The sequence below is a fragment of the Elephas maximus genome, chromosome 22 (assembly GCF_024166365.1).
Source record: "Elephas maximus indicus isolate mEleMax1 chromosome 22, mEleMax1 primary haplotype, whole genome shotgun sequence".
Lineage (NCBI taxonomy): Eukaryota > Metazoa > Chordata > Mammalia > Proboscidea > Elephantidae > Elephas > Elephas maximus.
In genome coordinates this window covers 19,831,863-20,076,781 of record NC_064840.1, presented here as the reverse complement: position 1 = coordinate 20,076,781, position 244,919 = coordinate 19,831,863, and the positions used below count along the sequence as shown (strand labels likewise).

General features: G+C 44.1%; 3 protein-coding genes across 9 annotated transcripts; 1 reads left to right on the top strand and 2 right to left on the bottom strand.

Annotated features, from left to right (window-relative positions):
- Nucleotides 1-6,188: 6,188 nt before the first annotated feature.
- UBE3B (ubiquitin protein ligase E3B) lies at nucleotides 6,189-65,160 on the bottom strand. 6 transcript variants are annotated; one of them, XR_007514839.1, is made up of 28 exons: nucleotides 64,744-65,160; nucleotides 57,104-59,385; nucleotides 56,831-56,951; nucleotides 54,149-54,208; nucleotides 53,489-53,593; nucleotides 49,469-49,565; nucleotides 48,115-48,200; nucleotides 46,903-46,985; nucleotides 45,126-45,231; nucleotides 44,694-44,814; nucleotides 43,517-43,694; nucleotides 41,518-41,681; nucleotides 39,682-39,849; nucleotides 34,920-35,091; nucleotides 33,243-33,361; nucleotides 32,497-32,611; nucleotides 31,614-31,713; nucleotides 28,978-29,097; nucleotides 23,971-24,147; nucleotides 23,729-23,839; nucleotides 20,688-20,825; nucleotides 20,304-20,369; nucleotides 18,272-18,330; nucleotides 14,385-14,567; nucleotides 13,831-13,942; nucleotides 10,016-10,108; nucleotides 8,409-9,060; nucleotides 6,189-6,905 (listed from the first exon to the last, which is right to left on the bottom strand). XR_007514839.1 is itself a non-coding variant. In XM_049865214.1 (28 exons), the coding sequence occupies exons 3-28, from the start codon at nucleotides 57,262-57,264 to the stop codon at nucleotides 8,869-8,871; spliced, it is 3,207 nt and encodes a 1,068-aa protein (XP_049721171.1). In that variant the 5' UTR covers nucleotides 57,265-57,274; nucleotides 57,866-59,385; nucleotides 64,744-65,160; the 3' UTR covers nucleotides 6,913-8,868. The 6 variants fall into 6 exon arrangements, 5 of the variants coding, with proteins under 5 accessions (XP_049721171.1, XP_049721170.1, XP_049721173.1 ...); XM_049865214.1 differs by lacking the exon at nucleotides 6,189-6,905 and having other exon boundaries at nucleotides 6,913-9,060; nucleotides 57,104-57,274; nucleotides 57,866-59,385; XM_049865213.1 differs by lacking the exon at nucleotides 6,189-6,905 and having other exon boundaries at nucleotides 6,913-9,060; nucleotides 57,104-57,971; nucleotides 58,501-59,385.
- Nucleotides 65,150-110,562, top strand: KCTD10 (potassium channel tetramerization domain containing 10). 2 transcript variants are annotated; one of them, XM_049865221.1, is made up of 7 exons: nucleotides 65,150-65,314; nucleotides 77,490-77,703; nucleotides 96,042-96,211; nucleotides 99,068-99,157; nucleotides 99,483-99,535; nucleotides 100,814-101,009; nucleotides 107,228-110,562. In XM_049865221.1, the coding sequence occupies exons 1-7, from the start codon at nucleotides 65,312-65,314 to the stop codon at nucleotides 107,450-107,452; spliced, it is 951 nt and encodes a 316-aa protein (XP_049721178.1). In that variant the 5' UTR covers nucleotides 65,150-65,311; the 3' UTR covers nucleotides 107,453-110,562. The 2 variants fall into 2 exon arrangements, with proteins under 2 accessions (XP_049721178.1, XP_049721177.1); XM_049865220.1 differs by having other exon boundaries at nucleotides 65,208-65,314; nucleotides 99,071-99,157.
- Nucleotides 110,563-110,753: 191 nt separating this feature from the next.
- On the bottom strand, nucleotides 110,754-161,142 carry MYO1H (myosin IH). Its single transcript, XM_049865219.1, has 31 exons — nucleotides 160,987-161,142; nucleotides 157,456-157,571; nucleotides 154,769-154,967; nucleotides 153,676-153,756; nucleotides 150,077-150,256; nucleotides 146,830-146,928; nucleotides 144,922-145,035; nucleotides 144,543-144,614; nucleotides 143,531-143,650; nucleotides 141,158-141,225; nucleotides 140,709-140,814; nucleotides 140,336-140,416; nucleotides 134,472-134,563; nucleotides 131,290-131,384; nucleotides 130,916-130,962; nucleotides 128,953-129,033; nucleotides 127,988-128,093; nucleotides 126,694-126,811; nucleotides 122,994-123,107; nucleotides 121,672-121,748; nucleotides 119,921-119,989; nucleotides 118,507-118,591; nucleotides 117,638-117,797; nucleotides 116,428-116,511; nucleotides 115,019-115,112; nucleotides 114,764-114,819; nucleotides 113,812-113,947; nucleotides 113,350-113,420; nucleotides 113,102-113,199; nucleotides 111,422-111,521; nucleotides 110,754-110,840 (listed from the first exon to the last, which is right to left on the bottom strand). Exons 1-31 carry the CDS (start codon nucleotides 161,110-161,112, stop codon nucleotides 110,817-110,819), a joined length of 3,069 nt encoding a protein of 1,022 aa, XP_049721176.1. The 5' UTR covers nucleotides 161,113-161,142; the 3' UTR covers nucleotides 110,754-110,816.
- Between the last annotated feature and the right edge of the window lie 83,777 nt (nucleotides 161,143-244,919).

Genomic DNA, 244,919 nt, shown 5'->3' with positions numbered 1-244,919 from the left:
CAGCCGAGCTGATTCCGACTCATGGTGACTCCATGTGTGCAGAGTAGAGCTGCTCCATAGGGTTTTCAAGGCTGGAAGCTTTCAGAAGCAGATTGCCAGGCCTGTCTTCTGAGGCACCTCTGGGTGGGTTTGAACTACCAACCTTTAGATTAGATTAGTAGTTGAGTGCAAACCGTTTGCACCACCCAGGGACCTGTGTGTACCTTATGACCCAGCAATTCCATGTCTCAGAATTTCTCTGAAGAAGATAGATACATAGATGAAGCTATAGGATTTTTTGTATTTTTTTTCAGTCCTGTGTTGCTCATTACAGTGAAAAACCGGAAACAAATGTTCAACAATAGGAAGCTAGATAATTAAATATTTAACATAAACCCAGAACTCCAAACTCATTGCTGTTGAGTCGATTCCAACTCATAGCGACCCTATAAAGAAAGGGACTGTAAAAAATGTCATGGAGCCACTGACTACAATGTTGTCTAAATATTTATTCTGAAGGAAAATTGTTCACAACGTATTATTAAGTGGGGGGGGGGGAAGGTAAAGAATTGTATGTATAGAATGATCCAAACTCTATGAAAGAAATATATGTGTGTGTATACATATATATTAATCCCTGGGTGATTTAAATGGTTAACGCACTCTGCTGCTAACTGAAAGGTTGGAGGTTCAAGTCCACCCAGAGACACCTTGTAAGAAAGGCTTGCCGAATCTACTTCTGAAAAAATCTGCCATTGGAAACTCTATGGAGCACAGTTCTACTCCGAAATACATAGGGTCACCATGAGTCTGAATACACATCATAGAAGAAATGCAAAGATCCATTCCATATGTTAGTAATCCTTGTATCTCCAAGTGGCAAGAATATGGGTGGTTTTAACTTTCATTTTTGTTTATCTGTATTTTCTACAATAAATTTGTCTGGGTCCCGCACAGTCTTATTTGTATAATAAAAAGAAAAAAAAAAAAAAACTGTTGCCCTCAAGTCAATTCTGACTCATAGTTACCCCGTGTGTTACAAGGTAGAACTGCTCCATAGGGTTTTCTTGGCTGTAATCTTTACGGAAGCAGATCTCCAGGATTTTTATCTGCACAGCAGCCAACCTTTAGGTTAGTAATCAAGAATAAACCATTTCTGCCACCCAGGGGTCTACTTGTGTGATTAAGTATTAATGAAAAAGAGAGAAGAAACTGACAATGGGTTGCCCTGCCTGTACTAAATCCTCTACCTCCCTTGGGATGGTTGGAGCCGAGAGAAGCCCCTTGGAGGATGACATCCCTTATGTCGCCTCCAGCCAGTGGGGAGGGTGCTGTCCCCTAGCCAAAGCTTCAGGGCCCCTATAAGTCTAGAAGCCTGGAGAATGTGCACTGTGTTCCTTCTGCCAGCGACAGCTGGCTGTCTGAAGTCCAGCCCCTGTGCATCCTGAATGGAGACACTTGGCCTCCACTCTAGGGCAACAGAAAATAATAATAATGATCACGGCCCCAGTGAGGTGCCCCTATTGAGGATGTTGGCATCGTTCCTTCTCTGTTGGTGGCTGTATCTTTACCCAGTACAGGGTTTGAGGGTAGACAGAGCTTTCATATTTATGATCTTCTATGGATTGTCACCCTGGATTATCCCTCTAACTTTACCTGGACAAACTGATGCCCCAAAGGATAGAGTGATGAGCTTCAATGTCACAGTCAGCTAGTGGCAAAGCCCACACTCAACTTAGGCCTTCTGTGTCCTAATCCAGCCTCCTTTCTCCTCTGTTCTGCTAAGAGGAGAGGAGAAAGGGTTTATCCCAGGGACAGGAAAGAGATACTAATCCCAGGTAATTGGCAGTGGTTGCCGTGAGGGCTGTGTTGAGAAGGAGTCTGAGGCTCGGTTCAGATCCAGCAGGAAGGAGTTTCATAACCCATTAGTAATGTCTGCCATGGTCCCAAAGGGAAGCAGTAGAACAAGTGCTGTGTATTTGATATTTCTGGATTCCTAAGGCAAAGCCCCCACAGATTCCAAAGGGGTGGGGACTTCAGAGGTGGCGATGACCTCCAGGCTGCCTGAGAGTGGTCAGACTGTCCCTCTGAGGCTGCCCTAAAGACAGCTCTTCCAGCCCTGCAGCTCTCCAAGAGAACAAACAGGAGGAGGACTTCTCGGTAGCTTCGAGGTGACATATCAGGGTCATAGATCTCTGAGAACCAAATATAAGTCTGACTAATTAATTAGTACTGACGAGCTTGCCACCGTAATTATGAATCTGTAATTACATTCTACATTAAAGCATGCAGAGTTAAGATTAAAGCCACTGGGAAATGTTGTGACTCCTCCCACCCCCACTCTACCTCCAACCTTGGCCCTTTCGCCTGCCAGCAGGGACATCTCCTAGGGCTGTAGTTCCAGAAACCAACTCCTTTGGATTACTTTTTTCTTTCAATTCTCTGTGATGCTGTTCCCTGCTAGGAACCAGTTCCAGGCTCCCCTCCGTTGAGGCGGCTGCATTTAGTTGAGCAAACACTTGTCGCCAGCCTCACAGCTAGTGAGTGGCAGAACTGGGACTTGAACCCAGTTCCAGAGTTCTGAAGTCCTTGCCTTCTCTAGCACCCTCAGTAAGATCCCTAAGTATGCAGCTTGAGCTCTGAAGTCAGAGTCAATTTTTGGGCATATGTTCTCAACATCGTGATGAATGGTAAAAATGTTGAAGTTGACAAGGATTTCATTTTACTTGGATCAACAATCAACATCCATGGAAGCAGTAGTCAAGAAATCAAATGATGTATTGCATTGGGCAAATCTGCTGTAGAAGACCCCTTTTAAGCATTAAAAAGCAAAGATGTCACTTTGAGGACTAAGGTGCCCCAGACCCAAGCCATGGTTTCTTCAATTGCCTCATATGCACGTGAAGGCTGGACAATGAACAAGGAAGACTGAAGAACTGATGCCTCGGAATTATGATGTTGGCGAAGAATATTGAATATTCTATGGACTGCCTGAAGAATGAACAAATCTATCTTGGAAGAAATACAACCAGAATGCTTCTTAGAAGTGAGAATGGCGAGACTTTGTCTCACGTACTTTGGACATATTATTAGGAGGGACTAGTCCCTGGAGAAGGACGTCATGCTTGGCAAAGGAGAGGGTCAGTGAAAAAGAGGAAGACCCTCAACAAGATGGATTGACACAGTGGCTGCAACAACGGGCTCAAACATAGCAACAATTGTGAGGATGGCACAGGACTGGGCAACATTTTGTTCTGTTATACATAACGTTGCTACGAGTTGGAACTGACTTGATGGCACCTAACAACAACATGCTCTGAACAAGTGTTAGCTAGTATGATGATAATGAGCAAGCTGTTTCATTCTGATCCCACGCTCCAAAGGCTAGACAATGAGTTGCAGATCCAGTCTGGGCTGTCACGTAGCCTCCTCTACATCCCAGCCTAACCCTGGGAGTGTGCATATTGGGGGGAAGGCAGAGAAGTGCCCCTAGGGCCTTACAAGCCTAGAAATGCCTCAGCCTGACTCCTTCTTGCTGAAGAACCCTTTTTTTGATTGTGGTAAATAGTGTTATGGATTGAATCGCATCCCCCCAAGATGTGTCAACTTGGCTAGGCCATGATTCCCAGCATTGTGTGGCTGTCCTCCATTTTGTGATCTGATGTAATTATCCTATGTGTAAATCCTAACCTCTATGATGTTAATGGCGTCCTGGTCACACAGTGGTTAAGAACTCAGCTGCTAACTAAAAGGTTGGCAGTTCTATGGAACAGTTCTATTCTGTCCTATAGGGTCGCTGTCAGAATCGACACCATGGCAATGGGTTTAATGGGTTATGATGTTAATGAGGCAGGATTAGAGGCAGTTATGTTATCTTGAGTCAATCTCTTTTGAGATAGAAAAGCGAGAACTGAGCAGAGAGGAAAGGGACCTATCACCAAGAAAGAAGAGCCAGGCATGCAGCATGTCCTTTGGACCCAGGATCCCTGTGCTGGGAACCTCCGAGACCCAGGGGAAGACTGATGCCAAGACATATGCAGATCTCCAATTAACGCCGGGCCTACAGATGTTCAAAGGAGGCAAGGACCTTCCCTTAGAGCTGGCGCTCTGAATTCAGACTTCTAGCCTCCTAAACTGAGCAAATAAGTGTCTGTTTGTTAAAGGCACCCACTCGTGGTGTTTCTGTTATAGCAGCACTAGCTAACTCATACACATAGGTAACAAAACATTTGTCCCCTCAACAGTCATCACATGTACAGTGACATTAAATACGTTCATCATGTGCTGACAACTCTTTGCTTGTGTACTTTTTCCACTCAAATGCTTCCCCATACCCATTAAAACCAGACTCCTTGCCATCGAGTCGATTCCAACTCATAGCGACCCTACAGGACAGAGCAGAACTGCCCCACAGGGTTTCCAAGGAGTGGCTAGTAGATTTGAACTGCCGACTTTTTGGTTAGCAGCCGTAGCTCTTGCCCTCTGTGCCACCAGTTGCGGTTGCGTTGACTGACTCCCGCTGGCCCTGTGTGTGCCTCCGTAGAACTGTGTTCCACGGGGTTTTCAATGGCTGAAGCTTTGGTAGTATGTCACCAGACCTTTCTTCTGAGGCACCTCTGGGTAGACTTGAACCTCCAAACTTTTGGTTAGCAGTCAAGTGGCTTAGCTGTTTGTACCACTCAGGGTTTCAGTAGGCGGTATAGAGAAGGGAATGTGCTCCCCCCCCATATACATTATACAAAGATCATAGGTAATTTTCCTCTATATAATCTTTCATTTCCCTGCTGTGATTACTGGTAGTGAGAGAAGCTCCCCTGGCGGCTTGGTCAGAGCCCAGACAGCTGTTTTCTTAAAATGAAAGGTGAGGACATGTAGCAAAAGGACTAATGTCTGGGTGCTTATTTGGTGCCAGGACTACCAAGCTGGGTGCATTTAATACATGGCTTCATTTAATTCTTAGCAGGCTCTGAAGTAGACATCACGGGTCCCATCTTACAGACAGGAAACGAATGCAGAGGTGGCCTCAGTGTGACTTAATGCCAGTCCGTGCTGGGACTGGGGTTTACACATGACTCCGTGGCTCCAGAGCCCATGTTCTGCTTCTTGGGAAAGTACACTGAACCACTATTCACAGGTTCTCAGCTGCTCTTACCAACTTAGGACGTTTCCAGAAAATAAACCTGAGGCCTAAGGGAGTCCTGGGTTTTACCATTTGATGGCGTTTAGAGATAAGCCATTTGCCTACACCCAATGGCACACTTTTAGCAGCGTGGTATCTACTGAATTATGTATATAAACAGGACATAGTTAGGCCAGTGGCTTTGGTGCTGTCACTAACAGTGGAGACCAGTTTCTCACAATAAGCATTCTCAGGCATTTGCAGGTTGTCAGTGTTTTCATTCTCATATACGGTCACCATGAGTCGCAATCGACTCGATGGCAGTGGGTTTGTTTTTGGTCAGCATTTTACTATTGCTCTCATTTTAATAATTGAAAAAAAAAAAAAAAAGGAAAAAGCCTCACTTATTTTTCTTGGTTATAAATACAAACCTTCTCTCTGCAGTGATAACTGACCATTAAAAGCCGAAATTTCATGGCATAAGGTTTTTGTTTCTTAGGTGTCTCTCACACTGGAGGATACCGATGGACTTTGGGGGAGGTTGCAATATCTTCTTCCTTCACGGTATAAATGCTGCATGTGAGACACCCTGCTACACAATCCCCCTTTGGTGCCAGAGTGTTCCAGCTGTTGGGAAAAGGCTGCTCAGGCTCTCAGACTTCCTTTCCACTTTGATTGCAGCAGGTCAAGGGTCACAATGAGATCCTTGGTGCTCCCAGCCCCCAGGGGCTGCAAGAACTCACTGGGGGGCTCGAGCTGTGGTGGCGGAGGGGCAGAGCCCACCAAAGATGGAGTCAGAAAAACTGGCAGGTGTGAGACTTGCTTCATGCCACGTGTGGAGAAAGGGACAGAGCTGTGTGTCGTGCCGGGGGAGGATGGCAAGACTACTCCTCAGCCAGTGAGAAAAGCCCAATATACTCAGATGTAGCCATCCAGGTTTACTTCATCCTTTTCTCAGTTATCGGGATTTTTTTTCAATAAACATCTATCACTTTTGTAAATTAACTTGTAAGACATGGACTGCAAAGATACAGTAAAACCTGAGGAAGTCGGAACCTGTGTAAGGCGGAAACCTTTCAGAGAAGAAAAACTCAAATATTTTTTTCCACTAAGAGAGGGTGATAGAAAAGTGGTAAAACTGCCCCCTGCTGAAGGCGGAAAACGTGTGAGACCCAGAAAAACGAGGCGGTCTCCTGGAGTCCCGGGTGTCCCAGGTTTCACTGCGCACATCAAGTACAGGACGCTGCTGCCCCTGGGACCCAGGTGAGGGATTGGGACCAGGGTGGTGCTTTAAGTCGACTTTAGCTTTATCAGAAATGCGTAATTTCTTAAAACAACACTGGAAGCAAATACGACAAATTGTCAATGGATATAAACTCAGGAAGACTATGTTTATTGTTGTCTTGTGATCTCAAGTCGATTCTGACTCATGGCGACCTCACGTGTTACAGGATAGAACTGCACAGAGTTTTCTTAGCTGTAATCTTTATGAAGCAGATCGCCAGGCCTTTTCTTCCATGGTGCCACTGGGTGAGTTGGAACTGCCAACCTTTTGGTTACCAGCCGAGCACAAACTGCACCATCCAGGGACCTCTTAGGGAGGCTACAGTGTCTGTTAGTCTCCTTTGTAGCTGTTTTTCACTGTGCGGGGCCTATGTGCTCTTTAATCCCCAGGGGCCCAGTCTTGAGCCAGCCAGGCAAGTGGCCAAAAAACGCTCCTTCTTGGCATAAAAAGCCGAACACAGCCATCATGTGCTGAAGTACAAATTTAATAAAGCCTTTAGTCCTGTCTTAATCCATAAGTTATCTATGAAAAACAAAAAAAAAGCACAACTTTTTAGAGTCAAGAAGGTGTCAAATACATAATAATCACCATGTGAACATCAGCTATAGAAAGAAGTACAGATCAGTGTTTTTAGATAGTGCAGTATTTCCAAATGATGAAGAATTCAAATGAAATGACAAACTATCCCTCCTCACACACAAAAAAGCTGACATTGGTGCTTATAAACCACTCTCTCCCCAGTCCCCCACTGGCTCCGGTGCTCAGGTAATAAAATCCAGACGGGATCAGCTGATCTTCTGCAGGCTGACAATTACTTAGGCCCCAGCACATATGTACAAACCTGTTAGTACACACACACTTTCAGGAGACATCTTCAAAGGAATTTAGTTCTTAAAGAAAAGTGGCGAGTCCACAGAATCAGGGGTTACGAACACATCTTAAATACTAATAATAAGAAGGTGCCGTCTTTAAATTTCTTGCTATCTTTCCTTCAAAGTAAAACGCATACTCTGTTTCCCCGAGTCCAGGAGCTCTAGCACCCAGGCTTGGGCCCGGAAGGACACTAGGATCCAGCCGATACTGTCTGAAGAAGGCCATGGAGACAGTTCTTGCCTGCTTTGGTGCCAAGATGACGGTTCTCGCTGGAAGGTGTTTTGCTGCTTTGAAGAAAGCTGCAAGTCTAAGTCGGCTTCACCAAGCAACTGAGGGGGAGACCACTGGGCCAGGTACTCCTGGCTTCTAATCTGGCTTCAGTTTTGGTGGAGGGGACACAGGAGGTGCAAAATGAACATGATGAGGTGGGAGAGTAGGTGGCTGTCAACACAGATCACTGAACAGGGCCTTTTACCTCAATTCCCTGCAAGTAGGATAAAGTTCTGGTGATAAAGAGGAGGAATGAGGACAGAGGAACAACGGGTTGGGAGAGAAAACAAAGTGAAAAAAGAAAACCAACCCAGAGGGTGTGTGTTTCCTTGGCCTCACGGGCCTACATCAGTGCAAAGGACTCTGGGTTTCCCTGTGCTGAGGAACAGATGGGGCAGCAGACCCAAGTCTCCCGGGATTGTACAATCTAGGGGGTAAAGCCATGGCCAATGGGCTATAGTACCTCAGGTTAGTATTTGTTTCCTCATTAGCTAACAAGTGAGGCAACTCTGGTTCCCCTTGGGAGCCAGCAGATTTTGGGTGACAGAGTGTTCTGGAAATGGGAGCTGCTCCTACGAGACAATGGTTTTTTTCCTCCCAAACCCAGTGAACGTTTAAGAAGGGGAACAAAGCCGGTGGAGACGCCTGGCCAGCAGCTCAGCCTGCTGAGCATCTGAGGCAGAGTGGGGAAGGACTGCACCACATGGAGCTGTGGTGTCGAGGGGAAGCAGTGCCCTGAACTTCCTGGGCTCTGGTGGCCTCGCCAGCAGGCCCTTTTGGCTCCGTTGGAGCAGGTGGGCCTGGCTATCTGGACAGAGGCTGCTGTGGACGGGATAGAGGCAGAGACTTTGTCGGGTGCATAGAGGCTTGGCAAGGCCTTACCTGAGTAAAGAGTTATCAGAAATGGAAGGAGCATCTTCCGTGTAGCAGGCTTTGTGTGCTCAGGCCCAAGTCTCGGAAACTGCTCTGGACCCTCGGGGGTCCTGCGACTTGTTTGTGCACAGCTCACTCACCAAGGTAAGGAAAGAAAAACGCTCCCCCAGAGGCCAAACTATCAAAAAGAGAAGCCCCTCTACATCACGAGTCCTGGGCTCCAGGACCCTGGCAAGTCGGGAAAAAGGGCCAATGTGGGCGGAATCTGGAGGTTTATTTCCAACACTCCCTTCCCATTAGTATTGCCTGGAGAGTGCTATGTTGAGCCATCATGCTGCCTAAAGTTCTTGGGGCCACAGGGGAGTCTCATGGCTATAGAGAGGGCCAGGGGGCCCATGTCGCCTGGCAGGTCCGTGTGCTCCAGTGAGCCTGGGAGTCTGTGAGGGCAGCAGGTGGGGCCCGGTGTGAGCTAGGAGAGCTCGAACCCGGTGTTCATGCTGATGGCGTAGCGCAGCTTCTCCCGAAGGACGCTTTTCTTGCTGTAGTTGGGCAGCTTGAGCAGGTTGAAGCAGGTAGAGGAGGTGGGCAAGCGGCCGCCTGGCTCCCGCTTTCGGATGGTGAAGAAGCCTCGCAGGACACTGCCCAGGGTGTCCCCAGTGTCCTGAAAGCACACAGCACATCTGGGGTTGGGGCCTGGGAGGCGGCTTGGCCAGACCTTGGCTGAGGCCTGGAGTGCATGCATTGCATGGGGCCCAAGGTCAACCCCCAACCTGATGAGAACGGGCCTTAAAGGGCACATGCAGAGACGCACCCTGATCTCTCCCTGCTGGGCCCTCCTGGGCCCTTCTGTCTTCAGGTCCCCACATGGGAATTCTGTATTAAGTAAACTCTCAAAAGTGGGGTCTTCTGCTAAACCTAAATAGCTAATTACTCTTTAATAGCCAGAATACTATACTATAAAATATGTTACAAACTCAAACAGTTTTGAGGGCAGCCAACACTTCCCTCCTGGCAGACTGCTCCTTTGGGCCAACTATCCCCTCAGTGCGGAAGCCGAGGACCGTCTCATGTCCCAGGAGGGAAGGACCAGGAGCTCAGACAGTGACATCATGAGAGCAGTTGACCCAGAAGGCACTGTGTTTTCTTGCTGGGACAGGACATATAATAACAATGGCTACCACTTATTGAGACCCACTATGGGTCAGGCTTGCACAGAGAGTACGATAGGCCCTAAGCAGTCCACTCCCCATTTACAGATGAGGACTTGGACTTTCCCAGGGTGCTGCACTTGCCCAGGTACACACACACCAGTGGGCGGAGGAGGTGGCATGCACACCTGCGTCTGTCCCACCTCTAAGCCCATGTTCTTTCCCTCTCAGGTCTGGAGCCCTGTCCCCCAGGGGCTCTTCCCTGAGGAGGTAAAGAAAAAGGGCACTCCAACAGAGCACTGACACCCCTGGGTAGCCTGAATCTGTGGGACTCTGTGCCAGGTGGCCTGCTCTCCTGCCCTTCCCTGCTGCGATGCAGACTGGGCGAACACCTGACAAGGCAGGTACCACAGACAACAACTAGGAGAATGCTGCCTGCGAGGCCGGCTCTTTCCCAAGTAGTGGTACCTGGTCATCCGACACTTCAACACAGCGGATGGAGAAAGGAGGCTTGAGGTAGGCGAATCCCAGCAGTGGGGGCCTGGAGCAGCTGGTCACAAACTGCAACACAAGGCAGGGTCAACAGGGACAGAGCGGGCTCTCGCTCCTTCTGGAACAGGCACGACGGCTCTGCCGTGCTCTGTGGCTCTCTTACCCATTCACCACCAAGTGACAGAGAGATGTATCCAACCCTTTAACTGGGATAGATTCCCCATCTTTCTTCAGGGTGCTGCTCTTGGGACTAAGACACATGAAATCCTCACCAACAGACATGACTAACCAGACACAGTGTCAATAAACTCCCAACCAGGGACAGTGTGAAGTCCCCAGGAGGCAGGTCTCATGGGATTGCAGTCTCATCTCAGTGGGACTGGGTCTCAAATATAGTCAATGGCATAGGATCTGTTGACTGACACCCTCTGTTACGGAGAGACTGCAACGAGAGCAGAGGCGGGGAAAAGCAGGTGATGCCCACTTCAGTGGGCCTGGGATGGAGGGCCGGGCCTCTGAGCTGAGCACCCTGAGCTAGGCACAAGGAGTCCTGGTGTGGCTCACACCTCACCATGACTGTTTGCACTGCAGACAGTGACAAACCAGGACCTGGTATCCCATTAGCCACACAGGGCAGAACACGGTGTGCTCACCTGAGCACCGAGCCTGCTGGTTTACACAGAAACCTGTGTGAGCTCAGCTCCTGGGGCCACTTCCTGACACACTGACCTGCTCTCGGCGCACTGCCAAAAATCAGGCCTGAGAGCTGGTGAGGCTGCAGGGCAGACCGAGGTACTGGGCACCCCGCATGGGGCCTGTGGCAGCCGGCCACACCTGCCTGCTCCCCCTGGAGTGCCTGGCTTTCTCCAGATGGCAGCACCCGTGATGTCTCCCTGAAGGCGCTAGCTCCTGCCTGGTCAGATGCATCTGACCCATCTGAAACACAGACGGTTACCTGCACAGGAAGTGCTAAGAGACCATTTGCTTTCTTCAACGTGACAGTCACTGCAAGCGCTCTCCTCTAAGGGACAAAGAGGCCTGCTACTTGTAACACAAAGCTGTGTTCCAAAGCTCAGTGGCCAATTGAGTGTCTGGTCTTACACTAAGTATCACCATTTAAACCATGTTAGAAACGGCTGCGAGATTCCTAAGACCATCCAGTTTATGTGTTTTATATACCAGGAAAGGTTTTTAAGAAGGAATTGACAAGATAGATTACTATTCTTTTTTTTTTTTTTAATTGTACTTAAAAGTGAAAGGTTACAATTCAAATCAGTTTCTCATACAAAAACATATACGCAAATTGTTATGTGACTCTAGTTGCTCTCCCTACAAGGTGACAGCACACTCCTTCTCTCCACCCTGTATTCCCGTGTCCATTCAACCCACTCCTGTCCCCCTCTGCCTTCTCATCTCGCCTCCAGACAGGAGCTGCCCACACAGTCGCATGTGTCTACTTGAGCTAAGAAGCTCACTCCTCACCTAGATTACTATTCTAAGGCAAGTTTTATTTTCCACAGTAACAGCCGTAGCAACAGTAGCTGATATTTAGAAAGCTTTGCTGCGTCTGTGCTGGGCCCAGGGCTTATTACATATAATCTCCCCCCATCGCTCTAAGGCTGAGCTGCGATCACGCTTAGTGCTGTTTCAAGGATGAGGTGACAGACACGAGGCGTGACTTGGCGGAAGTTACAGAGCTAGTAGGTGATGGCACCAGAACTGGAAACCAGGCCCCTGATCTGACCATTACTCTACACTGCCCCTCCTGGTGACTAAACAAAGAAGAAAAAAAAAAAGACTAAGACCCAGGAATACTTGGTACCTTTAGAAAGTTCTCTTTTTAAGATTTTTTCTTAAAAAGACAAAAGTAAACAGTTTTTTTTTTTTTTTTTTTTTGGCAGGGGATCAAACATAAATTGGGGACTTTTTAAAAAATGAGGGGAATGTTTGGGGATGGGGAAGAGGAAAGTATAAAGAAAGCAAGAGAAAGGGGAGAAGGTAGGTAGCCAGCCTTTGCCTGGGTGCAGGCGGTCTGGCACTTGTGCTAATTGAACAGGTGCTGCGGAAGGGTGAGGTGTGGGATCTGGCCGACCCTCACCAGCAATGGGGAGTCCCACCTTCCCGTGGGGCCTGATGGACTCCCACCCCCAGAGCAGAGAGCAGAGCTGCTGTGGGTGTGCATCTGAGAGGGAGACGGTGTGCATACAGCCTTTTGGAACGTATGGGGCTGCATCAGTGGGACGGGCAGCCCATGGGAGCGCCTGTGCACACCTGAATGCAAGCCACTCAGACCTGCTGCCCTGGTACAGTGGGAGAGGGGAGGGGAGATTTCAACCCAGGACAGGAGGAAGAACGGAGGGCGTGGGAAGCCCCCTGACGCTCTGCCATCAGCACATTTGAAAAAGCACAGCCACATGCACCCCTGCAGGACAGTTCAATTTCTTCCACCCACTCTGGATCCTGTTTGCAGCCACAGAAAGGAGCAGGCATAGGACAAGGGCTGCAGGCTTGGTTAGACACAAACGCCTGCTCTCTAAAGACACAGATGCCCGCTGTGTTGGTGATGAGTGCATGGTTAGGAGACACTGGCTTCTGTCTTTCTAGGCGAGGCGGGAGTGCACGTATTCATGGGTTGGCAGAGACTGCTTTGCCTATGAGAGGTAATGCTGGCAAAACCGAAGTGATTCTCCTGAGAATCGACTTCTGGAATCCTGTCTGCCTGCCCACCCAGACTCTCTTGAGAACTGTGGAGAGTGTGAGTGCGTTTCCGTATTTGAGGGACTGAACTGAGGGCCTCTCAATGGGAATGAACTGGCCTCAGGATGACAAAGACAACAGAAAACCAGCTGCCATTTCAATCGGCGGTGATATTGAATATGTTGCCTCGACAACTGTGGTCACAGGAACCCAGGTTCAAGAAACCCGGATGTCCAGAGGGAAGTATTTCAAGGCATTTGTATTTGCCCCAGAATATGGTAAGATGTTCACAATACACTGTTCGACAAAAAAGCAGGTGGCAAAATGATGATTCCATTTTTAGAAAAACATACACTTACACAACACATACGCAGACGGTGTCTCTATAAACATAACACTTGGCTGCTGTCAGCACCAAAAAACAATGTGGTGGTGGTAATGGTGGGACACCTTGAAGGCTGACAACAGAACAGGGGAAGTGGTTAATGTCAGCCACTCAACTTGCAAAAATATACACTGATATCAGACTAATTAACTGTGTGTGTTTTATTGGGACACTGTATCTGTGTGTGTGTGTTGTAAATATATGTTTCTCCACTTATGAAAAAATACAGAAGGGTACACAGAGGTGGAACCCTGGTTAAGAAGAACGTAGATGGTTTAAGATTCTTCACAGTAGGATTATAGTTGTTTAAACTTTTGCTTGTCTGTAAGGCAGTAAACATCGTTTACTTCTATAAGAAAAGGAAAGAAAGAAAAGAGACACTAGCAAGGCCAGCCCTGTGAGGAGGAAGGAGATAGTGCTGAGCTCCCCCTACCTGCCCGCCAGCCTGCCTGCGCAGGGGCCCTGTCTCCGTGAGCAGGTGAGCAGGCTGGTGGGCTTACCTGACTCAGCCTCGCCTCTCCAGCTCCTCTCTGGTTACTACCTGCCTGAACTCACGGCCTGTCTATGGGGAGAGGATATGCTGATGATATTGGAGGTCCTCCTGATGAGTTTACTTCTTTCTAGTGAAAGTTATTACCTCACCCGGCCTCCAGGTTTATGAGAATACCTATGTAGGCATGAACACAGGCACAAGTAATGAATAAAATACCTTCAGAAACATGGCTCTCTCGTCGGGTGTGAAATCGGAGGCCAGAATATCCCACAGCCAGATAATGACCCTGTGACTTCCATGGAAACCACCGTAGTACACTGTGTGCTTCCTGCAAACAATCAGGACAACAGGCACTTACCAACAGATATGGGTCGGCGCTGTGTTTAGACAAGCAGGCACAGTGAACTCTTGCAGGCCTGGAACTCTATTACCTTCTCTTTAAAGCCACAAGCCCATGCTTTAGCAACCCATCTCTCTGGAAGCCAAACGGCTGGAGAGGTCATGAGCTGGCCCTGCCGGTTTGGAGCAGAAGCCAGCCACACATTTCCTAGAGCTTCAAGAGCCCAGCAGTCCTCAGGACCTGCTTCCACTTACCAGTCAAGCAGCTGAACTTTTTTTCCCAAAGTGATTCAACTGGGGAGCAGGGAGGAAGAGTACATTGGGAGATGGGTTCTGAAAAACACTGTCCCAAAGGCAGCAAGGGGAGCAGCTTGCTTTCTGGAAGGCCTATGAACCTCCCCCTCTCCCTCCCCCTCCCATCTGCCCCTTACTTTAAATCTTCCAGGTCAATCTCGGCATTGTCACCGGAGATGAGGCGCTGCAGTTCTGGGGTTGAGAACATTCGGATCCACTCGGGTTTGATAATGGAACGGAAGCCACTAATGAGGGCAGCCGTCTGGTTTTTGATTTGAGTGTGCATTCGAAAATGCGCCATCAGGTGGACGTAGCTGATTCTGTTGCCAACGAGGCAGAGAAAACGATGGAAATGAACAGAACAAGCTGTTACCAGTGAGTTGAAAGATAACCCTTACAAAAAAACACACACAGCAGTCCCAGAGTACTTCACTGAAACAATGACGATGACAACAATGCCAGTGCCCCAGAACAGCACACCGTATGCTGGTCCTAAGCTATGCATGCAAGGGCATTCCCTCAGCCACTGCCCCCCAAACCCTTTGAGTCAGACATCACAGTAACTCCCACTGCACCCAGAATCAAAGTGGGACATTGTCCAGGTAAGAGGGTGCAAAGAGTACTTTTACATTTACTTAAACTTATTCCTATGGACATAAACCAATTCCAATATAGTTCAGTCCATGATTGGAATCAGCTTTCAAGCAGAGACAAATCGTTTCATGTTGAAACTTCAATCAAAACCTTGCTAGTCTTACATTAACAGTCTAGAGCCATGGAAAGGCAGACCTGCAGAATGTTGTGAACAAACACAGTTGGGTCACGTTCAAGTTCAACTGGGAAGTCAGAGCAACTGACAATGGTCCCAGGCAGAGGGTCTTCAGGGTCTGCTTTTATGAACAGAATAACGTCATCTATAATTGTACGATTCTTTTCAACAGTTAAATCCATTCCAAAAGTTTTGCCAGCATTGCTGATTTCTTAGCAAATCATTTATTCAGAGACTGAAGAACTTGAGTGCAGCCAGGGTACAACTCTCACAGATTCTAAATTAATAGAGCCCAAGTAAAGATGCTTTCTCTTACAAGGTCAAAGTTACTGACCTTGAAAGTATCCCCCCTTTTTTTAGTATCCTGCAGTGAATTTGTAGCATATACATATGAATATTTCTATCATTGCTATTCTTTTCATGCACTCTTTGAAGCAGGTTACTAATACTGTTTCTATTTTACCAAAAGAACGAGTGAGCTTGAGAAACATTTCCCTTCGACACCCAGGAAGTACAAGACCAGATATCACCCCAAAAGAGAGGAACTGGTGTCGCCAAGCCTGTTAAGTTACTTGTTGGCAGAACTGAATACCCTCGCCATCATACTGAGGGTTTAGGCTAAGAGTAATACAAGCCTTTGTTAAACGAGTTTCCCCGTAGGAGGTTTCACGGCAGAACTGGAATCGCACTCCGTGAACACAGCCTGCACCGGCCCACCTCCTCTGGCTGTTATACATGAAGCTCCTGCCATCACCTCCAGCCTGGAACGTGGCCTTGCTCTGGGTGGCAGGCTCCATGACACGTCACAGGTCTGGTGATGGTGACAATCCTGCTCCCACTGACATCATGGATGGTGGTCTATGTGCACTATCTCACAGGGAGCCCTCTGAAGGAGACAGGGCAAGCCCCATGTCAGAGACTGGGGAACAGCCTCAGAGTGGCTGCAGGTTGCATGGCGGGTAGGACCAGGATTCACCCCTGCTCCAACTCTTGTGCCTAGGCCCTCTCTCCCTCCCAACATGAGTTTCCACATAGGTGGTTTCCCAGCCTGAGCTCATTGCCCTTTCTAGGCTTTCCACACTAATGCCCCATGGCCAAGGGACAAAGTCTGTGTATTTTAACCATGATGAGAAGAGAGTCTGTCCTCCTGACTACTCTGACAATCTAAAATCTAAAACTCCCTATGAATGCAGACTGACCGGGCCACCAGGCCTGAGAGGACCATGATGCTCGGGAACAGTGGTCTGTGATGGGTGGCTGACCCAAACAGCTCCCCAGGTGGGACTGAGCTCTCACTTACCATTAAAGAGTGATGCTCAGATTAATAGTTCAAATGCTCTGCTGAGCCGGGTGGCAGCAGGACTGATGGAATGATAAAAGGGCCAATATCTACTCCTCGTGCTGGGTTCTGCTGTTTTAATTTGGTAAGAAGAGGGTAGGGTGGATAGTACATTGAAGGGTTTTGATTCTGGAGACCAATTAGGGTGATGTTTATGATAGGTTCCTAAAAGCCCGTTCTCTATCACGACAGCTGCCAGGCCTCAGTCTCCTTGATTCCCTGTGTCTAAGTCGGACGCATCTGAATTCTCCACTGTTTTCCCAAGAACAGCATTTCATACAATGGCCACATGCTACCATCCCACCATGATCTGCCCCTCCAAGATGTCTTTCTGCCTGCATGCCCTCTGCATGGAGGATAGTGTGCCTGACCAGCTCCAGCTCCATCTGTCTGCATTTAGTTGTTGTTAGGCGCCGTCGAGTCAATTCTGACTCATAGCGACCCTACGCACAACAGAACGGAACACTGCCTGGTCCTGCACCATCCTTACAATCATTGTTCTGCTTGAGCTCATTGTTGCAGCCACTGTGTCAGTCCACCTTGTCGAGGGTCTTCCTCTTTTCCACTGACCCTGTACTTTGCCAAACATGATGTCCTCCAGGGACTGATCACTCCTGACAACATGTCCAAAGTACGTAAGACGGAGTCTTGCCATCCTTGCTTCTAAGGAGCATTCTGGTTGTACTTTCGTTCTTTTGGCAGTCCATGGTATATTCAATATTCTTCGCCAACGCCACAATTCAAAGGCAGCAATTCTTCTTTGGTCTCCCTTATTCATTGTCCAGCTTTCACATGCATGTGATGCAATTGAAAATACCATGGCTTGGGTCAGGCGCACCTTAGTCTTCAGGGTGACATCTTTGCTCTTCAACACTTTGAAGAGGTCCTTTGCAGCAGATCTTCCCAATGCAATGCATCTTTTGATTTCTTGACTGCTGCTTCCATGGATGTTGATTGTGGATCCAAGAAAAATGAAATCCTTGACAACTTTAGTCTTTTCTCCGTTTATCATGATGTCTGGTTATCATTGCCCAGTTGTAAGGGTTTTTGTTTTCTTCATGTTGAGGTGCAGTCCATACTGAAGGCTGTGGTCTTCATTAGTAAGTGCTTCAGGTCCTCTTCACTTTCAGCAAGCAAGGTGGTGTCATCTGCATAACGCAGGTTGTTAATAAGTCTTCCTCCAATCCTGATGCCCCATTCTTCTTCATATACTCCAGCTTCTCGGGTTATTTGCTCAGCATACAGACTGAATAGGTATGGTGAAAGAATACAACCCTGACACACACCTTTCCTGACTTTAAACCAATCAGTATCCCCTTGTTCTGTCTGAACAACTGCCTTTTGATCTATGTAAAGGTTCCTCATGAGCACAATTAAGTGTTCTGGAATTCCCATTGTCCGCAATGTTATCCATAACTTGTTATGATCCACACAGTCAAATGCCTTTGCATAGTCAATAAAACACAGGTAAACATCCTTCTGGTATTCGCTGCTTTCAGCCCAGATCCATCTGACAAAAGCAATGATATCCCTGGTTCCAAGTCCTCTTCTGAAACTGGCCTGAATTTCTGGCAGTTGCCTGTCGATATATTGCTGCAGCCGTTTTTGAGTGATCTTCAGCAAAACTTTGCTTGCGTGTGATATATTCTGTGTCTACAGCCATCATGAAATGCTTCAGAACACAGTGGCCTGGGTGCCTCTGACCTTAGAAGTACCACCACCAAAACAAATTGTCAATTCTTATTTCACAAATCAAATTTAATGCAGTTTCTGCCTATGAGCTGTAACCAGGAAATCCCATTCCGTTATTTATGGCCTCTTTCTACTTTATCTTAATAAATTCTCAACGTAAACCCCAAGAGCCAGAATGAAGTCTTCTCAAGTGGTGACCTTAAAAATCTAATTGCTGTACTCACTTATTTTCATTTGTAACAGGAATGGTCTTCCCTCCAGGAATCAGTTCATGGCAAACGAGCTGGGGGAGAAGACGGACAGTAATTACTAGAGGGAATCCTAATGGGGAAACAAAGCTTCCCAAAGGTGAAAGAGCCTGACACAAATGTCCACAATAATGACAGAATTCAGACGGTACGTTTGGGACAATCCTTTTTCACAAAAAGCCAGGCTTAAGTATCGACAAGCAGACCTCGGGGGATCGACAGTAAAGGTTTCTCCTCACATGATCCTTGTTCAGACATTCGTCTTAAGGCTCCAAGGTATCATGAAGGAGAACGTGGTAACGTTTATTAGCGCACGTTAGGATGAGTAAAGGAATTCTGGTACATCCATACACTGGAATACCGTTCAGCTTTTACTAACAAAGATGATGGGAAAGGTATAAAAAGCAGACTACATTATAGTATGCATTGTGTGGTACCATTTCTTAGGGAAAAAAAAATTAGAGACATGTCCAGAGGAAAAACCTAGAAGGACATTGATGATAAGTTAACAGCGGTGCCATCTAGGCACTGGCATTACAGTGGTTTTCATTTTCCTCTTTATGCTCTTATGGCTGAATTTTCTGTTTGGAGTTTGCATTATCGCAATAATCGGGGAAAAAAAAATTCCTTTTTAAAAAGCATGTTTGGAAAAAAGCTCAAAATCTGATGGAAGATTTATCTGAACACTCCATAAAATCAACTGCTTCTCTCAACTTCACGAACACTTCTGTGGGCAAACGGGATGTGGGAAGGTTTGACCTAAAAATCAAAGGATGTGTTGAAATGGCAATTGTTTTGTTATATATATTTTTACCACAAAAAAGACAAAAGAGACAGACTGTGTGTGCAAAGCCCTCAGCACAGCAGCACCTGGCACTGAAGTGCTCAACGGCCATTAGCTACAACCAAATAAAAAATAAATAAAAGGATGCATAATGTTTAAGCTAATTTCAACAGGAGTTCTATTAATATACTATAACTCTGTAAAGACACAGAAAGGAAAAACAACTCATCGTCCCACGGCTGTCACATCTTGGGGCAACCAGAGGATTTTGCAGCTGGAAGGGTCCTTAGGACGCACTCAGCCCAGTGTTTCCCAAAAAGGGTTCCAGGGAACACCTTGTGGTGCGTTATTATTCGGAGAATGACCTTGTGAGATAGCCTGCTTTCTTTCTTTGAAAGAAGACTTCTGTGGTCAAAGGAGCTGGGGAGCCTTGAGGTGAAATACAACTAAACCAGGGTTTCTCTCATGGGTTCTCAGAGCCCCAATATCCCTGCTGCTCTGTGGCCCCTCAGGAGGAGGACAAGGCACATGGGCTTCCCAGCTGCAGAGTGTTCAGTCACACTGGCCCCATCGAGGACCCAGGTCTGACAAGCAACACAAAAGTGCTGAGATGAGGGCAATGTGGCTCAGGGAGCCCAAGTGGCCTCCCTGAGGTGACACAGATACAATCCAAAAAGCTGGCTCTGCACTACTAAGCTCGTGGTGCAGTTCCCTCAGAGCACACACATGCACACACAGACGTTCCCTCTTCCACTGGACGAGGCTGAAGGAGTGAGGATGCTTTAGAGAACGGCCAAGAGGAGCACTCTGGGAAGAAACCTTTCCGGTGGCCACATTTCCAAAGGTCTCTTCTTCCTGCTCTGTTCTGAACGACAAGCAGGGACAAGGGCAGGATTCTGGGAGAGGCACTTCTCAGGTGGCTTCTTTCCCCTTGTTAAGTCATAATCCTCCGTTTGTAACCTAATCCCCACCAACGTAACGTGAAGCAATGTTACAAATGGGGAATTAGGGCTTCCATCAGGGATTACCTTAAGATGCGATAGAGGCAAAGCAGGGTCTTTGTAGGGAGCTCTCTGAGGGGTGAGCAGGCAAAGGTGAAGGAAAGGGGGACAGGGCGGGGGTGGGGGATGGGTGAGATTTCCTGGGGAAAGCACCACGCCTGGGGAGGTCTCAAGAAGCCAATGGAGGGAAGGGAAAGGACGCCTCAGCCAAAGGCTGACCTACCTGACCCATCACGTCTTCATCGTAAGAGAGTGTCAGACCCAGGTCAGAGATGTCCCCGTCGTAGCGCTAATCCAACAGAGAAAGGGAAAGGATCGAGGCTGAGGAACGCTATATCCTGGAAGAACTTTAATTCTTCCCCTTCCACGAGGCGCTCTTTGGTGGTGTTAACAGCTTGAAGCAAAGGCAAAGGCCACTCACTCCCCTGAGGAAGGAGGCTGAGTCTGCAGACCTGAGAGGGAACGTAGTGGTGGACAGGGCCTGCGGTGGCTACAGAGAGGGCCCCCTCACCACAGCAAGACAGCAGAGTGTGGGAAGGCTCAGGCCACGGCACGCACACAGGGCAAAGCTACACCTGGCAGGTGGGAGTTCCCCTTCCACACTGACCTTAATGGAAGTGAGGTTTTTGTAGAACTCTGAGTCCAGAGAAGGCAGCTCGTCCACAGAGCTGTAGAAGATGCTGTGGTGGTGCCCAAGCAGCTGGCTCAGGAAGAAGGAGGCGAAGGGCACGTCCACCACGATTCCCTGTGGGGAAGAGACAACCGCTCGCAATTCTACCATCCAGGCTGACACTTCCGTGACCCAACTAGGGGTGTCTCAGGTTGCAGAGGTGGCCCAAGGGCAGCTCCAGGCCCTGCCTATGTTTTCAATCCCTCTCCATCATTGAACAAACACAACTGAGTACTTCCTGGGGACACGAGAGCAGAGTGGGTAAGAGCGCAGGTTTTGGAGCTCAGGGACTAGACCCAGCCCTGCTACTGCTGGGCTAGGTGACCCTGTGGCACCCTGACTAAACACCTGCTTTCTCACCTGGAAACGGGGACCAGCCCCAGCTTCTCGGTTAGAACATTCAATGAAGCCATGAAAGCAAAGCCTGAACACAGCACCTGACCCTGCCAGGCTCTCAGTGTAATGGTGCCTGGTGGGTGGTGGGTGCTGGCCACAGGCATGTGCAGGGTGCTGGGGGAGCAGAGGAGGCCTCTCACCTGATGCAGGCAGGGAAAACTTCCAGGAGGAAGAGATACCTAAGCTAGACCTATAGGAGCAGGACACGTCAAGGCCACAGGCAGGCTGCAGTGACAGACTGCAGGTCTGTCTGGCCACAGTGCAGTCTGAGGGTGGGAGGGCCAACCATGAGGCCAGGGAGGCAGGAGGGCCAGGTCAGGTGGGGCCTCGGAAACCTCCCCGGAGTGTGGGTTCTACCCTGATGGCTCCAAGCAGGGAAGTGGCAGATTTGTACTTCAGGTGGGGAGTGGGGTGGAAGGAGGAAGTCAGGAGGCTTGGGATGCAGCCAGGAGGTCAGTGCCTAAAGCAGGCAGAGCTGCCCACGGCCTGCACTAGGGCAGTGCCGTGGGGTAGAAAGGAATGCAGAGACTGGAGAGATTTCGGAGGCAGAGTCAACCACACTCAGTCACCTGCTAGAGGGACCCAACCCCAAAAAAACCCAGTTGCTGTTGAGTGGATTCTGACTCATGGTGACCTCATGTGTGCAGAGTAAAACTGTGCTCCACAGGATTTTCAAGGCTGTGACTTTTTGGAAGATCACCAGGCCTTTCTTCTGAGGTGTCTCTGGGTAGGTTCAAATCGACAGCCTTCTCGCTAGTAGTCAAGTGCTTAATCGTTTGTGCCACCCAAAGGCTCTGTGCACAGGACCCAGTAGGTGCTAATTCCTCTCATCACAACTGTTACTGTTGTGGGGCAGGGGGAAGAGACGAAGACATTCTCAAAAGACAGGAAGCCAGGCCTTCCAGTGAGCCTAGACTCTTCTGGGTCTCAGCACAGCTATACATTTAAAGGAAAAGCATGGCCTATGAAATTTTTTTTTTTAAATGACGGTTGTGGAGGGAAGGAGTTCCTGGGCAGTACAAACAGTTAAAGTACCCGGCTGTCAACCAAAAGGTTGGAGGTTTGAGTCCAACCACAGGTACCACAGAGGAAAGGCCTGGCAATCTACTTCTAAAAACTCAGCCACTGAAAACCCTATGGAGTGCAGTTCTACTCTGACACCCATGGGGTCTCCAAGAGTCGGAGCCCACTCAGCGGCAACTGGTAGTGGAGGGAAAAGAACTGCCATTCATTGAGTATCTGAAAGGTGCTCCTTTGCAGAGGGTACTCAGTTCATTTCCTATGAAATAGGAACTGTCTCCATTTTGCAGATGTGGAAGCAGAGAGGTGAGCCTGGGCCACCCAACTGGTGTAGGGCGGGAGGCAGCCTGGAGGGTGTCTGGGCAGGGACTCGGATGGCATCTGTTCTCATCATGGCCAGGACTAGAGACCCCGCAGGGCGGACTGCTGACGAGCTCCTGCTGCAGCTTCACTTTCTGCCTGGGGGCAGGACTCTAAGAGCAGGGTGTCAGGTTGTCACCCGGGGGTCGTTCTACCTCAGGCAGTGTGGCTCAATGGAGGGGGAACAGGAGCTATGCGGGCCTCACCTGCAAAAGTCTGCACCGCCTGACCCTATGAGACCGAGGAGTAGAGCTCAGAACACCCTTCCTCTTAATCACAATGGTGAGAATGGCAGCTCTGATTTAATGAGGCCGACTGGGTGCCAGGACAGTGGGAGGTGTTTTACACGTACTACCTCACTTACCACCTACGATAACCCAGTAAGGTGGCTTTTATTAGCCCCACTTTACTGATGGAGCCCTGGTGGTACAGTGGTTAAAGTGCTCAGCTGCTAAGTGAAAGGTCAGCAGTTCGAATCCACCAGGCACTCAGCTGGAGAATGATGTGACAGTCTGTTTACGTAAAGATTACAGCCTTGGAAACCCTATGGGGTCACTATGAGTCAGAATTGACTTGACGGCAGTGGGTTTGGTTTTGGTTTACTGATGACAGAAAGCGACTTGCACACAGACACACAGCCAGCTAGTCTTGGCCAGCTGAAGTGAGGTACGTGCTCCATCTTGTTCTAGTCTGCAGGCCAACTCACAGGCACCTCTGGTTTCTTGTGAAGCATGCAAATGAAAACAGATTTAAAAACAATCACACCAACTACAAAAAACTCGACAGAACGTTGCCCTCCTACAACCAGGACCAAGCTTTGACTTGGAAGTACACCTGGCTCTGGCCCACCGGTCCCCACACTTCAGAGCAAGAGAGGACAGATTCAGAACTCGCCTGGCCGAGGTGTGAACGCGGCTCTCCCGTTTAACTAGCTATCACACTTGGGGCCATGACTTCTCTAAGCCTCAATTTCCTTGTCCTTAAAACACAAGAACGGCAGCCAAGTCACAGGACTGTTGAAAAGATCAAACAAGATGACGTGTGTAAAGCACCTCAGGTTTGTGTCCCACCAATCTTGGTTCCTGGCACTCTCTCCCCTACTGTACCCTAGTAATGAGGTGTTTTACATGGCTGGGCCATCACATAAATGATACTTCCAAGACTTTACCGTATTTTAGCTCACTGCTCCTTAGTGTGCCTACCTCATACACAGCTTTCCCCAGCATCTTCCCCACAAACTCAAAAAGCTGCAGGTAATTCTCATGGATGTAGGAGGTGGGCGAAGGATACAGTCTCTCGTCCCCACTGGTTGTCTGCAAGGCAAAAGGGTGCGGAGAGGCAGAGAGGTTAACTGCCTAGTAACGAGCACGCCCAGCCCCTTCCCTTCTCATCTGTCACCTCAAATTTGGCTGCTGTCCACCCCGCTCTCCCGCCCCTTAAGTACCTTGAAGAGATTGAGTGCTGGGTCGAACACCCTCTTGATGATCTCTTCCAGGAACTCCTTGAAAACGCCATCCTGGTCGATCCCTGCCTCATCCACCCCGAGGTCGTTGACAAACTTCACGCGGATCACGCCCTTCATGGCATGCTGGGAGAGCTGCCGAAGCTGCTCGTAGCCGTCCTGCCCAGAGCAGAGTTGCAGCGCATTAGGATCCCAAGGTCTTCCGCATCATACAAGACGCCCTCCCCCAGGCTCCTGGGGCCCCGGGCAGAGCTTCCCCTGTGTGATTACTAAAGCGTGAGCCGGGACACAAGGTGCGGGAGGGAGAGCAGTGCTCACCCGCTTTCCGACGGGAGCCTGTCACAAGGAAAGGCGAGTTTTGGAAGTATGACTTTACAGTTCTTTGGCCAGGGGAGGCTGCCCTCCAGAACAGGCAAAGCAGAGAGATAGGAAATTAGACGAGATGAGTGATGACAAGCTCTCCGCCATCAGACAAATGCTGGAAGAAATAAGGGTAAGATTTCTCTCTCTCTTTTGATGCTAAGAGTATCTTTCTTTCATGGTAAAAAACAAACAAAAAACAAAAATCCAACTTAAAGAATGCTATAAAATGAAAAATAAAACTAACCTCCACCTCTGGTGCTTTTCCCAGATCATGAAGAGCCTTGTGAGTCATGCTGAGGAACTAAGATTTTATCCTGAGGGCAATGGGGAGCCATAGAAGGTCTAAGGAGGGGAGTGATATAGTTGGCTTTCTGTCAAAAAAAGGCCTACTGGTGGCAGGGCAGATGGAAGGCAGGGGTGGGACAGGAAGCAGGGAGACTGGGGTGCAGGAGTGATGGGGGCCTGAGGTGGGCACGGCAGTGGGGAAGGGAAGCCCCAGCATACCTCTGGCTCGTAATCAGCTGTCTCCACACACCTAGCCTTTCAGCTCATCTTTCCTATCCAGAACGCAACACACCTGATCCCTGGGACAGACCTTTATGGTCCTATTAGGTCATCTTGTTTCGTGTGTCTCTGGATTCTAATCTGTCAAGGTCTTCCTGGCTCCTGCATCTGTCGTCTAATGTATTTCTGGCGTCTGGGACTGATCAGCAAGCTGTGTATGTTTTCATTCCAGAGGAGCGATTATAAAAAGCAGTGCTGAACAGGACAGGGTCTAGGGAGCAGTCCTTCGGCCAACAAGAGAGACCCAACACCAGGCAAAATCGAGGTCTTCAGATGCTGTCATCTAGCCACTTACAGACCACCCCCGATATCCTATTGCCACCCTCACTCTCTGTCTCAGTTACAACCGCAGCCCTGTCAGGTGTTTTCCTGACATTAGACAGACTAACTCCATAGCACCTAGTCATCTGCCAGGCTGGTCACCTTGTCACAAGCAAATGAGGTCAGCCTGGGAGCCCTGGCGTGAGGGGCCCTGGTATGCGGAGCCCTGGTAGCCTTCCTGCTGATCACATGTCCCCCACGCTCACCTAGTGATGTGAAGGCCTATCCTATGGTGAGTCAGAAGTGTATACAGGGGCTGGGCTCTTGAATTGGAGAGCAAGGTAAAAATGCCCGTGAAATCCCCTACGTCATCTGTATGAACAGGAACATGCTTTTGTGTGCACACACCTGCAAGCACTTTTTATGCCCGTGCAGTTTGATATGTGAAGTAAGATGAAAAGGAAGGCAAAAAGGGAAGCCCCCTGCAGCTGTCGCAATACTTAAAGCATTCTGCCTAAATTTAAGGCATTTATCTCAGCACTGGGTTGGGGACAGGTGGAAAATTCTAATATGTTACAGGGCTTACTCTGTTCTGCTTTAGAATTGTATCTCCCTAACAGGGTTGCTACAAGTCTGTGCTGACTTGATGGCACACAACAACCTTAACACAAGTCCCTGGGTCGCACAAATGGTTGAGTGCTCAACTATTAGCGGAAAGGTTGGTGGTTCGAACCCACCCGGAAGTGCCCTGGAAGACAGGCTTAGTGATCTGTCTTGATCACAGCCTTGAAAACCCTATGGAGCAGTTCTACTCTGCACACACGGAGTTGCCATCAGTTGGAATCGACTCGACTGCAACCAACAACAGCCACCACTTTACAACATGTTAGTAGACATGTTTGTGGTTATGCGGATTAAATAAAACGGTATAGGTAAAAGCACTTAGTATGTGGCCTGCAGATGGCAAGTGTTTAAGGGATGTTTGTTGGATTTGAATCTCAGTCTTGATGAGCCCCACATCGCCTTCTTCTATGAATGCTGTAGGGGGGAATCAGGGCCACCTGCTTGTCTGACATATTTCCTGTTGCACCCTACTGCTTTTCAGAAACGGGTCCTGTTATGTGGGATCATGTGCCCTTGGGAAGGTAAGCGTGAGTCTGGCATTCCTCCTCCACAACACTTTTCATAGTGCAGATGCAGAGAACACTGGCCCAGGGCTGGGAGACCTGGCTCCAGGCCCGGCTCTGTCGCTGACACCCAACTGACCATGACTGAGAATCGAACCTTTCTGGTCTCAGTTCTGCCTTGGAGAGGGAGAGAGGACAGAGTTGGCCTAGAGCATCTCCAAGGTCCTTCTGGTTCTAAAATGCAGAGTTCCAGTCAAATTCACCTGTACCTGTGAGGAGGTGACTTCCTGCAGGAATTTAGACTAACACCTGAAAGCCAAACCCAAAGCATGGTCTTCAATACAAAACGTGAAATAGGAAACACAGAATAAACAGCCAGGAGAGCAAAGTGAGCTAACAGCAATCTTTTGATGCCTCCTTAAAATCCACTGGGCTCTAACGTTCTTATAACCCAACCACCAGATCGAGAACAACTGGGGTAACTGTAAGTGACCTTCTCCCCTTCCTAATTCAGTATGACCACCAGTGGTCAAATTCATGACAGGCATGCTCCCGGAAACCAGAGAAGAGGATGGACTTGGCCTGAAATTTCTCACACTCCTCTTTGGACGTTCCTGAGGGCCCAGTGTGACAGGGATGTCTGCATTTCCCAGAGGCAGTGCCACTGAGGAGGGAGTCAGGGGATTGTGCCAAATCTCAGGAGTTACCACAGTCTATGCCACCCCAGCTTCTTCCAGCAGATGCTGGCCAAATCTGAGTGGGTGGCGGGGTGGGGAAGAGGTGGGGGATAGGGCAGTGGGGACTTTCAAAGACAGGGGAGGTGCGTTCAGGTCCGAAGAGGAAAGTTCTGGAGGACGGAGATTATATAACACAACTGGGCTTTCCCTTCGAGTTGAAGCAGAGGTTGCAAACCGGTAGCCCACAGGTAGAATTCAGTGGGAGGACAGGTGTTATCTGACTTGCAGGTAGTTTACAAACTTTAATTAGCTCACAATGAAAAAGACCCAGGGATTTCACACAAAACCTTGAATTTCCACTTTTTCTTAAAAAAATAAGAGCATTTTGCAGCCTAAATTCCCACCCAGCCACAATCAGATGGAGCTAAGAGAAGGCCAGAGTGCTCCAGGCTGCCTGCTCCCCAACACTGAGGTGGGGTGTCCAGTATCATTTATCAGCTCACTCGTGGGGTTACTTTTCTTAAACAGAGTGTCCTAGAACAAGAGGGCTACGTGTTAAGAAAGAGGAGAGAGCAATGGAAGTGAAGATGATTTCTATTCGTTTAACATGCAAACAAAGTACTCTGGCATTGAGACACACTCCATCCACCAGCTTTACTTATCTCATGACCTGCGGGGCCCCTGTGGACACTTTAAGGCCTGACTTTTAAGAATGCCAAAACGTCGACTGCTTAGCCATGCTGCCTTTCTCCAGCAGGTTTGGGTGCCAATCACGTGATCAGGGAAACAAAAACAAGCTATCTGGGAAGATTCATCACACACATGGTGCAAAAGCACTGTGGGAGGAAACGAACACTGTGTGGGGAGGAAGGGATGCTGCCTGCTGCTGTGAGCTGGTGGCTGGCTATGTGGCCATGTGCTGTCATGGAATCCCATGACTGTCCTATGCTGTAGAACATGCTAAAAAAGAGCTGTGGCTGGAGGGTGGTAAAAGGCCTAGGGAACAAATACCGGTGAGTGAATGAGGCCAAGCCTCTCCTGGGGATGGGGACTTGGGCTCAGTCACCAATTGTGCAGCTGGCAGGACCAGCGCATACGTGCAGGCTGTGTACTATACAACCCTGAGGGCAGATGTGGCACACACACTGTAGACTTCATAGGCTTGTACATTTGACAACGTTCCAGCAGATTGTAGTCAGTATCTTGTTCCAGCAAAACTAACGTATTAGGACAATTTTCTGACACTTGGAGGTGAAGTGGAACCTTGGTGGCATAGCAGTTAAGAGCTCTGCTGCTGAACAAAAAGGGTGGCAGTTCAAATCCACCCGCTGCTCCTTTGGAAACCCTATGGAGCAGTTCTACTCTGTCCTATAGGGTTGCTTTGAGTCGGAAGCGACTTGACAGCCATGGATTTGTTTCTTTTGGGTGGAGATAAAATGTGCTGAGGACAGGGCACCGAATTCTAGTTTACATGAAGTCACCATACACTGGCCATCGGATTTGGCCACTTGACTTATATATCTTGTTAAGTTTAGGTCTATAAGGAACTTTTAGCTCTGCACACAATATGTCCTGTGACAAATGTGTTTCTCTGTATGGCTCAGTAAACTTCACACCTACACTCCAGTCCATGGGTTCACAGTGGGAGGCCGGGAAAAATGCCTGCAGTGACAATTGGCATTTGCACAGACATGAGAACGTCAGCGCACCTGCTGTACTCAGTACTTTCTGTCCTCGTTTCAGGGAGGCACGGAGAGTTTGATGCTCTAGAAAAGGGACCCTCATGGGGTGAAGGAAGAGAAATACTACACCGTGGGTCTCTAGCACTGAGGTCAGCTTTAATCAAGCAGCTATTTGGAGCACTCAATAGGACAGATGGCCCCTTTCCTGCTCCCGGAGCCTTGATTTCAGTGTCATTAGATAGAGGAGTAACAACAAGAGTTCAGAGACAGTAAATCATATTTCTGTAGTCAGCTTCCGTTGGCCTCACCACTTACCTCCAACATCCGGGACCGTCGGATCGTAATGTGGGTGACGTGAGGGGAGGCGGAGCTGGTCTCCACAAGCCCCAGCTTCTCCTTCTCCTTGGTAACCATGTTTCGGAACAGGAGAACTCTCTGAAACGAGCAAAGGTGGGATCAGAAACCAGGTCAACAACCGATGCTTCCCTGCCAAACACTTCACAGAATTACCGAAATGAAAGTCATGTGAGAGGTAACCAGAAGGGGCACTTTGACATGAGCTCCTGGTTACAAGTGTCTTGGAAGAACAGTGACCATTCCCAGAAACACTTTTGGGAATTAGAAATACTGCCGAATCCGGGCCAAGGAAGAAATGCTCTAGAAAGGGTGCCTGGCTAGAACAATCCAGGAGCAAACCATCTTCCTCTTTCAGGCAATAGCCCACCGTGGAATCCTGGCAGCAGGACACGTTACAGAGGTTGCTTTATATACGCAGACCTGCCTGCTCGACAGGAAATCCATATTGGGAATGCAAAAAACAGAAACATTTCCAAGAGCATTCTTTTCACTGTCAGAAATTTAAAAAACAATCCTACAGTATAAAGGTTCTTAACCTTTTATTCACCTCCCCTGGGCCCTCAAGCACACCATAGTCTCTCCCATAATATTTCTCGAGCGTACATTGAAAAGAGTCCTCTCTCTCCGTTCTCAAGATTCGGATAAGCCAAAGGAAATACCTAAGAGTTTTGTTCATTAAGTAGTTAAGTCTTAACAACTTAATGAATATCAATGTCTTATGAACTTAGTAGCTAAATGAAAAAAAAAAAAAAATATGTAAACTCAAATAAACAATTATATTTTTATTTCATTCTTAAACAACTACAAGCGTGTGCTAATGGGATAAGTGTACCTGTTGGGCACTGAACAGCTTCTGAAACCCTGGAATCAGACTGCATGCCACTACCTTCAATTCCTGTTCTGCACTGATTTTCACGCAGTAACTGATTTTTATCACAGCAACCCTGCAAACCCGGCTTTGCAAATATAAACCGTCATCAAAAAGACTGTACATACTGCAATCTAATGATGAGACTGAAGTACCTTGAGCTGGTAGTTCTCATGGTGTGCAAGAGATTTCACTGTGTTCCCCCTGCAGGTCTGAAATACCCTGAGGCACCCCAGGGCACCACACTGTTGTTGGTGAATGGCAGATACAAAGAGCAGATATTCTAAACTATATGTTATGGGAATGCTGTGGTCATGATACCTAATGAGGCTGAACCCACAGATAAAGAGTTACAGGTTGAGATGCTATGTTTTAAATCAGACAGCACCAAGCTGGAATGAGCCCAGGAGATGAAGGGCTGGAAACTACTTCCAACAAGGAATACTTGGAGAAGCCAAGGATGCTGCACTTGGAAAACAGAAGACTCAGAGGGCAAACAAGCATTGTCTGCAAATCTCAGAAGGTTTACTCCATAGATTAGAGATTTCATTTGTGGGCGTTGTCCAAGGACCAACGCATAGAAGTTACAGAGAAGCAGACCATTTTAATATGAGGAAAAACGTTCCATCACTTGGAAGAGTAAAGAAACAGTATGGCCTGCTTTGCAAAGCTGCGAGGTTCCTATCAGAGGGGAGTTTGGGGATACAGTAAGTAGAAGGGATCCCCTCAATGAGGGCCCATTTGACTAGGTAATCTCCATCCGGTCCCTTCAATTCTGAGTCTCTGCTATCAAGAGCACTAAGAATTTGAAATGCCACATTCGTTTGCACATCACTGCTTGATGGTAAAGAATAGCAACCATAGTTATCAGAGTCAAGGTCAAAACGATATCAGAGAGCAGTGAGGATTAATAGTTAAACACTGTCCACTTTTGCCTGTGGAGCCTTTTCCCGACCCCTCCTCTCATTCCCAGCTGGGCTAGGGCCCTGCCTGTGCTCCTATGACATCTGCCCCCTCCCTGAACTGCCAGCTCACACTGTCTTCTCCATCTCTGAGACCCAGCATAGAGCAAGATCCAATCACTGCTGGCAGAACGAATGATCTCATTTATTCATTTCCGACTGCTATAACAAAGATTGTATCCATGGGCGATGCAAACAGTTTGCACTCAACTACTAACCTAAAGGTTAGTGATTTGAACCCACCCAGCAGTGCCAGAGAAGAAAGGCCTGGCGATCTGCTTCCATAAAGATTACAGCCAAGAAAACCCTAATGCAGCACAGTTCTACTCTGTCACACACGGTGTCACCATGAGTTAGAACCGAATCAATGCAACTCAACGGCAATGGGTTTGGTTTTTTTTTTTTTATAATAAAGATAGAAAGTCAAGAACATTGTAGTAGGACAGAAGGAAACAAAAATAAGCTCCACTCTATATTTTTCTCATTCATAAGGATCAGACAGTGATACTTTCTTAATTCAGGCCTAAATTCGTGCCTTATTCATCGTTTGTGCCTGAGCATCAAGGAATCTTGGGTAACTCTTGACTGGGAGTCTGTGCTTACTGAGGAAAGAAAGGTGTGGAGTCTTATTCCACATCTAGGACAGACAGTACGGACACTTAGCAGGTACTTGATGAGTATATGTGAGTGAATGAACAAATGCTTGACTGAATGTATGGATCAATAAACAAACCACTGAAGACACTGCTCTACCCGCAACTCACGTTTTTGTGAGGAATGACGTGAGGGATGTACTGCAGGACCAGCTGTGCCCGCTTTCTGTCCTTGTCCAGTTCTTGGAACAGCACACTGGGTTTGAGGTCCCTTACAAAGAAAGACACGGGTTTGAGATGATTAAAGCAAGAAAACCACTCTCTAGCGCAGCGCTGGCGAACCAGTCTGTGGGCCAAATCTAGCCCGTTCCCTGTTTTTGTACATCGAGTTTTATTGGAGCGCAGCCACACTCATTCGTACTTGTATCATCTCTGGCTGCTTTCGCACCACAGCAGCAGGGCTGACTAGCTGCAACAAAGGCTATATGACCTACAAAGCCTAAAACACTTATTATCTGGTCCTTTACAGAAAATGTTTGCTGGTCCCTGCTCTAGTGCCACAGCTTCAAGAGTTACGGAAGAGCCGACATATCACTGATACAAATTCTTTTTGCAGGAGGACAGCATTTGTTGCAGAAAGGGTCCCCAACCCCCACCCCTGCCTCCAAACACCTCGCTACAGTTTTTACTCTGGCAATTCTGCTGATCAGCTGACATTTAGCTATCATAGCCTGCTGCTCAGCACAGCTGAAAGAACTTTCCATCCCAGTTTGGACAAGAACCATTTGGTAAATGTGATCTGGCTTTGTTACCATTCATTAACCCTCGTCATATTCAGCATTAAGCATCTTCTAACAGAAGTGGCTGCTAAGGGATCCGTGCTGACAGTGCTTCATACAAACAGTGGCTCTGGTAAAAGGACAGGATGAAGGAGGGAAAAATCCTCCCTGCCCTAGAACATGAGTGCTGAGCCCTCGGCTGCTTGCGGCTGGCGGTGTGACAGCAGCGTGCACACTGCTTCCCACCATGCCCCTTCCCCAGCCTTGGCACTCACTTTCGCAGCCAGTGGTCCTCGGGGGCAAAGCGCCGCCGGCAGTCCCGCTCGTAAAGCACCATCAGCCACCCGTGGACAGACTGGAACAGCTCTAAGGTCTCGCCCTTGGCGTTTTCTGTAGGACACACAAATGGGCAAGTCATGCTCAGGGAAGAGGCGATCAGAATGAAAGAGGAGGTGAGGACAGCCTCATGACTCCTCTAGTCATCTCTGAGTCCTTCATCTCCTCCCCTCTGGATTTTATGAAACCCAAGGAATTAAAAGACACTCTGAGAATGTTCTAAGCATCTGCCTGACTTGAATATCATTTAGATAAAATTATTCATCCTGCCTCCCACCAGTATGTCATCCAAAGGACCTTTTCAATTGAAGGAACTTATTACTGAACAACTGGAAACATACTTCTTATTTGAAGTGTGAACCAGCATACATTTGGTTAACATGGAAATCAACTCAAAGGATCAAAAGGAAAGAGACACAGGGCAAAACTAATCATTATTGATAACCCTTGACCCACACATGCAAATCCCGAAGCACACCGGGGAGAGTGAGCCTTCTATAAACCACACTACTATCTGGTGATGTCATGGAATGGGAAGAGAGAAAATTTCCAATTATGTGACTAAGAATATGTTTTCAATTAACCTTGACAGACAATAAAGTTAAGAATCAGTTGATGTCCTAAGCTCTTTACAGTTTCCGTGAGTGTGTCACCCACCGAACGACGGCTAACTCTTTGACCTTACCTACGATTCCATCCCAGACCATCTTAAACACAAAGGAATTCAGAAAAGAGGAGATGGTGACCAGTTCTTCGAGTTTGAATGAAATCTGTTCTTCATAAACTTCAATGTCATCAAGAATCCTAAATCAGACAGAAGATTATTTAGAATTTTCCACTGAGAAGGAAAAAAAAAAAAAAACTGTACTATTTACGAGACAAAATAAACAAGGTTAAGAAATAAGCTCTTTCTTATTATCTTTCAGAGCTATCGACGTATGATTTATAGAGAAAATGATATGTTTAGGATCTGCTTCAAAACAACAACCCGGGAGAGGGGAGTGGGCAGGGGTACAGATGAAACACAATTGGTCATGAGCTGATAACTGCTGAAGCTCGGTGATGGGTACAGGAGGGTTCGTAACTATTCTCTCTACTTTTATCTGAGATTTTCCAGAGTGAGAAGTTAAAAAACGTAATTAAGAAAAAAATAAGCTCTACTCTCTCTCACTTATAAGGATGTGACTGTGACACACGCCTCATTCATGCCTGATCATCACGGAATCCTGGGTAACTCTCGACTGGGAGTGGCTTATTGAGGAAACCTGTGGCCGCTTATTCTGCATCTAGGACCGACACCACTGAGACTCAGGAGGTACTTGATGGGTATTTACGAGTGAGTGAATAAACGTTTGAACGCGTGTATGAATCAATGAACTGTTTTAGACACAGCTCCATCTGAAAACGTCACAGAGCTGCTCCACCCATTTTAGAACAGGACTCACTCTCTAGATACCCTTTCACCAGCAGTGGAGGCCTCTCTTCCCTCTCCAACTGCCCACTCAGCCCCTTCTTATCCAATCTGCCACCTACAGGCCCCTCATCCCCTCCTGCCAATGTCTTCTAGCCTGAACGTAGCTTGTGAGGTCCATTCTACCTTAGAATTCTTCACCAACCTTTTGGGAAAGAGTGGAATTAAAAGAATACCAAAAAGACAAGCAAACATGTAACATCTGTTAGTTTCCTGCTCTGTGCCAGGCACTGTAGTAAGTACTTGACATTCCTCCTCTCATTTCTTCCTTATCAGTAAGATCTCCCTTCTACTAATGAGGAAACTGAGGCTCAGAGAGGTTAAGGAGCTTGCCCAAGGTCAGCTTAATGATAATGCTAACAGTGATAACCAATACCTAATAAGTTCTTCAATATTTCAGGCACTGCCTAAGCACTTTGCACGCAGTATCTCTTTTAATCTTTACCACATCCCTGAGAGGTAGGTGCTACTGTTATTTCTACCTACAGATGAGTAAACTGTGGCTCAGAGAGGTTGAGCACCTGCCCCCTTGCCCAGGGTGTTACAATTAGTAAGTTGCTGAGCCAGCTGACTCCAGGACTTTCCCGTAAACAGCTGAGCACTGTGAGTAACTGGCTGAGCCATGATTTGAACCCAGCCCCAGCAAACTCTACAGCCTACACTCAGTGGTACTGACCCAGTTCCCAGGAAGTACAGGAACTAACAAGTGCAGAACACCCACTACATGCCACCCCCTTGGTAAATACTTTCTCATCTAATTCCTAAAATGATCCCACCACACAGGTCCAAATGTACACAGCAATCATGTCGGCGATTACGTCCTTACTGACACTATACTTCAGCCTCTCTGAACCCTAGGGGAGGAATCCAGCCTCACAGCAGTGAACCTACGTGATGAGGTGCCGGGAACAGTCACAGAACAGCATCAGCATGGCCAAGAGCTGCTTGGGTTCCTCCGTGTCATTGTTCAGGCATTCCAGGAAGAGCTTTAACCCTCCGTGGGGCCCCAGCTCACAGATAAATGCCCACAGTTTGGGCAGCAGGTCGTCAAGGTAAGTGAGACCTGGAAAAGGATAGAGAAACCCAAGCTTCAGGTGGGACTCCATCTGGTCTGATATTTCTCCCATCCATTGGGGAGGCAAATCGCTTAAACCTATCAGTGAAAGTTTAACGTGTGCGAAGGAAAGAAGGTGCAATCATTAAGAACATCGTTACCACCACAAGAATAACAATGATAGTAATAAACCCACTGCCGTCGGTCATCAAATAGGTACTTATGTGCCAGATAACACCCTGAAGAAGATCTGAAGTCCTTACTGATGAAGATCAAAGACGACAGCCTTCAGTGTGGATTACACCTCAACAAAGAACAAAAATCCTCACAAGTGGACCAACAAGCAACATCATCATAAACAGACAAAAGATTGACGTTGTCAACGATTTCATTTTACTTCGATCCACAATCAACACCCGTGGAAGCAGCAGTCAAGAAATCAAAAGATGCATTGCACTGGGCAAATCTGCTGCAAAAGACCTCTTTAAGGTGTTGAAAACCCAAGATGTCACCTTGAGGACTAAGGTGCGCCTGACCCAACCCATGGTGTTTTCAATTACCTCATATGCATGCGAAAGTTGGACAATGAATAAGGAAGACTGAAGAACTGATACCTTTGAATTGTGGTGTTGGCGAAGAATATTGAATATACCATGGGCTTCCAGAAAAACGAACAAGTCTGTCTTGGAAGAAATACAGCCAGAATGCTCCTTAGAAGCAAGGATGGCAAGACTTCATCTCACATACCTTGGACATGTTATCAGGAAGGAGTAGTCCCCGGAGAAGGACATCATGCTTGGTAAAGTACAGGGTCAGCAAAAAAGAGGAAGACCCTCAATGAGATGGACTGACATAGTGGCTACAACAATTGGCTCAAGTGTAATAATCATTGTGAGGATGGTGCAGGACCAGGCAGTGTTTCGTTCTCTTGTACATAGGGTCGCTATGAGTCGGAACCAACTTGATGGCACCTTATAACAACAGTAACAACCACTCTAAGTACTTTGCATGTATTTTCTCATTACATTTTGTAAAGCCCAGTGTTATCTCCATTTCATAAGTGAGGAAACGGAAGCACAGATAGGATAGGTAACTAGCCTAAAATCACACAGCTGATAACTGTCATAGCCAGAAATAGAGGCCAAGGCTGTCTGACCTAACATTTACACTTAAATCATGGCTCAGAAAATTTTTCTGGAAAGGGCCAGAGAATAAATATTTTTAGATTTTGTGGGCCAGACCGTCTTTGTCACAACTACTCATTGCTACCGTTGTGGCACAAAGGCAGCCATAAGTAATATGTAAATGAATGGATATGGCTATAGTCCAATAAAACTTTATTTACAATAATTAAGTGGTGGGCTGGGTTAGGCCTGAGGGCCACAGTTTGCTGACTACCTGTGCAAGCTCACCTACATTGAGCAAAGCACTTTCCTTGCATCTACTTCTATTATTCTACCCATGTCAAAAATGGGAAAGCAATGAATGACCACAGCAGAGGTACTCTGAAGAGTTACACAAAAATTTAACCCTGTGGAAGCAAAAGGTGAAGGAGAGGATGTTATCAGTCTGCTTCCTGATGGCTACAAAGCCTCCAACACACAGGCCACGATCACTGCTTTACAATGAGGTGTCTGCCACAAAGCACTCCTCAGAAAAGGGGGAGTTGCCTTGTATTTGAGTCTTTATAACACCTCTCATTTTGTAGGGCATTCTCTGAATTACTGCACTATTAACAAAAAACTGTGTATTACTGCACCATTAACAAAGAACTGGGGGAGAAAATCTCAGTCTATGCTACTTATGGATATGTACAGGGCAAATTGAAGGAGCTGTTAAGAGGGCAAAGAGATGTAACACCAATTTAATCACCTTTATTATCCCTAAAGGTTGAGCCTCACATTTTCAAGGTTATGAGCCTGTGGTTATAAAGAGCCTTTAAAAAGCCAAGAGTTTCTTGGCCTGGTGAGTAGTTATTCAGGTACTCAGCTCATAACTAACCTTTAACTAGTTATGTTATCTATACTCCACGTTATATCATATAATATACACAGGAACCCTGGTGGTGCAGTGTATAAGAGCTCGGCTGCTAATTGGAAGGCCGGCGGTTTGAACTCATCAGCTGTCCCTTGGGAGAAAGATGTGGCCGTTTGCTTCCGTAAATATTCACAGCCTTGGAAACCCTACGGGGCAGTTCTACCGTGTCCTATAAAGTCTCCGTAAGTTAGAATCGAGTCGATGGTAACGGGGATATCACACACTTCAAAGGGTGCAGAAACTTCACAATTTAAAAACAGGTTACGAAAGAAACAGAGTAGACAGTTACACTGTGGAGATCATAAATAAACTCCTACAGGACAAAACAAACTGTCCTCAACTTATTGTGAGTGGGTGCCCAAGGCGTGAACTAAAATATTCACTTGGAGCGTCACACATCAATTCACAAAGGGCTGCGCCATTAGCAATGCAGATAGAAAAGAAGGTGCTGGCTCCGGAGAGCTGTGTGAGAGGACCAGCAGGCGGCTGCAGCGTCCAACGCACGTGAGGAGCATAACAAAGATGCATCTTAAACCGTGAGAGGAGAAAAACAGCAGTACTTTTCAAACAAATGTGTTTTTCTCTATAATTTAGTTTGTGTATAACTAAACTAGTACGTTGAATATCACACATACATTTTAGACTAGTTTATCTTCATCTTTAAAAGCATATATTCCAAGGCAGCCAAAAACCTTTCTGGATTCTTTCATTGGGAATGTGGGGGATGCTTAAGTTTGCAACCGTCTTAAGTTGGCCACAGGCTGTAGCTACCTCAAAGCCATCACACTCAACATGCTCCCCTAATGCTCACGGGCTAGGGTAACCCAGGGTTGGCCTGGCCCCCTCTCTTCTCCCTCTGCACTCTCTTGGGAGAACCTGCCCTAGGCCCATGCTTTAAATACGACCCCTCTGCTGATGTCCTCAGATTTACACGTCAGCCATACCTGGTCTCTGAGCTCCAAGAGTAGGCAACCAAATGGCTGCCTGACATCTCTGCCTGCGTGTCCAACAGACACCTTCAGCTCTCTCCATCCCCACAGCCTCCACCCAGCTCAGCTCAGCAACTGGCACCACTATCCACACAGCTGCTCAGGCCGAAGCCCACACCATCTTTGAAACCTTCAGTCCTCAGTCCCCTAACCCTACCCCGCCAGGCAGACCTACAGACCCAACCTCTAAAACACGCCACACATCCTCCTGCTTCCATCTCCATCACCACTGCGCTAGCCCAAGGATGTGTAACCGGAACGGTCTGGCCCCCCAGGACACATTGGCCAATGTCTGGAGACATTTTGGGTTGTCACAACTGGGTTGGAGGGTGCTACCGCCATCAAGTGTGTGGAGGCCAGGGATGCCGCGAAACATCCTACAATGCACAGAACAGCCCCCCATCAACAAAGAAGTATCCAACCCAAAACTTCAAAAGCGCTGAGGGTGAGAAACCCTGATATAGTCCAAGCCAATGTCATCTCTCTCCAGGGCTCCCCCGTTTGATTTTCATCACGCCCATCATATGTTACATATATTTTTTACTTGCTTATCATTATCTCCCCACTTCTAGAATATATATCTCCTTAGAACACGGACCTGGGCTGTCTTGTTCATCTGCATATATCCTCAGTGCACGGCACATATAGGTCATCTATAAATATTCGAGGAGTCCTTGGGTGGCTACTAATCAAAAGGTTGACGGTCTGAATCCACCCAGAGGTGTCAGGAAACAAAGCCCTGGTGATCTGCTTCTGAAAGCCACAGCCACTGAAAGCCCTATGGGGCCGTTCTACTCTGAATCACGTGGGGCTGGAACTGACTGGACAACGGGTTTGGTGTTTTTTGTTTATAAATGCTTGAAGAATGAATAAACACACGTGAAAGTGGGAAGAAGCAACTTATGATTTAAAAATGTGAAATGCAGCAGAGAAGTCCCTAATCACGTAGTAAAGAGCTTTTAGCGCTTATAAGGGGCTTCTGTACTCATTGATTCATGTTAACAAGCTCTGTGCTGTGCTCACGGCAGGGGGCTTTCCTCCTTGCTCACCACGGAAAACGGACAATGGCGGGCATTTCCACGTGATGACATATTATGCAGCCAATAAAAATAAAGTTTCTGAAGGATTTTCGACACGGTAAGATGCTTATAAAACGACAGTACTGGAAAGGAAGGATTTTATCTACCCAGTACACGCAAACACAGATAGTTAACTCTGGTTTGTGGGAAGAGTAGTGTAACTTTTCTTCTTTCTGCTTCTCTGTCTCTTCTAGTTGGACCATGAACACACACACACACACTCTTTATATTCGGGAAAAATACAGAAGTTTTACAAGGAATTTGTACTTCGCAATGAAAAGAGTTAGGTAAAAGGGACACAATGGAAGTGGTGTGGTTAAGGCTTGAACAATTTAACTGTGGTGAGCTCATCTCTAAAAGGAATAGCTCAAAAGTACCGCCTCCCTCAAAACCTATTTTCTGAGTCAAGGAAGCTAGAAGAAAATCTACTTCTTCTAAGAAAAACCTGTTTGTGCCATTTGAGAGATGGAAGAAGATGCCATGGGCCTGCAAACCTGTGAGTATCTGTAGCCGGATCTGGGTCAGAGTTGTTAACGAGGTCTGGTAGAGGACACAGATGCTGCAAACCTTCTGTACTTCTGCAGAGTCAACACGTTTACCCCCGACGGGCCTGAGAATATTCCGGACTGATGCCGACTTCTGAAATGCACGCTTTAGGAGATCTGGATGGAGAGGAGAACCGTGTGAGCAGGGGCGCTTCAACATCTGCCAAACCCCACCCTGTGACAGGAAGAGCCCTTCCATGAGGCTCCTCATTTACAGCCAGAGCCAGGCAGTGGAGTGGCTGCTTTCAAGCTGTCTCTTTGAAATACATTAGAAAAACATTTACAGCTTTTTAAATGAAACTCAAAGACCCCTTCGGAATCATGGAAAATTTCTCAGGACGCGCCAGGCATATTCAATTCCTACATGGGATTTTTTGCTGTATCACTTAACTTCAGAACTTGCAGTGGTAAAAATTCGGAACTCTAATAAGGGAAAGGAGTCCCTGGTGGGCACGAATGGCTAAGTGCTGGACTACCAACCCAAAGGTAGTAGTTCAAACCCACTCAGAGGTGCCTCAGAAGGCCTGGCGATCAGATGAGTCAGAATCGACTTGATGGCAACATGCTAAGGGAAGAGAAGCAAAGCTAGCGGAACCTGGTTGATTCTCAATTTTCTGTGCTTTTAGAGGGAAGTAGGGTTATATGCCTTCAGATGCTAATAAACTTAACTAACGGAAACCCTGGTAGCATAGTAGTTAAGACCTATGGCTGCGAACCAAAAGCTTTGTAGTTCGAATCCACCACGTGCTCCTTGGAAACCGTACGGGGCAGTTCTACTCTGTCCTATAGGATCGCTATGAATTGGAATCGACTCGACAGCAACGGTTTGGTTTTTGGTTGGTTTTGGTCTTAAACCTTCCCATTCATATCCTGCTGAGGCTACATTCACAGAACCCACCCACACTGACGGCTACAAGACAAAGCTTTCCAAACACCAAGGGGCAAAATAAAAGTCACCCTGAAACACGAGCATGTAATTCTACTGCATTACATGTTTCTGGCGTTTCCTTGGCTTTCATTAAATGGACGACAAGAAACCGTTCCTCAGAACCCATCACTGATCCGGCAGCAGCGGTGCTGCTGAGGTGGCGGTTTGTTCTGTGACTCAGTGTCCCCTTTACAAGGAGCCTGCCCTACGTGTGAGCTTCATGATTAAGAATGCAGAAAGCTCTACTTCCACGGAGAAACTGGTCTTTCTTTTTCCTGTTCGTGAGAAGAAAGGGTCTATAAGTCCCTTTTATTTTGGCTACCGAAAAGTTCAGAGCCAAACATGAAGTTCAGAGATAGCCACAGTGGCCCTCACAGAACACAGATCTGTGGATGTTCTTCTATATACGATCCTGTTTTCATTCATCTACTTACATTTTCCTGGCCCTTCTTTAAGGTCCCTGGGTGGCACAAGTGGTTTGTGATTGGCCACTGACCTAAAGGTTGGTGGTCCAAACCCACCCAGTGGCTCTGCAGAAGAAAGGCCTGGAGAACCGCTTCCATAAAGATTACAGCCAAGAAAATCCTATGGAGCAGTTTTACTCTGTAACACATGGGTCACTGTGAGTCAGAAACGACTCGATGGCAACAGGTTTGGTTTTTTTTTGGTTGGCCCTTGTTCTCCATTCCTACTGATTTTCTATCATTGTTTTGCTAAATGTAAACTTGACTTAAGCAGTCTCAAAATGTTTGTGGGAGAAGTCGCAGTTCCACACAAAGTGGAGCACGCTCACGGGGACAGCCAGGGGCTGCATCTAGCCACGCGGGTCCCAAGGCCCTGCCTCCTCCAGCACTCACTCTTCACTGGAAGCACGTTCTGTGGGGATGCAGGCTGCACGTGGGCCATCTCCTGGTTCTCCAGCAGCTTCTTGCTCAGGATGTCACTGAAGAAGATGCGGATGAGGGGCACCCCCCACAGGAACTGCAGCTGTTTGGTGATCAAGGGCATTGACTCGTTAAGGCTAGGAGAGAGCGGGAAGAGGTGAGGTGTGTCAATTCCACCAGAGGGATGGCCAGAGAAGGCCCACCCCACTCCCTAGAGGGCCTTCCATGCGGAGGTCCAGCTAGGTCCTGGCACTTGACAAGGCAAATGAAAAAAAAAAATAACGAATACAGTGTCCTGCAAGGCTGGTATGTGTAAGCATTGACCTCTTGATTTTCTCTGCTGCTCCACCCAAACTTCCTGTGCTGCTAACAGCATTACTGCTGCCCCTAGGCCCCAGAGCCCACGGAACACAGTCATCTCTGAGACAGCCTCGGTATCAGCTCTTCATCCTCCTTATCACTCCATCGACAAAAGCTAGCTCATGCTGTTGCTTGGTGTTCCTCCTCACAGACAGCCTTCAGCTCTGGCTCACAAATCTAGACAACTTGACAGCCTCCTAAGTGTTTCCTTGCCTTCGGGTTTGCCTCTCTCCGCTCCACTCTGTACCCTTGGCGTCAGGCTTCCCTTCCTGAAATTCTGCGTTCAGCACCTCCCTGCTCAAGCTCCTGTGATGCCTCCCGTTTTACCAAATTTTGCAGGTCTTCCAGCATCACTCATCATAGTGTAACAGCCACCTCCTGCTGAGTGTGGGCAAGGCCTGGCAGTAAGCCCCTTGCATGCATTCTCTCATGGGGTCCTTCCAAGCGGCCCTGTGAAAATCATCTCCGCATTTCAGATGAGGAAACCAAAGGTTAGCAGGGGTGAAGCGACTTGTCCAAGGTTCCTCAGAAGTGGCAGTGGTGCTGGGAGCCGTGCTCTTCGCTGTTGTGCTATTCTCCCCACCCTGCCTCCCAGAATGCCTCTTCTGACTCCCTACCCATGTGCTCCCCTCTCTTCAGGCTGGAACAGTGAGTCTTTTAAAGTGGAGACCCAAGGATGTCCACTCAGGTAGAAGGAAAAGGAGCAAATTCAAGGATTTCATTCCCTTGCCCTCAGAGCACCTGGCAGGGACCTCATGCCTCAGGCAGAAATCTGAGCAGAAAACAGCTGGGCATGTGTAGCTGCCTTATCTCAAGACACCTCTATGTCATCTTAGCCCAGGGTACATTTTCAGATTCATGAGGCTGCCTAACTTAATCTCTCTTCTTTCATCCTAGTATTTTAAATGTTTATTTCTTAATTAAAATTAATTCAAAAAGATCTGGGGTGACATCTATTTCCTTTGAATCCCTTTGTCTTGTTTTAGTTATATCCAAAACACGGCAGTCTAACCAATTGGTCAACAATTACTTTAAAACAAAGATGAGAACGTAAGGGGGCAGGGAAACTAGATTAATGGAAATGGAACAACCAGAATGGAAATAGTGATAATGCTCACACATTGTGAAGAATGTAACTGATGTCACTGATCAGCTTGTGTAGAAATTGTTGAACGGGAACCTAAAGTGCTGTGTGAACCTTTACTGAAAACACAATAAAATACTACAAAAAAAAAAAAAAAAATCTAGGCAATCAATAAAGGTTATGTTGAAGAAGAAAAGATAGTTAAGATAAAACTAATAATTTATTAAATGAAAAGAACAAATTACAAAATAGTGTGATCTCATTTTGGTAAAAAAAGATTTATCGGCATTTATAGATAGCAAAAAGACTGAAAGGATGTCCACATGGGATACCTCTGGGTAGCAGGGTTATGGAATGGATTTTATTCTCTTTTGGTCCCATTTATATTTTATCCAGTGAATATGTATTACTTTTATAACAAGAAACAAAACACTAGCAGCTGGAAGGATGGAAGGAAGGATGAAAGAAAGAAAGGGGAGGCAGTGGGGAGAGAGGCAGGAGAGACACTGATCGGCCTCCAGGACTCACCCATAGTCCACAGACTGGGAGAACCAACCCAGGACAGGGTGCCAGTGGGTCAGGTTGGATTTCTTCTGTGACACGTACTTCTGACAGTAGCAGAGCATCTGGGTGAGCAAACTCACAAACCCATCCGTCTCCTCCTCTAACACTTTGGGGCTGAGGGAGCCCAAGTGGAGGAGGTTGCCTACAAAGAAAAGAAGGCTTGTGTGATGGGCCCGCCCCACCAGCCAGCTGTGCCTTGGCACCTCCTAGCCTTGCTCTCTGACTCTGGCTCAGGCAGCTGTATTTATGTGCAAGAAGAAATTCCACATGGATAGGTACCTGGGGGCTGTGCTGTGGGCTGCAGTGTGGTGCAGGGGTAAGAGTGTGGGCTTCAGAAACAGGCTGACCTGGGTTCAAACCCTGGCTCTGCCACAGGTGAGTTGTGTGACTCACACCTCACCTCTCAAATCTGTTTCTTCATCTGTAAGACTGGAACAATGACCCCACCTTCAGTGAGGATTAGACAAAGAAACACACGCAAAATGCCAGGCACACTGAGGTGTGGGATACATTTAGCTATTATTATATTTTAACATTATGCTACCATTTTAAAATCAGGAGTCAACATAAGAAATGACCTTTTAAAGAGTATTTGGATGTCCTGGGAAGTCACCATTATTCAGTGTCCCCCAAAGTTATTTAAAATCCCTCATGTGAGGAGTCTCACAATAAACTCCCCTTAAAATTTAGCCCAAAGAAATTTTTTATGTACAAAATAAATTTCGTTTTGTCAGGCAGTGAGAATTATGTACCTCTGTTGTTTTTAAACACTTTTATTCACAAACCTTTTCTTCATACAAAAGCCTATTTGTAAAACAGGAGATACAAGTGCTCTACTCTGATCTAAGCTCCTCCTAACTGCCCTCATCACATTTTCATTTTTTCCTTGGCTGCCAGGAAGCTGAGACATGAAATTTAATGTTCATTTCCAGTCACTCAACTAGTCTGCCAGGTCGGCATATTTCCCATATTTTAGCTTTACATACTTATTTCCACTGTCTAATTAAATACATGTCTTTTATCGTGAGCACTTCCAACTGTTACCAAAACCAACTCATGACCACTACAAGGGTGAAAAGCAAAACATGCAGGCCTTTTCTGAATCCTAGAACACAATCGAATTCCAGTCATAGAAACTTACCCATTAGGCAAAGTGTATGGCAGCCTTCTAAACTTTCACATACGTCACGGCATCGATCTTCGTCTCTTAAAAATATGATGAATTTACGAAGCATGTCATGAGATTCTAAAACAGTGAGACGCTGCGAACAATTGCAGATAGTTACGGCAGAAGCTGGGTGTGAAGAGTTTCCCACTAATGCATGAATTTAATCACCTCAGATCACCCGCTAGGTTGTCTAACAGGCTACTCATTGTCAAGAAGAGAAGGGACAAAGATGAGAACCTGCTTCTTTGGGTTACGAACACAAGTATGTCCATGGTGGCTATTGGTTTGCAAGTAAAACTGGGTAAAGGGTGGGAATCAGCAGAGAAAACATTTTACTTTCTAACTTCGAGGAAGAAAAGCCAAAGGAGCTGATCTTGGGGGTGGGAACTCACAGAGCCCTCTTACCTCGGGGGTCAGAGTGCTGAGATGAGTCACAAGAGCAGGCACGGACATGATGTGGATGAGGAACGGCCGAAGCAGATTGTCTGAAAACTGTGCAGCAATCACAGGGCTAGACAGACAGATCGCCTCATTCAGACAGGTCTGTGTGTGCACCCGAGCAAGAGAGCAACCCCACTGATGCTACCCAGGCCCCCTGAAATTATACCTCATGGGACTTCTAGGAAAAGTAAAGGCTGAAAATAGGGACATACAATAGGAAACAGTTAAGTCAGTGATGTTAGAGTCATCTGATGTAATACCATGTAATGCCATATAGTCTCGTGGAACATCTTGGTCAACTGGCGTAATACAGATCATAAAATTATGTTCTGTATCCTGGTTTGCTGAATAGTGTCCGGGGTCTTAAAAACTTGCGAGCAGCCATCTAAGATACAACTATTGGTCTCTACTTAAATAAAGCAAAAGACAAAGAAGGAAACCGAAGGCTCAAAGAAGAAACTAGTCTACAGGACAAACTGTCTACACGAAGCACAGTCTCATCTAGCCTGAGATCAAAAGAAGTAGATGGTGCCCAGCTACCAACACTGACCATTCTAATCAAGGCCACAACCGATGGACCCTGATAAAATAGGAGAAATAATGTGGAACAGAAAATCAAATTCCTAAAAACCAAAAAACTAGACCTACTAGATTGGTTGATACTGGAGGACTCCCCAAAGTTATTGCCCTGAGATACTCTTGAAACCTTGAATCAAAAACTAACCACTGAGGTCACCTTGTAGCAACAGATTGGCTAACAAAATAATGAATATCACCTGTCAGTACTATGCTCCTTTAAAAAATCACCTATGAGACCAGACGGTCAACAATTACACGTACCCGATTTACAACATATTTCAGTTATGACAAACTGCACTTACAACCGTTTTTTTTTTTTGTTGTTGTTCATCTTATTGCTAGTAACGTGTACTACATACAATGTTGTAGCGTGTAATTTGCAGATGTTGTCATTCTCAAATGTTCACTCACAGACGTTCCAAGATAGGATTTATAAAGATACTGATAATAGAAAGCAATAATAAAGAAAACTAAAAAAAGAAAAAGGTATTTGACTTATGTCAGAACCGACTTCCCACAGAGTCCCTTGGACTGGAACCCTGTTTCAAGTCAGGGACTGCTTGTATTGGCTTAAACGAAATACGTTATTAAAATGACTTTCTCCCTGTTTTTAACGAGCACAGCTTTTTACATTTGGCAGTTCTCGGAACTGCAGGTGTCATTTCTTAAGGGAGTATCTGGCTTCTTATATGCTTTACATCTCCAAACTGACTAAGTGGTGGCAAACATCATATCCACTCTGGCCCTCTGAATCTTAACATTTTAAATCTGTGTTCACAAAACTATCCCCTTCGTTCTTATACCCTGCCTCTTGCTGGGCCTCCTCCGGCTCTCTGGTCTCTCTTTATTTTGTCAATTAAAAACTTAAAAGATAAAAAAATAATAATAATAATGGCATCTTGGCCAATGGCAGAGGGAAACGCATTCATTTTGAATAGCTTTCTTCAGATGGCACTATGAAACTACTCAGGGGTAGAGACAGTGAGGAAAAAGGGCAGTCACAGATACATCGCTTTGACCAAGAGTAACCCTTCCTATAAACTGAGTGAGCTCTGACAATGTGGGCAAGCCCACACCTAACACAAGTAAGAAGAGAAAAGAAAACCAAGAGGGGCAAGCATTCAGAAACATGGTGACACCTGAGCTATGGTTTCCTACTTACCGCAATGCCAGAGAAAAGGCTGCAGTTAAAGTGCCTTTGGACAGCGAAGGCCGGGGTCTCGCTAGGCCACGTGTTAACAGTATCTGAAAAGAACATTTTAACTGATCAGGGGACGATACGAACTTTCTATTCATTTGCATGTAAAAAGGAAGCATGAAGAAAAAAACATATATATAAAACATGAAAAAAACAAAGAAAGCATAAAAGCGAAATGAATGCTTCATGTTAAAAAACAACTGCATTGGAATGTTTTTAAAAAAGATGGGGGAAGTAATGGGTATGGAGGTTCAGGAGTCCTGGTGGTGCAGTGGTTAAGAGCTTGGCTGGTAACCAAAACGCCGCCAGCTCAAATCTACCAGCCACTCCTTGGAAACCCTCTGGGGCAGTTCTACTCTGCCCTACAGGATCTTTATGAGGCAGAATCAACTTGATGGCAACAGGGTTTAATGGGTTATGGAGGTTCATGATATCACTTTCAACTTTAAATACGTTGAAAAATTTTTTTTATAATAAACTATTTAAAAATTAATGGCTGATAAGAGAAATACCAAACTTGAAATGTTAAGACACCATATTATTTTAAAAGCAGTTCAGGGTTACAGTGTCCATGGTACACTTCCTCTAAGGACATAACCTGTTGATAATACCACCTTTTGCCACCACACCACCTCACAGGTTGTTGTGAGGATAAAATGAAGCCAAATAAGGAGACAGGCCATCACGGTGCCACTGGTAGAAAAGGGCTCCATCAATGTTAGTTCTCAAACTCAGGAATTCCAAAGTACTTTTAAACAGCTATTAGGCTTCTATCAATTCCCTGGAGGTAGACTGGCACAATAAGGTGCAGAGTGGAGAAAGGCTGCTCAAGGACATGCAGACAGAAATATAAACCCAGATGTTAACCAGGAAGGAAGCTGAGGGAATTAGCCCTGGGGCCTCTTTCCTGCGCTTAAATTTCAAGCGAGTGGACTCCCCTCAGTATTCGAAAATGGAAAGCATTAAAGGGGTCTCAGGCCCGCTGTCCTCCCCTTACGGGAACCATAAGTGACCCAAGGCACAGGGTGGGAGGAGAGGATGCTGGGCTTTAAACTCTCCCTACAAAAAGTGCTTCTGTGAGAAGGCACCAGATATACTGGGACCAAATCCAAAAATGCAAGTTCAGGAGGAACTGGAGAATGTGGAGGTCACATAATAGGGTATGGGGTCACAGACCTGCAGCACTGAATAAAATCCACGTTGGTTCAGATGTCCCATTATGTTTGCACAAATGTGGTTCATGGCTGGTCGGAGACTCTCACCTAACAAACGGAAAAGTCTGAGAAAAGTCTCTGGCCATAAGGTGAGCTGTTTATAAATCCAAAACCAAACCCACTGCCATCGAGTCCATTCTGACTCACAGCGACCCTATGGGGCAGAGTAGAACTGCTCCATAGAGTTTCCAAGGAGCGCCTGGTGGCTTTGAACTGTTGACTTTTTGGTTAGCAGCCAAGCTCTCAACCACTGTGCCACCAGACAGAAAATAATGCCCTGGGCCCAAAATGTAAGGAAATAAGATAGTCTCTAGCTTGTCTTCCTATACCCCTTAGGTCTGGTACCAGACTTCAGGAGCTCCCACACATCCAGAATTCTCTTTCTTTTGGAAGGCCTGCCTCGGCTGTCACCTTTTAAGTGGCAGGTCCTCTCATGCTCCTCCAGCCCCTCCTCTGTTTCCGTCTTAGGGACTGGCACTTTCTACTCTCTGTGGCTTCTTCCTCTCCATAATGGGATACAAACTCTCTGGCAGGGCCTGGAACTTAGCAAGTTCTAAATCCCTCCCCACCGAGCAGGATAATGCCTAAAATAAACTCTCCTTCCTGGCTTAGGGTCTCTGCACAGGCAGTTCCCACTGCTTTCCAAGTCCCATTCCTCCCCTTCACTCTGAGAACATCAACACTCTCATCACATATGTGAGTGATTTCTGTTTAATATGTCATCCACCAGGCTCTGAGCTCTGTGAGGAAGGGCAAGGTACACAGCGGTACTGAGGTACCTAAAGCCCCACGAGGACAGTGGGCTTGTCTGTGTTGCTCGTCACTGTGTCCCCAACGCATACACAGTACCTGGCACATAGCAAGCTATTTGTTGAACGGATGAACGAAATGAGTATATGATACACGTACGGCTAAGGACAACTTTCAAGGAAGGAGGCCACTCTGTAATGCAAATTTTATGGGCAAAATAGAACTATGTGCTGCCTAACGATTTCTCAAAGGCAATGACAAGGCTTAGGTGAGTATTATCACTTGGAGGCTGAGGTGTGTGCGAGTTATGAAAAATGAGATCAGAGGACTCATGCCTTTAAACATAAATTCAAAGAAGGGAGAGACCACAGGACACAACAGTGAACAAATTCCGGCCACTTCAATGCAAACTGATGGGTCTTCCTAAGGGCGCCTTCATTTGTATGATCCCAGGGCCTCCTGTGAGGCTTGTGGCAATGACAGTGCTTTGTAAACAGGAGAAAAGGTTCCCCAAACGCTCTACAGCAATGCCAGTTAGGGAAGATTTTGAAGCCTGTCCCACAGACCTTTTCCCCGGAGAATTTTCCATGTTGAGGTGTCTGTGAAGGTGACAAGCATGGTGAGGTACAGTGTGATGAGTTTGGAGTCTTGTAGGATCTCAGGCTGGAAATGATAAGAGAAAGTAAGATCAGAACACAAATCCTCCCATCCAGGCAGTGGAGCGGTTGTGTGACATGACCGAGTGCACACAGACTCCAAGAAACAAGTCAGGATGGCAAGTTGATCTTCCTTCTTTCCTCTTGGAGAATGATCACTTCAGGAGTTAAATGATGGGGATTTTGGCACACTAGTGCCTGCCTGTGGAATTCAAAACAGTCCTGGGGATGGAGAACAGAGAATTCTCATAACAAGATGACCGTGGCTACTTTGCTTTACTTACTTCCATATAAACATTAGTGCCACATTAAAAAAACAAAAACCCATTGTCAGTCAGTCAATTTCGACTCACAGTGACCCCATACGACGGAGAACTGCTGCAAATGGTTTCCAGGGCTGGAATCTTTCTCCTGCCGAGTAACTGGTGGGTTTGAACAGCCAACATTTCAGCTAGCAGCCGGGCACTTCACCACTGCGCCACCAGGGCTCCTTGGTATACTACGGATTGCTTTATTATGCATAAATACTAGCACAACGAAGCTGCAATGTGATAGCACACAACAGAGACTCTGGGCTCAGACTTCTGGCTTCACTACTTACTAGCTGTGTGATTTTTAGGCAAGTTTCTTAATCTCTCCGTGCCTCCATTTCCTCCTCTGGCAGCTGGGGATAGTAATAGTGCTTTCCTCACAGGGTTGTGGCGAGAAGTAAGTGGGCTCTTGTACATATAGCACTAAGAACAGTGCTTGGCACATAAAAGACTGCAAATACGATTATTGTCATCATGATGCTGGTTCCCTGTTTCTCAATAGCAGCTCAGGCAAAAGTCCTGACCCCTTTCTAGGCTAAGACCCTGTAGTGCGTACATCTGGAAGGGGCCACGGAGACCATCTAGTTCAGCCCCTAAGCTCACAAAGAATAAGGGCAGGGAAGTGACTTGCTTAAGGCCACCTGGGACTCAGCAGTACAATCCGGACTAAACTTAGATCATCCTGGCTCCAGAGTGAGTGTCTTCATATCAACTTTCTTTTTCTGTATTTTATTTGTCGTTGTTGTTGTTGAGAATATACGCAGCAGAACACACACCCATTCAGCAGACTCTACATGTGTAATTCAATGTCACCCATCACATTCTTTGAGTTGTCCCACCACGCTCCCCCTCCTTTGCTGAGTTGTTCCTCCCCCCATTAACATAAACTCACTGCCCGCTAAGGTTCCTACCTATCCTTACGAGTTGCTCTTGTCAATGTGATCCCATACAGACAGTTCTTAAAAGAGCATAAGACTCAAGGCAGACCTTCTTTACCAGTTAAGTTAAACTATTGCTCAGTTTTAAGATGACTTCGGGGGTAACTTTTTCCCCCCTAAACTAGGAATGCCTCTTCTTGAAGAAAAATGTGTCGTGGAATGCAGATACAGAAAGCAGACAAAAAGAGGATCGGCCTGGCTCAAGTGAAGGTAGGGGAAGAACCCACCAGCTCGCACAGAGGTGTTTCGTTTCGGTGGAACTCCAGCGCACCAAGGAACAGGGTGTGAAGACTACTGCTCTGTGCCAGAAGGCCTCACCTGACAAGCTGGGAGTGGCTGCCTGCTGGCTTAGGGCTTTGCTGTGTTGTGGCCAAGATCTATTCAAGAGCACCCTGAAAAAGATATGGCTGGGAACAGACTGCTGGGACCCTGGAGACATCTGCTGTATCCCTTGGCACTACCTGGGTCCTTGCCAAGCCTCTGCCCCTGAAACTTCTCCCTCCCTAGGGGCAAAGTAGAAGTGGATGTGGCGTCTGCTCACTTCCCTGCCCACCTCTGGTAACATGGGTAGGAGGGGACAGGCTAGACCAGTCCTAGCGCCACACTTGCCCTGTGACCAGTTCAGAGTTAAGCCCAAGATCCTACCAGGCTGTTAAGAGTCCCCTGGATTTCCATCTGGCTCTGGTAGGGGAGGCTCCTTTTTCTCTTTGGGCAAGACAGAGGAATGATATGAAGCCAGAAGTACTGCTGCCATGATGACGGCAGAGGGTGAAGGGGACCCCAAAAGGGGGCAGAGACGGGAGAAAAGAGGAAGAATCTCAGCAGCCCTTGGGACTAGGCACCCCCAGCTGCCATGTCACAGAACGAGGGTATTCTCTTTCTTGCTTAGCATGATTGTATTACTAGCTCTGTTCATGTTGGGTCCCTGTACTTGTGACAAGAGGTCTCAGTAGTATAAAAATACAGATAAAAGATGTAAAGATGCTTTACATCAAAATAACAAGAAGGAAAACAACAGATCTCCCTGGGGTCATAAGTGTGGCAAATGCAGGTTGTTGTTGTTATTTGGTGCCATCAAGTTGACTCTGACTCATAGAGACCCCATGTGACAGAGAAGAACTGCCCCACAGGGTTTATTTATTTTTTGGCGGAAGTATTTTGGGTCGAATCGTGTCTCCAAAAAAGATGCATTGTAAATTCTAGCTTTAGGACCTCTATGAGTCAGATGGTAAGGGTTAACAGGTATGCCTGTGGTTATAATGTCATTTGGGAATAGACTGTTACATTAACGAGACAGGATTAGTATAGGTCTTGTCTTGAGTCAATCTGTTTTGAGATATAAAAGTGGTTAAGCAAGCCAGCAAGTGAGCAGAGGTGGGTAAGACAGAAGCCAAGACACATGGAGCCAGGAAGCAGAAGCTGAAGAGATAAGGACCTTCCTCTGAGCCGACACAGAGAGAAAGCTTTTCCCTGGAGCCGGTGCCCTGAATTCGAACTTCTAGCATCCTAAACCGTGAGAGAATAAATTTGTTTGCTACAGCTACCCACTCGTGGCATTTCTGTTAGAGCAGCACTAGATGACTAAGATGGGGGAAGGGGAAGATGGATTTTTTATTAAATGGTGTTATGGTCTTGTAACTCCTGTCATAGCAGAATAAACTGCCATCAATTAAAGGTATAAATGCCCAGAAGTAAGGCCATAATAATACTAAAATGTAAGAAAATAATTATATAACTTGGCACAAAAAAATGTCTTTCTGGGCTTGATATTGAAGGTAAAAACCAAACAAGAAAATATTTGGTTACATAAAAATTAAAATATTCTTTCCTTTTTCTTTATTAGCATTTTAAATTATGAAATACACATTCACTATAAAAACATCAAGTAATACAGTTGGGTAAAGTAAGTAATTAGTGCCTCTGCTTTCTTCAATCCCTCATGCCATAGGTAACTACTTTTAATATCTTGTGTTATATATTTTCCAGACCTTTCTCAGTATGTAAAGTATGTACTGAAATATATAATCTTTTAAAAACAAGCATCATATTCTAAGTGATTTTTTGCACCCAGACTTTCTCCCTCAACATTATCACAGATGTCTTTCCCTGTCAGCACACAGAGATCTGTTTCTACTGGTAGGGGAGGTCTGCTCTCTTTTTAAGAGAGTACCAAATAACTCCCCGCTGATTTGGAGCTTGCTGGCCATATAAGGATGCATCTCTGTGACTATCATTTTTTACTCTGCCAAGTGGAAAGAGAACAAAGCAGTTAGAAGAAACTGACAAGGACCTTTAGCTGATCTCAGGGGGTGGAGGGGGGAACTGAAGATGACTCTTTTATTTAGTATGCTATCCCTTAAGGTTTTCTAGGCTGTAGTCTTTAGTCTTTATGGAAGGAGATCACCAGGTCTTCCTCCTTTCAGTTAGCAGTTAGGTGCTTAGCCCTCCTGCCACCAAGTCTCGTTAAGCTCAGGTTAATGTTCAGTATGTTGTACACCAAAGTAGGGCTCATAGTGATGAATTATCAAGCTCACTCTCTCCCAGAACAGGCACTCAATTAATCATTCTTTACTAGCCCCCGACTGACAGATCTCCAAAGGTATAACCTGTGAGGGCATCACGGAAACTCTGAAAACAAATATGGAAGCCCCCAGATGGCAACGAGAGAATTACATTTTTACCTTGAGTTGCTGAAGAAACTCACAGCAATACCACAGAATGGCCTTGATCTGTTTAATCCACAGGAGCGTGAGATCCTTGGAAAGAGCCAGGGACACGTACCACACCTATAAGCAGGAAAAAGAAATATCATGGGCAATCACAGGGAAGATACTATTTTAGTTAGGTCCAGTGCCAGATAAGGCAGTAGGGAGGAATAAGCAGCAAACAGGGCTTATTTTAACACTAACTCAAAGATAAAACAGCCCAGTAAAGGAGGTTTCCACGGTGAGAAAGTGTGAGACGCAGAACATAGCTTCCGGGACAGTGAAGAGTATTTTAACACTAACTCAAAGATAAAACAGCCCAGTAAAGGAGGAAAGTGTGAGACGCAGAACATAGCTTCCGGGACAGTGAAGAGTATTTTAACACTAACTCAAAGATAAAACAGCCCAGTAAAGGAGGTTTCCATGGTGAGAAAGTGTGAGACGCAGAACATAGCTTCCGGGACAGTGAATAGTTTAAGGAATTGTTCGTACTTTGTGTTAACGTTTTCGTCCATCACTTATTTGCACATGTATATGAATTAACGAAGATGTAAACATTCAGCAGGGACTTTCTCAGCTGAATGGGCTGGCTCTTGAGTGCTCGTGGGGGATTCTCCGGCTGCCAAGCCCACTTACCTTGGGTTCATTCTCTGCATCCATGCTGCTCAGGATGCAGCGACACAGCTTCTCCAATCTCTGCAAGGAAGCAGGAGGGGAGGGAGGTCAAAGTTCCACAACTAACCAGGAAAAGTGGGAGAGGGAAGCGGGCAGACGCTTGGTGGGCGCCTGGCCTGCGCCAGGTGACTCACACACAATTCTTCATACAGACGTGGAAGCCGAGCATCAGAAAAGCTGAAGTAGCCTATCAAACTGGTGGTCCACAGGCTGGATGAGCCCTACTGATGTGCTCAGCTTGACTGGCACTGTGTTTTAGAAATTTCTATATTTCACCTGAAAATCTAGATTGGGACTTCTTTTGAGAAACAAAGAGAGTCTGGGCATGTATTCCAGTTGTCTCTTAAATGGGTTTATGCTCTCCTGTTTGCCATTTTGCGAGCACAATGGGGTGCCGCAAATGGTTTGTACTCTGCTGCTAACCCAAAGGTTGGCGGTTCGAAACCACCCAGTAGCACCACTGAAGAAAGGCCTATTGATCTGCGTCTGGTAAGATTATAGCCAAGAAAACCCTATGGAGCAGTTCTACTCTGTAACTCATGGGGTCAGTATGAGTTAGAATCGACTCAATGGCAACTAACGACAACAAGCACCGTGGATACTAACTTTTGCCTTAGACCTCAGCTAAAGGCTGTTATATTGTCACTTTCATCCTGAAATGCCAAAGGAAGACAAGTGGAAATTAGGAAAGGAGTTACCCTTTGGCTGTATCAATCCTGGACCCACCATAACAAGTGGTGTGCCCCAGGGCAGCCTCTCTTCCCACGCTGAACTGCAGTTTCCTCTTCAGTAAAATGGGGGTCACCCCACTGAGTCTGCCTGTGATGGTGTGTTCACTGCCTGTATGCCTGTATACTCCTCCTTCTCCTGCCAGGCTATGACCTCCATGGGGGGAGAGACCTTGCCTGTCTTGTTTCCTTTGGGGCCTGGCACACAGCAGGTGCCAATAAATAGCTTCTGTGTAAATAAATGTGAGGATTAGCAAGGAGTGTCTAACATCTGGTAACGGAGCCCTGGTGACACAGTGGTTAAGCACACGCCTGTTAACCCAAAGGTCGGCGATTCGAACCCACCAGCCAGTCTGTGGGAAAAAGATGCAGCAGTCTGTTTCCATAAAGATTCCAGCCTTGGAAACCCTATGGGGCAGTTCTACTCTGTCCTATAGGGTTGCTATGAGTCAGAATTCCACTTGATGGCAATGGATTTGGGTTTTTTTTTTTTTTAAATACCTCATAACCTGTGTGACACATAACAGGGAATCCTCAGTGGTACCTAATCTTATTATTATCATCATTACTATTACAGACAACTAGTTGCTTTCCTGGAACTGTATTTTCCGAGCTGGTGATTCAAACTACAAAGGTATAAACCGGCATGTTTTGTTTGGTTTGCAAGATTTTAAAGAAATTTCAAATTAGCTGCCAATTTTTACAAATTATGACACTGAGCATAAAGATGTGGATTCCCACTTTTGATTTACAATAGATGTTAGTGAGTTACCAAGTGTCTGTACCTACGGAATGACCATCCTTTATTTCAGTTCAAAACTCTATCACGCCCAGGTTCCACTGATCTCTCCTAATTTGTTAAATATTTGTTTATTTTACAAGTTCCAGAATACAAATGCTCTCTTTATATTTCCCCCTGGAAAATGAAAATACGTCATTTATAAACCCCAGCTTAGAAGAAACAGCTATGCAAAGGCCGCCTATCACTGGTTTCCATCCTTCCCTTCACAAATTTTACTGAGAATCTACTTCTAAGTGCTGGAGAAGGCCACTGCAAGTGAGACGGAAGTTACACTCCAGCTGCTGAATGGCCCTATCTGGGTCCTTTGGGTGGGGACGCTAATCCAAGTACGGACTCTCAGCTTCCCAACCACCTTTAGGCTTTGGAATGTTCAGTGAGCTGACAGTGAAGCCAACTGCTCTGCCTCTGGAATTAACACAGCCAAAGCTCCAACCTGAATTTTAAAATGAATAAGTAAAGTCCAACATCATTTTTCAGTCCTTGAAAATTGCCTCCCTCTCACTGCTTTTCTCTTTGAAACATACTCGGCTATGTCATCTTATAACTTGCTTCTGTAAATTGTGACATTTTAAAAGCACTGCTTAAAGAAGTGAAATATCATTATTCAACATCAAATATTCAAATACATTTGGTCACCAAAAAAAAAAAAGCGGATTCCTAGCCCCTCTCTAAAACAGCAGTGTCAGTCCACCATGGGCTGAGCTGGTAGCCACTGCCCCTTTGGATGGCATGCCACAGAGCCATCATTCCCTCTGATGTCCTTAATGTCGCAGTCCATTAGTTACCATTGATTACCAGGCTCATATCGTGCGTTTTCTCGTAAATGGCTTCGTTAGCTCATTTACATAGCCTGCTGACTCCCGCAGGCATTTGAGTTTCCAACTCCTTCTCGGAATGGTCAAGGTGAAAAGAATCTTGACAACTCCCAGAAGCTCTGGGCATAATCCCTCCAAAATAGCTCCCGGGAAAACAAAAGGGAAAGGATGTGGGGTTAACGATAGTTCCTACTGCACAGAGTTGGTATAAGGCCTGAGTGAGTCAGTACTTATGGAATACTTACAGAAAGGCCTGGCATACGGTAAGCGCTATGTGCGTTTGCCATTAACATCTTACCTCATTATCCTCTTTAATTCTGAATAAGAACAACAGCTTCCGGGCAATCTTAAAAATACAAAGTGCGCTTCTTTTACTGGACCCAGAGTCATCTGCATTAAAAAACTCATCAATCTCTCTCCTATGGAGGGAAAAGCACAAAAAAAAAAAGCCACTTTTAATTAGGAGCTCATAGCAGCTGGAAGGCTTTTTAAGAATTCTAAGAGAACACTCATATATCTTCTATTAACTGGGAGCAAGAGAAAAATGCGCCGAGGAGTTCCGGGAACCCACCTGATTTCTCTCTGCAGGCGACTCCGACAGAGAAAACTCCGGACGTGGGCCTGAATCTCAACAGCTGCCCGCTCCCGCTCCTTTTGAACCAATCTTTCTTCTCGGGCCTGGCGGGCTTTATCGATGAACCATGCCCTCGAGGTCTGAGACACGGTAAACATATTTGCAAACCTTGCAAGGAAGATAGGAAGTTGCCATCGTAGATATTTATATGAAAAACACTTACAAAAAGGGGCTCAAGAACAAAGGGTGGGCAGGGACCGAGCAGCAGCAGAGAGAGACTTAGAACCCTCTAGCATCTTCCAAGGTGTTAATAGCTCCCCCAGCACAAGTCCTGACTTCCTATCTGCTCCTTTCACATAACTCACCATGATCAGGGATGTTTTATCCCATTTTAAGTCGTTACATTTTCTTAAGAGAGAAAGAGGCCATCAGACCAGCTACATCAGAGCAACGACTATGTGTGACTCACTGCCTTGACTGTATGCCCAGCACAGCATCTGGCATAAGGTACCTGCTCTGTAAAGGTTTGATAAATGAACACACAGTGAATTAATTCTGTCCGTAAAGCTCGGATGCAAACCATCCTAGAGGACTTAGAAGTCGAAGGTTCCCAGATACGTGAATTTCCTGGAGCAGTCAGCAGTATTTGGGAAGCCAACATCTGGCTTTACCTTGGTGAAGTGGACAGTCAGTGAGAATGAGAGAAACCCTCCGTGAGACAGACCGACACAACAGCCACAACAGTGGGCCCGAACATACCAAGGATCACGAAGACCGTGCGGAGCTGGGCAACGATCCGTGAGGCCGCCATGAGCTGGAGCTGACTCGATGGCAACTCACAACAACGATAGCACACGGCAGTCAACTTTTGTTTTGCCAAGTAAATATTTGGGGAAAAAAATCAAATACGATTATTTACTATAATTCACTCAAGAAATATTCACTGGTGTCTACTTTGTCCACAATACAGAAAAGTCTTCCATTTTTTAAAAGGGGCCGTTTTAACACTAAAAAAGCAAAAGGGATATGATCTCAGAATATGAGACAGTCCATTAAATTGAATAAGCTTGGTTTTATGTACAATGTATTTTGCTGTCCTTATTTTTCCCATCCTGCCAAGTACTGACGAAGACTCGAGAACAGAACTGCTCCCGCCCTCTGACAGGCACTTCTTTGAACAGAGGCTCTATGTTATACATTGTATTTTTATCATCAGTCACTGTCTTTTCCCAAAGGGGAAAAGCCGCCTAGAGAAGCCGGCACTGGTCCATGGAACCATGATTTCTTCAGATGCTTGGTAACTTTGTCATTCTACCCAAAGTACTCAGCAGCGCAGGTCACAAAGACACTAAAATGAATTATTCAAAAACCCAAACTTAGAACAATCTCTTTACCAGGTTATTTCACTCAAGGCAGCACCCACGTGAAAACATCGTCAAGAATAAAGTTTGTCAGGGCCACAACAGATGGATCCTGGTAGAATGGGAAAAAAATGTGGGATGGAATCTCAAATTCCTAAAAAATAAGGAAACAAAAAAAAAAAAAAAAAAAAAATTTTTTTTTTTTTTTTTACTGGACCAGTTGAGACTGGAGGACTCCCCGGGACTACTACCCTGAGATACTCTTTAAACCCTGAACTTAAACTAGCCCCAGAGGTTATCTTTTATCTAAGTAACAGATTGGCTCACAAAATAAAGAGTATCACCCATGAGTACTGTGTTCCTTTAAAAAACCATCTATATGAGACCAAACGGTCAACAACTACTTTAAAACAAAGATGAGAAGGAAACAGGGCAAGGAAACTAGTTTAATGGAAATGGAAATATTGAGAATGTCACTGAACAACTTGAGGAGAAAGTACTGAATGGGAACCTAAACTGCTGTATAAACCTTTACTGAAAACACAGTAAAATATTATTAAAGAAGGAAGTGTGTACTCAGCTAGTCCATATGAACATGTCGAGGGAGCCCTGGGCGCCTTCCCAACACTGATCCACGTCTGTCCAACAACAACAGGGCTTTTCCAAGATATGGGTCTCTCATCAGTAATTCTCAAAACAAATGAACAGAGCCCGCCTGGCCATAGGAGGAAGGATAAGAGAACTGGAGAAGAAAAGGTGGTGGTCTTCTGAATTAGTCCCTCGTTCCACCCCAGCAATGGAAGCCCAGGCAGCTTACCTCAGGATTTACCTGTGATGCAGAAATGCCAGGTAATCATTAGCAATCTTGCACAGGACTCGGCTGAAGGCAGCTTTTCACTTCCAAGACGCTTGTCTTCTCTGGCAGAAGCAGAAGTAAGAATTGAGATTCAGGGCTAAGTTTTACAGCTGGGCATCATAGATTTTCCTTATGAGTACAAGTAATAAGCACAGTGTCTCTGGCTTTAAAAACCAACCCTACTCTAGGTGAAGGGAAGGACAACACTCAATACAGGGGAGGTCAGCACAACTGGACTGGACCAAAAGCAAAGAAGTTTCCTGAATAAACTGAATGCTTCAAAGGTCAGCGGAGCAGGAGCGGGGGTTTGGGGACTATGGCTTCAGGGAACATCGAAGTCAATTGGTAAAATAAATTCTACTAAGAAAACATTCTGCATCCCACTTTGAAGTGTGGCATCTGGGGTCTTAAACGCTAGCAAGCAGCCATCTAAGATGCATCAATGAGTCTCAACCCACCTGGATCAAAGGAGAATGAAGAACACCAAGGTCACAAGGTAATTATGGGCCCAAGAGACAGAAAGGGCTACACGAACTAGAGACTACATCATTCCTGAGACCAGAAGAACTAGATGGTGCCCGGCCACAACCGATGACTGCCCTGACAAGGAGCACAGCAGAGAACTCCTGAGGGAGCAGGAGAACAGTGAGATGCAGACCCCAAATTCTCATAAAAAGACCAGACTTAATGGTCTGACTAAAGCTAGAAGAATCTTGGTGGTTATGGTCCCCAAACCTTCTGTTGGCCCAGGACAGGAACCATTCCCGAAGCCAACTCTTCAGACATGGAATGGACTGGACAATGGGTTGGAGAGAGATGCTGATGAGGAGTGAGCTACTTGTATCAGGTGGACACTTGAGACTATGTTGGTACCTCCTGTCTGGAGGGGAAATGCGAGGGTAGAAAGGGTTAGAAACTGACAAAATGGTCATAAGAGACTGGAAGGAGGGAGTGGGCTGGCTCATTAGGGGGAGAGTAAGTGGGAGTATGTAGTAAGGTGTATATAAGTTTGTATGAGACAGACTGACTTGATTTGTAAGCTTTCACTTAAAGCACAATAAAAATTATTAACAAAAAAAACCTCAACCCTTCTGTCCTTTGCAATTAATGTCTCCTCTGAATGTCAGCACTGTATCTCCAGTCCTTAATGGGTAGAGGTCAAAAACAATTCTCAAGACATTGTCTTCCTTTACAAAATCAGGATTAAAGCTTTACAGATTGTGTGATGGTAAGCAAGAATAACACTTAGGAGCAAAAGAATGTTAAAAAGCCATTACAAATAATGTTTGATAAGTTTTGACAACATGGGATAATGTTTATACCCTAAAAGTTTAAAAAAAAAAAAAAAGAGGGGGGCTAGCCATGAACCTATGATTCCAGTTACATAAGGAAAAACAAAAATGTATGTGCATACACAGCTGTAAGACATGCATACATAGCTAAAAGGCTGGGAAGCAATCTATCAACACGTGAAGAGCAGTTACGTTGGGGTAGAAGAATTATGGGAGATTTTATCTCCTTCTTTAACTGGTCTCTAGTCTCCAAATTTCCCACTCAAAGCAGCATCCACATGAAAACATCATCAAAAAAGAAAGCGAGGCACACAGCTCTGGAGGCCCACAGAGCTGGAGCTGGTCCCCGGCTCTGCCACATACTGTGTGGAGATGTCTCAGAGCCTTCCTGTCTTCATCTGTAAACAACAGATAATAAAACTTGGCTCAGAGGCCAATCACAAGGACTAAAGGAGATGATGTACATCAAGTACCTCTCCAGGTGGCTGTCAGAGTGAAGACAATAAATCTAATGGATGTTATTTTTATGTCGTTAAGAGCCATTGAGTGGGTTCCGACTCACGGCAACCCTAAGTACAACAGAATGAAACGCTGCCTGGTCCTGTGCCATCCGCATAATCCTTGTTATGCTTGAGCCCATTGTTGCAGCCACTATATCAATCCATCTCATTGAGTGTCTTCCTCTTTTTTGATGACCCTCTACTTTACCAAGCATGATGTCTTTCTCCAGGGACTGACTCCTCCTGATAACATGTCCAAAGTATGTGAGATGAAGTCTTGCCATCCTTGCTTCGAAGGAGCATTCTGGTTGTACTTCTTCCAAGACAGATTTGTTTGTTATTTTTATAGATGTGAATTTTTTTTTTTTAAACCCTTCACAATGGCTCCCATCTGCACAGATGCTAAGGGTCTTTGGGAAGGAAATAATTCTGCAACATTTACCATTCTTCACTCATTAAGTTTTTCCTGTCCCTGGGTACACTGGAAGTCATCAGTGTTGCTACCTGCCCTGATGTTTAGACCAGGCAAAAGCCCCAAGCCATGAGCACAATGGCATGCTCTTTCCTTACCATACAGGCAGTCCCTCAAGGGGAGGAGAGAGAGGGAAAGATAAGGAGTAGAAGGGGAAGAGGGAGTCTCTTCCTAGTGGAAAAAAAGAAGGCTGTATGAAACTGCACCGAAGTACCTTTAAGACTATTTCAAAACTTTCACTTCTTCCAGGGGGCCTCCCAAGATCCTTTCCTTAAGATAATTATTCCCTTGGCAATGCTGTTTGTTTCTGTTCACATCGTTTGATAGTCTATACTTTGACATTTTTCTAATTCTTTTTTATCCACCTCCTCTAGCTGCATAGTGTCTACTACAGCTCAGCAATCAAACAAAATACACGATCAAGCACTTCCTCTGTTAACTGCCCTGAGGAAGGAAAGAAAAGGGTGAATGTATCAGGAAAATCCCTGGATCCAAGAAAGTAGCCTTGATTCTTTTCAGTTCTGATTCTTTCTCATTTTGCCAAGCTACTTATCCTCTTTAGGCCTCAGTGTCCGTATATTTAAATTGAAGATGATAATATCTACCTTCTTTGTTGTTGTGAGATGTCATTGAGTTGCTTCTGACTCGTAGTGGCCCTATGCACAACAGAATGAAACACTGCCTGGTCCTTCACCATCCTCACAATTGTTTCTATGCTTGAGCTCATTGTTGCAACCACTGTGTCAATCCATCTGGTTGAGGGTCCTCCTCTTTTTCTCTGACTCTCTACTTTGCCAAGCATGATGTCCATCTCCAGGGACTGATTCCTCCTGATAACCTACCTCCTAGGGTTGCTAAAAGAGCCCTGGTGGAGCAGCAAATGGTTAAGCACTTGGCGGCTAGCCAAAATGTTGGTGGTTGGAACCTATCCAGTGGCTCCATGGTGAAAGACTTGGCAATCTGCTTCCATAAAGATTAGAGTCAAGAAAATTCTATGGGGCAGTTCCACTCTGTCACATAGGGTCACTATGAGTTGGAATCAACTTGATGGCACACAACAACAGGGTTACTAAAAAAATTCAATATTTACCTTCTTATACCTGAATTTAGTCACCACAGCACTGTGATTATGATTAAAAGTGCAATATTAATTAGGGGAATCTGAAAGCATATAGCATGCAAGTGACCTTTACTGCACTGTCCTTTAGATAAAGTTAGAAAAACAAGAATTATATAGGTGGAATGATTACAAAGTAAGAGGTTGGTGGTAACCAAGATCATTTGGAAAGCAAGGGGAAACTAGGTTGACTGAGCACCCCCTATGTGTCAAGTGATCTCATCTAATAAGAACAGCAGCCCTGAGAGAAGATCACTTATTATCTTTCATAGTCCAGGTTAGACCATCAGTAAGTGACAGAGCCACAGTCTAGCTAGTTGGGTGCTATTATCAACACCACCTTCACAGGCAGAGAGGGGACATGATCTGCCTAAGGTTGCTAAGGTCTTGAATTTGGACCCACTCCGTATAGGGTCGCTATGAGTCAGAGTTGACTGGACGGCAACATGTTTGGGTTATTTTTGGTTTTCTGACTTCAAAAGCATTTACTTATCTAACATCTATCACTCAGACTTCTCTCTACTTCTACATTCCCATGAGACTTTCCTCAAATTAGTCTTTTCTGGGACCAAATCATTGTGGACAGACAGAAAAGAAGCCAACTTGAAAGAGCATGACAGTCCAGAGAGAATTGTCCAAAGATGAAGTACCATAAATACTAACTGCTGACTCAGCCCAAGAAGAGCCTCCCTGCATGCGGGAACAGCTGAGCAGCCAGGTTTAATGATCACCAACATTTATTAACGGCTGGCCATGTATCAGACACAACAAATGTTTAACCAACCCTGTCTTTTCCATAGCTCTATCAGGTCTCAGAAGCCCCAGTGGCGCAGCGGTCAAAGCACTTGGCTGCTAACTGAAAGGTCGGCAGTTGGAGCCCACCAGCTGTTCTGCAGGAAAAAGATGTGGCAGTTTGCATCCGTAAAAGATTACAGCCTTGGGAACTCTATGGGGCAGTTCTACTCTGCCCTAGAGGCTCATTATGAGTCAGAATCGATTTCACGGCAATGGATCTGGGTTGGTCTGGTTATCAGGTCTCAATTAGCTCTTAATAGCTCTCATTTTTTAAAGGCTACAGTCTATCTACCCAAAAACCCAAACCTGTTGCCACTGAGTCCATTCCGACTCATAGCGACCCTACAGGACAGAGAACTGCTCCATAGGGTTTCCAAAGCTGTAATCTTTTACGGAAGCAGATCACACCCCATAGCAACCCTATGCACATCAGAAGGAAACACTGCCCAGTCCTGTGCCATCCTCACAATCGTTCTTATGCTTGAGTCCTTTGTTGCAGCCACTGTCAATCCATCTCGTTGAGGGTCTTCCTCTTTTCTATTGACCCTCTACCAAGCATGACGTCCTCCTCTAGGGACTGATCTATCTAGGTGGGTGCTATTATCAACACCACCTTCATATGCACACAGGGGACATGACTTGCCTGAGGTCGCTAAACTCTTGAATCTGGACCAACCCTGACTCAAAAGCATTTATCTGTAAGTGAAACAGACGAGACCCTGAGGCTCCGTGACTCACAAAACGGCAAAGCAAAGAGAAGTTAAGAATATGAGACTACCTGAGGGGTCAAACCAGTCAAATTACGACCAAGTCCAAGATTTCCTTTCTGGTACCATTAACATCAGCTGTCTTTATTGAGCGCTACGTACTGGGCACCGGTGCTAAGGAGTATTACACTGCAACCCTCTGAAACGGGCCATTACCCCATCTTACAGAGGCGGAAACTGAGATTCAGAGAAGCAAGGGAACTCTGTCTGCCCAGGTCACACAGCAAGTGAACAGAACTCGAACTTTTGTTTGGGTGACTCGAGGCCCGGCGTCTTTTCTGGACATCAACAACCACAATAACAAACGCTTCTTACCCGGCATTAGTCCTTTTATAAAGAACTATCGCAACGGAGATGAAAAGAGGTAGAAAGGGCGGCGGAGCGACCCTCCTGGAACGCGAAAGCCACCCCCAACCCCTGCTCCTCCGGCCTGGGGACCCGGACCCGAGACCACCACATCAAGGCTCCCGGCCTCACCTCCTAGAGTGCTTGCAACCCTGATCCCACTCGCTACCCGTCGGTCGAAGATTTTACCCACTCGGGGCCCCCGCAATCGGGGTAGGGGCCGCCAATGCAGCCGCCTCAGCCCGACTGCCCCAAGCTCTGCCAGACCCGGGGCAGCAGCCGAAGCCCGACCGCCATCTTGCCCCGGGGTGTGCGCGCTCAGCTTTCCGCCAGGAAGCAAGTATCCACTTCCGGGAGACTAGCGTTCCGCATAGCCTCTGCACCCGGGAATGATAACCTCGCCGCACCTCAGCCTCATCTCTTGCAGCTGAAGAAATGGAGTATTCCGAGCTGGACCAATGCCTGACCCAGCTGAGAGGCGGAATTCATTCCGGCGGAGGAAGTGAGAAGAAAAGCGGCCTCTGTCCCGGGGCATAACGGATACTTTAGGAAGGTGCCCTCAGAGGGGCGGAAGTGGTTTGCGGGCAGCGGAAGGGCCCGCCCCGGCCGCGGCCCCGCCTCCGCCCCCGGCTCGCGCGAGCTGGGTGTTTTCTGCCTCCCTCAGTCCGGGCTTGGAGACTCCGGCGTCCTTCGACTTTTCATGGTGAGAAGGGCGGCGCCCACCGACGGGGGGCTCTGGGCGGCCAAGGGAGCCAGGCGGCGGCAAAGTAGAGGGAGAAGGGACCTGGGGGAGCACGACGAGGGGCGGTCGCGGTAGGGGAGAGGTTGTTGGGGGACTGGGCGGGGGGCAAGGTTGGAGGTGGGGGAAGGGCTGTGCGTGGAGAATTGGCGGGGCGGGGGGGGGTTGTTGCCTGTTGGGGATTCGGGAATGGACGTTTGGGTTTGGAGAGTTAGATAATGTGTGTGGGTGAGGGGGGTCTCAGTCCTGAGTGCTCGTTGGAGGTGAGAATTGGTGGTTGTGAGAACAAAGAGATGTCACTTTAGAGAGATCTCTGGGGGTGGAAAATGTGGATTTGGGGGTTGGGGTGGAGAATGGTCAGGTTATGAAAGGGTGAAGTGGAATTCCTTGGGACGGAGAGTTTGGGCTTTCAGGATGTTGTGGCTGGCTGGAGTCGTTGGGTTTCGGGAAGCGGGGATGAGGGTCCCAGGTGAGATTGAATATACTGGCGGGTGGAGTCGAGGGAAGAACTAAGAGTGGGCAAGGGGATGTGCGTTCAGTGTTTGGAATCCCAGGGAGGGATGCCAGGAGCCTGAAGTCAGGGCTCCTTTGCCACGGAGTCCAACCCCTCAGTTGGCACGTTGGTATCTAGTCACTTCTGTTGAGACCCAAGGTGACCGCACCGGGAGATGTCTTATGTGCTGTCTCTCAACTGTATGAAGGTTTCTGTTTGCTTGGGATTCTTAAAGGGTATGTTCTTTGAATAGCTATTTGTCCCTGGGTGGGAATGACTAGAGATGAGCCCAGATCTTCTTATTTGTTTTCTCCATGTCTCTACTCTGGGAAAGTGCAGTCTTTAGGGAAAATCTGATCCAAGAACACTGCTGAAGAAAAATGAGTCAATCCGTATCAGACTTTGGTGTGCTCCATTATTTGCAAATAAGCACCTCCCCCCCCTTGTAATCCTTTAAGCCCTTGACTACTAATCTAAAGGTTGTGAGTTCAAACCCACCCTGTAGGCTCATTGAAAGAAAAGTCATGAAAACCATATGGAGTGTAGTTCTACTCTGCACACGTGGGGTAGCCATGAGTCGGAATCAGCTTTTTTGTTGTTTGTTTTTTAAGAAGGAGGAGGCCTAAACTAGTGGTTCTCGAAGTATGGTCTCCAGGCCAGCAGCATCAGCATCCTCTGGGGACTTGTTAGAGATGCCTGTATCAGGCTCTCTGGGGGTGGGGCCAGTGATCTGTTTTAGCAAGTCCTCCACGGCATTAAGAGTAGTGATTTCTTGATTTGGGCTGTATAATGAAAGGGGTATGAGAATTGGAGTCCGAGGGTCCTTAGGATTCTGATTCTTGGTTTCTCACCTGAAGGGTAGGATTGATAAGGTCTTCCTCCCTAGACTCTTGTGAAAAAACAGTCCGACAGTTTGTGTGCCGCACACAAAAAGAGAGTGTCATTTGGCAGAACGCTTGGAAAGAGCAGTAGCCGTCTCATAAGCAAGTTTCGAATGCAAAATAATGGTGCAGTTATGTAGCTGGCTCCATTACTAGTTTGGGCGAAATGGAACAGCAGCCTTTCGAACTTGTGGAAATGTCCTCCGTTTGGGGAAGTTTTAAAATTACATCAGGGCAGTGTTTCTTAAACTTTCCTGCTGTAAAAATCAGCTAAGCTGATGTTTTTACCATGCATCCCCAGTGATTATCAAAGTAAGCTAGTTAAAGAAATACCTTCTTAGCTCGGTGGTGCTGAGCCCTGGCGCCACACTAGAATTACCGGAATAGCTTTTTAAATGCTAGTTACTGGGCTTTTTCCCACCCCCATTTTGATTCAGTTGGTCTGGGGTGAAGCCCAGACATCAGTATTTTTTTTTTCCTAATTAAAAAAATTTTTTTATCATGCTTTAAGTGAAAGTTTACAAATCAAGTCAGTCTCTGACAAAAAAACTTATATACACCTTGCTACATACTCCCAGTTGCTCTCCCCCTAATGAGACAGCCTGCTCGCTCCCCCCACTCTCTCTTTTCATGTCTGTTTCACCAGCTTCTAAACCCCTCTACCCTCTCATCTCCCCGCCAGATAGGAGATGCCAACATAGTCTCAAGTGTCCACCTGATCCAAGAAGCTCACTCCTCACCAGTATCCCTCTCCAATCCATTGTCTAGTCCAATCCCTGTCTGAAGAGTTGGCTTCGGGAATCGTTCCTCTTCTGGGCCAACAGAAGGTCTGGGGGCCATGATCACCGGGGTCCTTCTAGCCAGACATCAGTATTTTTAAAGTGCCCAGGTGATACTAATGTACCGCCAGGGCTGAGAACCACTAATCTTCAGGAAAGTTTGAGGAACAGAAATGAAACTGCTGTAAGACCTGGGTGTCAAGTATTTTACCATTCATTCCCTTAGGGTAGTTAGGAAGATTCTGGCTCTAAAACTCCCATTTTACAAGTCAAGGAAACTGAGACTCGGGCTAAGTCATTTGTCCGAACACCACACAGGAAGTGGTGGAACTGGACTTGGAGTCCAGTTTGCCAGACTGTGGATCTAGTTTTCCTTCCACACACAACTCTCCCTGCCCAAGGAGACAGCTCTACAGTGAGTTGTGTAGAAAACATCTAAGAGTCAGGGATTTGAAGCCTTTTGTTTCCTATTGTAGCTTTCAGTCCACCATTTTCACCCTTCAGCTGGCCTTTATTATTTTTTTTAATAATTTCAATTGTGCCCTAAGTGAAAAGTCCACCAATCAAGTCAGTCTCCCACACAAAAACCCACGCACACCTTGCTACACACTCCCAATCACTCTCCCCCCAACGAGACAGCCCGCTCTCTCCCTCCACCCTCTCTTCCCATGTCCGCTCCACCAGCCTTTAACCCCCTCCACCCCCTCATCTCCCCTCCAGGCAGGAGATGCCAACACAGTCTCAAGTGTCTACCTGATCCAAGAAGCCCACCCCCCACCAGCATTCCTCTCTAACCCATTGTCCAGTCCAATCCATGTCTGAAGAGTTGGCTTCAGGAATGGCCCCTGTCCTGGGCCTACAGAAAGTCTGGGGGCCATGACCACTGGGGTCCCTCCAGTCTCAGACCATCAAGTCTGCTCTCATGAGAATTTGGGGTCTGCATCCCACTGCTCTCCTGCTCCCTCAGGGGTTTTCTGTTGTATTCCCTGTCAGGGCAGTCATTGGTTGTAGCTGGGCACCATCTAGTTCTTCTGGTTTCAGGATGATGTAGTCACTGGTTCATGTTGCCCTTTCTGTCTCTTGGGCTCGCGATCACCTTGCATCCTTGGTGTTTTTCATTCTCCTTTGATCCAGGTGGGTTGAGACCAATTGATGCATCTCAGACAGCCGCTTGCTAGCATTTAAGACCCCAGATGCCACTCTTCAAAGTGGGATGCAGAATGTTTTCTTAATAGATTTATTATGAGCTGGCCTTTATTTTTTAAGCATGCATGTAGTTGCTTCCTGCCTGTGGCTCTGAAGCGGTGAAGTGGGGGCTTGCCTTTGTTGTAATAGTTTGGTTTGTTTTTATGTGTGGTTCAGGAATTCACTGGGCTGATAGAGCAAGAGGTTGGGGAGCTCTTCCAAGACCATGGAATTAATTACAGCCTAATTGAGGGGTCCAGAACCTTTTAGAACCCAACCCAACCAAACCTGTTGCTGTCAAGTCGATTCTGACTCATAGCCACCCTGTAGGACAGAGTAGAACTGCCCCATTGGGTTTCCAAGGAGCACCTAGTGAATTCGAACTGCTGACCTTTTGGTTGGCAGCCAATCTCTTAACCACTGCACCACCAGGGCTCCCCCTTTTAGAACCAAACCAAAAACCAAACCCAGTGCTGTTGAGTCAGTACTGATTCAGAGTGAACCTATAGGACAGAGCAGAACTGCCCCATAGAGTTTCCAAGGAGCGCCTGGCAGATTTGAACTGCCGACCCCTTGGTTAGCAGCCATAGCATTTAACCACAGCGCCACCAGGGTTTCCACTTTTAGAACAGTGGATCGAAATCTTGGCTGCACATAAGAATCACCTGGCAAGTGAGTGAAAAATTCCATTGTCTGGGCCACACCCCCTGACCAGTTACCTCAGAATGTTCACGTGTGAGACCCAGGCATCAGTATTTTTTAAGCTTCACAGATGATTCCTATGTGCGGCCAGGTGGAAAGCCACTGTTTTGAATGAGGAACGGTATACTCAGGGAAAATGGGAAAGAAGGAAGGAAGCCTTGCCTCATCCATCTATTGCAGTAAAATTCTCTGATTGAATAGAATCGGTAACTGATAACCTCATATATCAGTTACCTTTCTTTTTCTTGTAACCAGTTCTCTGTCTTGCCGACTATTAGTAATAAAATCAAACCTTTGACAACACTTGAAGAAGCAGGATCCCAGCAGGAATGTCAGAGGCAGTGTTCTGTAGAGAGGTGTGCGGTGACAGGTTTATTGTCTACTGTCTTGTGTCCTTGGTTCAGTGTAACTCTGACTCAGGTGAACACAGCCAGAATCTTTTCCCCAAGGGCTTCCGCTGGTATTGAGGCTGACTGCCCTTTGGAGGGGATGAACTCCAGCAACTTGCAGAGCTTAAGTTGCCTGTTCTGAGCGTCAAGCTAGATCAGGATGATTTCTGCCTTTATCTCTAGGTAATTCAGCCTGATTTCAGTAGGACTGGAAATGGTCTCCGAAGAGGATAAGATAAATTGGAGACTGGAAGCATTCTCAAATAATCATAATGACAGTTCACATTTGAGTGTTTGCTCTGAGCCAGGGGCCGTGCTGAGTGCTTTCTGTGGGATCATTTGATAGACTGAACTTGACTCAGAAAGATGACTCACTGAGGCTCCCACACCTAGTAAGTGGCAGGGTGGGGGCTTAAACTCAAGCCCTTACCCAGACTCGCCCAGAAAGATGACTCACCAAGGCATCCACACCTAGTAGGTGGCAGAAACCAAACCAAACCCACTGCCGTTGAGTCGATTGCCACTCATAGGGACCGTATAGAACAGAGTAGAACTGCCTCATAGGATTTCCAAGGCTGTAAGCTAAATGGACTCGACGACACTGGGTTGGGAAGCTTTATGGAAGGAGACTGCCACATCTTTCCCCCATGGAGCAGCTGGAGGGTTCGAACTGCCAACCTGTTGATTAGCAGCCCAGCACTTAACCACTGCACTACCAGGGCCCTTTCCATAAGTGGCAGGGTGGGAGCTTAAACTCAAGCCCGTAGCCATACCATGCAGTGCATTCCATCTTTTTTCAGAGCTTTTTTGTATTTTTTAAAGAAGCAGTGGTTCTTCCACTCTCAACTTACATTAAGTATACCAAGCGCGAGCGTTGGTAAAATCCTGGGCTCCAGGCCAGCCAGGACTTGCCCGCTTGATTTATCACCGATGCGCTTCGTGACTTTGAGCAAGTGACTGAACCTCTCTGGGCTGTGGTATCCTGATCCACAAAATGGAAATACCAATAGCTGCCTTCCAGCATTGTCTGGATTGAAAAAGACGTATGTTGTGGTAGAAATGAAAACTCTGGGGGTAGGGAGGGGGGTGGGAATTGACAGGAAAAGGGCATGGAGGGACTTTCTGGAGCAATGCAAATGTTCTTTGTCTTGATTGGATGATTGGGGTGAGGACTGCACAGATGCATACATTGACCAAAATGGTATACTTAAAATTTGTGGCATTTTATTGTACTCAAATTAAATCTTCAAAAAGGTATTGGGAAACAAGGGGAAAAAAGTACACAAGGTATGCTTTGTAACTTGTTTCACAGCAGGTACCTTAGAAAATGCTAGACCATTTCTCATAAACAGGCTTATTTCTGTGTAAATTAAATCTGAAAGGAGTGCTAAAAAAAGTTATTTTCATTTCCGTGCATAACAACTGTAAGCTTTTTTTTTTTTTTTTTCCTTCCACGTCTTCAGCTTTTGGGAAACTTTTCCCATAGACAGAGAATTTTTCTAGGGAAAATGGTTGCTGAGAATTTGTTAGCATAGAGTCTCTGGGGGACAGATTTCAAAGGAAAGCTAGAAGGGAGGGGTAGCCACTTCTGGTAGGCCTCTTTTGTGTTTGGCAGCAGGCAACAGAGCCCACAGGTAAGCTAAGCCTGAGCTTTTGAAAACTTAGCCCCTTATGAGGCTTTCATTTGAAGAAGCTGCAACCGTTTCTTTTCTTTTTCTTGTTTGAACACTGTTTATTCACTTTTTTTTAATTGTGGTAAATATATACACACTAAAACATTTGCCGGTACAATTCCACATTTACAGTTCAGTGCCATTGACTACATTTTTCATGTCGTGGCACTATTATCACTATCTTTTTCCAAAATATACCACCACCATTAACATAAACTTAATGCTCCCTCCCTCAAACAGAAACTCCACATCTCCCCCTCCCTCCCATCCCTGGTAATCGTGAATAATCTGTAGTTTCCACGTTGTTGTTAGGTGTCTGCTGAGTTGATTTCTGGCTTGTAGTTACCCCAAATCACATACTACAACTGCCCTGTAAGGTTTTCTTAGCTGTGATCTTTACAGAAGCAGATTGCCAGGTCTTTATCCTTTGGGCTGCCAGGTGGGTTTGAACCACCAAACCTTCAATTAGTAGCCAGGTGCTTAGCTCTTGTGCCACCAGGGTTCCTTTGGTTTGTGTATATTTGCATATTTCATGTAAGTGAGATCGTACAGTGTTTGTTCTTTTGTGACTGACTTATTTCACTCAGCTTAATGTTTTCAAGTTCCATCGATACTATGGCATGTATCAGACCTCCCCCCTTATAAAAAAAAAAAAAATTCCCTTGTGTGTATGCACCACATACTGTTCAGCCATTCACCTGTTGATGGACATTTCAGTTGTTTCTACTTTTTGGTTATTTTGTAAAGTGCTGCAGTGAACGTTGGCGTGAAGATTTCTGTTTGTATTCTAACCTTTACTTCTCTTGGGTATATACCTAGGATTGGATTTGCTGGTTCATATAGTAATTCTGTGTTCAACTTTTTGAGGAATGGCCAGACTCTTTTCCACAGTGCCCACACCAGTTTACATTCCTACCAGCAATAGATGAGGGTTCCAGTTCTCCACAACCTTGCTAACACTTGTTGTTTTCCTTTTTTTTTTTTTTTTTAATCATTGCTATTCTAATAGGGGTAAGGTGCTAATTTCATTATGGTTTTGATTTGCATCTCCCTAAGGGCTAAAACCCTGGCGGCACACTGGTTAAGAGGTTATCTGCTAACCAAAAGATTGGTAGTTTGAATCCACCAGCTGCTCTGTGGAAACCCTATGGGGCAGTTCTTCTCATCCTGTAGGGTCTCTATGAGTTGGAAATGACTCAGAGGCAACAGGTTTGGTCTAATGGCTAAAGATGTTGAGTATCTTTTCATGTGCTTGTTTATCATTTGAATACCCTCTTTGTTGAGCTGTCTTTTCAAGTCCATTGCCCATTTTTTATTGAGTGGTTTGTCTTTTTGTTGTTAAATGGTAGTTTTATATATTTTTTGGTTGTTAGGCCTTTATCTGATACATGGTTCGTGCAGATTTTCTGCCAATCTATAGGTTGTCTTTCCACTTTGTCGATAAAGTCTTTTGTTGTACAACAGTACTTAATTTTCATGAAGTCTCATGTATTTATTTGTCTTCCTTGGTGCTTGTACTTTGGTTGTCATATCTGATAGACCATTGATAAAAACTAGGACCCATAGATAGGCCCCTACATTTTCTTCTAAGAATTTTATGGTTTTAGTTTTCATATTTAGTTCCTTGATCCAGTTTGAATTGGTTTATGTGTATGGTGTGAGGCATGGATCTTGATTCATTTTTCTGCATTTGGAAATCCAGTTTTCCTAGTGCCATTTATTGAAGAGACTTTTCCTTCCCCATTGAATGGACTTGGCACTGTTGTCGAAAATTAGTTGACCATAGATGCATGGATTGATTTCTGGACTATAAATGGTTTATATGTCTGTTGTTATACCAGTACCAGGCTATTTTGATTACCGTAGTTTTGTAGTGTGCCTTGAAATCAGGAAGTGTGACTATTCCTGCTTTATTCTTATTCAAGATTGCTTTAGCTCTTTGGGGTCTCTTACTATTCCATGTAGATTTGAGAATTTGCTTTTCTGTTTCTGCAGTGAAGGCTGTTGGAATTTTGGTGGGGATTACATTGAATCTATAGATGACTTTAGGTAAATTGACATCTTAACTATGTTAAACCTTCCATTTATTTAGGCTTTCTTTGTTTTTTTAGTAATGTTCTATAGTTTTCTGTGTGCAAGTCTTTCACCTTCCTGGTTAAATTTATTCGTAGGTACTTTACTGTTATTAGATGCTTTTGTAAATAGTGATGTTTCTTTAATATTTTGTTCAGCTTGCTCGTTGCTGACGTGTACAGACCTAATTTTTGTGTTGTCCTTGTACTCTGCCATTTTGCTGAATTCATTTATTAGTTCTAATAGCTTTCTTGTAGAATCTTTGGGATTCTGTATATGTGAGATCATGTCATCTGCGAAAGGGATAGTTTTACTTCCCCGTTCCCTATTTGGATGCCTTTTGCTTATTAATTTTTCTAGCCTAATTACTCTAGGTCGGACTTCCAGAATGATGTTGAATAGCAGTAGTGAGAGTGGGCATCCTTGTCTTGCTCCTGATCTTAATGAGAAGGCTCAGTCTTTACTGAGTATAATAGTAAAAAAAAAAAAATAGTAGCTGTGGGTTTTTCATAAATGACCTTTATTATATTGAAGACTTTCCCTTCTACTTGTTTTTGAATGTTTTTATCATGAGAGGGTGTTAAATTCTGCAAAATTCCTTTTCTGCATCGATTGAGATGATGTTGTCTTTATTTTTTGTTATTCTGTTAATGTCACAGTACATTGATTTTCTAATGTTGAACCGCCTTTGCGTTCTTGAAATAAATGTACTTGATCATGGTGTATAATGCTTTTAATATGTTTTCAGATTCAGTTTGCTAGTATTTTAAGTGTTTTTGCATCTACAGTCCTTGAGGATATTGGTCTGTAGTTTTGTTGTGGTATCCTTGTGTGCTTTTGGTGTCCAAAGTAGTGCTCACGTCATAGAATGAATTAGGAAATGTTCCCTCCTCTCTTTTTTGGAAACGTTTAAGAAGGATTGAGGGCACTGTTTCTATAAATGTTTGGTAGCATTCCACTCTGAAGCTGTCTAGTCCAGGACTTTTTTTTGTTGGGAAGTTTTTAACTACTAATTCAATCTTTCATGGGTCTGTTGAGATCCATTATTTTTTTTGAGTCAGTGTTGGAAGTTTTTATGTTTGAAGAAATTTGTCCGTTTCGTCTAAGTTATCTGATTTGTTGGTGTATAGCTGTTCATAATATTCCCTTATAATCCTTTTTATTTCTATAGGGTCAGTTGTAATGTCCCCACTTTCATTTTTGATTTTAGGTATTTGCATCTTCTCTCTCTTTTTCTTTGTCAGTCTATCCAAAGTTTTGTCAATTTTATTGATCTTTTCAAAAAACCAACTTCCGGTTTTGTTGATTCTCTCTATTGGTTTTTTCTATTCTGTATTTCATTTATTTGTGCTCTGATCTTTATTTCTTCTGGTAGCCTTAGGCTTAATTTACTCTTCCTTTTCTAGTTCCTCAAGTTGTAGAGTTAGGTTATTAATTTGGGATCTTTTTTAAATATAGGCATTTATCGCTATAGGGTTGCTGTGAGTCGGAATCGACTGGACAGCAATGGATTTTCAGGTTATTGCTGTAAATTTCGCTCTGAGTACTGCCTTTGATGCATCCAATGAGTTTTGGTATGTTGTGTTTCAACTTTTTAGAATTTGTTGAGACTTCCTTTGTGCCCTAAGATACGGTCTTTTCTGGAGAATGTTCCATGTGCACTGGAGGAGAACGTGTATTGTGCTATTGTTGGATGGAGTGTTCTATGTATGTCTGTTAGGTCTATTTGGTTAAAAGTGTTGTTCAAGTCTTCTATTTCGTTATTGGTCTTCTGTCTAGTTCTATCTCTTATTGAAAGTGGTGTACTGAAGTCTCCAACTGTTATCATAAACCTGTTTATTTCTCACTTCAATTTTATCAGTGTTTCCTTTATAAATTTTAGGGCTCTGGGATTGGAACTGTTTCTTGAGAAAACACTTTCCTTTCCAGGAGGCCCTTTTGTCTGTTTCACTGTGTTGTGTCCTGACACAGGTTCCCCAGCAGGTGATTTCTAGGCCATTCTTTTGTGGGGAGAGTTGTCCAGAAGAGTTGGATAACTTTAAATTGAATGTTGCCAATGACTATCACTAAGTCATTGCCTCTGGTATTACCAGTCAATGGCAGTTTGCTACCTGCTAGTCCTTTGTTCCATTTAAAAAAATGAAATTTGTGTTTTACTGATTATAGATGTAATACGTGTTCATTGTGGAAAACGTAGGTGTAAAGAATTTAAAAACACTGTCCTTTTCTTTTTTGGTATCAGAAAATGATTCAAAAAAGTAGTTTCCTGTGGCCTGTGCTCTGCAACCAAGACCCACCAGGAGCATACCTGTAGTCAAGCAAAGTTGAGTGGGTTGACTTGTTGCATTGAGAGAGAACACATACCATGCGAAACTGTGGGGCATCTTAGAAAGAGGGTGTTGGAAGGATTTGGTATAGGATTTGGGCTTGTGTTGGGTGATTTCGGAGGCCCTGGTGATGCAGTGAAACCCTGGTGGTACGGTGGTTAAGAGCTTGGATGCTAACCAAAAGATTCGCAGTTCGAATCCACCAGCCACTCCTTGGAAATCCTATGGGGCAGTTCTGCTCTGTCCTATAGGGTCACTATGAGTCAGAATTGACTAAATGGCAGCGCCTTTGATTTTGGTTGGGTGTTTTGGGACAGGGTTCAGTGAAGTGGGGCTTTACTCTGTATTGGATACTGTCAGGAAGCAGAGGTAATTCTGTGATTGGTATCTTAATAATTGCTATCTTGAAGGCAGGAAGAATGCTGTTGTTAATTGCGATTGAATCAGTGCTGACTTACGGTGACCCTGTGTGTGCAGAGTAGAACTGCTCTGCAGGGTTTTCAAGCCGTGACCTTTTGGAAGCAAATCACCAGGCCTGTCTTCAGAGGCACCTATGGGTAGGTTCAAACCACTTACCTTTTGAACAGAAGTTGAGTGTTAACTGTTCACACACCTAGAGACTCCTTCAGGAAGACTAGACCAAGGCTAAAGCTGTTATTGATAAAGAAGTAGTAGTCTCTCGTATTAACCAGGATAGGAGAATGTTTGTGTTTTGGCCGGTACTGTATTTTTTTAACTGTGTGCAGACTTGATCAGGACAGGAGCCCTAGTGGCACAGTGGTTAAGTACTCAGCTGCTAACCAAAGGTTGGTACTTCAAACCCACCAGCTGCTCCACAGGGGAAAGATGTGGCAGTCTGCTTCCCCTGTCCTAGGGCCTGCCTAGGTCAGAAACTCCATCCATTTCTTTAGTCTACATGAAAGCTGACAGTGCTGTTGGGGAAACTCATTGGATCTGGTGGCTGTTTTGGACAGTACTAGTACGGGAGGTCTCAAATTTTGCAGTAAGCTGCTTCCAAGAGTTTTTAAGTCTGCTGTTTAGTCCTCACAAACACTTTCTCTCCATAGAATGTGTTAGGCATTGCGGTTGGGATCCCATATGACTTCATAAAGGCTTGCTTCATCTATAATTCAGCTGAGAGGTGATACTTTTAGCTGTGTAGTAGTACATGGTAATCAGAGAACATGGAGAGACCTGGACAGTGCTGCTTTAGGACACAGCCAGGGAGTTCGTATATATCGGTGTTGGGTAGAAAGGAAGTCTTCGTAATGCAAGAGTTAATGGCAAACTCATACCTGTAGGATCGGCAGACAAGGCCGGTGTATGAGGCTATCTAAGGGGGTGGGACAAATTGGGGAACACATACCCCCTCTCCAGGGGGCAGCCAATACCCCGGCTTCCCCACCAGTTGTTGCCCTGCTGGCCCAGTTTGATGTCTGATTTTAAGAAAACCCAGAAATCCAGGTTTTTCTGTGAAATCACCAGAGTTGTCAACTTGGGGAATAAACTTTAAGTTTTAAATGCAGTCTGGATGTGGACCAAGCAAAGCACATCTGTGGGCCAGGTTCAGCCCATGGGTGGAGGGAGAGGGGTGAACCAGGCCTTGTGTCATGATCCTGTCTCTTCTCCATTGGCAGGAAGAGATGTCAGGAGAAAGCGTGGTGAGCTCAGCGGTGCCGGCGGCTGCTACCCGCACCACTTCCTTCAAGGGCACGAGCCCCAGCTCCAAGTACGTGAAGCTGAACGTGGGAGGGGCCCTCTACTACACCACCATGCAGACGCTGACCAAGCAGGACACCATGCTGAAGGCTATGTTTAGCGGACGCATGGAGGTGCTCACCGACAGTGAAGGTAAGCCCACCCTCACCAGGCACCTGCCATCAGTTGTGCATTTGGCACTGAGCCAGGGGCTGGGGACATGATTGTGGTGGAGGACTTATGCCTAGTTCAGATGACAAGGGTCGAGTGAGCAATTATACTCACAGGTGTGGAACTCCAGCTGTGCTCAGTGTACACAGAGCCCTGAGAGTGTGTAACACGTCTAGTCTGGGGGGTGGGCAGTAAGGGGGGACTTCCCTGAGCAAGTGTCAATTTCAGCTGATGTGTGAAGATGAGCAAAAGTCGCTGGACAAGGACTCTTGTAGTCTTGACTTTGTTGATTTGTGGTGTGACTTTGACAAAGTCTCTTCGACATTCCAGGTCTCAGCTTAGTTATCTGTAAGATGAAAGCTGGATTAGTTGACCTAGTTGGTTCCTTTCCACTTCTCTCTGTTAGGATTCTGTGACTTGAGGGTGAAATTCAGGCCTGATAGAGCCTAAGCAATTTCTTTGCACCTTGGTCCTCCTAGGATGGAATCCTGACAAGGACACACAGACTGGACTTGAGCCCCAGCACCCCATTTAGTATCTGCTGATCCTGACCAAGGTGCTTAACCTTTTGATGTCTCAGTTTCCTCATCTGTTAACATGAGGGTAATTTGATACCTGTCTCACAGGGTCGTTGGTGCGTAGGAAGTATTCAGTGCGTGTATATTCAGTGCGTTTTTTTTTTTTGGTGTAAAGGCATATTAAAACCAAACCCAAACCCACTGCCGTTGAGTTGGTTCTGACTCATAGCGATGCTATAGGACAGAGTAGAACTGCCCCATAAGGTTTCCAAGGAGTGGCTGGTGAATTTGAACTGCTAACATTTTGGTTAACAGCCATAGCTCTTAAGCATTGAACCACCACGACTCCAAAGACATGTTAGTGAAAGGCAAATTGTTTGAAGTGGTCTTTCCATAACTACTTCCTACTCACCAGAAACAACCAAAGAACACCTGGCAAAGGGATATGTCCTTAACGTGCCTGGGTTTACAGGGCAGGTCCCATGAAGTTTAAAAATAGCCCATCCTTCAGTCCTTAACTGAAGTTGCTTGAGGCCAGGCCAGTTCACAGCCTGGCTTGACCCTACCGTACCTCTTTCTGAGACTTGGCCTTCTGTGCTGATGCCTCTGCCTTTCTGGGGTTGTTGACAGAATTAGGCAGAATTGGGTGTTCTGGGCCTGGTGTAAGGAGCCCTGGCGGGGGAGTGGTTAAGTGCTTGGCTGCTAACTGAAAGGTCGGTGGTTCGAACTCACTAGCTGCTCCACGGGAGATAGATGGTGGCAGTCTGCTTCCATAAGGATGTACAGCCTTGGAAAGCCTATGGGGCAGTTCTGCCCTGTCCTGTAGGATTACCGTGAGTCAGAATTGACTTCGACGGCTTGGGTTTTTTGGAGCCTGGTGTGGCACAGTTCATTCCCTGATCCTGAAAGAGTTAGAAGTTGGGGCTGCCCTCTAGTTAGGGTGTTTCCCTCTGTGTGTTCCGGGAGAGTGCCAGGCTGCAGGGCTTGAGATCTCAGCTTCCCTGGGCTTCCTGTGAACTCGGGTTTCTGGCCCAGCCACAGTACAGTGAGATTGGTGCCCAGAGCTGTCATCTCCGTCTCACCCAGAACATAGTGAGCTTTTTATGAGTGGTCAGATCTCATTTTCTGTGCCACACCCAGCCTTGCCTGAGAGTCTCTGTGGAAATCAAGACAATAGCACTCCTGCTGCAGAAGGAAACAGGCCTTATCTGAGAACCTGGGATTAGGAAACAGACTTTATCTGAGAACCCAGGATTATTGTGGTTTTTCTTCCACCCTGCCCAGCCTCTAGCTGGGCTCAGGAACAGCAGCTAAGCAGCTTTGAAAGCCAAGTGGAAACCTCTGTTTCTTGAAAGCCCTCACCCTCTCCCTGGTCTAACACAAGAGTCCTCAACACCTCTCCCCTCCCCTCCCTGGTCTAATGCAAAAGAGTCCTCAGCACCCCATTCCCCAGGTATACACTGGGAGAAATGTGCAAATGGTACCATTGGGACTGCTTGCGTGTCCTGAAGCTGGCTAAGGGATGTCCTGGGAAAAGCTCACGTGTCTGGGGAGAGCAGTGCAGTGTTGGCACTCCCAGCCCAGGGTTGTTTTCACAGCCATAGGACAGAACAGCCTCCTTAGTATCGTGATCACTGCTGAAAAGCTCAGAGTGTGGCATCATACAGACGCTACTGAATCCTCGTCATAACCCTTTGAATGCGGCCCTGGTGGCGCAGTGGTTAGGAGCTTGGCTGCGAACTAAAAGGTCAACAGCTCCATGGAAACTCTGTGGGGCAGTTCTCCTCTGTCCTGTAGGGTTGCTATGAGTCAGAATCAACTCGGCAGCATCAGGGTATAACCCTTTGAAGGGTAGGTACTGTTGTTAAATTTGATAAGCAAGAAAAGTGCATCTCAGCGAAATGAAATGCTTTTTTCAAAAGCTAGAGAGCTGGAAAAGGGGAAGCCATTGAACTTGGGTCCCTGCTTTTACTTTCTGCTGTCTGTGGTTTGATGTGCACCCAGCTCCTAGGTCAGATTGCCTGAGGGGGCAGCCTTATGGTTCAGCCACCAGCTCTGTGCTGAAGCCGTTTCAGGGCCGTGTGAAGGCCTGGGCTGTCTTATCAGGGTTTCTTCTAACCAGCCACTCTGCCAGGCAGAGCAACCCTGTTGGCCCTTGTGGGGTATACTGCACAGACTGACCTGTAACCTAGATGTTGCCTCAAGTATACTCTTGGGCCAAAAAATTGGTATGGAGTTTTAGAATCTTACAGCTTCACCCCAGTCCTCAGGGTGGAAGCCTGCCAGCTGCAGTAAAATACGCTACCAATTAATAACCCATTGCCATTGCGTCATTTCCAACTTATGGCAATCATATGTATTACAGAGTGATACTGAGCTCCATAGGGTTTAAAAGGAAAAAAACGCATTGCTGCTGAGTCAGTTCCAACTCACAGCAACCCTATAGGACAGAGAAGAACTACCCCATAAGGTTTCCAAGGAGCAGCTGATGGATTCAAACTGGTTAGCAGTCAAGCTCTTAACCACTGAGCACCAGGGCTTACTTGGCTGCAATTCTTCTGGAAGCACATAACCAAGCCTTTCTTCCGTGGTGCCTCTGGGTGAGTTCAAACTACCAACCTTTCAATTAGTGGTCAAGCTCAAACCATTTGTGCCACCCAGGGACCTCCTTAATTTGGTACCAACAGGCAGAAATGCCAGGTGCCCCCAGCCAGGCAAGTGAGTCCAGCAGAACAGCCTGGTGGGTAAATAGCAGAGACTTTGAAGGTCCAGAACAGTATATGTCCTATTGCTAGAAATCTCTAAAAGGATGCCTGAGAAACTGGCTGCTTCTTGGAAGGGGACCTGGGGTTCAGGGTGGGCAAGAGCCTCTCCCTTAACACAACAGAGAACCCCTGAGGGAGCAGGAGAGCAGCGGGATACAAACCTCAGGTTCTCATAAAGAGACCAGACTTAATGGTCTGACTGAGACTAGAAGGACCCTGGAGGTAATGGTCCCCAGACCTTCTGTTAGCCCAAGACAGGAACCACTCCCAAAGCCAACTTTTCAGACTGGGATTGGACTGGACTGTGGGATAGAAAATGATACCGGGGGAAGAATGAGCCTCTTGGATCAAGTAGACACGTGAGACTATGTTGACATCTCCTGTCTGGAGGGGAATTGAAAGGGCAGAGGGGGTCAGAAGCTGGCTGAACGGACACGAAAAGAGAGAGTGGAGGGAAGGAGCATACTATCTCATTAGAAGGAGAGCTATTAGGAGTATATAGCAAGGTGTTCATAAATTTTTGTATGAGAGTCTGACTTGATGTGTAAACTTTCACTTAAGCACAATAAAAATTAAAAAAAAAAAAAAAAGCCTCTCCCTTTTCACTCCATGCCCTTCTGCCTGTTTGAGGTTTGTACCCTGTTCATGTAGCTCCAAAACAGAGAACATGGGCGTCAGGGTCAGACAGACCTGGGCTTGCATCCTGGCTCTGCCACGTGGTAACAGTCACCACTAACATTTATGGAGGTCTTTCTCTGTGTCAGGCACTGTGCTTCTTTTGGATCATTTGCCATTTACAAGTAGTGTGGCAAGTGACTTTTTCTTTGAGCCTGTTTCCTCAACTTTAAATTGCAAGTGGAAATGCTTTGCAGAGTTATTATCAAGAGTAAATTAGGACATTAGAAATCACTTGATGCAGAGCCTGGTACATTGAGAAAACTCAGTAAATGGTGTAACTATGAATTATTCCTGCCCATCTGCTTGGGGACAGGGTGTGGGGACGGGAGGGAAAAGCGCTGCTGAGGTTCTGTGGAGAAGCAGGTCTTAGCAGTATGTTGGGAGAAGTTACTGGCCTGGGCCCTTCGGGATGAGGGTGCCGCAGTTCCATGTTACCCCGACAGGGGTGGCTTTCTGAGAAGGTGAGGCCACTGGCAGTGAGCAGGCCTCTCTCAGCCTCTTGCACAGCCTCTTCCCCAGAGTCTTAGTTAGCTGGTGCTGCTGTAACGGAAGTACCACAAGTGGTGGCTTTAACAGACAGAAATTAATTTTCTCACATTCAGGAAGCTAGAAGTCCAAATTCAGGGAACCACCTCTAGAGAAGGCTCTCTGTCTGCCCGTCCTGGGGAAAATCCTTGTCTCAGCTTCTCTGGCAGCATTCTGCTCAGCGTTCCTCAGTTCCTTGGGAATCTTCACGTGGCATCTACCTTTCCCCTTTTGTGCTTGCTTGCCTCTGTGGCTAAGCTGCCCTTATAACTCAGAAGAGATTAGGCTTAGGACACACCCTCCACTGATAAGACTTCATTAACATAACAAGGAAAACCATATTCCCAAATGGGATTACATCCATAAACCAAAAAAAAAAAAAAAAACACAAAAAACCAAACCCGCTGCCCTCAAGTTGATTCCGACTCATAGGGACCCTATAGGGCAGAGTAGAACTGCCCCATAGAGTTTCCAAGGAGCTCCTGGTGGATTCGAACTGCTAACCTCTTGGTTAGCAGCCATAGCACTTAACCACTACGCCACCAGAGTTTCCATTATATCTGTAGGTATAAAAAACTCACTGCCATTATCCAGTGGATTCAGACTCTTAGCAACCCTGTAGGACAGAGCAGAACTGCCTCATAGGGTTTCCAAGGCTGTAAATCTTTATGGAAGCTGACTGCCACATCTTTCTCCTGCAGAGCAGCTGGTGGGTTTGAACTGCTGAACTGTTGGTTTGCAGGAGAGTACTTAACCACTGTGCCATCAGGGCTCTTCCACAGGTGTAGGGGTTAGGATTCCATCATATGTGTCGGGGGGACATAATTCAATATGTAACATCCAGAAAGGTTCTTTTCTGACGGTGCTAGAACTGTTTCCGGAGCCCTTGTCCCCATCGCCACATAGCACCTTTCGTAGTCAGAGCTCCGTTTATACTCGCCTGCAGTTGTTTGTTCCATCCCTGTTGCTTGGCACAGTACTTTCCCCCCTTATATGGTTCTGATCTTTTGGGAATGCTGTTGAAGTTAGAGAGTGCATAAACTGTAAAGAACAGAGTCATGAATCTCACTGTCAGTGCACTCTCCCTAGGAAACCAGTAGGGAAGTCAGTTTAATATACGGGAAAACTGCAGTACCTGGGGGCTTCCTTGAGACCCCCGGGCCTTGCCTTAAATTACATTGCACACTTTTAAAATCCTGAAATATCTTGAGAGTTTTTAAATTGTAACTAATATAACAAACTCCTTATGGGCCACCATTCAGCAAAGGAATAGAACGTTACTTGATGGAGCCTTTCTGTTTCCGTCTCTTCCTTCCAGAGTTAACTATTAGGCTAACGTTAGTGTCAGTCAGTGGTTCCCAAGCTTACCTGTGATTTGGGTCACCTGTGAAGCTTAAATACTGATGACCTCGCACCCATAGCAGAAAGTGGGATATAATCGACCAGTGTTCGGCCTGGGCATTAGGATTTTTTTTAATAAAAAATAATTTTTTTTAAATTGTGGTGAAAATATACACAACAAAACATATACCAATTCAACAATTTCTACATGTACAGTTCCGTGAGATTGATTACATTCTTCAAGTTGTACTACCGTTCTTGCTGTTCTTTTCCAGGCTATTCCACCATCGGCCTAAACTCACTGTACCCTAAGCAAAAGCTCCCCCTTGCCCCCTTCTTCTCACCCCTGGTAACCACTATTAATTTTTGGTTTTCGATATGTATTTGCTTGGAAACCCTGGTGGTGTAGTGGTTAAGTGCTACAGCTGCTAACCAAGAGGTCGGCAGTTCAAATCCACCAGGCGCTCCTTGGAAACTCTATGGGGCAGTTCTACTCTGTCCTAGAGGGTCGCTATGAGTCAGAAATCGACTTGACGGCAGTTGGAGTGGGTTGGGTTATGTATTTGCTTATTTCGTACAAGTGAGATCATACAGTATTTGTCCTTATGCTCCTGACTTGTTTTCACTCAGCATAATGTTTTCAAGGTTCATCCATGCTGTGGCATGTATCAGGAGTTGTTTCTCTTTATGGCTGAGTACTGTTCTATCGTATGTGTAAAAATGACGAGGCGACAGACTTCATCTAACTTCAGGAGGAAGGAGGAGAGACGCACCGTCAGCATCAGCCCAAAGCTGATTCCTGTGAGGTGGAGCTCAGACATACCTCTACTCTCCAACCTTTTTACCAATTGTGACACCAGCTGTCCCTCCCACAACATTCTTTACTTCTCTGCTGGGTTCGATAATTCATTGCAGCGGCCACACAGAACTCAAAGGCCATACTCACAATTACGGGGTTTATTAGGGAAGTAATGGTTATAGTTCAGAATCAGGATCAACTTGGAGGTAACAGGAACAACTCAGGATACAGTTCTTTGATCAGGACAGTTTCTGGGCTGCTGCTGCCAGGTCCTTCTCTCCGCCTGGACCCTGCATTCTCAGCCTCTGCCCCCGACTTGGGCCTGGGCTCTGCCCTGCCTCAGGCAAGTGTTACAATGTAAGCTCCACTGATAAGTGCCTGGAGGCACCCTACTCTGCTAGCAAGCCTTCTGTCCAAAGGCGCCCCAGCTCTTTTGCTTTCTGGGTTGGCACGCCCACTATAGCTGCTTTGCTCTGTAGGCCATGGGGCTTCCACTGTGCCATTTCACACCAGTCTCCTGGTCTGCTGCCACTTTGCACTGTCTTGTGCTGTCTCCAGTGTTACAGCTCTCTCTGTCCTGGGTCTGGGAGGTTCTCAGCACAGGGACCCTGAGTCCACAGGATGTGCTCCTTGCTCCTCTTATTGATGGTAGTGAGCTTCCCTGTAGCTGTGGGAGTTGGCTCCCTTCAAGGCTAGTGGGATGGCAAAACTGACCAGTCCCCTACAGGGGTTCCACAAGCACCTTATTTGTATGGTCCCCACCCCCTGCAAAGGCTCCACGTACCTTATATGCATTATTAGCAGGTGTCCAATCATCTTGGTGGGCCACAAGCACCTTATTTGCATAGTCCTCCCAGTCATTTTGTGGGAGTCACAAGACCATGGCTAGAAGGGCCATATTAAAGGAATTTACTGCAGTGCAGTATGTGTATACTACATTTTATTTATCCATTCATCTTTTGATGGACATTTTGGCTTTTTCCACCTTTTGGCTCTTTTGAATAGTGCTTCAGTGAACACTGGTGTACAGGTTTCTGTTTGCATTTCTGCCTTCCCTGCTTCTGGTTATAGACGTAGGGTTGGGATTGCTTGGTCGTATTGTAATCCTATGTTCAATTTTTTGAACTGTTTTTGCAGTGGCTGCACCGTTTTACATTCCCTCCAGCAGTGGTTGAGTGTTCTAGTTTCTGCATGATCTTGATAACACTTGTTCTCTTTTTTTTTTTAATCATTGCCATTCTAATAGGGGTAAGGTGATATATCTCATTGTGGTTTTAATTTGCATGTCTTAAGTACATGGCTGCTAACCAAAGGTCGGCAGCTTGAATCCACCAGCCACGCCTTGGAAGCCCAATGGGGCAGTTCTTCTGTGTCCTGTAGGTTCGCTATGAGTTGGAATTGACTGCACGGCAATGGGGTTGGTTTAGTTTAATGGCCAACAATGACTGAGCATCTTTTCGTGTGCTTGTTGGCCTTCTAAATATCCTCTTTGAACTGTCTGTTGAAGTCCTTTGCCCATTTTGTGATTGGGCTGTGTTTTTGTTGTTACGTGGTAGAGGTTTTATATGTATTTCGGATACCAGGCCCTTGTCTAATACATCGTTTCTGAAAATCTTCTCCCATCTGTAGGTTGTCTTTTTCACTTTGTTGATAAAGTCCTTTGATGTACAACAGTAGTTAATTTTTATGAAGTCTCATCTGTTTTGTCTTGCTTGAGCTTTTGATAACGGATCTGATAATCTGTTGTTGAACACTGCGTCTCACAGCCTCACGCCTACATTTTCTTCCAAGAATTTTATGGTTTTAGTTTTTACGTTTAGGTCCTTGATCCATTTTGAATTGTTTTTTTTGTATATTGTGAGTCATGGATCCTGATACATTCACCCGCATGTGGAAATCCAGTTTTCCCAGCACTGTTTATTGAAGAGACTCTTCCTTTCCCATTGAATGGACCTAGCACCCTGGTCGAAAATTAGTTCACCATAGATGTATGGATTTAGTTCTGGACTCTCAGTTCTATTCCATTGGTCTATGTGTTTGTTATCATACCAGTACCAGGCTGTTTTAATTGCTGTAGCTTTGTAGCATGTTTTGAAATCGGCAAGTGTGATTACTCCTACTTTGTCCTCCTTCAGGATTGCTTTAGCTGGTCAGGGTCCCTTGCCATTCCATATAGATTTGAGAATTGGCTTTTCCATTTATGCGAAGAAGTCTGTTAGAATTTCAATAGATTGCATTTAGTCTATAGATGGCTTTGGGTAGTATGGACATCTTAATTATATTGAGCCTTCCAATCCATGAACATGGAATGTCCTTCCATATGTTTAGGCCTTTGATTTCTTTTAGTAATATTTATAGTTTTCTGCATACAAGGCTTTCACCTTCCCGGTAAAGTTTATCCTTAGGTACTTTATTCTGTTTTTTAGATGCTATTGTAAATGGTAATGCTTCCTTTATATCTTTGTCAGCCTGCCTATTGCTGGTGTATAGAAACTCACCTGATTTTTGTGTGTTGACCTGGTACCCTGCTGTTTTGCTGAATTCAGTTATCAGTTCTGATGGCTTTCTTGTGGAACCTTTGGGGTTTTCTATGTATAGAATCATGTCATCTGCACAAAGAGTTCGTTTTACTTCCTCCTTCCTGATTTGGCTACCTTTTATTTTTTTTCTAGCCTAATTGCTCTGGCTAGGACTTCCAGAATGATGCTGAGTAGCAGTGGGGAGAGAGACCATCCCTGTCTTCTTCCTGATCTTGATGGGAATGAATGATTTTTTTTTTTTTAAGAATATAATTTTTTTTTGTCTTTTTTTAAATTGTGCTTTAAGTGAAAGTTTACAAACCAAGTCAGTCTCTCATACCAAAATTTATGTACACTTTTCTATATGCTCCTAGTTGCTCTCCCTGCAATGAGACAGCACACTCCTCTCCACTCTATTTTTGTGTCCATTTGGCCAGTTTCCCACCCCCTCCACCCTCTCATCTCCCCTCCAGGCAGGAGCTGTCCACATACTCTCATGTGTCTACTTGATCCAAGAAGCCGACTCCTTACCAGAATCATTCTCTGTCCCATATTCCAGTCCAATCCCTGTCCGAAGAGTTGGCTCTGGGAATGGTTCATGTCTTGGGCTAACAGAAGGTCTGGGGACCGTGACCTCCAGGGTCCTTCTAGTCTCAGCCAGACCATTAAGTTTGGTCTTTTTATGAGAATCTGAGGTCTGCATCCTGCTGCTCTCCTGCTCCCTCAGAGGTTCTCTGTTGTGTTCCCTGTCAGGGCAGCCATTGGTTGTAGCCGGGCACCATCTAGTTCTTCTGGTCTCAGGCCGATGTAGTCTCTGGTTTGTTTATGTGGCCCTTTCTGTCTCTTGGGCTCATAATTACCTTGTGTCCTTGGTGTTCTTCATTCTCCTTTGCTCCAGGTGGGTTGAGATGGGAAAGGAATGATTTTTTTTATGTTTATTGGCATTTGGATTTCATCTCTTAGCTGCCTGGCTGTATCTTTTTTACACAATTTCTTTTATTTTTTCTTTATCTTATTGCTTTGTAGAAGTACGTATTCTAAGTCCTGTTTCTTTTTGGTTCTAATGTGAATATCTTCTCCCAGTTTGACTTAGCGTTTTTGAACGTTGTCCTTTGATACCTCCAAATTTTTATATATATTTTTTTACATTTAGGTTTTTAACCTGTTTTGCTTGTGCTCAGCCTCGGACAATTTTTACCCTCCAGGGCACATTTGGCAATGTCTGGGGGCATTTGTGGTTATCACAATTTGGCAGGCGGTGGGGCAGGGAGTGCTAGTGGCATCTCGTGAGTAGAGACCAAGGGGTGCTGCTGAGCATCTTACCATGCACAGGACAGCCCCCCACAACAGAAAACTACCCCATCTAAAGTGTCCGTAGTGCCAAGGTTGAAAAATCCTGATCTGAAGATTCCGGTTCAGGGATGAGGCAGGTTCCTGGAATCTGAATTTATAACAGTATCCCAGGTGATTTTTTTATGATCAGGCAAGTTTGGGAACCACAAAAACACAGAGTGTACCTCCCTTAGGATGGCGAGGAGAGGTCAATGAACCCCCCCCCCCCCCGTCCCGGAGGAGGTGGGGATGGGAAAGGAGAGTAGGGACATCCTTGGGAGAGGAAGCAGGAAGTGGCACAGTGGGGGTGAAGAGATCTGGAAGGAAGTGAAACCAATGCCCTTGACCCCCAGAGGTGCCTCCTCCTGAGGTACCCCGAAAGCCACATAGACTCCCTCCTCAGGGTCAAACGATAATGGTGAGATGCATGAACTGCTCACAGTCAAGACTTTTTGAGTGCTGCTGAGAGGCTGAGCATTGCGCTAAGTGCATTCTGTGCGTTCTCCCAGCTTATCTTTACGCCTGCCCTTGCAGCTCCCATTTTTAAAAGACAAAGGTCAAGTGTAGCATCTGATGTCATCCAGCAAGGAGCAGAGCTGGGTTTCAGACCCATTGCCAGCCGAGCATAGAACTGCATCCTGTTTTTCTTTTTTTAGAACTTTAAAAACACTTTATTGTGGTAAAATATATATAACATAAAATTTGCCGTTTTAACCATTTTTTAGTGTATAATTTGGTGACATTAGTTACCTTCACAGTGCTGCGTGACCATCACCATGCTTTCCTTTGAAAACTTTTTATCACCTCAGATAGGAACAGCTCCACTCTTCACCACCTGCCGCTTCCCTTCAGGAATCCTAGTGCCCAGCTCAGAGCACCCCCAGTCTGTGCCTTGTCTGCTCTGCTGCTCCAGTCTCATGGGCCATCGGATCCCAGACTGCCCAGCTGTTGTTAGGTGCTGTTGAGTTGATTTCTACTCATAGCAACCCCATGTAACAGAGTAGAACTGCCTCCTGGGGGTTTTAGGCTGTAGTCTTTCTGGAAGCAGATCGTTAGGTCTTCCTTCCTCAGAGCTGCCGGGTGGGTTTGAACTGCCAGTCTTTTGGTTAGCGGCTTAGCACTTAACTGTTTGTGCCACCAGGGCTCTTTGGCTGCCCTGTTTAAAAAAACAACAAAACAAAAAAACCCATTGCCATCGAGTTGATTCCGATTCCTAGTGACCCTATAGGACAGAGTAGAACTGCCCTATAAGGTTTCCAAGGAACCAGCTGGTGGATTCAAACTGCCAGTGTTTTGGTTAACCACCAGTCTCTTAAGCACTATGCCACCAGGGCTCCCTGTAGCCCTCCTGAAGAGCCCATGTGTCTCAAGGTAGCAGAAAAGACACTTCCACAACTAAGGAACTGTCTGGCTTCCGTTTGCTTTTCTACCTGGTAGGCATTTGAGCCGACTGTTTCAAAGAGATAGATTCCTGCAACTAAAATATTTTAAAATTAGAATGCTAATTGAAACCTCATGGACAGCACGCCTGGCTCCTTTGCCCTTATTTGTCCAAAGTATGATTCCTTCGCCTCAAGTATTTCCTGATGGCATTCTTGAGCCGGAGCCCAGTGTCACAGTCGTTTATGGAAACTCTGGGCTGTCACTGGGATAATTGGTTTCAGGGGCCCTTGCTTTTCCCGAATGTGGACGTTTTCTTCTCTTAAAGAGTGGGCTCCTGATTTTCTTCTCAATTCTGGTAAAAGGAGTTTTCCCACAAGTTCCTTACTTGTACTTCGTGGTCTAGTCCTGCTCGCCCCACTTCGGGATGTAACAACCTCTGTGAGTCTCTGTTCTCATCTGTGGAAGATAGCAGGGGAATGAGCTCCCCTATAAAAGAATTCTTGGGAAGATAACGTAGTCTGTCAGCTCTTGGGAAGGAAAGAACATGATCCAAGTTAATACAGAGGCCCAGTTCAGCCAGCAAATGTATTGTATTTGTCCTGTGATGGGTTAAAGACAGTTTTTTAGATTAGCTTACCACATAAAAATCTTATTTTGTCAGTTTACCATACAGAAATCTGGATTTCGGGCTTCACTTGACAAATCGGAGACTAAGCAGCGCTGGGCCCACAGTCATGCGTGGCCACCTTGGCTGGGGCTGAGGAGCCTGACGCCTGCAGGGCAGGCACATGCACGCTCTCCATCAGCCGCCCTTCTCAGCCCAGCCCCCTTGCACTCATTTAGGCTGCTCGCCCTCGGCCCCTGCAGGTATCGGAGTTTGCCTGAAAGCAGCCTAATAGATATGGAGATACATCTATTACTTTATACTGTTTATTTTCTTTTTGGTGAAAATATATACACGGCAAAACATACACCCATTCAACAGTTTCTACATGTACAATTCAGTGACATTGGCTACCTTCTTCACATTGTGTCATCATTCTTGCCGTTTCTACCCAGATTATTTCATCACCATCAACTTAGACTCACTGCCCCCTAAACTTCTCATCTATGTTTTAGAGTTACTGTTGTCAATTTGATCTCATATTGAAAATTCTTTAAAGAAGCGTGATGCTCAAGGCAAACATTTTTTGCTAATTGAGCTAAAATGTTGTTTTTTTAAAGATGACTTCTGGGGATAGTTTTGATTCAAGGTTTAAAGATTATCTTGGCAGTAGTTTTGGGTCTCAGTGGGTTCAATAAGTCTGGATTCCATAGGAATTTCAAATTCTGTTCTATATTTTCCCACCTTTTGATCAGGACCCATCTGTTGAGTCCTTGCTCAGTACATTTGGTAATGGTAGCTGGGCTCCAAGCATAAAGGAGAAAGGAATGGGGGAGAAAGAAAATCCAGAAGGTCACTGTCAGAAGTGATACGAGTTACCAAACCTGTGAAGACTTTTCCTTCCTGGAAGCTAGGGTTTGATTCCAGGCTACACATTTGCATTACTTTTGCCCCTGATTGGGGATTTTTCTTCCTGCTATACTCAGGAAACCATAGCAGTAGGGAGGTATAAAGTGGAAGGCTCTGGAGGGATGAGGCCAGACCTCTAACAAAAGGCCCAGGAACCACAGACACAGAAATAGTTTCAGAAGGGGAGTGGGAAATGCCCTTGTTACCAAACTCCTGATGACTGTTGTAAAGAATACTAAGTAGTGCCCCAAATGTATGAGAAGACACTTTGGAGGTGCTGGACTTGAGGAGTGAGGAGTGGGGGAGGTGGTGACTTGTGACTCTGGGAATAAGAGAAAGACTTTTTGCTGCCCTTGGCTTTTGTTGACTCTGCTGCTCTTCCAGGGCCTGGGGGTCTGAGGATGACTCACGGCAAAGCACTTTGGTGTTATGAGTGGAAGTGTGGCTTGGTGACCTGCTTCCCGTAAAGACGACAGCCGAGAAAAAAACCCTAGGGGGCAGTTCTACTCTGTATGTAACATGTGGCGTCCCCATGAGTCAGAATCTGCTTGATGGTAGTGGTTTTTTGTTTTTTTTTTTCCCCTCTCCCAGCTGTGAGCAGAGGGGACTGGGAAGTGGGGGCATAAAATTTCTGGTGCCTGGTTAAACCTCCTAGCACCCTGTACACTGGTATGTTCTCATGGGTAAAATGGGACAGGAGACTCGGTGAAGCCCCTCACCTTGGGTTGCCCAGCTGGTAAAGAAGTCTGGGACTTACCTGTGTGGTTGGCTTCTTTCTAGTCCTTCACATTTTCTATCAAGAGAGTTGGTCTTTGCTCCATTCCTGCCTCCCTTTCTGTGCCCCCTTCTCTTTCAGGCTCCAGTTCTGTTTCCTATCCTCCAAATACCATTCTCAAGGGTGTTCGCATTTCAGTAGAGGAGTTTCAGAACCCACAGGCTAGATCTCTAATGGTGGACTATCAGGCCAGTGACAAACTCAGCGAGGACATTGAGAGGCCGAGAGGGTAGCCTTCCTGGCACCCACCCCTAAGAAGTTTTCACCATGCTAGTCCTGGTCAGCAGTTGTTGCATTTTCACATATCTAATAAAGCAAGTTCCTTCTCCCCATATTAGACTGAACTGCTTGAGGGCAGAGTCCGTCTCATTCACTGTTTTATCCCAGTTGGCATCACTAACCAGTAAGCTTCCTTAGAAATGGCCCCACTGCTTGAGAGTCTGGACAAAGCATTGTGGAAAGAGGGAGTAGATATTTTTACTCCATAAGCCTTTCTGTTATGGTTGGGAGGTAGTCATTTGCACCTGTTTTATCTGGGTGTGGGTGCATTGGGCCCTTCTTGGGATGTTCTTGCCTATGGGATTTTTTTTTTTTAGATAATTTTTATTGTGCTTTAAGTGAAAGTTCACAAATCAAGTCAGTCTCTCACACAAAAACCCACACACACCTTGCTACACGTTCCCAATTACTCTCCCCCTAATGAGACAGCCTGCTCTCTCCCTCCACTCTTATCTTTTCGTGTCCTTTTCGCCAGCTTCTATCCCCCTCCACCCTCTAATCTCCCCTCCAGGCAGGAGATGCCAACATAGTCTCAAGTGTCCACCTGATCCAAGAAGCCCACTCCTCACCAGCATCCCTCTCCAACCCATTGTCCAGTCCAATCCATGTCTAAAGAGTTGACTTCGGGAATGGTTCCTGTCCTGAGGCAACAGACGGTCTGGGGGCCATGACCACTGGGTCCTTCTAGTCTCAGTCAGACCATTAAGTCTGGTCTTACGAGAATTTGGGGTCCGCACCCCACTGCTCTCCCTTTCCCTCAGGGGTTCTCCGTTGTGTTCCCTGTCAGGGCAGTCATCGCTTGTGGCTGGGCACCATCTTGTTCTTCTGGTCTCAGGATGATGTAGTTGCTGGTTCATGTGGCCCTTTCTGTCTCTCTGGCTCGCAGTCACCTTGCATCCTGGGTGTTCTTCATTCTCCTTTGACCGAGGTGGGTTGAGACCAATCGATGCGTCTTAGATGGCTGCTCGCCAGCGTTCAAGACCCAGATGCCACTCTTCAAAGTGGGATGTAGAATGTTTTGTTAATAGATTTTATTATGCCAATTGACTTAGATGTCCCCTGAAACCTTGGTCCCCAGACCCCCTGCCACGCTGGCCTTCGAAGCATTCGGTTTATTCAGGAAACTTCTTTGCTTTTGGTTTAGTCCAATTGTGCTGACCTCCCCTGTATTGTGTGCTGTCTTTCCCTTCACCTAAAGTAGTTCTTATCTACTATCTAATTAGTGAATACCCCTCTCCCACCCACCCACTCTCCCTCCCCCCCTCCCTCCCTCCCCCCTCCCCCCTCCGCCCTCTTGTAACCACAAAAGAATGTTTTCTTCTCAGTTTAAACTGTTTCTCAAGGTCTTATAATAGTGGTCTTATACAATATTTGTCCTCAGCATAATGCCTTCCAGCTTCCTCCATGTCGTGAAATGTTTCACAGATTCTTCACTGTTCTTTATCGATGTGTAGTATTCCACTGTGTGAATATACCATAATTTATTTATCCATTCATCCATTGATGGGCAGCTTGGTTGCATCCATGTTTTTGCTATCGTAAACAGTGCTGCAGTAAACATGGGTGTGCATATATCTGTTCGTGTAAAGGCTCTTATTTCTCTAGGATATATTCCAAGGAGTGGGATTGCTGGATTGTATGGTAGTTCTATTTCTAACTTTTTAAGGAAGCGCCAAATTGATTTCCAAAGTGGTTGTACCATTTGACATTCCCACCACCAGTGTGAAAGTGTTCCAGTCTCTCCACAGCCTCTCCAATATCTATTATTTTGTGTGTTTTGGGTTAATGCCAGCCTTGTTGGAGTGAGGTGAAATCTTATTATAGTTTTGATCTGCATTTCTCTAATGGCTAATATCGTGAACATTTCCTCATATATCTGTTAGCTACCTGAATGTCTTCTTTAGTGAAGTGTCTATTCATATCTTTTGCCCGTTTTTTAATAGGGTTATTTGTCTTTTTGCAGTTGAGTTTTTGCAGTATCATGTAGATTTTAGAGATCAGGCGCTGATCAGAAATGCCATAGCTAAAAACTTTTTCCCAGTCTGTAAGTAGTCTTTTTACTCTTTTGGTGAAGTCTTTGGATGAGCATAGGTGTTTGATTTTTAGGAGCTCCCAGTTACATAGTTTTTCTTTTATGTTCTTTATAATGTTTTCTATACTGTTTATGCCATGTATTAGGGCTCCTAATGTTGTCCCTATTTTTTCTTCCATGATCTTTATCGTTTTAGATTTTATATTTAGGTCTTTGATCCATTTTGAATTAGTTTTTGTGCATGGAGTGAAGTATGGGTCTTGTTTCATTTTTTTGCAGATGGATATCCAGTTATGCCAGCACCACTTGTTAAAAAGGCTGTCTTTTTCCCATTTAACTGTTTTGGGGCCTTTGTCAAGTATCAACTGCTCATATGTGGATTGATTTATGTCTGCATTCTCAATTCCGTTCCATTGGTCCATGTATCTGTTGTTGTACCAGTACCAGTCCGTTTTGACTACTGTGGCGGTATAATAGGTTCTAAAATCAGGTAAAGTAAGGCCTCCCACTTTGTTCTTCTTTTTCAGTAATGCCTTATTTATCCTGCGCCTCTTCCCTTCCATATGAAATTGGTGATTTGTTTCTCCATCTCATTAAAGAATGTCCTTGGGATTTGGATCGAATTGCATTAAATGTATAGATCGCTTTTGGTAGAATAGACATTTTTATAATGTTAAGTCTTCCTATCCATGAGCAAGGTATGTTCTTCCACTTATGTAGGTCTCTTTTGGTTTCTTGCAGAAGTGTACTGTAGTTTTCTTTGTGTAAGTCTTTTACATCTCTGGTAAGATTTATTTCTAAGTATTTTATCTTCCTGGGGCCACTGTAAATGGCATTGATTTGGTGATTTTCTCTTCGATGTTCTTTTTGTTGGTATAGAGGAATCCAACTGGTTTTTGTATGTTTATCTTGTATCCTGCTACAATGATGAACTCTTCTATTAGTTTCAGTAGTTTTCTGGAGGATTCCTTAGGGTTTTCTGTGTATAAGATCATGTCGTCTGCAAATAGAGATACTTTTACTTCTTCCTTACCAATCTGGATGCCCTTTATTTCTTTATCTAGCCTAATTGCTCTGGCTAGGACTTCCAGCACAATGCCTATGGGATTTTTTTTTTTTTAATAATTTTTATTGAGCTTTAAGTGAACGTTTACAAATCAAGTCAATCTGTCACATATAAGCTTATATACATACACTTTACTCCATACTCCCACTTACTCTCCCCCTAATGAGTCAGCCCTTCCAATCTCTCCTTTCATGACAATTTTGCCAGTTTCTAACCCTCTCTACCCTCCTGTCTCCCCTCCAGACAGGAGATGCCAACAGAGTCTCAAGTGTCCACCTGATACAAGTAGCTCACTCTTCATCAGCATTTCTCTCCAACCCGTTGTCCAGTCCCTCTAATAAGGTTTTTTTTTTTTATTAACTTTTATTGAGCTTCAAGTGAACGTTTACAAATCAAGTCAGACTGTCACATATAAGTTTATATACACCTTACTCCGTACTCCCACTTGCTCTCCCCCTAATGAGTCAGCCCTTCCAGTCTCTCCTTTCGCCTATGGGATTTTTGGGGTACTTCAGAAACATGCTTTTAGGTCTCAGAGGCCCTGGTGTCCAGAGAACCTAAGACCAAGGAGTCCAGGGTTGTCATTGTCTCCAGCCAGCAGGCTAGAGGTGTGGCAGTGCTGCCTGGGATAGGACCTAGTCAGCCCTTTGCTGGTGAGTAGGCCACAACTGCCTTTGAGTCTCTGCTCTCACCTGTAGGTGGTGGGACCCAAGAGACACCCACTTCTGCTCAGCGCCTCCCAAGAGAGGAGTGCCCACATGACTCAGCCCCTCCCTCCTCCTCCTTCCATTGCAGGCTGGATCCTCATTGACCGGTGTGGGAAGCACTTTGGTACGATACTCAACTACCTTCGTGACGGGGCAGTCCCCCTGCCTGAAAGCCGCCGGGAGATCGAGGAGCTGCTGGCAGAGGCCAAGTACTACCTGGTCCAGGGCCTGGTGGAAGAGTGCCAGGCAGCCCTACAAGTAGGCATCTCCCTTTCTTTCCACGTGGGGGTGGAGCACCACGCCCACCAGCCTTCCTCATTTTCCCTGTCTGCAAAATGGGAGCAGTTCTTATCTCACTGAGATGTAAGAGTCAATGAGTTAACCCTGGAGCTTCTCCCCTTTGGTCAGAGTTGAACCCTGAGAGGCTTCTCTGCAGTGCTTCAGTCACCTAACCTCTCCCTGACAATTTCAGTCCCTCTGGTGGTGGGTCATCTCCTGGGTACATTGCAACCCTTTAGTAGTCAGCCATGGAGTGTAAAACTTGATCAGTTTTATGGCCTTTTCTTGGGAAAGTTTACATTCTTTCCATGAGTCATTGTTGCGAAAACAGTATAATCTCCAAAGATACCCTTCATACCTCAGCTGGACCTGAGACACTAGTCTGGAGCCTGGGGCAGGACTGTTTGGGTCAAGTCAAGTGATAAATATAGTCCATTTACTTAGGCGAAGTCCCCACATGTCAAAGAATCAGGAGAGTCCCTTAGGGTTGTCATAGGACTCTGATATGTGTGTGTCAGGCTCTTGTTTGTGCCTCCCCTGAGTTACACATCTGTGTCTGGCCTTCTACTGCAGCAGTGCCCACAGTGCCTGGTTCCTCAAGAAACTGTTGTGCCCACACACCGCCTGTACCCCAAGAGCCTGCAGCTCGTAAATCTAACGCAGCAGTGACTTTATCTTCACTTCGTTTTATGTTTATTAAAGTAATGCTTGTACGACATTTAAGAGGTTAAATAATACCGCAGGGTTGATGTCCAAAGTACCACTGTGCCCCTTCTCCCCACCTTCCTGCGGCAACCTCACTTCTCGAGGCAGTTTCTACTGTTAGCGTATTTTTACGTAACTTATTTATGCTGCTATTTACTGACTTTTCAGTTTTTCACCTTTATCTATTAGCATTATTATAGAAAATTAGAATTTTGCTCAGCCACTACCACCACCCCAACCACTGCCAGACTTACATACACGTATTCGCTCTCCCATTCTCCCAGTGTAGTTTCTCATAGTTTGGCAAAATCAGTACTCAGGGTTTGCATTCTGATGTGTAAATAACGTGACATTTGGGCTAGAGTCTACAATGATGATTTTCTTTCTTTTCAGTTTTGCCAGAGCTAATGATTGCTTCATTACTTTGTTTGCTTGGTTTTCTAAGTTGTTGTTAGGTGCCGCCAAGTCAGCTGTGACTCATAGTGACCCCACGTACAACAAAACTACATGCTGCCTGGTCCCACACCATCCTCACAGTTGTTCTTGTGTTTGAGCCCATTGTCGCAGCCACTGTGTCAGTCCATTGCGTTGGGAGTCTTTTTGTTGCTGACCCTCTGCTTTGTCAAGCATTATGTCCTTCTCCAGGGATTGGTTTTCTAAGGACATATCACTAAATCAGCCACACATTCTCCAGTAGAAGGGTAAATCTCCTGCTGGTACGTTCAGACACGTCAGGAATTCTCTGAGTTTCAGCCTCGTCTGGGAGATGTGCTCTCTGGGTTCGCTCGCTGCAGTTTCTGTTAGTCTGGGGTTAAACCTCCAGGCCTGAGAGAATCTAATTTTCTTTCCTCCCAGTTTCTGTCACTTCATCTTTCTGTTCTAACTTTCTCAGAGGCGCTTCTTCGACTGTTCTTTGAATCTTTCATTTCTGCTGTCATATTTCTACCTTCCAGGAGCTTTGGCTTGTTCTCGGAATGCCCTTTCTTACATAGCATGCTGAGCTTGTTTCATAGAACACAGTACCTTCTCTTCTTTGTCTGAAGATGGTGTTTGAAGTTTCCTTCTGCTCCTTTCGTTATCTGAGTCCTTCCCATACATTTTCTGTTTTCGTTTTGATTTTGGCCTCACATTTTAGAGGCTTCCCACGTATATAATCTGATGACCTTTGGCTGTCTGCTGAAATTTAAGAGTAAGGCTCTGAAATGCTTCATGTACACAGGTGGCCCTTGTTGTCCATTGGGCTTCATTGTTGGATGACAAGCCTTACTTTTTCAGTAGGGAACCGCAGATGTCAGACTCTGGGGCTTTTTGGGGGCAACTCAGTTCCCCATAGGAGAATCCTTTGCTTTCTTTGTGGTGGGTTTAAGCCTGGCTGGCTGCATTTTGGGTGTTGTGGTGGGGAGAGGTCTCACCAATTGCTGTATAAACGTTCACTAGATCCCCCTCTTGTCAGAATAGCCACTCGGCTCTGTCCTCTACTGTGCAAACCTTTCCAGGACAGTGTACTTTTCTTCTGCCAGGACAGGGAAGGGGATGGGTCTGAGGGTCTCACTCGGACCATCCTCTGCCCTCACCCCATCCCCACTGGTCCCCGGGGGCGCCCTGTGCCTCCTGTTCCTGAGCTCCTCCAGGGTGCGTTCTCATCTGCCCACTTAGGTTTCAGCTTTCTCCATCTCTGTGGTTCTCTCTCGTCAGCTCTGACCTGTTCTCCAGCCTCGAATTTTTGACCTCTTAATGTCTGCTGACGCTTCTCGTCCCGTTCTTCTATTGCTTATGGGCATATGCCCTTTTTAGTCCTCTGCTGTGGTTGTAGTGGGGTTTTTAGGAGCTTTTGATCAAGTCATCTACCGTGTTTAGGGTTTATTTTTGAGTGGCTTCCTAGGCTGTGGAAAACGTGTCATCGTTGTTATGAGCACTGTAGTACCTCACGGCCCTAGCCGGAGAGCAGACTTAGTGGAAATCTCAACTCCTGGCCTTCCCCATCCTGATTTGTTGGTGGTAAGAACCCTTCTCTCTTCCCAGCCTTGACTGCCCCATCTCCCCACGCCAGCCTTTTCTTTTCCCTGAAGGCCGGCTTAAAAAAGGTGATGCTGGGCAGGCCTCCCAGGCTGAAAGCATGTTTTGTTCCAGCAGAACAAAGACACATACGAGCCTTTCTGCAAAGTTCCTGTCATCACCTCATCCAAGGAGGAACAAAAACTTATCGCAACTTCAAATAAGGTACGTTGGAGGCACCCTCGTGGGATTTCTTTTGCTACCAGAAATGATGGAGATTCTTCTGAATAAGTTTTGAAATAAAAACTTGTGGAGTTGCCTCGGCAAGGCCTGAGAAGGGGGTGAGAACAGGAAGCTGTAGGTAATCTTTGTTCACCCCAGTACTGGGTCATGCAGCCTGTGCTCCAACCATGTAACCAGCCCAACAAGGTGAGCTAGCTCGTCGTCATCTTCTGCCTCATGGCAGGGTCCCAGCCCTACAGGAAGCCAGTGGTTCACTGTGCCTGCATGCCAATTAACCCTCTTCTTCCTGTTTTAAAACAACCCACAGCCCGCCGTGAAGTTGCTGTACAACAGAAGTAACAACAAATACTCGTATACCAGGTAAGGTGCCTGCACTCATTAGCAAACCCCCACCCATGCCAGCCAGGCCCAGCTCTTGCTCCCTTCAGCAAAGGTGTGGCCCCCCTGCACCTCTAGAATGCCTTTATTTATATATATTTATTACAATATATTGATGTATGTATCTTTATTAAGCTCTATTCCACATACCATAAAAATTTACCCTTTTAAAATGCACAGTTCAGTAGTTTTTAAGTATATTCAGAATTGCACAACTATTGCCACTATCTAATTGTAGAACACTTTGGTTACCCCAGAAAGAAGCCCTGTACCCACTGGTAGCCGTTCCCCATTTCTGTAGGCAATCCCCCCCAATCCCTAGGCGACCACGAATATTCTTTCTGTCTCCATATGGGTTTGCTTGCTCTGGACATTTGATATAAATGGAATCAGATGGTATGTGGCCTTTTGTATTAGCATATTTCATTCAGCATAATGTTTTCAGTGTTCATCCGTGTTGTAGCTTCAATTGGTGCTTCATTCCTTTTCCATGGCTGAATAATACTCCGTTGTCTGAATATACCAGTTTCTCTTTATCCCTTATCTAGTCAGTGGACACTGGCGCTGTTTCTGCTGTTTGGCTATTATGAAATGCTGCTTTGAACATGCCTATACAAGCTTCTGTGCAGACAGAAGTTTTCATTTCTCTTGGGTATATACTCAGGAGTGAAATTGCTGTGCCATATGGTAACTCTGTGTTTAATTCTTTGAGGAACTGCCTGACTGTTTCCAAAGTGACTGCACCATTTTTACATTCCCACCAGTAGTCTGTGTGGGTTTCTAGAAGGCCTTTTGGCTCTTGGGAGTATGTGGCTCTGAATTAAGAACTTGTGGGTGGGGAGCTGGATAGGGGGACTTATGAGATTACTCAAGACCCATAAACTGGCTCTGGGATAAAAAGTTTCCCTTGGGCAGTTCTGTTCTGTCTGCTCGTGTGGCTAAGTGGGCCCCTCTGCTCCATGTTCCCCATCTACTGTTCTAGGAAGAGACTCCATGTTATTGGCAGGCACCCTAGTGTGCGGAGTTGGAACATGGGCTTAGGAGCCAGAGTGGTCATTGTTTTGGAGACCCTTCTTTGCCATTTATTAGTTTTTGGCTTCAGGCAATTACTTCACTTCCTGATCCTCACTTGCCTTCTCTGAGCAGTGAGGGCTGCAGTGCCTTTCTCACGGGATTGTTGTGAGTTTGCAGGGGGCCTGCACGTAGAAGCACGTAGTTACTACCAGCATGGTGCTCATCTTATCAAATGCTTTTTTACAGTAATTCTGATGACAATATGTTGAAAAACATCGAACTGTTTGATAAGCTGTCTCTGCGCTTTAACGGGAGGGTCCTATTCATAAAGGATGTGATCGGGGATGAAATCTGCTGCTGGTCCTTTTACGGTCAGGGCCGCAAGATTGCTGAAGTCTGTTGCACCTCCATTGTCTATGCCACTGAGAAGAAACAGACCAAGGTAGGTGCGTTGAAGGACAGTTTTGAATGGCTGTCCTGGAGTATGTACTTGGACAACTTCTCTTTCCACTTCAACAACATAAACTTGTTAGTTGCTGTCGAGTTGGCTGTGACTCATGGCAACCCCACGTACAACAGAACGAAACGTGGTGTTGTCTTCACAATTGTCGGTATGTTTGAGTCCGTCGTTGCGGCCACTGTGTATTTTGAGTGCCTTTTAATCTAGAGGAGCCCTGGTGGCACAGTGGTTAAGAGCTATGGCTGCTAACCAGAAAGGTTGGTAGTTCGAATCTACCAGCCGCTGATTAGAAACCCTGTGGGGCAGTTCTACTCTGTCCTGTAGGGTCACTATGAGTCGGAATCGACTCGACAGCAATGGGTTTGTTTTTTTTTTAATCCAGGGGGCTCATCCTCCAGCACTATATTGGACAGTGTTCTGTTGTGGTCCAGAGGGTTTTCACTGGCTGATTTTTGGAAGTAAATTGCTGGGTCTTTCTTCCTAGTCTGTCTTAGTCTGGACGCTCTGCTGAAACCTGTCCACCATTGGTGACCCTGCTTGTATTTGAAATACTGGTGATGTAGCTTCCAGCATCACAGCAGCATGCAAGCCACCAGGGTATAACAGATGGACGGGCAGTGGAAGATAAACTTGAAGAGGAAAAGCCTTTAAAAATAATTCCCTTGCCTCACAGTTTCCTTGCTTCATTATTAAAATAAATATTATCTTTTGAGCTCTGGAAAGATCCAAATGTAGGTCTTGGAGAAACAAAATGTTTTTTCCCTTCTTATACTGAGCAAGTACAGACAATTAGTATACCTGAGTTCCTTTGCCGTAATATTAATTCAGACGTATCCTTATGCCATGCGTACCATGCTGCCAGCATGTTCTGTGTCCATCACCTGTGATCCTTCCGACACTTCCTGGGCTGTTCCTTGCCTCCTCGACCCAACACTTGTTTCCCACCAGCATTGTCCCATCTGGTGCCCTTCATCAGAGGAATAGTGTTACCTGCAAGATCTTGACCTTGGCTTTCTGTCATGACCTACTTACTTGCCAGCTGTCTCCCGTCTCTTACCCACTGACCTAGCGCTGCCCTCCACCCTCACTAGGCCCTTTTGGCACTCCTTAGCTTGCGATCTTGTTGGCTTCCTTCTGAGCACACTTGACTCCTTCACTGATCTGGACTCTGTGGGTCCATTTTTTTCCCTATCTTCTTGTGAAAACAGTTTGGGAGCAGTGTCTGACCTCCTTCAACCCCACAAGGGGGAAGGAGAACCATGATCAACACTGCAAGGTTGACTCCAGTGAGGCGGAGGCCAAACAAGACTCCTCTCTCCACCGTCTTTACTAATTCTGACACCAACCATCCCTTACACAGCACTCTCTGCTTCTCTGTTGGGCTCAATAACTTATTGCAGTGGCCACATAGAACTCAAAGACCATGCTCATGATTGTGGGGTTTATTGGGGGAAGTAACAGTTACAATTCAGGCCCAGGAACACTCGGGATACGGTTCTTCCATCAGGACAGCCTCTCCCCAGCTGTGCTCACAGGTATGCCTCTTCCTGGCCCTCAGTCTCTGCCTAAGGGCACTCAGCTTTTTCTCTCTGTGGGCCAGGAAGCCCACTGTACCACCTCCTGCTGCCAGGCCTCTTCCTTCCTTGGTGGTCCTCTGTACTCTGGAATTGGCTCTCTTTTAAGGCAAAATTGACCAATGCCCTTAGTGGGTCACAGTTACCCTATCACACAAAATTAACTGCACTGTACCTCTCCAAGCCCAATAGACTTGACCTCTCTCCTGCCATTCTGCAAAGCTAGATCACACCATAGACATCTGCTTTACATCACAAACTGCAGCTAGAGATCTGGGCCTGCTAACTACAGTTTACTTCCTTTAGGTCTTAGCTTGCTTGCCTGCCCTCCTTGGGCTCTGCAAGTAGGCTTTGTTTGTTTGTTTTTATCATACCATACACTCTGTCATTTCCTTCTCAACCTATCTAAGGGAAATCTGATCACCAGGGACATGCAGTAGGTCTGCCACGGGCAAATGTTCATGCATTGACTTGATGGCAGCTAACAACAGGTCACTCTCTACAGTGTGTAGGTGACTGCAGCTCTAGGAGACCCAGTTCTGTGTGACTGTGGAGCCGGCCCCAGCAGCAGAAAGAGAAAATAGCAGACCGCAAAGTAGAAACCAGAGTCTGTCTGTATTTTTTAACTTCTGATTGAAGATGTAAATCACATACAGAAGCAGGGAGGGTAGTACAGTGATCTCCCAGCTTTGGTGGCCTTAGCTTATGCCCACTCCTACTCATCTCTACCTGCCCTCCTGTCCCAAACAGGTACAGGGTGCATTTCATCTGTAAGTATCCAGAACACATCCTAAAAGGTATATGTTGTTTTAAGGTAGCCAAAAGGAGAAAAGCACTGAGGTTAGTTTTTTCTTTCAAAGAGAACAGGGGGACCAGAATCGTTTGCTCCCCTTGCCATGTTAGTTCACGGTAGTGTTCCTGCGATTTTTTTACTTTTTAGGGCTGTAGATTCCTTCCATAACTGGACCCATGTTTTGCCATGGCTTTTTATATACATGGGTTGCCTCTGCCCTCAGATACTAAAAGGATATAATCATCAGATTGACTAAGCTTTAAAATATTAAGACTTATGACTTTTTAAATTATTTTTAATTGTGCTTTAGGTGAAAGTTTACAGAGTAAATTAGATTCCCAATCAGTAGTTTGTATATGAAGTATTTCATGACCTTGGCTTTATTCCCCACAATGTGTCAGCATTCTCCCCATTTCCGCTCTGGGCTCCTCGTTGCCTTCCGTCTCACCTGATTGACTGTTCTAAGGAGCACGTTCTTCTCGGTTTGTTATTGTCTATTTTATGGGCTTGTCTATTCTTTGGCTAGAGGGTGGTCTCCGGGAATGGCTTCCGTTTCAGAAGCGTGTCTTAGAGCCGTAGTCTCGGGGGTTCCTCCAGTTTCAGTCAGAGCAATAAGTCTGGCCTTTTTTGTGGGTTTGATTTTTTTTGCTACGTTTTCCTCCTGCTCTGTCTGGGACCCTCTGTTGTGATCCCAGTCAACAGTCGGTAGTGGTAGCCAGGCACCATCTCGTTCTTCTGGTCTTGGGGTCCGGTAGGCTGTGGTTCATGTGGTCCATTAGTCCTTTGGACTCACTGCTCCTTTGAGTCTTTGCTTTTTTCACTCTCTTTGCTCCAGACTGGAAAAGACCGATAGTTGTATCTTAGATGGCCACTCGCAAGCTTTCAGGACCCCAGACACTACTCACCAAAGCAGGAAGTAGAACGTTGTCTTTATGAACTATGTTGTGCCAACTGATGTAGAACTTCTTATTTTCAGAGCAAAGGGATTTAGGGACCATGTGGTCTGATCCCACCCATTTATAGATGAGTAAAGGGGTTCCAGAAGGAACCTGTACTTGTGTTTGTGCAGCTGGTTTGTGGCAGAGCCAGGGCCTCTCTCCACGTCTCCTGTCGCTCTGCCATCTTGCCCCTAAGGGCTTCTTGCTTTCTCCTGCGGAAGTCTGTGACTTCGGCTTTCTCGAGAGTTGGTGTTGGGAACAGCGGCCTCCTTCCTTCATCTAGCCCAGACCTCTGGGAGCTGTGCTGTGTTGCTGACACGTTTTGCTGTCGGAAGTAACTGCAAATGTTGCGTTTGTTAGTTTTGCATTGTGTCATACCTCCCCTGGCATGGCATTCTAAGTGCTTTGCTAATTCTTTTAAACATCATTTAACTGTCTCTAAATTGGAAAAGGAGTGCCTTGTTAAAATTAAAGTGTAAGCAAGTATTTGATATGCTCATTATCCATTTGGTTCTTAACTCTGGCTCACTAAGGAGGAGGTGGTAATTAAGCACAGAATTCTGCCCTTTATTGGTTTTTTTTCTTCCTCTTACTCAGATCGGATCGTTTCTTTTCCTTTATCTTCAGATTCACAGACTCCTTCCTCTGTTGTTTCCATTCTGTTACCGAGCCTTTCCAGTGGGATGTCCTCCCTGCCCCACCATTTTGATTACTGTATTTTTCAGCTCTAAAATTTTCATTTGGTTCTTTGTATCTTCTCTTCATTGAGGCTTTATCTTTCTGTTGAGTGTTTGTCCTGACTTGTTGGAACATTTTTATAATACCTGCTTTTGGTCTTTGGCAGATCATTCCAGCATTTGTGTCATCTTGACATTGGCATCTGTTGATTGTGTTTTTTTCATGGGAAGTGAGATTTTTGCTGGTTCTTCACATGTGGAGGAATTTTGAATTGTATCCTGGACATTTTGAATATGATAAAGTTTTATTTAAATCCTGTAGAAAACGTTGATGCATTTGTGTTCTAAGCAGGCAGTTGACTCGGGTTCAGGCTGCAAACTCCAGCCAGCTCTCTGTGGGTTATGGATACAGTGACACTTGAGTTTTCATAGCCTTCACATCTGTTCCATGTGGGCGCCGCCCAGTGGCCAGTCTGGATCCTGGGCAGTGGTCTGTCCCATCGTTCAGTTCTTAAAGTCTGTATGGCGCCTAGGGTCAGATCACCCAGCTGCAGGCATACACGTACAACTTTAAGATCTCACTTCCCTGAGCTCATCCTTCTTCACAGGCTCTTTAGTACTTGGAGCTCCTCCGGGGCTCCGCTTTTCAGTTATCTGGTCAGAAAACTGGGGCTTTAGTTACTCTGCTCTGCTACATACTTCCTGCAACTGTGCCTACATCTGGGCCAAGGAGCATAAAGATAGAGGGAAAAAGCAACGGGTTTCCCCCTCCTGTTGAAACAACAGCTCTTCTAGTCAGAAAGGAAGCTTCCCATTAGAGTCGACCCCTGCAGGCTGCTGTTGTCACCACCACTGCTGCTGCCACAGTGTTGCTTGGGGGCTGGGGTGTGAGGAGAGAGAGAAAAGGAAAAACAGGGAATTTCCTCCTCTCAGTGTGTGTGCTAGGAGACTCTGGCTCCTAGAGTTTTCCCTGGAGTCCTCTCTGTCATTTGGGGTTTCAGCAGCATTGAATTCAGGCTGTGGGGTACTGGTGAGGGGAAAATGGTAAACTCTCCACGGTTCAGTATTTCTTCAAATTCTAGTCTTTTTCCTCCAATCCATCTGCCACTGTTATTTTCAGAGTCCCCAGTTGGCAGCTGCGTACACTCTGTCAAGGTTTTGTAGCTTCTGTGGGGAAGACACAGTGGGGTGTGCTCACTCCATTTCTACCAGAACTAAAACCTCAGAATGCTTTCTTGTAAAAGCCAGGTCTCTAGTCTGTGAGTCACGTGTCTGGGACCTACTTGTGGTGCAGCCCTCCTCCTGTTTATGGCACCTTAACCCTGAAGGACAACATGCAAAAACAGCACGGTTGCCAGGCGAGAGGGCTTCTGTCCATGTCATGAGTGTCCCCAGCCGGTCCTTCTTAAACCTGAATGCTCCTTTAAAGACTGCCTGTCTTAACGTGCAGAAGGATTCATATACAAGGCTACAGCTCTTTGTTAGTAGCAAAAAACTGGAAATGACCATCAAAAGGAAGTGGTCGGATGCACTGTCATACTCTGTATAACGGGCAGAGAGGCTGCTGCAGATACGCACTCCCCCTCCCCGATGTGGGATGATCGCCCAGTTAGGGAAAAGAGGGAGGTGCAGAAGAGTGTATGGCTTGCCACCTTTTTTGAGTTTTCTAAAATGTGTGAGTATGTGTGTCTGTGTATATGCACAGAAAGGAGCCCTGGTGGCACAGTGGTTAAGCACTCAGCTGCTAACTGAAAGGTTAGTGGTTTGAACCCACCAGTGGCTCCACGGAAGAAAGACCGGGTGATCTGCTCCCACGAAGATTACAGCCCAGAAAACCCTGTGGGGCAGCTTCGCTCTGTCCCGTAGGTTCGCTGTGAGTCGGGATCGACAGGCACGAGTTGTTACGGGTATGTGCAGGCTCGCGGAGAGGGTGAAGTGATGAGAGAAATTCCCTCCCGGAAGGGAGACGGGGTAGGAGGGAGAGGGAGACCCACTTTCACTAGATGTCTCTGGTCTTTTCTGAATTTAGGGCATGTGTAAGTGTTGTCCGTTCAAAATAATGACAGTCTTAAATGGAACCCCGGGGCTTGGGTTTAGCCTGATTGCCCTGCTTGCAAGTACTGGGGGTGGTGGCGGAAGTGGTGATGCAGTGCCTGTGTGTGTGAGAGAAAGAGTGCGCGCCTGTAACATACCTGCCCTTTGTTTTGTGGGGACACAGGTTGAGTTCCCTGAAGCCCGGATTTATGAGGAGACCCTGAATATTTTGCTGTATGAGGCCCAGGATGGCCGGGGACCTGACAATGCACTCCTGGAGGCCACGGGCGGGGCTGCTGGGCGCTCGAACCATCTGGACGAGGATGAGGAGCGCGAGCGGGAGCGGATTGAGCGCGTACGACGGATCCACATCAAGCGCCCGGACGACCGGGCTCACCTCCACCAGTGAGCAGGCGAGCTGGCCTGAGCCGCCCTCCCTCCACCTCCTCCCTCCTGCCGGCCTGCACCGCGCACGCAGGCTCCCCGGTACCTTCTCCTTCCCTGGAGCCTGGAGCGTCGTTTGTAACAAGTCAGATTATTATTTTGTATTTTTTGACAAGTGAATTGGTTCTGTCTTTCCCCAGGTGAATGTACCCTGTTGTTGACCAAGCTGTGTCTAAGGTCTCTGCTTTTCGTGAGAACCTGAGGGTCCTTGGAGCTAGGATTTCTTGGTTCTTAGAGAAAAAGTATGAACGGGTGTGAAGTGTCTGTGAGAACTTTCGTTTGCAGTATTTATTTTTGTAGGTGTTGACTGCCTATTTAGACTTCCTGGAGGCTCCCTTAGGAGTTGGTCTGTAGTTCCAAGAGGTGTGTCTGCAGTTGGTGGCCACCAGAGGTGTCTGTGTGCTCCCTATTTCATAACTGTCCCATCCCAGCGACCCAGTTTCCATGCACTGTGACCACGCATGCTCTTCACTGCTTTGCTACAAATCCATTCTGCCAGGTGGTTTCGAGACTAGAGCTTGTTGATAAATAGCTGCAGCTGTAGCAGTGGAGATGTGACCAAACAAGTGTGTCTCTAAATTGCTTTCCTTGTGTTAGCTTTGGGTGCATAGCTCTATTGAGGGGCAAGCCTGTCGCTGCCTCAGTTGATTTTTGGTCTAGTGCTTGCTGGGACCCTGTATACCCAGTCGGGGTGCAGCTCAGTTAATGGCTCCTCCCCTGCCTCCTGCCCCTTCTGAGTGTTCTCCTTGTTGACCCACTCCTTCCAGGAAGGGCACCTGACCTAGTAACAGGGGTCACAAGCTGCTGCTCCACAGGGTCCATCTCTCCCTTTTCCACGTCTTTCCCTTCAAGCTGGGCTCACTGCAGCAAGTGGATCTCCTGCCGTTTGCTTAGAAACAACTTGTGGCTCCGACTCTGCCTTCCCAGCCTGCATCCAGGCAGGGACGTCGTTCATCCCAGCCCTGGGGAGCTTGCCTGGCTTGGGCAGCCCCCACTGTCAACTCCATCATCACCAGAGATCACACTTCTCGTCTTCACGTCTTGTTCTGACACGGTATAGAGTGGCCGTCAGTGAACAGGTTGCAAAGGCTGTGCAGATACCTTTGGGTCAGGTTAGTGGCCATGGTTATGTTTAAGGAATGTGAAAAGGCTGTGTGTGTGTATGTGGGGCGCAAGGGGCCCGCGCTGGAGCTGGCTGTCTGCACCATGCCGGTGTCAGACAGGTGCTCTCGGTTACCTACCTCCCTGTCCCCTCTGTGCCTGGGAAGGAACAGAGTGAGCTGTGAGTCGTGGGCGGCTGAAACTAGACTAGGTACAGTAGTTGGGAGGAGATGCGAATGTGTGTAAGGTAGTGGGTGTGTTTTTTCTGCTTATCAAGGAAAACGTTACTGTTGTATACCAAAGGTATTAATAGGGGCAACCTTTGACACCACGCATTTCAGAAAACGAGTTTATATTTTGAAATGGTTTTTACAGCTGAGACTTTGTATGTGCTGCCCTACTCGTGACAGTTCTATGCCTTTATTTTGTATCCAGCAGGAAGCCTGCAACAAAACTTTAAAGCAATCATGACCGAACCTAAAAACCACGTATTGGGTAAATAAATATGCTTTTTAAATTGTGCGGGAAACTTTTATATAAGGCCATTTGGATTTTATTAAAGCGTTAAGGAAAGGGGCTTACAAAATAACATTTCGTAAATATTTTATACTGTTTATTTTATACTGTTTTGTTTTCAACACCAACCCTGCTGTTTGGGTTGAACCATAGGAAGTTAAGGTGAACGTCAGTTCGATGTTTTCTGTAGGAATGGAAAAGCCATCATATAAATTGTTTTTTAAATGTTGGTGTGAAGAGTACGTGTGTGTAACCAATCTGTGTTGGCTTCTGCGCCTTATGACCTAATGCTCCTGGCAGCTGTCTGCACCTCCCTTGCCCTCCAGCTTGGCTCCTGTGGCTTCTGAGTCTTCTGCTTCCCTGGGATATGACAGGCCCCCTAAGTCATTCCACGGCGAGTGAGACTGTTAGCCACACGTAAGCCACGTACTGGCTGGCAGCCTCGGCGGGTCCAAGCAGAGACGCTCTAGAGGGAACTGGTTATTCTTATGGTATCATAAAGGACACAAATCAGTATTGATATCTAAGAATCATCCAAGTTAAAGCATCGCCCTAAGATTTGCTTAAAAAAAGTTTTTTTTTTTACATTGTAATAGCTTACAATTAAAATTGGAACAGTGTTCAAGGTCAGGTAATCAAGTTCTGTTTTCTTGAGTGAGTCACCTGGCCTTGGTGACGGGAGAGTGGCGGGGCAGGAAGCCAGCCCCGTATCTGGTGTGTATGCCTGTACCTGCAGAAGCTGCTCAGGACTGAAGTGTGAGCAATACTCTGCCCTCCTCCAGAGAGTGTGCCAGCCGAGGGCGTCACCAGAAGTTGCTGTAACACAGTCAAGTGTGTCCTTAACTTTCCTGTCTCTTTGCTCTTGAATGCTACAAGTTTTAGAGGTAGTCACTGTCGGCTGTACAATCATTTGTGGAAATATATAAAATAAACATTATATAAATGCTTCTGTTTAAACTTGTCTTCCGCATCTTTTCAGAAATGCCCAGCACAATTCAGCCACTGAAGTGTGCAGTTTACAACACAGAGAGCAAGGTAGAGCGCCTACTGTCTACTTTACCACCTCCAAGTTGCTGAGGGTGGAAAAGAGGAGTCAGTTATCTGTAGTGTTTGAACTTAAACAATGCCTAAAAGGCAGTCATGGAAATGCTGCCCGGCTTGTGAAAGAGCAGACAGACTCAGCTGGTGTCAGGTACCTCTGATTTAATAGGGGGGCTGGGACTCACCGTCTGGGACTAAAGAATCCCTCAGAAACTTAGCTAATGCCTTGACATTTCTAAGCTTCATTTGTGTAAAGCAAAATGTAGTTTGCAGCTTTATGAAATTTCATTTACTTCCTCGCAGGCCATGCGTAATATTTCCTTATGCCTCAGGACAAAGGTAGAGACTCTGTTCCCCACAGTGTAATGACATGTTGAAGTCCCCATTGGGTGTGATTCTCTCGGTGAGGTGTAAAACTCAGGTCGGCTTCCTGGAGGTGGCATTTTAATACAGTGCCACAGGGCAGCAGAGAAGCCAGGGTTAGGCTCGGGCCCATTCCTGGCTGAGAGGTGCAGGATGGCACTGTCTGTTTCTTCAGATGTGATCCTTGTTCTAGAGCTGCTGGAATCTTTCCTTGAAAGTGTGGCTAAATGGATCAAAATCCAGCTTCCTGGATACTTGCCTCCATTGGAGCAAAAATGATGATAGGAGAGGTTAGACACCCTCCTTTATCAGGATTTCATCTGGACCGACACCTGGGGAGAGTCCACAGTTAGGTTCAGGGCTAGTACCTCACTCAGAAGGAAGGAGGCAGTTACTAGTACCCCAACTGTCAGCATTGTCAGGGTGGGTGTGGACAAGCCACGAGAGGCCAACACCAGCACCCATACCATCTCCTGCCCCACCTCCCACAAGATAAGTGAGATTTAAAAATGGGCTCACTGAGGCCTGTTTTTGTCTCAGCCTGAGCCAGTCAGGCAGGAAGACAGGCTCTCTGACTCCAAGGGAGATGTTCAGTTTTAAGACTGCATATGTAAGTTGGAAAATCGCCTGGTATTTTACACTGGTGGGGCTTTGACAGTCAAACTGAGGTGGGTTTAATGTCTGGTTCATTGCCAAATAAGGATGGTAGGTAAAGCTACTTCCCCTTTCGTTCAAAATTTAAATCTCTGGTACCCATTCCTTCCTCTTTTTCAGATGTAGATTCAGGACTAGAGGGAAAAATGAACTAGCTTATGATTCCAGTCAATCTCTAAAACTGAAATTGGTAGAATTTTAATCCATATTCTCACCTCAAACCAATGAATTGCCTCCCTCCCCCAAAATAGTCACTCACCACTATTAACTGTCCGTTTTTATCTTTATAGATTTGTTCTTCTGGTCCAGTGTTGAAAACTATTGTACCTTCTTTTGCAGGACTAATATAAAACTGTAAACTTAAAAAACAAGGTTGCAAATCAGTTACATAATCTGGTTTCTTTCCCTCAGCTTTTGGTCTGCAAAAGAAATTCACTTACAAAGCTTGAGTAGTTTCAAGATCTAATTCCTGTTTCATTGTGGAGTCGTTACTGCATATTTGCCTTGCTTTAGTGCAAGAATGGGGGGGGGCCCTGGTGGCACACTGGTTAAGAGCTCAGCTGCTAACCAAAACGGTTGGCATTTCGAATCCATGAGCCACTCCTTGGAAGCCCTATTGGGCAGTTCTGCTCTATCTTAGAGGGTTGCTAGGAGTTGGAATCAACTCAATGGCAACAGGTTTTAGTGCAAGAAAAGGCTGGAAGCCTTTGCAGTGATTTAAAAGCTGCACCTGCGGCAAGTGAATGTGATCGTGATGGAGGATTTGTCGTGAGTAGGAGCTGGGGTTCGTTCATTTCAAAATGAGGGCGAATTTACCTAACACTAAAGGGCAAATACATTCATAACCCAGGGACTGCCTGTACTCAGCACTCTCCCTATTCCACGTGCAGAGTTGCCCACTACCAGGTTGTAGAACTTGAACCTAATAGGAGCAGCTAAACTCTGAGGAGAAAGAAACTCCGCTCCCTAGAAGCAGCCTGCCATCACAGGAGCTCTGGAGCACAGCGCTGCAGCGGCCGTGCCCGATTCAAGTACCAGAGCCAGGCAGGGGCCTTAGGACCCCAGGCCCTGCCACTGCCTGGCTGTGTGACGTCGGGCACGCGGCTTAACCTCCTTGCACTCCACTTTGCTCACCCATGAGAGCGAGAAGGTGGCACTTCAGAAGTGAGAGAATTACAGTCCTGGTGCTGTAGTGATTAAGCGCGCGGCCGCTAACTGAAAGGTTGACTGTTTGAACCCACCAGCCACTCCATGGGAGAAAGATGTGGCAAAGATTAGTCTTGGAAACCCTATGGGGCATTTCTTCTCTGTCCGGTGGGGTCACTGTGCGTGAGTCAGAGTCGACTCAACAATGGGTTTGGGTTTCGGTTTTTTATGTGCTAGGTATTTTCCTTTCACCCAGCAACAGCTTCCCTTGGGAACACAAGCACCTCCTTTGAAAACTATGGTAAGACTACTGTTTCCTTAGGTCAGTGAGTAATCACCGACATTCTTCATTTCTCTGGTGCCCAAGATCAAAGAGGGTGAGGAAGAAAACAAGCTCTTTACCAGCGAGGGCAAGGGTAGGCTTCTTCCCTACCCTTTGCTGATAGACCTCCAGTTGCCATCAAGTTGATTCCGGCTCATGGTGACCCTATGTGTTTTCAGAGTAGATTTGCACTCCATAGAGTTTTTCAATGGCTGTGACCTTTCGGGAGCAGACTGTGAGGCCTGTCTTCCGAGGTGCCTCTGGGTGGTTTTGAACCACCTGTCTTTTGGTTAGTATCCCAGTGCTTAACCATATGTGCCACTCAGGGACTCCTGCTGCTAGACAGTGCTTGCTTAGTTTGAAGAGGAAAGGAGAAGATGTGGGTAAAAGGATCAACATCTGTACCTTTGTTGATCTGTTAGTCATTTTAACGTTGACTTACATCCTGAGCAAAAAGGTGAAACCGCCTACCTTCCTTGGACAACATTTACAACGTTCTCCCTTTTAACCAACAAGGCAAGTTTAGTAACCACTTCAAATATGTGTTCAGACTGTAAGATGGCATCTCCCTGAAGTGAAGAGGGAAGGACATCGTGGTTTCAGTATTAGCAGTTTAAAAGAAAAATACATTCAGGTATTGGGATTTCATGGTAATCAACACTTGGCTAGAGTAGTGTTTCCCACTTTTAGCAGAGACTGGTGGCAATCAAGTCACTTACCTTTTGCCTGTAGTCCCCTGGTGAAATATGAATGACGAAGATCCCATCACTCAGATTGCTGGTAGAGACACCTTAAGACAGATCCCCAGTTAGGGGCCCAGAACTGGAAGACTTGGCATAAATACAGAAGAAGAAGAGACACACCTAGGGGCTCCCCAACCCCATGCTGTTTTCGTCCTAGCTGGGCCCAGTAGGATGAAGGGCATAGTCCAGAAACCAGGCTGCTATTCTGTTGGAAAGGTCTGTGATTGAACAGGTCATTGCAGAAGGTGACAACCTGGATACTTGAGTGAAGGGAGTGCCATTGATCACATGCTAGTCTAAGAGGCCCGGGAGCCAGAGCATTAGGGCCGCCCTTCAGTTGGGTCTCCGTTTGAGGGTTTTTTCATTACGCTTTCATGACCGGTGTCTAGTAGCTAAGTCAGTTCAGTGAGTTGTCTAAGGCTGCCGCCTACTTCTTACCTTTGAGTGCCGAGTACTCTATTTTCTGCTTGATTTTGGCAAGTTCCACCACGTAAGCTGCTTTCTGAGTAAGAATCAGTTGCCGCTGCCGTGCCTTGAAGCCTTTCCTGTCATATTTAATGACCGGGACACCATACTGCAAGGAGTTCACCGTCACCACAAGGGGAAGGTTACTTCTTAGGGGTAAATACTGAGTTGCTTAATAGTTACTCAGACTCCAGTAAAGTTACTTGAACAATTCAGAAAGGCCCGTTCAGATTCTTCCTGCACCCTGGCTCTCTGTGTGGGAGACTCTGATTCGCAGCTCTGCCTTACAGCACTGCCGTCTAAGAAGTCAGGGCTCAGGGCACCTGCCTCACGGCTCTGCTTCGAGAGGACAAGGGAGATGGAAACACACCTTAGGTGTTAAAACTCTGTAAAGACCACAAGCCCTCACGGCCAGAGGGATCCCAGTCTCCGTCACACAGGGGCACAAAGTAATGGCAAACACACCTCCTGCTACGCGCCAGGCAGCAGTGGCCTCACACCCGTCAACTCACTCATCCTCTCAGTAACCCCATATCCACACTCAACAGGTGAATGGACACACAGAGCTGACAGGATCTGCCAGACCTCACAGCTACCAAGTTAGGGTGGCGGCATCTGCACCCAGGCCGTTGCCATACTGCCTCTCACAAATAAGGGATGTTCAAGTTCACAGCTACGTTCACTTTAGTTTCATAGGAAACCAAACCAGGACAGCTTCTGGAGGACCATCCGAACACCAACAGGCATGTACTAGTTGCTGTTGCCCATAATCTTAATACCCCAGCACCACAGCTGAGAACCCCGGCACACCCAGTCGCAGCTCTGCCTTTGAAATAGTGCTTCCAGACACTATGTAGAAAACAGACCCCGGTTTCAGACTTAACAAGGGGATCTTGTTGAGGGCTGAGGACAGATATTTCCTTACCTGAATTTTCTCATTGCTGATTAGTTGAAGTACTTTGGGATTAATGTCTTCTTCGTCTAAGGCAGGAACCAAAACACAGTGAGTCATCAGTAAATACCTACCCTGTGGTAAAGTCACTCTGGTCTTCTGCTGGTTTTGCTATCTTGCTCTGTGACCAAGATCTCAACTGCCAGGAAATGGTACAGAGCTGAGCGTCTTCCCGTGGCCTCTCTCAGAATAGAGAAAGTGAGCACGCAGACCGGAAAATGGACTTACCTAGCCGGCTGTTGGCAAAGGGTTGATTTAAGCTTTCTGCATAGCCATCTTTCTTTCCCCTGAATATGTCGCTTGTAACCACCTTTTGCTGCATCTGATAATATACAATTGAAAGCACAAAAATGGTAACCGAGGGCTCTTTGGGACAGTGGGCTTTACACACACCATCTCGCTTACTTCCCTGGATAAATCTGTAGGAGCCTTGTTATACTCCTGCGTTGTAGAAGTCAGGACCTATTCCTGACTTAGGCAAAATGCCCTAAAAACTATACTGCTAGGGAACTGGGGTTGGCACTTCTGCTTGTTGCCTTACTTGCATTGGCTTCCTGAAAGTGGGATGTTCAGAACAGGGCTTTGAACCGGTTCAGTCATGGCTGATGAAGCAAAACCGGAAGAGACCCAATTTTTAAAAATTTGAGTGATCCAGAACCATAAGCAGAATGGGAAAAATTATGGGTCAAAGCCCTGGAATGGGAGACTTGGAAGAGGCACAGTGAGCCCTTTCAGAAGCCTAACGCGTGAGATTGGATTTTTGCGAGGACCAAGGAGAACCACACGCTCAAAGCGGTGCGGTCAGCCACCATCTTTGTGCTGGGCACTGCTGTTTCTGACTCTACACACAACCCGACAGGCAAGAGATTTGGCTGCTATGCAACATGTACGCTGCCCTTGTTTTCTAAGAGGGAGATTAAGTTTCCAGCAGGGTTTTGGCCCGTAATTTTTCCTGTTCTGGCTTTGGTTCTGGTTCACCCAAATTTAAAAAATTTGGATTTGTTCCGGTATTGCTTCCTTGGCCACGATTAAACCGGGAAGAACTGGTTTGAAGCCCTGGTTCAGAATTTCAGAGAGGTTTCTTATTTCTAGATCAAAGTTTAGTAAGCTACAGTCCCCGGGCCAAATCCAGCCCACTGCCTGTTTTTGTAAGTAATGTTCTGTTGGAACACAGCTCTGCCCATCCGTTTACATACTGTCTAGGGCTGCTCTCACACCACAAAAGCTGGAGTAGTTGCAACAGACCGTATGGCCCCAAAACCCTAAAATACTTACTCTTTGGCCCTTTACAGAATATGTTCACTGGCCTGCAGCTAATCATAAACAAAAACAGACCTCCAGCAGAGAAGGAGTCTTGCACTACTTAACAGTGCAGGAACCATCTGGAGTGTGTTCGCATGGCAGCTGTAAGAGTGATTTTGGTTATAACAATAGTTGACATATATTGAAGGCTCTGTGCTAAGAAGTCCACATGCATTTAACCCTCAATATGCCTATCAGGTTCAGGTTCAGGACTAGTTTGACCCTCATCTTAAAGGTGACATAGTGGCGAGGACTGCTGATACTTAGAGTCTGGCTGTAGGACTGGCACTTACCCTCTACCATCCTGCTGCCCCGCGGACGCACCAAGCCCCTACCTGGGCTATTCTTTCAGCTGGGAGCCCGCAGCAGTACTTCCGGACCAGGTTCCTTGTGCACATTTTCCTGAGCAGATTCGATGCCTGCATGGAGAAGACACACGTTTTCCACCTGCCTCACTTAACACCGTGTCTCAGGTCATGACCAACCCAAACAGGATTTTAAAGTACAGTGTCAATATTTTATAGTTAAAGGAAGCAAGCAGCTAGCCTTCTCATCTTGCTCTAAGTCTTTGCTGTTACCAGAGCAGTAGTTCACGAGCTTGAATGTGTTTATGAGTCGCCGGGGAAGCTGGCTAAAACTAGTGATTCCTAGAGATTTTGACTTGGTGAGTCTGGAGTGGAGCCCAGGGATCTGCACTGATGGTAGCCCCCACATGTTTCAGACACACAGTCCTCGAACCATCTTTGAGAAACACTGTTCTAGACAACAGTCACTTAGCTCATCTGGAAAGCTATATCAAGGATGTTGTTAGCTGTCATCGAGTCAGACCCCCGACGCATGGTGACGCCATATACAGTGGAACTAAATGCTACCTGGTCCTGCACCATCTCCATGATGGCCTGCAGATCAGACTATTGTGATCCATAAGGTTTTCATTGGCCGACTTTGGAAGTAGCTCACCAGGCCTTTCTTCCTAAGTCTTCGTCTGAAAGGTCTGCTGAAGCCTGTTCAGCATCACGGCAACACACAAGCCTCTGCTGACAGACAGTTGTTGGTTACACACGAGTTGCGTTGGCCAGGAATCAAACCTGGGTCGCCCACACTGAAGGGGAGGATTCTACCACCGAACTACCACTGCCCCCACATTAGGGATAGAAACCATTAAAAAGTTGCTGTGTCTAAACAGGAAGCCCTGGTGGCATAGTGGTTAAGTGCTACAGCTGCTAACCAAAAGGCTGGCAGTTCAAATCCACCAGGCGCTCCTTGGAACCTCTCTGGGGCAGTTCTACTCTGTCCCATAGGGTCACTATGAGTCGGAATCGACTCGATGGCAACGGGCTTTTTAACGAGTGTCTGAACAGACATCCACTGGCTTTATAATTCTAATACAGATAGTACGAATTCTAAGGAGTTAAGTTTCTTGTGCAGCAGAGTGCTTTGCTAAGTCAGCCCTTTCAAGCCAAGGAGGCAGCACAAAGGGATACCAAAGTTAAGCTCCGCCAGTGCCCGCATCACTTGCAACATCAGTCCCAGTGCAGTCCTTACATTTTCCGGGATGCCAGGGGGCCTCAGCCAGCTCTTGTCCAAGACGTTCTTTGGAATATGATACCGAAGATTCAAGATGAAATTCTTCCGCACAAACACTACGAACTCCTCGTTATCAGGAGAGAGGGGTTTGTTGCGATTGATGAATCCCTTAATGAACCTAAACAGGAACGTGTTTTGTTAGCTTTCTGACCCATTTCTTCACCAGGAGTTGTATTCTTTCCCTGTGTGTTTGATTCAGAGGCCAGAATGGTAGAGATCATTGAGATGGCCACAAGCCAGAAGCCAGTACTGTAGCCCACAGGCCAAATCTGCCCCAAAGATATATTTCGCTCTCACCATTAAAAAAAAATAATAATTTCAATTGGTTACAAAAAAAGTAATTGTTAAAAAAAATTGGGAAATATCCTATGAAAGCCAGATTTCCAACTTGCCTTGAGAAAGAAAAAGATCTGGCAATACTGGCCTGGCATTTCTCCATGGCTGCAGTCACTGGAGCAGAGTAGTTACTGCCCCCTAGGAGATGGACTCAGCTTTCCAGTTTGCCACAGTCCCCATCATTCCCTACTGCCTTATCCTCGTTCGTAGGACTCACTTTACCTGCCTGGCATCAGAAGGCATTTGACTTAGTGACTTCTGAGCTAGGCTAAGAGAAACTACAAATGTAAAGAGTTGTGATCACCATCAAATTAGGAATCCCAGAGCAAGGAGACGGAACCGAATTCCTAAGGGTTGATGTTCTAGAGGGAAAATTTCTATTCTGCACAAATTCAAAAAGCACAGAAAGGCTCATCCACGTCCATAACCACCCTTTCTGCAGTGCGCTAACGATTACTGACCATGCCTCCCCGCTGTACCTGTGAACTTACTTTCTTATAATCTGCACGGCCCACTTTCTCCTTTTGGCCTCCTTCCGAGCCAAGGCTCCACGCCAGTGGGCTTGCAGTTTGATGGCTGAAAGAGTGCATTGCTGGCATTAGAAGGTCAGCACAATCATATTTAAATACAGAACGCTTTTTCGGAGTTATTCGTTCACTCAGCAGACATCAGGCTCCCCACCACAGCACTCTGGTAGCCCCAGAGATGGAAAGTCGGCTCAGTGGCATGGGTTCTTACTTGGGGTGCTCACACAGCCGGCTGAGCCGGGAAGACAAGAGGGAGCCCTGAAATTATGCCGGGGGTCAGAGTTTCCCAAGGCATTTTTCAAGGACAGGAATGGCACTCATGATGGCTTAGGGTCTCATCAGCATTTTTTTTTACCTTGATTTAGTCATCTACATTTAAAAATTGGGATACGTAAATGCTTTGGGACACATAAAAGTTAGATTTCTGGCTTATCTTCCAATTTTTAAATGTTGGCACTTACTCAGATCTTTAAAATGCTTTCCTTTTCTTTCTCATAACAGCAGTGTTTGTTGTACAAAAACAAAACCAGGAAACAATGCAGATGTCTATCAACAAGAACTGTGGTATATTCATATAGTGCAGAGATCAGCAAACTACTTACTGCCCAAGGGCCGGCAGCCTGCTTACAGAAATAAAGTTTTATTGGAACACGGCCACGCTCATTCATTTAGTTTTGTCGAAGGCTACTTTCATTCTACAGCGGCTGAGTTGAGTAGTTGCGACAGAGACCATATGACTCACAAGCCTAAAATATTTACTGTCTGGCCTTTGAAGAAAAAAATCTGCTGACCTCTGATGTAGTGGAATACCATACTGTGGAACTATGAAAACGAATAAATTGACACACATCTAGTGGCTGAATTTCAAAAACAATTTAGAGTGCAAAATGTCACCAAAAATGGTCTAACTTTATTTTCATTAAGTTAAAAACCTCCCTAACTGTATACTGTTTAGTGATCCATCCATAGGTGGTAAAATTGTAAAGAAAAGCAAGAGAATGGTTAAGTGCAAAATTCAGGGGAGTGGTTACTTCCAAGAAGTGGGGGACACAGGGGAACATGATTGGGGAAGGACATGGGAGAGCCTTTAAGGGTTCTTGTAGTGTTTGTAAAATTAAAAAAAAAAAAAATTTTTTTTTAAACATGCATACTGTGGATCAAAACATGTCCATGGAACAAATATAATCTCTAGTCAACAAGAGAAATGAGACTGGGCCCCGGAACTGAACCCGGGGCAGCCCCACCCTGAACTGAGCTCGCGTGGACAGGCAGGAGTTGAGAGCGTGCAGAGGAGCAGGGATGCTGGGACCAAGCACGGGAGAGTGGAACTGCTGATTCAGGCCCATTGCAAAAGGGCAGCTTTCCATTTCAGTCTTACCTGCTTGTCTCTTTTTCAGGTATGCTCTTCTTTCCAAGCACCCTTTGTATGTGGCTTGGATTCTCGCAACTTCAAATAAAACAAAAGTGTTGGTGAAATGGCTTTCGTTTAGGCTTCTTTGTAGTGACGCCCAACTCCCCCACCCTCTGTCCTCCCCACCCCTTGCCAGAAGGTGGATGTTGGCTTCAGCAGGACGTGGTGTGAGGGCAGCACAGGAAGGGCTCAGCATGGGAGAGCAGGCAAGTTAAAGCAAGCCTGGCCAGGAAGCTGTCCTGGAACTGCGGAGTTTACTTCCTCCCTTCCTTTCTTATTCCCCCAGGGTAAGGAACAAGCACAGTGGTAAGAGCACCACCCCAGAAGGCAGGTATTACAGGTACCTTTTACAAATGGCCAAGAAACCCTGGTGGCTGCTAACCAAAAAGTCAGCAGTTCGAATCCATCAGGTGCTCCTTAGAAACCCTGTGGGGCAGTTATACTCTGTCCTGTAGGGTTGTTAGGAGTCAGGATGGCAGTGGGTTTCGTTTTTTGGTTTTTGTTAAGAAGTTCAAACAGGGCAAGATACTTCTCAGCTGGAGGCAGCACAGCTACTAAAGGCACCTGAACCCAGGTCTGAGTGACCACAAGACACACTTGCCCCTCAGCATCTCTGTCCACTGTCAACCCCCTCCACATAATGACTGATGTCCTTGGAGGAGCTGGTTAGAAATGCTGGCTGAGGCCCACCCGAGGTGGGCACTCAGAGTCTTTAACCAGACCCCCATGATTGGTGCACTGCTGTAGGAGTCAAACAGTGAGACAGCTGTGCTGCTTACTAGCTGTGTGGCCTTCAGCAAGTTACTGAACATCTCTGTGCCTCAGTTTTCCTGAACTAAAAATGGACATGATAATACCTACTCTGTAGGTCTGGGCTGAGGATAAAGTGAGCTCCTGACTGTAAAGGACTTAGAAAGTGCCTGGTACATAGTTGTTGTTTGCCCTCAAGTCGATTCCATTCCGACTCATAGCAACCCTATAGGACAGAGTGGGACTGCCCCCATAGGGTTTCCTGGGCCATAGTCATTACAGGAGCAAGTGTCCACATCTTTCCTATCGCAGAGCCGCTGATGAGTTCAAATTGCTGACCTTTCAGTTAGCAGCCAAGCACTTAACCATTGCACCACCAGGGCTCCCTGGCACATAATAAATACTCCAATTATCTGAGCACAGTCCATCTTAACAGACGAGTTTAGAAGGCAAACTCCCTGCTTCCCAAGTAGTTTTGATCATGTTTGTATTTTCCTTTCATCTAACTTTTCATTTACCATTCACAACAGACACCCTGGCTGCAGGGGTCAACCAGGATCAGATGCTTAAAAAGTTTTTAAAACTTTTAGGGGGATGGACTCCAGTGGTTTTAGCTCCTCGTGTGGCAAAACAAGGTCTGATCCCAAATAGAACCGAGGTGGTACCACCATGTTTAAGGTTCCGTTCACCTCCATGGCCACCCTCTAAACATGCTAAGACATAGATTCATGTGTATCTTACTGTAATCCCATAACTCGTTCCTGGTTTCCAAAGCAAATGCTTCTCCTAGGTATATACCCAAAAGATTTGAAAGCAGGGACTCAGGCAGATACTTACACACTGGTATTCACTGTGCATTGTAAAACAAATTGCTTCCAACACTGTATCAGACCCCATGTTGAAAACCTATCCCCAAACCAAACATGGTGACTTCACTTTCTATTGAAATCAAGGCAGAAAAATCATACCTAATTGATGTTTGCTAAATTCAAAGGCATCTTCAGTAGCAAACAGAGTCCTGGGGAAACGAATAAATATTTTGGTTCTAGGAGTGGGGGGGAAAAAAAAAAGAATTATCTTAATTATAAGTTAGTTACCATCCTAACCTGAAGTTGCTTCAAGTTTTGCCCCAGGGCTTTAAAAAGTGAAAACAAAACATCTGGGTTTAAAAGAAGATTCCATCAACCAACCAAGATAAACTAAAAGTACTGATCACATGTTGCCTGCCCCACCCACATGCCCTCACCTGTGAGTGAAATTTCCCAGGGCAGCCACTGGGAGGCAGTGGTGTGTCCTGGCACATGACCCTACTTCCCCAGGCCAAGGTTAACAGATGAAGGATGGATACCACCTCTGACCTCAGTGACCTGCCTGCCTCAGGATGTACTGAGCCCGATTCCTGTCGGGGCTTTGGATCAGAAAAGTAACATTATTGGATCAGGCCAAGAACAAGAGCCTAAGGATGGAGAAAAGGCCAGGTGTCCACAGTCGGCTGTGTACAAGCAGAAGTTAGGAGGTAGGTGTAGCCGGCAGGGAAAGATTTGAAGATTTCAATTATTGAGATTTAAAGGCTGATGTCCCTGGAGCTGGGAATCTTGGCAGCCTGGGGATGGATCCTCTTGTTTGGACTGTGTTTCTTGCAACGAAATGAGCCCTGACCAAAATAACTAAAATCATGCTGATTGACCCCACTGAGTTCTGCTACAAAGCTCCCAGTGTGTATGGGTGTTCTTTCTGCTCACAACCACAACTGTATAGTAATAATACCTAGGGTCAGAGAACACCATTCTCTGGGATGCTAAAGATACTTTCATCACCTCCGGGAGTTATGTTGAAAGAATCAAGGCACACAGAACTGAGGTGGTCCAGCAAAGAGGCTCCTCCCAGCTGCCGAGTCAGGCTTAGAACACAGGGCTCTTTTATCACTTCATCTCCCACAGTAAAAACATGACTACCACTGACTGGATTCCAACTCATAGTGACCCTATAGGACAGAGTAGAACTGCCCCGTAGAGTTCCCAAGGAGCGCCTGGTGGATTTGAATTCCCAACCTTTTGATTAGCAGATGTAGCTCTTAACCACTAAACCACCAGGGCTCCCTCTCCCAGGCAGCACTAAAGCCCTTCTAACCATTTATGGCAGCACTTAAATTGAGTAGATAGAAGTATCAGCTTGCAAACTTACAAAAAGCCCTAAAAAACGAGCTCCTTAGGCTCCAAGTGGATATGGATCAATGCATGAAACATTCTGATGGCCAAAGAGACTGTCTGGCGACTTTCTGGCTACTTACTTTCCTAATTTGTACTCTTCGGGTGTGTAGCCAATGTACTTGATCAGCCGTTCTACGCCCTCTGCTGGAGGCCCGTGCCAGTGCGGCCAGGTGTCCGGGCACAGGGACTTGTATCTGGAGGGAGAGGAGAGGGACATGGAAACAGCTGTAGTACCCACCCACCAGACTAGTGTAGCAGTCTCATTGCACGTACTCCTAGACTCCTGGAATTCAACTATATACACGTGGCAAGAAAAGAGGGAAACAGTTTCAATAGAGATTTGGTGTGTCTGCCTAAAATGACCACGTCATCAGATGCTCAACCTAAGAGAGAGCCATCTAGTCCAGCATAGAAAAATGAAAATGTGTGATGCTTTATAGTGATGGGACTTCTCAAGAGTAATTTTGACCCCAACGCGGACTTACGAACCTAGTTTGAGCACTAAATGCTTGCTCCCTTTGAGTATGCACTTGCTATAAAGGTAACTGGAGCCCTAGTGGCACAGTGGTTAAGAGCTCAGCTGCTAACCAAAAGGGCGGCAGTTCAAATCTACCAGCTGCACTTTGGAAATCCTACTAGGGTCACTATGAGTTGGAATCAACTCAAGGCCAACTTTTTTTTTTTTTTTAAGGTAACTGGAGTCTCTGAGTGTGCAACAGTTAAGTGCTTTAGGTGGTCAGTGCAGAGGTGTAGTGAAAGGGGATTAGAGGGGGCATTTTCCCCCAGGCGCAAGTCCAAGGGGGTGCCAGATGAGGACAGCCAGCGAATTAACACCCCTCTCAATGAGGCCAGCCGGTGAATCACTCCCCCAACCCCTGGCCGATGAGGCCGGTGGGGGCGAGGAGGGGCAGGGGGAGGTGCAGGAGAGCGCAAACTTAAGAGACTGCCCCGGGTGCTTGTTACCCTCACTACACCTCTGGGGCAGTGGCTGTTACTTCCTGCCATCTTCACCAGAAGTCGGATTCAGAAAAGTGGACAGGATAAAGGTGAATGAGTGACAGGTAGTTGATAAGTAAAAATGGGGTGCGCAAAAGCAAAGAGCTTCCTGAATAAACTGAATGCTTCGAAGGTCAGCAGAACAAGGGCGGGGGTTTGGGGACTATGGCTTCAGGGGACATCTAAGTCAATTGGCAGAATAAATTATATTAAGAAAACATTCTGCATCCCACTTTGAGGTGTGGCGTCTGGGGTCTTAAATGCTAACAAGAGGACATCTAAGATGCATCAATTGGTCTCAACCCACCTCGATCAAAGGAGAATGAAGAACACCAAGGTCACAAGATAATTACGAGCCCAAGAGACAGAAAGGGCCACATGAACTAGAGACTTACATCATTCTGAGACCAGAAGAACTAGATGGTGCCTGGCCACAACCGATGACTGCCCTGACAGGGAGCACAACAGAGAGCCCCTGAGGGAACAGGAGAATAGTGGGATGCAGACCCCAAATTCTCATAAAAAGACCAGACTTAATGGTCTGAGACTAGAAGAATCCTGGCGGTTATGGTCCCTAAACATTCTGTTGGCCCAGGACAGGAACCATTCCAGAAGACAACTCATCAGACATGGATTGGACTGGACAATGGGTTGGAGAGAGATGCTGATGAGGAGTGAGCTACTTGTATCAGGTGGACACTTGAGACCGTGTTGGCATCTCCTGTCTAGAGGGGAGATGGGAGGGTGGGGGGGTTGGAAACTGGCAAAACGGTCACGAAAGGAGAGACTGGAAGGAGGGTGCGGGCTGACTCATTAGGGGGAGAGTAAATTGGAGTATGTAGTAAGGTGTATATAAGTTTATATGTGAGAGACTGACTTGATTTGTAAACTTTCACTTAAAGCACAATAAAAATTATTTAAAAAAAAATGGTGTGCAAAAGAGGTAGCCCTCCCCTGCAAGAAATAAAAAATAAAAAGTATGGTCCAAAATGGTGACATTTTGTTGACAAAAAGGAATGGAACAAAGAGGGGAGTGGTGTGAAAACCAGCCTCTGACACCCTAGGGCGCCTGAGAGTCCAACATTTCATTCATACCTGCCATCCACCCAGGCCTCCATGGTGATACCTGTGATTGTGTTTCATGGTTCCATGGATATAGGAGTTGGGTATGAAAATGCCTACCCAGATATACCTACAGTGTAGAGCTGAGCAGTACAGGTCCCACGCTGGGGTCCTGGGTCCCCTAGCAGACCTTCAAAGGTAATATTTAGGGTGCTGGTGCTTGTAACTCTTTACTGTTTCTGAAACCCAAAGACAGTGGTACCTTTTCTCAAGATAAGACTACACGGGTCAATAAAATCACAAGTGTGTTTGCCTGAAATGGTATCAACTCAGAAGGTTAATAGTGGTTATGTTAAGCAAAGGTGATTAGTGTCATTAAAATAAAAGTAGGAAAATGGATTATTAGTTAATACACATAAGTAGATACTCATTATCGAGGCTTGAGGCTCATGGGGGAAAAACAAGAAGTGTAATCCTTGGTAGAGAAAAATTTAAGATCACTAAACTTAGGGGCGAAAAATAAGAGTGCAAGAAAATACTGTTTTAGGCAGCAGGGTCCTGCATAAGCTTCAGAATACAAGGAGTTGGACCAAGAAGGTAAGTTCATGTACACGATTTTATAATGTACTCGAAACTAGCCTAGTATTAGGTTGAACAGTATGACATCACTGATATTCAGACATTCTGACCTGCAGAAATGGCAATTTTATTATGCTGATCTTTAGAGTGTGAGAGTGTGTTGCTATTTGGGTAGCACAGATTCACAGGTAGCTCACTGTCAGTGAAGCGCTGGTGGACAAACAGTTTGGGATCTGGTAGAGGTCAGGTTGTACCATGGTGGCTTGCACGTTGCTATGAAGCTGGAAGCTATGCCACCAGTATTACAAATACCAGCAGGGTCCCTCATGGGTGACAGGTTTCAGGGAGCTTCTAGACTAAGACTAGGAAGAAAGACCTGGTGATCTAATTCTGAAAATTAGCCAGTGAAAGTCCTATGGATCACAACAAAACACTGTCCCATATAGTGCTGGAAGATATGTCCCCTAGGTTAGAAGCCACTCAGAATACACAGTGGCCACAACAGTGGGCTCGAGCATACCAGCAATCATGAAAATGGCACAGAACTGGGCAACATTTCATTTTGTTGTACATGGGGTCACCATGAGTCGGAGCTGACAGGTTAGCAACTAACAGCAAGAGGTGATGGTGGGGTACATCAGTAAGTCTTTATAAACTCCCTGGAAGCAGGCAGTTTCATCTCCAATTTACAGGTAATGAAATAGGTCACAGCTCTAAGAGAAAGAATGAGGATTCCAACCAAAGTTTGTTAGGTCCCAAAGTCCTTGCCTCCACCACTACACCTCCTGCTCTTGGCAGCCCATAAGGCGAAGGGGATCACTCCCAAGCCAGCAGCCCCAACACAAATGGAAAGCGTCTTCCCTTAGCTCATTACTGGCCACGGCAGATCACTGCCAATGTCTGCCTTCTGGTGGCAGGTCTGTGCAACTGGTCTTGCACTTTTTGATTACAAGAGGTTTAATGAAATGAAGAAAAGATGGTACACTGAGTTGGGCTTCGTTATTGTTTTCCACTATCACAGCTACAGCAGTTAAGAACTGAACCGAATTCCTTGGGGGATGGTAATTTATGCACCGCCATATCCAAGAGTCTCCCCCATAGTAGGCGTTCAACTCTGTTAATTTCAAAATCAACGTTTGTTACCTTTGCAAGAAACCCTCGTACTGCCGCCGGTAAGCAAAGCCGGCCCGCCTCACCCGCAGGTGCTCCATCAGCCCCAGGTACTTGATCTGATGCCTGATGACGAGGTCATCAAACTTGCCTTGGGAAATACAGAAGGAGAACAACAATAAAGGACCCCGTGGCTCTGTTTCAACCAAGACAGACCAGAGGCTGCAAGCTGACAGTCTAAGAGCTGGGTCTAGCCACAGACGTGCTTTTTTTTTTTTTTTTTTTTTTTAAGGCCCTAATTGTGTTTCTGGAGCCCTGGTAGTGCAGTGGGTAAGCTCTTGGCTGCTAACTGAAAGGCTAGTGGTTTGAACCCACCAGCCACTCTGTGGAAGACAGATGTGGCAGTCTGCTTCCATAAAGATTACAGCCTCAGAAACCCTATAGGGCAGTTAGTTCTACTCTGTCCTGTTGGAGTCCTGGTGGCGTAGTGGTTAAGAACTGGGCTACTAGCGAAAATGTCAGCAGTTCAAATCTACCAGCTTGTCCCTTGGAAACCCTATGGGGCAGTTTTACTCTGTCCTGTAGGGTTGCTATGAGTCGGAACTGACTCAACAGCAAGAAGGTTTTTTTTTTTTTTTTTTAATACTCTGTCTTGTAGGGTCACTAAGAGTCAGAACAACTCAATGGGAACAGATTGGCTGTTTCAAATTTTGATTCTAAAACGGGGGAATTTTACAGGAAAATCTGAATTTCTGGTTTCCCTAAAAAAAAAAAAAAATTACGAAGTCTGGCCACGCTGGACTCACAGTCCCACATGGTAATGACTGGCTGGAAGTGAGTAGTGCTGCTGTCCCTTTAGGCAGAATGTGCCGTCTTCAGTTTGCCCCCGTCCTGTCTACTCTCTATTGCCTTACACCCAGTCGGCTTCACTCATTCGCTCCGCCTGCCTTACCTCTGCAAGCCCATGAACGTGCAACTTGGTTATAGATCATGGCAAGCACTTAGAAAATACCCAAGCCACAGACCATTTGGGAAGCCTGTTGACTGGCTAAAGAGAAGCAACATTTCCCCCGCCTGTGACACCTGCCTGTTCCAGTTGCGTTGCTCCTGAAACTGGCTGATCTCTGAGCAGTGCTCACTCAGGACCACTAAAGGACCCCCACACCCAATCCATTTACCTTATATCATTTAGAAAATGGAAACGATTCATGCACAGAGAACAGTGAGTGAGCCTATGGTGGTTTTTAAGATTCAAGCCCACTGCCACTCGGTGTCTCTCCCAGCCTTATTTCCCTGAGCTCAGGGTTCAGAACAATTCACAACTCACTGGGTTCTTTCCCGTCATTGGGCTTGATGCAGCGGATGTACCAGGGCTCCTTAGAGATGAGGATTTCTAGAAGGCTGCTTAGACTGTTCTTAAACTGAGTCCCCACCTGTGGAGACAGAGAACGAGCTGAGTAGACGTGGCTGCTCGCAGTGCAGGCAGAGGGGACCATGCTTCAGCCCGGTGGACCCAAACTCTCTTCAGATTGCCCTACCTGTTGTTGGTTTGCCCATTAAAGGGCTGCTTTGGGTGTCCTGATCTGAAAAGCTCAAGCTTGGTTTATTCAAGTGGAAGCTGAGCAAGTCTCTGTCCAAGATGCTTTATTCATCCATTCATTCATCCATTCAACGCCACAGCCACTGAGCCCCCGGTCACCCACCACCACATTCCTTGACTCTTTGTCACCATGTTTCCTTTATGATGTTTGCATGCACTATCATAACGTCCTTATTTACATGATGGTGTTTTCCTACACACCCTTCCCACTAGACTGTAAGCCCCATGAGGGCAGGGACTTCTGCTGTCTTGTTATTGCTAAATCCCCTGTACCCAGCACATTGAATAAGTGCTCAATGAACATCTTCAAATAATCAAACAGGTTACTAAACTTGGAAAGGGAGTATCTAGTAGTGGAATCCCTGGGTGGTGGAGTCAGTTAATGCACTCAGCTGCTAACCGAAAGGTTGGAGGTTCAAGTCCACCCAGAGGCACCTCAAGAGAAAAGCCTGGTGATCTACTTCCAAAAAATCAGCCATTGAAAACCCGACAGAGCACAGTTCTACTCTGACACACGTGGAGTCACTGAAAGTCGGACTGGAGTTGATGGCAACTGTTTCTACTGGTTTGGGTAAGAGAGTGATACTTCCAGAAAAGAGGGAGGGCGGCTTAGAAAATGTAGGTAACTGGAGGTGATCACACTGGGTGATTTTTGTTACCTTTTCAGTTTGTATTAGCATTTTCCTGCTTACCGTTGGCGGTCTCCTCCGGTTTTTTAACTCGGCTGCGAGGAAACATTCCCTTAGAATGCTGTTTTTGGACTGACACAGCACCTGTCCATGGAGAGAAATGAGCACCACATCAGCTGCTTCTGAAATCGCAAAGGGGCTATTAGGAAAGCTCGCCGAAGTGTGTGTGAGGCCCCAGAGCCATTTGTTTTCTGAAGACATTCCCAGTGTAAGAATGAGGGAAAACCAACCACACGTGGAAGAAAATGTTCAGATATTACATTCAATGCTCTGTCTACTAGATGAGAGCCTCTGATTATTTTCCCAATAGGATGAAACAAAAATTGTTCCCACTTGAGGGCAGCTGTTAAAGAATGAGCCAGCTCTTTAAGAACGAGCTCTGAGATACTATGTTCAATGAAAACAGCGAGATGGGGAGCCACATGCACGGTGTGCTATGATTGTGCAAAGAGAAAAGTGAAGGGAAGGGGGGAGTACACACATCATTAAGCATTTAATCCTGCCCCCTCCGAAAAAAATATGTGCCTGTAAATATGCCCCTGTTTGGAAATAGGAGCCCTGGTGGTACAGTGGTTAAGTGCTCGGCTGCTAACTGAAAGGTCGGCAATTTGAACCCACCAGCAGCTCTGCAGGAGAAAAGGCCTGGTGATCTGCTCTCATAAACATTACAGCCTAAGAAACCCTATGGGGCAGCCCTACTCTGTCCTGTAGGGTCACTATGAGTTAGAATCCGCTCTATGGCAACAGGTTTGGTTTGAAAATAGGGGTTTTCTTTAGTTATATTAATGAGGTCATACCAGAGTAGGGTGGGTCCTAAACCTAATCACCTCTGAGTTATAAAAAGAGCAGATTAGACACAGACACACACAGGGTAAGGCAGAGAGGCCAGGGAAAGCCAGGCAATGCCAAGGATCGCTGGCGGACACCAGATACTGGGAGGCTCACAGAAGGAATTGACAGGGCTGACACTCTGTTTTGGACTTTTAGCCCCAGAACTGTGAGACAATAAATTTCTGTTCTTTAAAGCCACCTACTTGTAGTATTTTCTGTTATAGTAGCACTATCTAAGCAGCAGTACCTAAGACAAGCAAACTGACAGACAGACAGACACAAACACACACATCTATATAATCACTGGAAGGACACACAATATACTGGTGAAAATGGCTACCTTGGAAAGGAAGCTTGTTGACCTTGGATCACGGGTGGAAAGGAGACTACCTTTTGTACCGTTCGAATTTTTTCTGTGTGTGTGTGCGTACATTTTCAAAACTCATCAATATTACAAAAATTCCTTAGTATTTAAAAAATTTAATTCTACATTTAAAAAGTATTTTATTATTTAACCCATCCTAACTCTAAATTTAATAGTGGTATGAATTAGAAGAGAATAGATAGAGAACGAACAAGAGTAAAAAAAAAAAAAAAAAAAAAACCCATTGCTGCCAAGTCAATTCCAACTCATAGCGACCTTATAGGACAGAGCAGAACCGCCACACAGAATTTCCAGGGAGCACCTGGTGGATTAGAACTGCCAACCTTTTGGTTAGCAGCCATAGCACTTAAACACTATGCCACCAGGGTTTCCAAGAAAGAGTAGAGGACAGAATAAGTTAGAAATGACCCTTCTCAAAGTAAAAGAACACAGGGGGTGCCAGCTCTGTTGGTGACGTTAGGGGTTTGGAGATTTTTCCCGTGGGACGCACAAGGACTCAGTCCTGTTCACAGCTGGAACTCCAGAGCTGGCATGGTGCCTGCACAGAGGAGGCGCAGCTCCCACCCTTGAACAGTCTGTGGAGGGAAGGGCTCTTGCAAGTGATCTGAAAGGTCTTTCTGGCCATGATATACCGGGGTTTCTAATATACTGCACAGAAGAGAAGAATCCAGAAGGCAACGCCTACCCCAAGGTCAGTGTCATGGGTGGTATTCATGACAGAAACCACATACAGTTAGGTTTCTGACTTACTTCCTTCAAGTGCCTATAAAGTAGGTCATTGTTTTTCTCCAAGAATCCTGTAAAACATGAAATAAAAAAATTTTGAACCGATTTTTCCCTAAAAGTGCAAATGTGTTGCAATGGAATGCAATGGGAAACCCTAACAATAATTTCTTAGGATTAGACCAGAGTTTCTCCACCTCGGTACTACTGACTACTGATATCCCAGGCCAGATAATAAATAAAATTTTAAAGTTAGAAAGACTTTCCAAATGACATGCTTGAACTCGAGGCCGTGGAACATTTGAGCCGGACTTGCCGCATTTCCTCAGTAGACTGGCTGCTTTCTTGGGGACGCTAGTCACCTGCATGACACACACACAGGGCACCTGCGTGGCACTCACCCTTGGTGCAGTATGTGACCTCTCCCGCATAGTGGAGGAGGCGGAACTCCATCCAGCCAATCCTCTGGCGGCCCTTTGGACCCGCCAGCTTACGGCTGCAGCAAGACAGAAACAGGCGTGAACCGAACCTTTGTACTTAGCTGCAATGAAATGCACCAACATATAAAGCAAAGAGTAAGAGAGTTGTTGCTCTTAAACACGACAGTCAACTGAAGGCCAGCACTGAAAGCTAACCACCTAGGAAGGCTCCCAGGAAGCCTTTCTACCTATTTCATCTGATTTTAGAACAAAACAAAAAAAACCTTTCCTGTTGAGTTGATTCCAACTCATAGTGACCCTACAGGACAGAGTAGAACTGCCCCATACTGTTCCCAAGGAGCAGCTGGTGGATTTGAACTGCTGACCTTTTGGTTTGGAGCCATAGCTCTTAACCATTGGGCCATGAGGGCTCCAATTATAGAGTAAGGGTCTCCTAAAATTAGAGCCTTTTTCTCATGGCACTGAGGAATGAAAATACACAGCTGACCTCCATCAGATTGAGTCCCGCACAACTAGATGGTGCCTGGCTATCACCACTGACTGCTCTGACAGGGATCACAAGAGAGGGTCCCAGACAGAGCTGGAGAAAAATGTAGAACAAAATTCTAACTCACAAAAAAAGACTAGATTTACTGGCCTGCCAGAGACTGGAGAAACCCCAAGAGTATGGCGCCTGGACAACCTTTTAGCTCAGTAATGAAGTCACTCCTGAGGCTCACCCTTCAGCCAAAGATTAGACAGGGCCATAAAACAAAACCCGAGACTAAAGGGGCACACTGGCCCAGGGGCAAGAACGAGAAGACAGGAGGAGACAGGAAAACTGGTAATAGGGAACCCAAGATAAGGAGAGAGTGTTGACATACTGTGGGGTTGGTAACCAATGTCACAAAACGGTATGTGTATTAATTGTTTAATGAGAAACTAGTTTGTTCTGTAAGCCTTCATCTAAAGTAAAGAAACATAAAATGGGCTATATTAATTTTTTTTGCTCAATGAAAGGTACTATATACAAATTAAAGAAAAAGAAAATACAAAATATATGAACAATTTATGCAGCCTTTTTTTCCTAGATGGCAACTAAGAAATAATTTCACTCTTACACATTTTTAGGATGTTGAGAAACTAAAAGAGTCATTAAATATATTTTTCAGGTTTTGGCGATTTATGATTTTTAAATAACATATAACATTGAAGTGACATATATGTTGACAGAATACATACCCTAAACGTACGGCTCAGTGAATTTTTGCAAACTGAGCACAGCCATGTAACCAGCACCCAGATCAAGAAACAGAGAATTACCAGTCCCTGAGGACACCCCCTGCCCCTGAGCTCTCTTGTCACTACCCTGATTTCTAATAAATAGCATAGGCTAGTTTTGCCTGGTTTTATACTTTCTAGAAGGAGCCCTGGTGGAGCAATGGTTAAAACACTCAGCTGCCAACTGAAAGGTCGCTGGTTCAAACCCACCAGCTGCTCTGTGGGAGAAAAGACCTGGAGATTGGCTCCCATAAAGATTATAGCCTAGGAAACCCCATGGGACAGTTCTACTCTGTCCTATAGGGTCAGTATGAGTCAGAATCGACTCGTTAGCACACAACAACAACACACTTTATAGGGAGTCCCTGGGTAGTGGAAATGGTTAAGTGCTTAACTACTAGCCAAAAGGTGGGTCACCTCCAAAGACAGGCCTAGCAATCTGCTTCCAGAAGGACACAGCCTTAAAACCCTATGAAGCAGTGCTGCTCTGCACACATGGGATTGCCATGGGTTGCAATCAACTCGACAGCAACTTAACCGTAATATACTTAATAGAAATGGAGTCATAAAATATGTAATCTTTTGCGTCTGGCCTTTTTGCTCACATGTTTACGTGATTTACCTACATATTTGTATGTAGGTGGGTGGGTAGGTAGGTAGATAAGGACATCAGTATTCTATAGCAGTTTTGATAATAGCCGCTACCATTTATTGAGTCCTTTTTACCATGGCCAAAAAATATGGTAGGCACTTTTCATAGTCATTTACAATACTTTATGGTAGGTACTGGGGCAGTGGTCATTCAGTGGTAGAATTCTCACCTTCCATGAAGGAGACCTAGGTTCGGTTCCTGGGCAATACACCTCACGTGCAGCCACCACCCATCTGTCACTGGGGGCTTGCGTGCTGCTATGATGCTGAATAAGTTTCAGTGGAGCTTCCAGAATAAGACAGACTAGGAAAAAAGGCCTGGCGATCTACTTCTGAAAATCAGCCAATGAAAACCCAATGGATTAGGCAGCTTTTTGTTTCGTTGTGCATGGGTTGCCATGAGCCAACCCAATGGCAACTAGCAACATGGTAGGTATATTAATATCTGTATCTTGGAAAAGAGGAAACCCAAACGCAGGAGCTTGCCTCCCAAGTTGCTTGCCCAAGATCACATGTCTAGGAAGTGGCTAAGCTGGGATTCGAAACCAGGTCTTTATGACTCCATAGCATACGTTTTCAAAAACTCTCCTACTTGTCTCAAAGACGAAGTGAAATTTCCAGTTGATCTGGGATGCTGTAAATGCTGCGTATCTTGATCTGCATGGTGGTTACTTAAGTTCACACAAATTCAAAAACTCATTGGATCGTACGCTTCAGATCTACACACATCACTGTATATACTTTACACATGAATTTTAAAAAGCGACTCTTTCATGGCATGTAGAAATGTCCAAAAATGTAATAATCATTGAATAAAGCAGGATGTAAACCCTTAAAAAAATTCTAGTTGAAATTCATTTGAGTTTGATTTCTACTGACAAAAGGTATGCATAGATATAAGTTAGTTATCACAGTGATATTTCCATGCATGCGGTGACAGGAGCCCTGATGGTACAGTGGTTAAAGCGCTTGTCTGCTAACCAGAAGGTCAGCGGTTCAAACCTACCAGCTGCTCCACCGGAGAAAGACCTGGCGGTCTGCTTCCCTAAAAATTTATGGCCTTGGGGGCAGTTCTACTCTGTGCTGTATGGTCGCCATGAGTCGGAATTGAATCAACTCGACAGCAGTGGGTTTGGTTTGGTTTCTCTATGCAGTACCCCCAGGCAGCACTGCCTATATACCAAAGAAGATAAATATACAGTGATCACACAACAGTCAAATGAAATACATACGTTTGAAAGTGTGCGTGCTTTCCCACTTTCTCTTCTAATTTCTCCAGGAAACTCAAGTCTGTAGCAGGACCAGGCCGAATACATTCTTCATCCTTCAAAAGAAAGAGGGAAGCCATACCCTGTCCATACTCTATCCATTCCAAGTTTAAATGCTCTTACCAGCTCTGGCAGAATGTAGTGGACTAAAATGCTTGTCACCTCAGACAAGGGCAAGTGAATACTCTGGAAGGGAGCAGATTATCTATCACATGTGCTCAGCTTCTCAGATTTAAAAAAGAAACCACAGAACCAGAGGAACTTCATGAAAAGTCAAGTTTCCCATCCGGCTGACCGTATTTCCTGAGTCTTCCCAAGGACACTCCCCAGCTTCCATGACCAGCTTACCTAAGTGCTCAATCTCATTTTCTCTTAACTAGTCATCACAGCCCCAAAGTGCAACATGTCCAGACTTTATTATTAGGAGCAAAGCCCTCACAGAAAAAAGGCTATAAAACCAGTTGGGTCTCAAGCTGTGTCTTTCTAATTTTGAAGGTGTGTGTTATGGATTGAATGATGTCCCCCAAAAGATAATGTTGACATCCTAACCTCAGTACCTGTGAAGGTGACTTTGTTTGGAAATAGGATCTTTTAGGGTGTTATCAGTTAACATGAGGTCATACTGGAGTAGGGTGGGTCCTAATCCAATCTGAGAGCTGTCCTTTTAAAAAGAGAAGAGACACAGAGACACACCTGAGGAAAGATGACCATGGGAAGATGAATCTACAAGCCAAGGAATGCCAGGAAATGCCCAGGGCTACAAGAAGCAGAGGAGACAAGGGAGGATCTTCCCCCAGGGTGGCAGAGAAAGCGTGGCTCTGCCAATGTCCTGAATTTGGACTCCTAGCCTCCAGGACTGTGAGACAATAAATCTCTATTCTTGAAAGCCACCCACTTTGTGGTATTCTGTTACAACAACACTAGGACACTAATACACTGTGTCTTTCTATTTCCTATTTTTGGTCTTCCTCAGTGATTGTACTGAATTGACCATCTTAAAAATTAAGGATGAATTATCTCTGTAGGTTTATTAAAAACAAGGACAACTATGGTTAAGTGTGGCGAGACAGTTTTTATGAAGCAGCATTTCCATGCTTTCAAATTCCATCTACGGAAAGGCAAATAGCAAGAAGCATTTATTGCTAAAATATTTTAAAACACAAGTCCAGTGAGGTATATGAACGTTGAATGTATATATATGAGCAACAACATCAGTTGTGCTTCCCAAACCCTCCTCCCTGGATGTCCACATCGGTGGGCCTCTCACCTCCTTCAGGTCTTTGCTCAAACGTCACCTTCTCAAATCTTACCTAAAACATCCCCCCCAGCACTCCCCATCTCCTTTTCAGCTATTACCTTCATAGCGTAATCTGTATATTTCACTCATTAACTTGCTTATTATCTGTCTGTCTAGGCTAGCATTTAAAGTTTCTTGAGGGCAAGAATTTTGGTCTGTTTTATTCACGGCTATGTCTCAAAACACAAGGCACAATCCTGGCAAAAAATAAGTGCTCAATAAGTATTTGTTGAAGGAATAAAGAGCCAGAATGTTTACCATGTGCCAGGCATGGTTCTAACTGCCCTTCATGTATGATCTTTTTAATTTGGCCTTATGACAACTCTGAGGTAGGTACTGTTCTCATTATACCATTTTCAAGGTGAGAAAATTGGAGCTCAGAGAGGTTAAGACACTTGCCTAAGGTTACACAGCTAGTAATGGGTGAAGCTGGAATCTGAATCCAGGTGGTTTGGCCTCAGTGCCTGTGCTCCTGATGACTCCAGTCACTGTTATGGATTGAATTGTGTCCCTGCAATATATGTGCTGTAAATCCTAACCTCTATGCCCCGATGCCCAGGGTTATAATCCCATTTGGGAATGAGTTGTCTTGTTACGTTAATGAGACAAGATTAGTGTAGGGTGTGTCTCAAATCAATCTCTTTTGAGATATAAAAGAGATTAAACAAGGAATTGAAAGAAACAGAGATAGGGAAGAGAGATGCCAAACCACATGAAGATCACCTAGGAGCAGAAGCTCAAAGAGACAAAGACCTTCCTCCAGACCTTCCACAGAGAAAGCCTTCCTCTAGAGCCAGGACCCCGAATTTCAATTTTTAGCTTCCTGAACTGTGAGAATATGAATTTGTTTGTTAAAGCCACCCACTTGTGGTATTTCTGTTATAGCAACACTAGATAACTAAGACAGTTACCATCCTGTTATGGATTGAATTGTTGTTGTTAGGGGCCATTGAGTCAGTTCCTATTCACAGTGGCCCTATGTGCAACAGAACAAAACACTGCCCGGTCCTGCACCATCCCCACAATCATTGCTATGTTCGAGCCCCTTTTTTTCCTTAAATCAAACAGTGCACACATTGTTCTATGACATTGGTTAACAACCCCACAGCATGTCAACACTCTCCCTTCTCAATCCTGGGTTCCCTATTACCAGCTTTCTTGTTCCCTCCTGCCTTCCAGTCCCTGCCCCAGGCCTGGTCTTGTTTGGTTCCATGGGCCTGTTCCATCTTTGGCTGAAGGATGAACCTCAGGAGTGACTTCGTTACTGAGCTGAAAGGGTGTCCGGGGGCCATACTCTAGGAGATTCTCCAGTCTCTGTCAGGCCAGCAAGTCTGGTCTTTCTTTTTGAGTTAGAATTTTGTTCTACATTTTTCTCCAGCTCTGTCCAAGACCCTCTCTTGTGATCCCTGTCAGAGCAGTCAGTGGTGGTAGCCGGGCACCATCTAGTTGTGCTGGACTCAGTCTGGTGGAGGCCGTGGTAGATGTGGTCCATTAGTCCTTTAGATTAATCTTTCCCTTGTATCTTTAGTTCTCTTCATTCTTCCTTGCTCCCGAAGGGGTGAGACCAGTGGAGTATCCTAGATGGCCGCTGACAGGCTTTTAAGACCCCAGACTGAGCCCATTTTTGAAGCCATTGTATCAATCCATCTTATTGAAGGTCTTCCTCTTTTTCACTGACCCTCTACTTTACCAAGCATGATGTCCTTTTCTAGGGACTGGTCCCTCCTGATAACATGTCCAAAGAAAGTGAGACAAAGTCTCACCATCCTTACTTCCAAGGAATACTCTGGCTGTATTTCTTCCAAGACAGACTTGTTTGTTCTTCTAGCAGTCCATGGTATGTTCGATATTCTTTGCCAACACCATAATTCAAGGGCATCAATTCTTCTTTGGTCTCTCTTATTCATTGTCCAGCTTTCCCATGCATATGAGGCAATTGAAACTATCGTGGCTTAGGTGAGGTGCACCTTAGTCCTCAAAGTGAAATCTTTGCTTTTTACCACTTTAAAGAGGTCTTTCGCAGCAGATTTGCTCAGTGCAATATGTCATTTGATTTCCTGACTGCTGCTTGGATGGGTGTTGATTGCGGATCCAAGTAAAAATGAAAACCTTGACAATGTCAATCTTTTCTCCATTTATCATGATGTTGCTTACTGGTCCAGTTGTGAGGATTTTTATTTTCTTTATGTTGAGGCGTAATCCATACAGAAGGCTGTAGTCTTTGATCTTCATTGGTAAGTGCTTCAAGTCCTCTTCACTTTCAGCAAGCAAGGCTGTGTCATCAGCATACTGCAGGTTGTTAATGAATCTTCCACCAGTCCTGATACCACATTCTTCTTCATATAGTCTAGCTTCTCGGATTATTTGCTCAGCATACAGATTGAATAGGTATGGTGAAAAGATACAACCCTGATGCACACGTTTTCTGATTTTAAGCCACACAGTATCCCTTTGCTCTGTGTGAAAGACTGCCTCTTGGTTTATGTACAGGTTTTGCGTGAGTACAATTGTTCTGGAATTCCCATTCTTTGAAATATTATCCATAATTTGTTATGATCCACACAGTCAAATGCCTTTGCATAGTCAATAAAACACAGGTAAACATTTTCCTGGTATTCTCTGCTTTCAGTCAGGATCCATCTGACATCAGCAATGATATCCTTGGTTCCTTGTCCTCTCTTGAATCTAGCTTGAATTTCTGACAGTTTCCTGTCAATGTACTGCTGCAACCACTTTTGAATGCTCTTCAGAAAAATTTTTCTTGTGTGTGATATTAATGATATTGTTTGATAATTTCCACATTCTGTTGGATCACCTCTTTGGAGTGGACACAAATGTGGATCTCTTTCAGTTGGTTGGCCAGGTACCTCTCTTCCAAATTTCTTGGTATAGATGAGTGAGCACCTCCAGGGCTTCATCTTTTTGTTGAAACATCTTAAGTGGTATTCTGTCAATTCCTAGAGCCTTGTTTTTCACCAATGCCTTCAGTGCAGCTTGGACTTCTTCAGTACCATCAGTTTTTGTTCATATGCTACCTCCTGAAATGGTTGAACATCGGCCAATTCTTTTTGGTACAGTGACTCTGTGTATTCCTTCCATCTGCTTTTGATGCTTCCTGCGTCATTCAATATTTTGCCCATAGGTTGGAATTTTTTCTTCAGTTCTTTCAGCTTGAGAAATGCTGAGTATGTTCTTCCTTTTTGGTTTTTTAACTCCAGGTCTTTGACTATTTCACAAAGATAGAATTGTGTGCCTCCCAAAATATGTGTTGAAGTTCTAACCCCTGTACCTGCTTGAAGGGGCTTCTCTTTTGTTCTGTTAAAGAGGCCATACCAGTGTAGGGTGGATCCCATGCCTAATTAGTTCTAAGTTATAAAAGGACCAGAACAGACACAGACACACACAGGGGGAAAGAGGAAGACAGACAATACAGACAGATTCACCTACAAGTCCAGGAACACCAAGGACTTCTGGCAGCTACTAGAATCTGAAATAGAAAAAGAAGGACTTCCCTCTAGAGCTGGTGCTCTGAATTCACATTTCTAGCCTCTTGAACTGAGAGAAAATAAAATTCTGTTCTTTAAAGCCAGCCACTTATGGTACTTCTGTTAAGACGGCCATAAGTAACTAAGATACCATCCATTACTGTCCCCACAGTGCTTTAGAATGTTGGGTTTACATGCAGTCTGGGCAAGGGGCATTCCCAGTTATTCTCTTTAAAAGGGAGACAGACAGTGGTGTGGATGATTCCAAATGAAAAGCAAGGCAAAATAATAATAATAATAATAATAATAAACAATTTCTCATGGGCCTGTGAATTTATATTTAAAAAAATGAAGTCTGAATTTGAACAACTGTGGATTTGAGAACACCAATGCTCTCAGAAGCCACAGCAGCTCAAAACAAGGTTGCAAATCACTCAAAGGACCCTCAACTCAGATTCAGTCAATGTTCTTTATAAAGCCTTCCTTTCCACCATCTGGCTCCCTGCTCTGTGCTAAGCAGGAAAACTGCTTCTCTCAGCAACCTAACCCCTCTACCCTGTGGTCCCAGTTCTCTGGCTCATTCTTCCTTGAATGGAAGATATGAGTGCACTCCTTCACATCAAAGGTCTTTCCTTGCCATCTCCTGCTGGGCTCTAATTTAGCCCTGAGAGTCTAAATAAGTAGCAAGTCAAACCAGTTGCTGTTAATTCTAACTCATGGTGACCCCACATGTGGCAGAGTAGAACCGTGCTCCGTAGGGTTTTCAATGGCTAATTTTTCAAATGCAGACTCCCAGGCTTTTCTTCTGAGGCACCTCTGGTTGAACTCAAACCACCCACCTTTCAGTTAACAGCATAACTATTTGTACCACTCAGGGACAGCCAAAAGCTCAGCTTAAAGCTCCAAGCAAGGGTAGAGCAAAAAAGCTCAACTTGTACCCTTGAGTAATCTAGTGGGTTCCACTCTGAACTCTTTAAGCCTGGGAGTTCTTCTGTGTGTTGTGAACACCGCATGGATTAGCTCCAAGTCAACATTCATTTTCTCACCAGAATGGAAATGATGCCTTTGTGTCGTTCTTCTACCAAGTCACAAATGATCTTGTTGTTGAAATATTGAATTGGCTCCCACTAAAATGACAAAGAGGAAAGCATTCTTCGAGAAGTATTTCGATGAGTGTAACATAAACTTGTTTTACATTGATTTACCAAAAATTTCTTTCAGAGTTTCATTTTTATATCCAGCATTTAAAAAAACAATACTTTCTGAATATCAAAATGATTTCCCAGGAAACAAGCAGAGAAGGAGTGAAAAATAATCCTTAGTACTAATCAAGGAAATCACCCCCTGAAATAACACCTCTCACTTAAATGCTTTTGCTAGATTAAGAAATCGAATGAGGGAAAGCATCAAAATGTTTACCTCTATACCTTCCACTTCATATTCTGCCTGTTCCGCCTTTAGGGTCCTCTCTATTAACAGTTGCTGAAGTTTTTCATTGCAGTAATTTATACAGAACTGTTCAAATCTAGAGATGCAGAAGATTTAAATAACTAAAGCTAGGCAAACAGACCCATTTTTTAAAAAAAAAAATTGTATTTACTTATTTTTAAGGAGTCTTTGTAATAAAGAAAAACAAAGTCCTTATTAATCAAATAATTTCCTAAATAGATCATAAGAGTCAAGCTGAGAGACGTTTGCATGTTTTTGGTTATTCCAGTTCTAGAATAGTCTGTGAAATAGGGGATATGCAAATTAGGGAATTTCTGGGGGTGGGAAAATCAGTTCTGATAACATTAGGATGTTATTGACCTCGACTGAAACTCTAAAGAGGGACAAATGAAGAACGGGTAGATAATGACAAAACTCACCCATTCTTATCGAAGACTTCAAATCCATAGATATCCAGCAACCCAATCACTGTTTTTCTGGTGAAATCCTAGTCAAATAACATATACCATAACTCATTAGATCTTTGACATCGTGATGCTCAAAACCCTGTGGCTTTCCTAAATAAGATGAACATAGAATTACCATATGACCCAGGCATCCCAATCCTAGGTATATACCCAAAAGAATTCAAAGGACTTGTACGCCAAAAGATATTTGTGCACCAGTGTTCACTGCAGCACTGTTCACAACAGCCGAAAGGTGGAAACAACCTAAATGTCCATTAACAGGTGAACGGCTAAAGAAAATGTGGCACAGCCATACAACGGAATGCTAACTACTCAGCCATAAAGAGACATGAAGCTCTGACACGTGCTGCAACAGAAGAACCTTGAAAACATGCTGAGTGAAATCAATCACGAAAGAACACAATGTTGTATGATCCACTTACATGAGTATCTAGAATAGGCAAATGTGTAGAGACCAAACCTTACTATCGGTTACCAGGGACAGGAGAGAGGGAGGGAATAAAAGGGGGTCATTGCTTAGGTGGCACTGAGTTTCTGTCAAGAGTGATGGAATAATCTGGAAACCGATAGTGGGGATGGTTGCACATGTTGAATGGAATCAGTCACTGGATTGTCCAAGTTAAAAAATGTTGAATTGGTAAATGTTTTGTTATATTTTCACCACAATCAAACAATTGAAAAAAACAAACTTTGTAGCTACCCCAACAGCTGGGACTTGGCTATAAAGCTCATGCCCTCTCTCTCTCCAACAATGGCTCACAGGAGAACTCCTGAGTGGAAATTATTTTCCTGCCTAACTTCCTGTCTGCAGCCTAGGCCTATATCCCACCCCTGCTTTCACTCTCATCACCTGAATAGCACCACCTTCCTGATTCACTTTCTCTCTTCAACCCTCCTCAGCCTCCCAAGCCCACATTCAGTCCAGGGGTTTCCCACAGCAGGAGGTGTTCCACCAGAAGGAAACCTGAAAAAAACATATCTGTTGCTGTCGAGTCGATTCCAATTCATAGCAGCCCTACAGGACAGAGTAGAATTAGGCCATGAAAAACCTGGGAAGGAGGAGAAGAGAGGGGGCTTAGGTGCCCTCGCCATGTCCTCCTGCAGCAAGGTGGGAGTCTCTGAGAGCTCCAGGGACAAAAGGAGTCCCTGACACAGTGGAACCTGTGAGAGCCGGAACACCATGGGACTAGTTTGTTTTTCTGGGTCTCCCAAGTTTTCTACCTTTGACAGGGTGCATTCTTACGACTCTTCTATCGCTCCTTTAGTGGAAAATATTTGCCTTTTCCTTCTCTGACAGGTTTCCACCTTACACAGGTTCTGGATTTTGTAGGTTTTACTGTGACTACAAGGTTTTCTCTTATTTGTGGCTAGCAGACCTGCAAAAGACCTCTTTAAAGTATTAGAAAGCAAAGGTGTCACGTTGAGGACTAAGGTACGTCTGACCCAAGCCATGGTATTTTCAATTGCCTCATATACATGCGAAAGCTGGACAATGAATAAGGAAGACTGAAGAAGAATTGATGCCTTTGAATCATGGTGTTGGTGAAGAATATTGAACATACCATGGACTGCCAGAAGAATCAACAAGTACGTCTTGGAAGAAGTACAGCCAGAATGCTCCTTGGAAAAGAGGATAGCAAGACTTTATCTCGCTTACTTTGGACATGTTATCAGGAGGGACCAGTCCCTGGAGAAGGACATTATGCTTAGTAAAGTAGAGGGTCAGTGAAAAAGAGGAAGACCCTCAATGAGATGGATTGACACAGCGGCTGCAACAATGGGCTCAAACATAGCAACGATTGTGAGGATGGCACAGGACCAGGCCGTGTTTCGTTCTGTTTTACTTAGGGTCACTATGAGTTGGAACTGACTTGACAGCACCTAACAACAACAACATGCCTAGCAGATACCGGGTACAATTTCACAAGGTATGTAAAGCAGACAGACTCTAAATGGCTAAAATCTGCTTATTTGGTAAAAAAAAAAAAAAAAAAAAAAAGAGAGAGATACAAATTTGAGTTTGGCACCAGGTGGTCTTTTTTTTTTTTTTTGGACTAATGGGCCTTGGCTTGCTATGAAGTCAAAAACATGAGGCCAAGACACAGAGGCCATGTTTGAGTCACTTATATAATAGGGACGCACTGTTGAATCATTCAGCGAGCATTTTTTGTGAGCCTACTGTATGTTGGACACTGGAAATGTAGACATGAAGAGGGACCGTCTCTGCCCGTGAGAAGCTCATAGTGAATTCTCACATATCGCTATGTTCATTATGAAACATTACAGTGTTAGTAAGAGCAAGTCATCCCAAACGTGTTGACTAACCTTGCTAACCAAAGAGGAATTGATCTTGTTGACCAGCCAAGTAAATGTTCGTTCATACACGGCCTTCGCCATGGCATCTCGGGCGTAGACGGAGAGGTCTAGCATCAGTGGGCAGATCACCTGAGAAGAACGACCAGGTGAATCATCACAGACACAAATAAAAAAAGCCCCGCTGAGTTTTCAAACTAGCCTTTAATGATGACTAGCACAGAACATGGAGTCCCTGGGTGGTGTAAACAGTTACCACACTTGGCTGCTAACTGAAAGGTTGATGATTTGAATCCATCCAAAGGCACCGTAGAAGAAAAGTCTGGTGATCTATATCCAAAAAAATCAGCCACTGACAACCCTATGGAGCACAGTTCTACTCTGACACACACGGGGTCGCCATGAGTTGGAATCAACTGGTACTGGCAGCAAAGGATACCTACTATAAAATAGGGAAGATGGCTCTCCTGTCTGTGGTCGTGCACACAGTAGCTATTTCTTGAGTGCCTACTATGTGCCAGGCTCTGTGCTAGGCTGCTGAAACACAGCCGTGATCAAGACAAACAGTCCCTGCCTTCGCGGGCTCACAGTTAAGTGGGTTTGGGCAGATATTTGAAGAACTGCACAAAGAAAACTTTCAAGTTGAGAATGACAAGAGCTTTAAGAGATACATATGGTGCTTGGGGTGGGGGTAGGCAGGGAAGGGTCCTCAAGCAAGTCACACCTGGGAACTGAAGGATGAGGAGGAGTTAGCAGGCCGGAGCATAGGTAGACATGGTCTAGGCAGAGGGACCAGCATGTGAAAAGACCCAGGGCAGGGAAGTCACGGCGAGCATGAGTCAAGGGGAGCTAGTATTGGGCGTGAGGTTGAGACGAGAGACCCTGGCAGAAGCTGGACCAAGCAGGCCTGGTAGGTTTGGTGGGTTCAAGGGTTCAGTATCCCCTAGGCCACCATCCTCCTGCTATCCACGGGAGGCAGCAGTGACAAGGAGGGCAGGCTCGTTTCTACTAGACCCATTCCTACCTCCTCAGTTTTAGCTTCAATCTTTCTGTGGGTGAGAGCATCCAGAAGGACCGACGGGTGGGCCCCCAGGAGCTGAATAGAAGGAAACCACAGTGCAGGTCAGTGACTCAATTTCACTTGCTAACTTACAGTTTATGGGGTTTCCAGGCTCAGGGTTATCATTGTGCTTTAGTACAAAACAGACCACCTTTGATCATTCCACCAACTGCTTTTACCCCCTCCCTCTTCTGCCCCCATGCTCTTTGAACCTCTTATCCAGTATCCACTGAGAGAATATGGTGTTGGCCATTTGGGACATGGGCATCCTGCTATGTCCCACCTCCTCCGCACCTGAGAGGGTCCAGGCCCCCCTCTTTCCTCTTCAAAAGTGGACCATCACCTTTGCAATCCATTTGATCTCATGGGTGTCTGGTATGGTGGCACAGCCTTGGTCATCTTCTTTAAAATGGATATTCCCCAGGTGGAGGACACTGGCAATAATTCCAAAGAGATTCTAGGAATGTAGAAAGCAGTCAGGGGTAGAGGGCCAGGAGGACAGGGAGAGAAGATGGTGGCTGTCTAATTGACGAATGTCTTCAGAGGAGATCCCCAAGGGAAAGCTGCCCCCCTCTCCAGAATTCCAGCCCTGTGAGTGCACAGAGAAACTCTGGTGGCATAGTGGTTAAGAGCTATGGCTGCTAACCAAAAGGTCAGCAGTTCAAATCCACCAGGTGCTCCTTGGAAACCATACGGGGCAGTTCTACTCTGTCCCATAGGGTCACTGTGTGTCGGAATCGACTCGACGGCAATGGGTTTGGGTTTTTTTTGAGTGCACAGAACCCAGTCCTCCTTCTTCCCCAGAAATCAGCCCTCTTGTTCACTTCAAATATTAACTCAAGTGGGAGAAAGATCCTCAGCAAAGGGCATAGGAGATGCTTCGTCAACCTCCAGCATACATCACTTGTATTTTATATCCTCCCTCCCCTTTCACCACCAATAAGCCATTTAATTTTCAAATACCATGGCTGACCCTGCTGGTATGTGAAATACCAGTGGCATAGCAACACGCCAGCCACCACGTACGACAAACTGACAGATGGGTAGGTGAAGCTTTGAGTCAACTCCCTTCCCTTTATTTAAATGACTCCACTTGCAAAGTAGAAAGAAAAATTCTATTCTGGCCCTTGAAAGATTAGTAGTTGAACAATCAAACTGAAAACTATAAGACCAAAAGATACTAAAGATAGAAATGTCACTATTGCTTAAGGGGCTCTGACTTTCTCTTTAGGGTGATGAAAACGGTTGGCAAAGGATGGTGGTACTGGCTGCACAACACGGTGAATGTAATTAACGTCTCTAAATTGTACGCTTAAAAAACATTAAAATGGCAAACTTTGTGTGATATATATATATATAAACATACACACACACACACACACACACACACACACACACACACACACACACATATATATATCCATAAAAGAACCCATTGCCATCGAGTTGATTCTGAAATTAATACTGGGAAATAGTTTGAATCGTTTCCAAAGTAGAACTGCCCCATAGGGTTTCCAAGGAGCACCTGGTGGATTTGAACTGCCAACCTTTTGGTTAGCAGCTGTAGCTCTTAGCCACTATGCCACCAGGGTTTCCATATATGTATATATATATGTACACATGTATATACACACATATATAGTTTTTTTAAAAAATTGTGGTAAAATATATATGTATACAACAGTATTTGCCAGTTCAACAATTTTTCCACATATAGTTCAGTGACATCCTTTTCCATGTTATATATATTTAACTATAATAAAAGAATTTTTTTTGAATGTTTATAAATCCTGTAATTTGTTCCAATTTGTTCCAAAACAGAAACTTGGAGGGACGGGGGGCGGGGGGGAGGTGAAGAAAAAAAAAAAGATAATCCTTTGATTCTCTGGGATCTAAATATTTGAGATTGGACTTAATTGAGGGAAAGAAAAAATGTCATTACGTCATTTCCTGCTTGCTCACAACACTGGGAAAACTTAGGGCTGCCTGATAAAATATAGAACACCCAGTTATGTTTGAATTTGAGATTAACAATGGCTAATTTTTTAGTATGAGTCTGTCCCATCCAATATTTGAGATATACTAGAAATTAGCCATTGATTTGTCTTTGCTTAACTGAAATTCAAATGTAACTTGGTGTTCTGTGTTTTTATTTGCTGAATCTGGCAGCCCTACTATGCAAACACCAGGAAACCATGATTGTTTTCTGAACCCCAGGTTGAACTGGTAGTCCTGCCTGAAGGGCCCATACCTCAAGGTCCTCTTCGGTAAAATCAATGACAGAAAAGGCGTTGGAAACTGTTTTCCAGTCATTCTTGTCATTGATGGACGACTCTTTGACACATTGACCCTGTTGACATAGAACTGGGTCACTTAATGGCATTTTTATAAATGTGTGCACACTTACTCCTCTGTCAAAATGGTTTTGTTTACAAGGATACACTAGCTAGTATTACAATGTTCTGAACTGCAAAGAAAATAGATTTTACTCTGATTGTCTGGCACTTGGTGATTTGCCCATCGCTACTTTTTTCCAAAGTTATTTGGAAATTTGATTTTAAAATCTCTGCTCTGAGAAAGGAGTTCTGGGAGGCACAAACGGTTAAGTGAAAGGTTGGAGTTTTGAACCTGCCTCAAGGTGCCTTGGAAGAAAGGCCTGGTGATCTGCTTTCGGAAGAGCACAGCTGTGAAAACCTAACATACATGGTGTCGCCACGAGTCAGAATTGAATCAACTCAGCGGCAACTGATTTTTTGCTTTGCCCTGGAAACACTTTCAAAGTTATATATTAGTGGTAGATCTTTTGGTGTGTTTCAAAAACAGTTCTTGTCTTGCCATTTTTGCTGAATAAAGCCATTTGTCTCAATCAATATCTGCTGAAACAAGCAGTGAAAATTATAATGTTTAAATTTAGAAAACAATCTTGACTTACTGAGCAACTATCAGCAAAAACTTCACTGAAGAAAAAACAAACAAAAACTTCCCCACAGAACCAGATGGAAGGAGATCTTCACTCAAGGAAATAAAAATTTGGCATTAAAACCAAAACCAAACTCACTGGTGTCGAGTCGATTCCAACTCCTGGGAACCCTATGTGTTATAGAGTAGAACTTCTCCATAGCATTTTATTGGCTGTACTCTTTCCAGAAGCAGATTGCCAGGCATTTCTTCCGTGGTGCCATTGGGTGGGTTTGAACCACCAACCTTTAGCTTAGCAGTTGTTTGCAAACCACTTGCACCACCCAGAAAAACACAGGATATACAGAAGTGATGGTCACCAGTAGGGGTTCCATTAGGCTTTTTCCCACTAATTCTAGAAGTTGGTTTTTAAATAAGTAGCAGACCAACCAATACCACAGTTTAAAGGGAAAACATTCTAATCGAGAATTTTTCATTATTTTTTGCTCTTGTGGTACAGGGTGGTCCCAGTTCCCTGGTTATTTGTACATTTGTTATCTTAAAAGATTTTCTTGTTGGTTTTCTAAGGACTCAGTTTATGTAAGTAAGGAAGATGGGGAGGAAGAGGAGGAAGACTGTTACTTGTCTCTTTAGGTCCTTCGGTGATGACTGATTTTTTTAATGCATGAATATATATTAACTTTATCACTTTTAAAACATTTAAAATAAATTGATAACGATGAAAAAAATAAGATTTCCTCGTTGCACAGGGAAACCAAAGATGTCGTGCCATATAAGTATTTCCTAATAAACCAAACAACCAAACAAATAAAAACCCCAAAGCAGTTGCCATGGAGTTGGTCCTGACTCAGGGCGACCCCGTGTGTGACAGAGTAGGACTGTGCTCCATAGGGTTTTCAGTGTAAAACCACTGAGTTTGCCAGAGTTATGGGAGCTCATGAAATTAATACTGGCAAGTTGTTTGCATCATTTCCAAAGCCACTGAGACAGGAGGATCTGGCTAAAAAATCCACAAAGATGAAAACACCATACATTTCAAAAGAGGATGATTTCTTCTCATCAGAGAGTTAGGAGAAGCCCTTAGAAAATAAATGGTAAACCAAAAACAAAAAAAAACTAGGCTGTAATCTTTACAGAAGCAGATCACGAGGACTTTCTTCCGTGGCACCGCTGTGTTCAAACTGCCAACCTTTAGGTTAGTAGTTGAGTGCAAACCATTTGTGCCAACCATAGAGCTTACAAAATGAGTGATGGACTCAATTATTGTTACAAAATGACCCTCTCTGATCATGCTATGAAAGCCAAACAGGATGCTACCATACAGCTTTGTTGGAAAAAACCAGTCCTCAAAAAAGAAAAAAAATTAATTTTTATTTATTCTTTATTCTAAGAATTGGTACAAAGTTAGTTAAACATAAATTGAGGTTATGAGATTCACGTAACTTCATTAGTTAGCTTCCATTTTCAAGATTAACTTCAACCAACCTTCTATGATGTACTATGAAATCTTGGTCTTTATTTCATGAGATTCACTTTACAAGATCATGTTCTCTCTCTTGAGTAATGTCCCTGCCCGTGCCTGTGCAAACTGATCCCAGTTCAAAGCCAGGTCCCGTGTGAAGAGAAAAAATCCAGAAATCTTGGGGCAAAAAGGTGCTAGTGACACCAAATACTGATAGGTGCTATACAATCAGGCATTCTAGAACCCTAGCACAGACTGAAGGAGCCCTGGTGGTACATTGGCTGAGTGCTCAGCTGCTAACTGAGAGGTTGGTGGTTCGAACCCAGCCAGCAGCTCTGAGGGAGAAAGACCTGGTGATCTGCTTGCGTAAGGACTGCAGCCTAGAAAACACGACGAGGCGCTCCTACTCTGTCATGTGGGGTCACTGTGAGTCAGAATCGACTCAACCGCCCACAACAACAACAGTGCAGACTGTGGGGAAAAAAAAAAAAATTAATACTGTGATGTTAAATCCTGAAAGTCAGTTTCATAACACTAGATCCTGGGATTACTTACAGGAATGGCCTGAATCATTTCTGTAAGACAGTATGCTCATTTTGCAGCTAGCAGTTCTCAGAATGGATGACAGGAAGGTGGAAAAAGTCTTTTCAAAACTAGTTTTGAAAGCAAAATGAAATAGTATACGTTGTGGATACGGATTGGCAAGGAGTTTCCATCACAGCCAGACCTGGAGTTCTCATCCCAACTGAGCATTAAAATCACTAGGGGAGCATTTGAAACAATCCCAATACCAGGTTCCACCTCTAGTATCTGAATCTCTGGCAGGTAGGAACCAAGCATTTGTGTTTTTAAAACACTCTTTAGTTGATTCCAGCTTCTACCAGGGCTGAGAACCACTCGCCTAGACATTGGTTTGTTTACTTTACCAAAATGGTATACCTCCCGAGCATGAAAGGAGAGGGGTTGGCTTGTTTATGAAAAGTGTCAAGACATTAGTAAGTAGGATACCTTCAGAATGGTAGAGAGGAAGTTCTGGAATGTTCTAGAGCAGCCCTCACAAAACCCCCTGATCCCTCCCTCCAAAAGACCCCCAGAGCCAGGTGCTGGTTCTTCCAACCTGTGAGAGGTATTTATACAGCTGGGGTTCCCGCTCAAGTCCCAGGTAAGCGAGGAGCTCCTCTTCACCCCCCTCCAGCAGCTGGTAGAAGATGTGGAAGTTACGCTCGCCCTGGTTTTGATAGACGACTCGAGACTTTTCTATCAAGTAACTGATGATATGCCCACCTACAGGAATGCCCTTCAAAACACAACAAAAATGCAGTCGCAGCAGCAGCAACAATCAAGCCACTCTCTTACTGGTGTCTTTTGATAAAGGGAAGTTCTTAATTTCAATGGTCCAATCTATGAATCTTTTATTATCGGTGCTTTCTGTGTTCTGTTTAAAAAGAATCTTTGCCTACCCCAGGCCAGGAAGTTATTTATTCAGTGTTTTTGTCTAGAAGCATGAATGTTTTACCTTTCACATTTAGGACTATGATCCATTATAAATTAGTTATTGTGTATGGAGTGAAAACCAAAACCAAACCCAGTGCCACTGAGTTGATTCCGACTCATAGCGACTCTATAGGACAGAGCAGAACCGCCCCACAGAGTTTCCAAGGAGCGCCTGGTGGATTCGAACTGCCGACCCTTTGGTTAGCAGCCGTAGCACTTAACCACTATGCCACCAGGGTTTCCGTATGGAGTGGGGTAGGGCTCAAAGGTCTTTTTATCAATATGAATATCCAATCTACCAGCACCACTTATTGGAAAGACAATCGTATCGCTACTGAATGAAAGTGGTGTTCTTGTCATAAATTAGGGGAACGGATTTGTGAGCGGGAAACCCTGGTGGCATAGTGGTTAAGTGCTACGGCTATTAACCAAAGAGTTGGCAGTTCAAATCTGCCAGGCGCTTCTTGGAAACTCTATCGGGCAGTTCTACTCTGTCCTATAGGGTTGCTATGAGTCGGAACCAACTCGATGGCAGTGGGTTTGGTTTTTTGGTTTATATGTGAGGGTCTTTCTGGACTGTGTTCTGGTCCATTGGCCTGTTCATCTATCCTTGTATCAGTTTCACATTGTCTTAATTATTATTTCCAGTAAAGGATTTATATTCTAGAACATATGTAGAATTATACAAGTCAGTAAGAAAAAACCAGACAACACAATTAAAAAGGAACAAGAGACTTGAATATAAAAGGGGATCTTTAACTGGCCAATAAGCAAAATTTCATCAATTATCAGGGAGCTACAAATTTAAATCACAATGAGAAACCACTATACCCTACCAGAATGTCTAAAACTAAAAAGGCTAACAATACCGAATGTTGGCACGGGCATGGAGCAACTGGAACTCTCAATAATTATCATGACGTTGATGGTAAGAACCCAGTAATTCCACTTCCAGGTATATATCCAACATAAATGAGTGCTTACATCTCCTAAAAGGCACCTGCAAGGATGTTCATAACACTATCTGTAATAGCCAAAAATTGGAAACAACCAATGCCCATCAACAGGAGAATGGATAAATTGTGTTGTAGTCATACAGTTAAAAAATGAACAACTGCTACAGGCAACAACATGGATGAATCTTACAGACATACTATTGATTGAAAGAAGCCAGACACAAAAGAATGCATACTGTATAAACTCCATGTATATGAAGCTCAAGAACCAGCAAAACTATTCTGTGGTTATAGAGATCAGATCAGTGGTTCCCTTTGGGAAGGGGGATACCACCAGAGAAGGGCAGGAGAGCTTTCTAGGTTCTAGACTTTTTTATCTCTTGATCTGAGCGGTGGTTACCCAGGTAGATACATATGTAAAAACTCAATGAGCTGTACTTTATGATTTGTGTGCTTTTTAGTATGTGTTGAACTTCTATAAAAAAGTTTTAAAACATGCATACCCAACCATTGCTGTCAGGTAGATTCTGACCCATAGCTATTAAATTTTTTTCAAAGTCCACCAGAGGGACGAGCGCCAGCCTCTGGTTGCTGAAATCAACACCCACCTAGCTGTTGTTCTCTGGTCCATGGTGTCACCGTACGACTTGTATGTTCTTGAGAAATTTGTGTCCCCTTCCCACATGCATCAAGTCCCATCTAAATTCAGTATATGGCACAGCCATACTTATTCATTTACCTGTAGTCTGTGACTGTTTTCACAAAGCAACAGCAAAGCTGAATAGTTGCAAGAGAAACTGTATGGCCCATGATGCCTAAAATATTTACTTGTTGGCCTTTAGACAGAAGAAGTGTGCTGACTTCTGTCACATAAGTATATATGCCTAAATAATATATTGTTAGTTTGCTTGTTTTCAAGCTTTATAAAAAATGGTAACACTGAGGCACAGTACATTCCTAAGGCTAAGAGTCCAAATTCAGGGTGTCAGCCACGTTTTCTCCCAAGGCTCAGGAGAAGATCCTTTTTGTCTCCCCCAGGTTCTGGTACCCTCAACAACCTCTCCCTTCATCATGACATGGCTGTCTTCCCTCTGTGTCTCTTTTCCTCTTTTATAAAGACACCAGTCATATTGGATTAGGACCCACCCTACTGGGTCCTAACAGTGTGACCTCCTGTTAACTGAGAAGATCTTCAAAGAGCTAATTTCCAAACAAAGTCACATTCACAGGTACTAGGGGTTAGGACTCCAACACATCTTTTGGGGGACATAAGTTAGCCCATAACTCCATCCATGTTACGTGTAACTGTAGCTCTTCCACTCTCACTGCTGTATAATACCTCATTGTGTGAACACCACCACGATTAGCCACTATAGGGTCGCTATGAGTCGGAATTGACTCAACGGCAGTGGGTTATCCTGTTGATGGACATTCAGTCCTTTCCATATGTGTTGGTGGTTTACACTCCTTCTACCATCATGAGCAGTGCTGTTGCTCTGTTGTGGGCATGCTTATACATGGTTCTGGTTCATGTCTGTAGAAATCTCCTGGGAGTGGAATGGCCTCACCTTAGATTATATGATTTCAACTGCGTTAGATATTGTTTTCCAAAGGGGTTACACCAAATTCTACCCTGCCAACCATGTGTATGGGTTCCTAGTAATTCACATCTTTGCTGACACCTGGTATTTTCAGGCTTCTTAATTTTTGCCCATCCAGAGGGTGTAAGAGTCATTGGTGGTTCAGTGGTAGAATGCTTGCCTTCCATGCGGGAGACCCAGGTTTGATTCCCAGCTAATACACCTCACGAGGCAGCCACCATCTATCTGTCAGTAACGGCTTGTGTGTTGCCATGATGCTGAACAGGTTTCAGCGGAGCTTCCAGACTAAGACAGACTAGGAAGAAAGGCCTAGCAATCTACTTCTGAAAATAAGTCAATGAAAACTCTATGGATCACAATGGAGCACTGCCCAGTTGATCATGAGGATAGTGTGGGACCAAGTAGCATTTTGTTCCATTGTGCATGCAGTCACCATGAATTGCAGGCCAACCTGAAGGCAGCCAACAACAGGGGGTATAAAAAGGTATCTCATTGTGGTTTTATTTGTATTTCCTAGAGCTAGTACTAACCCTTGATTGTTTAATTGTTTGAGCAAAAAATCCCCCTTTGTCCCTTAGAGTGCCTTGAGTTGGGTGTCCGTCACTGGCGAATTTAGAGGCGAATTTAGAGGTCCCTGTGCACCGGTATTAGGAGCTTCGACATACCTTAAAGTCAAACTGTATGTCCATGTATTTTCCAAATCTGCTGGAGTTGTCATTCCGGAGCGTTTTGGCATTCCCAAATGCCTTGAAATACAAAACCGGGGACAGAGATTGGTTGAACCAAATTGATATTCATTGTCATTTAAACTCACTCTGTCAAATTCCATACCCTAAATAACATGCCTATTATGGGAATGCAGGAAGAAGGGAGAGCAAGGGGTAAAAGCCAGACTGTATTTTCTACAAAGGAAGCTCACTAGTTCACTAAGTACAGAGGATTCGAGGCTAAATACTGGAGTTGGACTAAGGGAAACATCTTGTCTCAAGAACCCAGTCTAGTCATATGTTAGAAATGGCTAAGGAGAGGTACACAGAATCCCAGGGCCTCGCTGTTCCAGAAGGCACAGTGGACAGTCCCATCACCAGACCCTTCCCTACACCAAAGAGGCAAGTTGAGTCTATTTGGAAAAGTCCTTCAACCATAAACATCTTCTCTTACAGAAAGGGCAACAGGAACCACCGCCTTCACTAGCCTGAGACCAGAAGAACTAGATGGTGCCCGGCTACCTACATGACCGCTCTAATCGGCATCACAGTAGAAGGTCCTGGACAGAGTGGGAGAAAAATATAGAACAAAATTCAAATTTATAAAAAAGACCAGACTTACTGGTCTGATAGAGACTGGTGGAACCCCGGAGACTATGGCCCTTAGACACCCTTCAAACCTGGAACCAAACCCACTCCCCAGAGATCGTCTTTCAGCCAAACAATAGACAAGCCTATGAAGTGAAGAATAACACCCATGAAGAATGTGCTGCTCAGAACAATAAACTATACCAGACCAAAAGGGCAGCACTTGCCCAAAAACAAAGTTCAGAAGGCAGGAAGGGGCAGGAAAGATGGGTGAATGGAAACAGGGAACCCAGGGAGGAAGTGGGTAGAGTGGTGTCACATTGAGGAGATTACAACTAGAGTCACGAAACAAAATGTGTATAAATTGTTGAATGGGAAAATAATTTGTAAACTTTCACCCAAACCAAAATAAAATGTTAAATATATATATACATTTTTCTTTTTTTTTTTTTTTAACGCTTACCTCCAGCACTGGGTTGGAGAGCAGCAGTCTGTCGCGGGCTATCTGTAGCGACTCGGTCATTGGGCAGGTCACGGCAAAATACTGGAGAATCTTCTTGGAGGCCTCCGTTTTCCCTGCCCCACTTTCCCCGGAGATGAGGATGAAGTGGTTATTTAGCTCCGAGCACATCACGCGGTAAGCGTTGTCAGCTATGGCATAGCTGGAGAAGGAATGGTGCAGAAACAAGTTGGCCTGAAGGCTACTTCCCTTGGCTCTGACACCCAGCACAGCAGGACAAAGTGCCCTGCTTCCAGGAAGCCACATCCAGACTGTGGTTCAAGGACAGTGAACTCAGACAGGCCTCAATCCTCTCCGTGACCCATTTGCTGTTCATACAAAGTACACTAGATCTCAAAACTTAAAGAATACAGACACAGAAGGACAGATATTATTGTATGATCCCACTTATAGGAAATATCTCGAACAGGAAAAATGCATAAAGATGAAAGTTTATTAGTTGACTTGGGGGAAGGAGGGGAAAACGGGAGAGTTATTGCTTAAGGAGGAGCCCTGGTGGCACAGTGGTTAAGCTCTCGGCTGCTATGTGAAAGGTTGGCAGTTCAAACCCAGCCAGCAGCTTTGTGGGAGAAAGACCTGGCGATCTGCTCTTGTAAAGATTATAGGCTAGAAACTTCTTTGGGGCAGTTCTACTCTGTCACACGGGGTTGCTATGAGTCGAAATTGACTCAGTGGCACCTGACAATATAACAACAACATTGCTGAAGGGGTACTGAGTTTCTGTTTGTGGTGACGTAAAGCTTCTGGCAACGGGATAGTGCTGATGGTTGCACGAGAAGGTGAATGTAACGTAACTAATGTCACTGGGTTGAACACTTGAAAACAGATGGAACATGTGGCAACAGATCTTGGTGATGGTTGCACAACACAATTGATGTCATTGGTGTCACTGAATTGTATATGTGAAAAATGTTGACTTGGCAAATGTTGTGTTATATATATATGTTTACAACAATTAAAAAATGCAAATGTTTGGTTAGATATTTTTTACTACAATAAAAATTAAAAAAAAAATAGAAGTGATCGGGGGAAGAATTTGAGCCATTATGGAAATCTTTTTCAAAATTTGCCATATTTAATTTTTTAAAAATCCATCAACTTTCTTATAAAAATAAGCCAGACACTAGATTACATCCCCAAGACACTCTATTAATTGCAAGTGGAAATGACATCGTGTCTATGTATATTAAATGACTCAGTACTATAAGGTCTCCTTTTCTCTTTCCCTCAAAATCTGGAGTACTTAGAATATAGAGGTAGGAAACCAAAAGGATTAAAAAACTTCTGTGATATCTTCAGGAAAAGAGGTAAAACCATTATAAGGAATTTATCTCTAAGAGAAAAAAAAAAACAAGCATGAAGGCTGTTGAAAAGTATAATTTTAGCATGCGGCAAAGTTTGAAAGCAGGCTATTTTAGAAATCACTGATGCTAACAATATAGAAAGGTTTATAAATGCCTGGGGAAGTGGAATAGCTGAGTCACCAAAGCGAATGTGGAGAGAAAATAAACATGAGCTTGAAGTCAACCAGGGAGTAGAACTGGGAAATTCAGCAAAGCCTGAGCCATGTATAGACTAGGCAGGAAATTACTCATTTTAAGGATCCACACATCCTGGGAAGACAGTTCCCTTCCACCAAGGGACGTTCTCCTTAGCGGCCATGTTACCCAGGCGCCGGTAGATGGCACTATAACACCCCACTTCCCAGAAAAGATAACTCTCTAGCCACAGTCTTAGACCTCTGTGCACTTACACAAAATTCTACCGACCTCTCATCATCATATTTAAGCTGAGGTTTGCCAAAGCTTTCTGCTGCCTTGAAAGACTTATTTTACAAGACTGCAGCAGTTTAAGGGAGGTATAGAACCTAATAGAGATGAAACGATGATTAGGGAGGTAGGGAGGGAGGGAAGGTGGACTGGTAGAAAGGTGGGTGGGTGGGTGGGAGGGAAGTAAGGAGCAAAGAAAACAAAAAGGAAAGAACTAGAAAAACACTCTTATTGATGACCCTCTTAGTCACCTAGTGCTGCTATAACAGAAATACCACGAGTGGATGGCTTTTTTAACAAACAGAAATTTATTTTCTCACAGTCTAGGAGTCTACAAGTCCAAAATCAGGGTGCCAGCTTTAGGGGAAGGCTCTCTTTCTCTCAGCTCTGGAGGAAGGTCCTTGTCTCTTTTGAGCATCTGCTCCTGGGAATTCTTCATATGGCTTGGCACGTGTCTTCCCCCATCTCTGCTTCCTTAATCTGCTCCTTTTATATCTTTTAAGAGATTGACTCAAAACGTGACCTACACTAATCTAATCTCATTAACATAACAAAGACAACTCATTTCCAAATGGGATCATAACGACAGGCATAAAACCGAAAACCAAAACCAAAGTTAAATCAATTCTGACTCATAGCGACCCTATATGACAGAGTAGAACTGCCCCATAGGGTTTCCTAACTAATCTTAAAGGAAGCAAATCACATCTTTCTCATGAGGAACGGCTGATGGGTTCGAACTGCTGACTTTTTGGTTGGCAGCCAAGCGCTTAACCACTGTGCTGCCAGGTTAGGATTTATAGGACATATTTTTGGGGACACAATTCAATCCATAACAATGACCCTGTGGATGCTACTTACATATGTGGTGGGAGTTCAAAGAAGTTCACTCCTTGATAAAGTTCCATCTGGTTCAGAGTGTAGATTCCAAGCTCCTGGTACGGATTCACGGACACAAGGAGAGTCCCAATATATGTCTAGAGGAATGGACCAAAGCACTAGTGAGGAATTCTGCTGGGCAATGGCGCTACAGCAAAAGACCATCACACACGGTGATCCCCACGTGTTATTCGGGGCTGAGATAACATGGTGGGCTGCCTGTTGTCATGGAGGTTACGTGGGGCAAGGGACAGACAAACAACCAAAGGATCAAGATAGTTCCAATTAGCGGTAAGTGTTAAGAAAGATGTAAATGGGGCAATGAGAGAATGAATAGCTAAGGAAGAAGACCACCATGCTAGTAGGCTTAGGGAAGGCTTCTTTAAGAAGGTGCCATCCAAGCTGAGATTTCAAGGCGGAGGAGCCAGTTGTGAATAAAGGTAGGCGGGAAGGGACATTTCAGGCTGAAGGGACGAGTATGGCAGGCTGGTTGCCCTGGCAGCCAGTGTGGCTGCAGCCCAGTGAGGAAGAGGAGGATGGGAAGGGATGATATTGGAGAGGGAGTGGGGTTCAGATCATGCAAGAATACAGATTTTATTCAAAATGAAATGGATGGTGGGGCAGAGATACCCCTACCCCCACTGAAATGAAACAGCTGCCCTCAATGTTTGTATATAAGTGAAATAAACTTCTATGAAAATATAAATTGCAACATATGGTTTTAAGAGAGGAGTAGGCAAAGGGCACTCTGGCCACAGGGTGAAAGCAAGGACAGTATATTTTAGACCAGCCATCTAAATTTGGGCAGATATTCCCACCACTGGCACCTATTTCCCTAGATTTCAATGTTAGATTCCATTAATATTCGGAAGTTGTTCAATTACGCATATTTGTAAAATTAGCCACTAGCGTAAGACTTCTTAGAATGTGCTTATGAATAAATGAAGGTCCAAGCTCTTACATAGAAAACAAATATTTAGGTTTCTTCTGGTCTAAATACATCTGCATTTAGCACCAACTCCTCAGTGGTGCCAACTGTTAAGTGCTCAACTACTAACTAAAAGGTTGGAGGTTCAAACCCACACAGACGCACCTCAGAAGACAGGCCTGGAAATCTGTTTCTGAAGGGTCACAGCCTTGAAAACCCTACAGAGCAGTTCTCCTCTGCACGCATGGGGTGCCCATGAGTCAGAACTGACTTGACAGCAGCCACCAACAACAAATATATCAGGCATTTTCAGTTTCTGCGTTTGTTATTGTTTTTCATCTCACAGTCTCAAACACTGGAGGTACTAAAGCCTACATTCAGATTTGCTAAAAACATTCCAACTGATGTTTCTAATCTACTGTAGAAAGTCAAACAGAGTTCGAAGAGAGCAGTATTTTGACTGAAAGGAGCACTGCTGGTACAATGGTTAAATGCTTGGCTGCTAAGCTAAAGGTTGGTGGTTCGAACCCACCCAGTGGCTCCGTGGAAGAAAGACCGGGAGATCTGCTCCCATAAAGATTTCAGCCTAGGAAACCCTATGGAGTAATTCTACTCTGTTGTACAGGGTTGCTATGAGTTGGAATCGACTCAAGGGCACACAACCACAACAATATTTTGATTAAAATCCTGTATCATTTTCCATCAAGAAAAATCTAATTTTCCAGGGTGGAACACGATTTCTGAAATTTCTCTGTTCAGAACTGAAACACTGAGTTTAAACCCTGATGATCTCATCAGTCTGCTCATAGTGCTCCGCACCATGTTACGTCCCCTTTTGCTTCCACATAAGCTCAGTTTAATCTTTTTCTGTTTCCACAAGGGTGATATTTCTGAAAGTTAGGCGATGTGAGATATACTCTAAGTAACGCTGTCCTTATTTCTTCTAGTAACCTTGGTTTCAACTTAGGGATTAAGCCACGGGCATCAATACAAACAAAATAACTATAAAACATCTTTTTTTTATTAACAAATGCTTCTATTGGTCTAATTTATTCTTAGCAGAAACTAATAAAAATCCCAATAAAATGAAATAATTTCCATAATGCCCCCCCGACTCCACATATACCCATCCTATGGAGTTTACTCTGGAGGACATTACCTGGAAATTGGCCAATCAAATCAGAGTATGGTGATAAACGGAGAAGTGAGAATTTCAGCCTGAGAAGAGTTCTGGTGATGTGGGTGAGTGGGTGGGGGGATGGATGAGAAGTGGAAGCAGATAGTGGTGGACATTTACCTTTTTTTTTTTTTGGCCGTCTGGCATCAGCACTCCCTTCTAACAAATTCCTTTGAGGAACCCTCTTCCCCAGCTTTCAGTCCCTAAGGTCTGGGGGACAGTGACTCCACCCCTCAGCCTTGAGGGGTGGTCTGAGTAACCCAGCCTGGCCAATCAGAATATTGCTCAGAGAGATTCGTGCAGAGACAGGCACATGACCCAAACTGGTTGGCCAGTCAGAGCCAACCAATGTTTGCTCCTATTTACTAGAACTCTTGCTGGAAAGACATGCTATCTTCCCAGTAGCAATACTACCTGTTGCCATTCTGTTGATTCCAACTCATAGTGAACCTATAAGACAGAGTGGAGCTGCCCCATAGCGTTTCCAAGGCTGTAAATCTTTATGGAAGCAGATCACAACATCTTTCTCCCATGGAGTGACTGGTGGGTTAGAACTGCCAACCTTTCAGTTAGCGGCTGAGCATTTAACCACTGCACCACCAGGGGTCCTTGTAGCCACACTAAGCTGATAAAATGACAGCCTGAATCTACTGGCAGCCATCTTGCCACCATGCAGAGAGTCAGCCTGAGAAGGAGTTTGATGCAAAGGAAAGCAGAGCAGAGAGATGGAGAAAGAGTTCTCAAAACATTCAAGACCCTGGATCTATCCTGGATTTTAAAGTCATATAAGTCAATAGGTTCCCCTTTGGGGCTTGTTGTTGTTATTGTGTGCTGGCGAATTGATTCAGACTCATAGCAACCTCACGTGACAGAGCAGAGCTGCCCTGTAGTGTTTTCTTGGCTGTAATCTTTATGGGAGCAGATTGCCCTGTCTTTTCTCCCACAGGGTAGCTGGTGGGCTGTAACTGCTGACCTTTCAGCTAGCAGTCCAGTACTTAACCACTGCACACCAGAGCGCCTTTTTGGGAGCTTAAACCAAAAACCAAACCTGCTGCCGTGGAGTCAATCCCGACTCATAGCAACCCTATAAGACAAAGTAGTACTGCCCCACAGTTTCCAAGGAGTGCCTGGTGGATTCGAACTGCCGACATTTTGGTTAGCAGCCGTAGCACTTAACCACTACACCACCATGGTTTCCTTTGGGGGCTTAGGAGGGTTTAAATTGGGTCTCTGTTCCTGGTAGTGTTAACAACATTAACACAGAGGATCAAAGTGAGTCTGATAGCAATCCCATGACACTGCCCTTTAAAGGCTAACCTAATAGAGCGATACTGTTCAAGAGCAACAGGGCTGTAAAAGTAGAGAGGAAACCACTCCAGAAAGATGGCCGAGAAGCGGGTGACGTTACATATATGAGGTTCTTGCTGAAACGCTTGCGAAGATTGTCCACAAAGGCAGATTCGCTGGTGTAGGCATCCAACAGCACAAAGTCCTGCACCCCGACCTTGTCCCGGGCTGTCAGCGTGCCTTCCATGTGCAGACGAATGTGCTTCCTCCTCACCTCTTCTTTCTAAGGAAACAGAACATTCCTCAGCAGTCAGTTCATTCGAGAAACTCCTATTGCACATTTAATAGGAAATATCAAGGTGCCAGACCATGGGGGTAACCCATCTCATTGCCGTCGAGACTATTCCAACTCCTAGCAACCCTGTAGGATAGAGTAGAATTGCCCCATAGGGTTTCCAAGGCTGTAATCCTTATGGGGTTACAACCAAAAGGGAAGAACACACTCAGCATTTCTTAAGCTAAAAACTGAAGAAAAAACTCAAGCCCTGAGTTGCAACATTAAAGGATTCTATGGGCGAAAAAGATGGCGGACTAGGTGGACGCTACCACGGATCCCTCTTGCAACAAAGACTCGGAAAAAACAAGGGAATTGATCACATACATAACAATCTACGAACTCTGAACAACAAGCACAGACTTAGAGACGGAAAACGAACAAATACGGGCAGACAGCGACCGTTTTCAGAACTAGGAGCCAGCGTACCAGGCAGGTGACCTTTGGAGCCCAATCTGGGGCAGAGCCCAGGGGGGCAGACGGCACAGAAGGGGGGCCCAGCCCTTCCCCCCCAAACCCATCCCAGGAGGAAGTCTAGCTGGTTGGCGCGGGCAGCGTAGCGGCGCAGCCAGAGGGAGAAGCACCCGTGAGGCAGTGACTGATCTGGGAGAGGGGAGAACAGCATCCTAGCCGGGCAGCCGTCCCACCGGGAGTTTGGCGGGAAGCAGGTGGTGCGAGCGGGGGGGGGGGTCAGCTATATTTCCCTAAAGCGACCCTGGGGTGGGGCCCACATGTTCGTGCAGGGGGACGCACACCCAGTCCGCGCGTGTGGCGCGGCGCACCGGAGGGAGAAGTCCCCGGGAGGAAGTGACTGGTCTCGGGAGCGCGGAAAGCAGCGTCCCACCCGGGGTGCCGTCCCGCTGGGATTTGGGCCCGCGCACAGGCGGGGCGTGAGCGCGGGGTCCAATTATATTCACCTGAATAGACCCTGGGGGCGGGCCCACCCGTTCGTGCGGGAAACGCCCACCCAGTTCGCGCGAGCAGTGTCGCGCACCGGAGGGAGAAGTCCCCAGGAGGAAGTGACTGGTCTCAGAGCAGGGAAAGCAGCGTCCCAGCCGGGGACCGTCCCGCCCGGATTTTGGCGGACGGGGGCGGAGCGTGAACGTGGTGTTCGACTCTATATTCTGTGGTGCTACACTCCTAGCTCTCTGAACCCTCCCCCACCCTCCCCAGGCGGCTCCATTAACATCCGAATACCCGGAGCCAGAGGGAGAATTCAGATAGGGATCTGACTGCATTTTTTTTTAGCTGATTACCTGGAAAATCTAGTTTCCCAGTGATGGCTCGGAGACAGCAGTCCATATCAAACCACATAAAGAAACAGACCATGACAGCTTCTACAACCCCCCAAACAAAAGAATCAAAATCTTTCCCAAATGAAGATACAATCCTGGAATTATCAGATACAGAATATAAAAAACTAATTTACAGAATGCTTAAAGATATCACAAATGAAATTAGGATAAATGCAGAAAAAGCCAAGGAACACACTGATAAAACTGTTGAAGAACTCAAAAAGATTATTCAAGAACATAGTGGAAAAATTAATAAGTTGCAAGAATCCATAGAGAGACAGCATGTAGAAATCCAAAAGATTAACAATAAAATTACAGAATTTGACAACGCAATAGAAAGTCAGAGGAGCAGACTCGACCAATTAGAATGTAGACTGGGACTTCTGGAGGACCAGGGAAACAACACCAACATAGCTGAAAAAAAATCAGATAAAAGAATTAAAAAAAATGAAGAAACCCTAAGAATCATGTGGGACTCTATCAAGAAGGATAACTTGCGAGTGATTGCAGTCCCAGAACAGGGAGGGGGGACAGAAAACACAGAGAAAATAGTTGAAGAACTCCTGACACAAAACTTCCCTGACATCATGAAAGACGAAAGGATATCTATCCAAGATGCTCATCGAACCCCATTTAAGATTGATCCAAAAAGAAAAACACCAAGACATATTATCATCAAACTTGCCAAAACCAAAGACAAAGAGAAAATTTTAAAAGCAGCCAGGGAGAAAAGAAAGGTTTCCTTCAAGGGAGAATCAATAAGAATAAGTTCAGACTACTCAGCAGAAACCACGCAGGCAAGAAGGGAATGGGACGACGTATACAGAGCACTGAACGAGAAAAACTGCCAACCAAGGATCATATATCCAGCAAAACTCTCTCTGAAATATAAAGGAGAAATTAAGATATTTACAGATAAACACAAGTTTAGAGAATTTGCAAAAACTAAACTAAGACTGCAAGAAATGCTAAAGGAGATTGTTTGGCCTGATGACCAATAATATCAAGTACCAGCACAATACAAGGTCACAAAACAGAACGTCCTGATATCAACGCAACTCAAATAGGGAAAGCACAAAAACAAATTAAGACTAATTCGAAAAAATAAATAAATAAACGAAATAATACACATAACAGGAAATCATGGAAATCAATAGATAAACGATCACAATAATCAAAAAGAGGGACTAAATATAGGAGGCATTGAACTGCCAGATGGAGAGTGATACAAGGCGATATAGAAGGATACAAGTTAGGTTTTTACTTAGAAAAATAGGGGTAAATAATAAGGTAACCACAAAAAGGAATATCAATTCCATAACTCAAGAAAAAAGCCAAGAAAAACGTAACGACTCAACAAACACAAAGTTAAACGTTATGAAAATGAGGATCTCACAAGCTACTAAGAAAAATGTCTCAGCACAAAAAAGCATGTGGAAAAATGAAATGGCCAACAACACACATGAAAAGGCATCAAAATGACAGCACTAAAAACTTATTTATCTATAATTACGCTGAATGTAAATGGACTAAATGCACCAATAAAGAGACAGAGAGTCGCGAACTGGATAAAGAAACACGATCCATCTATATGCTGCCTACAAGAGACACACCTTAGACTTAGAGACACAAACAAACTAAAACTCAAAGGATGGAAAAAAATATATCAAGCAAACAATAAGCAAAAAAGAAGAGGAGTAGCAATATTAATTTCTGACAAAACAGACTTAAGACTTAAATCCGCCATAAAGGATAAAGAAGGACACTATATAATGATAAAAGGGACAATTGATCAGGAAGACATAACCACATTAAATATTTACGCACCTAATGACGGGGCTGCAAGATACATAAATCAAATTTTAACAGAATTGAAAAGTGAGATAGACACCTCCACATTTATAGTAGGAGACTTCAACACACCACTTTCGGAGAAGGACAGGACATCCAGTAAGAAGCTCAATAGAGACACGGAAGACCTACTTACAACAATCAACCAACTTGACCTCTATTGACTTATACAGAACTCTCCACCCAACTGCTGCAAATTATACTTTTTTTTCTAGTGCACATGGAACATTCTCTAGAATAGACCACATATTAGGTCATAAAACAAATCTTTGCAGAATCCAAAACATCGAAATATTACAAAGCATCTTCTCAGACTACAAGGCAATGAAGCTAGAAATCAATAACAGAAAAACTAGGGAAAAGAAATCAAATACTTGGAAAATGAACAATACCCTCCTGAAAAAAGACTGGGTTATAGAAGACATCAAGGAGGGAATAAGGAAATTCTTAGAAAGCAACGAGAATGAAAATGCTTCCTATCAAAACCTCTGGGACACAGCAAAAGCAGTGCTCAGAGGCCAATTTATATCGATAAATGCACACATACATAAAGAAGAAAGAGCCAAAATCAGAGAACTGTCCCGACAACTTGAACAAATAGAAAGTGAGCAACAAAAGAACCCATCAGGCACCAGAAGAAAACAAATAATAAAAATTAGAGCTGAACTAAATGAATTAGAGAACAGAAAAACAATTGAAAGAATTAACAAAGCCAAAAGCTGGTTTTTTGAAAAAATTAACAAAATTGATAAACCTTTGGCTAGACTGACTAAAGAAAAACAGGAAAGGAAACAAATAACCCGAATAAGAAACGAGAAGGACCACATCACAACAGAACCAAATGAAATTAAAAGAATCATTTCAGATTACTACGTAAAATTGTACTCTAACAAACTTGAAAACCTAGAAGAAATGGATAAATTCTTGGAACAATACTACCTACCTAAACTAACACATTCAGAAGTAGAACAACTAAATAGACCCATAACAAAAAAAGAGATTGAAACGGTAATCAAAAAACTTCCAACAAAAAAAAGTCCTGGCCCAGACGGCTTCACTGCAGAGTTCTACCAAACCTTTAGAGAAGACTTAACACCATTACTATTGAAGGTATTTCAAAGCATAGAAAAAGACGGAATACTACCCAACTCATTCTATGAAGCTACCATCTCCCTGATACCAAAACCAGGTAAAGACATTACAAAAAAAGAAAATTTTAGACCTATATCCCTCATGAACATAGATGCAAAAATCCTCAACAAAATTCTAGCCAATAGAATCCAACAACACATCAAAAAAATAATTCACCCTGATCAAGTGGGATTTATACCAGGTATGCAAGGCTGGTTTAATATCAGAAAAACCATTAATGTAATCCATCACATAAATAAAACAAAAGATAAAAACCACATGATCTTATCAATAGATGCAGAAAAGGCATTTGACAAAGTTCGACACCCATTTATGATAAAAACTCTTACCAAAATAGGAATTGAAGGAAAATTCCTCAACATAATAAAGGGCATCTATGCAAAGCCAACAGCCAATATCACTCTAAATGGAGAGAACCTGAAAGCATTTCCCTTGAGAACGGGAACCAGACAAGGATGCCCTTTATCACCGCTCTTATTCAACATCGTACTTGAAGTCCTAGCCAGGGCAATTAGGCTAGACAAAGAAATAAAGGGTATCCAGATTGGTAAGGAGGAAGTAAAGCTATCACTATTTGCAGATGATGTGATCGTATACATGGAAAACCCTAAGGAATCCTCCAAAAAACTACTGAAACTAATAGAAGAGTTTGGAAGAGTCTCAGGTTATAAAATAAACATACAAAAATCACTTGGATTCCTCTACATCAACAAAAAGAACACCGAAGAGGAAATAACCAAATCAGTACCATTCACAGTAGCCCCCAAGAAGATAAAATAAATCTTAGGAATAAATCTTACCAAGGATGTAAAAGACCTATACAAAGAAAACTATAAAACTCTGCTACAAGAAATTCAAAAGGACATACTTAAGTGGAAAAACATACCCTGCTCATGGATAGGAAGACTTAACATAGTAAAAATGTCTATTCTACCAAAAGCCATTTATACATATAACGCACTTCCAATCCAAATACCAATGTCATACTTTAAGGGGATAGAGAAACAAATCACTAATTTCATATGGAAGGGAAAGAACCCCCGGATAAGCAAAACATTACTGAAAAAGAAGAAGAAAGTGGGAGGCCTCACCCTACCTGATTTCAGAACCTATTATATAGCTACAGTAGTCAAAACAGTCTGGTATTGGTACAACAACAGGCACATAGACCAATGGAACAGAATTGAGAACCCAGATATAAATCCATCCACGTATGAGCAGCTGATATTTGACAAAGGACCAGTGTCAGTCAATTGGGGAAATGATAGTCTTTTTAACAAATGGTGCTGGCATACCTGGATATCCATTTGCAAAAGAATGAAACAGGACCCATACCTCACACCATGCACAAAAACTAACTCCAAGTGGATCAAAGACCTAAACATAAAGACTAAAACGATAAAGATCATGGAAGAAAAAATAGGATCAACCCTAGGAGCCCTAATACAGGGCATAAACAGAATACAAAACATTACCAAAAATGATGAAGAGAAACCAGATAACTGGGAGCTCCTAAAAATCAAACACCTATGTTCATCTCAAGACTTCTCCAAAAGAGTAAAAAGACCACCTACAGACTGGGAAAGAATATTCAGCTATGACATCTCAGACCAGCGCCTGATCTCTAAAATCTACATGATTCTGTCAAAACTCAACCACAAAAAGACAAGCAACCCAATCAAGAAGTGGGCAAAGGATATGAACACACAGTTCACTAAAGAAGATATTCAGGCAGACAACAGATACATGAGAAAATGCTCCCGATCATTAGCCATTAGAGAAATGCAAATTAAAACTACGATGAGATTCCATCTCACACCAACTAGACTGGCATTAATCCAAAAAACACAAAATAATAAATGTTGGAGAGGCTGCGGAGAGATTGGAACTCTCATACACTGCTGGTGGGATTGTAAAATGGTACAACCACTTTGGAAATCCATCTGGCGTTATCTTAAACAGTTAGAAATAGAACTACCATACAACCCAGAAATCCCACTCCTCGGAATATACCCTAGAGATACAAGAGCCTTCACACAAACAGACATATGCACACCCATGTTTATTGCAGCTCTGTTTACAATAGCAAAAAGCTGGAAGCAACCAAGATGTCCGTCAACGGATGAATGGGTAAATAAATTGTGGTATATTCACACAATGGAATACTACGCATCGATAAAGAACAGTGACGAATCTCTGAAACATTTCATAACATGGAGGAATCTGGAAGGCATTATGCTGAGCGAAATGAGTCAGTTGCAAAAGGACAAATATTGTATAAGACCACTATTATAAGATCTTGAGAAATAGAAAAAATGGAGAAGAACACATACTTATGTGGTTACAAAGCGGGGAGGGAGGGAGAGAGGGAGAGGGCTTTTTATTGATCAATCTGTAGATAAGAACTGCTTTGGGAGAAGGGAAAGACAACACTCAATACAAGGAAGGTCAGCCTAATTGGACTGGATTAAAAGCAAAGAGGTTTCTGGGATAAAATGAAAGCTTCAAAGGTCAGCGGAGCAGGGGCTGGGGTCTGGGGAACTTGGTTTGAGGGGACTTCTAAGTCAATGGGCAAAATAATTCTATTATGAAAACATTCTGCATCCCACTTTGAATTGTGGCGCCTGGGGTCCTAAATGCCAACAAGCGGCCATCTAAGAGACATCAATTAGTCTCAACCCACCTGGAGCAAAGGCAAAGGAAGAACACCAAGGTCACACGACAACTAAGAACCCAAGAGACAGAAAGGGCCATATGAACCAGAGACCTACATTATCCTGAGACCAGAAGAACTAGTTGGTGCCCGGCCACAATCGATGTCTCCCCTGTCAGGGAGCACAACAGACAACTCCTGAGGGAACAGGAGACCAATGGGATACAGACCCCAAATTCTCATGAAAAGACCACACCTAATGGTATGATTGCGACTAGAGGAATCCCAGAGACAATGTTCCCCAGAACTTCTGATGGCACAGGACAGGAACCATCCCCGAAGACAAATCATCAGGCATGAAAAGGACTGGTCAGCGGGGGGGAGAGAGATGCTGATGAAGAGTGAGCTAATTAAATCAGGTGGACACTGGAGAGTGTGTTGGCAACTCTTGACTGGAGGGGGGATGGGAAGATAGAGAGAGAGGGAAGATGGCAAAATTGGCATGAAACGAGAGACTGTAAGGGCTGACTCAATAGGGGGAGAGCAAGTGGGAGAAGGGAGTAAGATGTATGTAAACCTACATGTGACAGACTGATTGGAATGGTAAATGTTCACTTGAAGCTTAATAAAAATTAAAAAAAAAAAAAAGGATTTTATGGGCAAAATATTGAATGACGCAGGAAGCATCAAAACAAGATGGAAGGAATACACAGAGCCAGTGTACTAAAAAAAATTTGTTGACATGCAACCATTTCAGGAGGTAGCATATAATCAAGAATCGATGGTATTGAAGGAAGAAGTCCGAGCTGCATTGAAGGCCCTGGTGAAAAACAAGGCTCCAGGAATTGACAGAATACCAATTGAGATGTTTCAACGATTGGATGCAGTGCTGGAGGTGTTGGCCCCTCTATGTGAAGAAATTTAGAAGACAGCTATCTGGCCAACCAATTGGAAGAGATCCATATTTGTGCCCATCCCAAAGAAAAGTGATCCGACAGAATGTGGACATAATCGAACAATATCATTAATATCACATCCAAGTAAAATTTTGCTGAAGATCATTCAAAAGTAGTTGCAGTAGTACATCGACAGGGAACTGCCAGAAGTTCAAGCTGGATTCAGAAGAGGACCTGCTGTTTGCTGTTGTTATTAGGTTCTGTCGAGTCAGTTCCGACCCATAGTGACCTTATGTACAATAGAATGAAACACTGCCCAGTCTTGCGCCATTCTCACAATTGTTGTTATGCTTGAGTCTACTGTTGCAGCCACTGTGTCAATCCATCTCATTGAGGGTCTTCCTCTTTTTGGCTGACCCTCTACTTTACCAAACATGATGTCCTTCTCCAGGGACTGATCCCTCCTGATAACATGTCCAAAGTACATGAAACAAAACCTGGCTATCCTTACTTCAAAGGAGCATTCTGGTTGTACTTCTTCCAAGACAAATTTGCTTATTCTTTTGGCAGTCCATGGTATAATTGATATTCTTCACCAACACCACAATTCAAAAGCATCAATTCTTCTTCAGTCTTCCTTATTCATTGTCCAGTTTCGCATGTACATAAGGTGATTGCAAACATCACGGCTTGGGTCAGGCGCACTTCAGTCTGCAAGGTGACATCTTTGCTTTTCAACACTTTAAAGAGGTTTTTTTTTTTGCAGCACATTTGCCCAATGCAATGCGCCTTTTGGTTTCTTGACTGCTGCTTCCATGGTTGTTGATTGTGATCCAAGTAAAATGAAATACTTGACAACTTCAGTCTTTTCTCCATTTATCATGACGTTGCTTATTGGTCCAGTTGTGAGGATTTTTGTTTTCTTTATATTGAGGTCTAATCCATACAGAAGTCTGTGGTCTTTGGTCTTCACTAGTAAGTGCTTCAATTCCTCTTTACTTTTGGCAAGCAAGGTTGTATCATCTGCATAACACAGGTTGTTAATGAGTCTCCCTCCAATCCTCATACAGTGTTCTTTTTCATATAGTCCAGCTTCTTGGATTTTTTGCTCAGCATACAGATTGAATAGGTACGGTGAAAGGACACAACCCTGACACATACCTTTCCTGACTTTAAACCATGTGGTATCCCCTTGTTCTGTTTGAACGACTGCCTTGATCTATGTACAGGTTCCTCATGAACACAGTTAAGTGTTCTGGAATTTCCATACTTATTCAGTCTGTATGCTAAGCAAATAATCTGAGAAGGTGGAATATATCGAAGAAGAACGCGGCATCAGGATTGGAGGAACACTTGTTAATAACCTGAGATATGCAGATGACACAACCTTGCTTGCAGAAAGTGATGAGGACTTGAAGCACTTACTGATGAAGAGTAAAGATTACAGCTTTCAGTATGGGTTACACCTCAACATGAAGAAAACAAAAATCCTCACAACTGGACGAATAAGCAACATCATGATAAATGGAGAAAAGACTGAAGTTGTCAAGGATTACATCTTACTGGAATCCATAATCAACACCCATGGAAGTAGTAGTCAAGAAATCAAACGATGCATTGCACTGGGCAAATCTGCTGCAGGAGACCTCTTTAAAGTGTTGAAAAGCAAAGATGTCACTCTGAGGACAAAGGTGCGCTTGACTCAAGCCATGGTATTTTCAATCACCTCATATGCATGTGAAAGCTGGACAATGAATAAGGAAGACTGAAGAATTGATGCCTTTGAATTATAGTTTTGGTGAAGAATATTGGCTATACCATGGACTGCCAGAAAAACGAACAACTCTTGGAAGAAGTACAACCGGGATGCTCCTTTGAAGTGAGAATGGCGAGACTTTGTCTCACATACTTTGAACATGTTATCAGGAGGGACTAGTCCTTGGAGAAGGACATTATGCTTGGTAAAGTAGGGGGTCACCGAAAGAGAGGAAGATCCTCAAGGAGATGGATTGACACAGTGGCTGCAGCAACGGGCTCAAGCATAACAATTGTGAGGTTGGCAGAGGGCTGGGCAGTGTTTCATTCTGTTGTACATGGGGTTGCTATGAGTCAGAACTGACTCAACAGCACCTACCAACAACAACAACCTTTACAGAAGCTGTCTGCTACATCTTTCTCCCGTGGAGCGGTTAGTGGGTTTGAACCACTGATGTTTCCGTTAGCAGCTGAGAGCTTAACCATAATGCCACCAGGGTTTCTTCAGCTCTATGAAATAAGTGCTATTATGCTGTATAGTAAGGAATTTGGCCTTGTCTAAAGAGATGTCTGGCCTTTGTGCCTGCTCCTGGGAATGGCCCTTTAAACTTTCAGAATTTCCTGAAGAATGAGGGTATCTTTCATATTCGTGGTGGGTCCACAGACCACATCTGATAGTCTATGATAAAGAGGTGACTCACGGTGGGCCCCTGGGTAGTGTGTCCCAAGGCAACAACTCAGGATGGGGGCTTGCTATGCTGGAAAGACCAATCCCAATCGTGTATTCTACTTGAGGGTTGGGAATTTGAGCCACATGATATAAGCCCAAACTCCAGGGAAGGAAGGGGGACTGGAGATTGAGTTCAACTACATGGTTAATGATTTAATCAATCCCGCCTATATAATGAAACCTCACATATAATATATAAGTTAACTTGAGATGGATCTCAGACCTAAATGTAAGCATAAAATCTATCAAGCTACTTGAAAAAAACAGAGCTGACTATCTTTGTGTCCTGGAGGAAGGCAATGTTTCCTTAGACCAGACACAGAAAAAAAAATAAATAAAATAACCATGGAGGAAAAAAAAAGAAGAGAGAAAGTAAATTTCATCAAATATAAAACTTTTCATCAGACCATACTGTTAAGAAAATAAATAGGCAAGCCACAGTCTGGAAGAAAATATTAGCAAGATATATACCTGACGAAAGATTTGTATTTGGAATTTAAAACTTCTACAGCTCAATAATAAGGAGCCCTGGCGGCACGTCGGTTAAGCACTTGGCTGCTAACTGAAAGGTCGGCAGTTCAAACCAATTAGCTGCTCCATGGGAGAAAAGACTTGGTGATCTGCTCCGGTAAAGATTACAGTCTAGGAAACCCTATGGCACAGTTCTACTCTGTCCTATAGTGTCACTATGAGTTGGAATCGACTTGAGGGCACACAGCAACACCTCAAAAGAAATTGGGCAAAAGACCTGAATGGACACCTCACAAAGGAAGACATACAAATGGTCAATAAACTCACAGAAAAATGTTCAACATTATTAGGCAACAGGGAAATGCAAATTAAAACCACAATGAGATACAGTCATAATAGTTAAACTTAAAAAGACTGACAGCCCTAATATGGGTGAGAATGTGAAGTCATCAGAATGCTCATACATTGCTGGTGGGTACGTGAAGTCAGACAAACACTTTGGGAAAAGATCTAGCAATTTCTTATAAAGTTACCCCATCCTTTGATCCAGCAATTCCACTCCTAAGTATTTACACAAGAGAAATGAAAACATATGACCACAAAAAAGACAGGAACATGAAGGTAAGTTGTTGTTGTTGTCGTTGTCATTAGTTGCCATCGAGTTGATTCCGGCTCCTGGCAACCTTATGTATAACAGAAGAGAAATTTGCCTGGTCCTGTGCCACCTTCAGGATTGTTGTACGATTGAGCTCACTGTTGTGGTTATGTGTCAGTCTATCTTGTACATCAGCTTTATTCATCATGGTAAAAAAAAAAAAAAAAATGGAAACAATCCAAATACCCACCAACTGGAGAATGAAAGAACTGTACATTTGTACAATGGAATGGAAACAACAGTAAAAGAAATAACTGCTGATATACACAAAGACACCGATGACTCATGCAGACATTATGCGGAGTGAAAGAACCCAGAGACAAAAGAGTACGTACTGTATGGTTCTATTTATATGAAATTCTAGGACAGGCAAAACTAATCTGCAGTAAAAATTACAACGGTTGTTGCCTGGTGGAGAAGACTGCATGGCCAGGGACATTTTTAGAGTATGGAAATACTCTATCTTGATAGGGCTGTGAGTTACATGGTTGTATTTATTTGTCAGATTGTGTTAAGATATTGTGTATCCCAATACATATAAATGTTATTAAAATAAAATAAAAAAAGAACTAAAAAATAAACAAGTGGGAAGGGATGGGGGAATGCTAGTGAAGGTATAAATGAAACCAAGATGGCAGAATGTTAATAATTTTTGAAGATGGGTGACAAATATAGGAGGACTTACTATACTGTTCTGTTTCTTGTTGGTGTCTGCTGCTGTCGAGTAAACCGCCGATACATGGCAACCACATGTGTTACAGAGTAGACCTCTCCACAAGGTTTTCTTGGCTGTAATCTTTGTGAAAGCAGATCACCAGGTCTTTCTTCCACGGAGCCACTCGGTGGATTCGAACCACCGACCTTTAGGTTAGCAGCCAATCAAAAACCACTTGCACCACCCAGTTCGTATGTATTTGAAGCTTTCATAATAAAAAGTTTTATAAACCACAATGGCCAGCAGGTGTCACCCTACACTAGCCAAATGGAGTTGGAATGAGTAGACTCACCAGCTCCCTAAAATTAACAATGAATTTCGATCAAACAATATTTTAGTGATTCCACATATTCCCATTTTAAAGTTGTTGTTGTTGTGTTTTAAATAATGAGAGGCAGTATAGCACAGTGATTGAGACCACCGACTTGGCAACATGAGCCCATCCAGGTTAAATCCTATCTCTGCCACTTCCTGGCAGTGCATCCTTGGAAAAGTCTCAGTCTCTTCAAGTCCTGAGTCTCTGTTTCACCTCTGTCAAATGAGGTGAGAATTGTACTGATCTCCGAGGGTTGTTGGTTGAACAGAAAAAGTCACGTAAAGCGCTTGGAACAATGCCAGCCCAATGTAAACTCTGCCATCCTGAGTATTAATAACGCAGTTAGAAACAGGAGCATAATAAGAGAACACCTGCTGCTTAGTGGTCAGTGGGGCCCTATTAAGTTGGGGAACATGCTGTGGTCTGAAATAAAAACTGCAGCTGCACCGACAACTATGACTGCAGTAATGTCGCTGTGGGTGGACAGTGTGAAGAGCAAGGAAGCTTCTTTCTTATAGTCCTAGAGAGAGGAGAAGGTCCCTGGGTGGCACAAATGGTTTGTGCTCAATTACTAGCCTAAAGGTCAGGGGTTTGAATCTACCAGTAGTGCTGTGGAAGAAAGACTTGGCAACCTGCTTCCATAAAGATTGTTGTCATTAGGTGCTGTTAAGTCAATTTCAACTCATAGCAACCCCATGTGACAGAGTAGAGCTGCCCCATAGGATTTTCTAGGCTGTAAATCTTTATTTATTTATTTATTTTAATCTTTATAGGAGCAGATTGCCAGGTCTTTCTCCTACTCAGCCACTGGGTAGGTTTGAACTGCCAACCTTTCAGTTAGCAGCTGAGCGTTTAACGGTTGATCCACCAGGGCTCCTTCCATAAAGGTTATAGCCAAGAAAACCTATGGAGAAGTTCGTCTAGGTAATGCATGGGGTCTCCATGAGTCAGAATTGACTCTTTAGCAACAAGTTTGGTTTTTTTGGCTTAGAGAGATGTCATGGATTGAATTACGTCCCCCCTGAAATGTGTGTAGAAACTTGGTTAGGCCCCGATTCCCAGTACTGTGTGGTTTTCCTCCATTTTGTGATTGTAATTTTATGTCAAAGAAGATTAGGGTGGGATTGTAACACACCAGGTTACATCCCTGATCCAATGTAGAGGGAGCTTTCCTGGGTGTGGCCTGCACCATGTTTTATCTCTCAAAAGATAAAAGGAAAGGGCAGCAAGCAGAGTTGGGGACCTCATGCCACCAAGAAAGCAGTGGGGGGCAGAGTGCATCCTTTGGACCTGAGGTTCCTGCGCTGAGATGCTCCCAGACCAAGGGAAGACTGATGCATCGCAAGGACCTTCCTCCAGAGCCGACAGAGAGGGAAAGCCTTCCCCAAGAGCTGACGCTGTGAATTTGGATTGTAGCCTACTAGACTGTGAGAGAATAAATTTCTCTTTGTTAAAGCCATCCACTTGTGTTATTTCTGTTATAGCAGCACTAGATGACTAAGACAAGAGAGGAGACTGGTGTGTTTATGAGAGTGGGTTGTGCACTCAGTCTCGGGGGTTATGCAACTATCAGCCCAAAGAGATTTGACAAAACCTAGACGAAGGACTGTGACCATGAATTTAACTTGCAAGGGCCAAAATACACTCCACCCATTTAGATTGGGGTTCTGTTTGTCACTATATTTCAGTTCTAATATCTGGATTCTTTTTTTCTACTCCATTCCAAAATCTCTTCAAAAGGATTGTGGAAACTAGAATGTTATAAATGTTAACAAAAATATAACAAACCCAAAGAACTGAAAGCAGGAACACAAACAGAAACCTGTACACGGATGTTGATTGCAGCACTGTTCACAACTGCTAAAGAATGGAAACAAATTAAATGCCCATCAATAGATGAGTGGATGCGTAAAATGTGGTATATAGTACAGCAGGACATTACTAAGCCAGAAAGTGAGATGAAGTCCTCACACATACTATGACACGGATGAACCTTGAAAACATGCTGAACGAAATCGGTCAGACTCAAAAGGACAAATATTGTACGATCGCACTTAGATGCAACAGGAAAACATATAGACACCAAAGCTTATCAGTGGTTACCAGGGGCGGGAGGGAAGGGAAAACGGGGTATCAGTGCTTGGGGGGCACTGAGCTTCTGTTAATGGCAGCGGAATAATCTGGAAAAGGGCAGTGGTGATGGATACACAACACAATGAACACAATCAATGTCACTGAATTATACAGGTAAAAACTGTTGAATTGGCAAATAGTTTGGTTATCTGTATTTTACTATGATAATAAAAAATACCAGAGAGGCAAAATAAATAAAAATAAAAGAGGATGAGTAAACCATCTGGTGGGGAATTTTTACAAAGTGAAATTAAAGAGCATTTAATTAAAAAAAAAAAAAAAGTACAACAAACCCAATGTAGCCATTACCCAGCTTCAACACCTATCAGCTCGGGGCTTGGCTTCTCTTATTCCAGCTATTCTCCTCCCCCAACACTAGATTATTTTGAGGTAAATCACTGTCACAGGTTGAATTGTGTCCCCCCAAAAGTATGTGTCAACTTGGTTAGGCCTGTGATTCTCAGTATTGTGTGGTTATCCTCCATTTTGTGATTTTCCTGTGTGTTATAAATCGTAATCTCTGCATGTGGTTAAAGAGGATTAGGGTAGGATGTAACGCCCCTGCTCAGGTCACATCCCTGATCCAATGTAAAGGGAGTTTCCCTGGGGTGTGGCCTGTACCACCTTTTATAAGCGATTGAAAAAAAAAAAAAAAAGAAAGAAAGCAGAGAGTTGGGGACCTCATACCACCAAGAAAGAAGAACTGGGAGCAGAGCATATCCTTTGGACCCAGGGTTCCTATGTGGAGAAGCTCCTAGTCCAGGAGAAAATGGACAAGAAGGACTTTCCTCCAAAGCTGACAAAGACAGACAGCCTTCCCCTGGAGCTGATGCCCTGAATTTGGACTTCTAGCCTACTAGACTGTGAGAAAATAAATTTCTCTTTATTAAAGCCATCCACTTATGGTATTTCTGTTATAGTAGCACTAGATAACTAAGTCACAAATATCCTATCACTTTATAAATATTTCACAAGGTATCTCTAAAAGATAAGACCTCTTTTTAAAAACAAACATGTATTCATAATACCATTATCATACATAAAGAAATTAACAACCATAGAATTACCATATAACCAAGCAATCCCAATCCTAGGTATATACCCAAAAGAAGGGAAGGCAGGAACACAGACAGAAGCCTGTACACCAATGTTCACTGCAGCATTTTTCATAATAGTCAAAAGATGGAAACACCCTACATGTCAATCAACAGATGAACGGAAAAACAAAATGTAACACATACATGCAATGGAATACTACTCAGAAAAAAAGAGAAATGAAGTCCTGATTCATGCCACAACATGGATGAACTTTGAAAACATGCTGAGCGAAGTAAATCGGTCACAAAAGGACAGATACTGTATGATCTTACTTAGGCGAAATAAGTAAATATATAGAAACCAAAGATTAATGGCTACCAAGGGTGGGGGGGAGGAGGAAAGGGGAGTTTTTGCTTAGGGGCACTACTGGTGGTGGAATGACTTGAAAAAGGACAACAAGAATGGTTACAGAACTTGAAGACTGCAATCGATGTCACAGAATCGTATGTGTAGAAATTGTTGAGATGTTTGTTATGTATATTCTTACCACTAAAAAAGTATGAAATAAATTAACAGTAATTCCTTAATATTAATTATATCCAAGCACTATTCAAATTTCTGTATCTTGCATCACTTTTTTTTTTTTAATTGTTGGTTTGCTCAAATAAGGACCCAAACACAACCGACACATTGCATTTAGCCAAGTCTCTTGGTTTACAGGTTCCCCTCCCTTGAAGAAGCTGGGACATTGAGTCCTGCAGTTTCCCATATTCTGGATTTTGCCGATTGCCTCCTTATGAGGTTATTTCACACGCTCCTCTTTCTCCGGCATTTCACGCAAACTGGTTGTTTCATCTAGAGGCCTGATCAGATACAGGCTTGACCTGTTTTGGCAAAAAGACTTAGTAGGTGGGGTAGTAAGGAGCCCTGGTGGTACAGTGGTTAAGCGCTCAGCTGCAAACTGAAAGTTCAGGGATTCAAACCCACCAGCCACTCTTCTGGAGAAAGATGTGGCAGTCTGCTTCCGTTAAGATGACAGCCTTGGAAAACCTATGGGACAGTTCTACTGCGTTCTGTAGGGTTGCTATGAGTCGGAATCAATCTGATGGCAAACAGGTTTTTTGTTTTCTTTCGTTTTAGGCAGTGTAGTGCCCTTTCAGTAGAAGGCACACCGAGTCTGGCTGCCTTTTCAAAATGTTAGTGGTCTCTGCATGCTGCTGGAACCACATTTTCTTAGGAGCTTGCAAAATGGTGATATTCCAGTTCTGTCACTCCAACAGTATTAGCTGGAATCATTCCATAAAAAGAAACTTTCCTTATCAAGTATTTGGTTACCCTGAGGTACGGTTAAGGTCGTTAGGTGGTGCAAATGGTTTACGCTCGACTAGTAAAGGTTGGTTTGAATCCAACTGGCGGCACCAAGGAAGAAAGGCCTGGCAATCTGCTTCTGTAAAGATTACAGCCAAGAAAACTCTATGGAGCAGTTCTACTCTGTAACATTTGCGGTTGCCATGAGTCAGAACTGACTCGACAGCAATGGGGTAGGGGTAAAGTTTGCAAAGGAAAGACAGGGTAAATACTTGATTCTTTCCCTTTATGACTTTTAGATGAGTTAGTTCCCTAGCACCCTCCAAATTCAACAGTGAGTTTATAATATCAGTATGAGTTCATGAGATCAAAATGTATTTAATGTGTTTTGTCCTATGGCAATTATAATCTTCGTTGATGCTTAAATTATCCCATTTCTGGACAGTGGGAACCTATTAAGTGAGCTTTTGAGTCCTTTTGACATGACTTTAATAGTCTTTGATAGATTCCGTGTTTATCAGCATCCCAAGATGTTTCAGGCTTATCTTGTATATTGTCAACCAGACCCAGAATTGGCCATTTCTCCAATGAGCTCTGGTTCTTGCAATGGGAAGATGGTAGATACCATAATCAGACACCGGAGGTGCTCACCGCTACTGAGTTGGTCACTGTTTCTAGCCCCTTTCAGTAAACAGCTCTAGGAACTCCACCCCCCCGCCCCAAAATGTCATGAGTTTATTTGGATTGGCCAATTCAAATACATAACTAAGGGGTTTCTACTTAACCTCATTTTTTGTATATCTTTTCTCCTTCCTCCCACCCCAAAATTCTAGTTTAATGACAAAATAATTTTTTTACTTGTTTTGACCCACACACAATTGTCTCAAAATAATGCCAATGTGATTACTAAAAACAGTTAAAAATTTTTGAATTATTTATTGTCATGGATTGAATTGTGTCCCCCAAAATATATGTCAACTTAGTTAGGCCATGATTTCTAGTATTGTGTGATTATCCTCCATTTTGTGATCTGATGTAATTATTCTGCATTTTGTGATGTAAATCTTAACCTCAGCTTGTTGTTAATGAGGCAGGATTAGGTTATATTAAAGAAGATTAGGTTATGTTTGTTATGTTAATGAGGCAGGATTAGGGTAGATATATTACCCTTACTTAAGTTACCACCTTACTCAGGTCACAGCCCTGATTCCATGTAAGGAGAGTTTCCTGGGATGTGGCCTGCATCACCTTTTATCTTACAAGCAATAAAAGGAGAGAGAAGTGAGCAGAGAGGAGGGACTTTACTACCATTAAGAAAGAAGAGCCAGGAAGGAAGCGTGTCCTTTGGACCCAGGGCTCCTATGCTGAGAGCTTCCCAGATGTAGGGGAAGACTGATGCCAAGACACATGCAGATCTCCAAGGAACTCTGGGCCCACAGATACTGAAAGGAGACAAGAACCTTCCCTCAGAGCCGACAGAGAGAGAAAGCCTTCCCCTAGAGCTGGCACCCTGAATTCTGACTTCTAGCCTCCTAAACCGTGAAAGAACAAATTTGTTTGTTAAAGCCACCCACTTGTGGCATTTGTTATAGCAGCACTAGGTAACTAAGACATTTATCCTTACAATATACCCCACTGGGGTTGTACAGGCACATTACTATGTTTTTAAGTCCCCTTAAAATAGTTGCTCTCTGTGTGGCTATACTACCAACTTGATATGCATTTAGGTTCATTTCTTGCATTTTACTCTCTTTAGGAATTGACATTTTTTATAATTTATTTTATTTTTTATTGTTGTTGTTGAGCAGGGATTGCTTGTTAAATTTGTTTTGTAATTATAGAAAATATTTACACGGTTCCAAAGGAAAAAAACAAAAAACAAAGCATATGCAAAGAACTGGCTCCTATCCCTGTCCCTCCCAGCTTATTCCCTTTCTCCTCCTGTCAATAACCATGTTTTGAAATGTTAATATTGGTACTTTTTTTTTTTTATATACGCAAATACATATGTAGATGTTTTCCCCTCCTTTCTTAGGCATATGTTTGCAAACTGTACATGCTTTTTTCCACCTTCTTTTTTTCACCAGGAAATCTGTCCTGGAGACACTTCAGAGTTGTTTATAAGACATGTTCCTCATGCCTTTTTAGAGTTACAAACTATTATGTACTGCATTGTAATTATTTCACACAGTCCCATAGTGAGGGATCAATCCATCAGTCGATCTATTTTGTTGTTGTTGAGAATATACACAGCAAAATATACACCAATTCAACCATTTCTACATGTCCAATTCAGTGACTTTGATTACATTCTTCAAGTTCTGCACCCATTCTCACCCTCCTTTTCTGAGGTTCCCCCCATGAACATAAACTCACTGTCCCCTAAGGTTCTTATCTAATCTTTCTAGTCATTGTTGTCAGTTTGATACCATCTAGATAGACCTTAAAAGAGCACAATGCTCAAGGCAGACATACTTTACTAGTTAAGCTAAGCTACTGTTTCTTTTTAAGAAGACGCGAAGGGATATTTTTGGTTTAAGATTTAAAGATTATCTCAGGGCAATAGTTTCAGGGGTTCCTCCAGCCTCCATTGGCCCCAGAAAGTCTGGATTCGTGAGAACCTGAAATTATGTTCCACAGTTTTCCCCTTTTGATCAAGATTCTGCTATAGAATCTTTGATCAAAATGTTCCATAATGGCAGCCGGGCACCATCCAATTCTTCTGGTCTCATGGCAAAGGAGGCAGTTGTTCATGGAAGCAATTAGCCACACATTTCATATCCTCCTCCTATTACTGATAGTGGGGGATCTTAACGAACATCTCTCAGAACCTGAGAGAAAACAATGGCCAAGAAACAGTAAGTACGTAGAAAACCTAAACAACGTGTAGAAAATTGTACCCAACAACTGCAGAGTATATATTTTACTTAAAAACACACATAGATAGAACATTCACAAATTCGATGTTATCCTGGGCCACAGAGCAAATTTCAAAAGATTTATATCATACAAAGGAGTTCCTAGTTGTGCAAATGGTTAACACGCTCAGCTGCTAACTGAAAGAAAGGTTAGAGGCTCAAGTCCACATAGAAGCACCTCGAAAGAAAGGCTTGGCAACCTACTTCTGAAAAATCAACCATTGAAAACCCTACGGAACACAGTTCTACTTTGACACACACGGGTTCACCATGAGTCAGAATCAGTTTGATGGCAACTGGTTTATATCATATGAAGCTGAATCTGATCAAGCTTGTAGGCCAGCAGTGAGCCACAGAACTTTCTGCAGTGATGGAAATCTTCCGTCTGCCCTGTCCAAGATGGTAACCACTAGCCACAAAATGACACATTGCATTGCAAATCTGCTGCAAAGACCTCTTCCAAGTATTAAAAAAACAAAGATGTCACTTTGAGGACTAAGGTGCACCTGACTCATGCCATGATATTTTCAATCACCTCATATGAATACAAAAGCTGGACAATGAATAAAGAAGACCAAAGAAGAATTGATGCCTTTGAATTATGGTGTTGGCAAAGAGTATTGACTATACCACGGACCACCAGAAGAACTAACAAGTCTGTCTTGGAAGAAGTACAGCCAGAGCGCTCCTCGAAAGCAAGGATGGCGAGACTTCATGTCACATACTTTGGACATGGTATCAAGAGGGACAAGTCCCTGGAGAAGGACACCATGTTTGGTAAAGTAGAGGGTCAGCCAAAAAGAGGAAGACCCTCAGTGAGATGGATTGACACAGTGGCTGCAACAGTAGACTCAAGCGTAAGAACAATTGTGAGAATGGCACAAGACTGGGCAGTGTTTCATTCTGTCGTACATAAAGTCTCTATGAGTTGGAACTGACTCGATGGCACCTAACAACAACAAGCCACATGGGGCCACTGAACACTTGAAATATGGCAAGTGAGATAAAAAAAAAAAAAAACCATCGCCATCAAGTAGATTCCAACTGTTAGCGACTGTACAGGACAGAGTAGAACTGCTCCATAGGGTTTCTAAGGCTGTAAATCTTTACGGAAGCAGAATGCCACATCTTTCTCCCACAAACCAGATGGTGTGCTCAACCTGCTGACCTTTCAGTTAGCAGCCGAGAGCTTAACCACTGCACCACCAAGGCTCCTTCTGCAAGGGAGACAGAGGAACCGAATTCTTACATTTTATTTAATTTTAATTAATTTAAATTTAAATAGCCACAGGTGGCTAGTGACTAGTGTTTTAGGCAGCACAGCTCTAGATTTAACTTCTGATTCGAAGGAAAGCAAGGAATTAAAAAAAGAAAACTTTAAACAACACTGAAGTACGTTGTAGTTGTTGTTAGGTGCCATCAAGTCGGTTCCCATTCATAGCGACTCCATGTACAACAGAATCAAATACTGCCCAGTCCTGTGTCATCCTTACAATCGTTGCTATGTTTGAGCCCATTGTTACAGCCACTGTGTCCGTCCATCTCGCTGAGGAACATCCTCTTTTCTGCTGACCCTCTACTTTACCAAGCATGATGTAGTATAAACCAAAAAACCAAACCCAGCGCCATCGAGTCGATTCCGACTCACAGCGACCCTACAGGACAGAGTAGAACTGCCCCATAGAGTTTCCAAGGAGCGCCTGGCGGATTCAAACTGCCGACCTTTTGGTTAGCAGCTGCAGCACTTCACCACTACGCCACCAGGGTTTCAGACTAGAAAGCTCTACAGGACAAACTATCCAGTTTCTTCAACATTTGGTGAAGAAAATTGCAAGGGAATCCATAGGTTAAAAGAGAGGACACAGGAAAATGCAAATCAAAACCAGAATGAGATACAACTTCACACCCACTAGAATGGTACAACCAAAAAATCAGATAATAACAATTGTTGCCGAGGATGGAGAGAAGGCAGAATGCTCATACTTAGCTGATGAAAATATAAAAAGGTACAGCTTCTTTGGAAAAACAGTCTGGCAGTTCCTTAAAGAGTTAAACATAGAGTTTCCATACCAGAAACAAAAGCATATCCATTGCCATTGAGTCGATTCCGACTCACAGCGACCCTATAGCACAGAGCAGAACTGCCCCATAGGGTTTCCAAGGAGGGGCTGGTGGATTTGAACTGCTACCTTTTTGCAGCCGAGCTCTTAATCACTGCACCACCAGGGCTCCACAGAGTTACCATATCACCCAGCAATTCCACTCCTAGGTATATACTCAAGAGAAATGAAAGCATATGCCCACATAAAAACTTATATGCAAATTATTATTTATAATAGCCAAAAGTAGAAACAACCCAAATGCCCCAAACTGATAAATGGATAAACGAAATGTGGAATATACAAACTATGGAATATTATTCAGCTCTAAAGAGGAGTGAAGTACTGATACACACACTACAATGTGGAAGAACCTTGAAAAGATTATGCTAAGTGAAAAGAAGCCAGTCATAGGTGACCACGTATTGTATTATTCCATTTATATAAAATGTCCAGAACAGGTAAATCTATAGAGATGGAAAATAGATTAGTGGTTGCCAGGTGCTAAGGAGGTTGGGAGAAATGGAGGGTGATAATTAAAAGGTATGCGGTTTCTTTTTGAGGTGATAAAAATATTCTAAACTCGATTGTGGAGATGATTGTATAGCTCTGTGACTATACTAAAAACCATGGAGTTATATACTTCAAATGGGTGAATTTTATGGTGTGTAAATTATATCGCAATAAAACCATTATTTAAAAAAAAAACCCTAAATGCCTAAATGTGAAAGGCAGGACTATAAAGCTTTTAGGAGAGAATGTGACAGTATCTCCATGACCTTGGAGTCCCTGGGTGGTGCAAATAGTTAACATGTTTGGTTGCTAACCAACAGTTTGGAGGTTCAAGTCCACCCAGGGGCACCTCAGAAGAAAGGCCTAGTGATCTACTTCTGAAAAAACCAGCCATTGAGAACGCTGTGGAGCAGAGTTCTACTCTGACACCCATGGGGTCACCATAAGTTGGAATTGGCTCGATGGCAAACTGGTCAACTGGTTTATGACTTTGGGGTAGGGAAGAATCTCTTAAATAATTCATAAAAAGGATCAACCATAAAGAGAAGGCTGTACAGTTGTGACTATATTAAAATCAAGAACTTTTGTTTGTCAAAGGATAACAAGAATGAATGGGATCAAATTGCAATAGCAACTGGAAACCTTAGATAGCAACCTTAGGGAGCAGGGAGTTTATTTTAATGGAGGAGGAATAACTCAGAAAAGGAGGGTGAGAGTGGTTGCACAACACAAAGAATGTAATCAATGTCACTGAATTGTACATGTAGAAATGGTTGAATTGGTATATGTTTTGCTGTATATATTCTCAATGACAAAATAAAAAAAAATTCAGAGAATCATATATATATGTATAAAAGATAACATTACTGCCATGAAACAAAAAATCAGAAAATAACAAATGTTGGAGTGGCCGGTGGGTTTGAACCACCAACCTTTCAGCTAGCAGTCAAGCACTTTAACCACTGTACCACCAGGGCTCCAACTGAGGCACAGAGGGGTTAAGTCACTGGCCACATAACCAGTACATGTTGGCCAATATTCCAACCTAGACAGTCTGGTTCTGGAATCCATGCTTTTTTTTTTTCTTTTTAACACACTCCAGAGAGACACACAAAGGAAGATGCCAATAAATGGAAAGGGTACCAAATCTTGGATAAAAGATTCAACGAAGGTGTTTAATTCAACCACTACACCGTGCACAGCTGTGAACGTGAATGAATTACCATTAACATGGTAACTCTCGAAAACTGTTGTTCAAAGAAAGTTACAGAAGCATATATTCAGTTTGATTCTATTTTAATAAAGAACCCAAACAGGCAAAATTACACAATAGATTGCACTCATAGGTGGTAAAACTGCAAAGAAAACCAAGGATGGTGCTTCATATCTCACACTGGGCAAAGGCATATGGGTATATATTTTATTATTCTTTAAGTTATATGTACACATTATATACACTCTTCTCTTGAAGAGACTATTCTGATTTTGTTTGTGGCATTTTTCCTGTGGAGAAATGTCTGATGAGCTGTGCAAAAGTGAATTTTTTCCTTTATGGTGTCAAAGGCTCCAGTACTATTTACCTCTTCTTGAATCTCTTTGAGGTTCTTATGACCCTACAATGAAATAAAGTCTCTTAACCTCACTTATCTGGACATCTGTTCCTTCACTCACAGTGGAATCATAATTATTTCTTTAACATATTTGTTGTAAAGATTTGAGGCAATACAGACAGGCTCTCATACAAAGCTGCCCCTCTCCCAGAAGGGGTAGATAAGCCGATCATGATATTACCATATGACCCAGCGGTTCCACTCCTAGGTGGGTGTCCCAAAGGCTTGAAAGCAGGGATGCAAAAGACACTTGCACACCAGTGTTCACTGCAGCTCTATTCACAACGGCCAAAAGGTAGAAACAACTGAAATGTCCATCGACAGATGGATAAGCAAAAAGTGCTATATACACACAATGGAATATTACTCAGCCATAAAGAGAAATGAAGCTCTTTGATGCATAAGTTGACATGGATGAACCTTGAAAACATGACACTGAGTGAAATAAGTCAGACACAAAAGAACAGATATTGTATAATCCCATTTATAAAATCTCTAGAATAGGCAAATACATAGAAATCAGGAAATAATCTGAGAAGCTGGACTATATGAAGAAGAACGGGGCATCAGGATTGGAGGAAGACTCATTAACAACCTGCGATGTGCAGATGACACAAACTTGCTTGCTGAGAGTGAAGAGGACTTGAAGCACTTACTGATGAAGATCAAAGACCACAGCCTTCAGTATGGATTACATCTGAAAGTGAAGAAAAGGAAAATCCTCGCAACTGGGCCCATGAACAACATCACGATAAATGGCGAAGAACTGCAGATGCCAAAGATTTTCCACCATCAATGTCCACGGAAGCAGCAGTCAAGAAATTTAACAATGTATTTATTGCATTGGGCAAATTTGCTGCAAAAGACCTCTTTAAAGTGTTAAAAAGCAAAAATGTCACTTTGATGACTAAAGTGTGCCTGACCCAGGCCATGGTGTTTTCAGTCATCACATATGCATGCGAAAGCTGGACAATGAAAAAGGAAGACTAAAGAAGAATTGATGCATTGTAATTGTGGTATTGGGTCAGGAAGTGTTTCATTCTGCTGTACACAGGGCCACTATGAATCAAAACCAACTCTATGGTACCTAACAACAAACAGTTGCGGTGTTAGTAAAGAGTGTTGAACATACCACAGACTGCCAGAAGAATGAACAAATTGATTTTGAAGGCAGGGCGACAGAATGCTCCCTAGAAGAGAGGATGGTGAGACTTTGTCTTGCTTTCTTTGGATATGTCATTAGAATTGCTGGAGAAGGACATCATGTTCGGTAAAGTGGAGGCCCAGCAAAAATGAGGGAAACCCTCAATGAGATGGGCTGACACAGTGGCTGCAACAATGGGCTCAAACGCAGCAATGATTGTGAGGACGGCGCGGGACCGGGCAATGTTTTGTTCTGTTGTACATAAGGTCGCTAAGAGTAGGAGCCAACTCAGTGGCACCTAGCAACAACATCAACAGAGACCAGAGGTGGATGGGAGGAGGAAAGGGGGAAGGTATTACTTCAGAGGCACCGAGTTTCTGCTAAAGGTGATGAAACAATTTGGAAATGGATAGTGCTGACGGCTGGACGATATGGTGGATGTGATTAACGTGACTGAATCGTACAAGTAACAAAATGCTGAAATGGCAAAGTTTTTATTGTATATATTCGTATATACACACGTATATACATATATTTGTTATATATATTTAAACCACAATAAAATAAAAAAATTTTAAAGCAAAAAAAGATAAAAAATTTAAAAGCAAAAAAATGATAGTCATAGTAATAATAATACAAATGAGAAGTTTCAAAGCCAGTGAGAGGCAGAGCTGCCGCTCAAAACTCATCCTTCTTTCCCCTACTCAGTTCAGCCTTATGGATCAAATTTTTGTCCACATTGGTTTCACCATCTGTGTTAGTCATCTCATGCTGCTGTAACAGAAATACCACAAGTGGCTGGCTTTAACAAACAGAAGTTTATTCTCTCACAGTCCAGTAAGCTAGAAGTCTGAATTCAGGGTGCAGGCTCCAGCGGAAGGCTTTTTCTCTCTCTGTCAGCTCTGGAGGAGAGTCCTTGTGATGCATCCATCTTGCCTTGGTCTGGGAGCATCTCAGAGCAGGAACCTCAGGGCCAAAGGACGTGTTCTACTCCCGGCACTGTTTTCTTGGTGGTATGAGGTCCCCCTGTCTCTCTGCTCGCTTCTCTCTTTTACATCTCAAAAGAGGTTGGCTTAAGACACTATCTAATCTTGTAGATCTCATCAATATAACTGCCGCTAATCCATCTTATTACATCCGAGTGATCGGATTTACATCATATAGGAAAACCGCATAAAATGGTGGACAATCACACAATACCGAGAATCATGGCCCAGCTAAATTGACAGATGTTTTGGGGGACACACTTCAATCCATGACACCATCCAATATCATACTTCATCCCTTGTAACTACCTTTCAGTTTAGAATTAGGTTTACTTGCACCTGAGCGAGAGGCACAGATTGGTCCTTCGTCTTTAGCAAGGAGATTGTTCTCCTGGAAGTCCAGAAGGAGACACTTGACTAGGTTTACTCGCCATGCTTAGGCTACAAAGTGGAACCCTTGGCCACAATGGTCTCAAAACAGTTCTAGATCTATTTCAAGGATTGCACCGTGGTTAGACTTGAAAGGCATTGAAAGAGAACCCAACTTCTCCAAACATTTTCCCATTTTGCATAAACTATAGCATTTTTTATAGCATTGGCTGAAAATTCATCACTGTGCCCTTTTGCTTTGGGCTAAAGTGTGGTGCTTAGATTAAAGTGGATAGCGCACAGGTTTAGGAGGTTTAGGCAAAAAGACAAGCAGTGAGTTGGAAAGCAAAAGCCTGAGAAGTTCTGGGGAAGGGATGTCTGTGTCAACCTACGGCGTGGTGCAGTGTGGGAGCTCAAGGGAGCACCACCCCTCTCTTGTGGCGGCTGACGCACTCCCAATGCACACCAGGTGCTGGTGGGTTGATTTTCTCATTTAATCCTCACAAAGTGGCTGTTATTATCTCTATTTTTTCAATAGAGGCTGAACTATGCAAAGCCCACAGGTGGGAAGCATATGACCTGTGGGTGGTAAGTGAGCAAGGTAGGATTCAAACAAACAGCTGGATACCAGAGCCTTTGCACCCAACCTCCGAGCTCTACCACCTCACAAGAGACTCTGAGCAGGTGAGCGGAAAAGTATAAAATAGAAGAGAAGGGCTGAGAAGAGAATCTGAAGACCAGTCTTCTCGACAGAAGCTCCATCTACTCCAGTTTTGCCTGAACACCTCCATCTGCCTGGGAAGTCATGGTGATCTCATGTCTTTCAGAGTAGAATGGCTCCATTGGGTTTCCAAGGCTGTGATCTTTCAGAAGCTGGTCATCCGCCCTGTCTTCTGACGTGCCTCTGGGTGAGTTCGAATTGCCAACTTGCAGCGTTTAACTGTTTGCACCACATGCGGGAGGCCTGGGTTCAATTCCTGGCCATGGTACCTCACGTGCAGCCACCACCCATCTTCCAGTGGAGGCTTGCGTGTTGCTATGATGCTGAACAGGTTTCAGTGGAGCTTCCAGACTAAGAGAGGCTAGGAAGAAAGGCCTGGCAATCTACTTCAGAAAATCAGCCAGTGATCATGACGTTTCATTCTGTTATTCATAGGGTCCCCATGAGTCAGGGGCTAACTCAACAGCAGCTAACAGCAAAAATTTGGGGGTAAAAGCTCTCATTTTTGCTGACAGAATGACAGAACCCTTGGTGAATGGGTATTAAACACCATGGGATGTCTGCATTCTCTTTCCAAATATCTACCCAAACCAAAAGACAGTTCTTAATGAATACCATTCAGTTGCAATTTTTGCTTTGTCCAAGTCTCACCTTTCCCATCATGGACTCAACTGGTTTCTTTGCATTGATGCAGGAATACAAAGTGCCTACTTTCATTCTGTTCTAAGTAATAACATCTGAGCAGCAGTGCATTGGGCTTGCTTATTATCTTTCCTGATACATATTAAGAGGTAACTTTTTTTTTTTTATGCCTCAAAAGGAGCCCTAGTGGCACAATGGATAAGAGCTTGGCTACTAACCGAAAGGTCGGCAATTTGAATCCACCAGCTGCTCCTTGGAAAACCTGCTCTGTGCTGTGTGGTCTGTACGAGTCAGAATCAACTCAACGGCAATGGGTTTGGATACCTCAAAAAGGAGCCCTGGTGGCACAGTGCTTAAGCGCTCAGCTGCTAACCAAAATGTTGGCAGTTCTAACCCACTAGCTGCTCCACGGGAGAAAGATGTGGCAGTCTGCTTCTATAAAGATTACAGTTTTGGAAACCCTATAGAGCTGGAATTGACTCGACGGTAATGGTTTCTTTAAATTTAATTTTATTTTTAGTCTGTCCCAAAAAGTGGAACATAGAACTACAATATGACCCAGAAATTCTCCTCTTAGGTATATACCACAGATCTGAAAGCAGCGACGTGAACAGACCCACGTACGCCAATGTTCATTGCAGCACTACTCACAACAGCCAAAAGGGAAACAACCAAAATGTCCTTCAACAAATAGATGAATGGCTAAACAAAGTGTGGTGTATACACACAATGGAATATTACACAGCCACGCAGAGGAATGAAGTCCTGATGCACACCATAACACAGACGACCCTAGAAATATTATGCTGAGCGAGATAAAATCAAAAAACTAAACCCGTTGCTGTTGAGTCGATTCCGACTCGGAGTAGGACTACCCCATGGGGTTTCCAAGGAGTGCCTGGTAGATTCGAACTGCTGACCTTCTGGTTAGCAGCCGTAGCTCTTAATCACTATGCTACCAGGGTTTCCAAGTGAGATAAGCCAGTCACAAAAGGACAAATACTGTATGATCTCATTTATATGAAATACGCAAATACATAGAAACAAAAAAAATTATTAGTGGTTACCAGGAATGGGAAAGAGGGGGGAAGGAGAATTTTTGCTTAGGGTGCACTGAGTTGATGGTAATGGTGGTGGAATAATTTGGAAAAGGATAATGAGAATGGTTGCACTTTGAGGAATGTAATCAAGGTCACCGAATTATACGTGTACACATTGTCGAATTGGTATATGTTTTGTTGTGTATTATTTTCATCACAATTTTTTTTTAAAGGTTAAAAAAAAAAAAGGTCATTATGTTCATCTCTGTCCTGGCTAAAATCATGTAGCTACTTCTACTGTGTTAAAATAATCTGATTTTTTTTTTTAAGCTGTAATTTTGTTTTACAAAAATGCTCAAGAAATGGTTACAAAAACATGACACAAAAATCTACTAGTGATTATACCTTTAACAGGTATGAAGAGGGGTAAATGGGAAGGGGCACCCTTGGGGCTTCTGGGGTGCCGTCACATTTTATGCCTTGACCCAGGTAGTGATTACTGTATTTTACGCATACTACCCCCATGCTGTACTTTTTTTTTGCCAACTGTGCCCTCCCCTACAAGGTATTTTCATAAGTACACTCTTGCTAATTTTCTTTTGCAGCAACATGTAAAAATTAGCATAGCACTTAGAAAATACCTCTCCGGGAGAGTGCGGTGGCAAAAAAAGTATAACGAGTGCATTATTCCCGTAAAAATACGGTCGATGGGTGTGTGCTTCAAAATAATTCATTAAGCTGTGCATTTTATGCGCTGTCCAGTATGTGGGTTATATCGAAAATAAAGTCTTTTTTAAAAAGCCAGAGGCCATGATTCTGCTTCTCCTTCAAGAAAAGAATAGGAGACAGAGGTCCCCATGAGAAACCCCACATTTTTGTTTCCCACTTACTCTTTAGAGATTTGTAGCTTGGGAAGCCAAGTAGCTGAGAAACCTTACTTTCTGTCAAAAATTAGACTCATGGAGCTAGCAGGTAAGTAGCAAAACCAAATGAGAATAACTTAGTAGATGGAGGAGGTCTACATGGGTCAAGGGGAATATAGCAACACTCTCTTGTATTTTCAGATCAGTGTAGGTTTTTTTTTTTTTTTTCTATTTCTTTGATAACACAGAAAGCTATGGCCATTTTGTATCTAAAGCTTCAAAACTGACAAGGATTTCAGCCACAATCTTACAAGCAAGACCTATTTCTGCTGGGATCTCTAATCCATGGGTGAAAAAGGCTTATCTGAGTTTTTCCTAATACAATACTTCATATGATCACGTCCACTGAGAAAATTAGAACTGTCAATACTTTGGTTGCAGTTCACACATTTTCTATGAGGCCCAAAGAGACTTATTCCAGGAAATACACATACCTACCCTCTGCCCCATAAAGACAGGTGACCAAGGAGTTGGAAAATGGTATGTTTCCCGAAAGTCTAGCCTTTGAGCCTCAGCTAAGACAGCTATTCTTGTCTCCAGCTCCTGCAACATAATTAGTGACGTGCCAGAGAGAAAGATCAGGGCTAGACTTCTGCTATGGTGGTTGTCTAATTGGGCAACAAAACAGCATTGACACTCTGAAGCTGACATCTCCACACGGATTCAAGGCACACAGAAACTCCCATTAGTTTTTTCATAAACCGATTAGAGCTGGTACACAAACTCAAGGGTCTTGATACTTAGACGTTGAATGGCCACTTAAATCCCAACAGTCTCCCCCCAGTAAAACCCACTGGGAAATTTTTAATAAGTTCACAGCAAGGTGACATTTGAAATTCCCTGCGGTCTCATATTTATCCAAATACATGCAGGGGGAAAAAAATGAAGTTTAGGCAAGAGAAAGTGCCAACCACCTATTCCTGGGACCTCTTGCTTGTTTCTAAGAAATAGGCTCCAAGAAAGAGCCTTGTAAAGGCTGACCATCGGGCCTTCAGAACAGGACAGAGGTCGAGGTGAGCTGCTTTGCTTTCCCAAATCAAAAGGGAGGAAAGCAAGTGAGAAAATCTCCGGAGTTCAAACATTCCTTTAAAGCCCTGCAACTTTAAATACTAAATGGGTTTCATGGCTGCCATCTTGAAAAACATTCGTTTGCCAAAGGCACCCTTTGATTCCCATTTGGGATGGAGACGCTTGCCGATAATCCATTGAAACAGGTCCAGCACAAAGGCCTTCTTGCCACAATCCCGGTGCTTGTGAAGGACAACATTTTTGTGCGCAAAATAAAACATTTTAATGCGCTACAATCCATTACACGTATACCCCTCCATTTCCTTTCAGTAATTATTCATTAGAAAACATTTAACGTCACTGTGGATTTCACACTGGGCCGTCTGGACACAAAGAACAAGAGATGGCCCATTTAGAAGGGGCTGGGGCCTTCTTTTTTAATCTGAGAAACTCCGAGGAGGTGGGGTCCGCAGGCCACAACAGGCTGCCTAAATTGTGCAGTTAACGGTCAAAGCCCCCCTGCCTACTTTGACACTCATTTAAAGATGGCAGGGAACAATAGAGATTTGTTCTGTGCAAACCTTTCTTGTTACGCGGTCTACATCAGCTCCGCACATGAAGCCGGCCTGAGATTCCTTTCCACCTACCATCGCCCGCCCGCCTTCGTGGACTCTCTCCTCTGCTCCTTCGCCTGTTCCCACTTTAACACAAAGAGACAGGTAAAGAATGTCATGAAAAGGGGCCCATTCAACGTGTCAGCTTTCATAATACAACTGCCCGTCAGGTTCCCTAGGAGCTATGACGGGCTCAAACGTCTGGGTCCAGGCCAGGATTCTGGGCCGCGGTTAGGTTAGCGAGCTCGGCAGCTCCCCAGCCACCTCCCACCCTCCTGTAGTGACAGGCCATCGCCTGGGCACCGACACCAGAAACCATCTTTAATAACAGTAGTTTGAAACATAGCAAGGAACCACATACTGACTCCTGACTGGCTAGATCCATATCGATTCTTTTAATGCTTACATTTTAAAATTTAAAACTCATACTCAGAGACCTAAAACCCTATTTGTAGGAAAGGTTGGGAAATGTTTATCTTATGCCATTAAAAAAAAGCTTTCTTTTGGTTAAAATATATATATATATATATATATATATATATATATATATATATATATATATATATATATATATATATATATATATATATATATAAACCAAACCTGTTGCCATCGAATTGATTTCAACTCATAGACACCCTGGAAGACAGAGTAGAACTGCCCCACAGGGTTTCCAATGCTGTAATCTTTACAGAGGCAGACTGCCACATCTTTCTCCTGTGGCGCCGATGGTGGGTTCGAACCGCCAACTTTTTGGTTAGCAGCTGAGCACTTAACCACTGCACCGCCGGGGCTAACATTTGCCATTTTAACCATTTTTAAGTGTGGAACTCAGTGCTGTTAATCACATTCACCATGTTGTATTACCATCAGCACTATCCATTTCTAAAAGTTTCCCCTCGCCCCAAACAGAAACTCAGAACATCTTAAGCAATAACTCTCCTGTTTCCCCCTCCCCCAGCCCGTAGTAGCCTCTAATCTACTTTTGTGACTGTGAATTTGCCTGTTCTAGGTATTTCACGTAACCCAAGTTATACGATATTTGTCCTTTGGTGTCTCACCTATTTCACTGAGCATAACATTTTCAAGGTTCACCCATGACATAGCATGTATCAGGACTTCTTGTCTCTTTATGGCTAAATAATATTTCACTGTATATAGTCATTTTTGAGAAGGTTCTCAACAGAGTAGTTTACCACCACAAGATCCGTCCCTGAAGTGGCTGCTAACTGAAAGGTTAGAGGTCTGAGCCCACCCAGTGGCTCTGAGGAAGAAAGACCTGGCAATCTGCTCCTGTAAAGATTACAGCCTAGGAAACCCTATGGGGCAGTTCCACTCTGTCACATGGGGTCGCTATGAGTCAGAATCGACTCGATGGCACCTAACAACAACACAGCTGATAGACTTGCAGTGTCGTTTCTAACTCTGCATACTGCAGGGTGCAAACCACCTAGTGATGCTGCCAGAATGTACACCGGAGGACCGAGTAAGCAAAAAGCAAACACTGGCTTTCACAGATTCTCAAAAACAACTCATGTCACTGCGTTGTTATTTTTCTTATGACAGCAATTCTGATGTTTGCACATATACTTGCTTTTTAAAAAATTTTTAATTTTGGTGAAAATATACACAGCAGAACATACACCCATTCATTAATTTCTACATATGCAGCTCAATAACATTGGTTACATTCTTCACATTGTGTCACCATCCTCACCATCTCTACCCATATGGTTTTATTACCATCGACTTACTCTCACTGCCCTCTAAACTTCTCATCTATGCTTTTGAGTTACTGTTGACAATTTCATCTCATCTAGACAATTCTTTAAAAGAGCACAATGCTTGTGATGAACATTCTTTAATAATTTAGCTAATCAGTTGCTTAAAGATGACTTCAGGGAATAATTTCAGTTCATGGTTTGAAGATTTTCTCAGAGCAATAGATTTAGGGGTTCTTCCTGTTTCAATAGATCCAGAAAGTCTGGATTCTGTAAGCATCTGAAATTCTGTTCCATATTTTCCCCCTTTTGATCAGGATTCCTCTATTGATTCTTTGAAATGTTCAGTAACAGTAATTGGGCACCAATGGGAAACCCCCCAAAAAAAAAGAGGTTAAAGTTGCTGATACTACTTAAGTATACCCAAAAACCTCATTGGATTAGTTCTGTTGGTTTGCAGGCTCAAGGTCATGGCTTCATGGGACCATCCATTCAATTAGTCTAAAACTGTTTTTAGAGTTACTGTTTTGCTCCCCAGTTTGGTGAGTAGTGCCTAGGGTCTTAAGAGCTTGCGAGTGGCCATCCAAGATACAACAATTTGTCTCTATTTGCCTTGAGTGGTGAAGAAAAAAACAAGACCCAAGAATCAGAGAAGGAATTTGACTGCAGGCCTAACTGCCTCCGTGAACTACTGCCTCCTTAGTCATGAGACCAGAAGAGCTAGATGGTGCCCAACTATTGTTACATTTGTTTTTCATTATTATCATGATGTGCTAAAGAACAATGGCCCCAATCATAGAGTCCAACAGTAAAGTCATGCTAGATACGATCGGTATGTGCATAAGTAGGAAGCAAAATCCATGACAATTCCAGTTCTAGACACCGAGCCAAAGTGGCCAATGAAATTCTAAAAGCAAAACAGTTCTGAGGCCCTGTGTCAGGGATCACCAAACTATGGCCCTTGGCCTGCTTTTGAATGGCTCACAAGTTGAAAATGGTTTTCGCCTTTTTAAATGGTTTAAAAAAACTCAAGAGAATAATGGTATTTCATGACATGAGAAAATTACATGAAATTCAAATTTCAGTGTCTATAAGAAAGTTGTATTGAAACACAGCCACACTCATAGTTTGCAAATGGTCTATGGCTGCTGTCACATGACTACCGCACTTGAGGAGGTGGACAGAGACGCGTCAACTGCACAGTCAAAAATATTTGCTGTCTGGTCCTTAGCAGAAGAAGTTTGCTGAACCCTGCTATGTCCTATTTAGCACGTACTTCTCTTTCCTTTTTGTTGGCTGGAAACCCTGGAGGCGTAGTGGGTAAGAGCTATGGCTGCTAACCAAAAGGTCAGCAGTTTGAATCCACCAGCTGCTCCTCGGAAACTCTGTGGAACAGTTCTACTCTGTCCTATAGGTTCGCTATGACTCGGAGTCAACTCCACAGCAATGGATTTGGTTTGGTTTGTTGTTAGCTGCCATTAAGCCAGCCCCTGGCTCACGGCAACTTCATGCAGAATGGAACACAACACTGCCCTGTCCTGTGCCATTCGCCATGATCAGTTGCAGATCGGACTGTTGTTTTCGGAAGTAGATTGCCACGCCTTTCTTCTTAGCCTCATAGCAACATGCAAGCCTTCACAGACAGATGAGTGCTGGCTGCGCATGAGAAGCACTGGCTGGGAATCGAACCCAGGTCTCCCACATGGCAGGTGAGAATTCTGCCATTGAATGACCACTGCCCCCTCTCTTTCCTTCAGAAACCAGATTTCTGAATCAGTGGTATTTAAAAGCTGCATCTACCAAGAGAAGCAATGTGGAATTTAAAATCCAACCCTTTCAAATGAATATTTAATAGTCTATGATACATCCCTCAAACTTGAACTAGAGTCTGATACTTCTAAATTAAGGTCTTGATCCTCAGCAGTTCTACTTTCCCAGCATCTAACAATGTTGAAAAATAAGGTCATTTAGAGCTTGAGTTAAGACCATACCTTTTCTGGCCCCTTGTTGCTGCCTGGCCCACCAAACACAAACCAAAGATTAACTTGGCAAACAGCAGGTAGCAGCTTCTCGCTTAGAACTTAACGAATGTTTGCTCAACGAACAGACGGATACATCTAACCCTCAAGGAGGGCCCTCCGAGGGTGCTGTCCTAGATTCTGAAAGATATGGCCCTCTGGCAGCTAAAATTTAAACCAAACATACATCAAAAAGAAAGCAGGGTCCCAAATTTGGATTCAAGAGGTCTTAGCTGGGGGACTGACAAGGACCAAACTTGAGTGATAAAAGAAACACTCTTGCGAGTTTTCATGTGTCTGATTTACTCAGTGCTGACAGCCCAACAGTTGAAATGAAGGATTAGCTTTTCATTTAACGTCAAGAAGACTGCTAGCGTTTTATTATCCAACTGCAACCTCTTAATCACCCCTGAATGAGGATAATTATGAATATTGGCAAACAGAATAATGCTTTTAAATTACTTTGGGGATTAGATGGTCTTCCAGGGAAAATTAGAGCCGTCTGTGGAGTCTTAATTGCCCAGAGGAGTTGCGGGTGGAGAATAAAAATTGCAGCGACATAGCCATATTTTTTCAGCATAACTGTGGTTGTCAGCTGCTGTCGAGTAGGCCCCCGGCTCATGGCAACCCAGTGCACGATAGAGGGAAACATTACTCAGCCCTGAGCCATCCCCACGATTGGTTGTAGATCAGACTCTTGGGATCCATAAGGGTTTTCATTGATTGATTTTTGGAAGTAGACGGCCAGGCCTTTCAGTCTGGAAGTTCTGTTGAAACCTGTTCAGCATCACAGCAAAAGGCAAGCCTCCACAGACAGACAGGTGGTGGCCGTGCGTGAGGTGCACTGACTGGGAACCGAACCCAGGTCTTCTGCATGGAGGACGAGAATCCTGACACTGAACCACCAATGCACTTTCAGCACAACTAAACAAAAAAGCAAGCCTGTTGCCGTCGAGTCGTTTCTGACTCATGGTGACCCCGTGTGTTACAGAGTGGAACTGCCATATAGCATTTTCTCGGCCATAATCTTTATGAAGTAGATTGCCAGGCCTTTCTTCTGCACAGCCCTTGAATGGGTTTAAACCACCAACCTTTCTGTTTAAACCGTTTGTGCCACCCAGGGACCTCATTCATTGCTGTCGAGTCAACTCCAGCTCATAGTGACCCTGCAGGACAGAGTAGAGCTGTCCCATGGGATTTCCAAGGCTGTATGTCTTTTTAAGGAAGCAAACTGCCACATCTTTCTCCCGTGGAGCTTCTGGTGGGTTTGAACTGCTGACCCTTTGGTTAGCAGCTGAGCACAGGCGCTTTAACCACTATGCCACCAGGGCTCCTTCCAGGGACCTTAAAAAACCCCGTGGCTGTCAAGTCAATTCCAACTCATAGCGACCCTATAGCACAGAGTAGAACCACCCCACAGGGTTTCCAAGGTGGATTCAAACTGCCAACCTTTTGGTTAGCAGCCGAGCTCTTAACCACTGCGCCACCAGGGCTTCACTTCAGGGACCTTAGAGGGCTAAAAAATGTTGACTGCAAGTTCTAGGCTTTTCTACTTCCCAACACTAAACGTTCGGGGGAAAAAAAAAAGATCTTTGGGATTTTACAGCAGTCCTAAGTGGAAGATCTCTATTCTAATTAGTCTTAGCTTTCCCTGAAGTCTAGGAAGTCTCCCTGCTTCCCAAACAGAGTACGTGGATGAGCTTGCCTTAAGAGCCCTGGTGGTGCAAAGGTTAAGTGCTCAGCTGCTAACGGAAAGGTTGGTTCTAATCCCCTGAAAGCTCTGTCGGATAAAGACCTGGCGATCTGCTCCAGGAAGGATTAGAGCCTAGAAGACACTACAGGCCAGTTTTACTCCGTCAGACAGTTGTTATGAGTCTACAATTGACTCACTGATACCCAACAACAACAACAAGGGGAAGGACTCCTCCCTCTTTACCTTCCTCTCTTCCTGGCATCCTCCACTATCTTCACTGCAGCAAAAGATAGTTCATGGTCTGGGTGCCTTACAAAAACGTTCAGCAGAAATTGAATATTGACAATGGATTATATTAAAACCTATCTGGACCAACAAATACAAAAGTGTGTCCTGGAATTTTCCTAGGGTGTTTTTTGTTTTTTTTTTTTTTTTGCTTTTTTTTCCCTACCTCAGTCAGCATCCCATTGGGTTGATGAGGAAATTAATAAGACTTCACATGAAAGGCAACTTCCAATGTGGCTTTTTAATGATTTTTCCATCTCCCCTCCAAAAAAACAGCTGCCGCTGAGTTGAATCCGACTCATGGAGATCCCAGGTGTGTCAGAGTAGGACTGCACTCCACAGGGTGCAGTTTTGGCTGATTTTTTGGAAACAGATCGCCAGGCCTTTCTCCCAAGGTGCCTCTGAGTGGGTTTGAACTACTAACCTTTCAGTTAGTAGCCAAACGCTTAATGATTTGCACCCCCCAGGGACTTCTCATCCCCCCCCAAACCAAACCAACCAAACCCATTGCCGTTGAGTCGGTTCCGACTCACAGTGACCCTATAGGTCAGAGTAGAAGTGCCTTATAGGGTTTCCAAGAAGCAGCTGGTGGATTCAAACTGCCGACCTTTTGGTTAGCAGCTGTAGCTCTTAACCACTGCACCACAAAAGAGAGTTTAATTTTCTCCAGTTGACAGTACATAACGTGAAATAGCTTCTTCAACCATCATAGGCTTTTCTACACTGGATGGTGTTTGAGTCAAGCAGAGACAAAATGAACTAATTTTTTGGAATCTGGTAAAACTACTATCGGAAATGTTTACCCTAGAGTGTGTAGCGTCACTTGAAGAAGCAAACGGACAGGTTAGAAATTGAGCGATTCTAATAGATAGCACTCATAGTGACCTTATATGACAGAGAAGAACTGCCCTACAGGGTTTCCTAGACTGTAATCTTTATGGAAGCCAATCACCAGGTATTTCTCCAGCAGAGCTGCTGGGTGGGTTAGAATCACCCACCAACCTTTCAGTTAGCAGCTGAGCGCTTAACCATTGCTGCAAGTCGCTATGAGTCCAAATCGACTCGACGGCACCCCATAACAGTATATAGGACCATGAGTGCAATGACAATCATCTTAGTTATGAGGGCTTCCTTCTTATTTTTCAAGTAAACAATACTTTCTGAGCATCTAATCCATCAAGAGGCAGTCATTCAAACAGAACAAGGAGATACTGCATGGTTTAAAATCAGGAAAAGTGTGTGTCAGGGTTGTATAGTTTCGCCATACTTATGAAATCCTTATGTCGAGCAAATAATCCGAGAAGCTGAACTATATAAAGAAGAACGAGGCATCAGGATTGGAGGAAGACTCATTAACAACTTGCCGTATGCAGATGACACAACCTTACTTGCCAAAAGTAAGATAACTTGAAACACTGCTGAAGGTAAAATGCAGATTGCACCTGAACATGAAGAAAACAAAAATCTTCATGACTGGACCAGTAAACAGCATCAGGATAGATGGCCAAGAAATTGAAGTTGTCAAGGATTTCATTCTACTTGGATTAACAATCAATGCCCATGGAAATAGCAGTCAAGAAATCAAATAACATACTTCATTGGACAATTCTACAAAAGGCTTCTTTAGGGTGTTAAAAAGCAAAGATGTCACTTTAATGCGTAAGGTGCGACTGACCCACGCCATGGTCTTTTCAATCTCCTCATATGCATGGGAAAGCTGGACAATGAAAAAGGGAAACAGAGGGAGAATTGAGGCATTTGAATTGTGGTTTGGCAAGGATTATTGAACATCTCATGAGCTGCCAAGAGAACAAATAAATCTTGGAGGAAGCATAGCCAGAATGCTCCTTACAATCGAGGATGACGAGACTTTGTCTTGCTTACTTTGACATGTCATCAGGAAAAACCAGTCGCTAGAAAAGGCCACCATCACGTTTGGTAAAGCAGAGGTGGCTGCGACAATGGGCTCAAGCACAGCAACGACCGTGAGGATGGCGCAGGACCAGGTAGGGTTTTGTTCCGTTATACATAAAGCACCATGAGTGGGGAGCCTATGTGACAGCAACTAGGAACGGTAACAACAACAACTCTGTGTAAGACATTATGGGAAATAGCTGGTACCCAAGAACCGCAGTCTTCAGAAACAAAACACAATTATGGGAACAGTTAACAAGACAAAAATTCTGGATTCAATGCCCAACCTTGCCAATGGCTCTTAAGCAGGTGCCAGTAATATGGCTAATTAGGAAGTTATTTGGTCCCTGGGTGGTGCAAATGGCTAAGCACTGGACTATTAGTCCGGTTTGAATGCCCCCGGGGTGCCTCGGAAGACAGGCCTGGCAATCTACATCTGAAAGATCACAGCCTTGAAAACCCTGTGGAGCAGTTCTACTCTGCATACTTGAGGCCCCATGAATTGGAATTAACTCAACAGCAATTAACAACAACAACAGGAAGCTACTTAATATATTGTCCTAAGATCCTGGTGTGAAAACGTGTGTGATTTGTTAGTCAAAAGAGAAAGTAAGATAGGAGAAGCTGACTGGAGGAAACGTGTTCGTATTTCTACCCGGGATAAGAGTTTTTGGAGTAGTAATACCAAAGCGCACTGGCCTGGCTTAGATTCAGCTTTGTTTCAAAAAATAAACCCAAACCAAACCTGTTGCCGTGGAGCCGATTCCAACTCATAGCGACCCTATAGGACAGGGTAGAACTGCCCCATAGGGTTTCCAAGGAGTGGCTGGTGGATTCGAACTGCTGAGCTTTTGGTTAGCAGATGAGCTCTTAACCACTGTGCCATCAGGGCACTCCTTTAAAAATAAGCCACACCAAAATCCCACCTCCCGTCTGTCAGTTGTCATACTGCGGTGGCTTGTGTGTCATTATGATGCCAGAAACTGTGCCACTGGTACTTCAAATACCAGTGGGGTCACCCATGCTGGACAGATTTCAGTGGAGCTTCCAGACTCAGACAGACTAGGAAGGAAGGCCTGGAGATCTACTTCCAAAAATGAGTCAATGAAAACCACGTGGATCACAACAAAATATCATCTGAAATAGTGCTGGAAGATGGGCCCCTGGGTTGGAAGGCACCACACAATAGCTGCAACTATAGCTGCTTTACCCCTTTGTAGTCAGACCCACCACCCTCTGTTGAACCCCTGGCAACCACGAATCTGTCTCCATCTCTATATGAGCTATAATTTTGCCATTTCAAGAATGGTATAGAAATAGAGTCATTCAGTATAGAACCATTCGAGGTTGTCCTTTTCCACTCAGCATGTTGTTGTTTTTAGGTGTTGTTGAGTCAACTTCGACTCATAGCGACCACATGTGACAGAGTAGAGCTGTCCTTAAGGTTTTCTTGGCTGTAATCTTTATGGGGGCAGATTGCCAGGCCTTTCTCCCGTGAAGCTGCAGAGTGGGTTCAAACCGCTAACCTTTTGGTTAGCACGTGAGCGCTTAACTGTTGTGCCACCAGGGCTCCTTTCATTCAGCATTAACATCCTGAAATCCACTCAAGTTGCTGGATGTACCAACAGTTTCTTTTAATTACTGAGTAGTATTCCAACCAAATTACCAAGGGAATCTGGAGATTAATTCATAAGCTAAGAAAGGCCAGATTCCTTCTACTTTTTAAAAAATATAACTACCCAAAAAAAAAAAAGTTGTCCTCTAGTCAATTCCGACTCATGGAGACCCTATGCTCCATAAGGTTTTCAAGGCTGTGACCTTTCAGATGCAGGCTGCCAGGGCTTCCCTCCCAGGCACATTTGGGTGGGTTCGAACCACCAACCTTTTGGTTAGCAGCTGCGCGCTGAACCATTTGTTCCACCCAGGGACTCCTAAAAGATATAACTCCATACAGATAAATCTGCGTGCATATTTCCATTGGAATTCTGCATTGCCACAACAATAGAAAGTACCACAAGCCCCTGCAAAAACAGTACTGATTTAAAAAAAAAAAACACACACAGAAAACAACAATGCTGGCAAGGTTGTGGGGAGATAACTGCTGACGGGACTGTAAAATAGTACAACCACTATGGACAACAGTATGACACTTCCTCAGAAGGCTAGAAACAGAAATACTTTATGACTCAGAAATCCCACTAGAAATCTAATAGCAGTGACATGTTCATTGCATCATTGTTCACAACAGCAAAAAGATGGAAGTAACCTAAGTGCCCATCAATGGGTGAATGGATCAACGGACTGTGGTACATACATACAGTGGCATACTACTGCAGCTAGAAAGAATAATGATGAGTTCTCGAAACATAACATGGATGAACCACTACGCTGAGTGAAATAAGCCAATTACAAAAGGACAACTATTGTATCATCTCACTTTTATAAAAAGACAAGAACAGGTATGCATACAGAAATCAGTGTTCATTGGGGGTTACCAGAGATGGAAGAGGGAGGGAGAATCACTCTGTAGAGAGCAGACACTTGTTATTTGGGGGATGGGAAAGGCAATACCAGATGTGGGTGAAGTGTGCACAACCTGACCAAGGTTAATGACGTTGCTAAGAAGTACACAAGAATGAGGGGCATTTTTGGTAAATGCTATTACCTATGCAATTTTGCAATAACAACCAAAAATTATGTGTGTGGTTACATAGTTAGATATGATGCATATATGTGTATAGGAAGGTATGTGTGTGTCTATACGTGTGCATGTAGGTGTAGCTGTAGGCATATGTAAATACATGCATGTGTGTGCTGCATATATACTCATATATATATATATTTTTTATATAATAAAGCACACAGGGGGCACAGTTACAGATACTTTCTAGACATAACAAAACACCTCATGGGATTGGCTTACTGGGTTCAAAGGCTTAGGACCATAGACTCTGGGGACAACTCAGTCAATTGACACAACACAATTCATAAAGTTTATGTTCTATATCCTAGTTTGGTGAGTAGCATCTGGGGTCTTAAAAGCTTGGAAGTGGCCATCTAAGATACAACTATTGGTCTCTACTCGTCTGGAGCAAAGGAGAAAGAAGAAAATCAAAGACTTAAAGTCTACAGGACCAATAGCCTAACGAACCATGACCTCATCTGTCCTTAGGCCAGAAGAACTAGATTACCCAGCTACCACTACTGACTGTTCTGACCAGGGACACAATAGATGGAGCCAGATAGAATGGGAGAAAAACGTAGAACAAAATTCAAATTCTTCAGACTTACTGGGCCGGTAGAGACTAGAGGAACCCCCAAGACTATTGCCCCGAGATACCCTTTAAACTTTGTACTGAAACCACTCCTGGAAGTCAGCCTTCAGTTAAATAACAGATTGGCTCATAAAATAAATAATATCATCCCTGAGTACTGTGCTCCTTAAAAAAATTATCTATACGAGACCGCATAGTCAACATTTACCCTAAAGCAAAGATGAGAAGGTAAGAGGGGGTGGGGAAGCTAGATTAATGAAAATGGAACAACCAGAACAGAAATAATGAGAATGATGACACCTTGTGAAAAATGTAACCAATGTCACTGAACGATATATATAGAAATTGTTAAACGGGAACCTAATTTGCTGTGTAAGCTTTCACCAAAAACACCGTAACATTTTATGTATATGAAAAATACCACACTTGACCTTGAGGATAGGCCTACCTGATTCACCTCCTCTACAAAAGACCTGTTGCACAGAGAATGCTCGTGAATTTGGTAATTAATCAACTGAATTATTTTCCGCCTGGGAATTATACTTCCTAGAGTTACCGTTTTGAGATATAACGCAGGAATGACAAGCCAAACCAGGACCTCATTCTGGACATTCAAATACATTCCCGGTAAGGACAGTGTCATTTTGAGTTGCCAGTTGCCAAGGTGACAGTTCTGGGTGCTAGAGAAATAGGTAATTGACTGAATGGATCAATGACAGGCTGTAGCTAGAATTTCTTCATTGTGAGTGAAGCTCCTGTGGCAGACTTCTAAATTATTCTACTCCTTACATAAATGCTTCTGGAGCCCTCTTGGCTGGTAAAGCGGGAGAGTAATCCGTCAACAAAGAATGTTTTCTAAATGAGATCTTTATGCAAAAGAAAACACAAACAAAAAATAGAAAAATTGTCCTTAGAAGTCTTTATGCCTTAAATTCATTCCTGGAAAAAGGCGAAAGGTTTGACGCTCAAGTTGTTCTGCCTTTCATCTCCCGAGAAGAGCCTTTTCGTTGTCTACATGCTAAAGAAAATAGCTCAACGTTAGCGTCTTCAAAGAAGCCCTGGTGGCACTATAGTTAAGCGCTTGGCTGCTAACTGCAAGGTTGGCATTTCGAACCAGCTCAGCGGCTCCTTGGGAGAAAAGACCTGGCAATCTGCTCCCATAAAGATTACAACCTAGGATACCCTATGGGGGCTGTTCTACTCTGAGATACAGTGTCGCTAGGAGTCAGAATCAACTCGATGGCACACAACGACAGCTTCTTCAAGGGATCTTTATGTGGGACAATTTGAGGTTACTGCATTTAAAAGTAAACATAGTATTTCTAGAATGATAAAGAACATTTATGAACCGTCTCACAAGTAAGGACAATTATTACCTGATTTCCTGCAACATTAGGTCACCATCTATTTAAAGTTCTACCTATACTGTCCTATACAGTAGCCACTAGCCACACACGGCTAAATTACAATTAAATAAAATTTAAAATGCAATTCCTCAGTCATACTAGTTGTACTTCAAGCACTCAGCTGTTACACATGGCTAGTGCCTACTGCACTGCACTGACGGTACAAATATACATTTTTATTATCTCTGAAAGTTGTATTGGGTAGCGGCCCTCTGGGTCAATTTCAAATCACTTGGCAACACCCTGTACTTGGGTTCTTATCAAACTTTCCCCAGCCAAAAAAATAAAAAACAGGAACAACCATTTTATTGTCTTAGAGTTTTCATCAAACTCAGACTCTAATTCGTGAGCCAAAGTCTCTCTCTCTGCTTCCTCGAGGCCCAGTGTTGCTGTAAATTTAGACCTTCCTTGTAAAAGAGAGGAGCCCCGGTGGCTTAGTGGTTAAGAATTTGACTACTAGCCAAAAAAAGGTCAGCAGTTCAAATCCACCAGCCGCTCCTTGGAAACTCCATTCTGTCCTATAAGATAGCTATGAGTCATTATCAACTCGACAGTGACGCGTCTGGTTTTGTTTTTGGTCTGTAGAAGAGAAACCCCCCAGCATGATGCCACCTTCAGGTCACGTTACCTTGGGTTCCATCCTGTACGGCGGGAGAGCGGCGTTTAATGATTATTCCACGTGAGCCATACAAAGCATGCTTCCCACTGGTTTATGATTCTGTCTGACATGACACTCGACAACAAGGGAGGAGGTGAGTCTAGCTTGCTGGGGCAGAGTGGTGTTAATAATTCATCCTAGGAGTTAGTGACTGCATCCCGTGGCTACCTACCTGTGGGCACCTGGGGCTGCGGCTGAGTGATAAGAACTGGAAACTGAACCTTCCTCGAGATTACGTTACAGCCACTGCTGATCTTTGATTAGTCACTTACGTTCCTGACCAGTTGCTGACTATCGAAATAAATTCAGGGGCCTCAGAGAGCTATGCTAAGGAGCCCTGGCAGCAGAAATGGTTTAAGCACTCAGCTGCTAACCAAAAAGGTTGGAGATTCGAACCCACCCAGGAAGAAAGGCCTCGCAATCTGTTTCTGTAAAGATTACAGCCCAGAAACCCTATGGGGCTGTTCTACTCTGTCACATGGGGTTTCTACGAGTTGAAATCGGCTTCACGGCATCCAACAAGAACGTGAGCTATGCTCAAAAAGTTCCATCAACCGCTGTGGAGGCAGTATGGTTTCAGGGAAGCTTAGAGTTCACCCTCCAGGTTTGGATGTAATTTTGTATTTGTAAAGTTGTATTCTTCTCCTTTAAAAGAACCGTCCCCCACCCCACCCCACGTTGGTGGAATAATTTGGAAACGGATGGTGGTGATGGTTGTACAAAATGAGGGATGTAACTGATGTCATTGAATTGTACATGTAAAAAATGTTGAATTGACAAGTGTTTTATATATATATTTAAAACCAAAACAATTTAAAAGACATAATATGTAAGCGAATATTGAACTCTAGGTAATGATTTTTTTTTTTTTTTTAGGTAATGATATAAATAAAAAAGGACCCGGGTGGTACAAACCATTTGCAATCGGCTGCTAGCCTAAAGGTTGGCAGTTTGAACCCACCCAGTGGGTTCCATGGAAGAAGGAACTGGTGATCTGTTTCTATAAAGATTACAGCCAAGAAAGCCCTATAGGGCAGGTCTACACTGTAACCTACGGGGTCACCGTGAGTGGGAATAACTCAATGGCAGCTAACGATGATGATATAAAAGAATTTAGGGAGAAGTGTATTCATGTTTGCTATTTACTTTAAAATGCATGAAAAAATAAGATGGATTGATGGATGATACAGGGATGCTTACAGTGACATACCTGATAAAGCACGCACAGTAAAGTTTTGTTTGTTTTTTAAAAAATATTTTATTGTGTTTTCAGTGAAGGTTCACACAGCAGTTTAGGTACCCACTCAACAATATCTGCACACGTTGTTCAGTGACATTGGTTACATTCTCCGCAATACGTGAACGTTTTCATTATTTCTGTTCTGGTTGTTCCATTTTCATGAATCTAATTTCCCTGCCCCTTTACATTCTCATCTTAGCTTTAAATTGTTGGCCTTTGGGCTCACGTAGGTGATTTTTTAAAGGAGCACAGTACTTATAGGTGGTGGTCTTTATTTTGTAAGCCAATCTGTTAGTTAACCACATATAAGGTGACCACAGGGGTTAGTTTTGGTATAAGGTTTGAAGAGTATCTCAGGGCAATAGTCTCTGGGAGTCCATCGGTCTGAACCAGCCCAGTAGGTCTGTTTTTATTTTAGGAATTTGAGGTTCTGTATCACTTCTCCCATTCTATCAAGGTCTATGCGTTGTGGTCCTGATTAAAATCATAGCTAAGTGGTAGCTGGGCACCATCTAGTTCTTCTGGTCTCAGGGTAGCAAAGTTGTTTTTTTTTTATGTAAAAGTTCACACAGGAAATTAGATTCCCATTTAACAGTTTTAATACAATTTGTTCCATGACATTGATTGCATTTTTCACAATGTGTCAACATTCTCATTATTTCCATTCTGTTTGTTCTGTTTTCATTAACCTAGCTTCCCTGCCCCTTCTTAGCATCTCATCTTTGTTTCAGGGTAAATGTTGACTGTTTGGTCTCATATAGTTGATTATTGAAGGGAGCATGGTATTCATGGGTAACATTGTTTATTTTATAAGCCAATCTATTATTTGGTTGAAAGGTGAGCACTGAGAGTGGTTTCAGTTCCAAGTTTAAAGGGTATTTTAGGGCAGTACTCTCAGGGGTTCCTCCAGTCTCTATCTCTCCAATAAGTCTGGTCATTTTTTAAGAACTTGAGTTTTGTTCTACATTTTTCTCCCTTTCTACCTGGAATTTTGTGTCGCTGGTCAGAACAGTTGATAGTGGTAGCTGGGCACCATCTAGTTCTTCTGGTCTCAGGCTAGATGAGGCCATGGTTCATGTGGGCTATTAGTCTTGTGGACTAGTTTCTTCTTCGAGTCTTCAGTTTCCTTCATTCACTTTTACTCCAGATGAGTACATACCAATAGTTGTATCTTAGATGGCTGCTCACAAGCTTTTAAGACCCGAGATGCTAATTACCAAATTAGGATGTGGAACATTCTCGTTATGAACTATGTTATGCCAAATGACTGAGTGGTCCCACCAGACTATGGTTCTCAGCCTTCAAACCCAGTAAACCAGTTCTCCCTGGTGTTTAGTTATGTCTAGCAAGTATATGTAACTATGCCTCCTACGTGGTTTATTGTATATATGAATATATATGCAGTACACATAAACATGTATATACGTGTACCTACTAATACGCCTATACATGCGCACCTATATACTCACACGTGCATTCCTATACACATATATGTACTCATATCTACCTATGGAACACACACATATTTTGTTTTTGTTAACGTTGTTGCAAAATTGTACGTTATAGCATTTACCAACATTGTCCCTTATACTTGCATACTTCTTAGTGTTTTCATTTACCTTGAACAAGTTGTTTAGACTTCACCCATATTGGGTATTGCCTTTCCGGTCACCAAAAATAACAAGTGTCTACTATCTTTTTTTTTTTTTTTTTAGTGATCCCCCCTCCCTCCCATCCCTGGTAACCATCAAAGAACATTGCTTTCTGTGAGTATATCTATTCTTGATCTTTTATAAAAGTGAGACCATACAGTATTTGTCCTTTTGTGATTGACTTATTTCACTCAGCATTATGTCTTCCAGATTCGTCCATGTTACGTTTTAGGGACTCCTCATTATTCTTTATAGCTGTGCAGTGTTCCGTTGTATGTACGTACCACAATTTGTTTATTCATTTGTCTGTTCATGGGTACCTGTTTCCAAGTTTTTGCTATTGTGAACAATGCTGCAATGAATACAGATGTGCCTATGTCTATTCGTGTCACTGCTCTTTTATCTCTCGGATATAAACCTAGGAGTGAGATTGCTGGATCATAAGGTATTTTTAGCTTTTTGAGAAAGCACCATACTGTTTTCCGTAGTGGTTGTACCATTTTACAATCCCACCAGCAGTGTATAAGAGTTCCAATCCCCACACAGCCTTGCTAGCATTTGTTGTTTTGTTTTTTTGATCAGTGCCATTTTTGCAGGGGTAAGATGGTATTTCATTGCAGTTTTGATTTGCATCTCTGTAGTTAAGAGCTCAGCTGCTAACCAAAAAGATCGGCAGTTCAATTCTACCAGCTGCTCCTTGGAAACCCTATGGGGCAGTTCTATTCTGTTCTACAGAGTCATTATGAGTCAAAATCCGCTCAACGGCAACAGACTTTTTGGTTGGTGGAATGGCTAATGATCGCAAGCATCTTTTCATTTATTTGTTGGCCACCCGAATGTTCTCTCTGGTGAAATATCTGTTCATGTCCTTTGTCCATTTTTTGTGAAATGTCTGTTCATGTCCTTTGTCCATTTTTTTCATTGGGTTTTTTTGTTGAGTTGTTAAAGTTTTTTATATATTTTAGAGATTAGACCCTTATCAGATATGTCATTGCCGAAGATTTTTTCCCAGTCTGTAGGTTCTCTTTTCACTTTCTTGGTAAAAAATCTTTTGATGAGCATAAGTTAGCATAGTAATTTAAAAATATATATGTTTTATTCTGTTTTAGGTGAAAGTTTACAGAGCAAATTAGTTACCCATTCAATAAATTGTACACAAGTGTTCCATACAAGCCCCACCCTGCCTCAGCACTCCCCCCATTTCCACCCTGGGTTCCCCATATCCTTTTGTCTGGCTTTCCTATCCCTTCCTGCCTTCTCATCTTTGCTTTTGGGTAAATGTTGCCCTTTTGGCCTCATATAACTGTTCTATGGGGCCCATTCTTTTCGGGTCTTATTGTTTATTTTATAAGCCTGTCTATAGCTTGGCTGGAAGGTGGTTTCTGAGAATGGCTGTAGTTCCAAGTCAGAGGTATGTTTTAGGAGCACAGTAAAGTTTTAATGATAGAATTTAGGTTGTGGATTTATAGGTAAAGATATTTTCAACTTTGCTATAAAATTATGAGAATTCTCATAATAAAGATTTGGAAATCCCCCCTCCCCCCACATTATATAAGCCACAGGTCTTCAAACTTAAGCCTGCTCCTGTAATAGGGTCAAGGTTAAGAACATAGACTGTGAGCTGACAGCTGGGTTCTACCCCAACTCTACTCCCTATTAGAGGTAGCACCATGGGCACATGACTGACCTCTGGGCCTCAGTTTCCCAACCTGTAAAACTTGGGAGGATGATGATACTACCTTCCTAGGCAGTTAAGACGTTTAATACATGTAGAAAATTGGACAAGGAGTCCTGGTGGCACAGTGGTTAACGGTTTGGCTACTGACCGAAAGGTTGGTTGTTCTAGCCCACCAGCCACTCTGAGGGAGAAAGATGTGGCAATCTGCTTCCATAAAGATTTACAGCCTTGGAAACTCTATGGGGCAGTTCTACCGTGTCCTACAGGGTCACCGGGAGTCAGAATTGACTTGATGGCAATGGGTTTTGTAAAGCAATCAGAAGGCTGCCTGGTACCCAGTGACAACCTAGTAAGTGCTAACTCTTAATGTTGTCATAGATAAGGTGCTAACCAGTCTTCCATAGCCCTCCTCCTCAGGCCGCTCCCCTAGGAATCCACCATTACCACCTTGCTGTATTTCCTTCCACACTTTTTTCTATCCATGTACATATATGTATATGCACTCATAACAAATACACAGTATGGTTTTATGCATAAGTGTGTGATTTGGGGCGTCTCTGGGTGGCATTAATGGTTAAGTGCTAGACTACTAATTGAAAGGTTGGCGGTTCCAGCCCTCCCAGAGGCTCCTTGGAAGAAAGGTCTGGCAATCTGCTTCTGGAAGGTCACAGCCTTGAAAGTCCCCTGGAGCAGTTCTACTCTGTCACACACGGGGTCACCATGAGTTGAAATCAACTCGACGGGAATGGGTTTTGTTTTGTTTGTTTGTTTTAAGCTTTAAATGACTACTGTGGTTTCTGTTGAGTATATATAAAGTTCAAATCGATACGTTTTTATTGATTATCCTTTAGAAAACATTGTATTCTACACAGAAGTTAATTTGGAGAATTCCTACTTACGCAGTCGTCCCTTCACACACGCAGACTCAGGTAATATGTTCATTTCGAGAGCAAGATCCTATAGAATTGGAATTGTTTGAGTTCACTTCCAGCACAGTCCATGACTCCAATCCCTGTGGTACTACGAGCTTCTGAGTTTAAGGTGCAGATTACAAATAAATAATGATATCTCTATGTGATTTTTCTTTTCTTGAGTTACCTTTTTTTTTCTTAATATGAAGTTTTAAGTGAGGTTACTCAGTTATACTAATATTTGCAAAGAGCCAGAATCATCCTCTAACACTCTGCCTTAAAACTGTCCCTTGAAATTATAAAATGGTGCAGTCATTGTGGAAAAGTGTGGCAGTTCCTCAAAAAGTTAAACATGAAATTACCATATGACTCACAATCCCACTCTTCAGCATATACCCAAGAAAGCTGAGAGCAGGGACTCAAATGTCTACACCAATGTTCATGGCAACACTATTCACAATAGCCAAGAGGTAGAAACAACACAAGTGTCCATCAACAGAAGAACGGACAAACTAAATGTGGTCTACCCATACAATAGAGTATTATTCAGCTATAACCTGAAATGAAGTTCTGATACATATTACGACATGGGTGAACCTTGAAAACATTATGCTGAGTGAAATAACCCAGATACCAAAGGGCAAATATTGGATGTTCCCACTTACATGAAATATCTAGACTAGGCAAATTCATAGACACAAAAGTAGATGAGAGGTTACTAGGGGCTGGAGAGGGGGAAGTGGGGAGTTACTGCCTAAGGGGTACTGAGTTTCTGTTTGGAGAGATGAAAAACTTTTGGAAATGGATAGTGCTGATGGTTATACAGATCCTCACAGAGAAATTGTGCAGAAGGCCATTGGCTGTTGTCTTTGTCACCTAGTGCTACTATAACAGAAATACCACAAGTGGATGACTTTAACAAACAGAAGTTTATTCTCTCACAGTCCAGCAGGCTAGAAGTCCGAATTCAGGGCACCAGCTCCAGGGGAAGGCTTTCTCTCTCTGTCGGCTCTGGAGGTTGGTCCTTGTCATCATCAGTCTTCCCTTGGTCTAGCAGCATCTTGACATAGGAACCTCAGGTCCAAAGGACGTGCTCTGCTCCTAGCACTGCTTTCTTGGTGGTATGAGGTCCCCCTCTCTGCTTGCTTCCCTTTCCTTTTATCTCTTGGGAGATAAATGGTGGTGTAGGCCACTCCCTTTACCTTGGATCAGGGAGGTGACCTGAGTAAGGGTGGTATTACAATTCCACCCTAATCTTCTTAACATAAAACTACAATCACAAAATGGAGGACAACCACACCATACTGGGAATCACGGCCTAACCAAGTTGATACACACATTTTGGGGGGACATAATTCAATCCATGACAACTACGTAACATCAGGATGTATGGAAGTGAATACATACATAGAAAAAAGAAGCAAGATTCAAAGATAAGTGGCAGGAGAACGACTACAGATACAGGTCTTACATCACCAGAAGAAATCAAAACCAAACCCAATGCCATCGAGTCGATTCTGACTCATAGCGACCCTATGGGACAGAATAGAACTGCTCCATAGAGTTTCCAAGGAGCACCTGCCGACCCTTTGGTTAGCAGCCGTAACACTTAACCACTACGCCACCAGGGTTTTCAAAATCAAACAGCAGTGTTTAAATGCCTCGATCGTTCCCAAGAACTGAAGGCTCGATTCTAAAGCAAGGGAAAATTTTTTTTTTTTTTTTTAAGGTTGTCATTATTTAGCCATTTTCTCTGATCCCTGTGGAAGAAAAACTTTGGAAATTTTTACCAACTATAACAAAAATATATGATAAATTTCCTAATGAAGATGTTTTAGAAAAAACAGTTCGACCATGGAAACATCTGAAAGCTACAAGATTTGATCCTGAAAAAAACAAAGACATAGACAGTGTTGCTATTTCTGGAATGTACCGTGAAATGGAATTTTTATTAATCTCTGCCAAACATTTGTATTACGTTAAAGACTTTTCCAAACTATTTGTGTATCTGTTGCTTCATGTCTATAGAGTATACATCTGCAAAAAAAAAAGAGATCAATTCTGATGAAGTCATTGCTATGTTTGTAGACATTTAGGCTCAAAAACAGAGCAATATTATTACCCATTACTGGGACGGACCAACATGTAGGGGTAAGCGTTCTTTTTCCCTTTTGTCAAAAAAACAATGTAATTTAAAAGTACTAATTCAACACTTCTTTTCCTATTTTGGGCTGCAATGTTTAATTTTTTTTTTTTTGCTGGGAATTGACTAGTTGATTTAAAAAATCATCTATATGAGACCAAATGGTCAAAAATTACTCTAAAGCAAAGATGAGGAGGTGTCATGGATTGAATTATCTCCCCCCCAAAAATGTGTGTATCAATTTGGCTGGGCCATGATTCTCTGTATTGTGTTATTTTCCTATATGTTGTAAATCCTGCCTCTATGATGTTAATGAGGGAGAATGGGCGGCAGTTGTGTTAGTGAGGCAGGACTCAATCTACAAGACTGGATTGTGTTTTGAGGCAATCTCTTGAGATATAAAAGAGAGAAGTTAGCAGAGAAACAGCGGGACTTCATACCACCAAGAAAGCAGCACCAGGAGCAGCCGTGCCCTTTGGCCCCGGGATCCCTGCACCTGAGAAGCTCCCAGACCAGGGGAAGATTGAGGGCAAGGACCTTCCTCCAGAACAGACGGAGAGAAAGCCTTCCCCTGGAGCTGACACCCTGAATTTGGACTTTTAGCCTACTTTACTGTAAGAAATAAACTTCTCTTTGTTAAAGCCATCCATTTGTGGTATTTCTGTTACAGCAGCACTAGAAAACTAAGACAGAAGGTAAGGGGGCGGGAAACTAGAGTACTAGAAATGGTACAACCAGGACAGAATGAATGAGAATGATGACACATTGTGGAAAATGCAACCAATATCACTGAATAATTTGTACAAGAATTGTTAAATGGGAACCTGGGGGTGGTGGTTTGAACCCACAGAGCAGCTGGTGGGTTGAAACCACCAACCCTTCCATTAGCAGCAAAGCACTTAACCACTGCGCCACCTTAAAACCTAGAAAACCCTAAAAGAAAAAGACTTGCGGCAGATGTCAGGTACGCCAAGCTTACCACTGTATCGTCAGATGTTCTTCGGTACAGCTGCATGGGAACCCATTGTGTGAATTGAGCATAGTTTATTGAACCAGGGCTTGGAGGTGGATATTTCGGTTGTTGAGTCTTTTGTTACTACAAACAATGCTGTACAGTTGACTTTGAGGTACAGTCTATGTAAAAGTATTGTTGTTAGCTGCTATAAAGTTGGCTCCAACGTATAGCAACCTTATGTATAACAGAACAAAACTTCACCTGGTTCTGCACCATCTTCACGATTATTGATATGCTCAAGTCCATTGTTGCGGCCACGCTGTATTTTGACTGCCTTCAAACCTAGAGGACTCAGGCAATATTCTGTTGCGATCCATAAGGCTTTCCTTGGCTAATTTTTGGAAGTAGATCACCAGGCCTTTCTTCTGCAATTCCCCTGGGTGGATTTGAACCACCAACCTTTTGGTTAGCAGCCAAGCATGTTAAAGGTTTATACCACTCAGGGGACTCCCAGACAGGGTCAGGTTCCCTTATTATATGCAGTTCTCCTTGGTAATATTTTGCACAAAGATAGCTTGCTAGTTAATTGTGTAATTATATATTATTTGTTGATATCTGTCTTTCCCCATGAGGACACATCCCACACAGCTGTGTCCGTGCCCTGTCCGTTCACAGCCATGCCTCCCACACGGTAGATACCTAGTAAGTTGCTTTTAAAGGTTGCACACAAGACATAGGAATAGTTTAGATGTAACTACTTATTGTTTGCTAAATTTCATCCTTATTGACCGGGTTTTGGGGTGTTATGGATTATGTTCCCCTAAAAATGTGGAATTTACTTGGTTAGGCCATGATTCCCAGTATTCTGTGTTGTCCTACATTTTGTGATTATAATTTTATGTTAAGAGGATTAGGGTGGGATTGTAACATCACCTTTACTCAGGTGACCTCCCTGATGCAATGTAAAGGGAGTGTCCCTGGAGTGTGGCCTGTACCACCTTTTCTCTCTCAAGAGATAAAAAGAAATGGAAACAAGCAGAGAGCTGGGGACCTCATACCACCAAGAAAGAAGCACTGGGAGCAGAGCGCTTCCTTTAGACCTGGGGCTCCTGCACAGAGAAGCTCCTAGGCCAGGAGAAGATTGACGAGAAAGACCTTCATCCAGAGCCAACAGAGAGAGAGAGCCTTACGCTGGAGCTGATGTCCTGAATTTGGACTTCTAGCCTACTAGACTGTGAGAAAATAAATTTCTTTGTTAAAGCCATCCACTTGTGGTATTTCCGTTATAGCAGCACTAGATGACCAAAACACATGGATTGAATTATGTCCCCCCCAAAATGTGTGTATCAACTTGGTTAGGCCATGATTCCCAGTATTTTGTGGTGGTCCTCCATTCTGTAACTGTAATTTTATGTCAAAAGGATTAGGGTGGGATTGTAACACTTTTACCAGGTCACATCCCTGATCCAATGTAAAGGGAGTTTCCCTGGGGTGTGGCCTGCACCACCTTTTATCTCTTCTCAAGACATAAAAGGAAAGGGAAGCAATCAGAGAGTTGGAGACCTCATACCACCAAGAAAGCAGCACCAGGAGCAGCGCGTGCCCCTTGGACTCAGGGTCCCTGTGCCTGAGAAGCTCCTCGACCAAGGGAATATTGAGGACAAGGACCTACTTCCAGAGCCGTCAGAGAAAGAAAGCCTTCCCCTGGAGCTGATACCTTGAATTTGGACTTTTAGCCTGTTTTACTGTGAGGAAATAAATTTCTCTTCGTTAAAGCTGTCCACTTGTGGTATTTCTGTTATGACAGCACTAGATGACTAAGACATGGGGCCATTAGCAATACATGGGACCCCTATAGGTATAGAGTTTTTCATTACAGTAATTATTATTTTAGATATATGGATAGGTATTGATGAAGAAAAAATAAAGGCTATTCAACTTGTCTGATAGCTAAAACCACCTTAAATCAATAACATGGTCAAGCACTATACTTCCTGATTTACTTCATTAAAAGTACGTTCAATGAAAACATTTAAATGTGAACATCCTACGCTGTTACTTTTCTTTGCTTAGAAAAAAGTCTCAGTGAAAGAATGCCACATAGCTAAAAACAACAAAGGCCTCATGTGGATGGCTGATTCCAGGTACACAACCTCATGAGTCATCCCAGCCTGGTCTAAACAGCAGGCATTTCTAAGGTCCTGTTTTTTAAATGCTAATTTCTAAGTCTTTTTAACATACATGTATATTATCCTTCCTCCTTCCAACCCTGCTGTACTCAAATTTAAGACAGTACATGCCTTAGGCTGGGTCCTCTAGAGAAGCAAAACCAGTAAAATGTATAAATATATATGGAGAGAGAAACAGATTTATATCAAGGAAATGGCTCACGCAGTTGTAGAGGCTGGTGCGTCCCAAGTCCATGGGTCAGAATAAAGGCTTCTCCTGATGCATGTAGCCACCGGGGCTGGCAAACCCAAGATCGGCAGGTTGGAGGGCAGGGCTCTTGTTCACAGGCTGTGAAGATCGTGAGATTCCAAAGGCAAGACCGCAGGTAGGCTGCTAGCTCAAGTCCCAAGAACTGGAGATCAGATGAACAGGAGCCAGCTGCAGGATCCAGGATGAACAAAAACCCCCAAGCCTTGCCAGAATACGCACTTATATTCAATGCCGGCCACACCTCCAAGGAAACTCCCTTTCAACCAATTGGCTACTCACAGCAGATCCCATCATGGAGGTGATCACATAATATCAGATCTCATTGTGGAAGTGATCACACCATCACATGACCATCAAACCACTGAGAATCATGGCGCAGCCAAGTTGACACACAGCCTTAGCCATCAGAGTATATTGAAGAGAAAAAGGGAAGCATAATGAATGTTCGGTTCCATCTGACATACTGACTGCTGCTATTGTTAGTTGCCAGCATATGGCATCCACATATGGCAACTCCATGTACAACAGAATGAAATGTTGCCCAGTCCTGTGCCATCTTCATGATTGTTCATGTTTGTATCCGTTGTTACAGCCTCTGTGTATTTTGAGTGACTTTCAACCCACCAGGCTCGTCTTGCAGCACTGTATCAGACAACATTCTGTTGTGATCCACAGGGTTTTCACTGACTCATTTTTGGAAGCAGATCACCAGGCTTTACTTACTAGTCTGTAAGCGTTGCTGAAACCTGCTCACCATGAGGGACCCTGCTGGTATTTGAAATACCCATGGCATGGCTTCCAGCACCACAGCAACATGCAAGCCATCAGTATGACAAACTGACAGATGGGTGGTGAGATATATTCATGTTGTTGTTGTTAGGTGCCGTCGAGTCGGTTCTGACTCATAGCGACCTTATGCACAACAGAACGAAACACTGCCCGGTCCTGCACCATGCTTACAATAGTTGTCATGCTTGAGCTCATTGTTGTACCCACTGTGTCAATCCACCTCGTTAAGGGTCTTCCTCTTTTCCGCTGAGCCTGTATTCTGCCAAGCATGATGTCCTTCTCCAGGGACTGATCTCTCCTGACAACATGTCCAAAATATGCAAGACGCAGTCTCGCCATCCTTGTCTCTAAGGAGCATTCTGGTTGTACTTCTTCCAAGACAGATTTGTTCATTCTTTTGGTAGTCCATGGTATATTCAATATTCTTCGCCAACACCACGATTCAAAGGTGTCAACTCTTCTTTGGTCTTCCTTAGTCATTGTCCAGTTTTCACATGCATATGATGTGATTGAAAATACCATGGCTTGGGTCAGGCGCACCTTAGTCTTCAGGGTGACATCCTTGCGCTCAACACTTTGAAGAGGTCCTTTGCAGCCGATTTGCCCAATGCAATGTGTCTTTTGATTTCTTGACTGCTGCTTCCATGGCTGTTGATTGTGGGTCCAAGGAAAATGAGATCCTTGACAACTTCAATCTTTTCTCCATTTATCATGATGTTGCTCATTGGTCCAGTTGTGAGGATTTTTGTTTTCTTTATGTTGAGGTGTAATCCATACTGAAGGCTGTGGTCTTTGATCTTCATTAGTAAGTGCTTCAAGTCCTCTTCACTTTCAGCAAGCAAGGTTGTGTCATCTGCATAACTCAGGTTGTTAATGAGTCTTCCTCCAATCCTGATGCCCCGTTCTTCTTCATATAGTCCAGCTCCTCATATTATTCGTTCAGCATGCAGGTTAAATAGGTATGGTGAAAGAATACAACCCTGACGCACACCTTTCCTGACTTTAAACCAATCAGTACCCCCTTGTTCTGTCCGAACAACTGCCTCTTGATCCATGTAAAGGTTCCTCATGAGCACAATTAAGTGTTCTGGAATTCCCATTCTTCGCAGTGTTATCCATAGTTCGTTATGATCCACAGAGTCGAATGTCTTTGCATAGTCAATAAAACACAGGTAAACATCCTTCTGGTATTCTCTGCTTTCAGCCAGGATCCATCTGACATCAGCAATGATATCCCTGGTTCCACGTCCTCTTCTGAAACTGGCCTGAATTTCTGGCAGTTCCCTGTTGATATACTGCTGCAGCCGTTTTTGAATGATCTTCAGCAAAATTTTACTTGGATGTGATATTAATGATATTGCTCTATAATTTCCACATTCAGTTGGGTCACCTTTCTTGGGAGTAGACATAAATATGGATCTCTTCCAGCCAGTTGGCCAGGAAGCTGTCTTCCATATTTCTTGGCATAGACGAGTGAGCACCTCCAGCTCTGCATCTGTTTGTTGAAACATCTCAGTCGATATTCCATCAATTCCTGGAGCCTTGTTTTTCACCAATGCCTTCAGAGCAGCTTGGACTTCTTCCTTCAGTACCATCAGTTCCTGATCATATGCCGCCTCTTGAAATGGCTGAATATTGACTAGTTCTTTCTGGTATAATGACTCTGTATTCCTTCCATCTTCTTTTGATGCTTCCTGCGTCATTTAATATATTCCCCATGGAATCCTTCACTATTGAAACTCAAGGCTTGAATTTTTTCTTCAGTTCTTTCAGCTTGAGAAACGCCGAGTGTGTTCTTCCCTTTTGGTTTTCTATCTCCAGCTTTTTGCACATGTCATTATAACACTTTACTTTGTCTTCTCAAGAGCCCCTTTGAAATCTTCTGTTCAGTTCTTTTACTTCATCAATTCTTCCTTTTGCTTTAGCTGCTTGATACTCAAGAGCAAGTTTCAGAGTCTCCTCTGACATCCATCTTGGTCTTTCCTTTCTTTCCTGTCTTTTCAGTGACCTCGTGCTTTCTTCAGGATGATATCCTTCCACAACTCGTCTGGTCTGCAGTCACTAGTGTTCGATGCATCAAATCTATTCTTCAGATGGTCTCTAAATTCAGGTGGGATATACTCAAGGTCATATTTTGGCTCTTGTGGACTTGCTCTGATTTTCTTCAGTTTCAGCTTGAACTTGCATATGAGCAATTGATGGTCTGTTCCACAGTCGGCCCCTGGCCTTGTTCTGACTGTTGATATTGAGCTTTTCCATCGTCTCTTTCCACAGATGTAGTCACTTTGATTTCTGTGTGTTCCATCTGGCAAGGTCCATGTGTATAATCGCTGTTTATGTTGGTGAAAGAAGGTATTTGCAATGAAGAAGTCGTCGGTCTTGGAAAATTCTATCATTCAATCTCCGGCATTGTTTCTATCACCAAGGCCATATTTTCCAACTACTGATCCTTCTTCTTTGTTTCCAACTTCCGCATTTCAATCACCAGTAATTATCAATGCATCTTGATTGCACGTTCGATCAATTTCAGACTGCAGCAGATGGTAAAAATACGATTCCCCAACCTTTCCTGTTTGGGATGTGTGCCAAAAACAGCTACCGTTTTACTAAGTGCTCTGACAGGAGGCAGTGCTTCAGATGGCCCAAACGGCTACCAATACTCCCCATTTCTTCCCCTGCTAGCACCTTTGGGCTTCAGAGCAAGCCATTGCACCTCCCCCTCTGAAGCCTAATGGTTTGTCTAAATAAGCAGCAGGGCTAAAGAGATACAATTCTGGGCTATCTTAGTAAAGACTGGATCAAGCTGGAATCAATGGCTATAAATACAGGGAGAAATTTTTCTTTTAAATAATATTTTATTGTGTTTTCGGTGAAAGTTTACACAGCAAATTAGGTTCCCACTTGACAATTTCTATACATTTGTGCTGTGACTTCTGTTACAGTTTTCACAATGTGTCAATATTCTCTTTAATTGCATTCTGGTTGTTCCATTTCCAGTACTCTAGTTTCCCTGCCCTCTTATCCTCTCATCTTTGCTTTAGAGTAATTGCTGATCTTTTGGTCTATAGAGATGGCTTTTTAATGGAGCACCATACTCACAGATAATATCCTTTCTTTTCTGTACCATCCTGTTATTTTGCTAAAAGGTGACCTCGGGATAGTTTTGGTTCAAGGTTTAAGAATATCTCAGGGCTACAGTCTTAGGAAGTCCTCTAGTCTCAACTCGTCCAGTAAGTCTGGGCTTTTTAAGAATTTGAGTTCTCTTCCACGTTTTTCTCCCATTCTATCAGGGTCCATCTATTGTGGGCCTGATCAGATGAGTCGGTAGTGGTAGCTGGGCACCATCTAGTTTTTCTGGTCTCAGGATAGAAGAAGCCATGGCTCATGTAGGCTATTAGCCCTGTAGACTAGTTTCTTCTCTGAGACTTTGGTTTCCTTCTTTCTCTTTGCTCCTGACGAGTAGAGACCAATAGCTGTATCTTAGATGACTGCTTGCAAGCTTTTAAGACCCCAGCCACTACTCACCTCACTAGGATGCAGAACATGAACTTTGTGAACCATATATTATGCCAATTGACTTAGCTGTCTCATGAGACTAAGGTCAGGGGGAGACTCTGATGAGGTGCAGAAGGTCTTCTCATAGGTTGGGAATTAGGTGAAAGAAGAAAAACAGTAATTGTACAGTATAAAATCAGTCAGCACCACAACTGGGGTCAAAAGCTAGTGTCACCAATGAGAGGCAGATAGATATCATGGGTCTCTAGACGGGATCCCTGAGAAAGATGCCACATCAACTCTGCCGTACTGAGGCCAAGAATGCAAACCCGGAATCAAATCATGAGGAAACATCAAACACAAAAGCAAGAATGTTCTAGTAATAAAACCACGGCAAGAAGGATTATAGTCTGCCAAAATGTCAATGTTATAAAAGACCTAACTGAAAGGTTAGAGGTTCAAGTCCACCCAGAGGTGCCTCAGAAGAAAAGCCTGGCAATCTACTTCCAGAAAATCAGCTACCGAAAACCCTGTTTCACACAGTTCTACTCTGACACACATGGAATTGCCATGAGTTGAAATTGATTCGACAGCAACTAACAACAATATCCCACTATGTGAAGGTACCACAGGGTGTTTATCCACTCGTGTGTTGGATGTTTGACTTGTTTTCTGCATTTTGGCTATTGTGAATAGTGCTGCTCTGAACATTGGTGTACAAGTTATCTGTTTGTCTTCCTGTTTTCAAGTGTTTGGAGTATATACCTAGGAATGGAATTGCTAAGTCATACAGTAGTTCTACATTTAACTTTATGAGGAAACACCACACTGATTTCCACAGCACAGCGACTGCACCGTTTTACATTCCCACCAGCAATGGATGAGGGCTCTGTGAGTGCTTTTGTCATGATTTCACCAAATTATTTTCCCAGAGTTTAGAGACCAGAGGGACATACTTTTTTAAATCCCTACAAGGGGGCAGTTTCCCAGGCAAAGAGGCAAATTGGGGTTATTTTTGGTATCCTAAAGATGTCCTTGGAGCCCTGGTGGTACAGTGCTCAGGCTGCTAACTGAAAGGTTGGCGGGTAGAACCTCCCAGCTGCTCGGTGGGAAAAGATGTAGCAGTCTGCTTCCATAAAGATTTATAGCCTTGGAAACTCTGCGACAGCTCTATTCTGCCCTATATGGTCCCTATAAGTTGGAATTGACTCGACAGGGTTTTTTTTTTTTAAACACACCCTACATGCATTGAGGGAAAACAGTGTCTGTTCTGTAGAAGTTAATGATCACCAATCTGATGTTACTTCACTTTCTTCCTCACTGGTAAATATTCATTGAGCACCAGTACTACTCAAATTATCTCAGAGCATAGAAAAGGGTGGAACACTCCTGAATTCATTCTATGAGGCCAGCATAACCCTGATAACAAAGACGGGCAAAGTCACCACAAAAAGAGAAAATCACAGACCAATATTTCTCATGAATACAGATGCAAAAATTCTTAACAAAATTCTAGCCAATAGAATTCAGCAACATGTCAAAAAAAAAAAAATACACTACAACCAAGTGGGATTCATACCAGGTATGCAAGGATGGTTCATCATTAGAAAATCAATTAATGTAATCCACAGAACAAAAGAAAAGAATCACATGATCATCTCATTTGACACAGAAAAGGATTTGATAAAGTCCAACACCCATTCCTGATAAAAACTCTCAATAAGAATAGAAGGGAACTTCCTCAACTTAATAAAGGGTGTATATACAAAACCAACAGCCAACAACATTTTCAAAGGAGAGAGGCTGAAAGCACTCCCTCTGTGAATTGGAACAAGTCAAGGATGTTTTTTATCATCACTTCTATTTAACATTTTGCTGGAAGTCATAGCTAGAGCAATAAGGCAAGAAAAAGAAATAAAGAGCATCCAGATTGGAAAGAAAGAAGTAAAATTATCCCTATTTGCAGATAATATGATCCTATACATAGAGAACCCCACAGAGTCCACAAGAAAACTACTGGACCTAATAGAAAGATTCAGCAGAGTAGCAGGATACAAGATCAACATACAAAAATCAGTTGGATTCATATACACCAATAATGAGAACTTTGAAAAGGATATCAGAAAAACAACAGCCCCTAAAAGATAAAATACTTTGGAATAAATCTAACCAGGGACATAAAAGACCTATACAAAGAACACTACAAAACACTATTGCAAAAAACCAACAGAGACCTACATAAATGGAAAAACACCCTGAGAATAGGAACAAGTTAAGGATGTCCTTTATCACTACTCCTATTTAACACTGTGCTGGAAGTCCTAGCTAGAGCAATAAGGCAAGAAAAAGAAATAAAGGGCATCCATATTGGTAAGGAAGAAGTCAAATTATCCCTGTTTGTGGATGATATGATACTACACAAAGAGAACCTAAAAGACTCCACAAGAAAGCTACTGGAATAGAGAGATTAAGCAGGGTAGCAGGATACAAGAATAACATACAAAAAACTGCTGGATTCCTATGTACCAATAAAAAATCCTTTTGCCATCAAGTCAATTCTGACTCTTAGCAACCCTATAGGACAGAGTAGAATTGCTCCATAGGGTTTCCAAGGAACATCCGGTGGATTTGAACGGCCAAACTTTTGATTAGCAGCCGAACTCTTAACCACTACACCACCAGGGTTTTCAATAAGGAGAACTACAAAAAGGAAACCAGGAAAGCAGTACCATGTATGATAACCTTTACAAAAATAAAATACTTAGGGATAAATCTAACCAGGGATGTAAAAGACCTGTACAAAGGACACTACAAAACACTACTGCAAGAAACAAAATGAGACCTATCTAAATGGAAAAACATAGCATGCTCATGGATAGGTAGACTCAACATTGTGAAAATGTCAATCCTACCCAAAACAATCTACAAATACAATGCAATCCCAATCCAAATACCGACAGCATTCTTTAAAGAGATGCAAAAACTAATCACTAACTTTATATGGAAAGGAAAGAGGCCCAGGATAAATAAAGCATTGCTGAGGAAGAAGAACAAAGTAGGAGGACTTGCACTACCTGACCTGAGAACCTACTATACAGCTATGGTAGTCAAAACAGCCTGGTGCTGATACAACAACAGACACATTGACCAATGGAACAGAATAGAGAACTCAGACTTATACCTATCTAGCTATGGTCACCTGATCTTTGACAAAGTCCCATAATCCATTAAATGGGGAAAAGACAGTCTTTTTAACAAATGGTACTGGCAAAATTGGATGTCCATCTGTAAAAAAATGAAACAGGACCCATACCTCACTCCATACACAAAAACTAATTTGAAATGGATCAAAGACCTAAATATAAAAACAAAAACTATAAAGATCATAGAAGAAAAAATAGAATCAAAACTAAAGGCCCAAATACACAGCATAGATCGGATACAAACCATAATTAACAATATACAAACTCCAGAAGATAAGCTAGATAACTGGGAACTTCTAAAAATTAAACATGTATGCTCATCAAAAGACTTCACCAATAGAGTAAAAACAGAATCCACAGGCTGGGAAAAAAAAATCAGAACTACAATGAGGTACTATCTCACCCCAACATTACCAGCATGAATAAAAAAACAGAAAATAACAAATGTTGGAGAGGCTTTAGGGAGATTGGAACTCTTATGCACGGCTGGTGGGAATGCAAATTGGTACAACCGTTTTGGAAAACAATATGGCACTTCCTAAAAAAGTTAGAAATAAAAATACCATATGATCCAACTATCCCACTCCTAGGAATATATCGTAGAGAAATAAGAGTCTTCACATGAATAGACATAGGCACACCCAGGTTTATTGCAGCATTATTCACAATAACAAAAAGATGAAAACAACCTAAGTGCCTATCAACAGATGAATGGATAAACAAACAATGGTACATACACACAGTAGAACGCTATGCAATGCTACAGAACAATGAGAAATCTGCGAAACATCTCAGAATATGGATGAATCTGGAGGGCGTTATGCTGAGTGAAATAAGTCAATCACAAAAGGACAAATACTGTATGAGACCCCTATTATAAAAACTCATGAAAAGGTTTACACACAGAAAGAAATAATCTTTGACGGTTATGAGGGAGGGTAGGGGTGGGGAGGTAAAAACACTAAATAGACAATAGAAGACAGTACACAGTATTGAGAAAGTCAGCACAACCTGACCAAGACAAGGTCATGGAAGCTTCATAGACACATTCAAACTCCATGAGGGACAGAATTACTGGGCTAAAGGTGCAGGACCATGGTCCTGGGAGACATCTAGCTCAACTGGCATAACATAGTTTATAAAGAAATTGTTATACATTCTACTTTGGTGAGTAGCGTCTGGGATCTTAAAAGCTTGTGAGTGGCCATCTAAGATACTCCACTCGTCCCACCCTATCTGGAGCAAGGGAGAATGAAGAATACCAAAGACACAAGGGAAAGATTAGTCCAAAAGTCTAATGGGCCACAAATATCACAGCCTCCACCAGACTGAGTCCAGCACAACTAGATGGTGCCCAGCTACCACCACTGACTGTTCTGACAGGGATCACAACAGAGGGTCCTGCACAGAGGTGGAAAAAAATGTAGAACAGAATTCTAACTTACAAAAAAAGACCAGACTTACTGGTCTGACAGAGACTGGAGAAACCTCAAGAGTATGACCCCGAACACCCTTTTAACTCAGTACTGAAGTTACTCTTGAGGTTCACCCTTTAGCCAAAGATTAAACAGGTGTCTTAGTTATCTAGTATTGCTATAACAGAAATACCACAAGTGGGTGGCTTTAACAAAGAGAAATTTATTTCCTCACAGTAAAGTAGGCTAGAAGTCCGAATTCAGGGTGTCAGCTCCAGGGGAAGGCTTTCTCTCTCTGTCGGCCCTGGAGAAAGATCCTTCTCACTAATATTCCCCTGTACTAGGAGCTTCTCTGTGCAGGAACCTCAGGTCCAAAGGATGTGCTCTGCTCCCGCCACTGCTTTCTTGGTGGTATGAGGTCCCCCTGTCTCTCCACTTGCTTCTCTCTTTTATATCCTGAAAGAAACTGGCTCAAGACAGAACCCGATCCTGTAGACTGAGTCCTGCCTCATCGACACAACTACCGCCCAGCCCCCGTCATTAATGTCATAGAGGCAGGAATTACAACACAGGAAAATCACATCAGATGACAAAGTGGTGGACAATCACACCATACAGGGAATCATGGCCCCGCCAAATTGATACACCCATTTTTGGGGGGACACAATTCAATCCATGACAACAGGCCCATAAAACAAGATTAAATGGGCGCACCAGCTCAGGGGCAAGGATGAGAAGGCAGGAGGGAACAGGAACACTGGTAACGGGGAACCTAAGGTTGAGAAGAGGAGAGTGTTGACATGTCATGGGGTTGCCAACTAATGTCACAAAATAATATGTGTATTAATTGTTTAATGAGAAACTAGTTTGCTCTATAAACCTTCATCTGAAGTAAAATAAAAAAATTTTAAATAGTTTCATTAAAAAAAAAACAATGTGTATTCATTGTCTAATGAGAAACTTATTTGCTCTGTAAATCTTCATCTAACTAAAGCACAATAAATAAATAAATAGAAAAGCATACCATGCTTATGGATAAGAAGACTCAACATTGTGAAAATGTCAATTCTACCCAAAGTGATCCACAGAAATAATGCAATCCTGATCCAAATAACCAACTGCATTCTTTAACCAGATGGAAAAACTAATCACCAACTTTACATGGAAAGGAAAGAGGCCCCTGATAAGCAAAGCATTATTGAAGAAGAACAAAGTAGGAGGGTTCACACTACCTCATCTCAGAACCTACTATACAGCCATGGTAGTCAAAACAGCCTGGTACTGGTACAATAACAGACACATAGACCACGGGAACAGAATTGAGAACTCAGATGTAAATCTATCCACCTGTGGTCAGCTGACCTTTGACAAAGGACCAAAGTCCATTAAATGTAGGAAGAGACTGTCTTTTTAACAAATGGCATTGGCAAAACTGGATGTCCATGTGTAAAAAAAATGAAACAGGACCCATACCTCACGTTATACATAAAAACTAACTCAAACGGGATCAAAGACCTAAGTATAAAACCAAAAACTATAAAGATCATGGAAGAAAAAATAGGGACAACACTAGGGGCTCTAATACATGGCATAAATTCAATACGAACCATAATAACAATGCAAGAACACCAGAAGATAAACTAGATAACTGGAAGCTCCTAAAAATTAAACACTTACGCTCATCAAAAGATTTCACCAAAACAGTAAAAAGAGAGCCTACAGACTGGGAAAAAAATTTTGGCTACAACATATCTGACAAGGGTCTAATTTATAAAATCTGTAGAGTCCTTTAACACTTCAATAACAAAAATACAAATAATCCAATTTAAAAATGGGCAAAGGATATGAACAGACACTTCACCAAAGAAGACATTCAGGCAGCTAAAAGATACATAAGAAAAAGCTCATGACCGTTAGTCATCGTTGTTGTTGTTGTTAAGCTCAGTCAAGTCAGTTCTGACTCATAGGGACCCTATAGCCATTAGAGAAATGCACATCAGAACTACAAAACTACATCTCACCCCAACATTACTGGCACAAATAAAAAAAAAAAAACAGAAAATAACAAATGTTGGAGAGGTTGCGAGGAGATTGGAACTCTTATGCACTGCTGGCGGGAATGCAAAATGGTACAATCACTATGGAAAATGAAATGGTGGCTCCTTAAAAAGTTAGAAATACCATATGATCCAGCAATCTCACTCCTAGGAAAATATCCTAGAGAAATAAGAGTTGTCACACGAAGAGACACATGCACACCCAGGTTCATTGCAACATTATTCACAATAGCAAAAAAGATGGAAACAACCTGAGCAGCCATCAACAGATGACCGGGTGAACAAATTACTCCACACGATGGAATACTATACACAACAATAAAGAACAATGACGAATCCAAGAAACAACATGGGTGAATCTGGAGGGCATTATGCTGAGTGAAATAAGTCAAGCACAAAAGGACAAATACTGTATGAGACCGCTATTATAAAAACCCAGGAAAAGGTTTTCAGACAGAAAAAAGCAATCTTTGATAGGTATGATGAAGGGGAGGGGCACCAAAACCAAAAACCCAGTGCCATTGAGTCGATTCCGACTCATAGCGACCCTATAGGACAGAGTAGAACTGCCCCATAGAGTTTCCAAGGAGCGCCTGGCAGATTCAAACTGCTGACCCTTTGGTTAGCAGCCATACCACTTAACCACTACACCACCAGGCTTTCCAAGGGGAGGAGTAAAGAGGTAAAATCATTAACCAGATAGTAGACAAGCATTAACTTTGGTGAAGCGAAAGACCAACATACAATAAAGGGGAAGTCAGCACAACCTGACCAAGGCAAAGCCATAGAAGCTTCCTAGATACATCTAAACACCTTGAGGGACCAAGTCACTGGGGCTGAAGGCTGGGGACCATGGTCTCTGGGGACATCTAGATGAATTGGCATCACATAGTTCATAAAGAAAATATTCTACATCCTGCTTTGGTGAGTAGCATCTGGGGTCTTAAAAGCTTGCAAACGGCCATTTAAGATACATCTATTGGTCCCATCCCATCTGGAGCAAAGGAGAACGAAGAAAACCAAAGACACAAGGAAAATATTAGACCAAAGGACTAACAGACTACATGAACCACAGCCTCTACCAGCCTGAGTCCAGCACAACTAGACAGTGTCTGGCTACCACCACTGACGGCTCTGACAGGGATCACAATAGACGGTCCTGGAGACAAATGTAGAACAAAATTCAAATTCACGAAAAAGAAAAAACAGACTTACTCATCTGACAGAGGCTGGAGGAACTGCTGAGACTATGACCCCTGGACACCTTGCCAACTCAGAATTGAAGCCGCTCCTGAAGTTCACCTTTTAGCCAAAGATTAGACAGGCCTTATAGTTATAAAACAAACAATAACACGTGAGGGATGCGCTTCTTAGTTCAATTAAGTATAAAAAAAAGAATCAATTAAGTATATACAAGACCAAATGGGGAAGACCTGCACAAAAGCAAAGACGAGAAGGCAGGAAGGGACAGGAAAACTGGACAAACGGACATGGAGAACCCAAGGTGGAAAGGGGAAGGGGGAGAGTGCTGACAGGCTGCAGGGATTACAACCCATGTGACAAAACAATTTCTGTATACATTTTTGAATGAAAAACTCATTTGTGATGGAAACTTTCATCTAAAACACAATAAAATTAAAAATATGTGTATTCATCAAGTATCCATAAATGAACGTCCTCCCGGACAAGTCCTCTCTCATTTACTGAAAGGTACAAAATAAGTCTACAGATGCCCAGAGATAACTCGGGGAAGCTCTGTGACAAGACCCTGGGCTTTATGTGGCGAAATCGTCATCAAAAGACACGTCGCCAAATCCGACATATCTACCAGAGACAAAACGAGATTTCTGAAGGAATTTCAAACATGAGAAAAAAAAAAAAAAGTTGCTTTAAAGTTGACTCGACTCATGGTGACCCCATGTGTGTCAGAGTAGAACTGTGCTCCATAGGGTCTTCAATGGCTAATTATTTTGAAAGTAGATCTCTAGGCCTTTCTTCTAAGGCACCCCTGGGTGGATTTGAACCTCCAGCCCTTCCGTTAGCAGCTGAGCCTGTTTACCATTTGCAACACCCAGAGATTCACAGATGAGAGAATGGCAGAAACACTGCCCATTCCCCTACCCCCCGTCAGGCTAAACGGTGTATATACTATAGAAGTAAATTAAATATGAAGGTATTCAAAGCAAATCACACAAAAACAGCTCGTCCCCAGCACTAACACGGGAGCGGCATTATGAAGCCAAGGGTGAGAGAGGAAGAGAGTTGTATGGGAACTGACGGAATTGTCCCCTTGCTGTGTGGCTCCTTTCACATTCCATGGGAGGGTCTGCCCCAGCCGTTTTTTCTCTTTTCTGAAAGGTCTAAAAAAGTATCCAAGTAAAAGCCGCTCCTCAAGTCCCCCTGCCAGGGTGGTCTTCTTTTCTTACAAGGAGCTCTTGGCTCCGAGGAGGGCTCAGACTTTTCTCTGTATGTTTGGCAAGGCGTTGGCGATTTCGGAGACACCCACCCTGCTGCCCTCATGCTCTCTCAAACGGTATCACCAATGCTGAGTCTCACAGCTTCCACCTCAAGTAGGAACGAGTTCTCAGAAGTCTGTGGAAGGCACCTGAGCTTGTCAGAGGAGAGTCTGTGTCTAAACAAGGGTTTAAAAAAAATTTTTTTTAATCCTCTGCAGTACTGGATTGTTTAGCTATTATGAATGCTGGGGCAACCAAAAACTGGAAAAAAAAAAAATCAGCAACAGAGTCAGACCCTCCTATACCTTTTCTACAACGGATTTCCTCCTTGTCGTGCTGAGTAATAATCAGCAGCTTCAGAGTAACAATAAAAGAACATTAAAACATATAATGGAGCCCTAGTGGGGCAGCAGTTAGCCATTCGGCTGCTAACCAAAAGGTCAGCAGTTCAAATCCACCAGCTGCTCCTTGGAAACCCTATGGGGTAGTTCTACTCTGTCCTATAGGGTCACTATGAGTCAGAATAAACTTGACAGCATTTTTTTTTTTCTTTTAAAGCCTATAGTACAGAAAGGGTGACCTATTTTACAGTACGGAAACCCTGGCGGTATAGTGGTTAAGAGCTACAGCTGCTAGCCAAAAGGTCAGCAGTTCGAATCCACCAGCTGCTCCTTGGAAACTCTATAGGGCAGTTCTACTTGGTCCTGTAGTGTCGCTATGAGTCGGAATTGACTCAATGGCAACAGGTTGGTTTTTAAAAAATTTTTTTAGTTTTACAGTAAAAAAAAACAGTACGTTAGAATAATTACCAAATATGAGTCCCTTTAAACAGGGAAAATTTATCCACAATGTAATGTCATGCCCCAAGCAGCATTTTTGATACTTAAATGAGTATTTCACCAAATTATGTCCATCATTATAATATTCATTCATTTCAAAAGAAAAATTTACACTACGGTTACCCAGATGCTAAAACCCCCTCTGACGTATACACGGGCAGTCCTCATTTTCAAAGATTACTTTTAATTTAACAATCCAAGACTATAACTATAAAATTAGGTGAAACAAAAGGAGAGAAAATAGTGTGATCTCCTGGAAATCCCACAATGCAATTTCACTTTGAACTTGCAAGCAGATACCCAGACAGGATCTGCATTAAACGGGGTGGCGTTGCGTTCTAGAACTATAGGCCCCAATTAAAAATAATGAGGCCTGTCTCCAGCCGCCAGACCCAATTAGAGATAATGAGGACTGATAGCTCCTGAAATAGATTCATTTTTCTCTGATAGACGAATTGGGACAGGGGTCCTGGTAGGGGTCACCGGGATAGGCCTGGCAACAAAGCCTGGGTCACTCAAGCTTAAGGAGCCCTTATGAACCCAGTTATTAAATAAGGAAGTGGGAAGTCCTTCGGCTCCAAGAGCACAGAAATAGCCACACAAGACATTCATCCAACAGCCACTTACCCTCTGGCACATTCAGGTAGTTATTGTAAGCCAAATTGTGTATGTTATCAAAAACCTTTTAATAATGACTATATCATTTAAAGGGAGCCCTGGAAGTGCAGTGGTTAAGAGCTACAGCTGCTAACCAAAAGGTCAGCAGTTCAAATCCACCAGCTGCCCCTTAGAAACCCTATGGGGCAGTTCTACTCTGTCCTATAGGGTCAATATGCATTAGAATCAATTTGACGGCAATAGGTTTGGTTTGTTTGTTTTATATCATTTAAAAAGTCCCTGGGTGGTGCAGACAGTACGCAATCAACTACTAACCTAAAGGCTGGCAGTTCAAATTTGTCCAGCAGCACTACAAAAGAAAGGCCTGGCGATCTGCTTTGGTAAAGATTACAACCACGAAGACCCTATGGAGCAGTTCTACTCTGTAACACGTGGGGTCGCCATGAGTCGGAATCGACTCAACAATAATTGGTTTACATCAAAAATTATTATTTAAAAAACCCTGAAAGAAATGTAGCTGAGTTCATTCATATACATATGTATGCATACACATACACATTTATTATCTGAAATAATTTTAGATTTACAGAAAAGTTGCAAAGATAGTACAAAGAGTTTCCGTATACTATTCACCCAGCTTTTCCTAATGTTAATATCTTATGTAATCATGGTACATTGGCCACAACGGCATAGGCAGGTAGATAGCTGCTGTTTAGTCCACTCCGACTCACGGCGACCTTATATACAACAGAACAAAACAGTGCCTGGTCCTGCAGCATCCCCCCAGTCGCTGGCATGTTTGCATCCATCCTTGCAGCTAAGAGTCTTCCACGCCCTCACTGGCCTTCTGCTTTACCAACCATGATGTTGGGCAAGTGAGCTGGACAATGTTCTATTGAGATCCTTATGGTTTTCACTGGCTAATTTTTGGAAGTAGATCACCAGGCCTTTCTTTCTAGTCTGTCTTAGCCTGGAAGCTCCACTGAAACGGGTCCACCATGGGTGACCCTGCTGGTATTTGAAATACCAGTGGCATAGCTTCCAGCATCTTGGCAACACACAAGCCACCACAGTATGACAATCTGACAACTAAGAAATGAAATTAACATTAACTAGACAAGAACCCCTGGTGGCACAGTGTTTAAGTGCTCGGCTGCTAACCAAAAGGTTGGTGGTTTGAACTCACTAGCTTCTCTGCAGGAGAAAGGTGTGGCAATCTGCTTCCATAAAGATCACAGCCTTGGAAACCCTAGGGAGCAGCTCTATTCTCTCCTATGCGGTCATGATAAATTGGAATTGACTCAACAGCAATGGGTTTGGTGTTTTGGTTTAACTAGACACCTGCCTTGATTTGGATTTCAGCAATATTTCCATGAATGTTCATTTTCCGTTCCAAGATCCCATGCAGGATACCACACTGCTTTCTGAAATGACTGTGTTCGTTCGTTTACTTACTTTTCACTTGCCTCCTCTCCCATTTGTTCCGTGAGAACAGAGACCTGGTCCCTCCTGTCCACAGCTGCATCCCTGGTGCTGAGCCTTGAGCCAAATGTGGAATCCTAGGCACCAAAGCCTGCTATTGTACAAATGTGTACAACTAGTACCTGTGGAAACCCTGGCGGCACAGTGGTTAAGTGGTACGGCTGCTAACCAAAGTGTCGGCAGTTCGAATCTACCAAGTGCTCCTTGGAAACCCTATGGGGCAGTTCTACTCTGTCCTATAGAGTCGCTATGAGTCAGAATTGACTCGACAGCAACGGGTTAGGTTAGTGTTATTACTACCTGTTGCTATAGAGAAAATTTCTAATACATGTACATGACCCCCTGTGTGCCAGAGAAGAACTGTACTCCATAGGATTCTCTTTTTTTTTTTTTAACTGTACTTTAGATGAAGGTTTATAGGACAAACCAGTTTCTCATCAAACAGCTAGTACGCACATTGTTCTATAACATTGGTTAACAACCCCATGACATGTCAACACTCTTCCTTCTCAACCCTGGGTTCCCTTTCACCAGCTTTCCTGTTCCTCTCCCCCGTCTTCCAGTCCCTGCCCCAGAGCTGGTGTGCCCCTTCAGTCTTCCATAGGGCTTTCAATGGCTGTAACCATACAGAAAGAGGTCCCAGAGGTGCAAAGGGCTAAGCACTCGACTATTAACAGAAAGGTTGGTGGTTTGAGTCCATCCAGAAATACCTTGGAAGAAAGGCCTGGTGATCTGCTTTCAAAAGGTCATGGCCTTAAAAACCCTGTGGAGCTCAGTTCTACTCTGAACACGTGGGGTTGCCATGAGTTGGACTAGACTCTACAGCGACTGGTTAATCTTACAGAAGTGTTGCAGAGTAGAACTGTGCTCCATAGGGTTGTCAAGGCTTTGACCTTTCAGAAGCAGATCACCAGGCTTTTCTTCCGTGGTGCTGCTGGGTGGATTTGAGCTGCCAACCTTTCGATTAGTAGCTGAATGTAAACCATTTGTACCACCCAGGGACCTTGTACAAGTGTATAGGGGTTTCATTGTAATGGCCTCCACACAATTGCTGGTATATAAATGGCACATGATATGTGCTTGGGTTATTTTTAATATTTGTTGAATGAATGAATGGAAAATAATGGGGCTGGGACAGGGTTCTAGAAGGGCCTTTCATCCAGTGAAGGCAGAAAGTCAAAGTTTATGAGCTATTTTCAGCAGCCTGCATTTAAGCCTGCTTTGAATCATCTTCAGGCATGAGGAGGTACAAAAGGCGAGCCCAAAATCCCTGGGTAATTCACAATTCATCGGAACCACCACTGAATGACTGGCTAATCTGTTCTTGCCCATGGCTTTCCTTGGAAAGGTTCTCTCCCTCTTTTTTCTCGCTCCTAAGTCCAAGGGAGAGAAGGCAACCCCACCTCAAGCAGGGGTCAGCAAACTTTTTCTGTAAAGGGCTAGATAGTAAATATTTTAGGCTTTGTGGGCCATACAGCGTCTGTTGAAAACTCAGCTCTGCTGTTGTAGCGTGAAAGCAGCCATAGGCTGTAAGTACAGGGAGTCCCCGATTTATGATGTATTTGAATTATGATGAACCACACTTACAACTGTCCTTGTTTTTGTACACCTTATTGTTAGTCATGTGTACTACATACAATGTTGCAGCACGTATCTATAAGTTTATATGCAATGTTTCCAAGACCCAAAGACAAATAAAGGTTGGATTTGTAAAGATACCGATAATAAAAGGCAATAATAATGAAAAGTAAAACAAACAAGGTATTCGACTTACGTCAGAACTGACTTATGACAGAGCCACCGGAACAGAACCCTGTCATAAGTTGGGGACTACCTGTAAATGAATGAATGTGGCTGTGTTCCAATAAAGCTTTATTTACAAAATAGGTACTGGGGAATCCTGATCAAAGGAGGGACTGTGTAGAACAGAATTTCAAATTTTCCTGGAATCCAGAATTTCTGGAGCCACTATGGCTAGATAAATGATGGACCTCTGAAACTGTTGCTCTGAGATAATCTTTAAAACTTAAACCAAAAATATCCCCTGAAGTCTTCTTTAAACCAAACAACGGTTTAGCTTAATTACAAAGGTTTTGGCCATAGCATTGTGCTCTTTTAAGAACTAACTATATGGGCTCAAATTAACAACAGCAACTCAAAAAATTAGGTAAGAAACTTAGGGGCCAGTGAGTTTATGTTAATGGAGGAGGAACCATTCGAAAACAGAGGGTGAGAATGGCTGGACAACTTGAAGAATGTAATCCATGTCACTGCATTGCACATGTAGAAACTGTTGAATTGGTGTATGTTCTGCTGTGTATATTCTCAACACCAACAAAAATAAACAAATAAATAAAAACAGGTAGTGGGCCATATTTGGTCCACAGGCTATAGTTTTCCAATACTGACCTAAGTAAGGCACACCCACCCATATAAACTGCACAGATACACACAACATAAGGCAACACGTGGAACAGAAGAACAGGTACAAAGCTGAATATACCAACCGATGAACAGAGTTTGTGCACATAAGGAAAAGAGGTTTCTAAACACACAGTGATTTAAAAAGCTACTTAATGTCATTGTACTAAGAGCTGGTGACAGCATAGCTGTTAAGAGCAAAAGCTCCAGAGCCAGTGCTATCCCCTTCTAGGTCTATGATCTGCTCTGTGGCCCCTTGGTGCCCACTACCTGTTTTTATAAATAAAGTTTTATTGGAACACAGCCATGCGCATTCATTTACTTATTTGCCTATGACTGTTTTCAAGCTACAACAGCAGAGCTGAGTAGTTGAGACAGAGGCTGTGTGGCCCATGAAGCCTAAGTATTTACTATCTAGCCCTCATCTCTTTAAATGGGATACTAGTGCCATCTCTCTCATACACGTTTAAGGATTAAGAGTTAATATATTGTGGTTATACACATTGTGAATAGACTAAATGCTACTGAATTGTTCTTTAAAATGGTTTTGCGTTATGTAAATTTCACCTTGATTAAAAAAAAATTAAGGTAGGTCATATATGCATGTTATAAAGATAAATTCCAAGGTCATTTTCAGAAATTTTTTTTTAGAGTCTTGCAACATCTTAACAAGTGAAACGACTACAAAAAGGACATTTTAGATACCATTGATCTTCTTCCAAGCTTTAAAAATGCGACGTGATGCTGGCAAGCAGCCACCTAAAAAAAAGATGCATCAATTGGTCTCAACCCACCTGGAACAAGGAAGAATGAAGAATACCAAAGGCACAATATAATTATGAGCCTAAGAGACAAAAAGGACCACATAAACCAGAGACTACATCAGTCTGAGCCCAGAAGAGCTAGAAGGTATCTGACCACAACCGATGACTGCCCTGACAGGAAACTCAGCAGAGAAATCCTGAGGCAGCAGGAGAGTAGTGGGATGCAGACCTCAAATTCTTGTAAAAAGACCAGACTTAATGGTCAGACTAGGACTGGAGGGACCCCGGAGGCCATGGACCCCAGACCTTCTGTTACCCCAGGACAGGAACCATTCCCAAAGCCAACTCTTCAGACAGGGATTGGACTGGAATAAGGGATGGAAAATGAGACTGGTGAAGAACAATTTTCTTGGATCAAGTCAACACATGAGACTATGTTGGCATCTCCTGTCTAGAGGGGAGAGGAGAGGGCAGAGGTGGCCAGAAGCTACCCGAATGTACATGAGGAGAGAGAGTGGAGGGAAGTACTGTGCTATCTCACCAGAGGGAGAGCAATTAGGAGTGTATAGCAAGGTGTATGTAAATTTTTGTATGAGAGACTGACCTGATTTGTAAGCTTTCACAAAAAAATTTTTTTTTAAATGCGACGTGATATATATAGTATATGTACACATACATACCATACATATACACACACGGAGTTGGTTTGGACTCATTGGGATCCTAAGTACAACAGAAACACTGTCCAGTCCTGTGTCATCCTCACAATCATTGCTATGTTTGAGCCCATTATTGAAGCCACTGTGTCAGTCCATCTCACTGAGGGTGTTCTTCGTCACTGATCCTGTACTTTACCAAGTATGATGTCTTTCTCCAGGAACTGGTCTCTCCTGATAACATGTCCAAAGTACGTGAGGCCAAGTCTCACCATCCTCACTTCTCAGGAGCATTCTGGCTGTACTTCTTCCAAGACAGGTTTGTTTGTTCTTCAGGCAGTCCATGGTATATTCAATATTCTTTGCCAGCACCATAAGTCAAAGCCATCAATTCTTCTTCAGTCTTCCTTATTTATTGTCCAGCTTCCACACATATTATGAGGCGATTGAAAATACCACACTTTGGGTCAGGTGCACTTTAGTCCTCAAGGTGACATTTTTGCTTTTTAACACTTTAAAGAGGTATTTTGGAGAAGATCTGTCCATTGCAGTCAGTCAATCAATGTACATTGATAATTAGTGGTGATTGAAATGCAAAAGCCGGAAACGAAGAAAGATCAGTAGATGGAAAATACGGCGTTGGTGATAGAAATGACATCAGAGATCACATGATAGAATTTTGCAGAACCAATGATTTATTCATTGGAAATACCTTTTTTCAACAACATAAACAGTGACTATACACACGTACCTCACCAGAAGGAATACAGAGGAATCAAAATGATTACATTCGGGGAAAGAGATGATGGAGCAGCTCACCATCATTAGTTAGAACAAGGCCAGGGTCCAACTGTGAAACAGACCATCAATTGCTCATACGAAAGCTCAAGGTGAAGCTGAAGAAAATTAAAACAAGTTCACAAGAGCCAAAGTATGACCTTGAATTTAGATACCATCTCAAGAATATATTTGACATATTGAACATTAATGACCAAAGACCAGACGAGTTGTGGGATGACATGAAGGACATCATACATGAAGAAAGCAAAAGATCATTAAAAAGACAGGAAAGAAAGAAAAGACCAAAATGGATCTCAGAAGAGACTTCTGAAATTTGCTCTTGAACACAGAGCAGCTAAAGCAAATGGAAAAAATGACGAAGTGAAAGAGCTGAACAGATTTCAAAGGGTGGCTCGAGAAGACAAAGTATCATACACGCATATATACTAAGGTGCGCCTAACCCAAGCCATGGTATTTTGAATCGTCTCATATGCACGTGAAATCTGGACAATGAATAAGGAAGACCTAAGAAGAATCCTGGTGGCGTAGTGCTTAAGAGTTCATCTGCTAACCAAAAGGTTGGCAGTTCAAATCCACCAGCTGCTTCTTGGAAACCCCATGGAGCAGTTCTACTCTGTCCTATAGAGTTGCTACGAGCCCGAATCGACGCCATGGCAACTGGTTTGGTTGGTTTCTTTTGTTGGTTAAGAAGAACTGATGCCTTTGAATTATGGTGTTGGCAAGGAATTTTGAATATACCATGGACTGTCAGAATCGACTTGATGGCAACGAGTTTGTTTTTTTTTTGTTTTTTGGCCAGAAGAACAAATAAATCTGTCTTGGAAGAAGTACAGCCAGAATGCTCCTTAGAAGCGAGAAAGGCAAGACTTTGTCTCACATAGTTTGGACATGTTATCAGGAGGGACTAGTCCCTGAGAAGGACAGCATGTTTGGTAAAGCAGAGGGTCAACGAGACAGGAAGACACTCCACAAGAGGGATTGATGCAGTGGCTGAACGATGGGCTGAAGTACAACAATGATTGTGAGAATGGTGTAGGACTGGGCAGTGTTTCATTCTGTTGTGCACAGGGTCACTATGAGTTGGAACAGACTCATCAGCACCTAGCCACAACCATATACTCATACATATATACCACACACATACACACATAAATATACACATGTTTTTTAATATCGTACACACACACATATATACCATATAAAACCCACTGCCATCAAGTTGATGCTGACTCATAGCAACACTATAGGACAAAGTAGAATTGCCCCATAGAGTTTCTGAGGTTGTAAATCTCTTTATAGAAGCAGACTGCCATATCCTTCTCATGGTGGAGCCGCTGGTGTGTTCGAACCAGCAACGTTTCAGCCCAGTGCTTAACCATTGGGCCATTAGGGCTTCTATAAGTGCTCCTATAAGGAGCCCTCATGGTGCAGTGGCTGAGAGCTCAGCTGCCTTTTGAAAGGTTGGCAGTCCAAACATACTAGTCCCTCGGCAGGAGAAAGAGTGGCAGTCTGCTTCCATAAATATTCACCAAAAAAAAAAAAACAACCCATTGCTGTTGAGCCGATTTCGACTCACAGCGACCCTACAGGACAGAGTAGAACTGCCCCACAGGGTTTCCAAGGAGCAGCTGGTAGATTCAAATAGCCGACCTTTTGGTTAGCAGCCAGAGCTCTTACTCACTGCGCCACCAGGGCTCCTCCATAAATATTATAGCCTTGGAAACCCTATGAGACAATTCTACTCTGTCCTATAGGGTTGCTATGGGTTGGAATCGACTTGATGGCAACAGGTTTGGTTTTTTGGTATATACCATGTGCTGTTGTTAGCTGCTGTCAAGTTGGTCCCTGACTCCTGGTGATCCAATGTGTTACAGAGTAGAACTGCTCCATAGGGTTTTCTTGGCTATAATCTTTAAAGAAGCAGATCGCCAGGCCGTTCTTTGCGGAGCCGCAGGGTGGGTTTGAACCACTAACCTTTGGGTTAGCAGCTGATTGCAAATCGCTTGTGCCACCCAGGCTCCTATACCATACACACACACACACGTATATCTCATATACACACTCCCCATGCACACCCATATACTCACACCATATAAACCACACACACACATATATATGAGTCAGAATCAACTCGACGGCACTGGGGGTTTATATAAAAAATACACATGCATATATAAAATATATAATACATATGATATATATAATATACACAAACATACATAACATATATCAATAAAATAAACCTAAAATAAGTATTTTTAAAAAATAAAAAAGAGTTAATGCATGTAAAACATTTAGGACAGGACCTAGTACACAGCAAACACTTAATAAATGCTACTTATTATTATTATTATTTTTATTATTATTATGGCTGTTTTTAAACAAGTGACTAGAATTTTAGCACTATTGAATTTTAAAAGAAAGCACCTCCTTCGTCTCGGAGATACCACGTTAGTGCATAATGGACACCTTTTTTCTTCTTTTTAAAAGGTCCAGAGCCTGGGACTACACTTTGCCTCAGCCTCCACCCTTGTCACCCTCTACCCCTGAGAGGGACCTGTGTTCTGAAGACCTGCCTGGGAATGGAGGCATGACAGGACTGAAGTGGGGAGGGGCGGAGGGTCGTAGCAGAAGTACTCTAGAAACTTCCAAACTGTCTGGGCCCCAGACAATTGGGCCAGCGATAGAACCTCTCACTGAGTAGGAGACGAGAACACCTGAACAAGTACAGACAGGTGAGCAGCAGGTTGCACCTAAAGTATCAGATTAGCCTGTTCAGGTAGAGGTCGCTGCATGCCAATGGGACCTCAGGCAGCAGTTGCCTTGGACCACAGAATTGCTTTCTGAACAGGCCTTTACCCAGGAGTGAAAAACAGTTATCGAAGATGGAATGGTTTCCTGTCAATTTTAAAAGAAACAAGAACTGAGGCTCTCTCAGATGAGACTACACATTTGGAAAGCTATGAAGAGCATTAACCCACCATCTTCATCCCTGGTCCCGGGAGCAAGATTTTAAACTCTAATATAAGGATAATTTTGATAGCTGTGGAGCCCTGGTGTCTGCAGTGGTTAAGCTTGAGGCTGCTAACCAGAAGGTCAGCAGTTTGAATTCACCAGCTGCTCCTTGGAAACCCTATGCGGCAGTTCTACTCCGTCCTATAGGGTCGCTATGAGTCAGGATCAACTTGGGGGCAGCAGGTTTGGTTTTTTGATAGTTGTATAAAATATGTATTGAAGAGATTTTGTATGTTGTCAAAAATGCCTGAATCATAAAAAAAAAAAAAAAACGCTTCTTAATATATTTGGTAAATTGGATTTTCCAAAGATGGTGACCATATCTCCTTTCCCTCTGCTCTTCTAGAGCTTGCCACTTCCCTTATCAAAAGGTGGAGTCTAATTCCCTTCCTTGAATCTGGATAGGCTTGTGACTTGCTTGGAACTAACACAGTGTGGTGGATGTGACACAATGTGTCTTCTGGGGCTAGGTCAAAGAATCAAAGACATAGGCGCCAACACAGCAGTCCAACTGCCCTGAGGCCGCCATGTTGTGAGGAAGCCCAACTACTTGGAGAGGCCACACGCAGGCATTTGGATCGGTAGTCCTAGTCTTCCAGTCTCCCTAGCCCAGGGGCCAGACATGAGAGTGAGTGAGTCCCCAGATGATTCCAGCTCAGCTGTCTAGTCACACCCAGCCCTCAAGTCTTCCCACCTGAGCCCCAGACATCAAAGAGCAAAGATGTATCATCTCTACTGGCTTCTTTCTGAATTCCTTACCCACAGGATCCATGAAGATAATAAAATGGTGGTTCTTTTATGCCACTAAATTTTGGGTGGCTTGTTGTTACTCAGAAATATTAACCGGAACAATGAAGAACATAGTCTCTCTTTTCTGTTTTTTGTATTTTTTTAAATTTATTTATTTACTTTGTTGTTGGGAATATACACAGCAGACATACACCAATTCAACAATTTGTACATGTACAGTTTGGTGACATTGATTACATTCTTTGAGTTGTGCAACCATTCTCATCCTTCTTTTCCAAACTGTTCGCCTTCATTTATGTAAACTCACTGCCCCCTAAATTTCCTGTGTAATCTTTCAAGTTGCTGTTGTCAATTTGATCCCATATAGATAGTTCTTAAAAGAGCACCATGCTCAAGGCAGACATTCTTCACTAGTTTAAGCTAAACTGTTGTTTGATTTCATGACAATTTCAGGGGATATTTTTGGTTTAGGGTTTGAAGGTTATCTCAGGGCAATGGTTTTGGGGGTTCATTCAGCCTCTGTGGCTCTAGAAAGTTGGATTCCATGAGAATTTGAAATTCTCTCCTTCATTTCCCCGCTTTTGATCAGGATTCTTCTATAGAATCTTTGATCAAAATGTTCAGTAATGGTAGCCAGGCACTATCCAGTTCTTCAGGCCCCCTATTCCTGACTCTTCTTCTGAGGAACATATTGTCTTAACTGACCTTATTAACTGAATCCCAGGATTAATCTGCTTTCCATACTGTTATGGATTAAATTGTGTCCCCGAAAAATGTGTATCAACTTGGCTAGGCCATGATTTCCAGTATTGTGTGGTTATCCACCATTTTGTGACCTGATGTGATTTTCCAATGTGTTGTAAATTCCAATCTCTGCCTTGGTTAATGAGGTAAGATTAGGTTATGTTAAAGCAGATTAGGGTGAGATATAAGGAGGGTTTCCCTGGGGTGTGGCCTGTATCACTTTTATCTTTAAAAAAAAAAAAAACCCACTAAGAAGAGAGAAGTGAGCAGAGATAGGGACCTCATGTCACCAAGAAAGAAGTGCCAGGACTGGAGCGAATCCTTTGGACTTGGGGTCCCTGCACTGAGAAGCTCCTAGACCAGGGGAAGACTGATGACAAGGACCTTCTCCCAGAACCAACAGAGAAAGAAAGCCTTCCCCTGGAGCTGGTGCCCTGAATTTGGACTGCTAGCCTCCAAGACTGTGAGAGAATAAATTTCTGTTTGTTAAAGCCATCCACCTGGGGTATTTCTGTTACAGCAGCACTAGGTAACCAAGACACTTACCCTGTGGAACACACTGACTTTGTAGAAGACCCTGTGGAACACACTGAACACACGAACTGACACCTAGACATTCTGGACTCTCAAAACCCGCAGGTGACTCTCTAGGACCCTGCTAAGGTCTGGGGATCAGCAGCAACAGCAGGAGCTGGGAACACTTTGAAATGCACACTCTCAGACTCCGTCCTAGTTTTACTGAAGCAGAATCTGAATTTGAATAAGATCCGCAGGTGACCTATGTTGTTGTTGTTAGGTGCTGTGATGGTTAAGATCGTGTGTAAACTTGGCTGGGCCATGATTCTCAGTGTTTTGGCAGTCATACAATGCTGTGATCACCTCCCTGTTGAAATGGGACCTGCTGTGGTACTGGTGGGAGCAGGCCCTGTGGTGGCTCACTGTCCCCTCAGCCTTTATCTCTCCACCCTTCTCTGCCTAGCTTCTTCCTGCTCCTCTTGCCAGGGCTTTTGCTTGTTCTAGATCCTGCAGCTGGCTCCTTTTCATCTGACCTTTGGTTCTCGGGACTTGAGCTGGCAGTTTACCTGCAGTCTTGCTTGCCAATCTTGAAATTCATCAATCTTTATGGCCTGCGATAGTCCTGCTCTCCAGCCTGCCAATACGGGGCTCACCAGCCCCTGCGGCTACATGAATCAGGAGAATCCTCTTTCCTACCCACGGACTTGGGACATTACAGCCTCTAAAAACCAAGTGAGCCATTTCGTTAATATAAATCCCTCTCTCTCTCTCTCTCTCTCTATATATATAATACGCTTTTTGGTTTTGCTTCTCTAGCAAACCCAGCCTAAGACAGGTTCCATCAAGTCAGTTCCGACTCATAGCGACCCTGTGCACAACAGAACAAAACACTGCCCAGTCCTGTGCCATCCTCACAATCATTGCTATGCTTGAGTCCATCTTGCAGCCACTGTACCAGTCCATCTCATTGAGCATCTTCTTTTTCGCTGACCCTCTACTTTACCAAGCATGATGTCCTCCAGGGACAGGTCCTTCTTAACAACATGTCCCAAGTATGTGAGACGAAGTCTCACCATCCTCGCTTCTAAGGTCATCTATAGGCACAGCAAAGTTTAAGAAACAGGGCTTTCTAGAACCTCCATGTGTTCCTGTCCCCATCAGTTGAGTTGACTGCTTGAGAATGTTCCCAACCTATTTATGCACATTGTACTTGCTACTGTAATTAAGTAATTCATTTCAGTATTAGGTAAATTGATGAGACTCAAGTCCATGAACATCTGCCAGTATGTCTTACAAAAAGAACACGGCCTGTGGGTTAGTTTCCTTTAAATTATATAAGGAGAGAAAACTGCGAAAGACTGAGGATACAAATCTAGAAAGATTCTGTACTCAGAATGCTTCGAAAGTGTCATTAGGTTCTCGCTCTGCTATAAAGAAAGTGGCCCTGGGAATTACAGACAATTCGTTATGGGTATGATTCCTCCCATACTAAAAAAAAAAAAAGTCTTTGACTCTGCTTTTCAAAAGGTTTGTAAATTCATGTACATGAATATATTTTAAGTTAAAACAAAATGCGTAAGATTGGAATGTACAGCTGACACTGTGGACTAGCGATCCAAAAGCTAGACAGAACTCCTTTCTCCTTGCCTTCTATTCAAAGGGCTAGGAACGTAACATACTCCGTTTTCCAGGCTCCCTTGTGGCTAAGGGAGGCAATGTGGCACAGTTACAGCCAGTGACTCGTAAGTGTAAGTGACTGAGAGAGGCTTCCAGGGAAACTTCTTTTTTTTTTAAATTATGGTGAAAATATACACAACCTGACATATGCCAATTCAACAATTTCTACATGTATAATACAGTGACACTGATTACATCTTACAAGTTGTACAACACTTCCCATTATCCTTTTCCAAATTATTCCACTACCATTAACATAGACTCAATGTCCCCGACTAAGCAAAAACTTCCCCCAGGGATATCTTTTAAAGAAGGCAGATCCAACATCTGTACAGACCTTTCACTCAGCACTAAACATTTTTAAAACATTATATCTGGTTTTCTGCTGTATAGTATTCCAGGGATAGTCCCATCTCATCCAACCAACCCAACCATTCCCCTAATCATCGATATTCAAGTTGCCTCCAGCTCGCCACTG

What these genes read in the sequence shown, in the direction of transcription:
- UBE3B (XM_049865214.1), bottom strand. Translation starts at nt 57,264, where the DNA reads ATGTTTACCGTGTCTCAGACCTCGAGGGCATGGTTCATCGATAAAGCC. An exon ending in TCCCAGTCTGTGGACTATGG is followed by an intron (nt 41,682 to 43,516) that starts GTGAGTCCTGGA and finishes GCTCTCTCCTAG; the next exon opens with CCTTAACGAGTCAATGCCCT. An exon ending in GAACGTGCTTCCAGTGAAGA is followed by an intron (nt 39,850 to 41,517) that starts GTGAGTGCTGGA and finishes CTCTCCATCCAG; the next exon opens with ATCTCCTAAAGCGTGCATTT.
- KCTD10 (XM_049865221.1), top strand. An exon ending in GGTGCTCACCGACAGTGAAG is followed by an intron (nt 77,704 to 96,041) that starts GTAAGCCCACCC and finishes CTTCCATTGCAG; the next exon opens with GCTGGATCCTCATTGACCGG. An exon ending in TTATCGCAACTTCAAATAAG is followed by an intron (nt 99,158 to 99,482) that starts GTACGTTGGAGG and finishes AACAACCCACAG; the next exon opens with CCCGCCGTGAAGTTGCTGTA.
- MYO1H (XM_049865219.1), bottom strand. Translation starts at nt 161,112, where the DNA reads ATGGAAGGCACGCTGACAGCCCGGGACAAGGTCGGGGTGCAGGACTTT. An exon ending in GAAGTCTTCGATAAGAATGG is followed by an intron (nt 140,815 to 141,157) that starts GTGAGTTTTGTC and finishes CTGCATCTCTAG; the next exon opens with ATTTGAACAGTTCTGTATAA. An exon ending in TTTATAGGCACTTGAAGGAA is followed by an intron (nt 129,034 to 130,915) that starts GTAAGTCAGAAA and finishes CTCCATGGACAG; the next exon opens with GTGCTGTGTCAGTCCAAAAA.